Here is a 256097-nt window from a genome sequence, read left to right on the forward strand (position 1 = left end):
TGCTTTGCAGTATTATCACTTCCGCAGTTCATGTTCTCTCCTGCACCACCTAAAACCACATATTCTGTCATGTTGCCAGTATGTAATTCATACGCCAAGAACAGCAAGTCCAAACAACTAGAACCCTATAAAAGAATAAAGTAAATGTGGAGGCACACACGCTAGGGTATTTTTCATCGTAAAAACAGTGGAATGACATGCTTTCGCTCCAACGTTTGTTGTACAAGAGAGGCAAAGGAAGCAGCTTTCTGTATACTGGCCATATCCAGGTTGGACTATGACAGCTTCATCTTTTGTTGCAGAAGGACCTAGAAATAGGTCAGCTGCTTGTTTATTCAAACTGTGTAACCACTGGTCAACGAACAGTCTCTGAGTGATTCACTTTGTCAAAACGAGCAGAACAAAATGGTAAAAATAAGACATTGTTAAGTAAAAAAATTAGAAAGACAGCATAAGACAACATAAGCTCACATTTTTGAAAATGATAAAACAGGAAGCATCTAGTCATATATATATATATATATATATATAAGAACATGTATCTCCTGCATGTCATTATGGCATCCTTGGTTGTAACTCATGGCATAAGATAAACTGTATAATGGAAGTGGATGGGTTGCAGCATTATTACCTGAAACATACAATTTTACAGCCGTGGAAGCCGTTGACTCTGATTTTGTGGGATCAGTGAATCTACCCCAGGTTTTAGTCCAAACTGTGCTGGAGCGATCCAAGCTGCTGAGCTTATTTGGCGGAAGAGGTTTCAGCACCTGGGATAGCTCCTGTCAAGTGTAGTGGAAAATCTGGAGTGGATTTACTCACCCTGCAGAATCGGAGTCTCCTGCCTCAGACAAGAGGGAGCAGAAGACAGGCTACACCCCACTTCATGAGGCAATTGTATCGCTAAGAGGCCTGCCTCTCAAGGACACAACCCTGCATTGAAGAATGCAGTGTTAAACTCTCTGTGCTGTAAGGCCACAATCTATGTAATAAATTATGATATTTAAACTGAAATTGAGGAGAAGTGAGGTTCCAGGCAGAGCACAGTTGCGTCTCCCTTCTGTCTCATCCGTGCCCAGAATTCTGCAGAACTGGAACCCTGACCAAGAGAAAATAAGACATAGCAAAGGGCAACGTTTGATGCATCTTGCCCGCTGCAGAGGGCATTTAAAGCTGCCTTCTGTTTTATTGGTGGTGGACCAGTTACACTACTCAAAATTAGACGAGTGAAAATGTTGCAACCACCCCCAGTGTGTTAGATCAATAGAGCACATCATTGTAGGTGGCTTTGGGCAGCCAAAAATTGATTTTGTTACTGAGACACCACCAAGCAGCAAAAATTAATTTGTAACACATTCGTTAAGCAATAATCACAAACCTGAAATTTTGCTTCTGCAACAACACTGAAAATTTCGTTGCAGTTTCCCAGATTACTGAAAGCAGAGGAGCACACTGCATGTGTGTGTGCATGTGCGCGTGTGCACACACACACACACGCGCATGCATGCACACGTAGGAAGCAGACATCACTCTTGCATACCAAATATTTTATCATTAGAGTGTGGAAACATTTAGACGGCTGGAATGCAGAATAATCTTACGGTGCAGAGCAAGAATCCTTTTGGAATTTTGCTCCAATTTTTTTTAATAGTACAATTTACGACTGCTAATTGCTGCTAATTGATAAGGTGCCAGTAGCGTTCCTGGGTGTGCAACCAGGTCAGCTGCAATTCACCACTGTGTGAGAAACAGAAGTATATGAAGAATGATTATGGATTGCCTGAGAGCAATATCTAACCCTTCATTCTGTTCCACCTCTCAACCCTCGGAAGCTCTCAAAGCGTTCCCTTTACCTCATATTCTCCACAGGCTTCCTGTCTGTCATTATATAGCTCTTCTGACCAGCAGCCCCTGACAGCCCGAACCTTCGTGAAACTATCAGGTTCCTTTTCAAAACCAGCCCATTGGGCAGCTGTCACATCTTGTGGCCCTCTGCTCCACAGTTAAACTAGATGCTGCACGAAGGACTTTCTTGGAGCGGTCTTAAATCTCTTCCCTCACATTCAGCTTCAGCAAATGACTCCAGTTTCCAATATTAGCAAAGAGGGAGGAAAACCTCTCTGTTAGGCCACTGAGACCGTGAGACTCTCTTCGCTCTTGCGTCCTCGAGGTTTTCAGCCACAAAAGAGTCCTTTCTGCAAAGACCCCGTAGGTGCTTTTAGCTTTGATTTTCGGTGGCTGGGAGTTGGAGCTTGATTTGAGGGTGACTGGGAGCTTTCCTACACAATATTCCTTTGCTTGGAAAAAAAAATCATTTGTGTTGTTAAGAGGTTGAGCCAAAAGGGTGTAGCAGTCAAGAACGTTGGAATGGAAAGCGGGAGCTCTGGCTTCTGGTTTTTACTGAACCAGAAAACTCAGTGGGTGACCTTGAGCTCAGCGCATGCCCTTGCTCTCCCCTACAACAGTAGACATCTCTATAAATTTGATAGAAAGAACTTAAGATCTTAAGAGTTAAAAGGAGGAGACGACAAAGCTAACAGATGGATCCATCTCTATTTAAGTTCCATGGGAATGTTCCTAGAGGTGGGAAGGGCTTGGGGTTTTTTTGGGGGGGGGTAGATACAATTCCTAGAACACCCCAACCAGGGTGGTCATTCACCATGCAATCTCCTGGGAGCTGGTGGTCCCCCCCCCCCCAAAAAAAATTGTTCCCTCTGAAGAACTTGGGCAGGAAGACTGCCAAAGTCTATCTTCCCCTTCTTGTCTCCAAAGCAGCCCGGGGACTCAACAAAAACAACACAACAACGTCTTCAGAGCTCCCAACTTCCATGTGTTTGGACACTTCAGAATGGAGCAAACGAACAGTGCTCTGTTGTGATGTGTGTCGGACCCGGCCTTGGGCAATCAAGGCTCTACTCCTCATTTAACCGTGATGTTCATTGGGTGATTTTTGAGCTGGCTTTTCATTCTCAGTCTAGTCTACCTCACAGGGTGGTGGGAAGGCTATATGAGCAGTAAGGAGAGCCATGCGCGGCTCCTTGGAGGTAAGTGGGAATATAGATTCAGTGATCGTATGAAGTAACACACACCTTCCCTCTTCCACAGGGTTATTGACATGCACATGGACCGGGAGAGGGATCTGCAGAAAACAAACCAAAAATGTCAAACTTGTGTGCAGAGCATGAGCATCGCTGCATCAAGGTAATAACCAGTATGCTTCTGCAAAGCATGTGTCTGAAGGGCACCTTCTCTGGAGGCGCACATGTCCTCCCAGGGTCTTGAGATCTCCAAGCTGAACTCTCTGCTGTGACGCCACTATCGTGACCAGTTCCTAGAAACAGAGTTTTTTGTTCATGGTCCATCTGAAACCGGACCGGTGCAGTGTAGTGGATAGAGTGATGGTCTAGGATTCAGAAGGCATGGGTTCAAATCCCAGCTCATCCATGGAAACCCACTGGGAGGGGTGGGTGGGAAGTGACACTCCTTAAACATCTCGGAAGCCTTGGGAACCCTGTTATCTCTCCTATGAGGCAGAGGGTGGGGACCGTGGATCTGATACTGGTCATGCCAGGTCATGAGCCGCCGGAAAGCTTTCCTCCGGGACTGATCCTTCCACCTCTCTTCCTCGCTTCCTCTGCTTTGTGCCTCGCTGTCTCACTGCTGCTCTGCCTACCTCCCCTTTGACCAGACTCCCTGCTCCTCTTTCCAGGGGCCCTTCCCCTGGGGCAACCCATTCTGGCTGCACCCATGTTTCAAGATAAATGCATGCCATGTATGGCCACCGTGCCAGTTGGCACGCGCGTGAAGATTCTCTGCAACTATTGGTGGGGTGTGTGTGTTTGTGTATCACGAACCTGAGTGATTCACGACAACAAAGAGTAATTATGATTAAATTCTTTCCACCACCGACTCAAGGAAAGGGCCCGTCTCCTGCTTTGCCCTAGGCATAGAATCTCTTCCCCAAAACAGATTGCACAAGATAAACTGAGACCTGGAAACCTGGGCAGGGTGTGATGTTGGGAGCTAACTGGTGCCAAAGTGTATGATGCCAGTATGCATATACTGTATTTAAAACAGTTTAACCCATCTTTTAGGGCACACTAAAAAGCAAAGCAGAGTATGCTGCTTATATGCCGTCCTATAGTGTGTAAAGCTCTCTCTGGGCAGTTTACAATTTAATTATGTAGGCTACACATTGCAACTTCCCCCATGAGCTGGGTACTCAATTTATTGACCCCAGAAGAATGGAAGGTTGAGTGAATCGAGGAGTGAACCCGGGCTGAGAGCAGAGTTTTGGCTGCAGTACTGCAGTTTAACCACGGTGCCATGTGGCTCCTTATAAACAGTTGATCAGACTGCTCATGTGCATTTTAAAATTCTTTTAGTTCCATTGCTTATAATGGGGTTGCCGCCTCCAAAGGTGCCCATTGAAACAAATTTAATTTGTCATAAAGGTGCCCTTCACACTTTACATATTGTTGCTGCTGAAGCTGAGTAGCACAGGTCCCTCTCTGAAAGCAAAACCCTACGATTGCAGGTCTCTGTGTGGAAACGGCTGCTCTTCTGGCCACCCTTCAAGCTCAGCAGTTCCTAAGAGGTGCAGGTAGGGGGAATGATCCGCACCGTAACATTTCTTCCTGGGGTTTCCTTTGTGTACCTGTGACTGTTGTGATTTCTTGCAACCGGCAGGTTCTCCTGGCTGCCTATGTAGACTTCTAGATTAAATGGCCCCACGGTTGAAACTCCAGGCTCCTTACGGAGGTCTTCTGGGTGGCCAGCTGGCTGGGTGATGGGGGAGGACAGATTCCTTTCCTTTGACTGTTGAATGGGTGAGGAAATGTGACGCGCATAACGGACCCGCCGAAGCCTCCTGTTTCATGCAACTGGCAGGTGAGGATGCTGTTGCTGTCTTTGGCCATGGAAGTCATCCCATAGAGCGGGTGTTCACTGTTAGTCAACGTAGTGGCAGCTGCCAGCTAGAGAAAAGGAGGAGTCTGGTGGTGGTGGGGGGCTTCCGCGCACATGTTGGGAGGTGCTCTTACTTCACCCTTCTGTGGCAGCCTGATAGGACGGCAGCCCACGGGACCGCTGGAGGAGGAAGGAGCGAGACTGAAGGATGCGCGTGTCCCCAGAATTGCCAAGGGTGGCCCTGTTTTCCTCGCCTCCACTGGTACCACCTGGTAGAATTGGGATTGGGGAAGCCCTTCCCCTCTCTCTTTATCGCTCCTGGATGGCTCAGGGGTGGAGGCATCTGTCTGTGGAGCCAGAGGTTGGGAGTTCCATTCCCCGACGGTGCCTCCTTGACGGGGGCTGAACTGGAGGATCCATAGGGTCCCTTCCAGCTCTGCAATTCCAAGGATGATGATGATGGTTAAGCGCTCTAAAGGTAGACTTGCACCATGTGATTAGATCGGTTTGGTCCTATTGTAACCGGCAAAGCTCCCTATGAAAGAATCCTGGGATATGTAGTGCTTCAGATTCTCGGCTGTACTTCAGAGCAGCTCCTTAGGGCTGTCCCCGTAGAGACTTCAAAGTGCATCGTCACCCTGGTGTGTGGTCCATGGGCTGTAAAGTTGCCTCTGGTTTATGGTGACCCTATGAATCAAGGACACTCCCAAAGGATCTCATCATTAACGGCTCCGGAGTCAAGGAGCTGTGCAGAGGCCAAGGCCATGGCTTCCTTGATTGATTCAGCCTGCCTCCCCCTTCAGCGTTCCTCTTTTCCAGCTGCCCACCAAACTGCACGTCTCAGCATCCCTGCAGGATGGAACCGGGATACTTAAGGGGGCATCAGAGGGCCGTCCCTCTGTTGTATTGCTAACCTTAAAATCAAATGGCTGAAATCTGGTAGCTAGTTGCAACTGGAGGAAGCCCATTGAATCAGTGGGGATTTGGTGAGTCAGCTCCACCCAAAGGATTCATGGATTCTGGTCCTTGTGACTCCCCTCTAGATTCTAGCCAATGATACTCTAGTTTCACTTCTTTTTTTAAAAATAAGGGCATAAACCGAAACAGTGGCAACCGGGTGGGGGGGGTCTCCTCAATGTGTTTGCATGGAAACAGCAGCAGGCAGCCCCCTCCATGTTAGTCACGCCAGGGTCTTGAGGCTTGCCAGTGGCTTGTAGCCCCTCCACCCTCTAATTGTTGCAAGTCCAGGCCGCTAACCTCCCCCCCCCCTCCACCATTGTAGGCCATACCTAGCCTGTGGGGGATGTTTGGCTTTGTGCATCAGTGGTTGTGCAGGCTTGTACTGCATGGAGGTCTGAGGGATTACGAGTAAACGAGGGTCACAAAAGTTCAGCAGGGCTTGGCTCTTGTCATCACCTGCCCTCAAGTCCCTTCCACCTTATGATGACTTTATGAATGAATGATCTCCAGAGTATCTTGTCCTCAGTTGCCCTGCTCATTCCTTGTAGACTCCAGCCTGTGGGTTCTTTTAAGGAGTCAGACCATCGCGTGCTGGGTGTTCCTCTTTCCCTGCTGCTTTCCACCTTTCCCAGCACGATGATCTCCTCCAGACAATCCTGCCTTCTCGTGAGGTGCCCAGAGTAGGACAGGCTCAGTTTCATTGTTTTTGCCTCCAGAGAGAGTCCTAGGATGGATGTGACCTAGGACCCCCTTGTTTGTCTTCCTGGCCATCCTGCGTATCTGTAAAGCTCTCCTCCAGCACCACATTTCGGACTTACTGAAGGGGAATAATTGCCTCCCGGATGGCAACCTCCCTCTTCCAGAAGTATGCCTAGGATTGTAATCTTGGCATCTCTGCCTCCTTAGGGCCCTCTGTTACTGCTTTGTTATTGCTTGTATGAGGCGGGGGGGGGGGGCTTGAACTTTCTTCAAGCCTGCAAGCCCTGGCTCTCCCCTCTTCCTCCCAGGACTGTGATATCCCCCAAAGCCCCCCTCCCCCAGGCCCGCCGGTGGCGGTCTGGAGGGCCCTCCATCTCTGAGTATCCATCTGTAGAGCCCCCTCTGCTCCCCCCCATAGAGCTTCCAGGGTGTCGGAGTAAACGCACTCTGCACCTGCTCAGGGGATCTGCTCCTTCTCCCCCTTTCCTTCTCCCCTTGGTAACCAAAGGGTGGAGGTCCCCATCGCTTCCCAGAGGCTGACCACTGGGGTCTCGGGACCCCTCCAGGGGCGGCCGGATCCTGCGCTGCCGCCGCCGCGAGGCTCCGGACCTCCTTTCCCCCTTGAGCCCACCCCCGCCCTCTTCCTCCTCCTCCTCCTCCTCCTCCTCCTCGAGCCGCCGCTGCCGCTCGGCGAGTGACCGCGCGGGGAGCACGGGAGCCGGGCAGAGGCGCCGCCGCCGCCGCCGCCGCCGCTGCTGCTGCTCCTAGCATCATCATCACCATCATCCTCAGCAGCAGCAGCAGTGCCGCCGCCGCATCAGCCTGGGCTCTGCTGCAGCGGGGGCGCCTCGCCTCGCCCGCCTTGCGCCACAGGCACCCGCCGAGGAAGGAGGAGCGGCCGGCCTGGCTTCGGCAGCTGCCCCCGAGCCCCGCGGAGCCCTGCCCGCCGCTGCGCCCGCCGCCGCCGCCTGGCCGGGCAGAGCGCGCTGCCCGGCGCCCCTTCGGCGGGCGAGGCGGCTGCGCGCCATCCTCTGGGCACCGGGCGCCTCCTGAAGGAGGAGGAGGACCGGGCCGCCCCGATCCCCGGCCGGGGCGGGCAGGCAGGCAGGCAGGCGAGGGAGGCAGGGAAGGGAAGGGGGGGGCGCTCCAGGCCAGCTTTCCTCCGTGCCGCTTGGCTCGCACCCTCCCGGTCCCCGCCGCGCGCTCCCTCCCTCCCTCGCTCGCTCGCTCGCTTCCCCGGGGAAGGCGCAGGCGGCTGATCGGGCGCCCGGCGGCTGCTCCTCGGCACCAGGAGCGCGGGCAGCGGCGGCGGGCACGGTGGCGGCGGCGGCCCCGTTGGCGGCGTCGGCGGCGTCTCCCGGCCGGCCCCCGGCGGCGTCGGCGTCGCGCAGCCCCTCGCCATGGCTCAGGCGGCCAAGCAGCTCAAGAAGATCAAGGACATCGAGGCGCAGGCCCTGCAGGAGCAGAAGGAGAAGGAGGAGACCAGCCGCAAGCGCCGCAACCGCTCGCGGGACCGCAAGAAAAAGGTGCGCAGCGCCCGCCCGCCCGCCCGCCCGCCGCGGGATGGGGCGCCCGGGATGCGGGATGGGGGGGAGGGTTGCGAGAGAGAGAGAGAGAGTGGCAGGCGCAAGCAGGCAGGAAGGGAGGGCGGACGGAGAGGAACGGAGCCCCCGAGGCTGCTCTGCGCCCTCGCTCGGCTCCAGCCCTCGAGAGGCGGCGGCTGGACGGCTGTCCCTCCCCACTGCCATCCCCCCCCCGCGAAAGGCCGGGGTCGCGCTTGGGTTGGGGGTGCTTCCTGCCCGGATCGCTGCCGGGGAGGGAGGCTGCGTCTCCGGGCGCGCCTTCTCTTCCTGCGGCCGCTTGACTCCGGCGCTGCGCGCTCTGGCGCCGTCGGGGCCGCCCCTCGGGGACTTGGCCTGGCGTGGTTGGGTCGCGGGGCGGAGGGGGGGGCTGACGCCCGGATCCGACCTGCCCGGCGATCGGCGGTGGGGTGGGGGTCCCCGAGGAAGCCGCCGCCTGCGGTGGAGAAGGAGGACGAGGGGTAAACGTGGGGCGCCTGGCGCCATCCGAGCCAGAAGGGAGGTTTGGATGGAGACCTTTCCCATCCCTCTGTCCCGCACACAGTGGATGCGGTTGGGCGTCCAGTGTCTGAAGGTACCCAAGGCTTCGCAGAGCCTCGCTCGCCCTCCAGTCCTGGACCTCTGCTGCAGAGGCAGCCGCGGGATGCTTTCTCCTCCCTTCCCTCCATGGAGACGGAGAGGGGCTCTGGCGAAGCCCCGGGGCGTCTCTTTCTGGAGACCTGCCGGGAACTTAGTCCCAAACCCCAAGGGACAGAAGAGAAACACCTCCCAACTCAAGGTTGGCGGGGGCGGGGCAGGGGCTGAAATTGTGATTTCTTTACTTAGCCGAGGCCTCCCCCAGCTAGTGGGCCCTCCTGCCAGGGTCCCCCTGCCCCTTTAGTTCTCTTAGGGGAGGGGGAGGGGAACTTGGTTTATTTTGGACCACAAGGCCAACAACCCTGATCTGCTTGAAGCATGATGGGGGTTGTTGTTCTGGACAGGAACTTTGTCAAGCTGGCTGGTTGTTCTGGACACCCCCACCTCCACAACTGATCATACTCCTTCAGGGGGCAACCCGGTGCCTCTGAGTAACACAGTGTTTGCAGGGCATTATGAGATATTGTTGTTGTTTAGTTGTTAAGTCATGTCCGACTCTTCGTGACCCCATGGACCAGAGCATGCCAGGACCTCCTGTCTTCCACTGCCTCCCGGAGTTGGGTCAAATTCATGCTGGTCACTTCGATGACACTGTCCAACCATCTCATCCTCTGTTGTCCCCTTCTCCTCTTGCCTTCACACTTTCCCAACATCAGGGTCTTTTCTAGGGACTCTTCTCTTTTCATGATATGGCCAAAGGATTGGAGCCTCAGCTTCAGGATCTGTCCTTCCAGTGTGCACTCAGGGCGGATTTCCTTCAGAACGGATAGGTTTGATCTCCTTGCAGTCCAGGGGGCTCTCAAGAGTCTCCTCCAGCACCACAATTCAAAAGCATCAGTTCTTTGGCAGTCAGCCTTCTTCTTGAGATATACTGCCCGTATAAATGGAGGATTTATCCAGCTATCCTGGCTCATAACCATTGAAAGCTGTTTTGCTTTTCACTTCTTTTCCTGTTTGCATGACCATAGGGGGCAGGTGCTTGCCATGGAGTTGGGGGGTGGGAAAGCCTTTTTTTTGGGGGGGGGAACCTTTCCATTAGGGATTAAGTGAACAAACCTACAAAAGGAGCTTTATCCTTCTTTCCCAGGGGCAGTTATTCACTAAGTACTTCTGAGAGATCTGAATCTCATTCTTGGGAGGGTGTGTTAACTCCCACCTTTAGAAAGGACCCGTTGATGTTCCTAATCTGGTAAACAGAGAGATTAAGGCAAAGTGGATTTTGGGGAGCCCCACCTGATGGCCAAGGGATTGAGATCTCTCCCCCTTGAAGGTGCCCAATGCTCTAAATTGGTGGCAGAGGACTTGTATCGCCTACAAAAAGTTTAAGATCTGATTTCTGTTTTCTCCAGGCTGGACTTACAGTCTCTTCTCTCTGTGCTCCTGGAGTGTCCTTGGCTACTCTGTATAGATCTGGGGTTTGTGGGGTGGGGAACCCCCATTTGGGTCAGCATGCAGCACCCTAAACCCGCCAACAGATTATAAATTTGGGGTAGGGGCTGAAACACTTCCCCCCTTTTTTAAAAGAGCCCTTTGTGCTATTAAGCGTGGGTCATTTTGCCCTATTTGATAGGACCTCCAGCTTTTCTGGGGGCCCCAAATGTCCCCCCTTCTCCTTATTTCAAAAATTTGCCCTCTAGAGAGGACAAGGATGCTTTATTAAATTAAACCCCCCTTTTTTGTAAAAAAGAAAAAAAAGAAATAGTTGAAAGGGCGAGGTAGGGTGTTCAGGAGCAGTGGTGGCTCTCTGAGATGCAGGGATTGGCATGTGAGGCCATCTCTGTTAGAGACTGTCTTGACTTAACTTGACCAGGGTTTGGATTCAACCTTATACAGCACAACCAGCCTTCAAGGTGGACCCATTTATCGTAGTATCGTTTCAGGGATACATACAGTTGGGGCAGTGGGGATTTTGCAGGCAGCAAGATCAGGGGAAAGAGGATTTAAAGGTTTCTGAAGTGTCAGTGAGCAGGAACTGGTGTCGATCATGTCCACAAGGCTTGCCTGGGAGAGCTTCCCTGTGGATTGTGACCATGGACAAGGAGGTCACGGCTGTTTGGATTTCCAGTTATCAGTCCTTGCAATGTGTAAGCTTTTGTGTTACTCAGAACTCTTTCTCTAGTCCCTTGTTTGAGGCTGTAGTGTCAGGATTGGGGAGGGAGAGATAAACACATCTTCACAAAGAATTTTGAATTACATAAATAGTGTCCTGTTTTGTTTTTCTCTTTCACATTAAAGATCCAGAGAAAGCATTCTGTGTTTACCCTGAAGCTTGCATAGCCCAGTTTGGATGTTGACTGTTTCTAATAATGTGATTGTTCAACACCACTAACTTTGGTATACAATTGAGCTACTGTACTTTGTTTTTGTCCATGCGGGGAAGTTGTTAAAAAGTTGATTATCTGCTGGAAGAACCTTAATGATTAAACATTTTTGGTGTGGCAGGGTCCCAGTTCTGGGAAAATGGCACCTAAGTTGATGCCTCTGCTATTGTTGTACCCACTTACCTAGGGCGAGTCTGAATTTCATCCAGGTGAATAGCATGTTTCTTTAAAATGTATGAGAAAGTTAATCCCCCCGCCCTTTTCTGCCAGTGACATATTATAAATGGCCTAACATGTGTATATAGGAGCAGACAAGCAAATAAACAAATCTGTATGCTGGTAGGTTTTCAGTAGGTCGCTGCAGCTCTGTGACTCAGTCTTTGCTTGTCCCTGCATACACACAGGGAGAGGCAGAAACTAGTTAGATTCCAATTTCTGGATTCTGGAGTCACCTTCTTCAACCCACCCCTAATGGGTTGGACTGCTACAGCTCCCAACACTGGGTTGAGGGTTGTGATGCCAGATGAACTGCTGGATAGCTTAGTGGTTTAAGGCAGCTGGTTGTGAAGCCAGAGATTGGGGGTTCAATTCCCCATTTGGGTCTCCTTGACAAGGGCTGGACTGGATGATCCACAGGGTCCCTTCCAGTTCTGCGGTTCTAAGATGATGAAGAAAGAGAACACCAGACTGGGTAAGAAGGCTGGTCTTTAAATCCTGCCACATTTCATCCTGCATTCTGATTCACACATACATACTCAACCCTTGATCACTCCAGCTTCAGGTGGTAGTTTCCTAGAGGGAATGATCCATTACAGATCAAACAGTGCAGGAAGAACTTTCAGCATCCGTAGAATCAATGAGTTGGAAGGAGCCTGTAAGGCCATTGAGTCCAACCCACTGCTCAAGGCAGGGATCCAGATCAAAGCACATCTGCCAGGTGCTTGTCCAGGTTCTTCTTGAATGCCTCCAGCGTTGGAGGGCTCACCACCTACAGAGGTCATTGGGTCCATTGTTGTACTGCTCTAATAGTTGAGAAGTTTTTCCTTTTATTCGACCAAAATCTGGCTTCCTGTAGCTTGAGCCCATGTTGACATGTCCTGCACTTGGGGATGATGGAGAACAGATCCTGCCCGTCCTCTATAGGACAGCCTTTCAAGGATTTGAAAAGTGCTATCCTGTTATCTCCCCTCTGTCTTCTTCTCTCCAGGCTAAACATGCCCAGTTCCTTCAATCTTCCCTCCTAGGGCTTGGATTCCAGCCCCCCAATCATCCTCCCTGCCCTACTCTGAACCTATCCCAGTTTATCTGCATTCCTCTTAAAGCACAGTGTCTGTAACTGGACACAGAAGTGAAGATAAAGCATAACCACCCCAAGGCAATGCAGTGGTTTTCAGTGGGATCTGTTGACAAGGTCTTGAGAGAAACTAAAAAATCGGTGCATACATAAAACCTGCCTTGAAGGCCACATCCATTTCCTCCTTCCTCCCCCCCCCCAAGTGGTTTGGGCGGGTGGGGAGGGGGAGGCACAGTTTAGAGTCAGTAGCAGCCTAAGATTAAAATATACCACCATTAGGTACAATGCTGGTGGACCAAAGTTAAATGCGGTCTGCTGCTAGATTGCCAAGTGATCTGCAGTAGATCTGGAAGAAGCAACTCTTCTATTGTTTAATGCCTTTTAAATACTGTAACCTTTTATTATTTGGTTTTTAACTTTGTTTCTTTTAATACCGTAAACGAGTTTGGATCCTTTATGAGAAAGGTGGCATGTCCATATTTTAACTAACTAAACTAGTTAGTTTCATCATTGAAAGGGGCCGACTCCAGCTGGGACTGACTATGCTGAAATAAGTCACTGTTAGAGTAGACCCATTTGAATGAATGTTACTTATGCAGGAACTGACTCATGAAATTCCTGTTGCTTCAATGGCCCCGCTGTAGTGGGATTTACTACACTAAGCAACAGGATTTTGGCCATTACAGTTTAAAATTACATGGGCAGATCCCAATTTACATTGTGCCTCCTTCTTATTTTTACCATTTAAGGTTTATATAACCTTCTGGTTTAGCGCCTTTGACACGTCATTCCCAGCGGTGTCCAATACGAAATAAGGAACGTGCAAAGGGGACCCAATTCTAAGCATCTGCCCGCCCATCAAATGTATGTCTCAGTATTTACAGGTGTGGAGCAGCCATGTGATTTTTCTGATGCATCTCTGATTTTATTTTACTTTATGCTTCTTCATCATTTTGCTACATTTGGCTTTCATTGGTCCTCCAACTGGGCTCAAGTCTGTCAAGGAATGCAACAAGCAGCATGTTGGTGGCTGGAGGGAAAATACTGGTAAAACTCTGGCGCTTTTCAAAAGATGGATTTTCACTTGATCCGTCTAGACGGCTTCTACGAATCTCATTCCTTACTGATTACGGGTGGATTCTTGCAACCAATATTTCCTTTATTTTTGGAGCAGAATCTGGTGCAAGTAGACAGGCTGACCCTTTTTCCAAAGGATGCCCTGAAAAGGAGTCCTTCTGGAGAAGGTTTTGCCTCCAAGTAGAGAGGAGGGAAGTCCGGAGGCGACCGTGCGGATTCACTTCCTGTGTACCAGGGTGGAACGCCAGGGTGTTCCGAGTTTAATCCAGTTATCTTCAGGATTTTATGAATTGCTGTCAGCCCTTTCATACAAATGGAATCATTGAAGAAAGCAACTTGGAATGATGTCAAGTGGCTGAAAATAAAATGAAATCAGAATGGCTGTGGGACTCAGCAATTAGTTAATTAATTTCTGGCACTTCATGAAAGTACCCTTTAAATGGGTTATAGCCATTTCAGTGGCCGTCACTGCACTCCTTGTATTTATTGAACTATACGCTTGTTTCTGTCAGCAGCTCACAGTATCCCCTAGGCCAGGTAGCAGGCCATGCTGGTGGGGGATTATGGGAGCTGTAGTCCAGAGTCAATTTTCAAGCTCTTGTGGTCACAGATAACAACTGGCTTGATTCTTGAGGGCAGAAATGGGTTTTGTGTGTTGCTTTTTGACTGAAGGGTTTGGGGATGTAGTTCAGAAAGATAACGTTTTCCCATCTTTGAACAAGGTGGAGTCCATTTGATTTTGATGGAGAAAAGGTTGCCGTCCAGCTAGCCAACTAGAAGGATGAAAGATAGACAGTTGCCAAGGGCCAACTTTAAGTAGCCCCAGGCCACTCCTACAGTAGTGATGCTTCTAGCGACCTCACTCCTTGTCGATCAAATGTGGATTGATGCAAGGCATGGATAAGGATAAGGCACTCCCAAAGCCAACTACACCAGAGCACAGAGTGATGTCCTCTGAAGATGCCCATGGCCACAGAGACTGGCGAAATGTCAGGAAGAACAACCTTCAGAACACGGCCAAAGAGCCCAAAAAACCCACAACAACCAAACAAATATTGGTTGTTGTGGGTTTTTCAGGCTCCTTGGCCGTGTTCTGAAGGTTGTTCTTCCTAAAGTTTTGCCAGTCTTTGTGGCCATGGGCATCTTCAGAGGACAGGAGTAGCACTCTGTGCTCCTAATATTTGTTTGCCAAATTTACTCCCTTGCACACACACACACCCAATTCGAGGTGGTCTGGAGGGGAAAATTGGATGCGTGATTCCTAGCCCAGTGCATGATCAATACCCTGCAATTTAGTTTTCCGTTCTGGTTTTCTTTTTTTAACCTGCCGCTGCTTGCTGCTCAGGTGTGGATTTTCCAGGAGCAGCTGCCAAACAGCTGGTGAGGGGGGAAAGTTGCATGAGCAGCTTTTTTGCCTTCTTGGTAGGAAAAGAGGCAAGAGGAAGTTCCAGGTTTCAATGCCAATGTTTAGCTATGCTGGTCTTTCTGAAGGAAGGGTGCTTTGACTTATGCTACCTGGCAGATCTTTGATAAGACACTGTAAACAAGCAGGTGTTGAGATGAAAATGACATCTTCTCTGCCTGTCTCTGAAAGCCGGCCCTGGTGGATCTGTCTTTAACATCCGGCCGGGACCAAATCGCTCACCTGCAATATGGAGTCTTCAAATAGGTGTGTTTAACCTACTTTTTACCTGTGTCTTACCTGCAGAGATTAGGGGAAACATTTTTAAAAACTATAGCCCCTAGGATATATCAGCCAGCGTTTAAGCTTTCCAGCATTGGGTTGTTCCTATTTGAGTTATAGAATCATGGAATTGGAAGGGGCCTAAAAGATCACTGAGTCCAACCCCTTACTTGAGGCAGGATCCAGAACAAAGCACATTTGACAGACAGTTGTCCAATTTTCTCTTGAATTCCTCCAGTGTTGGAGCGCTCACCCCCTCCCGAGGCCATCGGTTCCACTGTCGTACTGCTCTAACAGTTAAGAACTTTTTCCTGATATTCATTCAAAATGTGGCTTCCTGTAGCTTGGGCCCATTATATTACACCTCCTGCAGTCTAGGATGATTGAGGACAGATCCTGCTCCTCCTTTGTATGGCTACATTTTAAGTATTTGAAAAGTGCTATCCTATCTTCTCTTGGTCTTCTGAAGGCTAAACCTGCCGAGTTGTTTTAGTTTTTCCTCGTGGGACTCGGTTTCCAGTCCCCTGGACATCCTTGTTGCCCTCCTCTGAACTTGGTCCAGTTTGCTGGCGTCCTTCTTAAAAAGTGCAGTACTCAAGATGAGGCCTAGCCAGTGCCGAATAGAGTGGGATTTGGAGACTGTGCTTCTCTTAGTGCATCCTAAAATAGCATTTGCCTTTTTTGCAGCCACATTGCACTCTTGGCTCACACTCAGCTTTTTATCTACAACAATTCCAAGATCTTTCTCACTCATGTTATTACTGAGCCAAGTACAGCGGCGCCTCGCTAGACAGTTACCCCGCATGACAGGTTTTTTTGCTAGACATTGACTTTTTGCGATCACTACAGCAATTCGCAAAACAGTGATTCCTACGGGAGAATTTCGCTGGAGAATGCTTGGTCCCTGCTTTGCAAACCGATTTTCGCTAGACGACGATTTTGACAGCTCCCTCCGCGCTCGCAAACATGTGTTTTTGGGACCTAAGCTTTGCAAGACAGTGATTTAAACAGTTGATTGGCGGTTCGCAAAGCAGCTTTCCTATGGCCGATCTTCGCTAGACAACGATGATTCTTCCCCATTGGAACACATTAAACAGGTTTCAATGCATTCCAATGGGGAAATGCTTTTCGCCAGACGATGATTTCGCTAAACAGCGATTTCTGTGGAATGGATTATCATCGTCTAACGAGGCACCACTGTATCCCCCATCTTGGTCTCACCTCAAAGAGAAAACAGGCCTGTATAGTGGCCGTGTGTGTGGGAGGGGGGCGAAGAGAAGGACAACATCAGGCTTATTCAGTGCATGAAAATCTCTAAGTTGGAGTAGAGATCTTCTTTCTGATTAGACTGTTGAGGCATCCCATGTCGGCCCTTGAGCTAAGAATCTCCTAGCAGTAGAAAAGCTGGTCACTGTGATGTCGGGGTGGAGGCAGTGGCAGGTAAACCAGTGAAGGGTTTGGGCCTGAACTTTACAAGGGTTACCAATCCAAATCATGTTCCGCACGATGGATAGCTTTAAAGTTCCGATCAAAATCCCAAGTGAATTCACCGCCACTTACGTCACCAGCTTGCATTGCTTTACTTTGGTTATTTTCACTTCGGCTGCACCACAGGTTTAAGAGCTCTGAAGGGGAAAATATCATGGTTGGCTTTGCCACCCTGTACCATGATGAACGGCCACAGCAGCACAACAGCAGTCGGGGTCTGAACATCGCTCAAACTCTGGATCTTCCAATAGTTTCTAATGAGGCCAATGACACTTAGTAACTGGCGGCAGAGTGTTAGGCTTATGCCTACAATACTGTATTCCCATTTATAGGAATTAAAGTCATGTCATGGGTTCTGGCGTGCTCTGTGAAGCTGGGCAGATCTCAGTGTGGGTTTGGCTTATAGCTCTTGGCACCAGGGATAAGGATCTGGGGGGCCCTGTTAAAATGATGAGCAGCTTCTGTTCACTGATGCCAGTAAGAAGCAGTGAGAAGTTCACCTTTTTTGGGGACATCTTGAAGGTCACACAGACCTTGGGAGCCAGCATTTTCCCTGGCATGGAAGACATCCTTCCAAGCAGAAGTGACCTCCCCCCCCTTTCCCCAAGAGTTTATTTTGGAAAACATTATTTTAGGCCAGGGAGGGACTTGGGGCAAAATAAGGGAAGGTCAGCTTTTGGCACAGGGCTGTTCTTGGCAAATTTTCTGGCGAAGGGCGGGGGGGGGAGGCAGTTACCCTGGGGAGGCATGGAGCAGGAGCAGATGGCTTTGTTTCCAGTGGGCATGAGTGCCAATTTTAAAGGAGCTCTCCAGGGTGCCAAAACTATTTTGGGGTTGAGGTCGTGCACTCTGGGAAGCTTATGTAAAGTTCGGACTTAAATCCGGAGCCAATTGCCCCACCTTATTGATTAGAGGGTCACCTGCCTTCATTGCTGCTTCCCAACCCTTTCTCTTTCCTCTATCTTTAAGATCGTCAGAGGAGGCCCTCCTCTTGGTCCCATTGCTAGTGCAGGCATGATTGATGGGGACACGCGAGAGGGCCTTCTCGGTGGTGGCTCCCAGGTTATGAAATGCTTTCCCTCTGGAGATCAGGCCAGCCCCCTCTCTTCTGTCCTTCCACCGACAGATGAAGACGCACGGCTTTTCGGGCTGGCTTTGAACCATCATGATTGAGTTCCTGAATGACTTTTAAAAGTTAAGTTAGTTTTAAAGGTTTACTTACTTTTAATTATTCAATTATGTTTGAATTAGTGGGCAGTTGTTTTTTTAAGCATTTAACTTGTTATGTTTTTTAATGCTGTTCTTTTTAATACTGTGAGCTGCCTTGAGTCCCCTGATTGGGAGAAAGGTGGCCTAGAAATAAAACAAGCAAACGAATCAGTCTGGAAGCATGACTTAATACAGGTGGCAAGGAACCAGATGGGTTTAGAGTCTGAAGCACCAGAGAGAGAGAACCTGTAGTTTTCCTCCGTGGCAAACTGTCCAGGTAGGAGTTCTGTGGCACGATCGTCATTAACCCCACTAACAGATGCCTCTAAGGACAGAGCTGATGTTTTGCATGTGGGAAGTGCCAAGTTAATTTCCCCATCATCTCCAGTTTAAATAAAGATGTCGGATAACCAGGCTGGAAAAATTCTGCCTTACAGCTTGAGGCCAAAATAGACTAAAAACGATTGGTTGGAATTTGGTTTGTCTGTGTATTTCATTAAGTTTCGCCTGTGCGAAACGAGGGTGTTACACCTGGGCAACAAGGATCGAGCAATCAACCGCATGGTTCCCGTTGGGACTGATTGCGCAGTGTGTGCTTGCAAAAATGTCTTTTTCAGCACTATTACAGCTAATGCTGATATAACACTGAATTATGCCGGCATAGCTACTCAATAGGATCCCAGCCATTAAGATGCAATATAAACGAATGCAAAGCTCTTGATATTTCTTATAGCACAGTGTTTCTCAGTTTTTCTTTAAAAAGAAAAAGCTGGGCTTCCATTTCCATAAGCAGAAAAGTCTCACATTCCCCTTTCAGACTTGCCTCCCACGATAATTGTGTTCCAAATTTGAAATATTGTGACTTGGACTGGGAGGAAAAGAGGGAGAAATTGGTGCCGATCCCTCCCCCCCCCCCCCGGTAACCACTTAGTCTAGCACTGTTCTGTGGTGGTGGTGTTTAATGCTGAGAGAGTGGTGCGTTCGGGTGGGAGCAGCATTAAAGGGGGTGCCTTGCGGTGCTATCCAGGCACAAAGGAGTCAGAGGTAAAGGCAGATAAGAGAAAGGCGGTAGATTTGGTAGGTGGTTAATGACATGCTGTAAAAAACTGCATAATCAGAAAGCAATGGATGTGATTATTTCCTCTATTGTGCAAATAGCAATTATGAAATTGACTGTTGCTCCCCTCCCCAAAATGACATACTTCTCTAAGGTCCCGCTGGAGGAAAATCACTGCTAATGCTCCTTCTTCCTTATACTTTTCAGAGGCAGGGCCTGCAATCTATTCATTTATGCCAAATGCCCCAATTCTCCCCTCCCCACCCTCGGCCAACCCCTCCCTCCCCAGCCTCCCAGCAGCTGGGTCAGACACCTGGCTGGGTGGCCGGGTGCGGACGGGGGAGAGGGGGAGAGTCGGCTGGGCCACAAACCCATCTTTCATGCACCGTAGGGCAGGCATCTGGTGCAGGCAGGATGATCGAAGCGTGCTCGGAGAGGAAGGGAGGGAAGCCATTAAGGCCGCTGCCAGCTCCCGAGAGAGTCCAGAAAACGCGGGAGAAACAGAATTTCCCCGTGAATCAGCAACATTTTTGAGCTAGCTGGCCAAACCTATTCCTCTCTCTCTCTCTCTCTCTCTCTTTTGCAGCTGAGTAATTTTGCACTGCCTTGGGAGCAAACGCTCTTATCCCCACCCTGGTTTAAGCTTTGAAGTTAAGCTGGCATGAGACCAGCGCTTCAGACAAGCCCTGCAAAAAAAGCTGTCTGCCTGGGCCCTTGCACTGGAAGCTGTTCCTTCCAGCTTTGGGCGCAGGTCGCTTTCTTCTGCCTATCTATGAACCTAGCGCTATGGCGGGAAAGAATCCGACCTGAAAATAAATGACAGCGGTGGGAGGAATTGGGATCCTGTGTCATGTTATCCAGCAACTGCTAGCAACAATTTCTGTTCAAGTGTATGCCCAGAACTGAAGCAGGAAAAGAGGAAGACCAAATGTGAGATAGACTGACCCCCTAAAAGAACCACAAGCTTGGGTTTGCAAGAGCCGAGAAGGGCTGTTGAAGAGAGGACATTTCGGAGATCGCTTGCTCATGGAGTCACCACCCATTGGGGGCAACTTGATGGCACATGACCACAACCAAGCCAGCCTGGGGGACTGTGTGGGGCAGTGGTTAGAGTGCTGACCTGGGATGTGAGAGATCCAAGTTACAGCCTCGGCAGACACAAAGTAACCTCCCTTGGCTAATCACTCTTCCTCCGCTCGGCCTACCTCATAGGGTCGTTAGGAGGGAGGAGAGCCGCATCCAACCACTTGGAGCTTACTGAAGCAAAAGCAAGCCTAAAGGTGAATTAGTAGCAGACGGAGATACAGACGTAAACACGGATGGGGGCGTAGAGAGCTCAAGCTCTCCAGAGCTGGGCTGTGGAAGGTGCAACGGATTAGGGGCTTTCACACAAAGCTTTTGCCATGCCCTGCCCTTCCTTCGCAGCGTTGTGTGATGGGGGCCTGGTGGCAGATGATGCCTTTCTCCCACAACCCAGCCCTCCCCTGTTTCTTCAATACCGCCCAGAGTAGAACTTTGGTCTAGATGGGCAGGATAGAAATCCAATCAATCAATCAATCAATCAATCAATCAATCAATCAATCAATCAATCAATCAATCAATCAATCAATCAATCAATCAATCAATCAATCAATCAATCAAGGTACACATACCTTGATGCTACTGAAGAATGGGTATCTGCTCTTGTCCTTTTATGGCCAGGGAATGAATTTGCAAGACGAAGGCGCTGGGAATTGGTCTTCCAAGCCCTTCGTTTGGCAGCCAAACAGACGCAGGGAACCCGTTCTTCCGTTGTGCTGTTATTTATATCCGGCGTTCTTGATTTTGGGAGTATTGTCCAAGCCTGGGTTCTCCCTCTTCCTCGTCCGTCTCTCTTTCTCTGGCAAGGAGCTGGGTGATGCTCTGGATGGAAGGTTCCGTCCACCCAAAGAGGTGCGGCAAACAACTGAAGTCTGATGGGGTGGAAAGACAGGGGAGTCGACGAAGCTTTCAGAGTGGGAGGTGCACGTGTGTGTATTCCTGCCTTTCTTTATCCCTGTCTGTCTCTCTAGGGTGAATGTGATTCAGCACCAAAACTCCCCACTGTATCAGGGATCACTCCTTTTGGTTTATCGAAATTTGGATTGGTGGGCAGAGTGCCTCCGAGCAAGTAGGAAGCTTTCCTTAACAGAGTGCTTCTTTATCTGTCTGGGGACCAGGGGTACAGTGAAGGTTGGGATAATGCCCTTCGCCCTCTGTTTTACTGCTTGAATAAGACCAGATAGACAGGATAGAAATCAAATAAATAAATAAATAAATAAATAAATAAATAAATAAATAAATAAATAAATAAATAAATTGAAGTGCCCTCTGCTCTGGCTTGGCTGATCGGCTGGCCCTGTGGCTTGGGAGTGCCACTTCCCTCGTACGCCGTCACTGTTGCCAAATGGCTGTGCTCCTCTTATTTAAAGAGCGGAACTCATTGTAGTAATTGAGAGGACAAACACACTTGCTCTATTATCAAGACGGAAAAGGCACACCGTGTGCCTTATGAGACCACCAGCGGGCACAGTAGCAGCAAAAATAGAGCCACTATCTTCCCCGGGATTACTCTCTCTTTATTTTGCCAGCGGTCCAGAAAGAGAAACTTGTTTTGCAGGCTGGCTTAGGTAGCATCCAGGACTTGCCCCAAGATATTTTTCCACCTGAGGCAAAGAATTAAATGGTACCCACTCCATTCTCTTCCCAAAACTGCAACTGGTGTGGCAGGTGGATTTTCTTTCACACGGGTGGATGGGACATACAGGCTGGACATAAAGGCATCGTGCTAGCGGACGGGGTTACGGGCAAGACCAGTCCCATCACAGTGGCCTCTTCCCACATCTTGGCGCAGTCTCCAGGCATCTTCTGTCTGAGACAATTGTCTCGCCCTGCCTAGCAATAGGGCTGCCTCTTCGGATGTTTATTTCCAAATGGGAATCTTATCATGTGGCACTGAAGATCATGCAGTGAGTTGAATGGATCCCATAATTTGGCCGTGTCTTGAGTGATTGATGCTATTTATTTCAGGTGCTGCTGATTGGAGATAGAACGGTGGAGATATTCATCAGTGTGTCATGGTTCCTAAAACAATCGCTGTGTTTTATGTCTCGGCAAAGAAAAAAGGAGCAAAAAGTATATATTTAAAAACAGCTTTTCCGAAGGTCTGTCACAAATCAGTTTGAGACTGGAGTTGATAAAGATAGCTAAAGAAGAGACTTATCTTCAGCCTAGCCTTAAAAACAATAAAGGCCTGGAATTCAGGAGCTTTTGCTGCCGTGAGAGAATGTGACCTGCAGGCAGATTTTTTTAAAAAAAAAATCCTCAGTTTCCCCCTAGCCATGAATAGACTGTACGGAAGCAAGTTCCAGTGAAATCAATATGATTTACTCCCAAGTAGAGCTGAGGGGTTGAGTTAGTAGTTTAATCAAAGAAGGCTTTAGTATATTAATCTGCAAGGGCTACTTTGGAGGGATGAGGTTGGAAAATTAGAGGATGGATTTTGAAACTGTACTTAAACTAAGAAATAGAAAAAGTGTGGGGGGGAATTAAGACAAAGTCTCCCCCCCCTTTTTTTTTTAAAAAAAAAAGAATAACAGATTTACCTGCATGAGGGAAATGGCCGGAGGGGTGTGTGTGTGTGTGTGTGTGTGTGTGTGTGTGTGTGTGTGTGTGTGTGTGTGTGTGTGTGTGTGTGTGTGTGTGTGTGTGTGTGTGTGTGTGTGTGTGTGTGTGTGTGTGTGTGTGTGTGTGTGTGTGTGTGTGTGTGTGTGTGTGTGTGTGTGTGTATCTTTGACTGAATTCTCTCTCAGCTGGCCTATCTTGTATCTGCATTGGTTCAGTTAAATTGTACATATGGGGCTGACATGACTACCTTTGGTATGATAAGCCAGTTAACTGTCGGAGACTGCTCTTCAGCAGAAGCACACTTAGAAAGAGCAGTACAATGGGGCCTCTGCACCGGGTTTCAAGCTGAACTTTGCACGAGCTGTCTGTGGTGCTGAACCTGTTTGGAGAGGTATGTTTCAGTAGCTTGGATCGTCCTTGTAAAGTCTGGATGAAAATCTTGATGGAGTCACTGACTCATTGACATTTGAGCCAATGCAATCCTCCACGTGTTTGTTGTGGGCAAAATGTGGTCTTCAGGCCGCATATAGACATCTTGGGCTGATATGGTGCACCCCAGACCCTGAAATAGCCCCCGTTTGGTTATTAAAGAATGCCCAGCCCACCAAAAGTCTAAAAAAATTAAAAGCAAAACAAAACAGGAAGTGGATCATAGGTCACAAGTAGGTGTGATTTTTCTTCATTTCTCCCCACATGTTGTGGGTCATGGGGAAGTTGCCTGGTGCTCAGTGGATCTTGGGAGCAGGAGGTTGACCCCGAGCCCTCCAAAGTTGCTCAGACCTGCATTAGATCCAAATTATCTACACCCATCCAGACTCCCTGCTTGGACTGAATGCATCCTCAACAGAAAGGAGTGTAGAACAATTTGCTACATCTCCACACCGACCATTTTATGACACCTTATATTACATTTACTTGTATTCAAAGCTGGGTGTAGAAATTCTTTTTCCTGAAGTACTGGCAAGTACAGTATGTTAAGACCTTACTTTGCATGCACTCAGTTATCTAGATTTTAATGCTGGCTGGAGGATTCTGGAAGTTGTTGTCTAAAAAAGCTTACTTTTCAAAACTCTAGTACTGGTGGATCTTGAGAAGGTTGGAATGCTGATAGCCCATCTCATGAGGCTGATTTCTCCATATCAGAGTCTCTGTCCGTGGTGCTGATCTGGCTGGGAGGTCCCTATACTGTATAACTGCTTCTTGTCATCAGATCTCCTTTTCCTCAGTTCTCACCCAGAGCCCCTTTTGTTAGGCCTGCACGGATGGAGTCTCTAATCTTCGCAAGTTTTGTGCCGGGCTGCAAAGCCTTAATTGGAAAATTTGTTAACCTAAGATTGTGGTTAAGTGGCTCACTGAGATCAGTTGAAACCAATTGTATTGTAAATTGCATTCCTGCTTGTTCTTTTTTTAAAAAAAACATATTTATTTATTTTAAATAAGTGAATGGCGTCTTCATCTCATGCAGACTTCTTTCAGAATCTTTCAAGTAGACCTCTATCTAGATTCTGTTAACCCAAAATACTCTTCTGTGTTTTAACAGACATGTTGATTTGAGGAGTTGTATTTGCATTTTAAAGCTTTATGGGTTAGGCAGGGGGTGGGGGTGGAGGTTGCTTTGCTTTGCATGATACGGCAGAAAAGCGAAATGGAAACACTCAAAACAAAATACCTGAATTGATGGATCAACCAGCCACTTTTTCACCCGTGAATCAGCTCAAAATATCTCTGTTGATTGGCAGCCCCAACTGACACCCAGAGATCCTGTTAAATAGGGAGACAGACACCATCTCTCTCCCTGTCGTTTTGCCTGCATTGAATCTGGATTTCAGGACCAATCTGAAACTTGTTTTGTGAGCCATGAAGATGGGCCATTCTAGGTTTTCACGGCATCCGGAGTGTGTGTTACTGGGTGGAGATCCTCAGGGTCTGGGACTAATTCTGACTCCTCTAGAGTTCCAATTTACCCCTCCAAGATTCTCCCAAAGACCTCACCCTGGAATACTCTAGCCTGGTTCCCTCTTCTGAAAGATTGAAATACTTTGCCTGAAGCTTGGTCACTAGCAGGAAGAGCTTCAAAGCTAAGGATATGCTGCTATTTTTTTTGGGGGGGGGGTTCTGCCCTTTTATCTTTGACTGTAATCATTGCTGGATGTGGGTCCCCTGAGAATTTCCATGAAACAGAATTCAGCCTTAGGTTGAAAGAAATTCATCACTTCCATGTAGAAGGAGATCTGGGTCTAACCATGACTGTCATTTCCCTGATGCTCCAGCAAGAGGATTGACTACTGCAGTGCTCGCTATGTGGGGGGCTGCCCTTGAAGGTGGTTCAGAAGCTGCAGCAAGTGCAAAATGTGGTGGCCAGGTTGGTTACTGATCCATCCAAATTTGACTCTATTTTGCCCATCCTGGTCTGATTAACAATGGTGCTTCCGGGTCGTATTCAAGGTACAGTACTGATGTTAATTTATAAGGCCCTTTATGGTTTAGGACCTTACTACCTGTCAGAGCACCTCTCTCTCAGGTCATCCTCCTGTCCCATCCGCACCTCCCAGTCCTTGATGCTGTGGCTGACCACTCCAAAAGAAGTCCAGAAGTTGTCAACCAGACGATGGATCTTCTCAGTAGTGGCCGCCCGACTCTGAAACTCCCTCCCTGTGGAGGTGAAATTGGTCCCCACCCTCCTGAGCTTCCATAAGCAAGTGGAAACCTGACTTTTTACCCAGGCTTTGTAAACGTCATCTCTTTGTAATATTAACTTTATAGCAATTTTACTTTGGCCACCCATGGTTCACCATTCTGAGTCTTGTAGTATTTGATAAATTGAGGATTTCATGAGAGCCTTCTGTTTTTGTATGTCCATTGTTTTAATTCTGTTTGTATATTTATGTTACTTTTTGGAAGCTGTCCAGAGTAGTACTTGTCAAATGGGCGAGGTATACGTCTAAAGAAATAACGAAATAGAATAAAGAGATAAACAGTAACAACAAACCCAAAGCAAAGCAGAACAAAAAAGCAAAGCAAAGCGGTACCCTAGCTCTGGAGCTGTCACACTTAGTTTTCCTCCTGACTGTAACACTGAAAAGGAAATGTATGTAAAGGCTGAATTGATGGACCCTGAAAAGTCACTTTCTCCTTTCTGTCTTTGTTGCCGTGATTGAGCAGGACTATTGACACGATACTTTCTCCACGATGTAATTATATAGTGGTTTTAATTGGGTTAAACTGGACTTATAATTCAGGATATGAACCAAGCAATAAAACCAAGAAATTATTCTCCTGCCTACTCTAACTAATCAGTTTATGGGAGGATCTTTTACATAAACCCCTATGCTTCTGTTGTATTTTTAATCTTTTAATTGGTGGTTGCTGGTATATTTTTTTCTTCTTCTTTTCATCATTTTGCTGTGGCTATTTTTATGCACTTGCTTTGTATCGTTTTACAGCGGTTCTCAGGCACCCTGGCGGAGGATATTGAGAGCTGAAGGGTGGTATAGAAATGTTTTACATGCATGTCTCTTTAAACTTTCATGCAGCCGCCTAATGATATAATTCGGAGCAGCACCCAGCTGTGATCATGGCGTGAAAGGGCAGGGGGTGGTCTTAAAGGAGTGTGGCATTTCTGACCTTCTGAAGCACCTTGACTCCTTGATCCCTTTCACTTCAGTATTGCTCAGGAAAGTTTTTTTATGGTACTACCAGTCCCAGAATCCAGGAGCTGGACTTGATGATCTTCTATAGGGTCTTTTCCAGCTCTCCTCTCCAGGAGAAGGGAAATAGACATTAGGACCATGGGTCCCTGCATTCTTTTCTTTATTTTGCTTATAATAATCCTGTGCCATCAAGTCAATTCTGACTTATGGTGACTCTTTTCAGGGTTTTTCAGATAAAGACTCAGAAGTGCTTTACCCTTCCCTTCCACTAGGGGTGCCCTAGGGCTACTGTGCAGCTTGCCCAAGGCTACCTAGGCTGGCTCTTCTCCCAGGAGGCACAAATGGGGAATTGAACTCCCAACCTCTGGCTCTGCAGCCATATTCCTAACCACTGGCTTCTCCAGCCAGGTTGCTTCGAAGAGGAACCTGATCCTGGGAAAATGAAACGCCTTTGCTGATTTCCCCCTTACCCTTAACTTTCCTGGCCTCGCAGGTCTAGCATCATTGCAGTCCGGTTCAAGCCTAAACCTGACCAGAGTTGACCCAATGAATTCATGGGATTTACACAAGAGTTGCCTTACACTTCAAGCCCTTGATTCCGTGGGTCTTCTCTGGTTCTGACGGGCAGTTGGAATGTATGTGCCCAAGATTTTTGTGGCACATGGTAGAAAGGTGGGTTCTTCCTCCCAGTTGTCCTTACTCCCCCCCCCCGACTCTGACAGAGCTGGGGAAATCATCTGGCTGATGAAATGTCTTGAAACCCGCACAGTCACCTTGTCTCGGGCAAGCTGGCAGAGGGAGCCCGAAGGCCCTGAATAATTGAAGAGGCTGCAGGATGGCAGTGCGGCTCGGCCCGGCCCACCCCGAGTCTCTGCAAGCATCCAGCCCCAGGGTCACCCTCTCCTCTCTGCCCCACCTTCAGCTGCCAATCACGGCAGGCGGATGCTCAGGCTGAGTAAGGTGTATTCCTTTCAGAAATGCAGCAGGACCCTGCCCTTTACTGGCAAAGTGGGGGGAAAAAAGGAACTTGCTATAGGCAAGAAGAGACCGTCATCCCATGATGTAAAAATTGTAGTGGGCACTTTATTTCAACATAAAATCCTGATGTGTTTCGGCTTGGCCTTTTCAGCCTTCTTCAAGGGCTATATCACATGAAATAGAACAAAAACAAAAAACACAATTTATAGCAAACAAAAATTAAAATTAAAAAAAAGTCTCGGGATGTTTTAAGCATTTCATGTTGCTAATACAGTAATGTAACTATATGAAATGCTTAAAATGTTGTCCTTAGGAAAAAAATGTTGCTATAAATGTGTTACCACCCCCCCTTGTTCTTTTATTTTGGAATAAAATGCAAATAACCATGTTTACATCCTGGGACGATAGTCTCTCCTCCTCTCCAGATTCACTGTCAAGTGCCTGTTGGGGTGCCCTGCATATGTGCAGAGTGCAGGTGTGTAATGGTTGTGTAAATGTGTTTCTCATAGGGCATCCCCTTGGGGGGGTCTCCTGCGATGAGGTGTGGAGGGCAGCGTTGTCCCTTGTTTCTCCTCCTTGCAAAAGGATGACCCATTCACTTCTAGGGGAGAAAAGAAGTGGGGTGCTTTTGGGGGGGGATGCCCTTGGTTGGGGGGGTCAATGTGTGGGTCATGGGTTAGGAACAAGAAAAACGCTTTGCTGCTCTTCTCCTTCATGGCTCCCAGGTGGTGGATCCCGAATCTGTCCCATAGAAGTCAGTGGGTGTCTCTGAGAGTTGAGGAACTCATCTTTGAATATCCTTTCCATTAGTTCCTTTTAGTTCTGATATAACGTTGATGCCCACACTCATTGCAAAGAGTCTGAAAAATGTCCTTACAGGCGGTGTGATTCTTGGAGCTGAACTCTTTTGGGGGTCGGCGAGAAAGGCTCAGCCACCCAAAGCAAAAGGTTTTTGTTTTTGCTTAGCTGGGACAATAACATCTGCCATTTACTTGTGGGTTTGGTGGCCGGAGATGGATTTCCCTAGCAAGATTCATCCCAGTTGTAGAGCCATGTATTGAGAGCTTGGGCTTGAATGAAGGCCCATGGACTGTACATAAACCCTCCCACTGGCAGGGGTGAAAACAGGTGCCACTGTTTTCCTATAGATCAACATAGCTGCCCTCTTGGGAGTATGTGGCTGTAGAGGTGGTGCCATAACAAATCGCCTGCTCTCAGTGTATATATAAATGTGCATATGGGATATATATCAGTGTGGAGTAATGCAGTGGTCCCCAACCTTGGAACTCCAGATGTTCTTGGACTACAACTCCTAGAAGCCTTCACCACCACCTCTGCTGGCCAGGATTTCTGGGAGTTGACATTCAAGAACATCTGGAGGCCTAAGGTTGGGGACCACTGGTGTAATGGATAAAGTGACAGACTAGGACTCTGGAGAACACGGGTCGAATCCCCACTCAGTCATGGAAACTAACTCGGGGAGACCAATTGGTAAAACCATTCCTTAAGTATCTCACTTACTTTGAAAGCCCTATGAGGGTCGCTCTAAGTTGGTCCCAGCTTGGCAGCACAGAACACGTACATACACATTATATATGTATGGCATATAAAAAAGCCAGCCCGGTCTGTATTCATTCCAGGTTTTAAAGTGTTCGGGGGCAGCGACCCTTGCTTTATGCTTGCCTCCATGTAAAGCCTGACACATGAATGTGAAGTTCCCCCAAACAATAATGCACAAAGAGATAGGGTAGAGAAATAGCCTTCCAGATATTGTTGGACGACAAATCCACCTGTTCTAGCTAGCATAGCCAGTGGTGACAGATGATGGTACGTGTGTCTGTGTGTGTCTGTGTGTGTGTGTGCGCGTGCGCTTGAACACAATCTGGAGAGGCACAAACTGCCCTCTCTGAGTTGGGGGATAACAAAGAAAACATTCTAAGCCCAGATGTTGTTACATCAAATCAAATCTTTGTGCTGAGTTCATGCATCGGGAGCAGCCTACCTTACAGGGTTGTCACAGGAAGGATTGCTCAGAAGATGAATGCATCATCCATAAGAGAAACCCCTGCCCGAGTCCTTGGTAGACAACTCATGGTCTCTTCAGCGTGCCCCGTAGAGAGGTGTTTTCAGCCAACAGCACGTTTATTTAGACGTAACCATGTTAATGATCAACTGAAACAAAGGTTGAACGAGTGGAGGGAGCGAGTCCAGAAGGTTCTAACTGGTGCTTCGCTTGAGTCATCTTCATGGCAAGCTAAAATTAGATGCTGCTTTTAAATTCTGCTAATATGCTTTATTTTCCAAAGTATGTCACTATTCCCCCTGAAAGCTGCGAGCTCTCTTTGCCCTCTGGGCACCCTCTGAATCAGAGCTTGGAAAAGTTACATTTTAGAAGACATCTCCCAGAATCCCCCAGACAGTATGGTGAGTCCTCCCCATGCTGCCCTTAGCCAGTTTGCTATTCTATATCAGTTCGTCTTAAAAAAAAAAAAATCAAAAATGGATTTTAAAATAGTCCATTTCCATACGTTTTGAATCATGGACACAAAAGCAGTATCCTGTGTTCATAAACCTGAGATTTTTGTTCTCATGGAAGGTTGAATCTGTATGTTTGTGTATGAATCAAAGCAACGACCAGCTGCCAGCAGTGGTGGTTCCAGTGTTAGTATGGCACCGGATCCGCTCTTGGTTTTCGTCCGAACTTGACATGGTTATCTAAGCAGCTGAACCTTAACCCTGCTTCCAATAGTTTGAGCACCTTGAGTATTCAGTGTTCCACTGATCTCGGTGCGCTCCCCTCCACGGATCGGCAGGACTGATGTCCAGTTGAGGTGGCGAAAATCCAGTGTGCATAAGGGCCATGTAGAGACACAGCGCCTGCCAGCCAGTATCTTGTTGTGAAGAGGGGCAGCATTTGGCACTGAAGGCTGGTAAGGATTGGAAAAATACCAGAGTGGGATGGAGCAGCCAAGCAAGAAAAAGGTAGTATTTGAAATACTACCTGCCAGTCAGCCGTGACAAACGATTTAACTCTCTTTTGGGTTGGGTTAAATTGGGTTGTGATTTAAAGTAATTTAAAGTGTGCTTCCTTCCAAAAATCTTGTCTGAAATGGAGCCAGTGAGGATGTGATCGAGGATGAGCGTGGATTTCTGTTTGCCTTTTGGAAACGCCAATCGTTCTGCTCCTTGAGTTATAGCATTCCTTCCTTTTTGCCTTTGCGTTTCCTTGTCCTTCTTGCTTAGAGGCAGGCTGCGTGCTCTTTATTCACACAACCACCCTGTGAGGTAGGTAGAAGCTAAGGGAGAGCGGTTTAGCCTACAATGACAGAAAAATAAAAGTGCTGCAGTACTTTTTTCTTCCTAGAATCATAGAATAATTGAGTAAGAAAAGGGGCCTAGAATGCCATTGAGTTCAACCTCCTGCACAAGGCTGGAATCCAAGTCAATTTGACAGAGGATTGTCTAAATTTCTCTTGAAGGGCTCCAACGTTGGAGCGCTCACCCACCTTCTGAGGTCATGGGACTCCATTGTCGTACTGCTCTAACAGTTAAGATGTTTTGCCTCATATTCAGCCTAAATCTGGCTTAAGCCCATGTCTCCTGCACTCTGGGATGAAAACAAGCAGACTAACATGGCAGGCTCTCCAAAAACAGAAATCTGTGCTCTTCTTAATCTAACTCGAATCCTGTATCCACTACGCCAGGTTGGCTCAGGAAGAGGTGTGAGCTGAGTACCTTCATTCTTAAAAAACGGCATCGCATCCATGGAAGAGGAGGAAAGAGGTTGAAAAGAAAAACCTAGCCCCGACCGGATGCGTTGCCGTGCATGCCCAGAGCTCAGCTTTTATTTTCCATTGTATAAATCATTGCAGAAATAGGTTACTGAATTCCCTACCTGCCACGTCTTGTTTGGGAGGCAGGTAAGAATATAGAGTAGCAAAAAATACTGTAGCAAGTTCCATAAATATCCGCGGAGCAGAAAAGGGGAGAGCTGCTTCAGCAGTTGTCTGTGTTTTCCATCAGCAACGTGGATGGAAATATACAAGAGCACTGCAGCCGTTGTATATTTTATTAGCGAGGCAGGAAGCAGGGGAAGCCAGGAGGAAAAGTGCAGGAGGGCTGGAGAAGCGGGAGAGGAAGAGGGCTGATGATGATGGAACAGACTGTTTGAGAACCCAAACAGGCTGTTTTGATGGCTTTTCCATCTCGTGTGTCTCTGTGTGTGTCTGATGTCTCTGTGTCAGTGCTGCCTGCACCTTGGGCTTGCATCCAGGTAGCGTCCTGAGCTCCTTTTTTGGGGAGCTGAGCACTGCAGTGTGCAATGGCGCAGAGCCGGTGCCGGGCATGTCTGAGAACTGCGGGTGCCGTGGCAGCGAGGAAAACGGTCCTGTAGCAAGTGGGGGGCAGCCGGGCAGAAGGCTGGGGGGTGTTCTCGACCAGCTCTCCCCTTTTCGTAGCCTCGACAGCCAGGGCCAGACCAGGGCCGAGGGAGAGAGAGGATGATAGCTGCAAGATAAAATGACAGGGAGCGAGGCATGGGTGGGAAAAGGTCTGTGCCGTTGATGCCTGCTTCCCCCGGTCCCTCTGGGGAAGGATGAGGCAGAGCAAGCGAGCGAGCGAGCAGACTAGGAGAAATGCAAGCTAGCAGGGAAAGAAGGTGCAGGAGGTTGGCGTAAGGACACCGGAAGGTGAATTAAGGGCTAGGTTTAAGGGCTGGGTTCACAGTCTTTGCTGGAGTAAAGACCTCCCTCCCCCCCTTGCGTGGCTGCAGACCATTTCCAGCACACACTCCGAGACCTCTTGTTTTGCGAATCACTGCACCGGCTGGCTTGCTAACCAGGGCATACTGTGAAAACTTGTCTATTGAGGGTTTTCTTCCCCATTAATCATCCTTGGGGGGCTGAGGACAGAAGGAGCGGAATCTGTGTGGCCGGGTAGGAATTGTATAGGATGGCCTGGATTGACCTGTACCTGCGCCAGAAAGTGGGCAAGCCAGCCGGACTCCTTCATTTTCCTTGTTGTTGTTTTGTTTTTTCAAGGACGTTGCTAGTCCTCATGGTCTGGAAAGGGTGAGGGGGGATAATGACAAGCAGGGCTCCTGGGTGATGCGTCCGAGACCACATTTCTCACAAGCCAGTGGACTAACGTTTCACTCATCTGTGGATGCAATCCGGCAGAAAGCCAAGTTAGAAAGTGTCTCTTTGGCTATGAATGGGACAACACCCTTGCATGGCAGGCCAGGTGGAAAGTTGGAGACTGGCCCAAGATTTCCCAAAGAACTTCATGGCTTGAACCCTCCTCTCTGGGAATCCCTAGTCTAGCAGTGCAACTGCTGCACGAGCTTGGCAGGGGCCTCTTTTGACTTCTCTCGAACATTTGACGTAACCAAGTCAAATAAATCCCTCTATGGTTGCTGCTTCTTAAATGCATAAACCACTCCACTTCAAAAGAGATCCCAGGATGTTTACCTAACCATATTTTTTAGAAATCAGATAAATAAAACAGAAGTTTTGAAGTGACTCCAGCAGCAAAGAAACAAGACAATCCGTTTAAACATAATTTAAATTTCAGATGTCTAGCTGAAAAGAAATGTTTTTTCATTTGGTAGCAAGAGCAGACCAAAATGACCACCAAGGTTGTATGCCAAGAGGGCACTGCAAGTTCTCTTATCTGTTTGAACATTTATAACCCACTTGGTGTGCATGTGCAGAAGGTTCTTCACAACAAACAGCCCACCGTCTGGGCTCGGCGGATAAAACGGCAGAAGCGGTTCCTGATTTCCTAGCCACAGGTGGCGCTCGGGAAACGTGGGCCGTGGCATGTTGTTTTTTTGTGAGTGGGCAAGCGAAACGGCATTATGTGTGCCAAGCTGCTCAGTCTACAAGGCCGTGTTCTCGAAGTTGCGCCATGTGTTGCGGGGATGATTTTTGGCTCAAGCTGGACTTTGTGATGGGCCTCATCTGTTGCTCCGTGGAGTTCTCTGAATCCCGCACCATCTGAACAGGCTGGCACCACTTGGCAGCCCCTTCGTCAAGCTGATTCGGAGAGAGTGAACCGATGGCTTTTCCTTTCACTTTAAAATATTGTTTGTACTGTAATTTTAGAACTCTGTTTATTTCATGTTGATGTTCTAGCTTAAATTTCCCTTCTCCAGGGAGGGTTAAAAAACAGGAGACAGGAAGTACAGAAAATGTTCTGCCCTCACCTCTGGCAAGTAATTATTGCAGAGTGTTGACTTTCTCATTAAATTCCTCTTGCTGTGCAGCAGAACCGCCAGGATTCACAGAAGAGAATAGCTTCGAATTCCCCAGATTAGACCCCCCCTTTTCTCCTTAACTGGCCCTTACAGTTTCAATAACTCACCTTGAGATCGTTGTAAGAGAAAGAATAAAAACATTTCATTTACTTGCAGTGAACAGATAACAGCAAGTTGTACTTACAGGTCAACAGCGAACATGACAAACATGACTGCCTTTAGCAGCAGATTTCAACAGAGTCTGAACAGCACTGAACAGAGAGGTAGGTTGTCTTTGAATTCAGAGGCAGGGAAGGAATGACTGAGTCGTGCTGGACAGATTGATACTCTCCACCAGCTCAGAAAAATCCCTCCCAGCCAAACCTGCTAAAGACAGCATGCGAGGTTGCAAAAACTCCCAACCGTCATTGATCTGGGCCACCTTTTACTGGGACGTTTTCCTGCGGAAGCTTCCTAAAGTCCAACCACACCATGTGTTTAAGCAACTCAGATTTACTCCAATGAAGCAGAGCCAGGAGAACCTTTTTAGGCGATTCTGCTGTTTGGGTTAGTAAAAGGCCAGGACTCTGATCTGCTGTCCCAGCTTTGCCACTTCTGATGGCAGGCTGAACTTCGTTCACGGCTGGGTCGGCCAACACAGCACAGCGCCAACATCCAGAGGGCACTGAAATAATACAGGTGGCTGGATTGATGAAAATTGTGCAAATAAAGGGGAGCATGATCCAACCCTTCTCTCTCTCTCTCTCTCTCTCCCTTTTGGAAAGCCTGTATTCTGATCTTGATTGTCTTTTTTTTTTGGAAGGAGCCCCCATTACTTTCTCAGTCCCATGCTTTGTGTGCCCTTTGAGTCAGAAGATGCGCTCTGTGCGTGTTCTCTTCGGAGCCCAGAGCTCCCAGCATTCCTACCGTGTCGCTGTTTTAGCGAAGAGGGCTTTTAGAAAAGAGACCAAGATTCCTCGGGGCATCTCCCGTCTGCTGGGCTGGAGGCATTGTCTCCACACCCGGGTCTCTCCGGAACAGTTTCCTGAATTTGAATTTGGCCGGGGGTGGGTGGATGGGGGCTGCTCCTGCACACTACGGAGCCAGGGGCCGATCCGTTCTGCATGAGAGCGAGTGCTTGGTATGTGTGTGTGTGGGTTTCCAGGAGAGCCGAGCTGGTTCGGTGACAGTGTCGGTTTCACGAAGAACTCCAGGGAGCTGGAATGCTTACATGAAGCAGCTCCTTTGATGGAGGAAAGCGGTTTAACAGCAGCCTGCTTTTCCTTGACTGCCTGAAGGGACCCTTGTGTCTGTGTGTTCTCTCTCTCTCTCTCTCTCTCTCTCTCTCATTTGGAGATCCATGGCCCCACGCTAGAAATGGTCTGGCTAGAAATAGGACCGCTTCCTGTAGATTTATTTCTCCATGTGCAGAGAGCGAGGATATTTCCCCCATTTGGACTACAGCTCCCAAAATCCCCCAGCCTCTGCTCAAGTCACCCACTACCACCTGAGTTTTTTTTCCCTATTATTTCCTCTGAGGGCGTCCCAGACTCGAGTTCAGTCTCTCAGTTGTGGCTGTTCCTTGTGCCAGAACCGTGTGTGTGTTTTGTTCTGCATTGGATAGACCAGCGGGAAAATTCCCTCTCTATTTTTTGGATCACAGTTCCAGAATCATCACAGTGAGCTTTTGGCTGTACTACGGCTGGCTGCACAAGGATGTGGTCCCTTCCTCTCCCCCCCCCCCACCTGCCCAGGCTCTGAGATGCCCGATCCATTTCTTGTACGTTTTTTCTTCTTTCCAAATCAACAAGGACGTCATATTCCTCTTCAAGGAGGCTCCTATCGCTCTTTCCTCCTTCCTGTCGTCTGATCAGCGGGCCAATTGAGCATCTGGCAGTTTTGATTTTCCAGGTCTTTAAATGGATTAGCCACGGCCGGGCTTAATCTCGGGAGATGCTGCTTGCCACAATCACAGAAGGGTCCCCCGGCTTGTTGCATTTCTGCCCGCCTGTACTGAATCTTGAATCCAGCTGTCTGGGGTCTCTGGATGAAGCCTTTGCTTCTTGGTGTTTCGGGGGGGGGGGGGGGTTGTTTGTCAAAATCGAATCGGTGTGCTTTATCCCGACTCCTGGGTCCTTGCAAAAGGTCCCAGTCGCTGTGGCTCCCCTCCTGTTTGGTGGGAATTCTAGGATAGAGGAACCCCTGCTGATCCCCACCAATGCCAGACGTGGGAGTGCTGGTTCCTCACCCTCTGCCATGGGCTGGAGGTTTGGAGCCTCTGAAGAGGGAGAGGCTGGTCTCTCTCTGCTGCAGTCGGTCCGGACAGCCTCTCAGATCATAGAATGGGCTTGGCGGCTGGCCCGGCTCCTCTTCCCTCTCCTGGCTGGGGGAGAGTGTTTTGCAAGGCTCCATCCGGCTTGCTCTGGAGACGCCATCTAGCGGGAAGATGGAGCCCTCAAGGATGGCAGGCTGCAGTTTGTTCTGCAGAAAAGAAACATTTTGCTTCACAGAGGCAACATGAATGAACGAACACCGTCTATTTACATGCACAGTCTGGGAAGTTCTTCACCCTTCCAGTTTTGTCTGTCTGTTTTTCTCTCCCTCCATTCCTCCAAACATTTTGGTCAGCGATGGATAAAACAGGGCTTTCTAGGGACTGTTGGGCTTTAAAATAGCTCAATGGTTTAGGTATACCGCTGAGGAGCCAGAAGTTGGGAGTTCGATTCCCCTCTTGTGCCTCCAGGGAGAAAAGCCAGCCTGGGTGGCCTTGGGCATACTGCACAGTCCCACAGCGCCCCCAGTGGAAGGGAAGGGGAAACCACTTTACCTGGAAACCCCTGAAAATGATCACCGTGAGTCAGAATGGACTCAATGGCACATGATTATTAGTATTTAACTGCTATCAGACCTAAGTAGCATAGCCTGTGGTGTGGGATTCTGTTCCTTCCCTGCCTCGCCTGTGCTCATCTCTTCCCTTTTGGAACTCCACCCCTTCCAGCGTAACATCTGTAAGGGCTCACTTCCCCCACTGTTGACTAAGAGGGTGTGAAGAATTGCTCTTTTAAGAACGAGTGTTCATTGTCCCTTCTATCTATTTCCTAGAGAGGACAAGCATAGCTGAGGTCACTGAGACAGGGCATGCGTAAAGGACCGGAATGCCCTGTCATGATACATCTGACATCATGGCGTTCTTGGGTATCAACGATAAAACAGGGTGGTTTTCCAAAAGAGGGGTTTGTATGTGAGAGCCTCCAGTCTGTGTGTGATGGAGCTCGATCAATTTAAATGAATCGGCTGAACTCATTTAATACATGAGGGAGGTTTCTAGGCATTATCCTCAGCGCCTGTTTATAATCCTCCTGTGTTTTCTAAGCAGCATCTTCCATTTTTTTTTAATCACCCCCAAATACGTGTTAAAGAAGGCGAGAGGAAAAACGGGATGACTTTTGCTCGGTAAGGGGAGGAGGAGTCTTTCTGGAAGAAGGCAAAGCTTCTTGGAGAAGATTTTCGTCCCCCCCTTTCTCGTAGCTGTTCGTAGTGCTCATTAGGTATATATAATTCTTTCTGAGTAGCATCCAAGCATGGGTTTCTGGGAGTTTGCTGCCTGCATCCAGAGGCCTCTTATGTAATTCAATTAGACGCTGGACAAAAAAACAAACCCACACACCAAAGGACTGGTAAGGGCTGATGAGTGAGCACAAAGGAAGCTTTCCCTCTTGCTCTCTTACTCGCTCGCTCGCTCGGCAATTACCCTCGAGTGGAACTTGTACAGTTTTACTTCCGATCTCTTTTCCTCCGGCGGCGTGGACCGTTTTCATCACTACCCTCAGTGTCCGGCAGCAAGAGAAGAGACTTGTCGATCATCTAGTTCCAGACCTCCAAACAGGGGCCTTTGCAACATCTAAGGTGCCGAAGCCTTGAAGTGTTTCAAAGCACACTTTTTGTAGCAGAACTACTACTAGTAACCAGCTAATCCAATTAAGGATTAAACAGACAAGAGTTCTGACTCCTGTCCTCTCAAGAGGCCGGCCACAGAGGCGGGTGAAACGTTAGGAAGAACAACCTTCAGAACACGGCCCAAGAGCCTGAAAAACCCACAACCACCATCAGATCCCGGCCGTGAAAGCCTTCGAGAACGCATTAATCCAATTAAGTTCATGGGCACCCAGATCCAGCATTTCCGCTTTCCCTTGGAAGATATGCTACATTTTGTAGAGGAAACTTCAAATTTTTGAGTATCGTTGGTAAGCATCCAAATAGGTAAAGGTAAAGGTTCCCCTTGACATTTAGTCCAGTCATGTCCAACTCTAGGGCACGGTGCTCTTCCCCGTTTCCAAGCCGTAGAGCCAGCGTTTGTCCATAGACAGTTTCCGTGGTCATGTGGCCAGCGCGACTAGACATGGAACTCCGTTACCTTCCCACCGTGGTGGTACCTATTTATCTACACTCGCATTTACATGCTTTCGAACGGCTAGGTTGGCAGGAGGTGGGACAAGCGACAGGAGCTCACTCCAACGTGTGGATTTGATCTTACGATGGCTGGTCTTCTGACCTTGCAGCACAGAGGCTTCTGCGGATGACTTTGGAGGACTAGGTTGGGCCAAAGTCAACTGAGAAAAATCCCCGATTTTGAGGGTGTGTGTGGTGGAAGTTAGAGGCATGTTCTGGAAGTCTGCTCATGCTGAGGTTGTTACTCTCTATATATGAGGAAGCAGCTTTTTAGGGTAAAAACCCCCAGAATCACCAAACCAGCCTATTTAGCAAACAAGATAATAACTTTTCCAAGCTGTGCTCGCAATTGTCCTCACAGCCTCTGCTCTGGATCACCACTGGCCATGTTGCCTACAGAGTTCTGCGTGTGATACAGTAGGACCCCCCATATCTGCGGGATCATTATCCACAGATTCACTTATCCACGGTTTGACAACATTAATAATATTAAAAGAAAAATCCTAGATGTGTATATATCTCAAGATCAATTTACCAGAACAGGCTACTAGAGGAAGCCCAAGATCATGCTATGTATAGTGCTCTCTATTAAAATAGTTTTCACGTTTTTCAGCACCTGCCGGGGGAGGGGAGGCTTGGAATTGAACCCCCATGGATACAGGATTCCTAGTCCCAAAAAGTCATTTCCCCCCCTGAACTCTGCCCTCAACTACCCTCACTTACTTTCTGTACTGGCGTCCTATACCAGCAGCTTCCTGTCACATCATCATCTTGTTTGCTGACTTGTTATCAGATTGTGCCATGAAAGCATGGTACATGTCTGGAGGATGGTACTGTACTTCTTTATTCGTTAGGATGTCCTCATTACGTACCACCGTCTTCCCAAGAGTGTGTGTCCTCTCTGTTTGTTTACCTCAATAATAGGAATATACCAGTGATATTTAAGGACAGGGCAGAGAGAGGTGGAGTCTCAGCTTTTTCATTTTAAACGATTGCAAGGAAGAAATGGATTTTTTTTTTAAAAATAGAAGTGCCACATTGCAAGAGATAGAAACGTCTGAAGGATTGTTAAGGCTCTTGATTTTTCTTTTTGTCTTGCCTAACGGAGTGTATAGTGTCGGGGAAGAAGTGTGTATGTGTGGAAATCCCTCCCCTCCCTTTTTAAAATCTGTCCTTATCTCTGAATAGACCAAGATTATATTTTTCCCGAGGCTTTCTGGAGGAGAGACCGACTCAAATGGCTTAGAAGTGCCGCCTGGATTCCTCCGCCTGGGTTGCCCACCCCAAACCCTGGATGTCCTGGAGGCATTGCGGAGTTTAATTATAGATGGAAGAGCAATTGGGGGGGGGGGAACATGAAAGCCTTGGACTCCGTGCCCCCCCAACCCCCGTTTCCCCACTTTCCTCAGCTTGGATGGATTATGCATGAATATTAATGCATCTTGTTGTAAAAAAGCAGGCTTCAAAGGAAAAACACTGGGGAAACGCTCCTGCCCGCTATAGATAACGTAGCCGGAAGGCCCGACAGTCCAAGTCATGGGTGGCTGGGAGATGGAAGAGGGCTGGGTTCTAATTCTCACATTGGGGGAACTCCTTCCTGAGAGATTAGTCTACCTCACAAGAGAGTTGTATGGGTAAAACAGGGAAATTCTCAGGTGTGCTATGCAGAGAGTGGAGGTCTTGAGATACCAAACATGTAAGGCCTTCTTCCCAAGCTGCTGCGCCTCCATCTTTAATTAATTAATCATGTGCTGTCAAGTCAATTCTGACTCAGGGAGAACCGTTTCAGGGTGTTCCAGGTAGAGAATATACAGAAATGGTTGGTTGACCCTTCCCTTTTTTTTGGGGGGGGGGCGCCTTGGGACTTGCAGCTTGCCCAAGGCCACCCAGGCTGGCTCTACTGTAGTTTCTATGGACAGAAAAGAGCAGATACGGATTAAATGGTTTTCAATGCATTCCTATGGGAAATGCAGATTCAACATAAGAACTTTTCAACTTGAAAACCACCTTCCAATATGGATTAAATTCTTAAGTAGAGACCCCACTGTACTCCCAGGAGGCCCAGGAGGTGGGGAATCAAACTCCCAACCTCTGGCTCCGCAGCCAGATGCTTAAGCCACTGAGCTATCCAGCCGGCACCCATCTTTAGCTCTTCCCATTTGCTTTCCAGGGTGAGAGAAACGGAAGACTTCAGTGAGTTGTCCTGGCATCATGATGAGGCAAACATGGCAAAAAAACCAAAACTTTTGGGGGTGGAAGGACCATCGCTCCCAGAATGCCCCAGCCAGGATGGCCATGGTGCATTTTGGGAAATGTAGTCCCCAAAAGTCACTTTTTCAATTTCTGCAGTGACATGAGCTTCCCGCTCCCTCCTTCATACCTTGCAGGTATTGCTATGTGTTTTTCTATATTACTGGCTGGTGTCTGAGTACAGAAACAATCAGACTGCAAAAATTAACTGTCTGATGTCATTCTGGGAATTATAGTACCAAAGGATAGCTTTCTGATCTCTGTAATTGTTATTGGGGCAGTGTTCAGAGGTGGATAGGAGATCCCTACGCTCACTCTTCACATGGTGTCTGAAAACACCCACTCCTGTATGGCTGAGGTCTTTGAACACTCAGGGTGCTCAGTGCTGTGAAATGAAATGAACTCTAGGCACACATTTTAATTATCCATTTAAAGCATTGTATTAATTGCATCCAAAGGAGAAGGGGTTACAGAATCTTGTGCTACAGAAAAGCTCATGGCCTTTGAAAGATGTCACAGGCCCACATTCACAGCTGGGTTTTTTTTGGGGGGGGGGTTGCTTAAGAATATTTTGACCCCACCTTTCTCCTTAAAAGTGACCCAAGGTGGCCTATATCATTAAAAGACAATGTTTGAAGCTAAAAACAATAAGCATACAAATACTAAAAAGGAACAAACAAATAGCACTCTATGAAGTGGTAAACAAAAGCAATGCTAAAAACATAATCAAAGCAGGAGGGCATGACACTCCGCTTAAAGAATTCCAGTCAGGCAGCCACTCGCTGATTGAAAGCTTGCCTGAAGAGAAAGGTTTCGGCCTGCTTGTGGAAGGACAGCCAAGAGGGGGCCAGCCTGGCTTCCAGTGGAAGGGAGTTCCAGAGTCTCAGATTTTATGATCACAACAATGGTCAGAATTCTCCTTATTCGATCAGCCACATTGTGCTGTGGTTCAACACCGGCAGTAGCTCACCCGAGAGGTTGTTAGTTGTAGATCTGCTCTCTTTCTCTCTCCTCCCCCCCCCGACTACAACTGGGAAAGAAAGGGGAACTCAAGGACGTTTTCCAGACCTGACCCAGTTTTGCTTTTTTGTGTCTTCTCACCCCTTTGCCCAATGAAAGGGTTTTGTGACTGAGCCAGAAAACCTGTACCGAATTGTGTACCTTCCCCCCCCCACACCCCCTTGTTTTCGTCTGGCCCAGCGATGGTGCCACCCTTGCTTGGGTTTCGGACTGGGTTTATTGACCGGCACTGCTGTTTCTGCACTCCACAGTGTCCCCAAAGTCCTTGATTATCCTCAAAGCTCAGGGCAACGAAGATGCGCATTCGTGGCTGGCAGTTTGCAAAGTGGCAGCGAAATTCGTTGGCCTCAGCCAGAAGCCCGTTAATGGCTGAATTTGCACTGTCTCTTGGAAAAGGCCTCGCAATCTTCTGCAGCGTTTAAGGTGCTCTGGACGGCAGAGTCCGTGAGGAAATGGCTCTTCCATATAACTAGACCAATTTGCACGCCGCTGGAATATGATGTGTGCATACGCGTGAGGAGGGAGCTTGTGTCGCAGGAAACAAAACCGTAACGGGGCCTCAGCCCTGCACGCAGATTTTTAACCTGCTGACGTGTTTCTTTGGCGAAGCATTAATTCCTCTAACAGCAGCCATGTATAACCCTGGCTCAGGTGACATGCCGGCTGGGACCGAAGGGGGAAGCAAAATATCTCGCAGTGATTTCTGAGATGCTGACTGCACGGTCCCAGATGCCAAGACAGAAGATGGGCAGAGGGGCCGACGGACGACGAGGCGGATGCATCGTCCTTTGAAATATGGCGTTTCAGGGAGAGAGAAGGGACCCCTCAGTCTCTCTGCTCCAGTGCCATCACCAGAGGTTGGAAGGCTGGAGCGGATGTTTGGCGCCAGGAAAACTGCACCGCCCTTGACGGCTGCAATGAAAGAAGCGAGAAGAGAGACGGCAAGAAAAATGATAATAATTTAGTAACCTCTCCCTTTCGTGTCCATGCAGCAGACACTGTTAAAGTGGGAAAGCGCCAGACTCCCGAGCCATGTCTGGCTTCCCGCCATGTTTTGAAAACGGCGTCCCCTCTCTTGCGGCTTCTTCTTATTTCAGAAGCTGCCATTGAGCTGGGCCCGGGGAGCGCTTGGCTTTGAGATGTTTGCAGGGATCTCCAGTGAAGGCTAGTAAAGAATTCCACTTGGCAAGCTTGGAGACCTTTGGCTGCCAGTCAGAGCTGCTGGTCCTGAGCGAGGTGGACTGAGAGTCTGGCTCAGTAGAAGACTGTTTACTAAGTTTCTAAGAGGTTGTTGTTGTTATATGCCACCAAGGCACTTCTAATTTATGGCAACCCCATGAACGAGTGACCTCCCAAAGGTCCATGTCCTCAACAGACCTGCTTGGCTCTTGTAGGCTCAAACCTATGGCTTCCTTGAGGGGGTCAGCCCATCTCGTATTTGGGTCCTCCTCCTTTCCTTCTGCTTTCAACCTTTCCCAGCATGATGGTTTTCCCCAGAGAATCCTGGCTTCTCGTGACACCCACTAAAAATGTCCAGTTTGTCCAGATCTTGGCTGTCTTTTGCAACAACAGGCTTCTACTCTGCTTTTAGAGAAGTGCAAGAGCGTCTCTTAAGCATGTGCAAAGTCTTTATCTGTGGGATCCAAGCAACCTTGCATAGCTGGGTCCGTGTGTTTGTGCAGGTGCATGACTTACCGGTTTAAGGTTTGGCTTTTTCAGCCAAAGGAATAAAACTTCCAAATGTCCTCATTGAAAAGAGGCAACCTTTCATACATTTTGTGAAGAGAAAAGCTAATATTGATGTCCCGGACACTTAAAAAAATTCTGGGCGCCATGAGCCACATTGAAATGTTAACATGCGTATTATTGAGATCTAATACTTGTCCAGATGTTAAGACAATGAGGAGAGACCGCTCTCTTAGTCCCACCACTGTCACAGATGTGTTTGGTGGGGAGACTGGAGAGGGCCTTCTCTGTGGCTGCTTCCAGACTTTGGAACTCCCTCCCACTGGAGGCCAGCCTGGCCCCATCTTTGTAATCCTTCCATAAGCAGGCAAAGACCTTTCTCTTCACGTTTTTCCTTAGTGATTCACTGTATGAGTGGGGTTTGTTAAACGTATTGCTCTACTTTACTGGTTTGAATATGTTTGGGTGTTTCTTTCATTTACCACTTTAAGTGTGATCATTGTTTGGTCCTTAATATATTTGTATATTCCTTGTTGTTAGCTTTACATGCTGTCATTTAAAGATGTAAGCTGCCCCGGGGCCTTTTCTAAGGAGAAAGGGTTTTTTTTTTTTTACGATTGTAAATAACAACAATAAATAGTAATTATATATCTTCTGCTGCAGGGTATGGGGACAGAATAAATAATAGCTGCTTTTGTACTGTATGATTTAGAAAAAGAAATAAAAATGGTTTAAAATAGAAACATAAAAATGAGAAGACTGCAATTTAAAAAGGAGAAGAAGAAAGTTGGTTTTTCTGATAAGTTTTAAGCCTCTCATCCATTCCTTCTTCCATCTGCTGTCCGCTTGTCCGGAGTAACTCTTCCCTTCACTCTGCATATCTTTGCTGCAGACGCGCGTTTCCAATCAGCCTCTCCCATCTCTTTAGAGAGCAAGTACTGTAGAAAGCTCAATAAATTGCAACCAATCAGGGGGGAAAATTGGATTTCTGCTTTGGACCTTTGAGGCCTTGATACTGTAAGGAAGATTCTCTTCCCCAACTTTAAAGAGGCTTAGGAGGAACCAAGGAGGAACTCAAGACTGCTGTGAAAACAAATGGCATCTATCCAGAACCTAGCAAAATTACCTTTTTTTTGCACCTCAACACACATAATCCCGCCCCCAGCCTCGGGGCTGTAGTTCAAAAATGAAAATCTAGTTCAGTTAATGCACCAGGAAACCAGTGGCCCTCCCAGAAACCCAGCTGCCCCCACCCAAAACCAAGAGAAAAGGTGTTTTTATTTCCCAAACACTTAGCAGATGATTCACCTTAGGGAGCCCAGTTGCCCTGCCTCAGTGAGAGCCCTTCCCATCAACCATTTGCCACATCTGGATGGACAAGTATTTCTTTTCTGGTTGTTCAGAGATATAAGGCCGGCCCTGCTGTTTGGCGCAAGGAGGCGACCACCTCCAGTACAAGATTTGTGGAGTCACAAAAGGGTAGCAGATCGTTAGCGGTTTAATTAGTTATTGTATTTTTAGTGCCAGCGAGGGGGAGAAGTGTATACGGGTGTTTTTTGCTGCCAGTGCCGAAATAGGTTGGTTCACTTGAGGTGGTTATGACAGGCCTTGCTTTGCACGGTTGGTAGGGGGGGAGGTGACCTTTGCCGCTGTGCCTCAGGCGGCAAAATGTCTTTGGCATCGGTCTGTATAGCTTTAGAGTGTACTCAGAAGGTCAAGATGGTGAAATGTGCATTTTTAAAGCCAGTTCAAGAACATCAGGCTTGGAATGAAGGAAGCTGGCATCCAGGGATTCTTCACGGCCGATGCTCGACATGTTTTTGAATCCAGTAATTTGAAGGCAGTAATTTGAGAGCAGTGAAAGGGGGAAAAAATCTTGCAAGATCCAGATGGCTAGGTCCTCAAATAGTTACTCATTTTAAATTAACAGGTCTTGCTTAGCCAGGTGGCCAGCCTATAACTGCGCAGCACCAATACACCTGCATCTAGGAATTGACATGGTACATTTGTTCTTCTAAAAATTTTCAAATAGAATTTAAAAAAAACACCACTTGTAAAAAATTATCACATCAAGGAGGATGTCAAATTTGTTTTAACGTAGACTGTGGAATCCTGCGGTCAAAACAGTCCCGTTTCTGGTCTTTCCAACCTTTGGTAAAGAGTTGCTGCTGGATTACAAGAACAGGTGACCCCGAGCGTTGGCTTTGGGGACAATGGGAGTTGTAGTTCGGCGTGCTTGCAGGCTCGGTGCAAGCTGAGACATAGGGAATAGTCCTCCTAACCCTTTCAAAAGTACAAGCCTTTTTTGAAATGCGAGGCAACTTTTTAAACACGCACGCTTTAAAATCCGGACCGTTGCCCATCTTAAAGAAAGAAGCAGAGTCAGGAAGTGACATTTTTAATTTTTTTTTCCAGCTCATGCCTGCCCTTTTCCTTTCTGTTTTCTTCAGTTGACACCTTTGTTCGTTCTTGGTGTTAATGATCTTGGAACTGCAGGGCTGAAGGGGACCCTGTGGGTCATCCAGTCCAGCCCCTGTCTAGGAGAGGCCCATTGGGGGAATCGAACCCCCAACCTCTAGCTCTGCAGCCAGAGACCTAAATCCCTGAGCTATTTTTCCTCCACCTCTTCCTTTCTCCTAAAAGGGAAGTGGGGTATTAACTTGTGATGGTCCAGATCCTGCTGGACTACAACTTCCAGCGTTCCTGCTGCCTTGGACTGATCGACGTTGTGGTCCAGTAGCCTTCGGAGGGCCAGGAACTGTTCAGAAAGGCACTGAACGGCAGCTTCCCTTATCCCTAGTGCTCTCTGCAGCTGTTCCAGACTGGAGCAACCATCATCCCCAGCCAACAGTCTCAAGTGTGCTTTCCCACAATGCCTCAGAACCAGATCCCCAGGAGAATTGTGGGAAAATGCACAGGGAGTAACAGGCGCCACCTAGAGTGGTTGCAATGACCAGATAGGCGGGGTATAAATCAGATAAAGAAATAAATATAAATAAAGATGCTGGAGGCTTCGAAGCTGCCCAGGTGAGCCAGTTGTTATGGGGACCAGCCCCTCTCCCCAAATCGTGGCCAGTTCATGCCGCTCCCCTGAGTGAGTTTCTGCAAAGTCCGTTGATGCCTCTCCTTCTGCCTCAGGAGGAAAGGCAGCCTCCCTGCCTCTCGGGTTACAAGACCGATCAATGGATCCTAGCAGGATCAGTAGCGGGGGGGGGGGGTTTGGTTGTTCAATTAACGGTGGGCAGAGACGAGGGCCTTGGCATGTCCCCGGGACTGGCAGCTGCCCAAGCTGAAGCAGAAACCTGCACCGTAAGCAGTAATTAAGAAACCATTTGCCCTTGAGCCGTGGCGCTGGGCAGAGAACCGGGGGCCTGCCGGTTTTACGGGCTGGAGCGATTCAGATGTGACCCCTCCTCAGGAGAACAGCAGTTGGGGTGGTGGTGGCCCCAGGGCAACACAATTTAGGGGCACCGAAAGCTAGAGGTGGTTCTGCTGATCTGGGTGAAAAAAACCGACGGGGACGACTTCTCCTTTTAATTTAGAACGGTTTATTTGGAGTTGGTCCTTCTGCAGGGGCTCCTAACCTTGGGTCCCCAGATGTTCTTGGACTGCAACTCCCAGAAGTCTTCACCGCCAGCTGTGCCGGTCGGGATTTCTGGGAGTTGTAGTCCAAGAACCTCTGCAGAACTACTGGGCTAGTAGATAGAATTTTAGACTAGAGCCCCAGACGACCTGAGTTCAAATCCCAACTTCTCTGAGCTTTTGCAAGGAGAAAAATCGAGAAAGCCTCGTACGCCACCTTCAGTTATACTGGAGGAAGATTAGGGCACGAGTGGAACAAACCTAGAAATAAAACAGAGGAATTTATGCCGCACCTTTGCTTAAGGGAGCTGCAACCCCCCTGCTTGGTACTTCTGTATTTGGCCTTTAAACCTTTTATTTCCTGTGAGGTATGTTAGATAGTGGCCGTCTCATGAATTAATTCCCGATTCAGAGATCGGAACCCAAATCTCTCTGGTCTTATACTTTAACCCAGCCTTGCCCAATCTTAACCCTCCAGGTGTTTTGGACTACAGTTCCTATCAGCCCGCATCATGTCGGACAGGAGTGATGGAAGTTGGAGTCTGGGGGAAAAAAATTAAAGTACATTAAAGTTTTTTTGGGGGGGAACACTGTAACCGCTGCACAACATGGCTTTAAGGATACAGAGATGCTGGACTTACTAATTAGGAGCCTGTTTGAGGAGAACGAAATCTTGGCTTCGGAGAGCTTTATGACCAGACTGTGGGAAAGTTACTTTATGGGGCAAGAGCTCCAGGCCAGGCTGAGCAGAGGATGCTGGGTGTCGTAGTCCCAAAAGGAATGTGTTCGTGCTCTGCTTGCTAGCAGCATCCCATAGCTGGCTCTGTCCACGGTGACCCAGCGGTCGTTTTCATCCTTCTGAGGGCTTCGGTTCATCTCTGTCTCTCTCTCGTGGCCCGTCTGAGCCAGGGCCTGGCCTTGGAGTGGGTCTTTGGTTGCCAGCCATGGACGGAAGCCCTGGCCGGCTCTCTCGGGCGGTTGCCATGTCGCTCTGAGGAGAACTGGCAGCTTGTGGGGACTTTTCTGGACGCTGAGGCTGGCCGGTTGTCCCGGGGACTTTCCTCACATGTGAGGAGACACAACCCACTCATCCAGACTCCTGAGGAGTTTAAGCCGAGCAAAGGGCACGGCCGGTAGTGGTGGCGGTGGGCATGCAACACCCCAAAGCCTTGTTTGTGAGTCTCTGACCATTATTGGGTTTGAGGCACTGTCTGAAAGGGCTTCCACACGCACACACGTATACCTTGGGAAGATGTATTGTGTCATTTCGTGTTGTTGTTGACTGAGCCATGTGCTTTTTGCTAACTTGGAATAGGCCAGAATATTTATTTATTTATTTATTTATTTATTTATTTATTTATTTATTTATTTATTCATTCATTCATTCATTCATTCATTCATTCATTCATTCATTCATTCATTCATTCATTCATTCATTTATTTATTTATTTATTTATTTATTTATTTATTTATTTATTTATTTATTTATTTATTTATTTATTTATTTATTTATTTATTTATTTATTTATTTGAAACCCTTTCTTTGCCTGTGATAGCGACTGCTCCTGCAGCTGCCTCGGGCGATTCGGTCAAGGGCTGGGCTGTGGCGAGGTCACACTTTTGCCGGAATATTAACCCATCTCTCAGTCTTGGCATGTGCTGACTGAACGGAGCGCGATGGAGGAGGAGGAGGAGGGGGGGGAGATATTTACTCTTCTTCTTGGCCCTGACAGGCAAGAAGGATGGGGTGTGGGAGGTGAGATGCAACACAAGTCAATCCATGGACGAGAAGAAGACGGGGAAGGAGTAGGGGTGGCATTGATGGAGCAACGCGAATCATTCTCTCCAGGTTGGAGGCCTCTCACAGCAAACAAAAAACAGTTAGTGATCCCGGCATGAAATGCTCCCTGTCTCTGGCCTGCCTTCGAAGAGGAAGGACAATCCATCTAGTCATTGCAAACAACAAACAAACCAACAAACAAACCCTCCCTCTTCTCTTACCCTGACCGTTTTCTTACCTGCTGAATCCCTACCTGTAAAGCCAGGGATGGGGAATCAAAGCCCTGGTGCAGAATCTGGCCCTCTTGAGCTCCCAGTCCAACCTCACGAGTTTCCCTAGATAACTACATCCCTTTCCTCTGGATACTGTAAATTTTATGATTTCCAAATATTTGTAGGTTTTTTTCCCTCCCCCTCTTTGAAAAAATTTAAATGATTCTATAGCTGGCTGATAGCAGGTGGAAATCCTTCTGGGTATTACCTGTGGGGAAAGCTTCTTCACAAGGACCGTCGGAAGTGGGTCAGGCTGCAAGGGAATAACTGGCCTGCGGTCCCCCAAACGGGCTCCGTGACCAGAAACTAGATTTCCTGCCGTTTGAGGTCAACATTCTATCCATGGCACATGTTGGTTCTCAGGGTCAGGCGGCGAGTCCTATATTTTCCTTCTTAAAAGCAGGAAAAAAGGGAATTTTGGAAGGGACTTAAAGGACAGAAAGAGAAGGAAGCAAGGCTGAAATGATGGGGGATTTAAGCATTGCCAAATTATGGATATTGTTAGATGAGGATGGCCAGAGGTTTGGATAACAGCCCACCTGCCCCAAAGCAGATCCCCTAAACTCACTTCAGTTTTCCCTATCCACCTGCCTTCCAGAGGGCCAGGAAAACTGTTCCTCAAATTCCCTATAAGGTTGGCTTGGCTTGGAGAGAAGAGTATTTTTCTGACCAGGCAGAACTGTGTGTGCCAGCTAATGGGAGCTATCCTGAGATGGACCCCAGGCTGATTTCCCCTGAAAGCCAGAAAATGGGTGCCACCACGAAGCAGCCCCTGCTCCTCACCCCGGGTAGCCTCCCATTTAGTGGGGACAATGAACCCTTCCTGGTTTTACTCCAGGCCTTAAAGGATCAGGAGCCAAGCCTGTTTGGGGAGAAGGGTCAGCAGCACCTTCTAGAGTGCCTGTAAAGTTCGGACTAAAACCCAGAGAGGATTCGCTACGATTGCCACTGTCCCATGATACTGCAGCCATCTATTTCCACTGCCCCAACCTTTGCTGGTGTTGCTGGCGAAGCCTTCAAAGCCAGGGGCCGGCCCTCCTGTGAGCGCAGCCGATGCCAGCAAGTCTCAAGGAGTAGGAAACGACATACCGAAAAGAATCAGCTTCGCCCTGTTGATGCATCTTAATCTCCGACTGCCATTTCCTTCTCCTCACTCCCAGTAACATCTGGTCTAAATCCCCTTTCCTTTCATGAGTTGTGTCTCATTGTCTATGGAAGCAGAGAATAGTTTTAATCTGTGGGCAAATTTTTATGTTTTATAAGCCCGCCATTTAAGCTCCTTTTGCTCAGCCTCAATTTACCACTTCTGCTTTCTGCCTTCTTGTGATTCTGCTTTTTAAAACCCTGCAGCGTTATCTCCCCCCCCCACTTTTCCCACATTCCACTCTGTTTAGAGCTGAGAAAAAGCCACAAAAGAGATAAAACTCTGCTGAATTAAATTGTGCTGCTATTAATTCATGTGCACCTCAGACACTAAGACAAGATGAGGATGGAGATGCAGAGATGCTTCTGTCGCTCCCCTAGAATCCACTTTTCTGATTTCAGAATCTCGGGTGGTCCCCAGGTTTCTGAGAAGGTTCCTTTTCACGAAGCTTCTAGTCCTCATGGAAAAATACACAAAATGTTCCTCTACAAAGCTTAGTATCTGAGGAAGGGAGCTGGGAGTTTGGGAAAAGGCTGGTGGATAGCTGCCTGCCGAGCCAGAAGTTAGTAGTTTAATTCCTCACTGGGCTTCACCGGGCTGGACTAGATGACCCATAGGGTCCCTTCCAGCTCTACCATTCTAAGATTCTAAAATGCTTCGTATATGGCGTGTGTTTCTGGAATATTTATGTTAACTGGCATGAATAGCTGAGAAGTTCTAGCGCTTGTGGAAACTTTGAGTTTCCAGTGCATTTATATCCTGCTTTTCTTTCATTGTGGAATGTGGAATCGCCATACAAATCAATGGCAGTTATTCACCCCACCCAACCCATCCACTTCATGAACAACAATCCCATAGACAATGGCTGAAATCATGGAAAAGTTTTCTACGCATCTCTCAAGCTGTAAATATTAAACTGGAAGAAGCTAGGCTAAACTTACAGAAAGCTAAAACAACACACTTTGCTGAATGGATGAATGCCAAAGAGTGTCTCCCATCAGGACCAAACTGTAGCTGGACCATCTTGAAGTCCCTTTATAGACTTCAAAGTGAAATAAAAGATCAAAGAATAAACAAGTAATGTGGAGTTACCTGGATATAGGACAAGTTTTCTGTGACTGTGGAAAAATTCAATCCATGCAGCACTTAACATGCATGAAATTTATGCGCCACCGCATGTACAAAAGAAGATCTTGCAAATGGCTGAGATCATGCTATTGAAGTAGCCTGCTTCTGGTCAAAAACAATTTGATTCTCTTAACATTTAAATTTGTGTTTAATTTTACCTCTTTCTCAAATATGTCCATCATTTTAAATTGCACAACACTCTGATATGAATCAGGAAAGACGTCCCTCCAGATGCAAGCCAAGCGGCTTGCAAAGAACATTTGCACAGCCGCAGACTGATAAGACCACATGTCCTTCGTCTTCTTCTGAGGAAGGCTATAAGTCCTGCTGCGTACTTGCTGTCAGTATCTTACTTTGCCAGGGGGGCCTGGCCCCTCCCATCCTGGTGATCGGATAAAGGTGCGTCTCGTGGGCATGATAAGAGCGCAGGGAAACTTTGGCTGCAGAAAACGCTCTACAGAAAGAACCTCCATCTCTCCGGTGCCCTCCGGGGCAGAGGAAACACATTTGGTGGTTCTGGAAGGAGCGACCACCATGTCCAGTTTCACGTGGCCCTGGCGCGTGAGTATCTGAGTTCTTGTGTTTGGAGGGCCTGCTGTTCTTTCCATTCAGAGAAGTAGGGCGACAGCAACGTGGGGGTTGCCTAGAAAAGTTATCTGTTTGATTGACAGCTTCAAGATCTAGGCCACCATGACCCCCGGCTGAGCTGGCTAAGGGATTCCCGGTGTGATAATCCATCCAACTGGCTTTTGCAAGGTTCTAGGCTATAGGAAAACCATGACACTTTCTACGAGCAAGCTCATGCATCCTTCTGTATTATTGTGGGTGGCTGTGCTTCTGAAAAAGGGGACTTATTCAGAGACTTCGGGGAGCCCTGAAGGAGGAAGAAGCCTGTTTTGTTTGGGGGAAGCCCCAGGGGAAGAAATGGTCCCTAAAAAAAAATAGCAGAAAGATTGGGTGGATGGATGGAAAACTAGGTGGAAGACGGCCTAGAAAGCAGTATTCTGAAAGAAAACACAGCGGTCTGGAATGCTGAACTCGATCACCCCACAATGAGATCCTTCTTTGCATCTCCTCCTTGTGATGTGTCGTCCTAGGGGATTTGAAGCAGGAACTCTGGTGAAACAGGTGTTGCAGGGTTTTGGAGAGCTTCAAAACCTGCAAAGCCTCTTTAAGCAGAGGTGATGATGAGGAAGAACAAGTGTCTGTACTGCACACCAGGGGATGTAAAGCTCACAAACCATGTCGGGCATTCCCTTTTCAGCCTTTTTTTTTCTACTTATGACAAAGAGGAGGGGTTCTGCTAATGATTTTCCTCCTGGTTCTGATTAGGCCATGATCTGGGCACGGATGTTTTCACAATTGTTTGCATAAGAACAGAAACCGCTCAGCTTCTTTTGCGTGACCTCAGCCATAATGTAATTTGAAGGTTCCTCCTTTGCATCTATTTGGGCGTGTTACTCCCTAACACATGGGCATCGATTACTAAGAGATGCTGCTGCTTGATGGAGGGAAATAGACAAGGATGGGTCAGCCAGATGCAATTCTTACGGTGATGCTTCTGCAGGCTATTACATTGGTGCCTCGCTAGACAATGATAATCCATTCCACTGAAATCACTGTTTAGCGAAATCATCGTCTAGCGAAAAGCGTTTCTCCATTGGAATGCATTGAAACCTGTTTAATGCATTCCAATGGGGAAGAATCGTCCTTGTCTAGCGAAGATCGGCCATAGGAAAGCCGCTTTGCGAACCGCCGATCAACTGTTTAAATAGCTGTCTTGCGAAGCTTAGGTCCTGAAAACACCCATTTTGCAAACATGGAGGGAGCTGTCAAAATCATCGTCTAGCAAAAATCGGTTTGCGAAGCAGGGACTAAACATTGTCCAGTGAAATTCCCCCATAGGAACCACTGTTTTGCGAATGCTGTAGCAAGCGCAAAAAGCTAATGTCTAGCGAAAAATGGTAATGCGGGGTAACTGTCTAGCGAGGCACCACTGTGTACTGTGTTCCTGCCAGTTTGGGTAGATTTTCTTTGTAGGCTTGTTGTCCTCTCCTGGCAATGGCAAGATGCGCACATCTGGGCATGTCTAGCCTTGAGAAAAGCAAGACTGTGGGGATATAGGAGAGCCCTTTGCAAATAACTGAAAGATGGTCATACAGAGGAGGGGCAGGATCTGTTCCCAATCATCCCAAAGTGCAGCTACAGGAAGCCAGCTTTGGGATGAATATCAGGAAAAACTTCTTAACTGTTAGAGCTGTACGATAATGGAACTCATGACCTCGGGAGGTGGTGAGCGCTCCAACGCTGGAGGCATTTGCGAGAAAATTGGACCCCCGTCTGTCAGAACTGCCTTGATTTGCATTCTTCCCTTAAGCAGGAGATAATACTCAATGGCTTTATGGTCACCTTCCAACTCCCTAGGGTTCTTTGCAAACACCCATGTGTCTTTGGGATGCTTTTCCTGTGTATTGCCTCCTGGCATCCTCATTACGTCCATCTTGAACCCAGGCTAATATATTTGTCTTCCAGTAGGCGTTAGATCTATTCATTTTAATTGCTTTTAATCATCCGTTTTGTCCTCACCTTGATTCTTTCAGCGCCAGAGTCGGCTGTCTAATTTTCTTTGGTCCTTATTTTACGGCTTGGGCTTTTCGGGAGGATAGACGGCGTTCACCCCTTTGAAAGTGTTTCCCATTCAAAGGGCTTTCCCCCCCCAAGTCTGATTTTAAGATGAAGTCCCCTAAGAAGGGAACCGAGGAACCCTCAATGAACCTCCCCCTCCTGGACAGGGGACTTATCAGGCTCCCGAGGCTTCTCATTGCAACCTTTCCCACTTGGCTGAGGTGCACTGTTGTGCTGAAATTATTTTTTAAAAATGCTAATTTCCCAGCTATTCAAAGAAATTAGCTTGTGCAGTCTTATACAAGGCTGCGTTCTCTTTTGTGGCATGGCCTCTTTCTTTCTGGTGGCGGGGAAGCGGCGGCCTTTCATAGCACACCAGATGTGAAGCTAGATCTGGAGGGGGGGGGGAAGGAAATAAGCCAGGCAGAGGATGATTGGGAGTAAGGAGAGACAGCGAGAACAGGTGAGAGGGTTAAGGAGAGGCGTCCAGATTTGCGATTTTGGACTTCAACTCCTGGAGAATTCTGGGCGTTGTCGTCCCACAAACACAAACACTCACACACCTTTAGCGGGCAGCCTCCCCCAGTGTGGACGGTCAGCAGTGTGGTTTCTTGCCAGCAAATCCCAAATACTGTAACTGGTGTTTTGTTTTGTTTTTGAGAAGGTCCCAGGTGGCCACCAGCGTTGCCAAATAGCTAGGCAGTGCTGCTGTGGCTGCTAAGTACTCAAGGATGCTTTGCTGCCTCCCCAGAATTCTCTCTTGGACTTTGATCGATTTCAGCCGACAGTTCGCCGCCCTGAGCCTTCTTTTTCCAGAACGTCTAGGCCATGCAGGTGTGAACGGGATGGGCTTCCGTTAGGTGAGCGGGAACAGATGCTGAGAATTAATGCTGTGTTAGCCGACTTTCCCCGGGCTGCTCAAGGGAACCAGCCTTCTGATACCAAAGTGTGTGTGCGTGTGTGTGTGTGTGTGGATCCTTCTGTCCTTCCAGCTTGTGACTGCTTCCTCTCCCGGGTCCCCGGCTGCTGCTTGTCAGGGCCGGCTCTGCTGTTGGGCAAGTGCCAGAGGCTGCTTGGCCAATGGACAGGGACGCCGGACTGGTGAGAGTCCTTCACTGAATCAGTGATTGGTATAGATGACCTCTAAGATTCCTTGGTGGGTTTCGGGCACTGTAGCTCTCTAGATATGTTCCGACCTGCAGCCTTCCTCAACCTGGTCCCCTCCTTTAGATTATTAGACTCCAATTCCCATCAGCTCAGCCAGTAAGGATGATGGGTGTTGTAATCCAACACAGCCGGAGGTCACCAAGGTTAGGAAAGGTTGATTCCGAGGATGGCCAAGGTTAATTCCTCTCTGTTGTTCTGTGAGGGCTCTGAAAATGTCCTCGGTGTAGAAGACACCCCCCCCACACCCCCTCCCTCCGGCTAGCTGAAAATCTCTTTATCGGCGCCTACCAGCTGAGAACTTTGCCATGAAAAGGGTGAGGCCCAGATAAGGATTTTGGTTTGATGTTTTGAATTTTGTGGCTACTAAGGGGAGCAGGGGGAAGACAGCTAGTGCTGTTAGAGTTTATTTTATACGTACATTAAAACTGAAGGAAAAACCACACATACACTCCAGCAACAACTATGAGGGGAAAAAAACTACTTGAATGAGAGAGGTAGCAGCCCCCATCAGCGTATAATCCGCTTCAACAGCGAGTCAAATTAAACATTAACAGTCTGCCTGAATCGGAAGGTCCTTGCTTGCCAGTGGAGGTAGAGAAGAGGTGGGACGAGCTTAGTTTTCTTTCCAAGGAAGTTGCAACGCCTGGGTGCCATGACAAAGCAGGCTGTGGGAAGAGAAAGTAAAGTTGCACTTAAGGATTTTTGGAATGAACCAACCAACCAAACAGTCTGGGATGGCTCAACTGGGAGAATGCAGTCTTTCAAATACCTTGGACTTAAGTCACAAAAGGGGGAGCCAGTGGGGTGCGGTGGACAGAAGAATGGACTAGGACTCAGGAGACCTGGGTTTGATTTTTCGGCTCTGCTATGGAAACTCACTAGAGAAAGGAACTGGTATAGCCACCCTTTAAATATCTCACTTATCTTGGAAGTCCTGTTTGTTGTTTAGTTGTTAAGTTGTGTCCGACTCTTCGTGACCCCATGGACCAGAGCACGCCAGGCCCTCCTGTCTTCCACTGCCTCCCAGAGTTGGGTCAGATTCATGTTGGTTGCTTTGATGACACTGTCCATCCATCTCATCCTCTGTCATCCCCTTCTCCTCTTGCCCTCACACTTTCCCAACATCAGCGTCTTTTCCAGGGAGTCTTCTCTTCTCATGAGATGGCCAAAGTACTGGAGCCTCAGCTTCAGGATCTGTCCTTCCAGTGAGCACTCGGGGTTGATTTCCTTTAGAATGGATAGGTTTGTTTTCCTTGCAGTCCAGGGGACTCTCATGAGCATCCTCCAGCACCACAATTCAAAAGCATCAATTCCTCGGTGGCCATATATAGCTTCCGTAACTCCTGCTGTGAATTTGCCTGGAAGCAGACCCTGGAAAAGTTCTTTTTCTGGACAAGAGCAAAAGCCATGATAGGAAGGGGAAGTCTGGAGCCCCTTGCCCCAGAAAGGAACTTTGGACCCACAGCCAATGCAGGCACCTAATCCTGCTGCCAGGCATTCCACTAAAATGCCAAGAGATTCCCAGGTGTGGTGCAATGAAGTGATCTTATTTACATAATACAAGATGCTTCATAAATTGGGCTGGGTGCAATTAACATATAGTAAGGCTGCTTTGCTTGCTTTATTCCGGTGTGCTTATGCCTTTTATTTTTTACTCACTTTTCTCCTGGAAAGGGACCCAAGGCAGCTTTGGGGTTTAGAAGGACCAGGCAAAGAAATTTTATCCTGCTAGAAGAAAAAGGAAATGACTGGATAGCTCAGTGGTTTAGGGTTCTGGCTGCAGAGCCAGAGGCTGGGAGTTCGATTCCCCACTGTGCCTCTTGGGAGAAGAGCCAGCCTGGGTGGCCTTGGGCAAGCTGCACAGTCCAAGGGCGCCCCCAGTGGAAGAGAAGGCTAAAGCACTTCTAAGTATTCTCTGCCTGGAAAACCCTGGAAAGGGTTGCTGTGAGTCAAAATTGGATTGACGGCATAATATTATTTATTAATGGAAGAAAAAGAGTAGAGCTCTCTAGACATCATCTCTGCAAGGATGGGGAGTATTTGGCAACCTAGTGGTCCTAGATCACACCTGCAACTGTCCCTTACCCCTGGCTGTGCTAGTTGGAGATTGGAGTTGCTTTCCTTCCTTCCTTCCTTCCTTCCTTCCTTCCTTCCTTCCTTCCTTCCTTCCTTTCTCTCCCTCTCTCTCTCTCTCAGACTATGCCGGCCAGCATCAACCTGAAGAAGTAGTTGGTTTTTGAATGCTGCTGTTTGGTGATGTGTATTGCCCACCAAAGTATTCTGGGAGTCAGATTAGCTCTACCCCAGTTCTGTGCCGAGCCAGGTAAAATTCAAAAAGCATTAAATAAGAGCACAGCAGAAAATCTGAAAGAGAGCCATGTGCATGCGGCTCCTGATGTGGTGATCAATGGCTTCTGGTGCAAGGCTCAGTTGCGCTCACAAGCCTTAGGAGGGCCCTATGGACCCACAAACGCACAAGCACATTTTGAAATTTCTGGAAAGCCCTCATCAGCTTCCCGCATGCTTCGGTTTCATGCAAGACTCTCTTTTTTCCAGCATACATTAAAGCCTAGAAAAAAAATTAGCAGGGCTTTGGGACCAATTCAGAAAGTCTCCGGTTGTATCCTCACCATATGCCGTGGCACTGGTGCCTTCAGAACAGCTTGGGTTGCTTTTACTATCAAGCCAGGGCGGACCACGGCATTTCGAGAAAACCAGCACCTTAAAGGCTTCGAAATTTATTATGGCATAAAGATTTGGTGACTGCATCTAGCCTTTAAAATGCAAGTAGCTACTCTTCTGGGGAGCGTTTTTGCTGCAGAAGATTCTCTGTGGTTTTCCTGCCAGAGAAGAACACAGCTTCCCTTTTGGAAACGGAAGGCAGAGGAAATGTTCTTTTCCTTTGTGCAAAAAGGTTTGTGCATTCTTCTGAGGGTGCCTTTTTCCAGAACTGGGCCGGACCTTCATAATACTAAAGCCTGCTGGACTAGGGAGTCAATGGCACATTTGATGTTACAATAGGAGTAGCCGGCCAGCTGGACAGCAAAGGGGAGAGGAAATGCAGAAAGAGGATGAAGGGGCTCAATGAGACTGGGATATAACCACGTGCACGTTTGCTTAATATTAAAAGAGAAGTTGGAAAACAGGTCATTCCTGCCTAATGACCATTGCAGTCCAGTTTTTCCCTGTCTTCGGTTATGAGGGTGGTGCTTTTCTTTTCCCGAATTAAAAAAAGGTTTGAACATGCATTCTGGAAAAAGGGGGGAAATGCCATTGGGGAAAAATGCATAGCATCAATACCATAGGCATCCTTCAGTCTCGAGAGACTATGGTAACATGCTCTGAATCGAGGAGTGTCCTCTCCAGAGCATGAAGCCTGGGTAAAGTAATATGGAGGATAGGCTGTTACCCAAGCAGCAGATCCCCCCTCTCCACATTGCTGAAATGGTCCAATGGAAAGGCAAGAGCCAATACAACTGGTTCCAGCAACGTCGCAGGAGTTGGCAGAACAACACATGCTGCCTTCGGGACTCCAGCTCCGGATTTTGCCTCTAGGTTAACTCCTGTAATAATAGGAGGGCACTTGCAGAAGGCTTCTGGTCACAGCTGTGCTCAATGGCTCAGACCTCAGCAATTCTTATTTATTTGTATGCTGGACCCATTAGAACTAACCATTGGTTAGCACTGGATAGATGGACAGTCACTCCAGGCCAGAAAGGTCCCCACCAGCCGGACCTGCTAAAGGCTGTGTGTGAGGTTGCCAAAACTCCAACACGGTGCCTGAAGTAGCAGCTTGATGGAGGTGGAAAATGTCATTTGTTGTTCTGTCGTTAAATAGCAACCTTGGACATTTTACTGTTAAATAGCACCAAGGCTGCACCGGTAGATTCAGATCTGCCTTGTTCCCCCCACCTGGGCCTAAGGCAGTGATTCTCACTTGATGGCCTGGGGACAGAGTTGTGTTTTCTACTTCTGAGGTGTTGTTTCTGATTGGTTTCATGGCTGGGATGTGTGTGTTCCCTGGCACCTGCCGGTGCCAAGGCCTGATGCGTCCTTATTTCTTTCCTGTTTGGGTGAAAGGAGGGAGACCCGTGTTAGGTAGGGACCTTCTCTCACCAAAGGGCTTCGGAGCGCCATGGCGAAATCTGGCTGGGGGCTGAATTGTCCAAGACAGGCTGTAAAAGCACCCACAGAAGAGAAATGCATTCCAGCACTCAGTTCTGGAGCTTGGAAAAGTTGCTGCTCCAGCCGGCACAGTCAGGCTGTAAGTTTTCAAAGCCCTCTGCAGTTTCCAGGGAGAGGCGCTTCAGGGAGATGCTGAGTTAGGCAAAAATTAATTTAGGTGTGCAGACATTTGTGGGTGTTACATGCCTTGTGGATGGGCAACTGGCAAAATGTTGCTGTGAGGTGCAATCAAGTCAACTGAAGGAAGACTTCCCAAAAGAGTTTTCAAGGGACGTGACATAGTCAGTGAGTGGCTTACCACGTTGTTACCTATGTGGTTTGAGCCCCAAAGTTTGGGATTTTAAAATTGGCTCTAGAGAGAGAGAAGTTGGACAGTTAAGAAAGCTGCCAGGAAAAAAAAATTGATTCATTTGAAACGTGGTGCTGGAGGAGAGCTTTGTGGATGCGGTGGACTGCCAGGAAGACAAAGAAGGGGGTTCTAGGTCAAGCCAAGCCTGAACTATCTTTATGGGAGGAATTGCTGAAACTGAAGCTGTCCTACGTTATGAGAAGGCAGGATTCTCTGGAAAAGACCATCATGCTAGGAAAAGGGGAAAGGCAGCAGGAGAAGAGGGAGACCCAACACAAGATGGACTGACTCCCTCAAGGAAGCCACAGGGTTGAGTTTACGAGAGCTGAGCAGGACAGTGGAGGACAGGGGATTTTGGAGGTCACCCGTTCCTAGGATCACCATAAATCAGAGGCCACTTGATGGCACATAAAAACAGCAACAGGGTGGGAAGGGAGTCACTCTGGGCAGGGACATGTCTAGGAACGCTACCACAAACACCAATATTTACCACTAGCCCAGCCTTCCTCAGCCGGATGCTCTTCAGCTGTTCTTGCATTACAATACCCATTATCCACAGACTCGGTGTGTGGGGGGCTGCAGGATATAAGTGGTAGGAGCTGTAGCCTGGAAATTCTGGAGGGTGTTGGTTTGGGTGAAGCCTGCCTTATATGGCAGCATACGTTTTCTGCTTTTAAAAAATGTGGCAGATGTCAGAGCCGGCGAGCGGGCTGGTGCCCTGAGATTAATCAGCAAACCTGCCTTATCCAAAAACTTGGGAGCCCCTGACTGCCCTCCTGCAGAGGCTTCAGCTTGTGTTTAGGACAGATTAGATCCTTGCTGAGCGTCAGGAGTCTTGTGCCTTCTGCGTGGATGCGGCCAAATGGCGATCCTGCACGTTGTAATGTGCTGTAGGGGGTCACGGTCCTGGACAGGGAGCTTTAAAATCCTTGTCCTCCTGAATGATGACAATCAGTGGATATCACTGAAAAGGATGGAACAAACCCTTGCAATTCTTCCCTGCCTCATATCAGGACACACCATGGGGGGGGGGAAGGACTGAGATATCTCACTCTTGCAGGGGAGTAAAAATAACAACCCCCCCTTTTTTTGCAGTTGGGGCCAGCGTCTTTGCACAAAAATGTTGCTTCCACATTTTGAAAAAAACTGCATTTTGCACAAAATGCAAGCTTTTTTTGGCAGAAAATACATGCTGTGAAAAAATAATAATAAAAATATTTGAGGGGGAAGAAAAGGAAAAGAAAAGGCCAAAATATCAAACAAAAAAAAATTGCAGAAAGCTTCTCTTAACATCACTCAGCGGGAGGAAAACTTTTGAAATCTGAAATCTTCCTGGTTATTTGACCAAGCAGCGTTTCCGACCCCCATGGGGTTGCTGTGAGAATAATGTGGGGGTCCAGGAGAGCCATCCTGGGGAAGGAGGGATATAAATCTAATACATTATTGAACAGTAAATAAATAAAATGGGAACAGCACACACTAACTTACTGCTTAAAAGCCTGCTTGAAGAGGAAGGTCTTTGGCTGACCAAGGAAGGACACATGGCTTCTCGGGTCAGTGCATTGCACAGCCTGGGAGCCACCACCGAGAAGGCCCCGTCTCGTGTCCTCACCAAGCCCGCTTGGCAAGGTGAAGGAACCGAGAGGAGGGCCTCCCCACAAGATCTTAAAAGCTGAGAAGGCTTATCAGCATTTTTGCACTTGTTCAAATCTCCTGACCCAAACTATTTTTCTTTTCTCCTTCCCTTTGTTGCCTCTGTCCTGTTCGGAAGCCCTTCTTTCCCCCTTTCATTGACTCTTGCACATTATTGCCTTTATGTTCTGGGGTCTTTCCCCAGACCCCTCACTTTGCCACTGACGGAGGTTTATATCCCAACCAAACGGGTCTGCTCCCCGCATGAACATTGGACTGCAAACGGTTCAGTCCTGTGCTCAGCGGGCCATCCTCGCCTGGCCAGGACACCAGAAGGACCTCAACACGACGCATGGCCATGCCCTCTATGTGGGAGTCAACAGGCAAAGGTGGCAGGTGGGGTGTGGGGACACATCCTGGCTTGGGTGACAGATACGTCATCCTTGTACCGCGACCCCGGCTGCTGCTGTGTGCACAGAACAGTCTCCTCCAAAAGGCTAGCTATTTTTAAAGCAATGTTTCCCCCTTTTGCTCCCTGAACCGCTTTAGTATTTGTGTCAAACGGCAGCAAGGGAGTTTGTGACTGGAAACAGCTCTTCCTCGCCATCAGGCCTCCCAGCTGAGTACTGCTGGCTGGCTTGGTTCAAAAATATGTTGTTTCCTTCCCCCCAAAATGACCGTTGTTAGAAGCAGTAGCTTGGGTTGGAGACGAAGCAGCCAGATCGAGCTACATTAGAGGCCTGGAAAGGACGCCAGGCGTTGGGGAGGAAACCCCGCCGGGTTGGCGGCTGTGCTTCCGTATCTTTTGGACACAAACTGCTCCCAGATTGCACCGCCAGCCAGGAAGGCTCCTCTTCACGGCAAATAGCAGGCGAGCTCCGCATGGCGCAGAGCGGGCAACGGACAAGGAAGGACGAAAAGAAGGCCTTCCAGATGATGTGGGATTGCCGCTCCCAGGAGTCCTAGTCTGCCAGCAGAATCTGCTGGTTCTGATGTCCTTGGGAGGGTGAATCTGCTCGGGGTTTTAGTCTGTACTTTGTAGGAAGCCTCCGGCGGGTTGAAGCCAGTCCCCCAAATGGGTTCAGCACCTCGGCCAGCTCCCCTCTGTTGGTGTTGCCCTGCTAAAGGCACCATTTTGCTCCCTCTTCCAAGGCTTAAAGCCGTGGTCCTCAACCTTGGGCTTCCAGATGTTCTTGGACTTCAACTCCCAGAAATCCTGGCCAGCAGAGATGGTGGTGAAGGCTTCTGGGAGTTGTAGTCCATGAACATCTGGAAGCCCAAGGTTGAGGACCACTGGCTTAAAGGATCCCCCCTCCAGGCTCTCAGGCCGACCATGAGTCAGTGTTATGTATTCACAAATTTGCAGCCCTGATCGTATCCACTGCTCTTGTGGTTTTACAGATGCACACGTTCTAAGGCCAAAATCCCATGGGGGAGGAGGGGGGGGAAAGACCTGCACAGAAGAGCAATTGTGTAGGGGTTGTGGAATTGTGTAAGATTGTTATGTGCCGTGAAGTTGTCTGTGACATACGGTGACCCTACAAATGAGTGACCTCCAAAATTTCCTGCCCTCAACAACGTTGCTCGTCTAATGCAACCCCAAGGTTGTGGTTTCCTTTTTGGGTGAATCCATCTCATGTGTTATCTTCCTCTTTCCTTGTTGCATTTAACTTTCCCCAGTATTATTGTCTTTTCCAGTGACTTGTGTTTATGATGGGCCCAAGGTGTGACTGCCTCAATCTAGTAATTTGTGCTTTTTCAGATAGTTCAGGCTTGATTTGACATGGAATCCAGTGGTTTGTCTCCTTGGCGATCCAGAACATCTGCAAATATGTATCCCCACCAACTCCACATTTTAAAGGAATGTTCCTTCTCCTTGTCGTCGTTCTTCACATTTCATTTTCACATCCATGCATAGTAATTGGGAATACCATGGTATATTGATCAGCGGTTCCCAACCCTGGTTCCCCAGATGTTCTTGGGCTGCATCTCCCAGAAATCCTGCCCAGGACAGCTAGTGGTGAAGGCTTCTGGGAATTTTAGTCCAAGAACATCTGGGCAACCAATGTTGGGGACCACTGGTATACAAGATCATCCCTTTTGTCCCCGTTGACCTATCTTTACCCTTGTCGATCTTTCCTATCTCTTTCATAGCTGCCCTTCTGAGTCTTAAGCCTTTTGATTTCTTGGCTGAAGTCTCTTTTTGGATTGATGATTGAACTAAGGTATAATTCACTGCCAACGTTAATGCTATACATTTCTTCCATAGTTATGATTTTTTTGTGTTCTTAATATTCAACTGCAATCCTGCTTTTTCACCTTCTTCTTTTACCTTCATCAGGAACTATTTTAAGCCATTGCTGCTTTCTGCCAGTAAGATGGTGGTGTCTGCATATCTTAATACCGACACATCTGCATATCTGATACTTTTATTAGGCTAGCTGAAAAAAGGCACTCTTTTGGCCTTTTTTGGTTAGCTGAATAAAGGCATCTTCCCAATATGGATTTTGGAACCTGGTTTATAGCCAATGCAGCAATCACTGGTGGTGTTGTGTATTTTTTAACAATCAAGCATTTATAGGCTGGCTGGATAGCTCGGTGTGTTAAATATCTGGCTGGGGATCCAGAGGCTGGGAGTTTGAATCCTCACGGTCCTTCCCAGGAGAAGAGCCAGCCTGTGTAGCCTTGGGCAAGCCACATGATGCTTCCTGAGCACCCCAAAAGAAGCCAATAGCAAACCGCTTCTGAGTACTGTGTACCTAGAAAACCTTGATAAAGGATCACTGTAAACTCAGAATCAATTTGACAACATGTTAAAAAAAAAGACCCTGGGGAACCATCTGTAAATGTATTTGCTTGGATTTCTTCATTGTTGCATTCTTGCTTGAAACAATTCCTGATGAAGGTGAAAGATGAAGGTGTCAAAGCAGGATTGCAGTTGAACATTAAGAAGACAAAAATCATGACTACGGAAGAAATATACAGCATTGAAATTGGGTGTGTATTTTGTCTGTCTGCCTGCCTGTGCATCTATCCATACCTGCCTGCCTGTTTTTCTTCTGTTGTTCTGTAAACCACTAAGCATTTGAATGTTATAAGAAGCAAGCTAAGCATTCTTTGCCTCCTGTCTAACCTCAGAATCAGTTTTCTTCATTTGCGCCAACGTGACAAGTGCGTTGCAGCAACTGACCGAGATCTGCAAGGGGATTTGAGTTTTTAAGCAAGGGAGAGGGAGGGAAAGGAAAGCACACGATTTACCTCCAGGAAACAGCCTGCAGAAGAGGAAGCCGTAAAATCTTGGCCAGAGACGCAATGGCACTTTACAGGGTGCGGGGGATAAAGCAGAGTCACAGAGCCATAGATGGTGCCTGCTGATGCAGAGATGTTATTTTGCCATTAGAGGGGAGTGTTGGAATAGCCGGGTCTCAGGAAAATTGCACAGAGCTAGAAAGCCGCATGCTGGAGCCAATTGATTCCAGATTAAAGCAGAGAATGGAATAGTTCCCCCCCTTTTTTGGGGGGGGGGCGGATTCCAAATCTCAGGAGGGAGGATTTCTGAGATCTAGGGTCCACTGAAATAACTCTTTCAGTTAGTGGATCAAGGAGCCACTTTCCCTATGATAGGTCCATTGTCTATCAAGAGAGCACATTATTAGGACAATAACAGGTGTGCCAACCCTGAAATTTGAAGACAATTAGTTGTGGTCAACAGTTGCCTATAGCTAGTTACTTTGGCTAGTGCTCCTCTGCATTTCTTCCAGCTGTTTGTTAAACACAAGGCAAGGTGTTCATGACGAAGATCGTCCCAAATAGCTGGTGCACCTAGAGCAGGGATAGCGACGAGAGCAACGCGGATCCCGGGGAAGAATGCCAAGGGCAGCACGTTCGTCTTAAACATGTACAGTGGTGCCTCGCATAGCGAGGTTAATCCATTCCGGATTAACCTTCGCTATAGCGAAACATTACTGAACGGGGCAGGGAAAGCCATTGGAACGCATTAAACATCGTTTAATGTGTTCCAAAAGGCTCCTCTACTCACCGTTCAGCGAGGTTTCCTATGGCCGGCAGCCATTTTCGCGCCCTCGTTAAGCGAGGGGAGGGTGCGAAAATGCTGCGCGCGGCCATTTTGAGGCTTTGGTGGCCATTTTGTCCGCCAAACAGCTGATCGTCGGAGCTTCGTTTTGCGAAGATCGGTAAGCGAAACGCTTACCGATCTTCCCAAAGCGAAATTCTCCCTATCTGAAGCTCGTTGAGCGATCGCATTAGCGATCCAAAAAAACGGATCGCTATGCGATTTCATCGTTATACGGTACACTCATTAAGCGAGGGACCACTGTATTATAGATTTAAAAAAACAAAAAGTAAATAAATAAATATAAAAGAACAAATAAAAAGACAACAATGTGGTGGAATGTGACATTCCAATTTAGGGCTAGGCCGATATTGGCTGGATAGCTCTGTGGTTTAGTTCTCTGGCTACAGAGCCAGAAGGTGGGAGTTCAATCCCTCACGCTGCCTCCTGCAAAATAGAGCCAGCCTGGGTAGCCTTGGGCAAGCTGCACAATCCCAGGGTACCCCTGGAAGAAGGGAAGGGGAAACCACTTCTGTGGATTCTCTACCTGGAAAAGCTAGGAAAGGGTCACCGTAATTAAGAATTGATTTGAAGGCACACAAGTATTCTTGTATCAGAGAAAGGCGTGCCAGCAGAGTTGATGATTCCATCTGCCCTCTGCTGTGGAGATCTCTTTACTGTTGGCCAAGGTGATGACCTCTGCACCGGGCACCAGATTTTGGGTGATGAGAAAGAAGAGCAAATAATGAGGTTTCTTACTCCTGCAATTTTTTTTACTGCTGGAAAGGGAAAGAGGTGCCTGGGGGATTTTCTGCTTCGGGTGTCCAAATGTTGCACCTGGCTATGGATGAGGGCACCCCCCCAGACCTGAGGGAGAAGGGAGCGTCACACATAACAGCAAGCCAGTATATCTGTCAAGATTCTCAGTCGTCCACGTGAGGTTATCTGGAAGTGGAGTTACGGCCGCTGGAAACGTTTCAGCCTAATAAGAAAGAAGTCCAGTTGCCATGGCTCAACATCCAGGTAACAACAAGCCAGGTTTCAACAAACCACATTATGGCTTGTTAACGATGTGCCTGTTATTAGTCCCTTCCTGTTAGCCTCTCTTAGGGTATACTCATGTTTTGATGCCATCCTGTTCAGCCTTTCCCCCACCGCCTCCTGTCTGGGTAGATGCTGGTGCTCTCACGTTCTGCTTTTGGGTTTCCCATGGGGGGGGGCATCTGATTGGCCGGTGCATAAACAGGATGCTGGCCGAAACAGCGCTCAAGCCTAATGTCAGACAGTCCACCTTTCGCTGGCTGCCACTAGGCTGCCAAAGGCTTGCTGTCCTCCGTCTTAAGGCAGGAAGGCACAACCTCTGACTCGGCCAGCTGTTCCTGGACTACAACTCCCATCAGCCTTAGTCAGGGTAGCTGAGGAGGAGGAGCAGCAGCAGCAGGGCCTGCAGTCCATCAACCCCTGAAGGGTCTCGGGCTGCTCACGACACAGCGCCAGCCCTGCCATGACGTAGAGGGAAGCAGCTGCCTCCCGTATTCACTCTCCTCCAAAAGCAGCAAAGTACATCTTAAAACTGGTATCCATAGGATTTTTCTTCGGTGCTTCAATTTAGGGGATTTTTTAAAATTGCTTTGCCTCAGGCACTAAACTGCCTCCGGCCATTGCTGGCCAAGATTTAGGGATTTAGAAGATGCGTCTGTGCAAGTGTCGGGGTGTCGGCTGCATTTCCAAACCACGGAGGTGACCTGCATGCAGAGTGCAGCACCGAGAGCATCTCGTAGCTGACAAATTTGTCTGCCTCGTGAAGGAGGGCGGGGATCCTCGGGGGGGGGGCGGCGGCGGCGGCGTTATCATCCTCCTGCAGAACTCACCAGACTGGGCGGAGGCGCTAGGAGTTAGCGTTGATCCTGCCAAAGGAAAGGAGCATGTTTGACGTTCTTTGCCTCTGTGGAGTGGACAAGTTCTGATAAACCTTCCCTCGCTGCAAGGTTTTGCCACCTTGTTCTAAAGACTCAAGAAGAACGAAAGGAATTTGCTCTTCCAGGACATGGCATGGGCTGGCAACTTGATTAATTTTAACAGGGGATTAATATAGGAAGTCGATCGTGGGCCTGATGTCTGGCCGTGTAAGAATTCCTAGGGGGTGCAAACGGCAGGGTGTTCTCGTACCCACGTCCAAGCTGTGGGCTTCTCATAGGCCTTGGGTTGACTACATGGGCAGACTGAAGGCTGGGTCTTTTGCCTTCTCTAGTAGCTCTTAATCCTCTTGAATTCTTGCATTGTTTGATTGCCCTCACTGTTATTTGGTGTTAGCATTATTTGCTATTTTGCTGGAAGGGTTAAACTTGTAGTACTGAGTAACACCCTCACTCTCACCTACACACGCACACCCACGCAATGAAAAAGGAAAGCATACTACTGTATTTATTGTTTAAAGAAAAACATTTGCGGAGAGTGGAAGTGGAATGGTTTTTTCACATGGTTACAGAAGCCCCTTGAGTTTCTGCCTCTCACTCAAAAACAGAGGTGCAAGAACAAACAGGAAGTGATCACACACACACACACACACACACACACACACACACACACACACACACACACACAGAGAGAGAGAGAAGGATGGAAGATGGAGGGAACCTACGAGTACCAATCTGCTTGTAGATCTAGAAGAGACACGAAGGGCTGTCTAGCTGCTGTTGTGAATGTTATTAATAGTTTAATTCTGTTTTTTCCCCAAAAAAGGTAACTATGAGATTCCCAGTTTCTCCACCCACCCACATTCCCACTCCATACAACTTCAACCATTGCAGTGTTACATGTTTTCACCTAGCACAATCACATCATAGTTTGATTATTATGGAAAAGGAAAGAGAAAGAAATGGAAGGAGATAATGAAGGGGAAAGAGTAGACCAGAGAAGAGGAGAAAAGAGAAGCAGAGAGGTGAAGCTCCTTAGCTTGCGTCTCATGGCATTTTCTAGTTGTTGGGATATTCCTTTTACTCCATAGAAGTTCACAGAAGTTATGCCAAATTGTCTCAAATTCTGGTAGTTTAATATAGAATACCTTTTTGTGGGCTGCCAGTGCTAAACCTCCCTGGATCCAAGGGTCAATACTTGGAGTGGTCTTGGGTTTCCATTTTTTAAAATTGGTTTCTATCAAAGGCCTGGATGTTAAGTTAGCTCAGTTCTGTGGATTCAGCTGGGTCTTACTTCTCTGTTGCAGACCGCAGCCTGGGTAGCTGCGGCCTCTTCTGGATGACAGCTCCCAGAGAACCCGGGCCGTACTGATGGGGAAAAAAATAACTTTTCTAAATTTGGGGAAGAAAATGGCGTATATACCCAACAACGCCTCACAGAATTTAAAAAAAATGTTTCTTTACTTTCAAATCAACAGTAACTTGACAAACATGATTTCTTTCAGCAACAAACTTCAGCAGACTCTTGAGAGGGAAAAAGCTCACAGCAGAGAGGCGGGGCTCTCTTTGAAATCAGAGGCTGGGAAGGAACGGTTGGTTATTGCTGGATAGATTGACAGTCATCCCAGCAAAACGTACTAAAGGCAGTATGCGAGGTTGTACAAACCGCAGCACAATTATTCCTGGTGACACCCACTGGATGGCATTTTCTGGAACTGAGAAATGCCCCAGAGGTATTTCCATACTAAAAACATCAGTGTTATCCAAGACATTAAAATGCTAAAGTGCTTCCATTACAGGCTCCCTGGGGTGGCTTCTTCTAGCAGAGAGAAGCTGCCCTGATGGGATGCGAGTCCCCAGAGGGGACCGCAGTCGTTCAGCTGTGGCAGGCCGCTCGGCGCCAGCTGAAGACTCTCCCGTGAGCTGCCATCGCTTGCGAAGAAGGTTTGTGCCCCGGGAGGTGGCCACGGGAAGGGCTGCTTGGCCAGCAAGCAGCAGGTTCCAGATTCATCTCCTCGCATCTTCAGGCGATGGGGAGGACAGGGTGCAAGGAAGACTGGGACCTTGCTTTGTGCTTGAGGGAAAGGGCAGAGCACCCACTTTGCATGCCCTGACATCTCCGGGTGGGGCTGGGAAAGGTTCCTGTCTGAATGCCTGGACAGCCACTGCTGCCAGCCAGAGCTGGGACTATCAGCCTAGATAGAACGATGGCCTCTTGGTGTATTTAAGGCAGCTTTACCTGTGACATGATTCTTGTCCCATAACTCGGAGCTCATGAAGACAACCCGGTTAGCCTGGGATAATTGGATGGTTTGAATCACCTCCAAGCCATACAGGGAGGGGAATTTTATCCATGAGATCCTAACTGAGATGGGGGGTGGGGGTGGTCTGGACATGGGCCTAAGTCCAGCCGGTCTTTCTGGCTAGAATAGACCCATTAAACTAGTTATGGAAAAGTTTTGTAAATCCCATTGATTCAATGGGTTTGCTCTAATTGGAATTATCCGTCAGGTTTAGGTCTTGCCATTTACCTTCTAAAAGCCATTTATGCAACTGGGCAATTGATTGAACTCTGTGACCCCTAGTTTTGTCTTCTTGACTTCCCAAATGCACATTTCCCCCCTCTGGCCCAAGTATTAGGCAGAGCGCTCCCTTCGGCAGCTGATGGGCGGCTTTTAACCAGTTCCAGCCTTCCAGCTGTTCATCCGTGATTTAACAGCTTCGCCACTCATAAGTTGCTCAGGGCCCCCTTAACTAGACGGATGCCCCAAGGAGGAAGAAGTTACTTGGGGGGGGGGACCTATAATTCTTAGCATTTCCCTGGCTGTAGTTACTTTGAAGCCCTGCTGATGGTTTCAGTCTGTCGGAAGACAGTCTGTCGCTGGAAGGGCCAGAGGGAATTCCCAATCCAGCTGACTTCTGCGGCCTCAGGCGGCAAAGTGTCTTGGGGCGGCCCTCGCAGAAGGGCAAAGACACTTCCTTCTGATACGGCCCCTTGCCCTTCTGAATACCTCTTCTTGATCCCGATGGGAAGGCATGGGACATTTAGATGGCCGCCACCCCCCACCCCAATTTCAAGGTGCCGACCACATCTTGGACTTTTCCCCACTGGCTCGTAGGGAAGCTTGCCAGCCGCCCCTCCTCTCTGCCGCCCCCTGGGTGGCGCTGGCCGCTCCTCCAACCCACACTCCCCCCCCCAGGGGTTGGCAGCTGGCAGCTTGTTGCTGAGACCGCCCGATAGGAGCTATTAAATATTGCTGCCTGACCTGGCGATGGGGGGAGGCAGAAAAGAACACATGCCATTAGCATCTGGCTCGCCGTGTAGCGGCTGCACCGGCCGGACGAGACAGCAAAGAGCCTGTATTTTTAGATAGGATGCAGTGAAGCTTTCTGGCTCACCCAAAGGTGGGGAATAGCAAAGGAAGGAAGGAAGGAAGGAGAGAGAGAGAGAAGGATCAGGTTTCGGCTCAGGCACTGGATTATGGCTGCAGGACAGGGCAAATCGGCTTCCAACCCTTCTGTGAGTAGACAACCCATTTTTCTGCTTCTTGCAAAAGCCTGGGCCCTTCTCTGTTCCCCCCCTCTTGTTTTCCTCCCCTTCCCTGTCTTGCCAGCCGTCCTTGGGTGCTTCATGGCCTGACGTGAGCACGGGTAGCTTTTCAGCCTTGGAAGCTGTGCCTGCCTTTGGTGCGCATGTCTCTGCGTGGCTCCTGAAGGGCCAGAGACACCCACTGGAGGGATGGCAGGTGTGTTTTCAAACGTGGCCCTGCTGAGTCGCGCTTTTCTGTTTTGGAGGAGGCTCCGGGACCTTCCTGGGAAGGAAGATTTTGCCCCTGGTGCTCCTGGCCGATGTTCTCCAGCACCCAAAACCTGGAACGTAAAGCAAGGAACAGAATCCTGCCCTCCAGTGGAGAAAAGCTGAGGAACTACAGCTACGCTGCGGGGTGGGGGGTGGGGGTGGGAGGTATACTTGTGGTTTAAATCCAAGAAACTAACTTTTCCAAGCTCTGAGAATGCTTTTCTTGTTTGAGCGCCTTCACTGCCTTCTGCACGGGGAACCCCAGCTGTTCACCCTTCATCTGGAAGCTCAGATTTATGGTCTTTTGCCCCTTTCTCATTCCACCATCATCGGCATAATGGGTGGGAGATGCCCTGTACTGCTGTAGCCAGGAAACTCAGCAGCTGCTGCCACCTGGAGCGTGGCACTATCCCACATGATGGAGATAGTGGACCCGAGTCACTCTCCTCTTTGTGTGATCTCCCACTCCTTGCTTTATTTGACTGTATTTATTTAAAATATTTTTTTTACCCCAGCTTTCTCCTAAAAAAGGACCCAGAGGCAGCTTACATCATTCAGAGAGCTGCATAGCTCAGTGGCTGAAACATCTGGCTGCAGAGCCAGAGGTTGGGAGTTCGATTCCCCCCCTGGGCTTCCTTGAGATGGGCTGGACACGATGACCCACTGTTTTCAAAACAGAATATTAAAATCTAAAAACAGCAAATTATTTTTTAATAAAAACTTTTAAATAAACATTATCTTAAAAGTCTTAGGTAAAAGCATTACTAAAACAGATTTTACAGCAACAGAAATATAGACCATCTCAGTAGAGACCTCTCTTATAGATAGCCAAGCTGGCTGGCTGGCTCAGTGGTTTAGGTACCTGACTATGGAGCCAGAGGTTGGGAGTTCGATTCCCCCACTGGGCCTCCTGGGAGAAGAGCCAGCCTGGGTAGCCTTGGGCTAGCTGGACAGTCCCAGAAGTGCCCCCAGGAGAAGGTAAAGAATGGATAAACCATCTCTGGGTATTCTCTACCTGGAAAAACCTGAAAAAGGGTTGCTCATAAGTCAGAACTGACTTAACAGCGTGCAGTTGTTAGACCTGGCTAGATAGCTCAATGGTTTAGATACCTGACTGTGGAGCCAGAAATCTAGAGTTCAGTTCCCCATGGTGCTTCCTGAGAGTAGAGCCAGCCGAGGTAGCCTTGGGCCACCTGCACAGTCCAGAAGAAGGTAAAAGTAAAACACTTCTGAGTACTCTCTGTCTAGAAAACCCTGGAGAGGCTTAGCATAAGCCTGAATTGACTTGATGGATGATGATGATGATGATGATACTAGAAAGAACACCATTAAAGCTACAAAAATGGCAATATTAGGCACATACTGTTCTGATATTTAATAGATACTTGGGTTTTTGGTTGAAACTTGTATCTGTTCTATAATACCAGTCAATGTTTTTATAATTTTGATGGACTGTGCCTGGTGTTTTTGAATAATTATATATTTTTTTTGCCTCTTGAGAGAGAGTTCCGGATTGATTTATTTTCGTATTCTTTCTCCTCTTGGAGGCAATAAGGCTGGCAGGCCAGAGGGCGCTTCTCCCCCCCCAACCCCCATTCCCCCCCCCAATGTCTTCCTAAAGGCTTCTGTTTGGTCATGATGATGGAAACAGGATGGGAGACTGGATGAGCCTTTGATCTGGTCTAGCAGGCCTCTCTCTTTTGATCCTGTGCTGCAATAATGACACCCATGGGCCGAGACACGAACATCTAACAGAGGACACGGCACAGTGACTCCTGTTTCTATCAGAGATGAGGATCGTCCCCCGTGAGCCGCTCCCCGTCTCCCCACCCAGGCCACCTGGACGGGCTTTTGTTGCCAGCTGAATGCATTCACTGTACAAAAAACCCCACTCTTGCTCTGAAGCAGGGCCTGGAACGTCAAAGGCGTTGGGGGAAGGATGTATTTTGGACTACATCTCCCATCACCCCCCCGCTGTCATGGCCACCGGCCATGCTGAGGGCAGGATCCTAGGCTTTGTAGTCCCACGAATAACTCTTTCCATCTCTCAATGTGAATTGCAGGGCTGCTGATTTAAAAAACAACAACACGTCAGCCCGGAACAAGAAGAGTTCCTCTCTTGAGCACCCAACGGGATTAGATTGCGCCTTGGGTTAATTAATTAGCTGCAGCGCGTAGGACTCAACGTTTCTGCTCCAAACAACCACGCGTCTTTCGTTGCCCCTCGAAAGGGGCACGGGGATGAAATGTTGAGCTCTTTGCCTCACTGTTGGCCAGCCTAGCTCAGGACGGTGGGAGGTGAAGCCCCCAAACCTCTGGAGGGCTACTTGACCTCCAGCCTTGGTTCACACGGGCAGCTCTGCAGGGCATCCACGCGGGATCCCTCCCCAGTTCTGCCTGGAGGGGCTCAGGACTGAAGTTGTCCCACAGAAGCCCTTGTCCCTCCCTCCCTCCCTCGGCGCTGGCACCGGGGAGCAGCCAAGAAACCCGTCCAAGCTCCTTCCACGAGGTCCCTCTCCATTCACAAATATCCGTCCTCCGCCGGCTGCCAGCTTTCTTCCCTCGTTATTCCTCTCCCCATCTCCCAAACCTCGTCTTTTTTTTGCCAGTCAGGGTCCCACACAGGAAGCGCGGCGCTAATTATAGCCAATGCGTCTTGGTTACCTCCCCTCCTCGGACACCTGCCTGCCCCACTTTCGGTTCGAAAAGCGCATGGCTGGCCTAGAATGGAAGGGGGAGGGTGGTTCCCATTCCTGAAGACTTATGCAAGGTTTCCAATCTGGTCTGCCTTAGCCAGAGGGAGGCTGACCCTAAGGGGAAGACCAGCTGCCAAACTAGGAGATCTTCTCCCGGGGGGGGGCAGGGGAGTGAACGTACCTGTGAAAAGGGGTGAAAGTACCTGCAGAGAGAGACTTTTGTTCCTGTGACCTCTCTATGTTTTCCGGTGCACTGCTGTCTCCGGTTGCGGGGATGTTTGACCTGGCCCTGTGGCTTGAAATGTGATATGTAATATTAGACATCTTATTACCGACTGCCTCATATACTGTTTATTCAGAACAAAATACCTGGGCTGGCATTTAGGGAGCTGTGGGAGAAGAGATACTAACGAAATGGCAATTGCATCACCTTGTGTGCATGACTGATGGGTTACTGGAGTAGTTTCACCTTTCTTATCTGTAGCACTTCAGCACAGAAAATTATTTTACATGAAAATGCAGTTGCGTGTTAGCACAATCCTGGCGTTTTGACTGTCGGCTCCATACGACCTTGGGATATTTGTACAGTTTACGGCTTGCTATGTAAAGTCAGGAGAAGAGCCAGCCTGGGTGGCCTTGGGAAAGCTGCACAGTCCCAGGGCGCCCCTAGTGGAAGGGAAGGGTAATGCACTTCTGTGTATTCTCTACCTAGAAAACCCTGAAAAGGGTCACCATAAGTCAGAATTGATTTGACAGCAAACAACTATTTATTTATTTATTTATTTATTTATTTATTTATTTATTTATTTATTTATTTATTTATTTACAATATTTTTTGGCCACACCATTACCAGTGGTCTCTGAGCGGTGTACAACAATATTAAAACTTTTAAAAAACATTAAAACCATTAAAAATAGGCAATATTATAATAATATCCTATATTAAAAACAATCATTAAAACATTAAAATTAATAAATTGAATATTAAGGTTTAAACTGACCAAATCTCAGCTTGCCAGATAATCCTTCTGTTTGAAGCCCATTTTCAGGGGCAATCTAGAGTAATTTAGAGGACATTTAAAAGCAACGCTCAATCAGGAATCAGAGCCGACCCAAGTTATTTTGCTGTCTGAAGACCAGGATAAGATGACACCCATGACATCACTCTGCTCCCTTTGGGTGCAAAACCTGGCGGGACCGGCCTCCACCTTTTATTCCATCTCTAGTGATGAGGTTGAAATCCAGGTTGAAATGAGGTTGCCTTCTTGAGCGTTGTCACTTGTACAGAGAGAGACTACCCCGTTCCCCCGAAAAGAAGACCTAACCTGAAAAATAAGCCCTAGTATGATTTTTCCGGATGCTCGTCATATAAGCCCTACCCCAAAAATAAGCCCCAGTTAAGTGAAACCCTGCCATCCACCCTTGTGCAGCAACCAGAAGAAGATGACATGACTGATTTTGAATCAATTTAGATAGTTGTACATGGAGAAAAAAAAAACATCCCCTGATAATAACCCCTAATGCTTTTTTTGGAGCAAAAATTAATATAAGACCCTGTCTTTTTTGGGGGGGGGGAACACGGTATGTTCCTGATTGGTTGGCTGCTTACATGCAATCGCTTTGAGATATTCCCCCTATCCTATTTGTCTCTTCGTTATGTTGCTTAATGGAGGGCCGGCCCTTCCATCGGCCAGAAGTGTGGCTATCAAGAACTGTCGCACGGACATGGAAAGACACACAGCCGCGTGGGCTCTGAGACATGAGAATTTCCCCTGGCACAGCACCGTTTGGCTGCCTCTTCTCACTGATGTCTTTTGATCATCTTTAATCACAGCCATGGACACCCCCCCCTTCCTGTTCTCATTAACAGGATGGCAGCCAGTCCTGTCAGATCTCTGATGTCAGTCGAGAATTGAGGAGTTGAAATGTCCCAGTGGACCGTTGTAATACGTGCTTTGTTCTTTCCATGCCTAAAGAGATTTATTGCTTGTAGGAGGGGAGGCAGAAAAATCTGGGAGATAGATCAGTCAAGAATACAATCGTCTTTACTTTTCCGTCTGTGGCCTCAGGTGGCAGATTTTATGTGGCACAATCAGAGCATCACGTTATGATTACTTAATGGAGGGGTGTTGCGTTTTGACCGCCAGAGGAAAGGTAGAAGCACTTATGAATTGGTCTGTGTCGCATTGCCAAAGCAATTAAGCTGGCTTATGATGTTTTCCCCCTTGATCCAGGTTAGTATCGGAGAAGGGCCATTGGCTCCTTGTCTCAGGCAGCAAAATATTTTGGGTCCGCCTCAGGAAAGAGTGTGGTGCTGCTGCTGAAAAAGGCACCCTTGAATTGATCTGTTCCCCTTCATAATGTTGAGCACGGCTCACAACTGTATTTTCTTGTCACTATGTTGAGATTTTCCCTGCCAGCAAAAGCCAATCAGGGGGGGGATAGGGACGAGAAACATGGTATATAATGATGTCGGCACATAAGATTAATCTGCACCCCTTGTTATGGAGGGAAAGCCAGGGGACTCTCTGGACACATAAGAAAGGGCACAAACTACAGGAAGCCAGATTTAGTCTGAATATCAGGAAAAAAACTTCTTAACTGTTAGAGCAGTACGACAATGGAACCTATGACCTCGGGAGGGGGTGAGAGTTCTAACGTGGGAGGCATTCAAGAGAAAATTGGACCACCTTCTGACAGATGTTTTTTTATTTGTATTCCTGCATTGAGGAGGGGGTTGGGCTCAACGGCCTTAGAGGCCCCTTCCAACTCCATGATTCTATGACGTGGCACATGGTTGTCGTTCTTACAGCAAATCTGGCTTCTGTGTAATTATGCCATCAGTTTAAATACTGTTCGGTAGAGATGCATGAGCAATTCTCTCCACTGAGCTCTGAGAAGCATATTTATTTGAGCCATGGGTCCTTGACAAGAATGGATGCACTTTATTGTGGGACATCTCCACATTTTTGTAGAGCTTCATGTTTTTTTGCGACTGCAAGGCTAAGATGGCCACGTTGACTTTTCTGGGGATTGCAATCCAGGAAAACTCTCTCTCTCTCTCTCTCTTTCTCTCTCACGTTTGTGTTGTACTTCTAGAATTGCAGCTCATAGTCCAAAAAAAGAAAGGTTATGTGGCCATCGCACCTGAGTGTTCAAAACATTAGGAAACGCATGGTGCATATTTCTGAAATGGGCACACGTATGTTTAAGCCAAGGAGAATGGGTGACCATTCATATGTACATCAGTGCTCACAAAAATGAGGCTTAGAGGGAGGAAGGAGGTTATGAAGATTATGCAAGCTAGCCCCCAAGGAATATTACCCCCTAAATGCTGACACACTAGCTTTCTTAATGCAGGGATGGTCCCCCCCCACTCCCCCCCTTTTAAAGTATGTATGGATCCTCAATCAGGCAAGCCCTCGCCTGCAGCTTGAAATGATTCGGGTGGAGAAGTGAGAAGGCAACCGTAGCCGATTTGGGCTAAAATCTTCCCCCTTCCCGCTGACCCATTGATCTCCTCTTCTCTTTCCAAGGCCGATGCGGCGACGAGCTTCCTGCGGGCAGCGCGGTCCGGGAACCTGGACAAAGCTCTGGACCACTTGAGGAATGGTGTGGATATTAACACCTGTAATCAGGTAAGTCGTGGACTCTGCCCGGATGTCTGAGGTTCTCCGTCGGGCACCTTTGGGTTGCTTTTGATCGGGACATGGCTTGATCTGACTGTAGTGGTTGGTTGGACACGGCTTGAATAGAGGAGGGGTCTGGGAGTTATTTTCCACTTTCTTCATGCAGCAGCATCCGCTGTGGAACTCACAGATTAATCAGGACAAAGGGTATCTCTGAGCATATGCAGAGTGCAGGCTAGGCTCAAAGGGCTCTATGGATAACACACATCCAGGCAGCTGCGATCTTAGGGGTTGTGCAGCATGTGAAGTGAGCAAAGGAAGCGTGCCTTGGAGAGAAAGGAGAGGAGGTGAAAAATGTGAGTTTTTGGACCCCCCACTCCCGGAATTCTTCCATCAGATTAGCCATTGGCACCCAGGAGATTCTGGAAACTGTAGTCCCGAAACACAAATCTGCATATCATGAAAGGAGACCCTCCTTTTTGGGGAAACCATGCAGCAAGGCATGGCATTTCAGTACTTAACCAACTCTAAGGAATGTACAGTAAGACTGCGGTATCTGCAGGGGATCACCACCAAACTCCCTGTGGATGCCAAAAAATATGGAAGCAGTGAACACTATACATAGCATTTTTTCTGGCTCCTTCTAGTGGCTGGTTTTGGTAATTACACCATTGGAAATATCTATAAATATGTATTTCTGTGGTTTTTAATTTAATATTTTCAGGCTGCAGATAAGTGAATCCGTGGATGCTGATCCAGCTGATAGGGGGATCCTAATGTAACTGCAGCAGCCTTATGCACCACAGAATTGTATGAGGGTATGGCTGTTGTACTGAGTCCAGAGGTGGCAACTTTTCCAAGTCCTGCTTTAGAAACCTTTGTAATGAGTACAGTAGCCGCTCAGAATCCTTGCCAGGGAAGAATCTGGGATCAGAGGAATAACCTCTGAAGAACCACACTGTGGCCCAGAATCAGTAGCCTAGAACAGCTTTCTCTCCAAACAACTGCCTTTGGAGAGTGTGTGACTACACTGCCCACTACTCTGGCCACATTGGGTGAGGATGATGGGACCTGCATTCTGATGCGTTAGGAAGGCACAAAGTGGCAGAAAACGGTAGCTTCGAAAGCGCTGGCTGAAATCCTGCTGTGCAGTTATGCAGAAGGTGCAACATTTCATGACAAACTGCCATCAGTTACAAAATCCCCATAGCCATGATTTGTTTACTGACAATGCCTCCGGCTCTTTCGTAATTCAAGATTCAGCCTTTTGCGTAACTGCACAACAGGATTTCCCTTGCTGCTTCATAACGGAGTGCAATCAGAAGGGAAGATGGCTGGCAGGCTCTCTCCGGGAAGAGGACCATTGTGGAGGCAGGATTGTGGCTCCAGAAGGGCTCAGCTCCCTCCCTCCCTCGCCCTCTCTGTGTTTTGCACAGATGATTTGAGGTCTGCCCCACCCTCCAAAGCTCCCTCAGACTTTGGGCCAGACTCACCTCATTCAAGGCCCCGAGGCGTTTTCTTGCAAAAATTAACGGTCTGAACACCTTGGTAGGACCACCCCAATTATCCCACAGTGAGAGATAATTGGGGTGGTCCTACCCGGCCACAAAAGGGCCTAATTATTACTTAATGGTTTATTCTGGAGAATGTGGACTACACATGGGTTAATACCTGAACAAGGCCTTTCCAGATGTGTGAGAGCATTTCTAGAACCCTACTAGTCCCTTATCACTGAGCTTGCCTGCCTTCCTCATCTGGCTGGTATGGATGACTTCTGGCCTCTCTCTTATGCTCAAGGCATCTCTCTTTGGGGTCTCACCTGTAACTTTTCCCCAGTCACCTTGTTCGTGTTTCCTTTAATTCTTTTAACACCAAGATTCCCGAGTACCTACCTGGCGCCAGGCAGGTGGGCGGGCGGAAGACGAGGGGAAGGAAAAGCAGGTGCTCGAAAAAGTTACTTTTCAGGAGGGCGCTTCTCAGAATCTCGATGCTGACAGGGGGGTTATGGACGTTTTGCGACCCCCAAAACGTGGGTTCTCCCCAAGTTTTATACTAAAGATGGGTGAATGTGGTCCTTGATGTGAAATTAGACTCCAGCTCCCATCAGCCTTCACAGTCTGGCTGTGCTTGCTAGAAAGGGTGGGAGCTGCAGTTCTGCCAAAACATGGAGGCCCACTTCTGGTGTCGGTGGTACTGAGGAACATGGGCAAATATCCTTCACCTCCCATGGGGCCTTCCCCCCCCCAAACAGAAGTGAAGGAACATTTTGGATAGCTTTTGCTACGTGTTTTTTTGGAGGGTGGAGGCGATGGTATTATTTTAAGGCAAAGCAATGGAAAATTAGGGGGAAGTGCTCTGCTGTTGCTTCAGATGGTGACAGGTCGTAAAGGGCAGTTGGAATTTTGTCCCCAGTTCTGTGGAAGGGCCAACCAGAAGTTAGCCTAAATAGAAGTTGATGTAAAGCCCATTTTCTGCAGCTCTGGAACCTTTTCTTATAAGCAGAGCCAGGATTGAAGCCCCACTCCTTTTGGGGAAGCAGACAAAATGGCACCATCTGCATCTCCTGCCCCCTTTATGATGTTTTCAAGAAACAGTATGCTGTTGCAAATTATCTCTGTTTTTGTTGCAGAGTATTTAAGAATGTTTCTGAATGGGCAAGTCAGAGCCATTAACTGTGCAAAAGACCTGCCTATCATTTATAGATAATTGGAGATGAACTGATCCAGCTGCTTTGTTATGCAAGGCAACTGATGGAAAATTATAATTCAGAACACAGCAGCTGCTCCATCTCCCTGAAATGGAATAGATTTCATTATGACCCCCAGGGTGACCCTTTCATTTTCCTGTGATTCCCGCAGTAATTGAGCAGGAACAAAATACAACCTGCAGAAGGAGCAGCTGGAAAAGTTGCTTTTTCTGGACTGGGAGTCCCAGAATCTCCTATCTAGAAAGATCAGTAGCTTGCACTGTCTCTCCTCTATGGAAAGTCACACTTTTCTTTTTGGAAAATTAAAGGTTCTTTTAAAACTATGGCAAAAAAAGAAAGCCATCTTTGACCGCAGGCCATCACTTCCTCCCTAGTATTCTCATGTTCGTTGCTACTGCGATTTCTCCTCTGGAGCTTGTGTTAACATTTCACACCTCTGATCCCCAGTGGATTTCCTTGTGATCACGGAGTCTGTAGGTTATACGATTCTCCTTGACCCGAAATTCAGGACATTGGCCTGTCTCTCGGATTGCTGTCAGGTTGATCTGGACAAAATGTCTTCCTTTGGAGGGACTGACCGGTGTAGGTTGCCTGTGTTGTGTGTCTGTATGCTGGTCACAGGATGGCTGGGCTGGAAAGCTCTGTGAGTCGATGAGAAAGCAGCTGCCAGCTTGACCATCTTTTCCCCCTAAGCCCACCGGCAGACAGAAACCTCTGAAGGGGTTTTGGCCCGAGAGGCATAAAATCCAAACTTTGACATGTTCTACCTGATTTGGGGAATTGATTTTCTTCAGCGTTCCAAAGAGAACCGCTTTGGGCAATTCCTATGGGAGGAGGTGGCTCAAGGGATTTTGCTGCCTGAAGCAGGGGAGCAAATGGTGGCCATGCCTTGTCCAGGTTCAAGTAAAGATGCATCTCTTTCCCTCTACCTGGCAGATTTTTTTTTCATTTGTATTTATTTTAACAAAGCATATCTGTTGCTCTTTTATGGAAAAATCAGCTCCCTGAGTCCGCTGCCTTACTCTGCCTAACGGCAGGGCCGGCCCTTCCTTTTTCGGTCATGGGACCGGCGAACTCTTTTTGTGTTAAGCCGTAATGCAGTAAGTACAGTGTGGTGGGTTCCCCACATCCATCTTCAAATGCTGTGTGAAGGTTTTTGTTTTTTTTTGGTGGCATTCTTCCCTTTTCCTTTATTTATTTATTTATGAGTAATCCTATCTGCCTCCAAAGAGTGACAAGCATAATAAAAAGGCACGCAGTAAAACCAACCATTTACCAACAACAGCACTTAAAAACAAACCCACACAAAACTCCGTGCGGCAGCAAACAAAAAAAGCCTTTTAGGAGCAGAAAGTAGCTATCAAGGTAAGGCAAGAAAAGGAGAGTTTTACAAACAGAGCTTGAAAACGTATCATTCGGAGTCAAAACTCACAGCAGGCAAAAAAAAAGAAGAAAGAATAAGAAAATAAAAGAAGTGACAGGTATCAGAGAATAATGTGCTTAGCTTCAAAATATCAAGAAAAAGTGCCAGGTAGATTTGTTAAGGGAGAGCCTTCCGCAGCCTGGCGATTACCACATGAAAGACCTATCCAGAGGTAGCCACTTATTTTATTTACTGTAAATCTTTATTGTTGCAGAGTTTTGAATTTTTGGTTAAATTCCTCTCGCTGCACAGCAGAAGCACAGGGCTTCCCCAGAGGAGGATAGCTACACGTTCCCCAGAGTAGACCACCCCTTTTCCTCATCAACTGGCACTTAACAGTCTTAATCATTCCCTCTGAGGCATTAGTAAGAGAAAGAATAAAAACCATCTCCGTTACTGACAGTGGAACAGATCAAACATCAGATTAACAAACATGGCAGTATTCAGCTGCAGACTTCAACAGACTTAAGAGAGAGAAAAAGACACAGAGGACGAGAGGTGAGGCTGTCTCGCTCTCTGAGTTCTTGGAACAGCTGGCTAACATCTGGTTAGTAGATGGAGAGTCACTTCAGCCCAGAAAAAGTCTCTCACAGCCACACCTACTAAAGGCAGCATGCAACATTGTGAAACAAACAACTCTCATGGTATGAAGGCTTTGCCCTTTGCAGAAGATAAAGTGTGATGTTGGGGAGTTCTGTGTCTCAGCGACACACACACATACACACATACGCAGACTGGCCCAGATCTAGCCTTTAAGTTCTGGAGGCAGTGGCTGCTTGTTTTTAATTGGGAGTTGCTGTTGTGCTCATTAAAGAGAAGCGTCCCTCTTGTTTGGGCTTCTGCCCCAGAAAGCAAAAGAGTCCTCGGGGGGGTAAGGGAGCGACACCATGACAGTTGTGCAACTCCCGGGTATATTTCCTTCCCCATCGCGGATCAGAAATAAATAGCGAGGCAAGGGGTAGTTCCTCACAGCTCAGTGAAACAGGAACAGTATGGGGAAAGATATAACCAAGCCATGTTCCCCCTCCCGTTCGTGCTGGGGATGTGGAAATCCTGTCTCCTATATGCTCTCTGCCTGGTTGTGTATAACCCCCATTGGTATTGTGGTTATAGACAACCATGCCAGAGTCCAGGACATGCAAGAAGGGGCTCAAGTGACAGGAAGCCAGATTCAGGCGGAATGTCAAGAAAAACATCCTAACTGTTAGATTAGTACGACAACGGAATCAATGACTTTGGGAGGTGGTGAGCCCTCCAATGCTGGAGGCCTTCAAGAAAAAGCTAGAGATATATTTTAACTTGGATTCCTGCGTTGAGCAGGAGGTTGGACCGGATGGCCAAACGGGAGCTCCCAACTCTAACAAGAGTCTGTGGTGTTATTTATTTATTTTACTTATTTATTCTATTTATACCCCGCCTATCTGGTCAATATGACCACTCTGGTTTTTATGGTATTTTCATATAGTGCTCCCTGGAAGGCGAAAAGAGAATGATTACTCTGCTTTGAAAATATTGCTTATTATACTTTTTTTTTTAGTATTGTATTCCTCAGCATGAGAAGAAGATCTGAGGCACTCCGCAATGATCAACATAATTGGAGATTTCACAAGGGTAGTCAAGTTAATCCTCGTTATTAAACCGATTTTTAAAAAATGAACGCAGGTGCCCCTTTTCAGACTCACTAAAATGCTGTCTACTGAAAGAGCAGGAGACTTCAAAGGAATTAATGGCCTCCTTAATTGGAAACTTATAATTCTAAACCCAGCAGCTGTGACAAAGCGCTTAAACTTCAGTGAAGTGCTAGGACTGTGATAATGGAATCCTGTTTTTAAGACTTTAGATATCTCTTACCAGGCTTGGCTCTTCAGTAATCTTGGCACAGAGTTCCTTGTGATAGTGGCCTTCCCCCTAAACCCCTGATCGGTGCTGCCAGGTCAGATAAGCGGATACCTGAACATAACCCTTAGAGTTGTACAAAATCCTAAGAGTCGTAGCCTTGCAGGGAAACATCAGAAGCCTGTGTTCATCACAGCTGGTATCTTCCCCCAAAAGGGTTAATTCCAGAATGAAACAAAACAATAATTGACAATCATATCAACTGTTGTGTTCATCAGAGAGACGTATCAAGGTATAAGGCTTTTTTCCAAAAAGGCATGTCTAATTCTACAAGTCTTACTTCACCTTGTTTCTATATTTCATAAGCACAAAATATTTCAGTGTTGTAAAAATACAAAAATCTCCCATGTATAAACCCTAGGCACAAATGCTGAAGCAGGAAGTTTTTGCAACTTGTGAAAAGCTGCCGATGTGACTGCCATCCAAAATTCATACAACTATGAGAAGTTGCAAACAAAAGTACATTCTAAAACAAAATGGAAGTTATCGGCAGAACGTAAATCATGTTATAACTGTGTTTCAAAATTTCAGGCGCTTACTCTAAAAATGCAAGAGCCTATAGCATAAAAAGGTGCATTTAAAAGCTGGGGATACATTTCTTAAAATATTAAAGTGGTTAAAAGTAAAAAAAATACATGAAAGAAAATGAATTTCTTAGCCTCCAAGCATATTATGAGCACACACAATGAAAAATTGTATTAAGTGCTCACCCAGCCAAACTATCCTTATGTGAGCTTGCATCCATGGAGAGGAATTCACGAGGATTGTTGTTTCTGTCTTGTAAGTGTGGTGTAGTGTGAAGCCTTACTGTGTTGATGAGCTGAATGCCTTTGTGTATGTTTTGTCTCCCTATATTTATAATTCATTCCATTGTTTACCTTTCCCTTCTAACTAGAAACAATGCTTCTCTGCAGGACTTGGAGGACCAAAAGCTTGGTATTCCAAGAATAATTTTTCAACAGGAAATTCAGTTGTTTCTGCAGTCTTTGCATTTTCAGGGGTCTGTAACTTAATAGATGTGAAGCTGCCCCTATGCTGATAACATTATTTTTATGACTAAATTTTTTTCCCAGAGCTTAAGGGTAAGAATGCTCTGTACCCTTAAGCATTTCACGTGCTGGGATACTGTCACCCTAAAATCCTGAAATGCTAGACTGTTATAATCACCAGAAGGGTGCATTGTATGATTTACAAACACCATCTCCATGTTTGCACATTGTAAAATAGACAAGGTTGTTACAAACATGTTCAACTGTCAGGATCATTATTGTTCAGTGACCTTGCTCAACTGTAGAGCTGTTTAATTGTTTTTTTTGGGGGGGGGGAACTATAGTAAACTATTATTCAAACCTCAATTTTAAAAGCACTTTCCCTTTTAGAGCTAGTTTAGAATGATGACCCTGTTAGCTGGGGTTGAAAGGAATTATACAGTAGGTCAACAGCACCCAGAAGGCCACAACAGCCCATTCCCGCCCTTAGGTGTCAGGGGGAAAAAAGCATAAAGCTGTCGGACCCCTTCCCTCTTCATCAGCTGAAGGTGACATACCTTTTCAGCCTCAATTGCTCATTTCTGGGATAAGAAACGACCTCATTTTTTAAGGGTGATGATGTATACAGATCCAGCTGCTCTCCAAGAGGAAGCCAAGATAAGCACTGCAGCTTAGTAAGAACGAGCGAGAGCCCCTGTAGGTTTCAGTTCATCGATCTGTTGTGTTCCCGTACACAGCCGGGCAGATTTTCAGTTGCATTAGGCACTCTTCCAAATTATTTCCTTTATGTCTTGCCTTAAAAGGATGGGGATTACTATGCCTAATAGGGAGGGCCAGATTCTGGATCTTGACTGTGCTTGAGCGCAGCCCGCGGTTGTGGTCCACTTCACCATAATGTCTTCGAAGGCTGTCCCACGGATGCTGTGCTTTCTCACCTTGCAGTAACGAGCGTCCAGCCGAAGCCTCCACCCGGGACTTTGCACACCTTTTTCCTTTCTCCCTTTTCAAGATGGGACAAATGCCTTTAGCAGAGGAAGCTTCTCAAGATGGGAAGGTGTGACAGTTCCCAGAATATGCAAGGGAGGGTGCCCAGAATGTAACGTTTCCCATCCTAGGAAATATCCTTCTATTTGCTCAGACCTGCTCAGTCTTAGTGGTTTAGGGGAGGAATAAGAGAGCTCCCCCCCAAATGCCTTCATAGCTAGTGGCAGAGGGCGTTAGGGACTCATTTTATGCAGGAACTTGGAGGTTTGAGAGCCAGCTGGTGTTGTGGATAAGAGTGTCAAAGCAGGACTCAGGAGACTGGGGTTCAAGTCCCGGCTCAGCTGTGGAAACTCCCTTGGGGACGGGGTGGCGCTGATAAACCATTGCTTGAACTTCTCATACAGTATATTTCAAAAATCTTATTAGGGTGCCCAGAAATTGGAAAGAATTCCATGGCACATAGCCGGAGAGGGGGGGGAAGAGAAAAAAGCAGCTTAAGTAGCTTACGACTTGGGAGACCCGTGTTTAAATCCTCACTCAGGTATGGAAGCTCACTGGGGGTGGGTGGGGGTGGGAGTTGGCAGTGGTAAAACCACTCCTCAAATATCTCCTGTACCTTGAAAGCCTTGTTAGGGACCAACTATAAGTTAGTTCTGACTTGATGGCACACCGGACTAAAAATTTGCTTAAAACAAAAACGAATAGGAAGACATCATTTTCAGGAAGGGAGTCCTGTGCCCGGTGCAGCCGTTGCAGTTAATGTGAAGCCCTCTTTCGCCTCTCCTGCCCGTGGGTCCTGGAATTGAAAAAGACAAGCCGTGTGGCAGGAGAGGTGAGCAGGGTCTCCCGGGATGTGTGTGGGAAGCCCAGAAGACTCTGCCCCAGGGGGTGAGATTTGGGCCATGATCCGATGGTCGGTTTCATTTTGCAAGCTTCGTGGGCGACCCTGCGTGGCCGACCCTCGTGGGGGAACCTCTGGAACCTGTTTCTGTGAAGACCTGATGGCCCCAGCTTGGCGCTCCTTGGGTGGCCCTCACCTTAGTTCCGATTGCACCCTTCCTGCCACGGGGGAAATGTCACGCTTGTGGCCAAGGTCCAACCTCACGTGTCCTGTATCCGTTAAAAGAGGGATGCGTGTGGTCAGACCTAGTCCACAAGCCCTGTATTCTCACACACAGCCGAGCGAGGCCTCGTTAAGCTGCCATCCGGTCATCATCACCATCTGCACCAACCTCGACGCCATCCTCCTCCTCTTCCTCCTCCGCCTTCTCCTCCAACACCACCACCACCATCATCTTCTCCTTATCACCGTCAGAGAACGAGCGCCTCCATCTGTCATCTGTCACGATGGGCCACTCCATAGACCGGGCAGGAGAAAGAAATGAATTCGGAGTCTTCTTTGTGATACCTGCACCGACGTGAAAGGGAATAGAAATGAAAGTGTGTGTGTGTGTGTGTGCGTGTGTGTGTGTGTAAGAGAGAGAGAGAGAGAGGCTAGGTTGGGAGCATCTATGCACGTGCTGCAAGGGACTTCGTTACAAGATGATTATGTAGCTATTTTAAATATATAATTGGGAATCAAGAGGGATGGGCAAGCTTTCCAGGATTTCTCAGGACATCCCTGGACACTGAAGAGTCATGTTTTTTTTTCCCTCTCGAAAAACAATTTCTTACCATATTTTTTAAACTCCTGAAACTCCCACCTTGCTCCCTCTAGTGGCCAAATTATTTTATTTTATTTAAAGGGTGGATTTGGAGTGAGGTGTCTTCCAAACACAGTGGGATTTTCCCCGTGCTCCTTAGAGGGCCCAAGGAAACTTTTGGAGGACTTCTTCTTCAACAAAATTCTTTAAAAAATTGGGATGTAGGAGGAGTGCTAGGATTCTCCAGGGCTGGTGGAGTACGACAGTGGTTCCCAAACTTGGGTGCACAGATGTTCTAGGACAGCAACTCCCAGAAATCCTGGCCAGGGCAGCTAGTGGTGAAGGCTTCTGGGAACTGCAGTCCAAGAACACATGAGTTACCCAAGGTTGAGAACAACTGGTCTAGAGTCTTGCAGCTAAGGATCTGCCTATTTGTTTCTATTCTCTATATCCCCCTGAAGCTTCTCTGCTCTGGAACGCTTGCCCATCTCCTGTGATTGGCCCCTTTTCTGTGTTGCTCTTTTCCTGGCTTTTCTTCCTTGGCTCTCCCAGTGACTTTCACTTCCAGCCCTCCTTTTCCAGCTTCCCAGGCTTGCTTCCACAAGTTACTTTCCCAGACTCCTTCACTGCCTCTTTTTCAGTGTCTCTTTTTCTTTCGCCCCTTCCTTTGTTAGTGTTCCGATGGTTTTGCTTGTAAGAGCAGGCTGTTGTTGTGGTGGTCAAATGAATGAAGTGGTCCTTCAGAGGCATGTAATTCTTGATAACAGGAAGCAGAAGCTTTTATTTCAGGGGCTAGCCATCCTCTCTGGAAATAAATCACTCAGTCAGCCGTCAGCCCTATTTGGCCAGCTAATGGCGGATGTGTACAGATATGTGAGGTGATCATGCCCTGTGTGGTGTACTGGTCAGTGTCCCTTACCACAATTGGGGAGATCTACGTTCTTGTCCCTACTCAGCCATGAGCAGTGGAGGCTGATAAATCCAAGTCCACTCTGGGTTTTGGTGGGAACTTTAAAAGAACTGTCCAAGGTGCTGAACTTCTCCTGAGGACAAACTATGTCTGAGCCAGTTGTTCCAAACCTTGGGTCACCGGATGTTCTTGGACTACAACTTCCAGATATCCTGGCCAGCACAGCAAGTGGTGAAGGTTTCTGGGAGTTGTGGGCCAAGAACATCTGGGAACCCCAGATGCTGGGTTGCTTGCTCCCTGGAGAAAACAGGAAACTGTGGATGGATTTACTCACCTAGTAGAAGAACAGCGGCTCTATTGGGGAGGAGTGAGGAACATGTGGTCCTCCAGATGTGGTTGGGCTCCACCGCTTACCAGCCCTAGTTAGGGATGATGGACAGTTAAAGTCGAGTAACATCTGGAGGACCACAGGCCACCCACCCTTATTTTAGAGCAGGGGTGGTCAAAAGGCAGTTGATGTACTATATGCGGTCCTCCCAGTGCCCCCCAAACACTCTCATGCCAAACAGTATTTACTTGCATGTTTAAATACTGAACAAAGTCCTCGTGCCCTCGGGGTGTGTGTGCAATTTTGCGTATTTGGCCCCTTCTCCAGCTGTTTCAGGCTGTTTCCAACCTGCAAGTCACTGAGGACAGCTCAAGAGCAGTCAAGAGTTGCTCCTGGCAGCTATTAGAAGATCCAGGTAGCTTTTTGAATAATAATTTTAGAACTGCAGAGTTTGAAGGGACCCTATGGGATCATCCAGTCCAGCCCCTGTTGAGGAGGCACAGTTGGGGAATCGAACTCCTAGCTTCTGGCTCCACAGCCAGATGCTTTAAACCCGTGAGCTATCCAGCAGTTATAAAAAGAAGACCAAACTAGATGGATGGGGTGAGCTTCAGGTGTGGTTGCAGCCCTTGGAGGTCGGGGAGGGCATTGGCTGTGTGCATTATGCCCCTCCATGCTGCAAAGTGGAGGTTTATCGCGATGCCTTCCCGTTTCCCATGCATGTCCCCGTTGTGTTTTTAATCTGTTGCAAATTGACCCCTGGTGTCCATGGCAGAACATCTTTTCCCTCCCAAGAATGGTGTCAGAAATGTGGACCATCATAAAAACAGCTCCAGGGGCTTGAATGTTAATAAAACACATGAAAGCTGGACTGTTCAGGTTTTTAATAGTTGGCTGAATAGTTCAGCAGTTTGGGTCTCTGGCTGCAGAGCCAGGGGCTGGGAGTTCGAGTCCCCCACTCTGCCTCTTGAGAGAAGAGCCAGCCTGGGTGGACTTGGGCAAGCTGCACCGTCCCATTATTATTATTATTATTATTATTATTATTATTATTATTATTATTATTATTATTATTATTATTATTATTATTAAACTAGCCACAGTCAATCAAAAAGACAAACAAAACGATTATTGCTAAACTTTCTACTTTCTCAGAGCACAATAAACTCTTTAAAATGGTTAAATCTGGTTAAACCAATTTAAAATGGTTAAAGTGCAATCTGCACTTTTTTCCGAGGGTTGCTGCTCTGTCATTTTCTACACCAGCTTTGCTACTTCCATGGGTATTCAGACTTGCATTTGCTGGCAGCTCTTCCTTCATACTTCTTGACTTATTCATTTACTTGACCCTTCCTGATTGTTAGAGAGAGAGAGCGCCTGACCACTTCAGCAACCATGCATATGGCTGGAAGACAGGGAAAAGATGCTGCATGTATTTCTCCTTCCTCTCTCTCTCTCTCTCTCTCTCTCTCCTATGCCTGTCCTGCCTTTCAACGGGCTGGGTCAGCTGAGCGCCCCTGGTCTAACAGACTCTTCCCTCTTTTCCAGAACGGGCTCAATGCTTTGCACCTTGCGTCCAAGGAGGGACACGTCAAGATGGTAGCCGAATTGCTGCACAAGGAGATTGTTTTGGAGACCACCACCAAGGTAAGGCCCCAAGAGGTTGTGCTAGGGAGCAGTTAGACCCAACTCTTGGGAAACTCAAGGTGCTAGAAAGCCACGAATTATGGCTGGCCAGGAAGAAGGCGAGCCAGAGCAGATCCAGTGCTTAGGAGAAGCCAATGGGCTAGACCGTGGCCCAAGCCCCTTATATAGGAGTCACGTGACCCATTTTGGCCTATTGGAGAAGAGATTTCTTTGCCTGGGGTGGCAGCTCCCACCCCTGCAGGTCCCTCCATTAGGATCCAGTTTCCTCACTGGTTCTGCTCCCAAATTCTTTATTATCCCCTGTTTCCACGAGTGCCGAATGGCTGAGGAGTCGCCATTGAAATCTGGGATGATTAAATACTGGGGATGTTCTGGGCCCACCCCAGGAATATTTGGCCCGGGGTGGCCAAGATGGCGCCCTCATGCCCTCTCCATGCACAGAACAGGGCAAAACTGGCAGCCGAATCCGACGTTTCATTGCGGAACCGTGTAACGGTCTCTCCTGCGCTGTTTAATCTTTACCTTCCGTTTCTCTTTTCCAGAAAGGGAACACGGCCTTACACATCGCTGCCCTGGCGGGACAGGAGGATGTTGTGCGGGAACTGGTGAATTTTGGGGCAAATGTCAACGCACAGTCACAGGTGAGCTGTCCTGTCCTCGCGGTACAACGCGGCTGGGACTTTGGCCAAGGGCATGTTCAGGATCCTGCAGATTCCCGTGCAGAAGAGCATCTGTGGAACAGCCTCCTTGATCAGGAGAGGCCGTCTGGGTAGTGGGGCATAAATTAAACCCATCACTGACAGTTCTCCGCCAGACTACTACTGCACTGTCAGACCCTTGAATAATTTGCAGTTGATTAATCACAGCTCTTTTGAGCAGTTAATCAACTACACTTATTTATTTATTTTACACTTCTAAAACCTCAGCACTTCCACTGGAATCCCTGGTTGGCGGGGAAAAGAATTGCCTTTAACTTCTGCTCTTTCCGATTCAAAATGCAATGGCGCACGAGCGACAAGAGAATCTAAAATAAAAAGGCCATCTTTTTTACCTCAGCTTGCAGGTCTGCTGATTCACGCTGTCAGCTACCAGTCCTTTTTACCAAAAGATGCCTGGTTTGCAAGCTTTAGATTTTTCCAAGGAAAGGCGTCACATGCTTTGACCCAGCATTACCCACCTTAGAGTACCTAGTTTTGCATTTGTCTTTGTCTACTACGTGCAACTGTTTTTGCATGCAGCTTTCTCTGACATGAAGGTTTCCAGGTATGAAATATCATTTGAGCTGCAGCCTTTTTTCTGGGCTCCCCCCCCCCATCTGCCTTTGGATTAGGCAAAACTAGCAGATTGAAAGACATGGAAGGTGTCTCTCCAAAGCCCCTGTGGCTGCATCACATACATACCTTTGAGCATCATTCTATTTCTGCCACCCAGCCAATACCCAACACATCATCTGCTCCACCAGGTTATTTTTTAAAAGGAAAATGGAATGGATTGGGGACCCCCGGGTGGTTTCTCTGCCCGTGAGATGAACGGGGTGGGGTGGGGGGCATGCTAGATTTGACTGCAGGTTAGCTCAGACGTCCCCTGCTGGCCGCAAGGTGGCACAGTTTCTCTGTGAAAGCCCGCTCTCTCGTGTTTTGGGTTACATAAGCCGGTATGTGAAGGTCAGCTTAAATGCTGGGGAGACAGAGGGAAATAGGGTAAGGAAGCACTGAGGCGGGGGTGGGGGGTGGGTAAATGCAGAATGACAAGTTTAGGGGGCCCCGGAGGGCAAGGGGTCTATTTTCAGGACTGGAGTGGTTTCAGTCATTCTGGCTGAGATCAGCAAGCACACACACGCACACACACAGACACACACGACTATTTTGCAGTGGCTTTAGCATTTGCACTATGGAGCCTGTTTCTGAAAGGAAAGTGTTGCCCTGTGCTTACATTCGGGTTGCACAAACACAAAACGTGGCGGGTCTTTTATTGCTGAGCCCTTCGCCCTGAATAGGGCAGTCTCTCCACGTCAGCGGGCGGTCCTTTTGCTCAGCAGGTAGGTGAGTAAACAGCTGGCGACCCCAGATGTTTGCTTGAATGTCTGCCCTCTTATTTTTGTATAATTTCATCCCTTTCCCTGAATCTTTTCATCCCTCTTTGGCTCGGCAGGACTCGACAGGCGAACGGTATCGGTTGAAAATGCAGAAAAAAAATTTCTGCATTGTTTCCCTCTTTTCTAAAGCCTTCTTCCTGTGAGCAATACCTTCCTGGACCTTAGCCCCCAATACCCCCAGCTCCACCTTGCCTTCTCTCCTCCACGATGTGACCCCAAGACAAGACCCTGTGCTTTGGATCCTGGAAACACACCTCCTGATTCCCCTTCCCTCTCCTGTTATGGGGCATAATCTTCCGAGAAGCTTCAGGTGTAAACCTCCCTTTCCCCTCCAAATAAACAGTGTTTCATAGGCAGGCAGGGTTCCTTGTCAGCAAAGGTTAAATGATCCGGGAGGATGTTTCCTGCAGCTTTGCTGAGTCTTAATATACTGCTTTATTGGATGCAGGAGGAGGAGCAGAGAGACCTCCGTGACTGGAACGAAGAGTAGCTTCTACTGTTTGGTCTGTCCCAGATCCCAGCCTTTTTCCTGTCAGGTTCAAGAGCTGGTTAACAGACCTGCTTGTGTCTACGTAACAGCTTGAATGCGACATGCAGTCAAGACTCTGAAATAGGCCTTGCACTTATCTTGCCTGCAAGATACTGGATTCCCTTGAATTTTACCCCGTGCCAAGCTCTTTGTGTTCATCCCAGTAAAGGGATCCATGTTTTCCCCCCACCCCCTTGTACCTGTCCCCGATCCGCTGCAGCTGTGGTTGCTGTTGTTGTTGTTGTGTGGAGCTGGAATTCGAGGCACTGATTCTGTGTTCACAGAAAGGCTTCACGCCCCTGTATATGGCAGCCCAAGAGAACCACCTGGAGGTGGTGAAGTTCTTGCTGGAGAATGGCGCCAATCAAAATGTGGCCACCGAGGTGAGTATCAAGCACAGATGTGTGCATACACGCACACCCACACCCATGTGCACGCACACACGCGTGCGCACACACGCACACAGAGTAGTTGCAGTATGCCTGCCTTGCATTTCTTCCATACATGACCTTGCAATGGTGCATGGACTGGTTTGCTCACCTGTCTTCCTTCTTCCCTGAATCCCACCAGGACGGCTTCACACCGCTGGCCGTGGCTCTCCAGCAGGGCCACGAGAACGTGGTGGCCCACCTGATCAACTACGGGACAAAGGGCAAGGTGCGTCTCCCGGCACTGCACATCGCCGCCCGCAATGACGACACACGTACGGCCGCAGTGCTCTTGCAGAATGACCCGAACGCTGACGTCCTTTCCAAGGTATCTAATCAACGTCCGGGGAGATCCGTTGGGCAGCCGCCATTTGTCCGCCCCTCCTTCGTACTTTGGCCCCAGTCAGACATATATGTCTGGTTTAAGTATCTGGCTGCGGAGCCAGAAGTTGGGAGTTTGATTCCCCCACTGGGCCTCCTGGGAGAAGAGCCAGCCTGGGTAGCCTTGGGCCAGCTGCACTGTCCCACAGCGCCCCTAGAGGAAGGGAAGGGGAAACCACTTCCAAGTATTCTCTACCTCCAGACTTCGGAAAGGGTCGCCATAAGTCAGAACCAACTTGCTGGCACACAGTTATTATATACATCAGTTTTGCACACAGCTCTTCTTCCAAGAGTTTGGAGTGACCTAAGCTTGGTTTGGTATCCAGTGTGGTGTAGTGGATAGAGTAACAGACGGACTCAGTAGGCATGGGTTCGAATCCCCGCTCAGCCATGGAAACCCACTGTGGGAAGGGAACTGGTAAAGCCCCTCCTTAAATATCTCACTTACCTTGAAAAGGGTCGCTATAAGTCAGTTCTGACGAGACAGGACATAACACGCTCAGGGTGGATTTAGAAGCAGACTCATACAGAGAGCTTCATCGAACCAATCTTGTTTGGTCTGAGCTCCATTCTGTGTCTTATTACCAGCCTGGTCCAATGCAAGGAAGGGACAAGATCCATTCTGGAGTAAACCCCATCACTCTCCCAAATGTTCTCAGGTCCCTGTCACCACACTGTCTCCATTCCTTAGTCCTGCCTCCCTTTTCCCCCCTGCAGACGGGTTTTACCCCATTGCACATTGCCGCACATTACGAGAACCTCAACGTGGCCCAGTTGTTGCTGAACCGTGGCGCGAGCGTCAACTTCACCCCCCAGGTAGGTGCAACCTGTTCTCCACTGGCACCATGGGAGGCTCCCCCCCACGCCCCGGGCTTTTTGGCTTGTCCTTCCAGAGGGAGTGAAACTTGTGCCTTGGCTAAACCTTTTCAGGTTACCGGGGGGGGGGGGGGGAGCTCCCTGGCCAGAGAGCTGGACCCAAGCTGAGTACAAAGTATGAATGTGTGTGGGGGGGGAAACCCAGCACTTTCCCCCAAATCTCCTGTGCCCTCCTTTATTGGTATCAGACTGCAAGACTCAGTAGGAAGTAAAACGTTTGCTTCCTTTTCTGGCTCTGCCTCCACTCAAGTGCACTGGATGACACACACATCCTTCTTGTGTGAGCAAAAAGGAGGATAAACCTCTTCCTATTTATTTTCTCCACTCGCCACCTTCTGAGTTCATGGGTATCATTTTCGTACTGCTCTAACAGTTGAGAGGTTTTTCCTGATATTCAGCCTAAATCTGACTTCCTGTAGTCTGAGCCCATGATGACATGTCCCACACTCTGGGATGATTGAGAACAGACCCTGCCCCTCCTCTGTCAAGTCTTTGAAAAGTGTGACCATATTTATCTCCCCTCAGGCTTCTTCATCTCAAGGATAAAGGTGCCCAGTTTTGTCAGTCTTTCCTCACAAGGCTCGGTTTCTAGCCCCCAGATCATCCTTGCTGCCCTCCTTTGAACTTGCTTCAGTTTGTCGGCCTCCTCCTTAAAAGTGTGTTGTCCAGAACTGGACGCAATGCTCAAGAGGAGACCTAACCGTGACTCCTTTCTCTTCCCCCAAATGCAGAATGGCATCACCCCTCTGCACATTGCCTCGCGCCGGGGCAACATCATCATGGTGCGCCTGCTGCTTGACCGGGGGGCCCACATCGAGACGCGGACCAAGGTGAGTTTGGCCTTCAGAGGGGGTTCAGCTGCGGGACGGGGGAGAGGAGCCGGACCAGTCTCTCACGCCTACTGAGAGAAGCAGGAAGGTGTATAGAAGACAGTTGCTCTGCCAAGCGCCAGTGCTGGCAATTCCCCTTTTAAGCTGCCTTCTTGGTAAAAAAAAAAAAAAAAAAAGTCCAGAGGTTTACACAAACTGTTGCTTCAGCAGTGATAAAAGGACCTGGAGACTCTTACTGATTCTTCGCTCCCAGCACTGATCCAGGCAGGCTTTTGCATGTGTTTTCCACAGAGCAGGGAGTGCTTCACATGGGAGTTATATTAGAACCCACGTATCCACGGGGGTCAATTCCAAGCTCTACCTTACCTGTGGATGCTGAAAAACACCGATTATAGCAAACTCTATTCTAATAGCAAATGCTATAATAGCACGGTCTCTGTTTCTCTCTAGTGGTCAATTCTGGTAACTTCATCTTTCAAAATATGTATTTCAAGGATTTTTCTTTTAATATTTTGAGACTGTGGATAAGTGAATCAGTGGATACTGATCCTGTGGATGCTGGGGTCCTACTGTATTAACATATTATGATGACGCCTTTAGTTATTAGTTTGCTTTAGGGCAGTGGTTCCCAGACTTGGTTCCCCAGATGTTCTTGGACTGCAACTCCCAGAAATCCCGGCCAGCACAACTAGTGGTAAAGGCTTCTGGGAGTTTTAGTCCAAGGACATCTGGGGTCTCCAGGTAGGGGACCCTTGCTCTATTCTTCTGCAAGAGGGTGGGTAGGCAGGCTGGGCTACAAGACTAGCAATGCTTGAAGGTTTCCCTGCTTCCTTTTGCAACTGTTATCTCTACAGGACGAGCTGACGCCGTTGCACTGTGCATCTAGGAATGGCCATGTACGGATCGCAGAAATCTTGCTGGACCACGGAGCTCCCATCCAAGCTAAAACCAAGGTGACCTGCAGTAGAGCGACGGCAGTACTTGGAAAAGTAACTTTTGTAGGCTGCTACTCCTTGAATCAACTACTTTCATGGCCACTAGGAGGAGACTGGGTAGCTCTGGGAGTTGCATAAAGATGGTTTTCATGGATTTGCAAATTTGTGTACTGCATCTCCCAGAACTCCCTAGGCTGTGCTGTCTGGGAGATTCTGGGAGTTGTAGTCTAAAACTACAAATATGTAGGCCTCTCCTTTCTAAGGTCTGAGTGGGCTAGGCTTGTTGGGACAGAGGACCACCAAGGATAGAACAGTTTTTCACTTTTGTCGGATCCCACCCTGACCGCTAAACTTCAGCTCTCCTCCCTCAGTTGCTGAACTCTAGCACTCTTTAAAACAGTGGTTCACAACTTTGGGTCACCACATGTTCTTGGTCTAGAGCTCCCAGATGTTCTGGGCAGCAGAGCTATTGGTGAAGCCTTCTGGGAGTTTTAGTCCAAGAACATCTGGGTACGCAAGGCTGAGAACCGTGACAATAATAATAAAAAAGGAAAACACACAACAAAGTGTTGTCTAGCACAGTGGTCCCCAACCTTGAGCCTCCAGATGTTCTTGGACTTCAACTCCCAGAAATCCTGGCCAGCAGAGTTGGTGGCGAAGGCTTCTGAGAGTTGTAGTTCAAAAACATCTGGAGGCCCGACGTTGAGGACCACTGGTCTAGCATATCCTTCTGTTTGCACTTTTCTAAGGAAAGGAGTCTCTTTTGGAACTCCTTAAGAGGTGGAGACCCATGCTCATAACCCAACTGGTTCCTGTCTATACAGCTCCACCCCCTTGCCTGCACAGCTGTGCCCTGGGTTCTCCTTTCTGCTTTGATCACACTGGGGCATAACAGTCCCGTAAGTGAGGACGTCCAGATATTTGGGTCTACAGAGCTCACGAGCCCCATCCACGATGGCTAATGGCCAGAGATGATGAGCATGGAGGTCCAAAACCTCTGGAGAGCATCAGGTTGGGAAGGCTGTCATGGAAGAAGGACGGTCAATATCGTTGGATCCTCACGGAAAGACAGGGAGGTGGATGAAATTGGAACAATGTGGCTGGAATGAAAAGAGAAGCAGTAACACAGGTTCCTGCAGGTGGAAGCAGGGCTTAGCTGAGCTTTGTAATAGGATCAAGAGTCGTGTGGTCTGAGGTTGCCCTTCTTGCAATGCCAGCCCCATGGTTTCGGCCACCTTGTCCTTCAGCAGCATGGGGAGGGATAAGGTTCTCATGGTGTCCTTCCATCCCCCAGAATGGGCTGTCCCCCATCCACATGGCTTCCCAAGGGGACCACCTGGACTGCGTGCGGCTTCTCTTGCAGTACAACGCCGACATCGATGACATCACGCTGGACCACCTGACGCCCTTGCATGTGGCTGCCCACTGTGGCCACCACCGGGTGGCCAAGGTCCTGCTGGAAAAGGGTGCAAAGCCCAACGCACGGGCATTGGTGAGCCGAAGAGGTGGCAGAGGGAGGGCAGAGTTAGGCCACATGCTTCTGCCATGACACTGACAGGCCTTTCTCTCTCTGTGTGTTTGTGTGTGTGTGTGTTTTCCTGAAGAATGGGTTCACCCCTCTGCACATCGCTTGCAAGAAGAACCACATCAGGGTGATGGAGCTGCTTCTGAAGATGGGGGCCTCCATCGATGCGGTCACCGAGGTACCTGGCTTCCCTGTTTGTGAGACAGGAAGTTGCATTCCATCCATCATGTGACAATGACTGAACACGTGACTCAATTTCTCTTGTTTTGCTGCTAGCGTAGATTGCCCAAGACAGCTGTCCCCAACTTGGCTGCCTCCCCTGGTGCAATGGACTACAACTCCCACCATTCCTCGGCAGCCTTCTGGGCAGGCAGTGTCAGGAATTGTAGTCCAACGTATCTGGAGGGTTGCCAGGCTTGAAGCGGAGGCTGAACATAGAAGTAGACATTTATTTGCTTTTTAATTGAATTAAAATAATTTTACCTTGCCTTTCTCCTTTAAAGGATCCATGTCAGTGAAATAATTATACTAATTAAGCCTTGCAGACATTTTAGAGGGGGGAAAAAACCAGTTGCAGTTTTGAATTTTGTTTCAATTTCTCTGGCTGTGCAGCAGAAGTGCATGGATTCACAAAGCAAAATTACCGTAACTTCTAAGCTCCACCCCTTTTTCTCATCAACTGGAACTTACAGTTCCAGTAACTCACTCTGGAACTTTAGTAAGAGGAAGAATAAAACGTTTCATTACAGTTGAATAGATCAAACAGCAATCTGAACAAACATGATTGCTTGCAGCAACAAGGTTGCAAACAAGATTGCAAGGTTGCAAAACTCCAGAAAAACAGAGTGAGTTATGACTGCTACTTGTGAGTGCACCAGAGCAGTTGCTACTGGTGTTCTTTTAAATTCACAACTTGCCGGCCATCGGGATAAAAAGAGCCCATCCGCTGTTGGTCTTCTAGGAAGCCGACAGCCCTCCTCTATTCCCTGTGGAAAATGGGAGATGGGTTTCAAGTTCAAATCACTGTTTCTGCTCTCATGGTATTGACCTGGGTGGAGTCTGGAGGGAAGGGTCCATTTTGTAGCCGAGAGAAATTTAAAACCCTCATCAGCCTTCAAGATGACTTTACGGTGTCCCTTTTTAGGGTTTCCTAGATAGAGAGAACTCAGATGTGGTTTCCCATTCCCTTCTTCTCGGGGTTGTCTGCGCAGCTGGCCCAAGGCCACCCAGGCTGGCCTTACTCACAGGAAGCTAGGTGGGGAATTGAACTTCCAACCTCTGGCTCTGCATTGAGCTATCCAGCCTACTAAGAGAAATGTAGCCAGGCCCAGAACCCAGAACCTCCCCACCTTCCACCCCACCTGCCTCAATCCTCCTGAAACCTTCACCCCCCTCCTTTTAAACACAACTCTTTGGAAAGGTTAGCAAGGCAGAAAAGGGTTGGGAGCAGTTGTGATGCTTTTCTTGTGGTGAGGAAAGAGAAAGACTTTTTTGTCCTGCCTCTGAGTTCTCAAGCCACCTCGTGTTGGCTTGTTAGAAGAGTTCTCTCCACTTTTGGGTAATATATATATAATTTGGGAGATATATTTCCCTGGGGGAAATGGGTCCTTGGGAAATGTAGCTGCACCATCAACCTTCTCTGAGATAAGCGCAGGAAGTGATTAAAGCTCACATCCGGGCCTTGAACCCATCAAGCTTCAGTGCCATGCGCCTGACAAAGCCAAACGTCAACGCTTGTGACCTGCGTTTGCACAGAGAAGGCGCACCGTCTCCCATGGGCCAGGCCTGGTCTAGAGAACTAAACAGGATTCTTGAATGTGTGGAGATCTCATAAATAACCTGTCTTAGCCAAGAGGGAAACAGAGTTTTCACACTAAAAAGCCAGCTCTCCACAATTTCTTACCCTGCCATAAAATGACATTCGGAATGACTCATACTGAATTGGATTTTCTTGGCCACGCTGATGTTTTGGTGGATCACGGCTTGGATGCTGGAAGGAATTTTTATCTGTGTCACCAAAGTAGGAGTGTGGGACCCTGGCCGATGTTTTCCTCAGGAACTGAGTCACAATTTGGCTCGTAGTGAAGAGAAACCTCTTGGCAGATGTAGAGAGAATGTAGTCATGGAAAGGTTTTTGACTGCTTGCAGAATGTTCAGTTGTTAATCGTCTTCCCTTTAGTAGAAGCCATTACCCTTGCGTATCCGTTTTCTCTTGTCCGGCAGAAACCCCTCTGAAGTCTTTCATGTATCAAACAGGGCAGGAATCTCAGGAGAGCCTGCTGGATTAGACCAGGCACGGCTCGGAGAAGTTACTGTTTTGGAGTAAAGCCACCAAGGGTCTTGTGGTACCCTAAAAACAAATATTTTTTTTATTTGGCATCAACTGTTGTGGACCACACACCCCGCTTCTATCAATGCATGTTCTCGTTGCATCAAGGCCCAAGTATCAAGAGCTGGAGTCTGTATGACTGTCATTCGTAAAAGCTTAGGCCAAACAAACTCTTGCTTTTGATACATTTCTGCCTCTTTTGAAAAATGATTCGGTACTATTTATTTATTTTATTGATTCTGTATCCTTTGCCATCCACCTTTCTCATAGCAAGGGGACTCTAGATGAATCACAATGTTGCAAGAAGTAATACTGAAGACACAATAAATTACAGATCAAAAAGCCAATGAACTGCAGTAACAATTAAAAGTCCATTGATAAACTAAAAGCATTTACAACTTTTAAAACAAACTTAGAAAAACAAGAAAACCAGCATCCAGGGACTCAGATATTTATCAGAAGCCCATCCAAAGAGATGGGTCTTCAACTTGTGATGGAAGAGTGTGTGTGCGTGTCGGGGAGGGGGGATTAACCATCCCTGAAGCCTAATTAGGGGGTTTCTGCTCCTAATTCAGGTATTCTTTTGGATTATTATGCAAAAATGTTGCCTGTGTGACTATGATATTTGAGAGGCAGAGCTGGCTTTTTGTCTAGGCCCAAAGACTGAGAGACAATATCTCATCTCATGGCACAGAGTATAATCTGCTTAAATGACACTCCTTCAGTTCAATTCAATTCAATTCAGTTCAATTCAGTTCCATTTAATTCAGTTCCATTCAATTCAATTCAGTTCAGTTCAGTTCCATTTAATTCAGTTCCATTCAATTCAATTCAAATCAGTTCAGTTCAGTTTATTATGCTCAACAGATCAGGAAAGACAGGCCTTCATTCATTTAGCTTTCCTCTCTTCCCTTCCCTCCCTTCTCTCCACAGTCTGGACTGACCCCTCTTCATGTAGCCTCTTTCATGGGGAACCTTCCCATCGTCAAGATTCTTCTGCAACGAGGAGCCTCTCCCAACGTCTCTAACGTGGTGAGCAGGGATGGGAGTCTGTGACAGTTTTGAAACTTGTAGCAGGGACTACTTTCCGTTGTCCAAGGTTTTCCTGGAGAAGAGGAATGGAGATATATATATATATATATATATATATATATATATATATATATATATATATATATATATATATATATATATATATATATATATATATAGAGAGAGAGAGAGAGAGAGAGAGAGAGAGAGAGAGAGAGAGAGAGAGAGAGAGAGAGAGAGAGAGAGAGAGAGAGAGAGAGAGAGAGAGAGAGAGAGAGAGAGAGAGAGAGAATACAGTAAATATATATACAAACCTTCTTTGACAATCAAATCGAAACTTTGCCCCGTTATCATTTATTTATTATTTTATTTATTCATTTATTTCAAATATTTTTTATCTTACCTTTCTCCTTAAAAAGGACCCAAGGTAGCTTACATTATTATTAAAAGGACAATATTTAAAAGCTAAAATGGTGAGTATACAAATATTAAAAAAAGAATTAAACAAGTATTAAATAGAACCAATACTAAAACACATTTAAAACAACAGAACACAACAGTCCATTGAAAACCCCGGTCAGACCACCAGTCATGAAGGAAAAGCCTGCCTGAAGAGAAAGATCTTTGTCTGCCCACGGAAGGACAGTAAAGATGGGGCCAGTCTGGCCTCCAGTGGCAGGGAGTTCCAGGGTTCCACGTCAAATGTGGCATTTGTAATCTAGCTATCATATAAAATGGTATCATTGGTATATTTATGCAATTGACAGGGCAAAGCTTTGCTCATTTTGGGAGGCCTTTGAGTTGAATGTTTTTATACCAGCCTCTTCTCAACCATAAGGCGCTCTTTGGTAACAGAGAACTAAGAGCAAAGTAACTAAGAATCCCATCAGTTGCTAATGTTTTATGTCATTAGGGGTAATGAGTTATCCTTAGGGGTAAGGAGAAGATTGGCAAATTGCAATTGTTGTTGTTGTTATATCTCTTGCCAAGGCGTGGTTGGGACACAGGATGGCTGATTCAGGTCTTGCTTGTAGGATGGGGGTGCAAAAATGTCACTTCGGCCAGCCCTTAGATGATTGGGGAATGGGTTTTTTTCCCTCCCTCATGTTCAGTTGTTCTCTGAAATTTGTTCCTTTTTAATTGTTGTTGTTGAAATTCCATAGAAGGTGGAAACACCGCTGCACATGGCGGCCCGGGCGGGGCACACGGAGGTTGCAAAATACCTGCTCCAGAACAAGGCCAAAGTGAATGCCAAAGCGAAGGTGAGAAGCCCGACCTGCCGGGTCTTGGGAGGAAACAAGAATCGGCCGCCCAAACTCCGGTCGAAAACAGACCTCCCTGAGAGCACATCACGAGACAGGGAGCTCCCCAAGGGGTGTGTGTGTGTGTCTGTGGCTAAGATGCTCCCTTCATGTCCCTCCCCTCTTTTTTTGCAGGACGACCAGACCCCCCTGCACTGTGCGGCCCGCCTGGGCCACTGCGCCATGGTGAAGCTCCTCCTCGAGAGCGGCGCCGATCCCAACCTTTCTACGACAGCCGGGCACACCCCTCTGCACATCACAGCCCGCGAGGGCCACCTGGACTGTGCCTGCACCTTGCTCGAGAAGGGAGCTTCCCAGACGGTCATGACCAAGGTAGGGAAACAGGGTCATTGGGCAGGGATCCCTGTGGGTATCTGGGCCGGGCTAAATGCCGGGGCGTAAACAGCAGCGAGAGATGGCTGTCAGTTGAGTTTATTCTTATTTTTATTTAAATTATTTTGAACCCGCCTTTCTCCTTTAAAAAGGACCCCAGGCAGCTTACAGCAATTAAAGGATTTAATTTAGTAACAATACGTATAGAATACTGAAAGGATCAATGAATACAATACCAAGAAACATAAACGGCATTCAGTGCAGTAAGGTACAACAATCCATTGTGAAAACCTCATTTGGCAGACATCCACTTGGGGCAAGCTGGCCTGAAGAGAAAGGTTCTTCACCCAATTGCAGAAGGACAACAAAGATGGGGCCAGTCAGGTCTCCAGTGGCAGGGAGTTCCAGAGTCTCTGGGAGCAGTGACCGAGAAGGCCCTTTCCTGTGTATCCACCCAGGTGGTAGGACTGGAAAAAGGCCTCTGCTGGTGATCTTAACATGCCAGCAGGCTCATAAAGGGAGGTGTGGGCCTTGAGATAACTCGGGCTCCTCTTTAGGACTTTATAGGTTAGAACAAGTACTTTGAATTGTGCCCAGAAACAGACAGGCAGCCCGTGGAGCTGCTGTAACAGGGGTGGGTGGGTTATGGGATCCTCATAACCAGTCCTAGTTAACAATCTGGCTGCTGCATTTTGGACCTGCTGAAGCCTCCTGACCATTTCCAAAGGCAGTGCCACGTAGAGCGTGTTACAGTAGTCCAGTGGGTTGAAGAGGCACGATTTCTAGTCCTCATCAGGCGCCAAGCTGCACAACTGACCGGCGACAAGGAATGCAAGCAAAAATTCCCTTCTCTGATTTTCACCATTGCCCTTAAGCTAGCATAAACATCGGACGGGGACCTGGAACTCCCTCCCTATCCCCAGCTGCTTTTCTGCCCTCGTTCTCTTCCTTTCATCTATTGCTGACCTCATGTTGAGCTGGGAAATTTACTTCCCAGCAACTGAGCAGTGCTTTCTAAATTCTTTTCGAGAGTAGTCTGGAGCAACCCTCAGAAGAAACATTGGTAAAGTCCTGGTTTAAACCTCAGACCGGCTCTTGGGAAGCCATCTCAGTCCTTCCGGAGGCCCCACTCGAGACTTGCTTCTCCCCCTCTGACACCAAGCACTGATGATCCTTGTTTCTCCCCAGAAAGGATTTACCCCTCTGCACGTTGCTTCCAAATACGGGAAAGTGGATGTGGCCGAGGTGCTGCTGGAGCACAACGCGCAGCCCAACGCGGCTGGGAAGGTGTGTAGATTTGCTCTTACGGTGAGGGGAGGGAGGACAGCTCCATTGGATCGTTGCCGTATCCCACCAGAAGCAGCAGTAGCGAAAACAAAGCCGTTTGGATTTGAAACAAGAGGCGTGGGGAGGGCACACCTTGTTTTCCATGTGAATCCCCATTCCCTGAAGAGCATGAAAACAAGGTGTGCCTCACGGTGCTTCTTGTTTCAGAGCAAAATGGCTGCCTTCGTCTTCTGTGCTTCGGGAAGACAGCAGCGTGGCAGCCCGTTCATCGGCAGCAGAGAGGGGGGGGGCTTTAAAAAGTCACAGAGGGTTTTCCATGGGCTGTTGCTTCAGGATGCAGGTGGCCTTGGGAGGTGATGGGGTAATCCCGCCAGCTCGCCTGTCTTGTTCTTCCTCCGCTACAGAATGGCCTCACGCCCCTCCACGTAGCTGTCCACCACAACAACCTGGACATTGTCAAAGTGCTGCTGCCGAAGGGGGCCTCCCCACACAGCGTGGCTTGGGTAAGGTGCTCCTGACACCCTAGCAGACTTCTGGGGCCAGAACGCGGCCGTGGAAGAGAAGAGGGCTGTGAACCAAGAGGTCCACGTCCCGTTTCTTAACCCATGGTTTTAGGGACTGGGAAGCAAAACAGCTGATCCTTGCTTTCAAAGGAGAAGAGCTGTTCTGGGAGGATGGTCTAGCATGGAAGGGCGGTGTGTGGGGGGGAACAGTCTGGGAGAATCTGGAAGCTCCCCGAATAAGCAGGGGTGGCTTTGGGCACCCGTCACAGAGACAGAGGTGTAGTTTGGAGGTGCAAAGGGGTTGCATCCTTCTGATATTATACAGCTTAGAAAAATGCAGGAGGCCCTGAAGCAGGTGGAACGGCTGGGCTGGGACCTCTGGAGATCTGGAAGGGTCGGCTCTGTGGCTTCACCCACCTGCCATGTTCTCCTGTAATGGGTAGCCTAGGCAGGGCAAGGGATACGGGGGCATCCCTTGGAAGCTCTCCCACCGTGGCTTTAGCCTTCTGGGTTGGTGATCTCTCCTGCACAGAACGGATACACCCCGCTCCACATTGCCGCCCGGCAGAACCAGATGGAGGTGGCCATCAGCCTGCTGCAGTACGGTGCTTCCGCCAACGCCGAGTCCACGCAAGGGGTGACGCCGCTGCACCTGGCGGCCCAGGAGGGCCACGCGGAAATGGTGGTGCTGCTCCTCTCCAAGCAGGCCAATGGCAACTTGGGCAACAAGGTGAGCAGCTCTCTCTCCTTCCCCTTCTTGGTGGGCAGAAGACACCATGCGCTCCTTCCAGCAGGAGAAAGAGGGCAAGTTCAGAGTCTTGAGAAGTCAAGGGGACAGAGGCATCCCGGCCCCTGCTGTTGTTTTATTGCACCCTCTTTATGGATGCCACTCCTCCTGGTGCTTAAGTTTACGACCCATGAGAATGAGATGGAGCCTCCATGTTTAGGAGCAGCATGCTGTTCTTTGTGGAAGGGGTGAGCAACAGGAAGCACTCTGATATCAAACTGATCATTGGCTTCTTTAGCTTAGTCTCCGTCTTAGTCTGAGACAAGCCTATTTTCAAGCCCTACCTCTTGCCTTAATGGCAAGAGGAGAGAGCGGCTATCCGCCTACACCGCTGGCCGGTTCTCTAGTGCCTGCTTTTTGGCCTCTGAGCCCCTTCTTACGTCCTTTCACTCCCTGGCGGAGGGTGCAGACCTGCCTCCGTCCCATCCCGTGTGTCTCTTTGGAGCCTTGGTTTCATTTGAAAATGTATAAACAGAGGAGGCGACCGCCTGCATCGCTCCGTTCCTGCCACCTCCACCCAAAGCATTCTTCCCCGCTTACGGACAGCAGGGAAGCTGGTGCAGGCTCCCTGTTTAGAAGCCGTCCTCAAAATATATTTGAGAAGCATATTTTCCAAAAGAGCGGTCCCGCACGTCATTTGCTGCTACGCCAGGAAAAAGGCCTCAAGTACCATCTGGGCATCTGCAGAAGGAGGGGGGTGGCCTTCCGGCAACTGTGGAAGAGACAGCCCAGAGGCATAGATCGGCTTGCGGAGCTGATTCCACCGGAGGACTTGCCTGGTCTTTGAGGGTGCCAAATGCTCTGGGATAATTGGCAGGCGATGGTTTACCTGGTGTTGTAGTAGAAGATGCATTCTCTAGTCTGTACGCTTTTGCTTCCTTCCAGTGGCCGCACTGCCCTCACCTCTCCCTCTTCTGAGCAGCTACTAGAGTCTATTAAAGGCACAAAGTCCCAGTTCAGCAAAAAGGTCGTAGCCCCACATGGGTTTCTAGTAGCCTCCCCTGCATTGAGAGTCACTGTTGGGGAGTGCTTAGACTAGAAATGCTGGTTCCCAATCTTGGGTCCCCCAGGTGTTCTTGGACTGCAACTCCCAGAAACCCTGTCCAGCACAGCTGGTGGTGAAGGCTTCTGGGAATTATAGTCCAAGGGCACTTGGGTGACCCAAGGTGGGGAACCTGGGCTAGGAACTAAGACAGCAGGCGTCTAGTCCCCCATTCGACCATGAAACTCATGGGGTGACCTTTGGCCAGTCTTTCTCTCTTTTTTCTGCCCTAGTTCACAGGGTTGGTGTGAAGATAATGTAGGAAAGAGGAGAGACATAAATTGAAAGGGATCTAGTGAAAGGCCGGACATAAATATATATGTTTGGTATGGATGGATGGATGGATGGATGGATGGATGGATGGATGGATGGATGGATGGATGGATGGATGGATGGATGGATGGATGGATGGATGGATGGATGGATGGATGGATGGATGGATGGATGGATGGATGGATGGATGGGCGGGCGGGCGGGCGGGCGGGCGGGCGGGCGGACGGACGGACGGGATGGATGGATGGATGGATGGATGGATGGATGGATGGAATGGATGGATGGATGGATGGATGGATGGATGGATGGATGATCTCTCTGTGTATCCTAAAGCCTCTCTTTATTTCGCAGAGTGGCCTCACCCCACTCCACTTGGTGGCTCAAGAGGGACACGTTCAAGTCGCGGATGTCCTTCTCAAGCAAGGAGTCCAGGTTGACGCAACCACACGGGTGAGTCCCATTCCTGTCCACTCTCAGCCTCCATGTGTTTGCTTCACAAAGGCCGCAGAACCAGCAGGAAAAGGCCCAGAGTCTGAGCGTGTGTGTTTTATTTCATAACAAACTGGAAGCTTTGGTTCGGCCCTATTATTTTGCGAAGGGAGGCAGGACGGGAGAGGGTAGTGTGGGATGGCTTGACTTGAAGATCTCCTGACTTACCCTGCAGAGGTGCTGTGCTCTGTTGGCTCTTCATCTATGGGGCATGAGTGGACAGAAGGACAGCCTTTGCACGAAATCTCACACATCAATCCAACACCAGAGTTGGAAGCAAGGCTGAAAGGGTCCTCTCCCAGAGAATGCGGTTGTGTTACACCATCAGAGGTCCCCTGATGTTTCCTGTACCTGAGCCACAAGCGCTCAGACCTTCGCAAACTGGTCATAACTAGAGATGGGCATGAACCGGAAAACGGTGGTCTGTGGCTCATGGCTACCCAAAAAACCATGAACCATCATGAACGCTCTGAAGAATGAACCCGTTCACAGTTCATTGTTTTGGGTTCATGCGCTGAACTTTGTCCCCCTTGGCGTTTTGTTTTGCTGAAGCAAAACAGGATCCCTGGACTGGGTCATGAACCGAACCACAATCCAGCCAGATTTGCTTCATGGTGCAGTTTGTGCTCATCTCTAGTCATAACACAGGCTTATGAACCAGAAGGCTTGGCGGGCTGGGTCTGCAGAGGGCAGTGATGGTAAAGAAAAAAGCAGTGAGAGGAAATATACCAGTGCATGTGATGCATCCAGGCAGAGCAGTTCTGAGGGCGAGATGTGACCCTCTCGCCTTTATATCTGCCTTACAGATGGGGTATACACCGCTCCACGTGGCTTCCCATTACGGGAACATCAAACTGGTGAAGTTTTTGCTGCAGCACCAAGCAGATGTCAACGCGAAGACCAAGGTAAGGCACGCACCCTTGTGTAATTTCTGCAAGCAAAGTGTGCTGCTTATATACCCCCTCATGGTGCTTAACGTGGTCTCTGGGCAGGTTATGATTTAATTATGCAGGCCAGACATGGCCACCTTCCACAAAGTTGGATACTCAATTTACCAACTTCAGAAGGATGGAAGGCGGAGTGAACCTCATGGTGGCTACCTGGGATTGAACCCGGGTTGTGTGCAGAGCTTTGACCGCAGTACCGCAGTTTAACCACTGCACCACAAGGCTCTTCGGGAAGGGTTTTTGATGGTCTCTTTTTATTTTTCAAAAATGCATTTTCAAATTATTTTGAAAAGGTTTTGTTTAGTATTTTAAAATAATTAGTATGTGTAATTTTTGAACACGATCACTTATTGTGTTGCTAGTTGTTTTAATACTTTACAAAAATTATTTTGTGATCCCTGTTAATCTGTTGGGAAGAAGTCAGGTTTACATACGGGCATACGTTGTTTCTATTATTATTTATTAGGAAATGTATTCAGTGTAATGAGCAAGAGTGAAAACCTCTGTACAGTGGAATGGGCTGCCTCGGGAAGGCTGGCAAGCGGGCCTTTGAGGCCCATTTAGGATTCCCAAACGGCTCCAGATGTCTCCTGGATCATGATTATTGTCTATTTCTCTTCCTGCTGCAGCTTGGGTACACCCCGCTACACCAAGCTGCTCAGCAAGGACACACAGACATTGTCACCCTCCTGCTGAAGCATGGGGCCTCACCCAACGAAGTCAGTTCGGTGAGTCTGGGAACTCATGGACCTGGGGATCCGGGCAGCTACCTAGACCTAACAGAGGTACCATCTCCAAATCTTGCAAGGTACTAGTTCCCCTCTACTCAGCAGTGGTCAGGCCTCACCTTGTGTGCTGTGTACAGTTCTGGACACCACACTTGAAGAAGGATGCAGACAAACTGGAGCAAGTTCAAAGGAAGGGCAACAACTAGTTGGAAGCCAAGCCCCATGAGGAAAGGCTGAGAGAACTGGGCATGTTTCGCCTTGAGAAAAGAAGACTGAGGGGAGATAGGAGAGCATTTTTCAATTAACTGAAGGGTAGTCATCCAGATGAGGGGCAGAATCTGTCCTCAGTCATCCCAGAGTGCAGGACACATAAGAATGGGTGCAAACTGCAGGAAGCCAAATTTAGGCTGCATATCAGGAAAAATGTCTTAACTGTTAGAGCAGTACGACAACAGAATCAATGACTTCAAGAGGCAGTGAGCGCTCCAACGCTGGAGCCATTCAAGAGAATATTGGACAACCATCTGTCAGACCTGCTTTGATTTGGATTCCTGCATTAAGCAGGGGGTTTGGACTCAATGGCCTTAGAGGCCCCCTTGTAAATCAATTAATTTATGATTCTACCTCCAGCCTCTCCTTAGATCACCTGTTGCTTCTGTTTTATTGCCCTTCAGCTTGTGGGCTGTTTCACACTGGGATCCATGCCTGGTTGAGGCCCAGGACACACACGAAGCAAAAACTTTTGAATAGGCAGGAAAAGGAAACACAAGGTAGTGTTAATTCTGTGGAGCCAGGGGCTCAGAGTTCAATTCCCCACTGTGTCTCCTTGACAGGGTCTGGATTCAGTGATTCATAAGGTCCCTTCCAGCTCTGTGGTGCTAAGATTGTTATTATTGTAGTTATATTATTATAACATGTGCAGAAGGGCATCTTGAAAAGCCATGAATCTGCATGCACTGCTTTGTGTATACCATAAATATTGCCATGAACCACCTCCATCCAGCACTGCTAATCTCAGTGATATACATAGGTCTCTGGCTGCAGATCCAGGGGCTGTGAGTTCGATTCCCCACTGTGCCTTCTAGACAGGGGTGGAATCAGTGATCCACATGGTCCCATCCAACTCTGTCGTTCTATTTATTATACATTCCTGAGGGTATCAGCTTCCATGTCTTTCTTTTTCTTTTTAAAAGTGAGTTTCTAGCCACTAAGAACGGTATGGAGACAAATATGTGGGCAAAACGTTTTAAAATATCAAGAATCCAGAGCCAAACAAAACAGCAGTAAGGACCACGCGAGCTTTTCTAATTTCCCCCCCCCCTGAACAATGGAAAGCATCCAGAAAGCTGCTCCATCAGGTTTGCAGTGGTTGAAGGAAGCAGGATTTCAGCACCACGGTTAGCTCCCTGCCCTTGTCTTTGACTAGCTCTTCCAGAATAAAACCACACCCATATTGGTATGATTGATGGAGATTTCTCCCTCCGTCTCACTCCACAGAATGGGGCCACTCCTTTGGCCATCGCGAAGCGGCTGGGCTACATTTCCGTGACGGATGTGCTGAAAATTGTCACCGAGGAGACCAGCTTCCTGGTGAGTGGAACCAAGCCTGACCCAAGGCTGACTCCCTGTGTAACGGATTCTTTCAGCCCCGAGGCTTTTGCCCCCCCGTCTCACCTGATGCCTTTTTGCAGTCCTTCAGCGACAAGCATCGGATGAGTTTCCCAGAGACAGTAGACGAAATCCTGGATGTTTCAGAGGACGAAGGTGAGTTCCAGGGATGTCGGCTTCCCTTCTTTTGGGTACTGTGTTGTTAGTGGGGGAATCTGTGAAGGCCATCAAGGGAATCATCTCACCTAAGGGTGTAATTAGGGCTGCCAGATTTTCTTCGACATTGAAACAACCTGTCCAAAAATTATTACTTTTTTTAATTTAAAAATTTTAAATATATATATATATATATAAAAAAAAATTATTTAAAAAATTAAAAGTTGGGCTTTTAACACCAAGCTTTGTTGCCCCTACAAGAACAAAAAATACAGCATTTTTTTTGTTAGCAGCAGCTTAAAAAAAAAGAATGTTGTGTTTTTTTTGAATAGGATCCTTCTATTTTGCATTTTATAAACTTGTATTTTTCTACCCCCCCCCCCCAAAAGGTATTTAATGCAAAATACACGATTTTATGCTTGAAATGCAGTGGGTTTGGTACCACAAAATCCCACCCCATTTCTGGGATTTTTCACAGTCCTGAAATGTGAAAAATGCATGAAAAGTTTGCGTAATCTGGTCCAGCAAGGATCAAAGTGAAGATTTACTTATGCCGAGACTAAATCTATGAGTAAATCTTCCAGTATCCTGAGGAGATAACATTTGCAATTATTTTCTGGTTTGCCAGCTGTGTTGGAAACTTTCTGGTAGGGAAGGAGGGTAAATGCAATTAATGGTGGGAGCCGAATGATCCCTAACTTTTCCCTGCTTGATAAAAGTTCCCCTTCTCCTCCCTGTCCTTATTCCTCCTACCTGTTGGAGAGCTACTGCAAGTGACGTTTATTTTTCAGCCATCATCCCTTAAGCCAGTCAAACATGACTTTGGCCTGCCAGACGGAAACCCACACACATGTTAAATTTGTTGATTTGATAACAAATCAAACAACTGTGTTGTGACACCCTGAATCTGTTGCCTAAGGCGGAGGTCTCAGAGGCTGCCTAACGGTAGGGCCGGCCCTTGTCCTTAATGGTTTTGCAAGAGGCTGAGATCTGCATTTCCACGGCTTTTGAATTGATCTTAGTGGATGCAAGACTCTGCCTCCGTTGAGTTCTACCTCCCTTTCAGACTAACGGGGTTTTCTTCACTACCCAGAAGAAATTCCACATGCCCCAGTGATGTGAGACTATTACAGGGCTTTGGGTGTGCCACAGTAAACAGAAGAGCAGCCTAAAAGTGCAGAATGTAGTGCTGGGTTCAAAATTCACACGTATCAGAATCTTGGCATATTCTCTCTCTCTTTTTTTCAAATAAGTAAGTCCATAGTCTATATGGAAGCAAACAGGGCATGGAGGAGAACTTCTTTTGGACTGTAGTTTCCTGGATTACAAGCTATTGCTCAGGTTGGCCAGGGGATCCTGGGAGTTGTAGTCCAGCCATTTATTTCTCCAGACTTTGGTCTGCTTTAGGTTTTTGGTATTGAGGAACTGGGGCTTAAGACTCCCTTGAAGCTTCCTGCCTCCTCCAGAATAATGTCCAACCCCCAGTCCACCCTGTCTGGGAAGAGGGTCGGTCTCTAACTCTCCTTTCTGCTTACCCTCCGTTTTTGATCTGGGATGGTCAGTGGGTGCCTGGATCTTGGCCATGCGCTCCACCAGGGTGGCCACCGTCTCATGCCAAGAGTTCAAATCTGCTTTTTTCTCCCCTTGCTTTCCAGGCACAGCTCACGTATCTCTCCTGGGTATGGACTGTGTGTTGTTGCTGTGGGCTTAGCTCACCCATCCGCCCCATTCCACCCCATGTGGGACCTTCACCCCATGTCACACACAGCTTCCCGGGGGGCCAGCTTGCCCTCCTACCTACCTGTTGTGTCTGTGGCTGTGCGGAGGAGACGTGGCCAGGTGGGGGCGGGAGGTCGCATGTGTAGCCACTCATCTCATTGCCGCTATGTGTCAGCTGACAATCTGCAAGCTAAGGACACTCCAGGAAGCCAGGGTTGGGTCTTATTTGGCTATCCTGGGGAGACATGTGGCTTCCAAGCCTTCTCCTATAGAATGGACCACTCTCCATTGTTCCTTGGCTAACTTTGGCTCCTTTAGTTGCTTTCTAAAACCTCTGTTGCCTCCCTCTCCCCTCTGTCAACACAAACCACTTCCCTTCCCCATCCTTGAGAAATCTGAGCCATTCCCTGACCTGCCCTTCCCGTCCTCTTCTTCTGTACTTCTAGCAGCTGGTAGTAACATCTGCTAAATGTTACTAGAGATACTTGATCTGTCCTTCCTACTGACAGACAAGCCTTCTCACTCGGAAACTGGACTGGTCCTTCCATCCACCAGAGCAGTGCTCCCCAACCTTGGGTTCCCAGATGTTCTTGGACTACAACTCCCAGAAGTCCTGGCCAGCACAGCGAGTGGTGAAGGCTCCTGGGAGGTGTAGTCCAAGAACATCTGGGGACCCAAGGTTGGGGAGCACTGCTCTGTAGCTTTGTGTGTGTTTGTCTAACACAAGAAGCAATATCCCTCTCCTAACCAGAGTGAGTCTTTGGGACAACAGCTCTTAGAACTGTACAAGCCATGCAGATTAAATGGAATCTTAAGAGCTGTAGTCTTAAAAGGTCATTTCATGATGATGATGACGATGTGCCATCAAGTCAATTCCAACTTATGTCAACCCTTTCCAAGGTCTTCCAGGTAGAGAGTATTCAAAAGTGCTTTGCCCTTCCCTTCTTCTGGGGAATCCCTGGGACTGTGCAGCTTGCCCAAGGCTACACAGGATGGCTTTTCTCCCAGGAGGTCCTGTGGGGAATAGAACTCCCAACCTCTGGCTCTGCAGCCAGATACGTAAGACATTGAGCTATCCAGCCAGCCATTGCATACAACCCACTCTAAATTGTTTGGGAAATGATTATCTGTACCATCCCCAAAACCCTGCTTGATCTACTCTGGTGTTTGGTCTATTCATTCTGCTGGATCCCATACCATTCCTGGTTACACTCACAAGGTGGCACCCGGCATGGGGGTACCAGGCTCTGTCTTAGCACCCCTCGCTCTCTGGCCATGGATGGTGCCCATAGGACCTTTCAGTCGCATGCGGCTTAGGCTCTTGAATTTTACTAGAGAAAAAAATGGAAGGAACCAGCAGAGCAGAAGATACCACCGTATTCATTCTGAGAACACGTGGGAGGGATCCCAAACTCATTTTGGTCTCTGCCCCACACTACGGGCCCAGATTCCCTCAGCCCCTTTCCTGGCCTGGATCTATTTAGGGCAATAGAAGAGTTAGCCTTTCTCCATGACTTAATTCACCATAAATGATGCTAAGCTGCTTTGCTTGTTTGGCACCTTCATGGGAAATGGGGGGGGGGGGGTTTACAGGGGCCAAGTTGCCCCATGTGTTCAGACTTGCGACTTTTTCAGAAGAGCTGCCGGGGCCCAAGACGCACAAACGGGATTTTCAGTATCAAGAGGACGAGAGAGAAATCGTGGAATTCGTGCCCAAACTGGATCCCACGTAAGAGGAAATGTTCAGAGCAGGGGGTCCATGTTGGGGGGAGGGTGGAGGGGTCTGGGGCGGTTCTCCAGAGCAATTCCTGAAAGGGGGAATCAACCCTGAAGATAGGGATCCCTTAAAGCTCATTGACGCCCCTCCCATCTTTACTATGAATAACAGTGGAGAACAATCCACTCAGAGGCAGAAGAATTTGGTTATAGAGATGGAGAGGATTTCTAAAAAATGACTTGATCTTAGCCATGTTCTGAGTTTTGCCACGTCGAGACTCCTGGCTGAGATTTCTACCCCACACCACTGAGATGTGCACACCGTTTGATGTAGAAGTTGTAATATTTCTCTGCAACTTGGGGTTTCTTCTGGAAGAACACAAAAACATGTAGCATTTAAGAAACCCTGCAAGTATTTACGCTTAGAGAAATCCCAGTGCAAGGAGAACACGGAGGTTTCCCATCCACCCACCCTCGGTTTCTCACCAGGAGCGAGAAGCTGGAAGATTCACAAACCCCTGCTTTGTTATGACAAACTTTTAAGGTGTTGTAGCCAAGGAGGAGGAGATTGCTAGATCCAGAGGCAGAAGGATATGCCAGGAGTGCCAGAAAACCATTGTAGGGCTGTATTTATCATTTCTTCCACCTCTCTGTTCCTTATGTTTTGCTTTGTTACCTTAGGAGGGAAGAATCACCAGCTATCCCACGAATTCCTTGCGTCACACCTGAGCCTGTGGTAATTCGGACTGAGGAACCAGAGCAGGTGAGTATCTGGTTCAGGGGCGTGGTGGATCCAGAAAGAAGAACTTGGTCCTCCATCATTTCTCCATGAAGGTCCTTTTCAAAGTCCTTCCACCTTAAGAGTTTGGGGTGATGTTCTTCTTGTTCACAACACCCAATACACCAACTGTCTTTCCAAGAGCAGCTTGACTGAATCCTGCACTTTTCAGTACCAAAGGAAGATCTTTTTGTCTGCTCCAGGGCTTCCCACATGAGCTGCTCTAAGTTCCAGATTGCTGTTATATTTTTGCCTCTCTTGTGTTTTGCTCCAGTCTCCTAAGATTTTATCATCTCTGTTCTTTTGACTGTTCTGTGCTTGGATGATTGCATCTCCCGATTTTAGCATTTTTACTTGCAAAATATCATATACACCCTGAATATAAATAAGGAGGCCGGGCAAGGAGCATTTCTACCTGTGCATTATTAATAGCCTGGTGGAGTGATTTTCCAGGATTCTACTTTCAAAGTGCCTTTTTTCCCCAGTCTTGTTACTTCCAGAAAGTTCTGGAGATGATGGAGGGCATAATTTATAACACTTAAAGATGCTTTAAAATGTGATCTAGACCATGCCCAACCCTCTTCTGGTGACTTCTCAAAGCAGGGAGAGATTGGTCAGTGCTGGCTAGAGGCTTTCGGGGAATGCTGGTGTGGAATTCTTTGCCTTCCCATTGAATGAGTAACCACAGTTAAGGTCCTCGTGAATCTGAGGATTCACCAAAACACAGCCTCCCCTGAAAAGTGAACTAGAACATGGGGACACATGAGGAGGCCAAAAGTTGCCATTGTCCATTGATGTGAGCTTCAAGGACAGTCTTCATACTCGGGATGAGGGTTAAGAGTGTTAGCACAGACACTTAGTGAGCCCGACAACATGGGAGGGATTCAAGAGAAAGTTAGACAGCGCCCTGTCAGATTGCCTCAGATTCCTGCCTTGAGCAGCGGGTTGGACTTGATGGCCTTATGGGCCCCTTCTCACTCTACACACACACACCCAGTACTTCACCCTGGAATATCCCAAAGACTATAATATCTCTGAGCCTAGGAAGAGTGCCTTTGCCTTCCCGTTGATGAGCAGCCACCAGCTGCCCTGCCTTGGAGGTCCAAGCTCCTGGAATCTACGAACACACACACCTTCCGAGCAAGTTTATGCTCAGTACCTCCCACTTTTTGCCAGTGGTGTGGCTTAGGTAGGAGCAGCTGGAGGTGTCGCTGAAGGTTCAGGGGTTGTATGAGCAAAGCAGGTCTAAGATGGAGCGTCAAAGAGTAGGAAGGCTGGGTATGTATGTGTGGAGATGGCTGGGAAAGAGAGCCTTTCCTTGCCGCGTGGATTGGTGGGATCCAGACCTGTGTTTACGGCACCGTTCTGTCCCATCTAGCCTTCCAAGGAATTTGATGAGGAGTCCCTCATCCCAAGCAGTCCGGCAACAGAGACCTCCGACAACATCAGCCCGGTGGCCAGCCCCGTCCACACAGGGTGAGTTATTCCCCCCACATATACACACACTTCATTCTGCCTTCTCTAAGGATGCACACGCACATGTGAAGGGATGCAAAGTGCCCACGGTCACTCAGAGACAATGGGGTGTCATGGGTAGAGGTTTTTTGACTAAGACTCAAGGTGGTTGTTCGGGGCCCACAAGTTGCTCCTGACTTGATCTCAATCCCCTGCTTGGCCTTGGGGAACTCAGGGAGCGACTACACTGTCCATTTACTCCACCACGTCCACTGGATTAGGTGCAGATGGATTTGAATTAAAATGGGGTAGAGGTGTTTTCATGGACCGACAGGGTTGGGGCAACTGAAGGTGACCTCTCTCCTCCCACCCCCAGGTTCCTGGTGAGTTTTATGGTGGATGCCCGCGGAGGGTCCATGCGGGGCAGCAGGCACAATGGTCTTCGCGTCATCATCCCACCCAGGACCTGTGCAGCACCTACGCGAATCACCTGCCGGCTGGTCAAGCCCCAGAAGCTACCAGCACCACCTCCTCTGGCTGAAGAAGAAGGGCTGGCCAGCAGGATTATCGCTTTGGGACCTGCTGGAGCACAGTTCCTCAGGTGAAGGCTAGTCCATAGGCTAGGGGTCCTTGAAGCATCCTTCTTCCCCCCCCCCCCAAAGATGCTACTATTGCCAGTGAAGAGTCAGATGGGTTGTGGGTGCTCTGTGCTCCAGACATGTTTGTGGTGTGGGTGCGCATGCGCATGGCAAAAGAAGACGTGTGCTCTTCCTTCCTATAACCGTTTCAGACAGAGATGTACAGACGTTCTAAATAACTCTGTAACAAATGTCCCACAGCCCTGTCATTGTGGAGATCCCTCACTTTGCCTCGCATGGGCGTGGCGACCGGCAGCTGGTGGTCCTGCGCAGCGAGAACGGGTCCGTGTGGAAAGAGCACCGCAGCCGCTATGGAGAGAACTACCTGGACCAGGTCCTTAACGGGATGGATGAAGGTATGTTCGTTTAGCCACAAGAGGGGGGAGACCCCGTGGGGCAGAAGCTCAAAGGGACGGGTTGGATGGAGTCTTCGGTGTGGCCACATTCCGACAAAGTCCCTTTTTTATTCCAAAGGTGTGTGGTTCCACAGATCTGCTGGGACCAGCTGGATTGCCGGTGAAGCTTTCTGCAGCCTTTCCAGTGGCTGCTTTTTTATAGGATGCACTCATTTCTTTAGTACAGTTTTAACTATCTGATGGTGATGGTACCACTCTGGAATTTACGGTTGCGTCGCTCTTGTGTTTGTACAACATCTGTGTCCACTTTCCTAGAGTTGGAGAGCCTTGAGGAGCTGGAAAAGAAGAGGATTTGTCGCATCATCACGACAGACTTTCCCCTCTACTTCGTGGTCATGACCCGCGTGAGCCAGGACTGCGATCTGATCGGCCCAGAGGGCGGCTGTCTACAGAGCACTCTGGTGCCCATGGTCCAGGCCACATTCCCAGAAACAGCAGTCACCAAAAAGGTCAAGCTTGCTTTGCAGGTAACCTGGAGGATAATGTCTCCATAAAACGGCAGAATGTGCAGAATTTGGATTTTCGGTAGAATTCCTTTGCTATGCCATAGAAGCACAGAGACTCACAGAGGGGAATAGCTACAACTTCCTAAGATAGTCCACTCCTTTCTCATTAACTGGAAATTAATGTCTTAATAACTCACTCTGGGACATTTGTAGGAGAAAGAATAAAAATGCTTCACTACTCACAGTTGTGAACAGATCAACAGCAAACAAAGCAAACGTATTGACTTCTAACAGACTAAAGGGGGTGGGTGGGAAACCTCAGCAGAGAGGTGAGTCTCTCTTTGAATTCAGAGACAGGAGGACCCTCTCAACCCCTTTGGCTGTTCCTCCTGCAGGCGCAACCGGTGCCCGATGAGCTGGTGACGAAACTGCTGGGGAACCAGGCGACCTTCAGCCCCATCGTGACCGTGGAGCCGCGCCGGCGGAAATTCCACCGCCCCATTGGGCTGTGCGTCCCCCTGCCCCCCTCGTGGAGGGAGAACCCCCGGGACAGCGGGGAAGGCGACACCACCAGCCTGCGGCTTCTCTGCAGCGTTATAGGTAAGAGGAAGCAGAAGGTGGATGGGGTTGGAATGAGAGGCTATGCAGTGTAGTAGTTAATGTTGGAAAAATGCTTGGGACACTTGAGATTCTAGTCCTCAGTGGGTGGGTGGGTGGGTGGATGGATGGAGAGAGAGAGGGAGAGAGATGTATGTATGTATGTATGTATGTATGTATGTATGTATGTATGTATGTATGTATGTATGTATGTATGTATGTATGGATGGATGGATGGATGGATGGATGGATGGATGGATGGATGGATGGATGGATGGATGGATGGATGGATGGATGGAGAGAGAGAGAGAGGGAGAGAGAGAGAGGAAGATGGATGGATGGATGCATAGACAGAGAGAGAGAGAAAGAGAGGCTAAAATATTTTAAATAAATCTAAATAAGTAATAATAGTCAGGCTTTCGATCTAGAGTAGGAGAACTTCTCTTCCCTTTGAGAAATTGTCTTTGGAAAAGCTATGCTTTGGATGGAAGGGCAGCTGAGCTCAGCTCCCATATGGCTTGGTTACTCCCTTCTGGCAGGAATATAAAAAAAACTCAAAATGAACCTTAAAGCCCAAAGCCTGGATATGTGTTTTTTTGTTTTGTTTTTTCTTTACACTGTCTCTCTCAGGCGGAACAGCCCCAGCCCAGTGGGAGGACATCACCGGCACCACAAAGCTAATCTACGCCAACGAGTGTGCAAACTTCACCACCAACGTGTCTGCCAGGTGAGCTGAAAAGATTTCATTGTGTAGCAACCCTGGTGCCACTTTGTGATTCAAACCAGAGATTGGAGAAGGGTGTGTGTGTGTGTGTTTATTTTTTTGATTTTTTAATAATGCACAGTAATGTAACTAATAAAAAAGCAGAAAATAAAAATAAAAATAACTAGCAACTAAAACATAAACTCAAATTCAAATCAAAAGTTATAATACATCCAGTGTTCCCCACTGCTCTTGGGATTTTTTCTCTCTCTTTTCCCTTTTAATTTACACACTCCGTTTCTCTCCAAAAATATAACAATTCTTGTTTTGGGGTATAAACTTTACCTGTTCCAGATGCACGTACTGTACTAAAAAATGTTCCATATATCCTTAAAATAATTTGCATTCAATATTCTTTTTCTGACTTCACCCATTAATTTATCCTGGATAGCCATATCCCACCTGGTGCCACCTGAATGTCTTGGGAGGAAGGTGGCACACAACTAGTTGAGAAAGAACGCCATGCGTTGCCCCCACCTTGCTGGAAAAGTCTCCCGGGCTGGGGGTTTCTCTCCTGACCTTTCACCCTGCCCAACGCTCTTTCCTCCTGTCCAGATTCTGGCTGGCAGATTGCCCACGCACGGCCGAAGCGGTCCATTTTGCCACCCTCTTGTACAAAGAGCTGGCCGCCGTGCCCTACATGGCCAAATTCGTGGTGTTTGCCAAAATGAATGACGGGCGGGAAGGCCGCCTGCGCTGCTACTGCATGACGGACGACAAGGTGGACAAGACGCTGGAGCAGCACGAAAACTTCACTGAAGTGGCACGAAGTCGGGACATTGAGGTAGCCCCCTTGGCACTCGATGCCAGCAAGCCTCGGCTTCACACACCTTGCTCAGCCCAATTCCCAGCTAACCCCCCCTTCCACCTGGGGGCAATGGTTCCCACCTCAGCCCCCCCCCCACTGTGGCTGCTAAAACTTCTTAGACCTCTTCTTCGAAGAAACCTCAAGACATCTTAACGTTAAGCATTTCAGGAAGGCAAAAGGATGGCATTGGCATTCCAACATGTATGCATTCCTTTTGACCCACTCTTGTCTTTGGCTACAACAGGTTGTGCAGGTTTTTTTGGGGGGGTACTCACAAACCTACCAAATCTGTTTAGAATCTACCATTGGAGGAGCTTAATTATCACGGACAATGACACCTCTGTGCTGCAGAAGGAAGTGGCATGTTCTAGCCAAGGGGGATAACACCAGATCAAAGAAATCACCTTAAAAATAATAGGACCTTAATGCAAACTTAAGGTGGATATTTTTCTCTCTCTCTCCCACCTGCCACCTAAGTTTGCATCGGTCTTCTCTAATATTCTGCCCGGTAGCTCCCTGGTTCTGGAATGCTGAGCTGGTTTTCCCTCTGAGAACACCTAGTTTGTTAATTTCTGCCCAACCCATGTTTCCGTCTGGACACCTGAACAACTCTGGGGGGGGGGGGCAGGAACTTTCCCACGAAAGAATAAATCCAGGGTAATGAACTTTCCTGTTAGTCTGCTGGATCCTAATTTGGGGTGTGTACAGAATTTGATCACTTGCAATGAAAAAAAAATGGGCAGAGCTCCAACCCAGAAATGAGGGAGCGCATGCATGGAGCATCACCTCTTGAGGAGAATCAGGCAAGCATTTCTTTAAGAGCTTACGCTCCATTTCTGCAGGTGGTGGAAGGAATGCCACTCCATACGGAGCTGTCTGGGAATCTGGTGCCGATCAAGAAGGCTGCCCAGCAACGCAGCTTCCTCTTCCAGTCATTCTGTGAGAACCGCCTGATCATCCCCGTCAAGGTGAGAGGCAGGGAGAGCCGCGTGATGTTTCGGAATCAGAACCACGAGAGCGCGCTTTTTTATTTCCTCTCAAAGTAATGGAAAATGCTGGCAAAGTTTCCTAAGCTTAGGTCATCCCATCCGGCAACCCTTCAGAGCCGTGACAGAAAAACTGAACAGCTCCTTTGCTCTTCGGCGCTTCCCTGAGCTGTGTAGGGCTTCCTGTAGCCTTAAAGATGATTTGAACAAGTCCAGGTCTTCAGCAAACTGGGTGGGTGGGTGATAATGTCTTTAGAGAAGCAGTTTGAAAACTCAGCAGAAAAGTGAGGAACTTTCTGATCATAGCAAACTTGAAAAAGCAAAGCTGAAAGCTCAGTGAAGTGATTATTTAATAATATTTAATAATAACCTTTGAACGGCAGAGCTGGAAGGGACCCTATGGGTTGTTGAGTCCAGCCCCACTCAAAAGAGGCCCACTGGGGAATTGAACTCCCAACTTCTGGCCCTGCAGCCAGAGACCTAAGCCACTGAGCTATCCCACATCTATTGAAAAAAACTATACTCCCCTTCTCAGTTCCTCTCTATCTCCTCCGTGTTTTGGGCTGCAGGTGAGGGACAGCAGCCGAGAAGCGAGCGGTTCTCTGTCCTTCCTACGGAAGCCCATGAAGTATGAGGAGCTGCAGCATGTCCTTTGCCATTTGAACATCACCATGCCGCCCTGCTCCAAGGTATGTGGGCGGCCCACCTCGGCCCATCCCAGATCCTTCCCCATCAACTCTATTATATTATACCCATCCGTCTTGTCGAAAATGTGCAACTCTGACAGAAGGTCAGTATTTTTTACAGTGGGGTCTTGACTTGAGAACTTAATCCGTATTGGAAGGCGGTTCTCAAGTCAAAAAGTTCTCAGGTCAAATCTGCATTTCCCATAGGAATGCATTGAAAACCATTTGATCCGTATCTGCTCTTTTCCGTCCATAGAAACTAATGGGAAGCTGCTATTCTGCCTTCGACCACTAGAGGGGGATATTTTGTTTCTTTTTTTCTTAGGTCAAGAAAGGTTCAGGGAAGGCAAGGAAAATACAGTCCAGGCAGTACAAGTACCAGGCAGTGCGAAGACTGTCTCCCAATCCACTCTCTAAACACTGGGAGAAGTGAGGAAGCAGACAGGCACCCTTTTCACTGGCCAACAGTTAACTGAAAGTTCACATTTTGCACTTTCCCTGCCTCCCACGTGGGTTTTTTTCAGTTCTTAACTCAAATCTAAGTATGTAAGTCAAGTCAATATTTTCCTATGAGAGCGGTTCTTAAGTCAAAATGTTCTTAACTCAAGCCGTTCTTAAGTCAAGACCCCACTGTATTTTATTTTGACAAGGCAGTGCCAGTTCTATGATAAGAAAAGTGGGGCATTCTATGGCGTGGAGAAATCTCCATCATTATTTGCACATGTGGTATAATTTATTCTGTTTCTACGATCCAGGGCTTAGCCACTCTGCAAGACACAGAAACCCAACTCCTGCCAAGTGTTTATTTAGGCGTCCACCCTAAAATTCCTAAATCTGCATTGGCCATAAAATTTCGACTTCAAAGGGGCTAGGATGAAATGAATAAATGAGAAGTAAATAAAAATTAAAATAATCAAATGGGTTTGAACCATCCTCACTGGGTTGTTGACTCTTAGTGGTGGATCGGAGAAAAGAGTGGAGGAAACTGGAAGAGGCCATGACTAGCTGGCTAGCGGGCTGGCTGGCTGGCTAGCCAAAACCCAGGTCAAGGATTCTGCATAGTGTAACACTTTAAGCTTATCTGGGTGGATCACAAGTTCCCTTCCCCTTCCTGCTACTCGTAGAAATTCTTGGCTGCCCCCCAAATGGTGAGTTTTTTAAAAACAGGCTGGAAAGCCAGGGAGTTTGTCACTGCTGTTACCATTCTAAGCCTTGCGCCGTCTGGATGGCAGGAAATGACCAGTATTATCAGCGCACAATTGGGTACCTGTGAGGGAACAAATGTTTTGTCTGGATGAGCCCTCTGTTGCACGTCCCGCTTGCACAAATGGTTTGGAACAGGAGTGTGAGTAATTTGGGATTTTAGCATCACAGAGTCATATATGAAATGGTCCTAAAATCGCTGGTGGTGAACCTCACCCCTCTCCTTTGGCCTCCAGAGTTCTGGCACTGAAGAGCGAAGGAGAACGTTGACCCCCCTGGCCCTGCGGGAGAGATACAGCCTTCTCAGTGACAGTACCCTAGGTAAGTGGGCTACGAACCAACCTCGCGAGCAGGTGAGGCTCAACAGCAGGTGAGGCTCAACACATGGCTCAAATGCTTGCCATGTAACCCCCCTGAGCTTCACGCCCTGTCCCTTCCAGGCTCCGCCAGCAGCACTGAGAAGGACAAGACGGACATGAAGATGGCCGTCATTGCGGAGCACCTTGGCCTCAGTTGGGCTGGTGAGTTACACGATGTAGAAATGGGAAGAGTTGCTCTCTGGACTACTCTTCCCCCACCCCACCCAAGAATCCCCCGTCAAATGTGGGGCACAGCACAGAAAGGAAGGCTTGCTTTGAACGGCCTATCTTTTGAATGGCGGAATCTTCTGAGGTACGGGGTTTGAAAGAGAATTTTTAGTTTGCTGGGGAACAAGACATAAGGTGGTGCACAAGATTTCAGGCTGGCTTTTGGGATATATAGCATCAGCCTCTGTGATTTCATAGGTGGTGGCGCTGCGGGTTAAACCGCAGAAGCCTCTGTGCTGCAAGGTCAGACGTCCAGCCGTAGTAAAAGCAAATCCATGCGACGGAGTGAGCTCCCGTCGCTTTTCCCAGCTCCTGCCCACCTAACCGTTCGAAAGCATGTAAAAATGATAGTAGATAAATAGGTACCACCTCAGTGGGAAGGTCACGGTGTTCCGTGTCTAGTTGTGCTAGCCACATGACCACAGAAACGGTCTACGGACAGACGCTGGCTCTATGGCTTGGAGACGGGGATGAGCACCACGCCGTAGAGTCGGACACGACTGGACTAGATGTTAAGGGGAATCTTTACCTTTACCTATGAAGTCTCTCAATTAGCCAGAGGTGTCGTAAATACCCAGACTCAACTGAACAGGGAAATCCCATTCTTCTGTGGTTTTGCAACCACATCCGGTTCCGACCCTCACCCAAGAGGCGTCCCTTTTGACCCCCAGTTCCTGGGGTCGCTCAGGGTTTGGCTTCAGGCTACTTGAGGGTTAAGAGGTGAGAATCAAAGTCAGCTGTGCCTATAGGAAAGCCATGCACATCTCTGGTTTCACCCATCCCTGATGCTGGTTCCGTCTTATGTCTCCTTTCTCCCCAACACAACACCAGAGCTTGCCCGGGAACTTCAGTTCGGAGTGGATGACATAAACAGGATCCGTGTGGAGAACCCCAACTCCCTGCTGGAGCAGAGCATGGCGCTGTTGAACCTGTGGACCAGTCGTGGGGGCCAGAGTGCCAATAGTGCGTAGTTAAAACATTGAACTTGGGATGTGTGACCCTCCCGTCTTGCTTTACCAGAAATATGGCTTAGATATTTCTCTCCCCACCATGGACTTTTCCTTGCCCTTAATGACTGTATGAGACCCGGGGCTTTTCTTGAGCTACACCCAGGAAACCATGAAGGGGAGCCCCTCCACACCTTCTTTTGGCACCCCCTTTACCTAGGACACATCAGACTCGTGCACTGTGCACCTGTGTGGCTGGCCATCCCAGGTGTCCCCTGCTAAGGTACATGATGTGCCTTTCTTCTTTTTTGTTGAAGCTTTGCTGATGTTTGTGGATTTCAATGGCTTCCCTGTGTAGTCTAACATGGGCTGTTCTTTGCTTTTTTTCTTCTTTAGGAGAAAAAAAATCCATTTTTTGCATATGACATCATATGTAAATTTATGGGAATCCTAGTTAACTAATCAGTTGGATGAAATCTGTTAGTTAACCAACCAGTTCATTAAGTCGAGTGTTTACATAAATAATCTTGCAATGAAACGGCAGTCCAGTTTTTACAAAGGGCTGCATAAAAAAAGGTAACTAGGTAATGCACTTATTGGCATTTTCATTAGGGTTATTCTCAAAACAGAATAAAAATAAAGTCCACTTCCTCAGACATGAAAGCTCTTATCCAAGTACAGCAGTTAATCTTTAAGGTGCCAAGATGTTTTTGTCTTCTTTACTTTTATTTTTATTTTGTCTGCTAGCACAGACTAACACGGCTACCTCTTCTAAAGCTGCCAACACTTCTTTTGGCCAACTGTGTAAGACTAAATCTTTAACCAGCAATTTGGAAGTGATTAATTCCAGGACATTGGTGGTGATTAGGATCTGTCTGGGTGACCAAGCTTGAGATGATTAGATTAGAATATAAACGGGCATAGGAAAACCTGTTGTCTTTGTTTGTGCCTAGAGAGAGAAGATGGTTCAGCTTGCCTAGGGGCCTCCCTTTGGAATTGATCCCTTAATTGTCTTTGTCCAAGAAACGTGGCCCATATTTACACAGGAAATCCCTTTCAGAGGACCAAGCAGGTGCCAAAGGGAGGAATGCTATTTAAACTACAACTCCCATAATCTCTTCCTGCTAGCTGGGGAATTCTGGGATCTGTAGTCTTAAAAGGCAGCTGTTTCCAAGCTAATACAAATGCAGGAACAGGTGATACCTTTATTGGATCACTAAAAACAAAACAAAACAATGATTAAACAGCAAGCTTTCTATGATCATTCATCTTCCTCAGGCTGTACACCCCATTCTTGTGGGTAGCTCCAAACTTATAGGTTTTTATTAAATCCCCAAAGTCTCATTGGGGGCCAAATGCTGCTGCTTAGATGGAAATAGTTGTAGCCTGCTGTCTTCAAGAAGCGTGTGGAGGGAGGGTGTGACTTCAATCCCCTCGTCAACCAGTGGTTTGGAATTTATCACCCGTCTCTCTAAGCAAAAGGAGGCCTAATGTTCTGATCCCCTTTCTCCCCCCCCCCCTTCTGCCTTCTTTTGAAACTCAAAGAGTTTCTGTTTGGCTAGGGAAAACAAGATAACCAGAAGCATGGCAGGCCTCCATCAGAACTGGGATTAGAATTTTAGTTAAACCACCAGGAACAGTTGATTTCCCCCAAATCAAAGCCAAATCGATCATTTTACCTGGGGGACGCTTTTCTCGGCATGCAGTGCTGCTTGTCTGGTGTCAGGAGTCCGTGATGTTCAACCCCTTGCGTTGGTGCCCTGGCCGGCCATTCAATGGGATCTTGTAAAGTTCAGTAAAAATCAGGAACGGGCCGCAGGTGGTCCCCGAAACAAAGCACGCGCAGGGATCTTGTTCGGTTGGCCAGGTGGTCCTCCACCGACCCAGCATCCAGTACGGAGCCCTGCTTAGCATCACTAATGGGCTTCTCTTCTCCCTTCTTCTTTGGCAGTGGAGAACCTCTACGCGGCTCTGCGAAACATCGACCGGAGCGAGATCATCAACATGCTGGAAGGCTCGGCGCGGCACAGCCGGAGCCTGAAGGGTGACAAGCGCTACCCTCACAGAGACTACTCCCTCTCGCCTTCCCAGATGAATGGTGAGTCCTCCTGCCCCAGCGGCCGGTGCAACAATGCCAGGCGACTCCTGCGGTCCTGGAGTGGTGTGTGCGCGTGCGCAGGCTAGAGCTGCATGGAGACCTTTTAAGTGGGATGACCTTTTCCTCTCCTTCCTCTGGATCTTTGCTGCCCCTTTGGCTTGTTTTGTGGCCCCTGAGATCAGCCCAGCAACTGGCTTCTCCCTGCTAACTTTTCCTCTCGGCAGCAGCTCCCTGTTTTGTCCCCCCACCCCCACCCTGCTGACTAGCTGAAATCAAAGGAATTTGCAAAAAAGAAGAGACGGGGTCCTTTGTTGGACACAGTGAGAAAAGTGGGTTCACAGCAGATGAGTTGCAAGGAAAAAGGCCAGACCCTGTAGTTAACAAGAACATTGCAGCTTTCTTGAGTGAATAAGAAATGCTGGATTGCTCCGTGGTTTGGACCACTGGCTGTCAAGTTTGGGAGTTCGATTCCCTCCTGTGGCTCTTTGAGAGGGGCTGGACTTGATGAGTCCCTTCCAGTTCTGCAGTTCTGAGATTAGAACTGTTGGACGGCTCAGTGGTTTAGGCAGCTGGCTGTGGAGCCTGAGGTTGAGGGTTCGATTCTCCAGTGTGCCTCCCTGAGAGGGGCTGGACTTGATGACCCATAGGGTCCCTTCCAGCTCTGCAGTCCCAAAATGAGGAGAAGGATTAGAATATGAACATGGCACTCCAAGGGATTTGAGCTGCGCACGTCTGCCTCCAGAGGATGTCTGGAAGCCACACTAGGTTTAGGAACGCAGCTTTGGGTGCACGTTTTCTCCTCCCATGTCCATGCTGTCCTGTGGAAGCACAGCGCTGGTGGGACTTCAGGTGCTGAGATGAATAGGGACCCTGGGCATGGACTCACCGCAACAGACGACAGCAGGCGCTAGGCGGTGGCAGTGGTGGTGGGGAGAAGCAGCAGGCTGGGATATGAGATCTGGCTGTCAGTTTCAAGCAGGAGGTATTGAACATGGATCATCACGATGCGTTTCAGTGAGTGCGGAGTCAGGCCGCAGGAGGTGGTGATGCAGCTGAGGGCAGCGCAGCCAAGATCTTCAATGCTCACTTGGTTTTCCCCCCCTTTTCCTTCCTTTCTGTTCCCAGTACGATCTACATTCTTCCACCTGCTGTACAGCTGGAGGGGACCCCAGTTCCCCCTGAGATGGCTGACTAGTAGGTCGTCACCATTCTCAGCGGGCCGCACCCTGACCTCTCTCTCCTCCTCCTCCTCCTCCCTTTCCCTCCTCTTTCTAACTTCGCCGCCTGTCTACACTGGCTCTGTCTGTCTTCCTCTCTGAGCCTTCCCAGCGCTTGTGTTTGCTGGCAAATGCATGATGGATTCAGCCTTGTGACCTGCCACGCCTCTCCTTGTGGCTGTGGCCGAACGTCAGCCAGCATGTGGCTCTCCACTGCTTTCCCCTCTCCTGGCTTCTCTCCCTGCCCCACAACGGCTTGCAGGCTGGAAGGGCTGCCCCGACCTGCCCGTTTCAAAGTCATGACTGAATAGCTTGGCGCCTCCCCTGGGAAAGTCCAGCTTTGGCCGAGCAAGACTGCCAAAGGCTGCATGGAGCAAGACGAGGCAGAGTCACCTGTACCTGGGAGAGGGTAGCTCTCCCACCCTGGGAGTAAACCTCATGCCCTCCCTCTTGCCGTTTATTTGTAGGGTACCCTCAAGCAAGGGGATCTGTGAAGATGCTCAGCCATCCAGGTGAGGTTCTCTGGAAGTTGAGTCCTGGCAACTGGACTTATTTCTTACTAGGTTTAAACGTTCTGCTCCCCATCCAAGCAGCTTCTTCAGTCTGAGGAGAGTTGGTAGGAGACCCCCGACATCTCCCCCACCTTGGCTTCACTTCCCCCTGGTCTGAATAGATGGACAAAGGACTGGGGCGATGAGTGAATCTCCACCCACTGCTATCGGTCGTCAACAGTCATTAACAGTGGTCCTCATCTTTCTGGGGAGGGATGAAAGGTCAGCAAGATCAATAGGAGACAGACTGCGTCTAAGGCCACCAACCCTGTAGAGTGAGGCATTTTCTGGATGCACATATATGGCCTCCCTGACCCCTCTTTCAAGCCACCTCTCTTCTGGGTTTTAAAATGAGTACATCTGGATCATCAATGGAGTGTCCTTTGTCCTTCAAATGAAGGAACACTGTTGATTGTGGTCCTGAACCGTTGTCGCTTCTGTGCTGAGCCATTCTCCTGAAACCAACATGGAGGAGATATCAAGGATCGCCTATCAGCTCTCCTTAGACTGAAGATGCAACTTGGATGAGTAGCAAAACATTTCAACCTAATAAGAAAGAAGTCCATTGACCACGACTAAACTTCCAGATCAAGGAAGGGTGTTTTGCAGATTCCGATAAATAACTAGGTTTCTGGCCCGAGAAGATTACAGCCTAATGTTGATGGAGTTCGGAGGGCAGATAAGAAAATGGAATGGGAGAGACAAATGTAGAAAGAATGAGTTTTCAACAAAGGCAGCTGTGTAAGTGTGATCGCAGCTTAGGTCTTGCAGGCAGTGGTTTTAATAACAGGAAATCTCACATTAAACTTTTAGGGTGAGGGTGGGACTCCTGCAGTGTATGATCCATGTGCAGCCCCCCCAAGTCTACTTGGTGTCCCTCAAATCACCCACAAAAGCTTTTGTCCAACTGTCCGACATAAAAACGAATCAATCCACAGTCCTCTGTGTTACTTAGGCCTTTAAGTTGTTTTTCTCAGATCCCTGATGTGTGAGGTTAATTGGGGTGGATCAGCACTGAGAGAAATTCCCTCTGCTTATGCTCAGGATGTGTGGGTTTTTCTATTAGGATCTCATAAATAAAATAATAACCCTATGCCATCAAGTCAATTCTGACTTATGGTGAACCTTTCTAGGGTTTTCCAGGGAGAGAATACACAGAAGTGCTTTACCTTTACCTTCCTCTAGGGGGAGCCCTGGGACTGTGTGCAGCTGGCCCAAGGTTACCCAGGCTGGCTCTTCTGCGTGGAGGCACAAGTGGGGAATCGAACTCTCAACCTCAGAAACCAGGGAGCTTGCCAGCCAGCTAAAATTTCATAAACCTCTGCAATAATAATAATAATAATAATAATAATAATAATAATAATAATAATAATAATAATAATAATAATAATAATAATAATATAAATATAAATATAAATATAAAAATAAATAAATAAATAAATAAATAAATAAATAAATAAATAAATAAATAAATAAATTTCCGATCTAGAAAATGGGTCTTTCCTAGAGCACATGGACAATGATTTTGGAAAAACACTGAAAGAATTTTTGGGGGGAGATGTTTATACTTCCCATTGCATAGACAGGTTTTATTTTACCCTACCCTTGCTTTGGGTCACTGTTTGGACTACAACCCCAGCCCAACCCGTTTTGAAATAGTACAATATTGAAACGCAAAGTTTTACAACTTCAAGCATCTACCTGGCAAATTCTCCGAGTTGTAGTAAAAACAAAACAAAACAAAACACGCAGCTGTTTCCAGCGATAGATAAAGGTATGGAACAGCTCTGCTTTCCAAGCATCATCAGCTCCCTGAAATAATAACAGAATCATAGAACAAATGAGTTGGGAGAGGCCTATAAGGCCGTTGAGTCAACCCCCTGCTCTGTGCAGGAATCCAGATCAAAGCAGATCTGACAGAGGACTGCCTATCTTTCTCTGAACTGCCTCCAGAGTTGGAGCACTCCCCACCTCTTGAGATAATCAGTTCCATTGTCGTACTACTCTAACAGCTAGGAATTTTTTTTCCTGATATTCCACTTAAATCTGGCTTCCTGTAACTTGAGCCCATTATGACGTGTCCTGCACTGTGGGATGATCAAGAACCGATTCTGCCCCTCCTCTGTAGGACGGGCTTTCAAGTCTTTGAAAAGTGCATTCCTGTCTCACCTCATTCTTCTTTTCTCAAGGCTAAACATGCCCAAGACTTTCAGTCTTTCCTGCTAGGGCTTGCTTTCCAGTCCCTTGATCATCTCTGTTGCCCTCCTCTGAACTTGCTTCAGTTTGTTGGCATCCTCCTTAAAGTGTGGAGTCCAGAACTACACACCGTACTCTTCTATTGTTCAGTCGTTAAGTGGTGTCCGACTCTTGGTGACCCCATGGACCAGAGCACGCCAGGCCCTCCTGTCTTCCACTACCTCCTCCAGAGTTGGGTCAAATTCATGTTGGTCGCTTCGATGACCCTGTCCATCCATCTTGTCCTCTTTTGTCCCCTTCTCCTCTTGCCTTCACACTTTCCCGACATCAGGGTCTTTTCCAGGAAGTCTTCTCTTCTCACGAGATGGCCAAAGTATCAGAGCCTCAGCTTCAGGATCTGTCCTTCCAGGGAGCACTCAGGGTTGATTTCCTTCAGAACGGATAGGTTTGTTCTCCTTGCAGTCCAGGGGACTCTCAAGAGTCTCCTCCAGCACCATAGTTCAAAGGCATCAATTCTTCGGCGTACTCTAGATGAGGCCTAACTAGTTTTGAATAAGGTGGACTAGTATCCTGCAAGATTTGGAGGCCATATTTCTGTTAATGCAGCCTAATAATGGTGGACGTTCAGTCTTCACACTACCATGCTAGTTCTTAAAGGCAGGAGAAAGGAAGGCTGAGAGAAGCTAGGACAGTGAAAGCTTTTGTCCATAACACTTTGGTGTTAATCCCCTCATCCTTCCCTTTGTGTCAGATGGAGAGAATCATGACATGAATGAAAGAAAACAACTGCGAGTGAAACAAGCCTTTAATAGTAACAACGAAAAACAATGTGTTTGGCAACATGTGTTTCAACTTTTTAAAAGTTTTTTTTAATTGACAAAAGCTTGAACCAGGTCAAGTTTTTTTTCCCCAAAAACTGGTTTCTATCAACCATGTTATATAAACAACTTTTAAAAAGCAAATATGTATGTTTTACAGCTTTTTTAAAAAATCATACTGTTTTGAAACGCAGCACACTGGACTCTTGACGTTATTAAAGACCCAAGGAGGAGTTTTCACAGATGAGGCTTAAAGTTTTTGTTTGGGTTTTTGTCAAAAGCAGTTTTTTTCATACCATTTTGAAAAACTGCCAGAATGCTCCTTCGGGTTACAAAGCCTTCACTTCCCACGTTCACGACAACCCAGTAGCCACAAGTGAAATCCATTTGGGCTGACTGAAAGCCGTGGACGACAACACCCAGCTTTATGGCCTTTGTTTCATTATCAAGTCTTCTTTTGGATTCCTCTCCCTTCTGTCCCAAAACAAGGGTTCCCAAGCTGATCTCCAGAAAGCTAGTCTTAGTGGTGTTCCTGGGAAGCCGGCCGAGGACAAGCGGCTTCTTTGATCTTATCAACAAGCAAGGGGAATAGTCTGGCCGGCTTAGCAGATTCACAGCCTGTAGGCAACCTTTTCCCACTTGGTGTAGTTCTAGTCCTACAACTCCCAGGGTTCCTGACCTGATTGGGCTTGCTGGCTGGGGTTGATGGGAGTTGAAGTCCAGCCATATCTGGGAGGGCATGAAGCTCTGCTTTTACCACACATGGGATAACCACCCTTTGAGTGATTGTCTGAAAAGATGATGCCTTAAGGATCAAGTTGTGCAGTGCAGTTGCCTTGTCATTAAAAGCAGATAGCATGTTTTCCCTCAAGAGACTTATTTCCTTCAAATCTCCATGCCTGAGTACAGTAATTGGATTTGCAAACGACACCCCTGTTTACCTCCTGATAACCAATCACAAAACAAAAGCAACCTGATTTTTCAACCTGAGGGAGATAAAGGAACCTCACGATCCTCTATTCTTTACAGGACCCCTGCTTGTAATAACGTGGCAACTGCACTGTAGAGTCCGACCCACAGATTGGGGGGGGGGGGGAATCCTGGCCCCCTTCCTGCCATCAAGTGTTCCTTGTTTGGGTTTGCTCAGCGCCCAAACAAGACTGTTTTCTTGCAGGCAGGAAGTGGCACCAAGACTGGGCCCATTTCCACAGCCAGCCTATGAGTCTGTCCCTCCCCTCCCCCTCTGTCTGCCCATGCAGGTTATGCTTCGCTACAGGACGAGCTGCTCTCCCCCGCCTCTTTGCATTATGCGCTGCCTTCCCCGCTCCGCGCCGAGCAGTACTGGAGCGAGGTGGCCATCATGGACGCCATCCCCATGGCCGCCACCGAACAGGATGCCCTCATGGAGATGTCGGACATGCAGGTGTGGTCCTCGGGGCTGACGCCCTCGCTGGTGACTGCCGAAGACTCCTCCCTGGAGTGCAGCAAAGCCGAGGACTCGGACGCCACGAGCGAAGGCCGGTTCCCGGGGCAGCTTCCGGAGGATGCGCATGGCCCCGATCCACTGGGCTCCATGGATCTGGTCGAGGATGACACGGTGGACTCAGATGCCATGAATGGCCTCATGGACATGCTAGAGGAGGAAGGTCAGAGGTCAGAGGGGAGGAGGCCAGAGGGCAAGCCCCAGGTATGGGTGGGTGGGGGGCACCGTGGCGGGCAGGGCAGAGGTTCCCACCATGACCTTTCTCTTGTTTCAGGCCAGCAGAGGGTGCAGGCGCGCATCACAGAGTCGCCCGTGGTCAGTCGTGTCATAAACAAGGGCAAAGACAGGTAATGAGCGGCTCTTGCTGACAGAGAGCGGAGAGAAGGTTTCAGGGGCTGAACTGTTGCTTTTTGGTGAAATGCAGGTTCAGTTCCATTTCCCACAGCTCCGATGTCTACCTGAACTCCGTAAAGGGCTGTTGCAAGTTAAATGGGACAATACTGGGCCGGACTGTCCAAATGACCAGCAAAGCCAGTTACGTGGGTCATGCCATCTGGTCTAGTGGGAAGAGGCATGGGGGGGAAGATGTGGAAGGCTGCCATACGGAGCAGGATCTGTTCTCGACTATCTCAGAGTGCAGGACTTGCAACAATGGGCTCAAGTTACAGGAAGACAGATTTTGGTTGAATATCAGGAAAAACCTCTTAAATGTTAGAGCAGGACGACAATGGAACCAATTATCTTGAGAGGTGACGTCGGCTCCAGCACTGGAGACGATCAAGAGAAATCTAGGCAGCCACCTGGCAGATATCCTTTAATTTGGATTCCTGCATTGCCCCAGGGGTTGGACTTGATGACCTCATAGACCCCTTCCAACTTCATTATTCTATGATAACAAAAGACAGGAGTGAACTGTACCTATAACACAAAATACACACTAGTGTTCTCTTTAGTTGAAAGGCCCATCTTTCCAGGCAAGCTTTTAATAACCATAACTGATTCCCTAAGTTAGTGTGTTTTTAAAATTTTAATTATTTTTAATCATTTAATCTCTTTCAAGTATTTTCATAGTTTGATTAATTTTTTTTAAATGGGAGACTTACTGTGTTTTTAATTTTACTTGTCTGAACATTGTGAGACACCTTGAATCCCCTCTGTGGGAGAAAGGTAGAGACTAAATCAATCAATAAATTTTAAAGCATAGTATAGAACAGTGGTTCTTAACCTTTGTTACTCGGATGCTTTTGAACTGCAACTCCCAGAAACCCCAGTCAGGACAGCTGGTGGTGAAGGCTTCTGGGAGTTGCGGTCCAAAACTCCTGAGTAACCCAAGGTTAAGAACCAGTGGTATAGAATATTATGAATCAAAACACTCTGGGTAGTCTCTTGTCACCTATAGGAAAGGAAGTTCATCCTCATCATCTTAGAACTGCAGGGCTGGAAGGGGCCCTGTGAGATCATCCAGTCCAGCCCCTGTCGAGGAGGGACAGAGGGGGAATCGAACTCCCAACCTCTGGCTCCACAGCCAGGTGCCTTAAACCACTGAGCTGCACAGCAGTTGTAACCAGTTCTGTGACCAAACTAACAGGGCGTACAAGGAGGAAAATGCCAGGGGTGGAGGGAGACACTTATGAGATTTCCGCTCCGCATTTAAGACCAGAGGAAAGCCGATGTGGTCTAGTGGATGAGAAAACCAGGGTTCAAGTCCCTGCTTTGAATTTGCCCGGAAGTGGCAAGGTATAGGCTTTGCTCTGAACATCACACCTATGACTAAAAGTTTGTTCTGGATGCTGTAAATCAAAAGTATTTTGGCAGCACGTGACAGCGTTAGCTGGCCCTTCTAAAATCAAACAGTAGGGTCAACCACATTGTTTCCAAAGAACAGAGTTCCTTGCAGATTTCCAGAAAACTCAAAAAGAAGTTGAAACACATCTTGTGTGGGCAGGATTTTTGCAACTCAGCCCCCATCATGCAGAGAAAAATGCATGCAAACATACGCAGGGGAGAACTGGCCATAATGGGGATGAAGCCGGCCGGCCAGCTGGCCTGCAGCTTTTCTGCTCCCCACCATGAGCACTGTTTTAGTTCTGCCATCTGGGCTTCCACATCATCCTAACTGGGGGAAGTAAGGGACTGTTTGGGATTATACACAGGGAAGAAAGGGTGGGGTTTAGTATTCTTCTTGCTGAACCTAGTTATTTCTTGCACTTTGCCCCTGCATTCATTCTATCTCCGCACAAGTAGTTTTAGGAATAGGAATTTGCTTAGAGCGCCTTTATTTCCAGCACAAAAGTTCTGTGATGGTGGTGGTGGGGAGCTAATACTGTTTTGGGACTTGCAGACAAGCACCTTTATCTTGAGATGGTCCCAGGAGCAAATGGCTAACTCATGCAGCTGTTAGATGAGAGAGAATATAGTCCACAAGGCGAGCCCCAAAGAGCTGTCAAGAGGCCCCATGCCGCTCCTGCTGAAATATCTAGGCAGTCTTCAAGGGCCCCCCCTGCATAGACATCATTGCAGCAGTCAATCCAAGTAAGACGTTATCAGGATATGGAAAGCCACTCAGAGAGGTGTTCATTGGGTGATCTGTCCTTCATGGAGTGGAGCGTTTTCTGCATTCCCAAGACTTGGAGAAGCACCTCATTTTGTGAGAAGGACACAGGTTCACGAGTCCCTTTTTGTCCTCCTTCCCCAGGCTGGGCGAGTGGGCTGTGGAAAGCTCCTTCATCTCCACCCTCTCTGACCTGCCCCGGGGGGCGTCCCAAAGCCCTCCCGTGCTGCGACACGTGCGGAGCCAGGAACGGGGGAGAGCAGAGCACATGCGGATCGACTCGTCGGAGGAGAGGGAGAGCCCCACGCCGCACAAGGATTGGGGCCTCCACCCTGGGAGGCGGCAAGGCCTGGCCCAGTGGCTAGAGGAGACCGACAGCAGCTACTTCGGACAAACTCAGGTGGGAGTTCCCGCACAGGCTCACCACACCACGTGCCTCCAGGCAAGGAGGGACACGGGGGCCCGTGTGTGACAGAGATACTCCCAAACAGATGGATAGACCAAGCCCTGGTACATAGGATGGTGTTTTAGGGCAGATCTAAGGCATAAGGGAAAAACTGAGCTTCCTTAGTATTAAAAAAAACACCTTAACATTTGGTAGCTATCATCCCCTCCACCCTTCTCGCAGATCAATGGAGGTTCCAACTTCCATGGAGCAAATGAGGGGGATCCTGTGGTGGGATCTGCCTCCTTTCTTAGACCTGGAAAGTCTGACGAACAAAAAAATAAAACAGAACCCAAAGTTTCCAAGCTGTCGTGGCTTGCTCTCTCTCCCTTAGCTGGGAAAATCTCTGTTCACCCCAAGCAGAAGGTGTTACAGTTCAGATTATTGCTAAGGAGGACAAAACTTTTATCATGTCTATGAAAAAAAAGAGAGAGAGAGAATGTAGCATATTCTATAAGGTACCCCGAAATAGAAATATCCCAGTGACTAGTCTCTTGGCACCACCTAAAAATTACGAAACGGTGGAAGAGATTAAGAACTAACCCTAAGCATCCTGGAAGCCCAGCTCAGACAATCAGCGCCACAATCCCTAATGGGACTCACTCTTGTGGGCTCTGGCTCTTATCACAGCGCGTTGACCCTTGCCTTCCCTTGTCCTAGGATTCTCCAGGGATCACCTGGTATGGAGGATAGTGCTCCACCTGGAGCCTGATCTATCCCCAAGTTGGATATTTTTGAGCTACGATTTGGGGGGGGGGGGGGGGAGCTGGGCTGGAACGGCTTGCTGAGGGATGGAAAGATCACTTTAAGTGAAATTGCTCCTTGCAAATTGACCCTTTCTCCACTGTCCGTTTGCACCGAGCCACCGGGAGCATCATCACCCATATCACAGCTACCTTTCCTAAGGGGTTAACTCTTTCCAGACCTCCCAGGTGTGCAGGCTGCAAACCTAGACCGTACACATTGACACTGGCTTAACAATGCTGCTGCTGAATGACACAGATGCCATGAGAGGGAGTGATTCTGAAACAGCGGACAGAGATTTTTTTAAAACTATATTTTGAAATTTGGGGGCTCTATGGGATTGGAGACCCTGATGCTGGTTGTATTTGAGTTCAGTAGCCGAGTTTGCAGACAGAATGCATTTCCTGGGCTTCCCCTGAATATTCCTTGCAAGGCGGCTTGCGAAGTAAACCATCATTACTGCCACTTGGTTGGGGGGGGGGGGGGAGAGACCTACAGCTGCAGGCGGAACAGTTGCCGTCATCAGGTCAAGATGGTTCTCTTTTGAGAGCCTTCGTAGACAAATTGAATTTCCCTCTGGTCCTCAGCTGAGACATTTAGATTTGCCGTTTCCCATTGGCTTTGCTTTTCATTCCGTAGGGTTGCGTTCCTGTTGTGTTTGCTTTTCTGGCCAGCTGCTTGCAAAAGGGGAGTGTGCGTGTGTGTGAGTGTCTGTGAAACCCTCTGCCTTCTGGAGCACGAGGGAACGGCCTCCCTTGGCCTCTGGTTGAGGGGAGGGGATCTGAGCCTCGCCTCCTTGCTCTATTTATATCCCTTCTGCCCGGCCTCTACTGCCTGCTTCCTAATTGGGTAGTGCTTGGTTTTCACCCACCGCCAGGCATGGAGTGGCCTGAATATAGAAGTGCCCGGCCTGCCAAAGGGGGCTGGGCATTTGTGCCCAACTTGGGGACCCAGCTTAGGGGAGGCCCATTGTTAGCGGCCCCGAGCGGACAGCATCCAAGAGACGACAAGTCTCCGTTGGCCTCCTTCCAGTCCCATGGGGCAGCCACTGCCTTTTTTCTTTCTTGGAGGGTGAGAAGCCCGGCCAAGATGAGGTGCCTTTGAGAAGCCTCTGTTCTCTATATGTGTGTCCCCCCCCCCCTCCCAGCGTGCGCCTTTCAGTTGCTCCAGGAGGAGGGGACAAAGAGGGTTGGCCCAACGCCCCCAAGCAGCTGGTCCGCAGGCAGGCTAAAATTACCCAGCCTTTTCCCATTCCTGCTTCTTAGTCCCAAAGCAGAGGCGGCCGTGATTCCCAGTCGTTTCCCCCCCCCCCTTTCCTGCCATGAGGGAAGGCAGGTTTTAGGCTTGCCCGGGCGGCAGCCGGCCGGGGCACAGGAGGGAAAGGCAGTCCGGCCGGGACCATGTGGGGCTTCCTGACCCAGCTGCTCATCAGCTTGGTCCTGCTGGGCTTCTTCCTGGTCAGCTGCCAGAACCTCCTGCATGTCGCCCAGGGCTCCTTCCGCTTCGTGCTGAAGCAGATCCACCAGGAGCTGGACAAAGAGCTGGGCGAGACCGAGGGGCTCAGCGACGACGAGGAGCCCGTCTCCACCCGCGTGGTGCGCAGGCGCCTCATCGTCCAGGTAGAGTTGGCAGCTCCCAAAGGGGTCGTTGGTGGGGGGATCCTGGGGAAAAGCTTGGGAAAGGTCCTTGATGGGCGACAGGGCCCCAAATCCCTCCCACCCAAACACGACTGATGGGAAGAAAGTGCTGGATAGCTCGGTCGTTTCAATCTCTGACAGTGGAACCAGAAGTTGGGAGTTCGATTCCCCCACGGTGCCTCTTTGAGAGGGGCTGGACTCGATGGTCCATCGGGTCCCTTCCAGCTCTGCCATTCTAGGATTATAAGATTGTATGAGAGTCTAGGAGGGGTGGTGCAAAAAAGAAAAGAAACTTCTTCAAGTCCTGGAATTAGGGTGGGGTGGATTCTTCTTCCACCAGAGGTGTTTTTTCCAAGGTTTAGGGGTGGCACTGTCTCAGGTGGGCTGTTTTGCCCTGACCTGTTTCACTTGGGCAAGGACACCGTGCCAGGCTCGGCTGGCAGAACGGCCAAAGGACACCAAGGGCTGGCTCGGAGTTCAATTCCTTCGACCTCAGGCGTAAAGGACAGCCCATACTTTCCCTCAAGAATACAGCAGTCTGCTGATGGCACTCAACCTCCTCCTCCTCCTCCTTCCAGGGCAATGAAGTGCTAGATATTCCTGGAGAACAAGTGACCGAGGAACAATTTACAGACGAACAAGGCAATATCATCACCAAGAAGGTGAGTCTGTTGCAGAAGTGGTGGCTGGCAGGAATGGAGAGAGAAGGGCAAAGATTGCATTACCAGGATCCCAGTGAAGCCACCTTGCAGGCAGTGACCGCCCCCCCCCCCCGCCAGACACAGAAGGGCCGTTCCCCTGCCTTTGATCCCAGAGAAAATGAGCTACACCTCTGCACCCCCTTTGCTTCAGCATCAGATGCGTGGGTTTGAGTGTTTGCTCCTTCAAGCGATTGCTTATTTAGCTTACCATTGTCTTTACTCTTGTTCTCTCGTTAATGAGAACTCCAGGGATGGGAGTTTTTTAACTCAGGGTTTTGTTTGCTGGAATGAGGTTGTTGCATGAAGCCCCCAGCAAGTACTGGATAGATACTGGTTTTTAAGGGGGCCTCAGTCTGCTGACAGACCTCTGGTTTACCCTTTGGACAGCCCAGCCTGATCTTGTCTGCACATAGATACACACTACTGAGTTACAGCAGACGTAATGACACTTTAACTGTCCTGGTTGCATCCTGAAAATACTTGGGGTGTGTAGTCCAGAGAGGTTCCCTATTTCTCTGCCAGAGAGCAGCAAAGCACCCCCTCTCTGAACCATTCCAAGTCCCTGGCCAAACTACAAATCCCACAATTCCACAAGATGGAACCGAGATGGTGCTTAAAATGGCATCAACCTGTTCCAGCTGTCCAGTGGAGATACACTCTGTGTTTCTCTGGTCATGTAGTGCAGGGGTCCCCAAACCCCAGTGCGTGGCCTAGGCAAGATTGGGCTGCACAGATCTCCTGACTCCCCACAAGCATCCCCTCCCACGCATGCATGCCATGCACCCCGTGCATGGATGGACCCCGCCCCCCATCCGTGGTTGGGAAAAAGTTGGGGACCACTGATGTAGTGCATTCCTTAGTGTCTGCCCCCCTTCCGATATTTGCTAGCTATGGAGAACCATGGATGTAATGTAGCCCCCCTCAATCTGGTGCACTCCAAATGGGCTGGGCATCATGCTTCACCAGCCTCAGCTATCACAGCCATGGGAAACTGGAGACATCAATGGGTTGGGGAAAGTTGGCTTAACACAAGGAAGATGTGCCACGTTGAACTAGTCTAAGCAGTTTTTGTCTTCTGTTAATGCTGAGCCATTTACTGTTGGCATCATTGAGCTGTAAAGAGTCTCTGGAGGGTCATTTGGGTCAAGGGTTCCCAGCCTTGGGTAATTCAAGGGTTCTGGTGCAAAAGATCCCAAGAGCCTTCACCACAACCTGTGCTGCTGGCTGGGATTTCCAGGAGTGGTTGTCCAAGAACATCGGGAGACCCAAGCTTTTAGACAAACTCCAAACCAATTCCCCTTCATTTCTCCTTTGCCTCTTGCAGATCATCCGGAAGGTCGTACGGCGGCTGGAGACCGACGGCGTGGACGAAGGGCAGCAGGAAGAGGTGATTATCACAGCCTTGTGAGATGGAAGGCGAGGCTCTTCTGAAACAGGCCGTCTGGGGAGCAGGAGAGGATGAGCAGAAAAGAACCGGAGCTGCAGGGGGCCGTCCAGCTGTGATGCTCTGGCTGCCCCTCTCTGTCCCCTGCCCCTCCCTCCCTTGCCCCTTCCTCTCTTCCTCGTTCTCTCTCATGGGTGCCCCTGGTGTGGTTTAGCCGCCCCCCTTCCCCCCCTCAGCCCATGGACTGACCGGCCGCCTCGCCTCAGTGGACTCTGCCATCTGACCTCCTTCTCCTTGTGTCTCTCTGTCTGTCTCTCCGTCCGTCCGTCCGCCTGCCTGCCTGCCTGCCCTGTGGGTTTGTCCGTGACCGCGTCCTGCTTTGCTGTCTCTTGCTGCTGTCACCCCCCCAGGAAGAGGCCCAAGGGAGTGTCCCGCGCTCGGAGCTGCTTGGGGGCAGGATGGGGGCACAGATAGTGAAGCGAGCCAGCCTGAAAAGGGGGAAGCAGTGACACCCCAACCCCCCCTCGAGTGGCCTCTTTGGAGGTAAACACCCCTTTGTTCTTACTGGTAGCTGGGAAACGGGGAGTTGGGTGTAAATGACACTGGTGCAGACATGTTTCTCTTGTAGTCACTGCCCTGGACCACAGTAGATGCCCTTGTGGTCACAAGGCAGACCCCCCCCCATCCTCGGCCATAGTCTGGACGAGATATTTATGAATGTATTCATTTACAGGCTACCTTGATGTTTTACCTTTTCTCATGCTCCTCACGGTACCGTCACAGTAACCCTGTGGGGTAGGACAGCCTGAGCATGTGTAAACGGCTCAATGGGTGCCCCGGTTGAGCAGGAATTAGACCCTTCATTGCCGAAGCCCCGAGACTGTTGCTCTAAGCGCTCTATCACACTAGCGCACAGACTATGCACTAAAAGGGGCACTCAAAGCAGGCTGGTGGTGCTTTAGACTTTTTTCTGGTCTTCGGTGAATCCTGCAAGGTCCTGGATTAAATGGTGGCGCTGTCCTCTCCATGGACGCAGAGTCCTAAGGACATCCTGTGTGAATCTGTACATCCAGGGTCTCCCTTTGGTCCTCATGAGACAGGCGGAGGTGCTTTGGCCCCATCGAGAGAGCTGATTTTTTTCAACCCTCCCCCCTTGGCAATGCTAGCCAAAGTGGATGGAAGCCGTAGCCCAGCATCATCTGGAGGGCCAGAAATGGTGCACCCTCTTTTACGGAATGGGTGTGGGTTTCGTGGGGGGGGGGGGAGCCTGCTGCAGCGACACTATCTCTCACCGCTACGGTCTTCTCTCTAGGAACCTTGAAAGCAGCCTTGCTTGAAGTGAATCAGTTGTGTGCAAATAGCATATATATATATGACACTATAAAAAGCTGAGTTCCAGGCAAGAGCCCAATAACAGTAATATCATAGTCTAAAAATGAATAAGGGGTTGTAAATCACCAGCTACTGGTTACCAGTGAGAAATCCATTTTTAGGAATGGGTCTCGCCACCGGGCCCACACCCTTAGGATGCATGTTTTGAATAATTAATCATTTCAGGAGCTCATTCTATAATTTAAATGTGGAAGAGCCCCATTACTCCGTGGGAGCAAAACCAAGAGCCTTGTTTGCCTTCAAGACTATGACGAAGAAAGGCGTTGCCCGTGAAGGCCCAACACCTTATAAGACCTTTAAAGCTTTACGGTACCCCCCCCCCAAGCCCTTTGTTCACTTTGTTATATAGTGTTGTGTCATCTTGTGCCTTCTTGGTTCAGACAAGAGGGGATCCTGGGGCTTTCGTTTCCTAGGGGGAGCCCAAATTCTCTTCTTCCACCACCACCCCCCCCCCCCATTCTTTGTGGCTTGCCAAAAAAAAGGCCACAAAAGTGAGGGGACTATTTTTGGCTGGTACGTCTTGGCAGGGGGACGGGGGGGAGAGAGAGAAGGCGGCAGAAATCTCAAGAATCTTTGAGGAATACAAAATATTCAGCTTCCTCTGAGGGTCACCTTAATACAGAAGCAACTTGACAGCACAAGCTAAAATAGTCAGGGTTGCTTATGATGTAAAACTGGGACAGTGGGGCATTTGTGCCTTATTCCAGGGGTTCCAGCTGCAAACTGTGTTTGCTCCAGAGATGGGTCAAGTGACCTTTTGGGGCTGCAGATCTTAGAATCCGGGGCCCATGGAAGAGGGGGTGGGGATCTGGCCAAGAGTCGCTTGCCAAGGGGGCCCAAGCTGGTGTCAAGATTAGGCCGCTGGTCAGTGGAGCCAATATCCTCTACTTGACCTTTTCAATGGGCAGTCCCATGGGTCAACTCCAGGAGGGCCAGATAAATCACCAGCTCCCTACAAGGCGAGTTCTCTACCCTCTGTTCCTTCCTCGGGATGTTCTCAAGAGAGCCTGGAACAAGGAGGGGACCCCGTTTGAGGAGGGGGCAAGTCCTGCAGGGAAAGGGCTGGAGCACAAGGAGTTTTTATCTCCCAGAAACCGCTTAATGACAGAGTTGAGATTCAGTTTTGTGGGGTTTTTTTTGGTTTGGCCTCTAATGTAAACCAAATGGAACATGGTGAACTTCTGCCTGATGCAGAAAGCTAGAAGTCACCGAAACTTAGTGGGACTGCACTACGTTTCTGGGCAATGCTTAACTGAACATTGGTGGCGTAAGGCCCCATGGCTTAAAACTATGCACCTGTCAATCCCCCCTCTGCCCCCGAACTGGCTAAACGTTCGTAACCGCTTTCCTGCATGACTTTTTGGGTGCGTCTGGCCTTGCTTGTGTGTCCCTGTCAGTTGTGTGTTGCTTTCACAGTGGCTTCTTCCTCCGCTGAGACCCTCTGGGAGCTCAACATCCATGCGCTCCAAGCCGGACGGCCCTTAACATGCTTAGAGGAACACTCTTTACTCAGCCAAGCTGTTCTCCTCTTGAAAGAAACCTGGCTTTCAAGATTCGAAAAAGAAGCGGATGTTTCGCTGTTGCACAAGTGTTGGGTCGCAGTGGCATGATATGTGCCGCTTTGAATTCAGAGTCTGGACGACAGGGGGAGAGGCGGGGAGCCCTTAAGGGACCCCACAAACCCACATTTTAGCCTATATTCCCCATAGCTGTCTTAAAACCATGACAGTGGCAAAACACAGGGGGCCTAGTGTAAATGCAGCAGGGGCCCCTCTCTTCAGCTGAATGATTTTTTTTTTTTTTTTGGATCACAAGATCCAAAATGCCCCAATCCACGCTGCAGTTTTTCCAAGTACAGCTGTTGCTCCCTTCTCGAATGATGTTGCTAGTTTGACCCTTCAGATTCATGGCCCCCAAACAGGAACTGGCCAATGTTGTTAAAGTTCAGCTTTGCTTTAAAAAGATCAGCTATGGAGATGCCAAAAACACAGAGGACGTGTTGGTCTCGTCAACAGACGTGTTACCTTTTCTCCGGAATTCCTGAGACTGCTAGCTCAAGAAAGGATTTTTGCTTTGATCTTGAACTTGGCTTTCAAGGTAGCGACACTGGGTAGCGGCTCTAGCTAAAAAACCCTGATGTGGGGTGAGCTGTAGCAACATGCATTGTGAGAAGCATATCTGTGCTTAAAAGTAACCTACCTCTGGTTTATTCCTGTTTCACTGAGACACCTTCCCCCTCTTGTATTCCGGGAACTGGAAGGGGCTAAGAAAACTCTGCTGCCCCCAAACCCCCTCCCTGCCCAAGGTATCCTTCCCTGAGTTGAAAGAAACAGATTTTCAACTAAGTCCCCTGAACTGCTGGATCGCTCAGGGGTTGAGGCCTCGGGCTGCAGAGCCAGAGGCTGGGGGTTCAATTCCCCCACGGGGCCTCCTTGACTGGGGCTGGACTGGATGATCCAAAGGGCCCCTTCCAGCTCTGTGGTTCTAAGATGCTGCTGCTGCTGCTGCTACTGCTGTCTCCCGGCCCCTTTGAGCTTCTCATTTATGCTTCCCTGTTTTTCTTCTTCTCCTTCTCTCAACCAGGGCCTCACCTCGACACCAACCCACTGACCTCCACCCCACCCCACCCCACGTGCCCCCACGACGACACGGCCAGGCGAGCGGAGCGGTGAGCTCACCCGGGGCAGGGCCGGCTGCCCCCCGATTCTTTAGGCTATTTGGCATGATTTTCGTCAAGGACATAACTCGACCATCTTAATCCGCATGACTGACCGACTGCAGACGCATGAGCTACAGTTCTTTCCTCCTGACTCAAAGCCTGGACTGGGAAAGTACCAGGGGAGAGGAGGACACACGGCCATCATCGGACACAGGGATGGTGGGGTGCCCTTTCCGAAGCCTCCTTCCTGATGCAGCCCCTCTGCCTCCTGGGGAAGAAGACGTCCGTCAGACGGACGGACGGAGCTCGCCGGCCCCCCCACCCATCCCGACTCAGCCCTCCCGCCGGCTGCCTGCCTGACCGCGATGCGTCCCCTCTCGGGTGCCGGAGCGTTTCCGGCATGGGCCTCCAGTGACCGTCTTCAAGGCCCGGAGAGAGAGAGAGAGAGAGAGAGAGAGAGAGAGAGAGAGAGAGGAGGGCTGCCCGGATCCCCATCCTTCCAGTTGGTCTCGCCAGGTTTGAGCGGAAAGCGCGGCCTTGGACGGTGGTGGCTCCGACCTTGTGTATATGATACGAACAGATACCTACTATGCAAACTCAAAGAGGGACAGGATTCGGCAGAACTGGACGGGCTCAGCTCCCTGGGGAGAAAAAAAGAATGCTTTACAGGCCGCCAGCTGTTTTTGAAATGGAGGTGGGGGAGAGCTAGGATCCATTAGAGGCAGCGCAAATGTCCCGCCCAGGCTCATATCTCACAGACACACAGACACATGCACGCAGATAGGGATGGAGGGGAGGTGGGTGGGTGGGTGGGTGGGGAGGGGATTAGGGGAGAAGGGCTAGTGCATGAGCCAATACAGACACTTGTAGGTGTGCCAGGCACACTCGGAACTAACCCTCGGGACGTTGCCCGTCATTTGGCCCCGGGCTGAAAGGAGGCAGGCGGCCCTACCCCACCCCACCTGCGCCTCCAAGGCCCGGCTCCGCCCAGCACAATCTGTTGCTCAGTAGAGGCACAGGGTCCTAAGGATACCTTGACCGGTGCTTCTACACTTCAGAAGACCCACAAGGGGTCCCTCGACTCAGCACAGACATGGCACCTGCCAATATTTCCTGGACCACTCCCAGCTGGGGGAAGGAGCGGAGAGCCCCCTCCCCAGGGCCAACATCCACCCTATACAGTGCCACCAGGGCAGGGCGGGGAGCGTGACCCTCCGAGGGCTGCTCACCTCTCCCCCCCCCCTTGCAAAGAGGGTGTTTCCACTGCAGCCAGGACTGGCTGAGCCATCCCTGCTTCTTGGTGCTTAGGGAATCTTCACCCTCCTCCACCCACCCACCTACTCCTTCCCAGGAAAGCCAGCTCGCCGGAACGCCAGCCTTTGGCCATCGGGGAAGGGGCGTCTTGTCTTTCCAAATCTCCACAGAGACACAGTGCTTGCCTGGAAGAGGGGTGGGTTGTGGGTGGAGGTAGCCAGACAGGTCACCCCCCCCCCCCAAGATATCCACAGATACCCCCTTTTTCTGGCTTCACATCTTTGGACCTAGAGGCGATGCAAAGCGGCACCCGCTTAACGAAGCGATGCACAACGTCTTCAGCCCTTGTTGCTGGGAGCTCAGCCAAGGCGTCACTGCCTCCTGCAGCTGCTACTCCATCGCCCGAGGCTGCGCGCAAGCTCCCCAGCTAGCCAGGGTTGCCCAAGCAGAAGAGGGTCCCCCTCCGGGGAGGGCAGGAAAAGGGAGCTGCTCATGAGACTGAAGAGGAAAAGGCTCTGAAGATTGATGGGCCAGCCCTCCCCAGACAAAAGAGCTGTGGGGAACAGAGCATCCCACCCCTGCCCCCCCCCCACCCACACCCCAGCCCCACAAAACATTGTCCTCTACGGCCGCCCTGCCCTACCAAATGGCTGATACAGCATTGCCATAGAATCCAGCGTGGGCAACCCCCCCATGCTTTGGCCTCCCGTAGTGCGTAGGAATTTGAGCTGTGAACTGCGCCCCCCCCACACCCTCGCCTGCCTGCGGGGCGCTGCTTTGCCCGCTGATCGCTAGTAGGAGCTGTACGGGAGGGTGACGCCTAGAGAATGCCGCCGTCTGCACTCTAGATGCTTTTTAGAAGTTTTGAAATTACTTTTAGTTCCTTTTATATTGTTAATGGAAACTCGAGCCTTTTGGCTCCCTCTCATTCTCCCACCCCCACCCCAACCTTCCCCCTCCATCTCTCATCCAATGTATAGACCATTCTCCTTCGTCCACCAGCTACCGGAATCCAACTTAATAAATAAACCAACACTCTTCTCTGCTGTTTCTGTTGCTTTCCCTCCCACCTCTCCTTTTGTCCACGTGGTTCACTAAGGGCTTGTTGATAAGACTAGGCTGGATCGGGCAAAACGGGGTTGCTAGGAGGTCTGGTATGTCACTGGGTGTGATCCTGGCATCCAAATGGCATACGGCCTTCATGTGACCCTGTTTGGTCCATAGCAGCTTGCAGTCAATCTGCCAATATCATGAAGTGGCTTAAAAAGAGAGCCACTTCAGGATATTGGCAAATTAAACACAATACCCTCGGCTGCAACCAGCACCTTTTTGGCCCTCAAGGGCTTCTACTTTTTTGGTGTGAGTAGGATTCCTCCATTTCAGGAGCATGTCATCTCTGGGAATGAACCGAAGCAAATTCATTTGCCAATACAATGAAGAGAGCCACCTCAGGATACTGGAAAACTAAAAACACTTCCTCGGCTCTGTAGAGGGGCCAAGGAAGTGAAACATACATTTTAAAGTGTGTATTATAGCAGCAAAGATGCATCTAAAACAGCATTAGGTATGCATATTACAAATTAGGTACTGTATGTGCATTAGGTATAGCTAATCTGAAAAATTCCTGTCAAGATGCTTTAAAAAGGTGTTGAAGCGTCTTTTAAAAATAGCTTCTGAAAGCAACTGGAAAATGTTACTGGTTCAACATGAAAGGTAACAGTGTTATCTACTGGTTACATTATTTCTACTGTAACATTGTAAGTGTTCATTACAGTACTCATTACCTAAAAGTAACTAGCTACAAGTAGCTAATTTCTAATTAGTTTCTTCCAAGTTCCGCTTAACCTTTCACTTCCAGGGCTGTACACCACTCACTACAGGGCATAATTCTGCCAGGGGTTAATGCTTTATGTTCAGTCACAGAGCTTAGATATCTTAATAATATATATGGAGTTGCACCAGGTGGCAACAGTGCCTGGTTTTTAAAAAGTCCCGCCTATCAGGATAATCTTTTTCCTTGCAACTCTTGAGGCCAAACATGGGTGATAGATGGGGAAACAGAGGCATTGCCGGCCCCCACTACCACCTTCTAAATGAAAGCCATCCATAGGAAACCACAGGTTTCAGCAGAGCTATGATAACAGGAAAGGGCTTGTTAAAGCATCCTTTCATATCCATTTTCCTTAAAAAAATAATAATAATCCACCCTTATGTTTTTCTCCACTGCCTAGGGATGAGAAGAGCTATCAAAGCTGGTTTGCAGATCTTCTCCCTTTCCCACCTGTAACAGCATCTTGTGCCAGTTCTGGGGTGATTCTTTTAAAAGACACACATCTTCACATATTGTATTTGCTTTTCAAACTGGCGCGTTGTGTTCACTTTTCCTAAACCGTGCCTTTTAGAAATCTGTGGGGTGCCTTTTGGAGACCTATCAGTCATGGAGGTGTGAGAAAAACACTGATTCAGAGAATATGTTTCGACTTTCTCACACATCCTTGTTCCTCATTATGGGCTAAAGCAGGGGTTCCCAGCCTTGGGCCTCCAGATGTTCTTGGACTTCAACTCCCAGAAATCCTGGCCAGCAGAGGCGGTGGTGAAGGCTTCTGGGAGTTGTAGTCCAAGAACATCTAGAGGCCCAAGGTTGGGGGCCACTGGAAGGGGATCATCCTGATATTTTTTTCTTCTACATGTGGAAAACAACTAGCAATTGCAGAAGTCTTTGTAGAAAATTGACAAGAAAGGGAAGAAACAGCCCTTCCCTCCTGCTGCCTTTACCTCAGTCACCACTTCTGAAGCTGCATAGATTAACAGATATAAAACTCCTGTATAGTTTTGTCTTGAAAAATCCTACAATGTCTCCTTGTTTACAAAAACATGCCTTATGAGTCATTCGCAAATCCTGTCTGTTCCAAATTTCTTCTCTCACCTTCGAAAAAACCTTCTGGATTGGCTATCACAGGCATATATATCTGCAGATGCTTCTGGGTGGACATTCCTATAATGCTGTGAAATGGTTCCTCTTTTGCTGTAAGGTACAAGAGGCAGCTCCCCCCACCGCCCAGTGTGCAACACAAATTTGTGCTTCGTGAATCAATAGTTTTGGAATTCGCACATCTCAGAATTTTATGGTGTCGTTCTATGAAGGAAAAGACATTCATCGAAATCCTGAATATATTAATAGTGAAATATATATACAACAAGCATTATCTAAGGAAAGGCTACTTGCAGAAATGAGTCTACTAGGCGAAAATGCATATATTTGGGGACATGTGCATGCAAAAAGCTTTTAATTGCAAAAAACAGAAATGGGCCAAGAGGCAGCCTTATCTTAGAAGAGCCATTGTAATTGACATTCTCTGCTTTGGGGCATGTGTGTATGGCTGAAATAACAGTGTCTACATGTATGTATCTCTTTACATTTCCACGTGGGTAGAGAAGATACCAGGGCTTTACCATCGTCTCCCCTTAATTTTTTTAAGAGTACTGGATTTTGTAAAATGTTGCCAGAAAAGTATTTTGTTACTGATTAAGAATTTGATTCCCCTTTCTTTTTTAAAAAAATAGTGATAAAGTAATTCCCATCATATAGGCCATAGTGGAGGTGTGCCACATGGCAATCTATTTAAAAACCTCTCAGCACCCACCCAAACCAAATCAGTCTCCAGAAGGAACTGCAGTTTTAAATTCACAAATTTCTTTTACCCATTTTCAAAGGCTTATTCGTGGCGCTTTCCTAAAGTACAGGAACAAGAAAAGTTAAACCCACCCAACTTCCCTCTCTTCTGCCCCTGAGCGGCACCCCAGACTGAATCTGCCCCATTCGGACCAGTTTATACGAGGTCTGGATTGAAGCCGCACCGCTGTATTTCGTACCAAAGCAAAGCAAATTTACAAATCAAATCTGGTACAAAAACAAAAGTTGAATGTCATGGGGCACAAATCACGTTAGTGTTTTCTTTTCTTTTTTTGGAAGCAAACTTCAAAGATGCCTAGCACACAAAACTCTGAAGCCAGCTGCTGGAAATTCGGCAGATTCACTCCATAAACTATCAGATCTCCAAATTCCGCACACATCCATGAACGAACAAACAAACAAAAACCCCTGCAGTCATCTGGATTTTCCAGTGCTTCAACTTCACATATTTACAAACATTTCCCAAGGTACAAACTGAATCAGATGGAGCACAACTGCTCTGGATTAAATCAAGACCCCTCTCCCAATGCCTTGAATCGGCCCCTAGACTGAACTGGAGATCCCCTGCACAGCTCTTGATATTCACAGCTGGTCTATTATGAAACTCCAGAGTTGCTCTCTCTTGCTCGCTCTCGCTCTCCCCCACACACATACAAATACATATATGCACACCCCTCCCACTCCACAATCCATCACACACCCTAGGCAAAGTCAGGTCCTGTCTCTTCCTCTCCCGCCTCCCTGACTCCAGCGTTATCCAAGCGTTAAGGTTCTCGGGGTTGACCGTCGATCTCTTAAAGGGTAATTTGTCTGGGAACCAGCCAATCCCAGATCCTGCCCATGGCCGGTCCAATGAGAGCCAGGGGAACGCAACCCAGCAGCCTATTAGAGGCCCAATATTCTAATAAGCCTCATCTTTTATCCAAGGTAAGGTAGCTTCTCTTGAAGTTAAACTTGGTGGCTGGTCAGTCTTGGCTTCAGCACCCGGCGGACTCATGGGGGTCTGCTAGCCAGGCGTCCGATGGGCTTGAGCAACCGTTGCCTTGGCCAGCGGCTCTGCTCGGGCGGACTGTCTACCTTGGCACTAGCCGAGGAGCTGGCCATTGAAGGTGGCGAGCCGACTCCTCTGGGGTCTTCACGGAATGGCACGGCCAGAGCACTGTGCACCCCTGGAAGCCTAAAAGCTGTCAGGCTGGCCATCCATCCTAAGTAGGCATCTTCCGTGGCATGCACCGGAGCTATGGACTCCAACTTGCAGGGGACGTTTCTGCTCAACAACCCTTCTCTGCCGGCCTTCTCTGAGATGAAAGCCCCCATGTGCCAGTATTCCGTGCAAAACTCCTTCTACAAGCTCAGCTCAACAGGGCTCAATGCCCAGCTGGCAGCTGGCACCCCTCATGGCATCAGCGATATCCTCAACAGGCCGGTCGCTCCTCCAAACGGCAGCCTGCTCTCCGGCTACTCCCACGTCGGTGGGTTCAACGGATTGGGCACCCAGAGCATTTACTACGGGTCCCAACTGGGCAACTATTCCAAGACTGGCAGTGAATACGCAGCCAGGGGCAGGACCTGCTGGGCAGACACAGGACAGGAGTGGCTCGGAGGCCGGCCATGCAGCAACCGTAAGTAGCAAACAAGGCATGGGGGAGGTTGAGGTGTGTGTGTGTGTGTGGGGGGGGGGGTGTAAGACACCATCACAGATCTAGCTTTCTGTGAGGAGAGAGGATCTTGAGGAGCAAACTTTTAGTCTTGGGGGGGGGGGTTCATTGAAACTGACGATCCAATTAATTATCCTGCCATTTAAGAGCATGGTTTCCTAATGAATAAGTTGGGCAGTTCCCTGCCCCTAGAGGCCTACAGTCCTTGCAACAGGGAGGGAGCCAAAGCAACAAGGAAATGGAGGCAGAGTTAAAGAGAGAGTTGGCGTCTCACCATCTTCTTTGACATCTCCAATGCTGCCTAAATGGGAGACGAATTTAAGATAAGAAGCGGGATGGCTGCCTTTGTGAAAGGGAGGGGTGCCTCCGGTGGGTCGCGAGAGGACAAGGGACGGTGTGTCGTTGTGGTGGTCGTTATAGGGAAGCCTTCTCCCATTCGGAGCCCTCCTGATGTGTGGGGCTACAATCCTAGCCACCTAGGCTGTCTGGGGGTGATGGGGGCTCTAGTCCGACACGGAGAGAGAGCACCGATTTGGAGAAGACAGTCCTCCAAAGCTCTGGTATATATCGTGCTTTTACCGAGCCTATATCAGCTAATTTCCTGCCGTGAGGGGCCTGACAGTCTCAAGTGTCAAGGGGGTAGGAGATGGCAGGGGTGGGAGCAGGAGAAAGGTTACCAAGGTCCAACTAGATATCCCCTGAGCATGAGCAGAGTTTCCTTTGGTTTCATTCAATAGTCACAAACGGGCATTGCCTCGTCTCGTTTTGGAGAATTGGGGCATGCCTTTGGAGATGGAAACACACACACCCCAGGTACACCATGCTATATCAAACCTCTGCCCCTCCCCTTTCTTTCAAATATAACCACTGCAAAGAGAGCAAGAGAGAGACAGGGAGGGAGAGGGAGAAGTGGGGGGGAATACTAACCTTGTCCTCTACTAGGGTGTTCAGAGAGCCTATGTTTCCTTAGCCCTCATGCCCACCCCTGCAGTGCCCCCATTTCCTGGTCCGAATGTCCGTTGCTCAGAACCAAGCACGCCACCCCACCCCCCTGTGCCCGGCTGCCAGGAAAAATGTCCTTTGGAATGATGGACGGCGCCAAGTAGCCGGCTTTTGCTGATATGGGGCTCAATAAAGAATGGTGCAAGGGGCATCCAGCGTGGGGCGGGCAGAGACGCCAAGGAGATGGCCCAAGAACAAGGAAGCGCCACCTCTGCCATTGGGCACCCAGTTGAATGGGAAAGAGGAGCTGTACCCAACCCTGTCCTCTAGGAGGTGCTGTGGAGCCCAAGACTCCTTTGCATTCCCTCGCATCCGCCACCCAGCCCATGCCAAAATCTCACCCCTGGGAGGACAAGGAGGAAATACTCGAAAGGTAGTCCTATGGAGGAGGGGAAGGATCTGCTCTCCATCACCCCAGAGGGCAGGACACGTCATCATGGGCTTCTAGCTCCATGATTCTGTGATTCTATGATAATCTCATTGATGGGCATCCTCAGTCCGGGAATTTAATATGGGGGTGCAGAAATGTCCCTCCTCACTACCAGAACGATCAGAGATGGCTGCCATTTTTGCATGCAACCTGGTTCTTGTGCTTTTTAACAACAGCCTGACACGCCACTGCGACTCTTCCATCCCATGAGTAGGAAAAGTGGTAGCTGGGAAACAACTCAGCTCTTTCATGGCTAGGTTTCAAGGGCTGGGCCAGAGAAAGGACGTCCGCCCATCCCAAACATGTGATGTAGCAGGAGGGTTTGCAGAACTGACCAGTTAAACAAGAAGTTAGGTTCTTGAACTTCACCTTGGCCATAAACTCCCCATGGGCCCCTAGGCTAGGGTGGGCCAACGGCAGATTCTAGGTCCAGAAAATGCTCTCTAGGGGTTGGGGGTTAGGCTATTTCTGCAATTTTCTCATGTTCTGCCCCCTCTCCCTGGCACCCCGAGAAACACTGTGCGCTAGAAGGTGCAGTAAGAATAAAATCTAATTAAAATATTTTGAGACTCAGAGCCACATTAGTGGGTGCAGCCTACCATATTCTAGGGGTGAGTGTGGGGGCCGCCAGCTGTCTTGAAAACTTCCCACCCTTGCCTTAGCCACAACCACAGCTGGCAGCTGAGCAAAACATGTCCGGCAGCTGCCATGGAGGCAAGCGACTCTCTCTCTCTCTCTCTCTCTCTCTCACACACACACACACACTTACTTGATGAGTGGTGGGTTTTTCCAGGCCCTAAATTGCTGGCGAGACCCGTGGAAGGTTTACACCCAGCCTGCACAGATCCAAAGCCCTGCAGCCGTGCTCTTGGGGCTTCTGCAGCAAGACGGAATCAGGAGTCACCATGCTGGTGTTCCGTTGTCTTTGCCAAATTGGCCCCAACAGATCCCACTAGCCTTCTCCCCAGTTTCCTTTCCTTGTTCCTGCCTTTTCGGCAGGCAGACATCGCACAAACCCCAACGTTTCCACCAAACCAGGCAGCCTGGTGCCCATTGTGGAAGCGTGGAGACAGCTGTCCAGATGTTTTCTGGAGGGGGGCATCCCTGCAAAGTCAACCTTTCTCCTCCTCCAACTCTGTTTACCCAGACATGGCCTCCCCACCTGGAGAAGCCCAACAAATTCCCAGAGACCTCCCAGATATTCCTCTGAGACTCGGCTTCTCTCCAACGGCCCACCACAAACTCGGGTTAGGGTTCTAGAGATGTGAAACTATTCCCACCTTCACGCCCTTGTAAAACCAGATTTACAAAAGGCCACGACAGGTGAAGGGTCAGACCCTCGAGGTTTTAAAACAAAGCAAGCTACTTTGTCGGAGGTGGAGAAAGCTCCTGCTGTGACTTCAAATTCCCCTCTCCCTTAATGAATTTCCTCTTCTAATGACAGGTTATCTTTAATGCAGAACTAGCCTTCTAGCCCTCAAGACAGTAGCTGAGGGGCTCAGCCTGTTTCTTGATTATTTCGCACCAGACTGTCTGGGAAAGGCCCTCAGGGATGAATGTGTTATATGACGCATCGTTTCTAGAAAACTAGATGCTGTGGAGAATGGTGGTAGCCTAACTCTGTTTCTATTTTTTTTCCTTAAATGGGGAGATTATGGTTTAAAGCAAAACACTGAGACACATTTCATCCTGGCAACCATGAAACACAGCCTAAAGGGATACAGTCTAAGGAAGATGGTCTAGAATCTGGTGCTAGACGACACTTTTTGCTAAGTGTGTATAGCCCAGTGGTTTATTTATTTTTTATTTATTTATTTTTGGACTTATATACCGCCCCATAGTGCTACAAGCACTCTCCGGGCGGTTTACAATTTCATTATACAGGCTACACATTGCCCCCCCCCCCCCCCAGCAAGCTGGGTACTCATTTTACCAACCTCGGAAGGATGGAACGCTGAGTCAACCTTGAGCCGGCTACCTGGGATTTGAACCCCAGGTCGTGAGCACAGTTTTAGCTGCAGTACAGCGTTTTAACCACTGCGCCACGAGGCTCTGGTTGAAGTCTCTGGCTGCAGAGCCAGAGGTTGGGAGTTTGATTCCCCCACTGCTGTGCCTCCTGAAAGAAGAACCAGCCTGGGTGGCCTTGGGCCAGCTGCACACACAGTCCCAGGGCTCCCCCTAGAGGAAGGGAAGGGAAAACCACTTCCAAGTATTCTTTACCTAGAAAAGGGTCGCCATAAGTCAGAATGGACTTGATTCTGTCTAGTGGCCAAAGGTTTGAAACACTAATTAGGTTTTGTTTTTTTCTGGAAGGGGTGCCACGGCAAATAATGTTGCACTGCTATGGAAAGTTTGCACTGGTGGGTGACCTTGCTCCCCCTCTCCCTCCATACAGCCACAGGGCACGTGGTTGATGGCCTTCACAAGAAGAAGCACACACGGCCAACCTTCACAGGCCACCAGATTTTTGCACTGGAGAAAACCTTTGAGCAGACCAAATACCTGGCTGGACCGGAGAGGGCACGGCTGGCATATTCCCTGGGCATGAGTGAATCTCAGGTCAAGGTGAGTTTCCCATACCCACACGCCTACACCTCCACCCATCCTTAAGACCAGAACAGGGGAGAGGAAGAGGATCCGTGATGGTGTTGATAGACATGGTCTATAGATAAGGTCAGCATCTGCTAGCCCTTGGGCTAAATCTGGTCTCTAAAAAGTCCTGCCTGGTTTCCCAAGTTCCCGACGACGTCTTTACTAACATAGGGAACTCAGGGTGCAGCTGCGCCAGCACCACCACCAGCAGAATAGCTGAAAGAATATTCCATGTGCGTGATTAAACCTGGGCACAGGTGGTCCCACGCCACCAATGGGAGTTTTGTGGAACCCTCTGGGGAAATGGGCAGCCGTGAGCCCAGTTTGGATGGAACCACTGGAGTGTTTAGGGGGAAAGCGCTGGACCATCGCCCAGGAAATGCACGTGGCGGTCCTGAATGAGCCACTACACTCCTTTCTCACCCTACCGGACTGTTGGGAGGAGAAAGTGGAGCCAAGCTGTGCCTCAGCATTTAGTTCACTGGAGGGAAAACAGGAGAGAAATGGGACCTACTTTCATGCATTATCAAAAATTTAATAAAATCAAACCCCTGCAGGGGTTGGGCAGGACTGATGCTTTTACAAGCACCAGGTTCACGGCACGTTCTCCTACTTTTAAGGTTGCCAGCAGGCTAGGAAAACCCTTTTTAAAAGGGGGGAGGAGAGAACTTTCACAAAGATGACATCTGCTTTAACAAAAGTGAGGTGGTCAGAAATTAGATGGTCTACGCATCATTCACGCAACCATTAACACCACGGGGAGGCAGGGCCTGCGTTGAAAGGGCAAGTAGAAGGACCCAGCCACTAATATACTTTGGATCTGAGTTTGCAACCACACACTTGCAAAAAATAAAAAATAAAAATTGCCCAATCTCGAGAGGGCCTAAAGCACAAGGTTTGCAGCCAGCCTCCTGTTTAAAGCGGCTTCGCTTACTTATCAAAAGCCCCAGCTGCTTCAGAATTATTCATGTATTAATATGTAGCGGGAGATTTATTCCTGCTTTGAATCACGGTAATATTGAACCATTTAGAAGTTTGGCAATTAGGAACACTTTATCAAAATGTTATTACTGTTTGGACACCGCTGTTTTGCAAAAAAAAAAAAAAAAGATGACAGATCAGAGCCGAGGTTCCATTTTGTTTCGCTCTAAAGGCATGCAGAAGTAAAACAATGAAGTTACATTGCCACCCAATTAAAGAAACTGTGCTCAATCGTGTGAGATTTAGCCATTTCATTCGTTACACAGGCCTCTGTGCATTCTTTATGTCAATATACAGCATGTCTGAGGTGTTTTCAGGTAACACAGAGACATGTTACCGCGAGTATAAATTTGCAGACGCAGCTGGTCGCATAATGAGAAGGAAAACAGGACCTGTTCCTACAGTGGACCTGCAACCAATAGTATTTGTACTGAAAATACTTTAAAAAAATGAAAGCCTGTGACCCAGTTAATTGCGGGAAGGAGACTCTTAATTGTCAGGAGTGAGCTGACTGGTCAAGCGAGGTGATTGATCCATCACCTAAATGTTTTAGTCATAAAATCAAGACCATTCAATGAAAACCTTGTCCGGACCTTCTCCTTATAAGCTATAAGCTGGTGTAAGGTTGCCAACTTTTCTCCACGCACAACAATTTGGTGTTAAACACAGTAAAGCAGAAATTCAGTGGATGCTTCTTTTTTTAAATTTTCATGGTGAGCTGCTGTAGCGCCGGGGGTGGGGAAAACGCTCACCTGCCAAATTCCTCCTTTTTGTTTTGCACAGAAGCTGTGCGGGGCGAAGAGTTGGCGACTTTAACCAGAATGCCATTTTTGCACTAGGTAGCCCTGACTCCCTGCATCCCCACCTGTCCTTCCCAGGTGTGGTTCCAGAACCGACGCACCAAATGGAGGAAGAAAAGTGCCCTGGAGCCTTGCGCCGCCTCTCCCCGAGCCGGGGCTGGACCAGGCGAGCGCTCCGTCTCCGATGAGGATGATGAATACAACAAGCCCCTGGACCCTGACTCGGATGACGAGAAGATCCGTCTCCTGTTGCGCAAACATCGGGCGGCCTTCTCTGTTCTCGGCCTGGGTTCTCATAGTGGCTGAGGGGTTCTGCTCATCACTGGCAGAGGGGGAGGCCTTCGCCCTGACTGGGGAGAGGCGGCATCCTGCACGTTGGACTTGAGGGATTCAGGATGAGGGTGGGAGGGAAGGGAGACCGCGGCGGTCTGGGCCCATCCAGGGGCCCCCTCCTCAAGGAGGAGGCCCTTTAAAAAAAAGAGGGACGAGAGTTATCTAGTCCAAAGTCAACCCAGACCGATAGCCGTCAAAGCTGCATGAGAAACCTCTTGAGCTAGGGAGACGGACCAAAGGTTTTGATGACACTCCTGGCTTTTAGACATTTCGATTTTCTTGGCCCACCCCTTGAGCTTTCATCAGGTTGGCGGCCTTGTTTTTTGGCTGGCAAGTATAAGTTTCATTGTGTACCTATTCATCCTTCATTCTTTTAATCAAAAGAATATAGCACCTATTTTAAAAGCACTTGCAAAGTGGCCCCATAGCAGAAGTATGTTGTTGTTGGTGTTGGTGGTGTCACAAGCGCTGGCCAATAAACACCTCGCACATTGATTATGCCCAGGATCAGACTGCAGAACTGTTTCCCTCTTTTCTTTAGAGCTTGCCCCAGGAGGGAAAAGGTGTCTTTTTGCAGGTATTTACGACTGGCACTTCTCTTAAAATATTGCTTCTGTCTTTGCTCTTCTGAGGTGGGTCTCAACCATGTCTTCAATTTTAGGGACCAGAATGGAAAGCCATGACACGAGCATAATAAATAATCCCTAGTGGGTGTAGAGCCCCAGTTTCCAAGGAATGTTTTTACATAGGTCTAGAAATTTGCTTGCCTGGTATCAATCCGAAATGCAACTTTTCCAAGCTCTGATCTATACTGAGGTCCCCCGGATGTTCTGGATTCTAGTTCTAGAATTCCCTGTCAACTGACTGGTGGATTATGGGAGTTGTAATCCCACACATCTGGAAGGCACCAGGTTGTGGAAGGCTGGTCTACATCCAGATGACTTCAGTTGGTTCAAGAATCCTTCCCCCCCCCCACAAGGAAGGCAAGAGGGAGCTCCATTTTCAACCATATCATCCAACTAGCATCACCATTAATTGACTTGAGGAAGCCATGAATGATCCTTGAATGATCAAGTTGATATTCGCGTCTAATGTAGATGCACCTAGAATTTAGCAAGGCACCGTTTAGAGTGGAGAAGTCTGATCAGGGCAGCTTCTCCTATCTAAGGTCTGTTGCTTTAATTCAGGCAACCCAAAAACCCTGTTTGTTTTAAATACCCCGCCTCAAACCCAGTGCATACAGAAGGAAGTATAAATTTACCTTGAATCAATAGGACAGTTTCCGAGTGATGCTACTACATCCTTCTCCAAAATCAGCTGCGCTGGTTTTCCTGCCCAGACAAAAGACAACAAAGGAACAGGTTAAATATACTGTAGTTGTAGATAAAACCCAGATTCCACCCCTGCCTTGTAATGATAAATGTGGCATTTAAAGCTGCAATCAGCTGCATTTTTCCTTGCTTTCTGGCTGTGTGTCTCAGTGAAGGTGACATACTTCGAAATAAGCAGACCTCCATCTGACTCGCAAACTGAAAACTGCCATAACTCATCATCCTCAAAAACCTAACAAACAGCCTCTCCATACGTTAAAAACAAAACAAAAAACAGACCAAAAGGGTATTTTGAGCATTTTGCTCATAGAAATAGTTTAATTTATTCTGGCTTATATCCTTATAGGAAGGGTTGGTTGTTTTTTTTTTTCCTGAACCAAGGAAGGAATTTTATTTACTTGAGGTTCATACAGAAATAGAAACCCCCGTTGAAAGAAAGCATTTAAATCAGGATGGGTTTGTTTGGTTTTTATTAAAAAGCATGTAAGAACTTTGTTTTGAGAGAATTCCACACCAATAAAAAGTATTTGCCACTGAAGGGGAAATGGTGGGTTTGGAGACCATTCAAAAATCCAGGCACAAGTTGAGGTGTTACTTCTAAAAGTTTGTTTTAAATTTTATTTTGCCAAATGGACATTTTATTTACCAGATGACAATCTGGCCTCCAGTCTTAGTGGCTAGCACAGTAGCCAAAAAAACCCCACTGGACATCCTTGACGGGCTGGAATTGATGATCCATAGGGTCCCTTCAAGCTCTGCCATTCTAAGATTATTATTAAACCATAAATGACAAATGGAAATCTTGGTGTACGTGTTCCCAAGTTAGAGATGCAGGACAGAAAGGGAAGCGGTCGGCATAAAACAGAAAAATGGGATTCAGCCTGAAGATGTCCTGGGCAGGAGAAGGTGCTTAGCTGATCCACTCTGTCGGTTTAACTTAGATTCCATTTTTTTTGCCAATGCTCTTCCCGCTGCGTTTACCGTTCTCAAAGCTGTCTTCTCCGTGTAGGTTGTTTGGCATGCTGCATGTTGGGATTGGTTTCAAGGGTCAAGTTAGATGTTCAGCAGAGATCTGTTGTTGCTGCCGATTATGAAAAGGAGAAATATATTGAATTTAACTGTGTCCACTGTAGCAGACACTGCTGGGTAAAACGCAGTGTAGTCACTTCCTCCATTGGACAGTCTGGCACATGAACTAGATGGTCATCATGCGGCCACAATCTGCTATATCAAGTTACGGAAAAATGTCCCTGATCCCCAATAAGATACTAGCAATTGAGAAGTTGACCATCACCCCCCCCCTTTTTTTTTGTTCTTTTATGTGGGAACTGGATTTCTAAGCAGAAAAGACAGGAAGGTAAAACTGGGGAACAAAGAGCAGGCATAACGCTGGTGTCTCAAACTCTACATTTGCGTGGCCCTCTAATAATAAAACAACCAGGCTATTTTCTAGAACTCATCACCCTATATATGCTGAGTTGAATATGCATGTTGGAGTGGAACTGACTTCTACTGTTTTTCCTTCACACTTCAAAATAAACCTCATTTGAGAGAACAGAGGACCAGCGGGCATGTGCAGAGCGGTTTTTCCCCCCTGAACACTCTTTTTCACAAGTTCACACATACCCAAGCCTCAAAAGTAAAAGCTTTCCCATCCATGACGTTGAGGATCCCATACGTCTAGGATTTGAAAAATGTTTTTTTTTCCAAACCCCATCCCTCTACCTGCAAGAAGCTGGCCAACAATATTGACAAGATCTCAGTTTGTTGTAACAGCTGTGTCAACAAACCCAAGTTTGGAGCTTGCTGTACAAAACCCAGTCTGTTAGCCATAGATATGATTGACGGGCCTTGGATACTCAAGCGCCTTCCACTGCAGCCTCAACACAGCAGCTAAAAGTTGTTGAGTTTGAGGGCCAGTTGGAAGGCTGGCTACACTTGGTTGGTTGTGTCCCCGCCTTGCTTGTGTGGGTTCCTGGCCGTCCTGAACCCCACCTTCAGCCCTGAGATAAACCCAGCTCTGCATTTGCCTGTCAGATATCTTTCTGTGTTTTTTTTTAAATGCCCAGGGGCATATTTCAGAGCTAGCAACTGGAAATGCTGAAAAGGGAGATGTGGGCGATGCATGTGGGATGGTGGACATCCTGGGTGGGCTCCACTGTAAATACAGGTTGTGGGGATCATCCTCAAGGCTACAACCTTGAAGTGTTTCCGGCCCCGTTCTTTCTTTTTTTGCTGAGGTGAGGCTTAGTATGTGGCTGTTACTGAGGAAAGGTGAAAGGGTCCTAGCTTTTGACTGGGTTGGAAAGGCAACATGTAATTCATTTTTTTAAGAAAAAGTAAAACCAATCATTTTGGGGCAGGGGAGCGTGTGCATTCTCAAATCAGTTGCCAGAAAACCAGAAACCAAGGCCAGATCCTGTTAAAGTACGGCCTTCAATAGGTAAAAGATTTGCACGGTTTAGCGGTGTGCCCATGGCATGCGTGATGGTCAGTGCAAGCAGGAGCCAAGTGGTTGTGCAACGGACAGCCACACTGTGCAAAACACTCAAGCCATTAACAGGGCTTGGCACAGGTATTTTAACAGGATTCACACCTTTGTACTAATGTTGACATTTCGGAGCACCGAGACTCAGGTTGCAAACAGACACAGCTTTCTCCTGCAGCTTGGTCTGCTTCGAGGACTGGCTGGTTTGCTCCTTTCTCCAGCAACTGCATGGCCGACAGGCAGTTGTGAACCAGCCCATCCCTTATCTAATCCTACGCAAACCTTTTGGGGTCTTTTTTGGGGGGCTACTGTGGGTTTTTTGTGTGTGCGCATATGGGATCGCTCTGTTTTCAGCTCTAGCTGGTGTGATTGCCAGGATTAAACTGAAGGAGACAGCTGGCTGTCACTTTGCAAAAACAATCTAATTAGTTATTAGGAAATTTAAAGCTTCCTCCCATTCTCCCACGGAGGGGGAAACGGAAGAGGATGAAAAGGAGTTTTTTTTAAAAAAAGTCCTTTGTGACCAGTGCTGAACTGGTTGATGGTTTCTAAAACTGCAGCTTCCTCTCACTCACCCACCGAGGGGAGACTGGAGGGGCTGGGATTCTTTCCTAGTTAAATTTCCCCCACTTTTTTTCTTTCCCTCTAAGGGGGAGAAGATCGTTTTTAATGTTTACGTGCTTTTAATAATTCAGTTGTATTTTAATTAGCATACAAGATTAATTGCTTTTTAATGTTTAACTTATTATGTTTTTTAATTCTATTCTTTTTAATATTGTGAACTGCCTGAGGTCCCCTTATCAGGAGAAAGATGGCCTAGAAATAAAACAAACACCTACTGTAAATAAGGTTGCTCAAGGAGTGATGTGCTGCTCCCCAAATCACCTTATCCTTGTGCATATATGAAAGGACCCCCCCACACACAAATGACAGTGTTTAACTGGATCTAGCCCCATCCAAGCTGGCCATGTGGTTGCACCCTCAGTAATGCTTGCCTGAAAAGAAGCAGAAGAACATCACACAAGCCAGCTTTGAGGGTCAAATACAACATGGCCAAAGTCTTACACTCAGCTTTTTTTTGCAAGGCCTGTCTTTCTACAATCTTGAACATGAGTCCAGCTGTTCCCAAGGCTCCTTCCTTGTAGGGCTGGAGGGAAAAGCCCCTTTTGCCCAAGAGAAAGCAAAGGACAGCGTACTTCCACTTTCTCTGTATGTTACGGGGCTGATTGAGTCGTCCCCGAATGGAATTTCAATATTTGCAAAGGACTAGCGATGAGATGCATTTTAAAAGCAGTGGGTAACCTAAATGGAATTTTGGATACTGGACACAAAAAATGCCCTAAATGAAATGTCCAGCCTCTATCTATCTATAGAAGCTCTGTAACATGAGGGTGTAAAGTCTGCACGCCAGAAGTGTTTCTTATTTTTGAAATTGTTAAGTCATACGTCCTTGCAACGTGACCCTGAGGTTTGTTTCATGCACCAGTTTAGTGTTTTTAAACATATAAGTGTGATAGTGAACCAGCCTCAGATTTCTGTGGAACTCACTTTGAGACACCCACGTATGGCTCTATTGCAAGTTTTTATGAGGTAAATGCCTCCTGGTGTACAGTATTCATGAGGTAAAATAATACAGTACTAGGTTTAACTGCCTAATATTAAAATAGTGCCAGCCTATAGGAAAATTATAATAAAAAAAGAGAGAGGAACATTTCTATTTATGAGGTAAAAAGAGTCTTAACTATAATTTATGGAAAAAAATGGGTGGAAAAATCACATAACTCTGAGGTAAAATGGCACTCAAAATGCGTCAATGTGATTAAAGGGTGCTTTCTCCCCTAGTTTGCATGCTAGCTGTTGGAAACCTAGCAAATTCATACCCCTTTCTTAAATTTCAGAGAGGTAGTTGTGTTAGGCTGTTGCAGCGACAATAAAACCCAACCACATCTGGAGAAGTGGATGGTCCACCATGAAAACTCACCATGAAATAAATCTGTTAGTCTCAAAGGTGCCGCTGTACTGCTGTCTTTCTTTCTGTTTCTGTTCTGTGCTTTCTCAGAGTTTTCCTACCAATTCTATGGGATATACTTTGGCTCTCCTGCTAGCCTCTGCTTGAATTGTGAACATTTGAGTATTGCAGGAGTGCAACAATTGTTGTGTCTTTTACTAGGTTGTGAGGAGATACATGTTACACAGATGGCAAGGAAAGTGTTTGTCAACACTGCATTCTAAATATTGAATTTTGTGGCAATACTGATTGATATCTCATGTTGTTGGGTTTGTTTGGGCCTCAACAAAGGTATCCAGGAGACCGCCGTTTTAGACAGCTTATCAACCTTTTCTAGAAGATCTTAGGCTCCCTTTTCCTCTTCATTCTTCAGCTGACTTAAAAAGAAACTACGAAAGTTAAAAGGGTGGCCTTGGTAGCCAGATGGGTGGTATAACATTCAAATCAAATCAAATAAAAAAAAATGAATGAATGAATGAATGAATGAATGAATGAATGAATGAATATTCCAATGTTGTGGGTGGGGTGAGTCTTTTCTAGTCCCACTACTTTTCTCTCATGCCCAGCACTATTTTATTAGTCACCTTGGGCATCTTCTGATGGAGCTTTTGCTGAGCTTTTCTTGTGAATTAGATTTTATGTAAATTGGCAGATGGAATCCTGTCAGATACCAAAAAAAATGAAATAATCTAAGGCTTCCCTCATTTGTTTCAACTCGTGGGCAGGATCTGGCCTGCATTTCCTTCGTGTGGCTTGGCATAATGAAGCCACAGGTAGATGGGCAATCTTTAGGATTCTGGGAAATAACGTAGCATAAGATCCAGAGCTTGGCATTGCTGCCATTTTGTACTTCTTGTTTAGTCGTGTCCGACTCTTCGTGACCCCATGGACCAGAGCACGCCAGGCCCTCCTGTCTTCCACTGCCTCCTGGAGTTGTGTCAAATTCATGTTGGTTGCTTCGCAGACACTGTCCAGCCATCTCATCCTCAGTCGTCCCCTTCTCCTCTTGCCTTCACACTTTCCCAACATCGGGGTCTTTTCCAGGGAGTCTTCTCTTCTCATGAGATGGCCAAAGTACTGGAGCCTCAGCTTCAGGATCTGTCCTTCCAGTTAGCACTTGGCCATTTTGTACTAAATTCTCCCAAATGCAATGGGATGGTGTGAGGGAGAGATTCGTTGTAGGTTTTTTTTTTTAATGAATGGTTCAAAGTTTTGGGTCGTTCCAGCCTTGAATGCGGCCAAGAGACAGAAGTGAAGGCAGGCGGGTGAGGTTTCCTCCGTCAATGGCTCTTGCTGCTCTCCTCCTCTGATTTTTCTTGGATCTTGCCGGAGACACACAAGGTACGAGTTCAAAAGTCACTCATTAGGCCTCTTGCTGGAACACATGAGCACACACAATCAATCTCAATTTATCTTGGGCTGGCTAGGAAAAGACCATTGAGCTGTCAAGACTGCAGGATTGATGCTGTGTCAATAGTGGTGGAGTATTTGCTCACACTTCTGTCCTGCCTAGAGAAGGGTGTGTGCACGCACATGGGTGTCACAGGCCATCTGGTGTCAGAGCATTGCAGCAATTCCAGTTGCAGTCTTGTATTGAGAGCAGTGTGTTACAGGGATCTACAATGAGCTCAACCAGCATGCTAAGGATCATGCAGTCCTTTGACATGGACCAGCCTAATGTCCAGTCTTTTCACATTCACTTCCTCAGAGGCTTGGTGAGGGCCGTGTGCCAGGCAGAACGGTGCTACTGGACTATAGCTTAAACGTCCTTTAGCCTGCAGGCTTGCATGACAGCTCCCCAAATCCCTCAACCCGCATGTTTGTTTCCAAACTTTTGTGTGCAATGTTCACTATGCTTTCTCCACACTTGACGTGCAATGTTGTGTTATGTGGAGGAAAGGCTGGTTTTACTTGAAAAAGCAATTTCTTTAATTTTTTTTAAATTAAAAAAAGACACACATTTCCTCCACCTGGGCTTTTGTTTAAAAATGCACTAAATTGCTGGATTTACCTTGGCAGCACAAGAACACAAATGATAAAAACATAAATGACCAAATATTAAATGGAAATAAAATTAAAACAGTGACACAAACCAGAACGACTAGAAAGGGAGTGTGTTTTCCTCTCTTTTAGATCAATGTTTTAATCTGCATTAAGAGGCATCTCAGTGTAAATGTTGCTGCATCTTATCAATTGGTGTATATTTGTGAGCCCTGTCCTCCCCTGCACAAGCAGCGTGAGCTATTTTCCAGGCAGCCAGTTGTGCAGCTAACCATCCCCCGGTTGCACAACCAATTGTGTTAAGCAGCAGGCAGAGTGAAAACTGTAATAGCTACATGCACAATGTCTTTACACATGCAAAAAAAAATCAGCTGAATCTTGGCCCTAGACTGTACTTAATACTCTCAAAACCACTTTTATTGCCACAGTTCTGTCCTATGCAACCCTGAGATTTGTTGCTTGTTGAAATACCTTGATTTTTTTTCCCACTAGAGACCCCCACTCTTGAACTTTCCCGAACCACAGCAGAAAACTCTGAGCGCATCACCAAATTATAATTTCCCCAGGTAGACTCATAGCAGTTAAACTGATAACAAACTGCTATAGATCATAGTGTGTGGAAACAGTGATGTCGAAGCCACGAAATCCAGAAGAAAGCCCGCTATCCAAAAGCTGCTTTTGCTCATACCTCTAATGCACACACCTGTTCTGTGCAAATGGACCACCTGCTTTACTGGGCAATGGGAAAAAGAAATCCTGCAGGTAAGCCCAGATAATTTCTGTGAGTCCTGTAGTAGTATAATGAATTCTTTCTCTATAAAGTTAACCCTGTGTTCCTAATCTCATGTCCTCCAGATGTGCTGGCCTACACCCTCCAGCTCCCATACCTGGTTTGGGGATTTTGTGCATTATTATTCAACACATCTAAGAAAGCATCAGATTAAAGAAGGCTGGGATGTTGCATTTGTGTGGGTTCCCCAAAATAATTTTACCTGTCTGCTCCGGAACGCCCATGTAAAAAGAATCCATTCCTAGTTGAATTCTGAAACCCTGTGCAAGTTTTATACCTGCCCCATGGCAAGAGAGAAAGAAAGCAGCACCAGCCTTCCATGGCAGCTGTTCAGAAGGAAACACCACTATGGAACCATGAACTAGGAAAATCAATGGCAGATAAGGGGCATCATAGAACAATTAGTAAAGGGTGTGAATGAAAGATAGTGGGATGCTGGTGTATCAAGTTAATTGCCTATGCCCAGCCTAGCTGGGTCTTTTATTGCTTCCTTCCTCTCTTCTCTGTAGGCTGTACGATGACCACCCTCTTTCCCAGGGACATGCTGGAAGAAATTCTAAGTACAGCGTTGTGTTTCTCTTTTTTAAACCTCGCTCCAGCACCTAAACTTTAATCTCCCATTTTTCAGGCATAAAAGCGGTTGTGCTCCTCTGAACATCCTTCTGCAAAGCAATTCAGTACGCTGTGCTTTCACTCAAGGGGGTGTGCGCATCCCACAGCGGCAAAATCCCCATTGTGTTTCAGAAGGAGAGACCCGGCCGTGGCGTCTTGGTCATACTCCAGCATGCTTTCACTCTCTCCTTCCCCAGCAATTTTCTAAGCATGTTTAGAAAAACCCACACCCAGTGTTTTATAGTGGGTAGAGTGATGGAATAGGACTCCAGAGACCAGGGTTCAGATCTCCACTTGTCCATGGAACCTAGCTGGGGGAGTCAAACTGGTAAAACCACACCTTAAATATTTCACTTGGTTTTAAAATTCTATTATAAGGGTTGTTATAAGGGTTAACAGCACACTAGAAAAACCCAGTATTATGATTTGGACTAAATATACCTTACTGACTGCCAACGTTTTAAATGATTACTAAAAATATCTTAATCATTTTAGCAGACCCAGAAGGGACCCTATGAATCATAACGTCCAGCCCCTATCAAGGAGACACAGTGTGGAATTGAACTCTGAAACTCTGGCTCTAGAGCCAGACACCAACATGTAGTAGTGCAAACTTCAGAAACAATTCAGTATATAAAATTCCCAAACATGCTGCTTTTCAAGTCTATTTAGCCATTTTAGTGTCCATTTCTTCCTCTACTCCAGTGGTTTCCCCAGATGTTCTTAGGCTAAAACTCCCAGAAGCCTTCACCACTAGCTGTGCTGACCAAGATTTCTGTAGTCCAAGAACATCGGGGGATCCAAGACTGGGAACCACTGCTTCATTAAATTGAGTGCCAACAACAATATATTCCTGGCTACAATAGCTAAAATCCTTTTACTTAAAACAGGAGGACACATGAGAGCAGGCTCATTGAAATCAGTTGGGGGGTGTTGGTGAGTCAACTCACCCGCCATTTCCCTTGTTTCAAGTGGGCCTCCTCTAGTTGTGACTTACTTCAGCTTAGTAGTCCGTAGCTAGAGGGGCCCATTTGAATCAATGGAACCTACAGAATCTTTGACTTATCAAATCCCCACTGATTCAATGGGTCTGCTCCAGTGTTATAGAGCAAACCCATTGAATCAGTGCATAACCCTGCGTCTTATGCAAAGCCACAGGGTTTAGTCATTAGTTCATTCTTAAGCTTTTAAAACCCTTCTGAGAATTGTTTTAACATTTTTCACAAAAAAAAATCCACACCTTCCCTTTTATCATCTATGTTTCTTGTCTCTTTTTCTCTTGCTAATGTTTCTTCTCTTTTCCACAACTTTCCCCGGCTGCTGTGCCAAATGCCCTTTCTCCTCAATTCAAGCTACTTTGAAGCTCTGGTTTCAATCAGACATAAATGCCAGATAGCTCACTCAATGATCCATAGAGTCCCTTCCAAATGTGCAGTTCTAAGATGAAGATGAGATCTTGGAACTAACTAGTTCCCAAGTAAAATAGTTGCAGTTAGTTTTGGGTGGCGAGTAAAGAAATAAGCATGAAGAATTTGCCCTAAATCCATTTGCTATAGTAGATTGAGAGTAGATCTCTCTCTCTCTCTCTATCTATATATGTGTGTATATATATATATAAATGAAACATAAATATCTCTCTATATCTATATCTATCTCTATCTATCTATCTATGGCATAAAAAGAGATAAAAGAGATCTACTCTCTTTTATGGCATCTCTCCATATGTTTCATAAATATATATGACTTACGCTTACCAGGGGAGCCCTGGGACTGTGCAGCTTGCCCTAGGCTACCCAGGCTGGCTCTAATCACAGGAGGGACAGTGGAGAAATCGAACTTCCAACCTCTGGCTTTGCAGCCAGATACTCGAACCACTGAACTATCCAGCCAGCTGCAACCCCCTAAATCTCTCAGCCAGCAGGGCTACCTAGATACTTTTCAGGATTTCCAGAATCCTTGACTACCAGGTTGCTGATTTGGTTGGGAGCTGCAGCCCCCAAATCTAGACTGCCTGAGCTCTGTCTGTGGGGAGTGGAGGCGCCAAGGTGGTTCTGCCTATGGTGCATACAGGATACACACCTGGCTAGGAAGCTGCTGCTTCCTCTGGCCGCTGTTGTCGAGCGGGCATCTCTCTGTCCGTGGCTGGCTCCAGGCTCCTCCTGCCTCTGGAATATGTTTTTGACATTTTCTAAGCTGTTTGGCATCGCTGACAATTTTTAATGTACTAACTGCCTGGTCCAGTGAGCTGATTAATTGGTGCTGGGGAGATCAATACAAAACAGAAAATTAAAACAATTTTAAAGTGATTAAGTAGTTTAACACCTGTCTGCCACACCGTCAGGGGAGGAAGAAAAATACAGCAGGTGGCCAAAGGGCCCGGCGCAGCCAGAGAGGATGACAAATGGCATCTCAGGGGCTAGCTGGACCACTTCGGTCCCAAGGTGCCTGGGCCACAGGGAGAAAAAAAAACCACCAACTTTCATTTCCATTGCCCTTCCTTACTCACTCAGTAAGAAACAACTCAATCCCTCCTGGCTTTCGGGTTTTTGAGGGAGGTTTTGGCCCCTTTCCTGACTGGTCAAGCTGTAGGACGTACCCGTTGAAGGTATAGGAGGAAAATGTGCAGGAGACAAAACCGCTTGTGAAACATTTCCTCCACTGACAGGGCAGGGCTCAAATCACAGAGTTGTTGAGACAGAAGGGGTGCTGAGGGTCATCTAGTCCAACCCCCTGCCATACAGGAATCCACAGCCAAGGTACTATTTTGAAACCTTCCAAGAAGAAGAGCGTCCATCATGTTCTGAGGCAGTCTGTTCTCAGAATGATTTTCTCTATGTCTTTTTCCTGTAATTTGAATCTATAATGACAGGTGCTCTGCTCTGGAGCAGTGGTTTCCAACCTTGGAGAACGCAGGTGTTCTTGAACTACAGTTCCCAGAAGCCTTCACCACCCGCTGTGGTGGCCCTGGTTTCTGGGAGTTGCAGTAGTCCAAAGATGATCCTCCTAACATTTAGTCTCAATCTCTTTTTCTAAACCCCACCAACAACTCCAGTTGTGATAAGGTGATTAAAATGTCTTGTGAGCATGTGATGGGGGAGCCAAAACATGTCTCACACAGAGGTACCCCAAGCTAAGCTGCAGCTCCAGATCAACTGAATTTAAACACAGATCCTGACCCTGCATAACACAGGAAACGGGCAGGATTAACAGCTGTCTGCTCAAAACCATGTTTTAATTATTTGCTATAGTTCCTCACTCTATTTGGGGCCCAAGAGGGTTTTCACTGTGTATTTGACATTGCAGACAGGAAAAATGAAAAATATAATTCAGAACCATAACTCAACTGAAAAAGTTTACTTTTAAGACTTATAACTCCCATAACCCTCCAGCAAAAGTTAGGAGATTCTGAGAATGCTAGTTCCCCACCCTTAAATAAATGTTTCCAAATTCTGAACCACAATTTCAGTAGATAATAACCAACAGTGGAACTAAAGCTGGAAATTATTAAAACCACTTATTAAAAACCAGGACCTATGAGGGTAAATAAAACAGACTCTTACTCAAAAGGATAAGAGACAAATGCTAAGCACACCATCAGTCCTAATACCTTGGGCTAATTTTAGTTCAAGTTATTTTAAGTACCGGGACCTTTTCAGGACAGGCATCCTACCACAGCAGCTTAAAACACTATAAAACAAAACAAAATATAATTCAACAGAATTTTAAAACTACAAATCACAGGAACAGTTAAAGCTTTTCAAAATACCATGTGGCCAGCAATGTTTTAAAAACCAGTAACACCCAATGTCATCCAACCCCATAAAATGATTAACTAGAAACCAATTTTTTTTTACAATCAAAGCTACAGCATGTTAAATCCTGTCCATTTGACACTTATCTGTTAAACTGGGAGAGTTTATTAAATACGAGGCTGGCTCCTACCTGCTTCATGTAAGATTCTGGACTTGTGAACTCTGTAGTTTTGCCATTAGCAGTGAGAGGAATAAGGACAGGTGATCTGCATAGCCTAGAGAAAAAGGGGGCCAGACTTTAATGGCTGTAGATTAGCTTCTGTTAAAGGCATAGGGACAAACCACTGTGAGCCATTTTCTTAGCTAGCAAATCGGACTGGAGTGCAGTAGATGTTTAGCTGCATCGTGCATGGCAGGGAGCGCCCTGATCCCTTCCATGAACCCAACATTGTTGGGGATCCACAGGACTTCTCCTCTCCTTCAACCTCAATGGGTCAAAGGAATGTCCACCTTTCTTTCTTCAAATGCAGGAAGACTGGCTTCCTATACCTTTAACAGATGTGTGGAGAAGATTCCAGCAGGTGTAGCCTTAAAAGCTGCACCTGCTGAAACTTCCTTCTTTATGGGGCTGTTAAAGGCGGAGGAGCCCTGTCCTCTTTTTCATAGGGTCGTTCTACAGATTCGGATGTTATCAGAATCTGGAGCCCCTTCCAACATGACAGCTTGAGACATATGATAAAAGAGAGGGGGAAAATATGACAAATGGCTCTCTAGATTTATGGGTTGTGAGGTGGGAAAAATCCTGGGAGTCAGGCCTCTCTTTGCAAAACTAGGGTGATATTCATAGCGACAAAGTTTTGTGGGTGAAAAGGTAGAATTTGGTGCCGGAATTGAGTTCACCAGCCATGCTTACAATGTTCTGTGTTAATATGGATTTTTTAAAATTCTCAAGGTGGTAAAACAGCTTTTGAAACATTTGAACACGGGGTGATATCTTCTGTGCTGTCAAGTGGCTTCTGACTCATGGCAACCCTATGAAGGTGGGCTCTCCAAAAGGTCCCGTCCTCAACAGCCTTGTCCAGCTCTTGTAAACCCAAGCCTGAGGCTTCCTATAGGGAATCGGTCCATCTCACATTTGTTTCTCCTCTTTTCCTGCTGCTCTCAACGTTTATGGTTTTCTAGTGTCTGGAGAATACATTTTGAGCACCACGCATAGTATAAGCTGAGTGCAATATGCTAAATACTGGATACCACCTGTTCCTCTACATTGCTATAGAAATCTGAAGAGGTTAAAGGATTCTGGATTTCTATAAAGCAGTACAAAAAACTCTATTCATATTGCCACTTTTTTTTGTTACATGTTATCCAATTTCATAATTATTTATTTTTTTAAAAAAATGACCCCCTTTTTCCTTTAAAAGAACTGAAGGCAGCTTACAGCATTAACAGGTCTTCGCCTGCATATGGAAGAATGGCAAAGACAGGGCCCAGCTGGCTTCCAGTGGGAGGGAGTTCCATGGTCTGGGAGCAGCCACAGAGAAGGTCCTCTCTTGTGTCCCCGCCAAACACACCTGTGAGTGTGCTGGGACCAAGAGAAAGGCATCTCCTGATGGTCTTCATGCCTTGGCATTCAGCAACGTTCCTGCTTGTCTGGCTGGGAGCTATCATGGACCTGCCATCTGGCATGGATTTCTCACACTTTAAAAAAAATGCAAAAAGGGAGGGGATGTGTATCTGTTTCATGCAGCCTGTTGAAAACTCCCCCTGCAGCTCAAACTCTTGCGTCCTCCGATTTAATTATGACTTTTTGCACACAAGCGTTGGACGGAGGCAGGTCTCTTTGCTGGACTTCTGCCCGCTTTTCCCCCCCCCCGCCCTGCGTCTCCCCATACCCCGTTGTTATAAAATCTTGGTAAAAGTTGAGCTCTGCTTGGAGGAGAAGCTGGCGGGTGGCGGCGCAGGCGGCAAGATTGGAGGAGGTGGCGGAAGGAGATGTGGGGGCTGGAGGGGAAAAAGGAAGGTGGCAGCCGGATGGATGGTGCCTGGACTTCAATTCCACATTCCTTTTCTTCCAGACAAACCCCGTCGGATTTTCATAAATCAAAGCACCTCACTCTTTAATAAAAATTTATTGACTTACAAGTGATTATTTATCAAAAGGCCATTAATAGCAGATCCTGGAATGATGTGCTATTGGGTGGTGCAGGGAGACTAATAGCAAATCAATGCTTGCACCAGGGCAGAATGCAGATAAGGAGGGCCCTGTGTCGTCCCCCCCCCCAAAGCCAGCCGTCCTGTGGCAGCTCCAGTTGGCCCCTGCCTTGCTGGCCGCCCAAGGAGTCACCTATTTATATATCATTTACAAATGAAATGATCAATACTTTTAATCTAGAGCTAAATTTATTAACTTTCCCATCGGAGAGAAAGATGTATTGACTGAAGGGGAGAGGGGTGGGCCAGGGTGAGCGGGAGAGGAGGGTGGACATCCATGTCGAGATGAATGCAGTCGCCTCCGTGTGTGTGTGTGGGGGCCTTACAGGCTGGAGACCTTTCTTGCACACCTACACACCTACACGGTCAAAAAAGCCTCGTCATTCCTGCACACTTCTCGAAGGCAGGATCGCTTGATGTTAACAGGCCTGAGGGCTCGAAAGGACAGCTGGGCAACTTCGCAAAGAGGATGGCCAAAAGCCCTTATCAGTGGCTGCTGAAAGAAGCCTCCATCAGCAGAGGCAGTATATCTCAGAGTATCTGGGGCTAGAGGCACAAAACGGCGATTGCTAACTATGTCCTGCTTGCAAACTGCTGTCCGATGAGAGGGACAAAAGCGAGGCATGGATTGATGTTTGCTCTGATGCTGTTATGATTTTTTTTTAAAAAAACCCTGCCAACGCCGTTGGTCTTTGTTCACGCAAACACTGCTCCGAGAGGTGGTTTTCTCCCTCCCAAGGAGCAGTAGGAAAGGGCTTCCTCGTCCCGGCCACACCTGGCCCACTGACTTTGGCCCCCTGATCCGGAAGGAGCCCAAGTACATGTTCCCAACCCCATGGATGTTTGCTCATGGGCAAAGGCGCCAGGGCAGAGAGCATCCCCTTACGGCTGTTCCCTGCAGACCCGAGGTCCTCCTTATCACATCCGCGCAGAGTCCAAGGCTGAACTGATAACAGAACGGGGTCATTTCCTGGGAGGTGTCTTGCAGACGGCCGTTGTTCTGCTTTCTAGAAAACGGCAAACGAGTCTTGGGGTTTCAAGCCTACGTAGAGACACGGGGCACCCCTTAAATAACTCTTTAAAAAGGGGGATTATTTCTCCAGGCCCTGATAGGGAAACCCATAGGGTAGCAAATGCTGGAGGACTTTGAGCAAGGTGCTCTGGAGGAAAACCTCTTGCTTTCAAGAAAGCAGCAAAGGACCATTCAGGGGAGAACAGGTGTGGCCACAGCTCCAGCCTTTGGAGCTAGTTGGGAAAGGCAGGTCAGCATTATAAAGCTGACTCACTGGGAGCAGGAACTGAGGCGGGGGGGGGGAGTAGCACAACTCCGCTTAAGGCCCTCTACACTTCTTGGGCTTGCCACCCAAAGGGGGAACAGTGGTAGTTGCTAAGGGGTTTCATCTTGTGTTGTGTCAGCCTAGTTGCCTGGAGGCTGGCTGGGAAACCTGCAGCTCTCTCTTTCTCTCTCCCCCCCCCCCCCCAAAAACCCTGTATCAGTTCAAGCTGATCATCAGTATAGTAAGAGGAAACATGACTTTGCACTGGATCTGTGCATTGGGGACAAAGAGATGCTGCTGGAATCGTGAGAAAAGCTTGGAACCGCCCATTAAGGACCCCTGGAAGGAGGTAAGGTGAAACCAGTCCTTTCTGAACCTCAGCACCGTTTAAGCAGCCTTCATGCCTGAATGAATTTGGCTGCTCTTCTATTCCAGCATGGCCTGTGCGCACGAGGTCGCTGGCTACACTGACGAAACATCCAGACGGAGATGTCAGGTCCACCTTTGCTGCACCCAGCACCCTTCTGGTTGCTGTCTCGGGCTGCAACTCCCACCACCTTCCCACCACTGAACTGCCCCCTCCACCCACCCACAGGACAAAGACGGGAACTAAATTGCACACACTGATGTAGAGCTGCAGAAGCAAAATTGGGAATAATGCCGTGACAGGGTCAGCTGAAGGCCTCCTGAGCTTTCTGAGGCTCATGGAAAAATCCAAGGTCCTGGATTTCTCTCTCTCTTTAGATCAGGTGTGTGCCTGAACAAAGCTAGGCAAACTCTGAAACAATCTACACTCAAATCTCTCCCCCCCCCCTTTAATATGACCACCTATCTATGAATAAGTATGAACTTTTAAGTATTCTAAATTCTTACTATACAGATCTCTGTAATGTTTACATGTTTTCTATTGCATGCAGAACTTGGACTCCTGCCTTCTCATGATGTGCTCAAAGGAAGACAGCCCGTTTCATTGTTGCTTCCAGAGAGTTCACAGTTCAGGGGATTCGTAAAGCTCTCCTCCAGCACATTTCAAATGAATCATTTTTCCCCGTCACCTTTCTTAACTGTTCAGCTTTTTTAATTGCCCAGCTTCCGCACCCATAAAGGGTGGTCTGGAATACAAGGGTAACGGATGATCTTGGCCTTGGCCTCCTGTGATACATCTTTACACCTGATGATCTTTTCTAATTCCTTCATTGCTACCCTTTGTAGTCTTTCTTCTTCTCTGTGTATCACTACTTGTTCCAAATACAGGTTTATTTCTGCTCCAAAGTGTGTGGAAATGTGCAACTGGAGAGATTATATGTTCAGTCTCTAGCAGTTGCAGATATGACTATAAAAGACTCTTGTGTGAATCCTTGGAAAGTTGCACTTGGAAGTGGGTGAACTTTAGACTTAAAGGATGAACCTTGTTTTTTTCCTGGAACCCAGAGATCTATGAACGGTTGCCTGTATCCTTGGAATCAAAACCCATTTGCCCAGAAATTTGTGTTGAGTATTAAAACTACAGAGGCCAGTCTTCCCATAAATATATAAAAAGATCACTTCTAGTTATCCAGCGTTTTCTTTGTTTCAGTGATGACATTTATGGTATGTGCATGGCATTGTTTTGCAATTTTGTAAATATTAAAACAGGGAGTCAAAAATCCTTGATCTTCTACAAATCCCCCAGTGGTCTAACTATCAGATCCACATCTCTGGTCTAAACAATGCCAAGCTAGACAAGCTGGTGCAAAGCAGCATCTTGCATTTCTAATTGCTGGAGTATGTCATGGCATAGTGGAAGAGTACCCAGAAAAGCTCAGAATTAAATCTGATCAAGAGCAGCTTGGTTAATTTTTAATTTTCTCAATTTTAAGACGGGTGTTTTCTTCCCCTCCCCCTTCTGTTTGTCTCTGAGTCTAGGAACTGAGATAGAAGAGTGGAAATGTTTAAATAAATAAAAAAACAGGAAAAGGATCTTCTCAGGAAAAAAAAAGCTGAAGCAGATAATGTTGAACCAAAGCACCTTTCTCACTTTTGAGCGTACAAGCTCACTCCTGTGCATCTGGAGGAGAGGATCAGAAAGCATTATAGGACAATATGGGAGCGAGGGAGATGACCAGCTTGCTTCCAGCTGCAAGCCACGCTTCCAAAACACCAGCCCCTCCCCAGCAAGATGAAGCAAGTACGTGTGCTTGGAAAGAAAACGACTGAAGCTTTTGCTTTAGCTTTCCAGATGATTGATGGAGAAGGCAGGGATGTAACTTTTGAAGTGATGGAGAGTAATGCTTAAAACAGCATGGTTTTTTAAAATTGCATCCGTGTCATCTTCCTTGATGCGCTTCAGATTCAGGGACGCTGACTTCAGTCTGCAAGGCTTCTGCCTGTATCAGCAAATGCTAAAAACCTCTTCAGAGCCAAAATTAGAAGGGTCTGGTTGGAAGTCTGGGAGCTAAGACTGGCATGGTAGGCGATGGTGTGTAATTTAGGCTGTGGTTATTTATGGCTTTCCCCAGCTATAGGACCCTAAATGGGTTAAATCCGTCTTGAAAAGAGATGTGGGCCCTGACTGTACCCCAAATCTGCCACCCCACACCACTGTCAGACCACCTATGTACGCAGCAACATGTGCTCCACATTCTCCTGTCCACCCCGATGGATGCAAAAGGGGAAAGGCTGGTCTACCCTTCCTTATCCTGCCCCTTTTTTCTTCTTCCTTATTCCTTCCCTATTTTTAAGAGCCAAAGTTCTGCATCATCTCTGATCAGCGAGTGGGCTTCTATTTTGGGACAACACCCAGGGCAAGATCTCTGTCTGTATTGTTTAATTATAAAATGCAAAATGAACCCATGCACAGCTGCAGTCCGTTCTTTTTTTTGGGGGGGGGGTCAAGGGAGGAAGGCAAAAAAGGACCCAAGGGTGCAAGAAGGGCTGCCTGCTTCCCCCGCTGCAGGAGGCAACAGTCCCTGATGGAGGGACTCGAGATGCCCAGGTGTGCTCAGAGCCACCCTGGAGCATCCTATGCAGGCACGCATGCACGCCTACAGACAGACACAGACAGAAGCATCCAGCACACTCACATGGATGCCCCAGGGGCAACCCAGTCTGCCACCTCAATGTGGCAAAAGTCCTCGGCTGGCGCCGTGGCAGTTCGGGCAGTGGTCTGAGCCGCACAGCTTTTTAAGACAAGGCCTTTTTCTCAACAGACCCTGGCCAACGTCTTCAGAGGGGCTGCTGAACGGTGAGCACCCAAAGCTTGAATAGAAACTGCAGCTCCAGGTGGTCCTGGAAGCCAGAAGGAGTTCTGGGGTAAGCGGTTCCGAAGCAGCCCATCTCCCTGGCTCAGAAAATTCAGGAACGGCTTCGGTCCTCGTGGTTGCCCACAATCATCTTGCTGTAGAGTTTCTGCTGCTCTTCCTTGAATGTGTCCTTCACTTTTTCCCTCTTCAGGCCTCCGTCCCTGAAAAACAAAAACCGAAAGATAGCAACTCCTTCTCTCACCTGGCACCTGAGAGGTGCAGAACACCTGGCCCAGGTAGGTAAAGGAACCAAAGGGAGTGAGGATAAAGTGAGACTTGACATAGCCTTGTCTCTTCAGGGGGCACTACCAAGAAGGAAGCCTTGGGCCATGTGACTTTTCAAACACGCCTTCCAAGTACACTGGGTTAGGCCTCAATAACACACTCCCATCTTCGGTGGAGCATAAGCAGCCTGATGATACAAACTCAGGTTGAAGATTCCACACAGCCATCAGGGCTTATTTCTGCACCGAAGGAGGGGGAATGCCTCATGGCACAGTGGTCAAGCTGCAGCACTGCAGTCAAGACTCTGATCCGAATCTCAAGTTTGCTCCCAATGGGGCTCAGGTAGCTAGCCCAAAGAGTGCTTTATAAGCAGAACACATGAAACCCTACCAACTGGACACATGTTCAACCGCTGTGCAGAGTTTACGAATACAGGATATTGCTTTCTGCAGAGTCAGCTCAACCACCCAGCTCAGTATTACTCTCAAGACCAGGGGTGAGAAAGCCACAGCATGCCTGACCCGAACTCCCATAATTTCCAGCCTTCAAGGTGAATGATCAACGATGATGAGATTTAGAGCCCAGCAGCTGGTTTGGCAGCAAAAGGGCTGGGCTTCAGGACTCACCACAGCAGATCCACGAGACCGCCCTGCCGAGCAATGGCAGATTTCACCCGATTGGCAAACTGCACCGCATCTTCGTCTGGCTAAAAATGGGAAACAGAGACAATCAGGGTGTGCACAAAGGGGTAAATGGGGTGCCCATCTGAAACCAGACCATAATGGGTACAAGCGACTCACCTTCCTGGTCATCGGTGGCAGATACCACACACTGCAGACAATTGCCCAGCTGGTCATCATCCTGAGCAGATAGGTAACCATGCCATATTTGCTGCTGTTAAAAAATGCATCTCCAAACTGCGGGTCGTACTGCCATACAAAAGGGAAGAGAGAGGGGGGGGTGTCAAGGCAATGTGAACACTCCAACTGCAGTGCAAGCGAGAACAGCCGGCAAGGGAGGTTTTCTACATCTCGTGTGCTCCGTAGCATCCTAAGGATACCAGATTCAATACATGGACAAAAATATGTCCTTTAATAATCCCATTAAGGGACAGTTGCCAAATATTCTCGTGATCTCATTCTCCCTTCAGCAAACACGGCAACCTAAAATGGCCTGATCCGTTTCCTCCTTACAAGAACCCTATGAGGTAGGCAAATTGCTCTGAGGAAACAACTCACTCAATGATCCTTTACAAAGGGGCAGGCATCACTCCGCTTTCCCTCTCTCTCCTAGACTCTTGCAGCCCCTGGGGTTTCCTAACATCATCCCTCCACATTTTTGGGGCTAAACCGTAAGGAATCATGTTGCAAAATGATGTCGGCCTTCCTTAAACCAAGCTGAGTCCACCTTGCTTTAAATGCAGGAAAAAGAAATGATGGTGGTGGTGAAGGGGGTTAAATTGGAAATAAGCTTCTGGTCACTTCTGGTTTTGCGGGAGGATGGTAGAAAAATGGTCCTGAATTTGCCCACCCTTGCTATACATTACGGTGTAACTAAATGCGCCATCATACTAGACTGGTGGTTCCCAACCTGGGGTCCCCAGATGTTCTTGGACTGCAACTTCCTGAAAGCCTGGCCAGCACAGCAAGTGTGGTGAAGGCTTCTGGGAATTTTAGCCCAAGAACATCTGGGGACCCAAGGTTGAGAACTGTTTTAAAGGGAGGGAACCTAAGCATCTACTGGACTCGCACAACCCTAAGTTCTGCATCAACTCCAACCAGATGCCCAAAGCAAATGCAAGGCATAAATACTTTTATACATGGGCTTGCTCTGCATAAAGCTGCAGCTTCATCTGCCTTTCGACGAAGACCATGGACACTGTCTTTTTACTACTATAAAGTAACCGTCTTGTAGGGAGTTCTTTTGCACGGTATTCTTTGAACAAATTGGGACCCATTCCCATTCATTCCAAGGGGGGGGGGCTTATGTAGGAAAGCGCCATGATGAACTGGGCTCAGAGTTGCATTCTTTTAATGCTGGTGTGTGACCTAACAATAGATCAGGAAGGGCGGTTTAAAGATAATTTTTATTTAACAATAGCAATTCAAGGTCTAAACAGCGAGACCATCAAAACCCTTGAGCTGCGATAAGATGAATGTCTAGTGATGGAAATTATCCAAACCCACGGCCGAAGGGATTCCGTGAGAAACTGGCTCTTCCCCTTGTGGTCCCATCCCGCCAATGGCTCCAGCCGGCAGACCTCTTGATCACACACAGTTGCTCTTGCAGGCCTAAAATTGGCCTCCCAAAGGCTCCAGTGGGGTTGTTGGAGGCCTTAATGGAACAAGACCCGTGTTGCCTTCCAAGAGCTCCTTGCTGTCAAAGACAGTCGGACTGTGATATCCGCAGGGGACTGGCATCGTGGGGGATGCTGGAAACAAGGAGGAGTCTCATGGTCTCTTAACTGCCTCTAGTGGCTGGTTCTGGTAAATACATGCCGGAAATACATATACAGGCACTCCTCACTTAACGACCAAGTTCCGTTCCTACGACTAGGTTGTTAAGCGAACTGGTCAATAAGTGAGGAGCAATAAAAGTGTACAGGTAAAGGTTCCCCTTGACAATTTTTGTCCAGTCGTGTCTGACTCTAGGGGGCAGTGCTCATCCCCGTTTCCAAGCCATAGAGTCAGCGTTTGTACAGACAATCTTCCGTGGTCACATGGCCAGTGCATCTTAGACCCAGAACACTGTTTACCTTCCCACCAAGGTGGTCCCTGTTTATCTACTTGCATTCGCGTGCTTTCAAACTGCTAGGCTGGCGGGAGCTGGGACAAGCGACGGGCGCTCACTCCGTCACATGGATTCGATCTTACAGCTGAAGATCTACAGATCTTACAGCACAGAGGCTTCTGCGGTTTAACCCGCAGCGCCAAAAGGGAATAATAAATCACGCGCCATTGAGGAGGAGTGTGGTGAAGATGCAAGCACGGATTTACAAGGATTGCAAAGGGTCGTAAATCTGAGCAATTTTTTAAACAGGTAGGGTGTTAAGTGAGGAGTGCTCGTAAGTATTTAGGGGTGGGGTTATTTAGTATTTTCAGCCAGCAGATGTGAATCAGATCACCGGGGGTGTGTGTGTTTCCTATTGTATTACGACCTTCCCAAAGCCCACACAGAGCCGAGCAGACTTCTCTTTCAGCCCATGCACCCTAACCCCCAGCGAGGCTCGGCAGGGTTAGCTAACGAGGAACAGCTCCCACCTTGATGGCAACCGGATAAACTGTGGCACCAATCTCAAAGCTCCCTTTCTTGAACATCATCACCGAGGTATTGTTGATACAAGTGCCTGTTTGGGGGGGGGGGGGGGAGGAAAAAGAAAAGCTTTTGTAGGAGCAGCTCTCTTGATCAATGAGAAATAGTGGAGAACACTGGAAGTTCCTGAGAGCAAGAAGGGTGATCGTGTCAGAGGGAGAAGAAGAACATTCAGTCCAGGGGCCTAACAGGCTGAGCGGGTTTCCAAACAGACAGCCATCATTTGCAGGGCATGCAGGGGGATGGAGGCTGGAGTGACCTCCCTGTCCTGCATCATCACCTTCCCACTCAAGTTGCAAATTAAAATCCCCTACTGAAAATTCTGGACCACTCAGACTCCTCTTTAACTTATTAGGCTTGCAGTTTAAATGCCCCCGTCTTCCATCTATTCCGAGACCAGAGGGAACCAGAAGGCTGACTTGTCTCCTCTAGATCTTGCTTACCTTCAGGAAAAATCAGAATGGGCAACTTGTTTTTATCATGAGCATGCTCTGACAGCCTGCAAGAAGACAAGGGAACAGAAAGGGAGACACAGTCACACGTCACTGGTCAAATACTGAAAGCTGGGCTAAGCTGCTCCGGAGGTCCCAGCAACCCCCGTTGTCCATGGGGTCTCAAACATCAAACTGCATAGCTGGCCCCGCAGCTGGACTGAGAAACTGGCTGCCAACCAAGGGCTCCACGTCCCCTGCAAGATCCACCCTTCTACACAAAGTAGAAGAAACTGTTCACATGCCTTCTAGCCACCAGGTGGCGATCCTTCACCTCAGAGCGTTCAAACCAGACGTGAGGGCAAGCCTTCACCATGGCCCTCTGGATGACCCCCATGAGCCCTCCGTGGATCTGGCCCACCTGAACAACAGAGAAAAAGAAGGGGGTCAAAGCAAGGTCCGAAGAAGACGGCGATGCCCAAACGTCAAGCAGCTCCAACTTCCCAGCCTGCAAGAACTGCCAATCTCACCATCCCAAGCTTCAGAGGAACGGATGCAGCACAGCAGCAAGGATGATCACACCCCAGCGTTATGATCATCAGCCAAATGAACAGGTGGAATACCCGCAGCACGAAATGTGCCTGCTTCTTTTCCAGCCTTAAAGACTACTAGTGCCATCTGTCAGGACTGGGCCACCATTTTTTCATATTTGTTAATTAGGGGATTGAGTCAAATGAAGTGGATGCAGAAAACTTCCACTGGCACACAGTGAGATCCCCAACCAGCATATCCATAGGCAACTGGCTGTTACGGTTCACCATCCTCACCATAGCGTAGTAGCCATCGCTGGCCAGAATGATGACATCAATAGGGGAGGTATGATTAGCCACACAGATGCCTCCATTGCGGGGTCTGTTTTCCCTGAAATTGGGAAAGGGAGAGAGGTCAGCAGAGAAACCAGAAGCACAAACTCCATCGATCAGCCAAAGGAGAGCATCTGACACAGGCCATCTTGCTGGCACCACTCCAGAACAACAGATGATGGCACAGAGCCCCTGTATAATCTATTTGGCTAAAACCAGTGCCTTAAAGAACAGTCATTTTAGAGGAGGTAGCCGTGTTAGTCTATGCTAGCATATCAAGCAAAAAAACAAAAAACAAAAAAAACAAAAAAAAAAAAACACCATAAAAGTCTGAGGAAGTGGACTCGTCCATGAAAGCTCACACAAAAATACAGCAGTTGTTAAGTTGCCACGATTTTGACTTCTTTATCTTTCTTTAGTTTCTGTCTGATATGTATAGACTGTTCATATAGCCATCATCCTGTAATTCTGTGCCGAAGAAAGGCCGTTTAAATTAAGAGATAAAATTATTTTGCATTTATTTCTTAGTTTTTGCTGTACATTGGGAAGAGCAGAGAGTTACACAGGGTACTCAAACAAATTCTCAGCCTCTGACCACCTGGTCTCCGAGATTTCTGGGGACTTTGCTGACATGTCAAGTAAATTTTCACAGCTACCATTGCAAGAAACACGTTCTTAAGCAAGTCAGCTGGCCAGCCAAATCCTCAGGAAACTGAAATATATGCCAGACAGCGCCTTCTGCTAATTCTTCTGTGTTCCCACAAGCCCAGAACTAACCCTTCCCTTCTCTGGGCAATATACCATGGGCTGCCACCCAAACCCCTCCATACCGGTGATGGTAGGTGATGATGGCTGTGAGAGCTCGCACGCAGATCCGATAGCACATCAGGTGTACATGCTTGCTCAGGAACTCCTTGCACCTGAAAAGTCAGAGCAAACATCTCATGAGAGCGCACCTCACGGCCAGTCCGTACTGGAAGGCTTTGAGAGGGGAATGATTCAAATCTTTGTGCCCATGTTCCATCCATAAATAACCTTGCTCACCAAGATACACCTTAGATCTAGGAAGCTCACAGGAGTCAATCTTTAGTGCCACCTTCTGGAAGCAGCCCCGCAGCAGCTGGCTTTTAATATCACCCCTGATGAGAGTCACTACTGTGGCCTGTCCCTGTCGCAAAATAGTTGGCAGAAATGTTTCGGGAGAAACAGCTGTGCTTCCCCTCTGGCCAAGGCATGGAGGGGAAAGGGTTTCAGATCTAGGCTGCTAATGTCTAACAGGCTCCAGAGGAAACTCTTATGGTGGAGGCAGGTGGCGCTGGACAGCTCTGCCCTTTCCTGCATGGAACGCTTGAGTCTCACTTTTTGGGAGGAGGGGGGACGGGACTGGAGCTTGGTCTACGGAACAGCAGTGATCACTCTTTCGTAAGACAAGGGCTACTTCTGAACAGCCAGAAAACTGGGTGAGGTGGGGAGGCAAGCTTCCTCATCAGAGCAACTTAGTGACAGTGGGATGAAGGGGATGGCCTGTTACTACCAAGGAATCTCCGTTTCTGGAGAGAAAAATGAGCAAATGTATGAAGGGCTCCGCTAAAAGGCAGCCAGGGAGACTGGAAAGAAAAACCCTAGGAGGAAAGAATAAAAGAGGCCGGACATGGTTAGCCCTGAAAAAAGAAGACTAAGGGTAGATAGGGCAGCACTCTTCAAATACTTGAAAAGTTGTCCTATAGAGGAGGAGCAGGATCTGTTCTCCGTCATGGTAGAGTGAGTTCCTGTTTATGAGGAAACCAGATTTTGGCTGATATATCAGAAGAGGCCATTTGGGCGGGACAGAGGAGCAGGAAGGACAGTGACTGCCGGGCAAGGCCACTGGTGTTGGGGGGGGGGGAGGAAGAGGGAGATTCATTCATGACTGTCTCAAAAGGTTGGTCAGAGACTCGGGGAGAGCCATCCCTGGTCTTTTATGCCCCAGGGTATAATCAGCCCTTGTTCCTTCAAGATCCCAGGGAAGGAGCACCCATTGTTCCCCTACCACAGCCATCATGATGGTGATCAAACCACCCAGGGAAGCCTCACCCGGGAAAGCCCGCACCTATTCAAAAGAGGCACTAGAGGCATTGATGATAGTAGCCCTAGCGCCTTGTCCAGCTGGTCCAGGAGTAACAGAAGCAGCACCCTTGGGAGGACTCACAGCAGCCATTGGCTGCTGGCCCTTGTGGAGGGACCTGTTGCTGGGGCAAGTGCCAAAAGCTCAGTCCAAGCGATGGACACTAGACCGCAGGGGGGGCTAGGGCTGAGAACTCAGCTTCAGCTGCTGACTGGTGGACACAGAATGTTGGCGCCCATCAGAGTCCATGGGGAGTCCAAGGAGGCTATGGATGAGGAGATCCTTCACACCACCCCGTCCCCTCCAGTTCCTGAGTCCTGCCTGAAAGCCCTGATGGTGGAGAGGAAGGCTGGGTCAGGAGAACCTGAGCACAGAAATCAGAGAGAGCCAGCCTTTCACCTACAAGGGTTCGTTGGCCATTTGTTATCTGCAGAAGCCAACTCTTAGCCTTTCAGAGTTTATTCTTGGGTGTGTTATCTTGGTCATCCACCGCTGAGAACTCACCTTCCATTTGGCAAATACCCCACCATCGTTGTCCCAGTCACCAAGAGGCTAATACCAGTGAAAGCCAGGGCTATCCTGTACAGGGAAGGAAGTGGGGGGTGGGTGGGAAAGAAAGAGAAGGGGGTGAGGTTCAAATTAAAAAGGATCCTGAAGAGCCCAGATCACCAACTGCACTGATCTCCAGCTTTGAGGAGACAGCAGTTCCCAAAGGCGGCTCACAAAAGAATTAAAGCCAGAGAGTACTATGAATGTCCAGTTAATACGGTTTTATTCTCCAGGGAATAAACGTCAGGAAAGAGGAATACCAGACATGGTCTTCCCGCGGTCTGCTCTGACTTCCCAATGGGCCGGCGACTCCATCACCACTGGTCCTACCTGAGTGGCAGCAGGAAGCAGTAGCGGATCAGGACCCCCAGCCCCCAGAGAACGGTGAGGCGGAGGCTGATGTAATGGAAATTGTAGTTGGTCCGGCTCAGCAAGTTCCACGATTCCAACTCTTCAGCTGAGAAGCGCTTTGTCACCTCATCGTCCATGATGGTCTCAATCCCTTTGCGACAGAAGTAGAAGATGTCAGAGAGCTCAAATTCGGGGGCGTCCAGGGCCTTGTTGCTCCCACTTCTCCGGATTTCCTTGATCTCCTCCTCCAGCGAAGTGGGCTCCTTGGCAATGATGCCTACAATGGATATTAATTAATTCAAATTAATTGAACAGTCAAAACATTTTAATTTAATTTCTACTTCAAAGGACCCAAGGTGGCTTACACCAATTAAAAAACAGTATTTAAAAGAGAAAAAACAGCCGAGTACACAAATATTAAGAAAGGAATTAAACAAGTATATTAAAATCAGTAAATAAAATCAATGCTGAAAACACATTTAAAAGCAACAGGATACACCACCTTCCAGTCAGATGGAAAGTGAAGCTGAGCCCCACACCTCTATACCTCTCTCTTCCAAGAAAAAGCAGCATGAATGCTTACCATTGACGTAGGGCCTATAAAGTGGATGGTTCTTCTCTTTGGCACCACGCTGAATCCTTAGTGTTGCCCACTGTTAAAACACAGAGAAGGAAACTGAATTCAAAGTCCTACATATAAGTAATATGGAATTCACTAGATCAAGATGTGTGGATTCCTACCGACAAAGAGGAAACCTGGTTGTTTCAAAACACCTTCCCCATTGGCCAATGGGGCTTTTAAAAGCAAGTAATGGATTTTTTCAGTCCAGTTGCACAGTCGAATTTTGATGGACTGCTTTATTGATGGCAACAGAAATGTCGGCACTGCTCAGGGATGTTTATATTTATCTGAGTCTGGTTTAGGAAAAAAGATGACTAAGGGGAAATATGGCAGAAGTGTCCAAAATTATCCATGGTGTTGAGAAGGCAGATGTTTCCTCTCTCTGATAATAGTAGAATTTCAACTTCTGTGGTCATCCATTGAGCCAAATAGTGAGAGATTCTTTACTGAGAAAATGAAGAACCTCTTCACACTGTGCGTCATTAAATTACAGATTTTGCTGCAGTGGCTGTAAAACTGGATAGCTTTAAATCTGAATAAGGTAAATTCATGAGAGATACAGACATCAGTGGCTACAAGGCTCCATCATCAAAGGCAGCACAGCTCTATTTCCTAAGTGAGAGAGTGCTGAGGAACTCACAAGGTGTGTGCAGACTTGTCACAGACTTTTCTAATCAGAACGCTGGACAAAAAGCATGCTTTTGGCCTAATCCAAAATTACTAATCTTTCTTTCTGAGCACTGCACAAATTAAAATTATGGGCGTGTATGAAATAGAGGTAAAATTTAAAACTAATTAAAATGTTAAGATAATTATGGTGCCCTGTTTTAGATACTGTGCTCCAGGCGGGGGTGGGGGGGCAAGGTCTCGAAAATGCTTGTAATAAGTAAGAGTGGCATTCCCAAGCAAACTGTGGAAAGGACATGGAATCTGAGTGGGAAAAATGTCTACAGTTCTGGGTGACAGAAACCCAGTTTGAGGCAGCTCAGTTTACTAGGCAATTGGTCTGAAACAGGGTGGATCTGATTTAATTTTTTTAAAAACAATTGTATTTTTTTGATGATTTAAATAAAATATGTTTTTAGTTTAAATTGTGATTTACTATACATCTCTCTTTTTTTTTCAACATTAATTTTTATCCACCTTGGTTTAACTAAGGGAGAGAGAGAGAAAGAGAGAGACTAGCTTGAAATCGGAGAGGAGATTTTCCAAGGTCTGTAGTGTGGCAGAGCTGCAAATTCCTGGGGGTGAGACCGCTTCAGTTGCAACTTGACCTGTAATCTACACATGAAGCAGAAGGACGTTTCAGGTCAGAGTTCTGTCTGAAGCTGCTGCTGGCTTTTGCCTGCACAACCTTTGTATCTGGTGTCAGGCGGCCAACACGCTCTGTGAATGCTGGGGGAGTGACAGAGGAGGAGGCAACCACATCAGAGGGTGCATGTCTGCTGCCCTTGACTTTGTTACCACCCCATGGGAAGCTCCTTCCTTTTCATGGCTCAGTTGCTCCAACTAGCAAACCCAACAAAACACCATGCCTGGGCAGCTTCCTTGGTGTTGACAGCCAGAAGCCCAACATGTCTCCGCATTACACTAAGACCAGCCTCTCCTTCCAAGGGCATAACACACAAACACACTCTCTCTTTCCATTCACTTGGCTGCCCTCCATTTGACCGTCTCAGTTTAACACAGGCTTAAACAACAACCTTGGAAACAACACTGTGTCGGTTGCTGCCATTCCACTGCTCAGCTTCCTGACAGTCTCAACAGCCATATTAAAAAAAACCTCAAATAAGAACAAGCTTCTAGCCCTCAATGCTGTCAAGCCAGCCTCGAAAGAGCATGTCATGCTTGGTGAAACATCAAGTACCACAGAAGTGACCAGGTAACATTTCAAGTAGGTGGGGGGGGGGCAGCTTGTGGCCCTCACCACAGAACAAACTGTGCAGACTTGTGTGTTCTGCAAGTGTGTGTTCAAAGTGTGGGAGGAATGTTTTACAAGGATGTTTCAAAAACAACGGCTGCTGCTGCTATTACTAAGGAGGACACACTCTTCTGTTCATTAGGTCAACGGCAAATTATTGCTTCCGTCCCTAGCCTGGGCCATTATGCATATCCTGGTCACAAGCTACCAGTTAGGGGAGCCTTCTGATCAAGGGTAATGCTCTCTTGGAGAAGAGAGGAGGCCTAGAATATAAGCCATTTCCCACACCTGTGAGGTTCACTGGACCCAAATCTGTCAAGGGGAAGCCAAATTTCACAAACAGCGAAATGATCCAGCCTGGAAAATTCCACCAACCACAGGATGGGGTGGAGACAGAACTCTTTGGCTGTTACTTCCCACCTGCTAGCCTCCTGCTGGTTCATTGCCCAGCCTTAGTGTGTGGGTCTCACCAAAACCAAGGCTTCTGAGCAAACACCAACCCTGGAAAAAGACAGGGGGCTAGAGCAGGACGCAGGAGATAGGAATAACTAGCCAGTTCTCACAGTGGAGGGTATCACTAGTAGGGTCCAGCACTGTGTTAGGAGAGTTACTTTTCAATCTATTCCTAAATGACCTGGAGTTTGGGATGGGCAACAAGGCAGCCAATTTTGCAGAAGATGCCCTCTTTAAAACGGGTGGAAAAAAGAAAAAGAGATTATGAAGCTTTGCTAAGGGACCTCTGCCACCTTGGTAAATGGCAAGTATGTATATCTGTTTGCTTATTTATTTTAAATGTTTCAATGCCACCTTTGTCCTAAAACAATCCAAGGAAGTTTACAGTATTGAAAGAAACAATGTTAAAAGCTAAAACAATAACTTACAACATTTATTTATTAAACAAATACCACTTAAAACATATAAAAGAAGTATTAAAAACACATTTAAAGCAACAGAAATACAATAGTCCTTTTTTTAAAAAAAAAAACCTTAGTCAATCCGTTATTTAAAAGTAAGCCTGCCTGAAAAGTCTTTGCCTGCTTGCAGTAGGACAGCAAAGACGGGGCCAGCCTGGGAGTGAGTTCCAGAGTCTGGGGGCAGCAACAGTGAAGGCCCCCTCCTGTTTCCCCACCAAGTGTGCCTGTGAGGGTGGCAAGATGAAGAGAATGGCCTTCCCTGATGATCTGAAGACCCAGCTAGGCTCCAGATGCAGTCTTTCAGCAAGCAAAACACAGGGCTCAATTTCACCCCTGCTTGCTAACATCTCAAGAGGCATGTTTGGCCCCTGTGAGAAACAGGAAGCCAGACAAGACGGGTGTCTTGGTTTGATCCAGTATGCTCCTTCACATGATCTCAGGAAGGAAACCTCACTCCATGAAGCCTAACTCCTTTCTTGGCCCACATGCTTTCTCTGATGAACTCTGAAGAAGCATCACAGGCAAAGACGACTGAAACATTTCCAAGACTGCTCTGAGGCAAGTATTCTAAAACACAGTGATCATGGCAATCTTCTCTGAGTCAAGGACTGACAGCTTAAACAACTGGCCAGATGTAAATATCTGACTGACTAAGGTCAGGCCTGCCTTTTTCTCTATGACATGTCCTCACCTCCAACGTTCTTTCCTTTTTTTAATCATTAAGAAAATCTGCGTTGTGTACCTCTGCCACCAGCTCCTGTTCAGATATAGTACCAGGGCTCCCTGGGACGTACTCCAAGATAAGAACAATATTAGCAACTTCTTCATCTTTTACAGTATTTTTCTTCCCACTGTACTCCTTCCTTGCTTGCCTATCTTCTCTTACACTGTGAGCTTGCTGGTGGGACCTGCTTTACAATATTTTGATCTGGAAATACTTTGCAACTAATGAATGTAAAATAATAATGACAACGGGAACAAGAAAAGCAAGAACAAGAACATTTTCAGCAGTTCTAAGATGATGACGATGATGATTAGGTTGGCAATGGTCACAAGAAAGACTGAAACTGGATGAAAGGGTAGCTGAGGAGGAGGAGGAGGAAGGGAATGGGGTACAAAGATGTGTCAGTTCCCATGGCTGATTCCCTGAAAGCAGTCAATTGGAGGTGTGCGCCAGCCTGCAGTCGAGCAGATTTAATGGACAAAGACACAGCTGGCTTGCACAGACTCATGGTGTGTGTACCAGGCTCCATGAGAGGTAGGTCTGATGTAAACCAGAACAACAAATTAGAGTAGAAGCACACTTCTGTTCACTTTGCAAATCGCCCCTTCCCCCAGAAATATGGTTGGCAGAAGTGTGTGTATTTCTGTTTCTGGCTTATAGCTCCCGGAATTCCCCAGGGAGCACGTGAACTGGCCATGCTGCCTGGGGAATTCTGGGAACTATCATCCAAAACCACGAATGCATACATCTCTAAGATGCATGCTTTATGTGGGGTGCATAGCCACACCTGCCTCACCTGAGAAGAGGTGACTGTGCTACTGTTTGTCCCAAAACACCAACCCTGATCCAATCTAAAATGTGTGATGAAACTTGATAGTCACCTCTTCAGGAACACTTTGCCCCTGCACCTGTTCAGAGATGTCTTTGCCAACATTCCTCTTCAAATGTTCCAAGACTGAGCTATGCCACCGGCAAGAAATGTTAAGAGCTGGCCCTGAAATTCCCAGCTTACTCATCCTGTTCACATGTGCCTTGCCCTGAAGAGATCCTGATTCACTGCCTTGAGCCGGGCTGCTCTCGATACATTCCACACCCCCGGTGTTCCTTCCTCCCCCGAAGCAACCTCAAGCGGCTTGACTCACCTGGAAGATCTGCAGCAGGGTTTTCATGTAAAGACGACGGATGCCAAAGGAGACCCCAAAGATGGCTGGCACAATGATGAAAACCAAGAGCAGGGTGAAAAGGACGGTCAAGGAAATGCCCAGCAGGTTAACCACCAGGCTGTCAAACGGCAGCAATAGGAACATGATGAGAGGGAGGAGGGCAGGCAGAACCAATGCCCAATAAGATCCTGAGACAGTCAGGAAGTGTCCTCCTATGGCAATCAGCCAGTTCTTCTGTTACCCAGTGGTAACCTTGCACATGTGCCAGGTCCGTGGACTATCACAGACGCCATATCAAAGTTCACACCCTTCCTCCAGTGAGCTGGGGTTTGTAAAGGAGCACCACCATGCTGCCTTGAAAAAAGCCACTGCAGAAGTGGAAACGGTGAAACCTGGCTGGGATGAGAGCACAGCAGACAGGAGGACAAGCCGTGTGTGAAGGAAGGGGAGGTGCGCTCAGGAGCAGCTCCCGGGAAGGCTGGCGGACTAGGCCCCTCTGAGCCGCCAACGGCAGGAAACGTCTCTTTGGAAGGGCGAGGTGAGCTCCTTCTCCTGCCCCGCATTGGGGGGAAACACAGGTAGCCTGCAGAGCTATCGCCCTTCTCTCTGGGGCACAAGGACAGGCTCCAGGTCTCTCGTGCAGCCTCCAGCAAGTGTCATTCTGGGCGAGTCTGGCTTCAAACCACCATGCAAAGATACCGGGCTGGGGTCCTTCCTCTTTTCTTGGAAGCTACATGTGAGGGTACAGCATTCAGCGGTTTCGAACACTAGCGGAGGAAAAAAGAAAGAGTCAGGTGTATTTAACCAGTACAGTATCAGAAAGAGGGATAATTACATGTTCTTATCGCAACAGCATCTCAATGATCATCAGTTCCCCCTTCCCTTCACCCTTGCAAAGCCTTTTGGGAAGAGCCAAGGTTGAACTAGCTGGCCAAATGAATCCAGCAAATGGACTACTTTGAGGAGTGCACTTCAAAGCACTGGTGCCACGACTGAAAAAGCCCTGCCTTTCATACTCACCAGCAGGAAGAGAGCTTGTTCAGGGAACAGATAAAGCATTCTTTAAGGCCATTTTGAATTATAAAGGCGAATGCCAGTGTCTTGAAAACAGTTAGCACCAGTATGAACTGGATGTTTCCAAAATAGTAATTAACTTTTTTCAGATCACTGTCCATAGGAAGCATGCAACCAGGAATTTCCCTAGCGGTTTGACTGAATTCACCAACTCCTTTACCAAACAGGAAAATTATATTTGCAACTGAAAACTACGGATCCTCTGGGGTTGTCCCCACCATCACTGACAAATCAAATGCTCTGTTGCCAGAATGCAAACTTGGTAATGAAGTGCAAAAAAAGGCAAGCAGCAGCGTGATACTGCACAAGTGAGCAGTAGGTTGGTAAGCAGTCAGACAAGTATAACATACTCACACATTGTCTCTTTCATTGTAAAAAATGGGGGAGAATTAAGCAGGGGAAGCAAGTTAAAACCACAGAGCATATGAGTGAAACATGCTAAATCAGACTGCCATTGAATTAGAGCATAAGAAAAATCCAAGTCACTTTGTTTGAGAAGGGCCCATATAATGGACTAAAACACAAAAAAGAATATATTCAGGCTATTCCAAGTCTACAGAACAGAATAGAATGTACAACTGGGCCTAGCAAACTGACAGGCAGTGCCAAAGGATATTACACTAATGAAATGGAAGGGGGAAGGGACCTACCTGGATGGGTGACCCAGGCGAGCCACCAAGTTCTCTCTAAAAAGCAGGATGTACGAAATGCTAGTATTGAAACAGATTACTAGAAGGGCAGGTTTCTGCCCCTCCAGATCCTGGAATGTCAGACAAGCCTACATACAACTGCACCCTTTCCCCTAGGATTCAGATCTAAGGATTCATAACCACATCCCCTAGGATCCAGATGCTGAGATCCCCTGATTAAAATTTAGAGCAGTCCTCTGAACTCTCACGGATCATATCCTGGCAAGAGTTACAGGCGAAAGAGTAGAACCCTATCCCTGAAGGCATTGTCTATTCTTGCGGAACAATTTGCCAGCCCAATCCAGCTCTCTAAAAAAGCAATAATTCTTTTCACAGCATTTTGATTTGACTCAGAATATATTTTGTTGCTTACTCTGCATGCTACTCACAGTAAACCGAAGAGGAATAGAAGCCACACGAGGATGGAATGAAATGCTGGAGCTACAAGCCAAGAGATGTTTATTCTTCTGGGGAAGGACTAGCCCAGTGAAAGGAGAAAGCGTCAACAAAAGCCTCCAGAAAGGGACTCATCACCTTCTGGGAGCTCTCCAACACATAACTGCTTGGTCTTGCATCAAGCCTGGATGTGCAAGGGCTGCAAAATGTTCCAAGAGATTCCAGAGTTCAGACTGTTGATGACGAATCAGCTTTCTCCACGTGGGAAGCAACGGATCGGGGTCACGAGAAGTCACTGCCTCCAGGTTCCAGTCTGGCTCTAAAGAACTGGCAATGTGACAAGGTAGTCGCCTGCGTCCTCAAACTGGCTGAGGACTGGGAATGCGCATCTGACATAACTAAGCAATGGACCATTTTTCCATGACTGAAATATACAAATCACAAAGCAACTCAGTCACAGAGCACACGGAGTGAATCAATCAGATTTTGGTAAATGAACACTTATACAAATTCCAGTAGTTGAATTGGTCTACTCTATTTTGAACTAAAAACTGGATTTAGCATTATTGCTCTAAAAGAAAGGAACAATCAATGGAGGGGAACATTCAGAGATGGCGACTTTTATTCTTCTGCTATGTCATGACTGCCACACACACTTCTTCAGCAAGCAGATTCTAACAAAATTCAAAGGCTTAACAAATAAACAAGATATTCAAAATACCATGAACAGTGGCGGTGTGTGTGTGAGACAAAAACATTTGTAGAGAAGTAACAGGAGATGAAACTGATTCAAGTCTGCTTCTTGAACACCTGGAAGTATTTCTTAAGTCGCAGTTTTAGATTTCAACACCAAGGCTTGTTGTCAGGAGAAGCTTTGCCACCATAATAGGTTCCGTTGTGAGATATTTTCTTTTCAGGATGTATTGCTCAAGGCTCATTAAAGGAAGGCCCTCTATAATGAGATAACTGCAATTATCATTTGTACCACATGACTGCTTCAGCTAGGATGTGACCTGCAGAATTTTTCTCAGCCTACCATTAAAGGGAGGCATGTTTCTAAACTGATAAGGTGATCACCTGACAACAGAAGCATCAGCTTGTCACAGATCCTGGCCTCAGTATGAGTGGCAGCGGATATATTGGTAGATTGATACGATTGTTTACAACAGGAAGTGTATTGTCAGGTGACTAGTAGTCCTAGAACAAGCTTGAATTTTTAGCATGTATACATTACTGAAACAGCGATGTCTACGTTGGCTTGAGCATGTTGTGAGAATGGCTGATGGTTGGATTCCAAAAGATCTCCTGTATGGAGAATTAGTGCAGGGAAAGTGCCCCAGAGGGAGACCACAGCTGTGATACAAGGATATTATCTGCAAGTGGGATCTGAAAGTCTTAGGAATGGACCTCAACAGATGGGAAAGCTTGACCTCTGGGCATTCAGCCTGGAGCATGGCCTCTCCCAATTTGAAGAGACCTTTGTCCAGCAGGCCGAGGCCAAGAGGCAGTCCCCAAACCAACAAAATCAGGGGGCTGCATAGGGTACAGATTGTATTTGTCTTCAGTGTGGAAGCAAATGTCACTCTCAAATTGGCCTTCTCAGCCACACAAGATGCTGTTCCAAGTCCTCCATACAGAGCATGTTAACATAGTCTCTCGAGACCGAAGGATGCCTAATCTAATCTAATAATTAACATATGGGATCAAACACTGGAAGAAGCCTAATCAAATTACTGGAGGTGGTGAGGCCTATCAACAGCTCTTGCCCCCCTGACAGTAAAGCGCAACCTCGAAGGAGATTGCAGACTCAGAAAAGTGTTTTTGGTTTAAAACTGCAACTGCCAGAAACCATCAGCTGGTATGGTCAGTGACTGTACTGGCTGGGAACTGCATTTGAAAAATGTAACTTTTCCACATCATGTAGGGAGGCAAAATATACCTGAAAACCAGTGTATGCTAGAGTAAGAAGGCCATTAAATCTCTGCTTTGTTTGTGGGCCCTCAGAACATACGACTGAACACTGGTGGAGATTCCTGAATAAATAGATTTCAGACTTGACTCAAGAGGGCAATTTTTATAGGTATTTTCTGCTCAATTGCACTGCTATTTCATTTTTTTAAATGGAGTGCAGGATAAAGGCCCAAGATTTTAGCTGGCTGAACAAGCTGAAATATCTGAGGCTGGACTGTCCAACACTAGATGAACAGGGCAGGTATCTCTCACACCTGCTGATCACACTAAAGAATTTGAAATATCTTATGTTTAGCGAGGGCAAGAGACAGGGTCTTCTCAGGAGCTGCACCCATGTATGGAACTCCCTTCTGAAAAATGCCAAGCTGGCGCCATCTTTTCACCAGTAGATAAAGACATTTTTATTTAAACAAGACCACTTCTTTCTTTTGTTTCTGGTCATGGGGCTTTCTTGGCAAAGATACTGGAGTGGCTTGCCACTACCTGCTCCAGGTGGATTGTGTTTAGTCGGAAGTCTCCACTATGACCTGTCGGTCTTGGGTAGCCCTGCACAGCATAGCCCATAGCTTCACTGAATTACTCAAGCCCCTTTGCCACGACAAGGCAGCCCCGAAATTAAAAGATGCCTGCTTCTTGGGAGGAAAGCGATGACAAACCTTGATAGCATCTTAAAAAGCAGAGACATCATCTTGCCAACAAAAGTCTGAATAGTAAAAGCTATGGTTTTCCCTGTAGCGATGTACAGAAGTGAGAGCTGGACCATAAAGAAAGCTGACCGCCGAAGAATTGATGCTTTGAATTGTAGTGTTGGAGGAGGCTCTTGAGAGTCCCCTGAACTGCAAGGAGAACAAATCCATCCATTCTGAAGGAATCAACCTTAAATGCTCACTGGAAGGACAGATCCTGAAGCTGAGGCTCCAATACTTTGGCCATCTCATGAGAAGAGAAGACTCCCTGATGTTGGGAAAGTGTGAAGGCAGGAGGAGAAGGGGATGACGGAGAATGAGATGGCTGTACAGGGTCATCGAAGCGACCAACATGAATTTGACCCAACTCCGGGAGGCAGTGGAAGATAGGAGGGCCTGGCGTGCTCTGGTCCATGGGGTCACAAAGAGTCGGACACGACTAAACCACAACAACACTTCTTTCTGGCAGGTGTTATTATTTTTTTCAGTTGTTTAAACTGGTTGCAAGCCTTGTTCGTTCTGCATTTGCTTTAATTTAATGAGCTATTTAAAACTGTTAGGTTGCACTGATCTTTTACTCTACAGGTAATGTATTGACTATTGTTTTAACATTGCAATTTATTGTTATTTTTTAGCTGAACTTATTTTTTAAATGCATACTGTAAGTTGTCCCAGGTCCCAAAAGGGAGAACAATAGAATATAAATTAATAAAATAAAAATACTGTGCCAGTTCTGAACATGATGAGTTCCAGCAAATTAAAGAATCTGAAATACTTTTTTCAGATCAGCAGGAAGGGATTGAGCAGGGTTACAAATGATATGGCTGGGATATGTCTCTTTCTTCTATTATGTTTATCAGTCACTACATCTCTTCTTATTTTATCCCAACTATTCTTATTCACTTCTTTGAAAAAAAAAGGAATTAAGACATCACTTTAAGAAATGAGGATGCTCACCATGGAAAATTTTCTCTTTCCTTTCTTCATAACCAGTTCTTGGCTGTGATGGCTTCCAAAACTAGCAATTTGAGGTTAACCTCTTAGACTTCATCAAAACCATCATTAACAGTCTCGTGTGTTGATTTAAATAAAAATCCACATTCACGTTTGCCTCACATAGATTGTTAGAATTCTGCAACTGAACGTTCAGAGTTCTTGTAACCCAGGGACCTAAAGAACCCTTAAGGATAGAAGGTAGGTATGCTCTGCCATATCTGTTTCTGAGAGTATTCTGTTGAGAGGGGCTGAAGTTTACTAGCAATCACAAAACCAGAGAACTTATAATCAGTTCAATCCTATGTATGTTATCCAGGTCCCAGTAAGTTCGGTGAAGTTTGCTTTCTAGGATACACTCTTTTTGCAGCCTTAAACCTTTCCAGACTCTAGAATTCTGAGCTTGAGGACACCACATACCATTTTGTGTTTTGATTTCTCCAGCAATTAATGTTCAACTGCTACCATGACCTCAACTTTGGCCAGAGGAAGACCTTGTTTGGAGGACTAGCAGTTCTAGGGCGTTTCAAAGCCCACATGTTAATTCTTGAAGTAAAAGCACATGAAGTCCTTGTTTATGTAATTTCAGAAATGACAGGGCCAACCCCCAAATACGTACTATATAGACAAGGGGCCAATGGTGTGGAAAATGATGCTGAGTTTGATCCAGCATGAGTCTTTTTCTAGTTTTTCAGTTGATTCTGATTTTGTTCCAACAGTGAATTTGAAGTTACTAATACTCTTAAGTGGAAGGATTCCATGCCACCTCAATTTGCCTGGTAAGGAACCTTTGCATAGAAGGTTATGGAAACCATCTATATTGGAGTGCATTCTGAGGGATGTTCATGCAGGATTCTGTTGAAGTTTCACAGTCAGGCTACATAAACCATCAGTATGCTTGACCCTACAGTGAAGCTGCACAGCACAAAAGAGGAGGAGGAACGGACAAGCTATCATCTATTTAAGCTGGGCTATCATAAATGTCTGCAATATGATAGGTTGTGGCTCCCTTCATACACTGCAAAAATTGAGACAGATACAGAACATTCAGGTATTTATTGGGTTTGCTTTGTATTTCAAGAAACAGAAGTGTGCTTTTTCCTTGCTGTTAAGTCTGACCGCAGCTAAGCAACCATTCTTTAAATGTTACCAAGAGCTGCTTTGGCAGTTTAAAAATGACCCTGTATGTTAACAGTCCAAGCCTGCAATTCTGGAACTTTGATAAGAGTCATGGATTCTCCCCACCATTGAGATGCCTCCCAAGAAAACTGAAATAACCTATCTCTTAAATAATAGATGGGACACAGCAGCTTGCTAAATTTGAAAGTTATAGCTGTACATAGTTTAGAACAGGCTATAAATAGCCATTGTTGGTAGCACCTCAGATGTTACACATTACAATGCAACAGAGGAGATACAGCAATCTTTAAATGTAAAACTTGTTCTTGGGGCTTTTAGGGAAGGGCAATGCTTTTAAAATCCATAGTACAATAATTACCATGGTACAAAGAATGCCTCTTAAAAAAAATCTTCCTCTCTCAGTAGATCACTCTTTCTTTATACAGTACCAGTAAATGCACATTTGAAATGTGAAGCCTGAAGATGTCCAGACATTTTGGACTATAACTCCAATAAGCATCAACCCGCGTGGCCGATGGGCAGAGATTATGGGAGTTTCAATCCAGCTCATCCGGAAGGGAACTGGTAATCTACCCTTATTATTATTCATCTTCTTGAATTTTCTATGTTTGTTTTTAAAAGAATAAAGGTAGACAGAACAGGTAAGAAAAAAAATATTCTCTTGAAAAATGCAGCATATAAATATTTTAAATAATATATTCTCAAAAGAGACCAGTATGATTTTAAAAACACACACTCTACAATGCAATTTAAGGTAAAAAGTGAGTTATACAGTATGGATATAGACAAGGTTATGTGTACTCAAGGGACAACTGAGCACCTACAATCAATTTAAGATACTCAGTATGATGTAGTGGATACAATGGCAAACTAGAACTCAAGAGGCCAGGACTCGAATCCCACCTCAGCCATGGAAACTCACAGGGGGTAATGGACTGGTAAAATTACTCCCTAAATATTTCACATTGAAAGCCCTAATAAGGTCACTATACGTCAGTTCTAGCTTGACAGCACAGAACGACAAAAACAACAACAGATTCAAGTTACGTTTATTTTATGTTGCTTAGTAACAACATTCCCTGAGCAGCTTGTAAATCTTCTCATTTCCATTTTTCAGTGAACTGATTTATCATATTTATTTGTTACATTTATACCCTAGCTTTCCTCTATTGAGCTCAAGGTAATAGATTCTCTAACCCACTTTATTTATCATCACAGTGCTTGGGTGAGTTAGATCAGGTGAGAGTGTGATTCAGCCCATGGCCATACAGCATGTTATGTGTCTCAGTTCAGGCCACGATTTAGATTTCCCCAGGTCCCAATCTACCTCTCTAAAGGCAAATAAATAAATAAGTGCAAATGTAACCCCTTCTTGCTAAAAAGAGGAGGAGGAGGTGGGCAGAGAGGAAGAAAGCATGATGGAAAAATTTACTGACATCCCTTGCTTGACCTCCTAAAAATCTCAGGATCTGCCGTCATTCAGTTGATATTTCTGACCTTCACTGTGCACGTATAAATTAAGACTGTCACCTGATTAAATAGTCATTTCAAAGAAACTAATCATACTTTTCCTGTATTTAGTCCATGTAAACATGCATCACAACAGACATTACCTCACAAGACACATTCTTTATTGAGTAAGAGGGAAGGGGAAACACCTTTTTCGGATTGCACAAGTCACCTGTAGATTTTGCAAGTGCTTGCATTAAAAAACACTGCTTAAATTCTTAAAGTACCTGATCTTTAATTGTATTATCTTTTTCACAGATCAAAAGACGTTAAAATTAATATAACCTTATAATTCTCAAAAATTAGTTCAATCCTACATACTCCAAAATAATCCAACTAAAGTTAAACTTTTTGGATTCCCACTGGTTTCAAGGTGAGAAAAGCAGAGCCTATGGCCATAATCTGAGCAGGCATGCATAACATTGCATCAAAAGATTATTTTAAGCCCCACGACTGGAATAAAAGCAAAATGTATCATTCCTTCAGAACAGGGATTTATAATACTGTATGCCTTCCCCTGCCAAAGCTTAACTATGTCACATAGCTAATAAGTTTAAACCCACCTCAAAAAATAAAGGACATACTTGTAATTGTAAAATACAAAAAATAAAGGAAATCATCACAAAAAATAAAGAACATACTTGTAATTGTAAAACAACACTACTAATATCACTAATAATTTCTAACAGTAATAGCCATTTAATATTATTGGACAAAGTGAGATTGCCATATTTGTTCGTGAAGGTGGGGAAAGTCAAAGACTATACTTTGTTTAAGACCAACCCAGCTGTCCCCAAAGGGAGAAAGGTTTTCCTGTTCTCTTGATCAAAGGAAATGTGAAAAAGAAGAACTCACTCATCTTCTAAAATGAATGGAACCCCCATCAAAGTCTAGCCCTTTGTCACAAAGAAAAGTGGGTAATTTGGAATAGACTAGACCAGTGGTGTCGAACTGTGGCCCTCCAGATGTTCTTGGCCTTCAACTCCCAGAAATCCTGGCCAGCAGAGGTGGTGGTGAAGGCTTCTGGGAGTTGAAGTCCAAGAACATCTGGAGGGCCACAGTTCGACACCACTGGACTAGACGATGGGCTCAGCAGAACCAAAATGAAGCTGAGAAAATGGCATTTTTTTACACTGACAGGTTTTTTTTTTTTAAAGCAAAGTGTGCTGCTTATATATGGCCCCATATTGCTCAAAGCCCTCTCTGGGCAGTATACAATACTGACCTCGGGAGGCTGACTCAGTCTTGAGCCAGCTACCTGAGCCCAGGATCAAACTCAGGTTGTGAGCAGAGTCTTCACTGCAATACTGCAGTTTAGCCACTGTGCCACAAAGCTCCTCAGAGAAGAACAGGCAGCTGCATACCTTTGTCAGTGTAGCATGGAAAACTGGATGTAGATGCCCTTGATGTTGCCTGTTGCTGGGCAAAACTTATCTGATATATTAATTAATTGTACAATTAGGAAGAAGAGAAGGATCAACCATTTCTGTATATTCTCTATTTGGAAAACCCTGAAAAGGTTTGCCCTAAATCGGAATTGACTTGACAGCATGCAACTAAAGCTGACTGGATAGCTCAGTGAGTTGGCTATTTAGCCACTGGAGGTTGGGAGTTCGATTCCCCCACTGGTGCCTCCAGGGAGAAGAGCCAGCCTGGGTGGCCTTGGGCCAGCTGCACACAGTCCCAGGGCTCCCCCTAGAGGAAAGGAAGGGTAAAGCACTTCTGAGTCTTCTCTCCCTGGAAAGGGTTTCCACCATAAGTCAGAATGGACTTGACAGCACACAATTACGAAACGAATATATTTATTATTATATGCTGACAGGAACCAAGGAAGAAGGCCAGACCAGGTGGGGCACGAAGTGGGGGGGCGGGGCGCTGAGGGGCAAACAGAAAAGGGCCAAAACCGGACCCAAGGCCTCACCCCAAGGACACCTGGCCCCTCTTTCCCAGCTCTCCCGTTTCTCCCCCCCCCACACACACACCCCCCGCGGCCCTCCTTCTCTGGACCCCCGGCCTGACCTGACGAGGAGGAGCTCTGAGGTACTCGGAAGCTGGCACGCTTTGACGGGAGTCCTTGGTTTGTTTTTTGTTTTGCTTCCGTCCTGCGTTGCTGGCCCTCCTGGAACCGCGGTGGGTTTTTGGGGGGGTGCCTCCCCGCCCCCAGGGGACCGGTCACTGAAGGGGAACAGAGGGGGGAGGATGATGGCCAGGAGCCCCAGGAAACGCCGGCTCTGGAGAAGGCGCCCCGCAGGCTCCCGAGGGCCCTTCGAGGAGGTGGAGGAGGACGACGAGGGGGCTTCGGGCAGGCTAGGCCAGGAAAGGCCTCAGGGCCCGGGGCCGAGCGAGGCGCCGGTGGAGAGGCGGGAGGGAGGGAAGGGGCGCCCGAAGAGCTTCTGAGGCGACGGTCGCAACCCCCCTCAGCGGCCAGGGGGCGGGCCCAAGGAGGAGGGGGCGGGGCACTCACCTGTGGAAAGCCACCGCCGCCGCCGCTTCCCTTCCTCTCCCTCGCGGCCCTTCCCCGACGCGGGTCTACCTGAGGGAGGAGGAGGAGGAGGAAAAGGCGCCGCCGCCGCCGCCGTTTCCCGGGCCGTACAAGCGGAGCTGGCGGAATGGGACGCTCGCGCGCATGCGTACACCACGCCGACTCGACTCGGCTCGGGGCGCATGCGCCTAGGCTTCTCCTTCCCTTCCTCCCACGACGCCGGCCGGGGTTCGTCGCTCCGCTCAACCGTCTTTCCTCTTTCCGGCTCCGCCTGCCTTTCTGACTCCCGCGTCAACCAATCGAAGGCTGCTGTCCTGGAAAGGGGGAGGGGCCAATGGCCAATCAGGGAGGTGCACTTCACCAGCGACTTCCGCGCGTGCGCACACCCGCCCGCACCAGGTGGCGTTTCTCTTGCGCCTCCTGGCAGGGAGAGCGGACGGAGTAGGCGGGGTTCGGCTTGCGCATGCGCTAGGGCGGTCGCGGGCGCTTTGGAATGTGTACCGGGTGGTCAAGCAGGTGCACTCTGCGTATGCTCAGAGGCACTGTTGCTCCTTCTCCTACTTGGGCTTACAGATCTTTGGTGCGCGCTGAACAAGTCCCTGAAGGGTTTCTGCAAGGAACAAAGTGCTTTTGCCTATATGGGTACAAATCGTTCCAGTGCAGATAGCAGCTTTGGAGGCGGGGAAGATTTCCGCATAATTGCAGCGGGGGGGGGCAGAAAGGGTTCAATTTCACTACCCACGCCCTCCAATGTCATCCAGATAATTAGTATTCTTCTTCCCCCCTGCCCCCCATGCTTTTGCTTGCTGATTTTAACCTGCGCCTAAAATGCAAAAAAAGATGCATGCCACGGAATGGCCAAAATCCTGTTGCTTAGCACAGTAAATTGCTCTAGAGTAGGCCCCTTGGGGATTTGGTGAGACAAAGCTGCATTTTAAGTAACGTCGGTGCAAATGGGCTTGCTCTAACTAGGAAGTAACATGGTATGTACGTAACAAAGTAAGCCCATTTGCCTCCATGGAATTAATGGAGTTGCCTCACCAAACCCCCACTGATTCAATGAGCCTACTCTAGTGTGATTGCTAAGCAACAGGATTTGGGCAGTGTGTGATTTTGACCCTAGTGGAGATGATTCTTAGGATTATAAGCACTGTCGGCAGTCACTCATTCTTTACTTGCACGTTTCTTCCAAATAAACGCAGAGAAAGGGGTTTTGTGAACAGGTTTAAAAATTTTATTGGATGAATGCAGTTTAAATGCCAACATCCTTACATTGTCGACAGCAGAATGCCTTGGAAATTTTTCTTTCCCTGTCAAAATGACTGCAGCTAGAACCACAACTTCCACAAGTGTTCAGGAAGAAAGAGACTAAGTCCAAAACTGTTTCATGTGTTTCTTACAGTTTCCTAAATGGAGTCAACTGACCCACCAGGCCTCAGTTTACCACCTAATTCTGTAAAAGGGGTAGATCTGGATGGCTTCTGTGCATGTAGAGCGCCAGGCAACCACTTCCAAGCTATGTAACATCTGCCCATTCCAAAAAGTAACTTAGATGCGGCTCAGTGCCATGGTTTCCCTTCTGAAACAGTCTCACCTTAAGAAATGCAGGTGTCGCTTCTAGTTTGCTGTCTTCTCCATCATGTCACCTGCCGATTATGCTGGCAGAGGACACAAGAACTAACAGGATTTGAATTCCATGACATCACAGGAAATCCAGGTTTCTTGGACCAGCTTAATGGCTGGCTAAAGACGAGTTGCTAAAAAGAGCACAGGGAATCAGGAAAGAGATTCTGCCCCTTGCCACAACCAGCCACTTTTTTAGGAGAAGAGAAGAGAACCATTAATATTTGACCGTAACATAAAATGTTCTGCAAGCAAATATTGCTATTTGTCCAGTAATGAGCCATACATTCAAGGCTTTGACAGGATTTTGTCATAACCCATATGAGGGGATCTATCCTGACACACTATGCCAGATTCTGTGAAAGCATGGAATGAACAATCACAAATGTCTTCATTCTTGACTACACAGTGTGGCTTAGCACAGAAGGCAACCAGTTTAAAAAATTCTCAACTGCTGTGATTTTTTTTCCCACTCCATGAGAGCAGAAAGACCAGGGTGTTTTTTTCCTCTGTGAAGGGTAGAAATGTGTACATTTTGCATCAATCCCCCCTCTTTTTTTTTGCACAAAAACTACATCTACAGTAGTTCAGAAATATAAAAAATGCATTAAAATTCTTGCAGTCTCTTCCCGTTGAGAGGACACCTTTGCAATTTTTTGTTCTTACCCTGAGAATGGCATATAAAGAAAGTTTCTTTCACATATTAAAACATGAAGGGAGGTGTCATTCAATGTATCTGGAAAGTTAACTATTCTGAACAAACAGAAGAAAGCATTTCTTCACTCAGTGCATATCTGAATGGACTATACTAGGAGTTAAGGGTCACTGCTAGGTTAATAATAATTCCGTGCCATCAGGTCACTTCTGACATGGTGTCCTTTTCGGGTGGAAAATGCTCAGAAGTGGTTTCCCATCCCCTTCTTCTGGGGTGTGTGTGCCCTGGGGCCACTGTGCAGCTTGCCCAAGGTCACCCGGGCTGGCTCTTCTCCCAGGAGGCACAGTGGGGGAATCAAACTCCCAACTTCTGGCTCCACAGCCAGAGACCTGCCTTCAAAAAGGATTAGACAAATGATTGAGGTTTACAGCTATCTATGCTTACAATTTATGATTGCTCTATATTTTCTCCAGGAGCAGAAACGGTTTGCCACAGAACATGAGTTTGGTCTTGTAACAGTCATGTCTCACGTCTGGGCTTCCCAGAAGCCACGGCAGAAATGAAATGCCGGACGAGCCTTCACTCTAACCCAGCTGAGCTCCTCTTAAATAATTTTTTTCTTGTGCAGTTCACCACTGCTGAACGGTCAACAGAGAGAACTTTAAACTGGTGTGAAAATTTAAAAAATAAATTTCCTTAGAGGCTCAACATAGGAGCTTTCTAAGTTAAAAAAGCAAATGTGTGAGAGAGGGAAAGACAGCTTCAGTTGACATATGTCACATAACATTTTTTAGGTCATCCAGAAGCAGTGGGTGAGAGAGTTGGACGGTCTGCGGCCCCTGCCTTCCCTTCGGATCTGTTTACTTACGCAAGTTCAACATCTATATTGGGGCGGTGCCTTTATTTGGCCAATCTGGAGACGAACCAGCGGCGCACAAGTTTCTGAGTCCTCCAACGCAATTGGGATAAATTGTCTTAAGACGGAACATGGATGTAGGTATTGCGATGATCCTATGGCAAAGTGCATTAGAAGTGTCATCTAACTGCTGGGATTGAAGGAAATAAGCAAGGTCGAGGATCTCTCCTCCCCATTTTGGAAAATGCACAATTTCTCTGTGACTCAAACCTGTCTCCTGTGATGCAACCTGCTGCCCGGTCAGATGAATGATTTGCCTAACCCAGTCTTGTTTACTTTGACTGGCAGCATCCCTCACAGGTCCCTGGTGCAGGGGTGCTTTACCAATCCTTGAACCCGATTCTTTGGCCAGGAGTTTCTCTGAATTAAACGAGGCAGGGACTTCATGGACACTCAGTATGTGCCATGCCCTCTGATCAGTGACAGCTTGGTTTCAGACAAGCCCCTAGAGAAGGAGTCAGCAACAATGTGCCTGAGCACGGAAAAATGGCCATACTTGGAAATATTATTTTTTTCCAACTACGTTTCCCAGAATTCCTCACTTTGGTCACGCTGGCTGGGGCATTCTGCAATTGTGATTCAAAAAAAAGTAACATTTCCAACCTCTGGAAACAAGTCTACACAGGCCCACCTTGCCAAATGGTAGGGCTGCCCGGGCAACCCTCTCACTGAGATGCAAACACCCGAATGTCGCAAAGAAACAACTTCGCCACCCCGCCAGCTTGATCTTTATTGTCAAAACCTGTGGTAGATTTTCCCTAGTTCTCCCGAGTTTCTGCAGAACTGGAATGGTTCAGCTTCAGAAGGGTGCCTTTTTATTATTTCTAAATACCTCAGATCTGATGTGTTCGTGCACTGCCTCACTGTTCACTGTGCAGACTTTGTCATTGTGTGTGTCACGCGCCATCAAGTCGGATCCAGCTCGTATAAGCCCTAGCAGGTTCCTCAAGGTAGGATATTTAATGAGTGGCTTTCCACTTTCACCACTACCCCGGGGGAATTTCTGAGGTTGAGCAGGGATTCGAACCCAGGTCTCCTGATTCTTAGTCCACCACTCTGTCCACCACATGTCACTGGCTACCTATTAGGCAGCTACATTATCTGCTGATCCATTTGGTAGGGGAGGGGGTACAGTTTAAAATTACTGGCCAGGTACCTAGGGCTTCGCTCATGAAATGAATTTTCTTCAACCTTTCATGAGCTCTGCGATTGTCATGGCCTGTATTTGATGTCCCAGCACTACCTGAAGCTTGTTGCTAGTGAATACCCTACCCCTGTCCATGAGATGTCCTCCCCAGTGAATGAGGGGTACCACTAAGTATGCTTTTCGGAAGTCCTCACACTCAGAATCCGAAAACGGGTCTGCAATTACCTGTTTTACACTCTGCTGCATGTTTTTTTTCCCCTCAGGCAGATTCCTGGCTGGAAAGTAAGGTTTGCTGGAAAGTGTGACTGAGAAGATGGGTCATTCTGATAACAGGAATTGGAGATTAATTTGTTGAGTGCCTTCAAGGCAATTCCAACCTATGGTGAACTTTTCTAGGGTTTTCCAGATAAAGTACTCGGAAGTGCTTTACCCTTCCCTTCCACTAGGGGTGCCCTGGGACCGTGCAGCCTGCCCAAGGTTACCCAGGCTGGCTCTTCTCCCAGGAGGCACCACGAAGAATCGAACTCCCAGCCTCTGGCTCTGCAGCCAGATCCCTAAACCACTGAGTTATATTTAATTATAATTTAGCAGTCTGATGTGATTTTATCCATGTTCATTCAGTTCCATCTTAGCGGGATGTCATCACTACATATTATGGTTGTTCAAGTGTATTATCCCGACAACGACCCTATAAGGTAGGAGAGATGATACCACTGTGGGAAGCCATGGATAAGCAAGGAAGGCGTTCTATCTAAAGAAAGAACGAATCACTTTTTTCTTTTCTGCAGAGGAATACTGGCAGCGGGTAGGGCCAAAGCCAGCTGTTAAGCAGGACACAGAAGCCCAAATGGGTGGGCCCACGGCAGAACGTTTTCAAGACCGAGAGTCTTGGATTCACAACGCTGATCTCTAACTGCACCTTACAGGTAGCCTGCTTTCCGAGAAAAGGGAAATTCCTTAAGAACGTTGTTGTGTGTGACTATCCAACAGGAGCGGTTTCATTTTGGCCTCGGAATTTCAGCGAATCCAGGTCTACTCGCAAGATATTTCTATCGGAGTGTTCCCTGTAGAAGCCAAATTTGAACTAGGGCCTTCCTAGGTCATAACTCAAGTCTCTTAGCGACTACACGATGCTGACGCTTAGCAGCTTTGCTAATGGGTGCAATGAAAACCAAAGATCTGGAAAGCCTCCTCCTGTGTAACTTTCCAGCTCCCGTCTGTAGTGGAATAACCACAGGCTCTTTCCTTGTTCTCCTTAGCTCTCATGCATGGCCTTGCAATGCCCCTTTCTAGACAGCTGGAGGTTGTAAGTTGAGAGCTCATAGCTTGCTTGCAAACCAGAACTCAACACCAGTTCCTAACGTGGTACCTGCCCCCAAAACAACGTCGTCACCAGAGCCATCCGAAGAGCCACGCGTCAAGAGAGAAGTCCAGGAGGGATCCGGAGAGAGCTCCATCCAAAGCTATCCTACCAGTAAGCCTGGTTCTCTGAACGCCTCCAGGTTTGCAGCCGAGAGAGGACCAGGGCGGCTGCCCGGGAGGTGCCCAGGGGCTCAGCGGCCTTGATGGTGCTCTTGGCCAGCCGGGAAAGTGCGCTGGGAGGAGGAGGAGGGGGACCAATCGCCAGCCTGATCTTGTAATTCTTCCCATTGTTATTGTCCCAGTAGACCTTCTGGCCGCAGTGGAAAGAGACACAGAATTCGATGGCCCTGCAAGGAGGGGACCCTTTAGGGAGGGCCACCTCGAAAGAGAAGACGTCGGAGTCAGAGCAGCCGTACGTGTTGGGCATGTACTGGCAGGCGACGTCACAGAAGCTCTTCCAGGAGTCAAAAGAAACACGGACGTAGACTTTTTTCTCGTACCCGATGTTTTTGACCTTGATGGTCCCCGTCAGAGATCTTTCCTGGATCAGGCAGTTCTCCAAGCAGACCGAACCGTCCTGCAGGCGGTGCCGGAACGCCAAGTAGTCGGCAGAAGGCTGGGGGAAATCCAGCAGGTATTTTCTCGGCTCAGGGTGGGCGCCCCGCAGCTTGTGCCGGAAGCTGGTCAGGTGAGTCAGAGCGTGATGGAGATCGCACAGGTCCTCCTCGATCTTGGAGAAGATCCGGACGGCCGTCAGCGAGAAGCCCTTCATGTCCGCAAATACCACTCTTTTCTTTTTCTTGCTGCGGCCCCCCTTGCCGGCGTCCGGCTGCCTCTCCGGCTCCACGGAGTATTTGTTATTCAGGCACGGGTTTAAAGGCTGCCGCCCGAGGCCCTCGCGCAGCTCCTCGTAGGAATCCAGCAGCTTGCGAATGGGAGGCCGGTGGCTCAGGCAAAGCCGCATGGCCAGCTCCCCCGGCATGGCTTGGGGGGCCGGGGGCCGGGAGCCGAACACCTGGAAAAGGCTAAAAGCAGAAGATGGAATTAGCTGTGGATTTCGAAGCACTCCGTGAGAAGCATAGAAAATAGGCCTATGACTTTGAGATGCTTCATGTATGACACATCTCTGCATCATACATGACGCAGAGATGCACCATACATGCATTAATCTCCTCTGCACGAGGAGATTAATGCACACATAGAGCCGGCCCTGCTGTTAGGCTAAGTGAAGCGGCTGCCGTGGCAACAGATTTTGTGTGTCACCAAAGGGCAGCAAATTAAGGGCACATGTTTATATTCTTGGGTCATTTTGGTGCAGGTTCAATTCTATTATCTTATGCTATCTTTAATTTTTCAGATGGCATCTCCCCCCTACATTTACGTAGTTAAATATAAAGACGGAACTAACTAAAATTCATCATATAAAAGCAGGAGAAATGTATCAATGTCCATTTGGTCATTATCTTGGCCGAATGGACATCTGAATGTTTAGCAGGAACTGCTGTGCAGAAGTGTACGTGACGAAATTGTAAAAAAGACAGCTGTACAGGGTCCTTCCAAAATATTTTCATGAAGCTCAAACTAGATAATTCAAAAGCTGTAGCTCTCTTTTGCTACGTTTATATATAAAAAGGGTCTTGGAGTACCTCACACAATAAAAGCCACCTAATACCAGGTCTTCTTCTTCTTCTTCTTCTTCTGACAACAACAACAACAACAACAACAACAACAACAACAACAACCGCTATGGGGCGGTATATAAGTCCAAAAAAATGTGTTGTTAAGTGATTTCTGATTCATGACTACTCTTTTCAGAGTTTTATAGGCAGAGAACACTCAGGAGTGATTTAGCCTTCCCTAATAAAATATTTAAAAGGCCTCTGAAGGTGATTTAACATTCAGATAAGTACATTAGGAAAGGGTCAAAGTTACAGAGAAGTTTATCCACCACTGAGCTCTCTTACAAAAGAAACCACAGCATGTTTCAGTGAGTTTCATGCAGGCAAAAACAAGTGTTTTATGGGACACCTTTGTTGATGAAGCCATCATGGCATCCACATGATGATCTGACATGATGATTTGGTCCAAATTTCCTCCTGCAGGGCCCACCCGTAGGTTAAAGAGAAGTTAGAAACTTGAAAGAAGCTTCAGAGAAAGAAAAAATTGCCATCTGTGTTACGTAGGCGTTAGCCTGCCTGTCTGGGATGCAAAGATGGAGGCTTAGGGTCTCACTAAGGCAGGAATCTCTCTCTTTTTCTCTCTCAGTCTGTTGGAACCCACAGGGCTGTTGCAAGAGGAGGCAGAGAGACAGATGGGCCACCGTGAGACCATCCGTTCAAAGGCAGGCTAAAAATATAACGAGCAAAGACCAAATCAGCAAAGAAGAGGAGATGGGCCCCTGCAGCCTCCTTGAGAAAAATCAATTTCAGGTCTTGCTTGCTTCAGAGGAGGCTCGCTTCCAGCCATTCTGGAACTTGGCGTATTTAAAGAAGGTAATTCTTCCACCCGCTGACAAAGATTAACAGATGCCCTCAAATCCAGATGAACCTATGAAGCTGCCTCATGCCAAGTGAGACTGGCACGGTCTACTTTAGCTCATTCACCTCGCTCAAGGTCACAGGTAATAGTCAGCCCTTCCAACTGGCATCCCAGGTTGGTTCTGGTGGATCTTGTCCCTACGCAAGTATTTTCTGCATAGAAAGCAGGCATCCTATCATCAAGATAGTCTTTCCTAATTCTATGCCTATTCCATCATCGAGATGCTCACAGAAACAGTGTGGCATAGTGGTTATAGCACTGGGCTATTGGGACATCCCAGGTTTAGCCCTGACTGGGCTCAGTGATCTAAGACAGGTGTATAGTCTCAGCCTGACCTACCTTACAGGGTTCTTCTGAAGGCAAAATAGCAGAAAAGGAGACTTCGTACAGCGCCATGGACTCAGCAGAGAGAAAGCATGATATTCATGTAACTAATTAATAATATAAGTATCTGGCTGACCTTCCTCATCCATTTTATCCAGGAGGCAGGTTAGGTTGACAGAGAGCTACTTGACTGGCCCATGGTCATGAAAAGAGTTAGAATTCGAACCCTGGACTCCTCAATGTGGTATGTGCAACTGGTTCACAAACTGGATAGGGGTACTGCAGGGGAAGAAGAAATACTAAAAGGAGTATGAGATAGTGAGAATTTCATAAAGAGGGTGAAAAATACATTTTAGCAGCTCATGATATATTATCATTATGAGAGCTTTAGCTGTCTCAGAAACTACTACCGGTGCTTATTTTGAATTTTAAATAATTTTTTGCTGTGATTTTGTTCTTAAACTGAAGATCTGTTGTTGTTGTTGTTAAAAGGAGAGCAAGCGATGGGGAAAATTGGAGCATTTCTCAAAATGCAGACGAAGCAGCCATGCCGAAAAGTGTTGGAACTGCTGTCTTAGTTACTCCAGGGTCCTTTCTTGATTATTTCGGGCTACAATTACATTATGAGACGATACTGGAAATGTAACCCATTAGGGCTGAAATTCTAATTGGTCAGGTTGGGGGATTCTGGGAGCTGTAGTCCAAAAACTCAAGCATTTCCAAGCTCCAGCTAAGAGTACCCAAAAGCGGTGCAGAGATGCTTGGGCGGTACAAGCAGCAGAGCACATTTAACAGCTATTATTGCTGTTAGCTGGGAAGAGGGGTGGGGGTGAGGAGAAAAAGGCACAGTTGCAATCAGCAGCAGAGAAGTTGGCAACCCGAGCATCTTCCACCCGACCCCGAGCATCAGACTTTTTGCAATGAGCGATCAGTGAACTAGGCTCCAAACTTCGACTGTCAAAGGAGATACGTAACCTACAACCTCCTACCTGCAATCACCATCCTTTAGGGAACTGCTGCATTCAGAAGTGCAGAGAATCTGGAATAAACTCTGGCCCTGAATTTTGGGGTCACCCTTCCCTTCGCTTCCTGACCCCGATCCCCAAAACCCGTGGACGCAACGGAACATAACTGAAATCCGGGGGAAACCAGGCGACCAAAATATTGCCAGGCACGATTGTATCTCTCTTGCCACCTCCCACTCTCCCCGCTACTTTCTTTTCCTTTCCGACACGGGTGTCCCATTCCCACGAGCAACGCAACGCACTCACTCTCCGCAGCTCATCGCGCCCGCCGCAGCGACTCCTCGCCTCACGGCGTCCAGGTGAATGAATGGATGAATGAATGGAGAAAGAACGCCGCAAGCCCAAGGCCACGCCCCTTCCCGCGCCGGCCACGCCCCCTACCGAGCCTCCTCGCATCCACACGTGCTAGCAGGACAAAGCTCTCCCCATCCCCGAAAAGCAGGGCGAGTCAGCCTACGGGAGGAAGGTGGGCAGCTGATGAGATTTTAAGTCGGGTTTCCACGCAGATCAAACTCCCGGGAGGACAAGCTCTTGCCTCTGACCATGTGCAGAGGGTGCTCGTCTCATTGCCTCTGACCATGTGCAGAGGGTGTTCGTCTCATTGCTGAATAACTTCACCTGAGCCTTCTGCATGTGCCACTGAAAAACATGCGGAGGGAAGGAGAGTAGAGACATGTCTTCCATCCCTACCCCCAAGTTATGGGAATTTTGTGGAGGCAGTGGCTTGTGTATTTTTCTGAAGAATTCTGTGATGCTTTGAAGACTAACAATTTTATTGTGGGAAATGTTTTCCTGGGCCAGATCCCGTTTCCTTTAGAGACAGAACAGTCCTATGGTTAAAGGTTAGTTAAGTCTTGACCCTGAGAGAGCAGGATTATTTCTCTGCTCTGGCTTTTTGGCCGGGGGTGTGTGTGCTGATTTCATCCTTGACTTCCACTGGTGTGGAAAAAAATCTCCCCCCTGCAAAGCTATTGTGAGGACAAAGGTGGAGAGAGAGAAAAAAACTTTTCAGACCCATGTGGGTCTTTCAAGCTGTACATCAAAAGAAATCACGGAAGCACAACTGATTTCTAGGGTCAGCCGATGGTGGGGGCTGTGAAGATGGGACACCATCAGCCAGAAACAAAGGTTTGCCCAGGGGTGGCATTACCAGATCCAGATGTGGGACGGGGGGTAAGGGGGGGTAAGGCTCCCTCTTTCTAAATGTGCAGATGAAGACATTCAAGAGGCACATCTGGCCAAAGAAATTTGGCTGCTCCCATTTTAGTATTTATAGTGCCCAAAGTCAGCCAAATTATTTTGGCATGCAAGGGGGACGTGGGGGAAAAGCACTTTGCTCATCCCTGCAAGTCAAAATAATATTTAAAAACTAGCCCTGTCATCCTTTTTTGAAACCTGGGGGGAAAGAGGGAGGGCTCTTAATAGGAAGCTGGTTTCAGGACATGATAGGAGGGTATAATGTGGGGAAAATCGGTAACAGAAACAAAGCAGGTGTGAAACAAAAAGTAAATCAATGTTGCAATACAGTATCTTAAAGACCTAATGGTTTATTTTGGGATGGGTTTTAATGGATTGTAATCTTGCTTCCTCAGGTAGAAGGCGAAACAGCTGACGGCCCAGGTTGTCCTTTCTGAAACCCATAGACTCAAACAGAGGCTTTGGTGGCCTCCAGCAGACCTCAGCCGGCCAAAGACAATACCCCCAGCCGATTAGAGTGAGCCTCTTGTCTGCTAATCTTCCATGGAAGCAGCCCTAATCTTAACGCAGGAGACGCATGGCGTCTAAAAATAACGGCCAGCCAAGCATATGCTTGCACACATTAACACTGTGGCCTGCCGGTGACCGACAACCCCCCCCCCCCCAGATGCGGGCCAGACACCTTCCGGCACATACCAACATCCAAGCTCACAAGAAGGCGAGTACCAACTGCTCACGCCACAATTTGTGCGGGCATGTCTGGGTGGGAATACGGGCAGATGCGTGTAGCCTGGAATGATTTTTTAAAAGTTAATTGAAGATCATGTTTAAGACTTTTTTCAGTAAACCGAAGTGACTTGGAATACCATATTTTTCCGTGTATAAGATGCCCCCATGTATAAGTCACCCCCACTTTTCTAACCCAAAATTAAGAACTTTAAGTGGGGCTTAGCAAGTGTAGGGGGAAAGGTATCAAAGTGCTGCAGGATCACATTGACCCCTGCTTTCCCCTCCACTTGTTTTTGTTCTCTTCTCAGATTACTTCCGTGTTTAAGACGACCCCCAATTTTTAGTCTAAAGATTTTAGACAAAAGTATGGTCTTATACATGGAAAAATACGGTATCTTTGGTGAGCTGGTACAGATCTGTCAGTTGGGGATGCCTGGCTATGGACCCAGGGGTTTCGAGTTCAAATGCCGCTTGGGCCTCCCAGGAGCGGACCTAGTTGAGATCATCAAGTGTGTCTGTGCCTGATGGGGGTTACGTGGCCGACAAGCTGCACCACCAGATACAGGGATTAATAAACCACACTAGCTGCGCTTTTATACTGAGAAAAACCTAGGAGTGTCCCCATGAAGCTGGCATGGACTTAATGGCCATCACCAGCACCATCATTATCATTCTTATTATGGGATGTCTTTAAAAGCAGGCTAGACCATTTAGGGACCACATTCCGTTCAACTGGAATAACAGCTGGATCAGGGCCAAAAGCTTCCATAAATTTATCCCATCTCCTTTCAAAGCTGTCGAAGTTGGTGGCTGTGAATTCCAGTTTTTGTGCTCTGGTTGAAGCAGCCCTTCTTGTTCCCTGTTGTGAACCTTCCCTTATTCAGCTTCCCTGAAAGACTACAGGATCGGAAGAGAAAACTACACGTTGGATTTCTCCAGAACACCCATTTCCCCACCAACCTCTGTCGCACCCTCCCCATTATTCCGTCTTTTCGTCCAACATGCCGTTCGAGGTCTAGCCACCAAAACTGCCCCTGATCTACCTCACTGGGGTGTTGTAAGGACAAAGGGGTCATCTATTCCCCCCTTGAGGCACTGGTGAAAAGGCAGAATATAAGTGGACCGAAGAATCCCACCATTCTAAAGTGTAAAGGTAAAGGTTCCCCTTGACAATTTTTGTCCAGTCGTGTTCAACTCTAGGGGGCAGTGCTCATCCCTGTTTCCAAGCCATAGAGCCAGCATTTTGTCCGAAGACAATCTTCCATGGTCACATGGCCAGTGCGACTTAGACACAGAACGCTGTTACCTTCCCACCGAGGTGGTCCCTATTTATCTACTCGCATTTGCATGTTTTCGAACCGCTAGGTTGGCGGGAGCTGGGACAAGCAACGGGCACTCACTCCGTCGCGTGGATTCGATCTTACGACTGCTTGGTCTTCTGACCTTACAGCACAGGCTTCTGCGGTTTAGCCCGCAGCGCCACCACGTCCCTGTATTCTAAAGTGTAGCCGTATTCTAAAGTTTGATAAGCCTTCTGATTCTTGAGGTTTCATTTTTCCTTTCCTCATGAACCCCCCCCCCCCCGGTATGGATCCTGTGTTTTCCCCATCTGCTGGACGCTGGACCAGTTTTCATGGAGCCACCCACTATAATCCCAAATCTCTTTCTTGGCTCATCGGCATCCGCTTTGACCCCACAGAGGCCACCCGCTTCCTTCCCCCTCTTCTCCACCCCCTGCTCCTCCTCCCCTCACAGAGCTGATCTGGTGGGGTCACTGCTCCTCTGGCGGATAATGACAGGTACAGTCGCTCTAAACACAAGGTTAGGAATGGAAAACGTGTTACGGGTTTTAAAAACACACACTGTAGCAACGTCCTATAGGGATTAATACAAACATCTGCCAATCCTAGAGTAAAACACCTGGCATTGATACGCAAAGAACAGCTGGTCGGAGACCTCTCCAAGCATCTTTTAACCAGCCCGCACATTCCTTCTATGTTTTCTGGCCGCATATAAGGTGGCGGGTGCCTTCTACAGCCCTAGAAACCCTGCCAGTCTATGAGCCCGTCCAGATGTTACAAAGCTCCACAGCTGGAGTTCAAGGGCAAAATGCTGGGGGTCTCCAGGTGTTGTACCCTCTTGACTGGGTGTGTGTATGTATCTCATTCGGGGGGGGGGGGTTGCATCCTATGCAGCTGGTTTCCCCCCAACCTGGCCAATAACTGTGCTGGCTGGAGATGATCGGAGTTGTCTGCTCCCACACCCGGAGTGCAGCAGGTGGCGGGAAAGCCATACTGGAGCTTTGGGAATAGATTTCACTTCAGTTCTCAAATGAGCAGCCAGGGTTTAAACTTTAGAGTCAGTCCAGTGCCGCCTGCTGGAGATGCAGACGATCAGCAGATATTCTGATTTACCAGACACAGGAGTCAAGAGCAAATCATTCTTTTCACTGTGACAAAACTCTCCATTCTTAGCTGGGCAGATTCACAACTCTTATCCCTCCCACCCGCTGCAACCTCCTGGGCTGGAAGCCGTCATTTTAGCTGCCCTGGGAGTCACCCAGTCACCTGGTGGCCCAGCAGACAAAGAAAGCTGACTTCTCAAGTCACAAAGCAGGTCCCGAGTTCACCAGAGAAGTCCCTCTGCTCAAAGGTTTCCCAAAATGCCTCCAAGACGCTCCACGGGCTTTACATGAGCTGCACTGCCCCTGAAGCCACCAAAGGAGCGACGGTTTTGTACCGGATGAGATGCTGAGAGCCTTCGTCCAGGTCAATGACATATTCGCTGAAAGGGACAAGACAATAAAAAATACTATCATCTTTAATGTTCAGTCGCAACCTGCTTAATCTTGCCACAAGGCCATTCAACTATACCAAGAAACCAATTAATAGACCTTTCTGTATCTCTGATACAGGTCTTTTGTGAAGCTAATGGGTCTGACTTGCCCATTAAAGACTAGTCCACCCACCCAATACTTTGTGCTACAACACCGATAGCTCACCAAAATGTATCTCTGAATTGCGGCCAACATTGTTTTCTCGGTATTAAGTAATAAATTCCACATCTCCATCTCATAATGCATCTAGCCTGGTAAAAAGTCTTACTTGATTTTCATTTTTCTATTTAAATTTCGCTCTATACTTTCCCCATCTTGAATGAATACTAATATTAGTGATTTAAATTGTTGTTTTAACTTTCTTTATGATATTTCATTGTCAGCCGCCCAGAGTAGACGCTGTCTAGATGGGCGGGATATAAACATAATAAATACATAAATAAAATAAATATTGTGGTGTACCATTCCAACAGTTTAGTTACCCTCGGTCTCAGCAAAACATCACAACATCCTTCCTTACCTCTGTTCATCCGTCTCTGGCTCCACTAGAATATTTTCCTGTCTCTCCTTCACGCGCAGGAACACAAAGGAGTCCAGGTTTGGCTTGGGAACTTTAAGGAAAGATGGAGAGAAGAGTTCTATAGCAATAAAATCAACAGGAGCACTTGTATTGTTCCGGGGAAATCCACTTCTCCTCTGTTTTCCAGTTGGAGCTGGCTCAAGGCTTCTGGTGTCCAATGCGAAGGACAAGACCACAGCCCTTACCGGATCAGAACTTGGGAAAGTGAGCTTGTATAAGTCCAGGTCCCAGAGACAGGACCGCCCACTGCTGTTTTGGACAGACCTCATCTAGAATCCTGCATCCCAGTCTGAGCATCCCTGTATCCTCAATACAAAGGATGTTCAGAGGTTGTCAAGAGGAGAGCAACCAGCAGGGTGAAAGGTTATGGCAACCAAGCCCTACGAGAAATTTTGAGCTAGTGGGTTATGTTCGGTCTGGAGAAGACAGAGAAACAACAGGAAATGCCATCTTCAGATATTTGCAAGGCTGGCCCATGGAAAGCTTGTCTTCTGAAGGTTAGAGTCTGTGAAATATCACCTAAATATTAGGAGCAACTTAAGTTTGTTTCCTCCCCTTTTATCTTTCTGCCAACAGTCGAAAACTCACATCTTTTGACAACCAGGACAAGAGTCCCTGAATGACATTTTTTGATTGAGTTTACCAAGTTTCAAATGTTTTGAACTATTCAATGTATTTTAATGACTATTCTAGTTTCATTGTTTTTTAATGTATAATTGGCTGTGTTTTTAATTCTTCTTCTTTTTATTTATTTTATTTATTTATTTATTGGACTTATATACCGCCCCATAGCACTACAAGCACTCTCCGGGCGGTTTACAATTTTAATTATACAGGCTACACATTGCCCCCCCAGCAAGCTGGGTACTCATTTTACCGACCTCGGAAGGATGGAAGGCTGAGTCAACTTTGAGCCGGCTACCTGGGATTTGAACCCCAGGTCGTGAGCACAGTTTTAGCTGCAGTACAGCGTTTTAACCACTGCGCCACGAGGCACTATGAGCTGACTTGAGTCTCCTATGGGGAGCAAGGCAGCATATAAATAATAAATAAACAAGTAAATAAATCCTGACATAATGAATTGTAACCTTAATGGACTAGATCTAGTTATACGAACAAAAACAAACCAAAACAGCTGTTTTCAAGAATAAAAGTGACACACAAATACCTGTTGCACATTCTTACGTATATGAAGGGGCAGAAGAGGGTGATTTATCTGCTAAGAGGGTGCTTTTTCCATTTGTTTTAAAATAACATGTATTAATCACTTTCTTTAAAAACACAACACCAAGCCTCTTAAAATTAGAAACAGTTTAGCTGATTAAAACAAACAAGATTTGAACTGATCAATAAACTGAACCAAGAGCCTTATAATGTCCAAAAGGTCGCAAATGGTGGTGGTGGCTATCAAAATCCAGGCAAAGTGGATGCTTTCTGAGGTTAGCACATTCTTAATATCCCTACAGAAATAAGCGAGTTTTCAAAGCACTTTAATTCAGTCAAAAAGTTAGCCTGTCTCAAGCTGGACTCCTCAAGAATATCTGACTACAATGCGTATCATCCCGCCAACAGCCATGTCCTGTCCCATTTTGCCAACACAAATTCTGATTTTGCTCATGGGAGGAAAATGAAGATCCGGGCCATTTGACTGCTTTGAGACTGTAAGCTCCTTGGGGCAGAGACCTGCAAGGCCTCTGGCCCGGCATGCAGAACTGCTTACCAGCCTTCAGGAGGTCCACTTTCTGCAAGTTAGGAGGCATGTGCTTCAACGCCACGTTTTTGAGGTGGGTCTCTGTGTTGGCCATGTACCTGCAAGGCAGGAAGAATATAAGGAAACTGCTTGGAATATCCCAGGGGGTGAGTGGTTGCTCCACGGTCAAAAAAACTGAGCATAAAGTGTGCAGAAAAGTCACATCCCAACAAAAAAACAACGATCACTGTTCTTTTTAAAAAGATAGACACCTGGTTCACATGTGAGCAACTGCAGGCCCATCAGATATGGCCGAACTCCATCTCCAATCAGCCAGCAGAGCCAAGGGTGGGAGATCATGGGAGGTGTAGTCCAAATAGAAGGCCACATGTCTTAAAATCCATCCATCCACCCACCCATCCACCCATCCATCCAGTTTAGTTAGTTAGTTAGTTAGTGAGGACAAGAAGCATCCTCTCCTTTTCCACTCACTCTTTTGCAAAGGCGAACTCTTCTGGAGACAGGATGGATGGCTCCCCCTCGGCCCGAGTCTTCTCCTTCTCCAAGATGTGGGGAAAATACTTTTCAATCTTCAGGAGGAAATAAATGCCATTAAGATAAACACAGGGTGCAGTCTGCAACAGCTACCGAGATTGCCATGTTCAAGAACAAGACAAAACAGGGAAAGGCTATAAGCCTGTGGCTGAGAAGCAGTGTGGTACAGTGGTTAGAACAGGGCTTAGCAAATCCAGAATGCAATCCTCACTCAGCCATGAAACTCACCAGGTAACCTAAGGCCAGTCACTCCCTCTCAACCTGCCCGGCCTCACACAGTTCCACCTTCAGCTCACTGGATGAAACGTGGGACCTTAAAGTAGCTAATTAACTGACAAATTAATTGTAACGAACCATTCCAGGCCACGATCAGCTGACCTTACTGGCAAGCATAATGTCCACAGAAGCTCAGCTGGACCATGTATAGGCCCAACCTCATTTTGAAAGCAGGGCACAACATTTCCAAAATCCAAACCCCAAATATAAACCAGTCTTTGTCCACCTGCACCTCTGCACTGGGTCCAATTCTCTCTTTTAAGCCATTCTTAGTTGCCACATCAAAACACATTTATTTATGAGCTGGGTGCACAGGGAAAATAAGCCAATATTTTTGTTTGTTTCTTTGTTTGATGGTACTACTCTTATCGTAAACTAATATTATAATTACTACCACTAATTGTTTTCAGTAGAGGAAACAACCAGAAATATTAAGTAACAATGAGACTTGATCACTGAACGAAGACTGAGAGCAGCACCCAAATGGAATGAAATTAAAAACAGATTTTGGACACCTATTTATTTACGTATTTAAAATAATTTTACACAGCCTTTCTCCTTTAAAAGGACCGAAGGAAGCTTACAACATCCAGAGACAATATTTAAAACCTAATAGCAGGAAGTATACAAACATTAAAAAAGGAATCAAATCCCACACTAAAATGGTAAACCAAAGCAATAACAAAAACACATGCAAAGCAGTAAACTACAAGTATTCATTAAAAAACCCACATTCAGGCAGCCAGTCATTAAGGAAAAGCCAGCCCAAAGAGAAAGGTCTTGGCCTGCTTGCGGAAGGACTGCAGGGATGGGGCCAGCCGGGCCTCCAGTGGGAGGGAGTTCCACAGCACCGAGAAAGCATGTGCTCAGTGACACCCACACAGAGGGACACTATTGCTAACTTTCTGAAATAGAAGCCTGCAAGCCATCACCTTCTGGATCCGGCAGCGCAAGTAGCTGCTGAGGACGTAACGGATCCTCTCCACCTCCATGCGGTGGATGCTGACTTTCAGGTCTCCTTTCTTTGCTCGTTTGAGATTCTCCTCCTGGAAAGACAAAAGTCGCCGCAATTTGAAAAGGACCGATCCGGCCATCGGACCTACCTCTCTGTATAGCGCGAAGCAGGAAGGCTTTGCTCTTGTGGAGGAATGGATAAAACTAGTACCTGGGGACCTCCAGGAAGTATGGGCTAATTTTTTTCTCCAGCCACAGATAGCACTCATTTAAAACGAAGGCTGCTTCATGTGTAAGGACCCCTTCCTGCAGATCTGCTTCTTGATCACGCCAAAGGGGGACCCAATCTTTGGGGGAGTTATGGATAAATGATGCAGTGCCTCCTCCTCAAGTTAGACATAATCATCATCATGTCCAATCAAGTCATTTCTGATTTATGGCAATCCTTTTCAGGGTTTTCCAGGGAGAGAAGACTCGGAAGTGATTTACCCGTCCTTTCCTCTAGGGGGAGCCCTGGGACTGTGCAGTTTGCCCAAGGCTACCTAGGCTGGCTCTTCTCCCAGGAGGCACAAGTGGGGAATTAAACTCCCAACCTCTGGCTCTTCAGCCCAAAACTTAAACCACTGAGCTATCCAGCCAAATTCAGGTTCATTTGAGTATGGCTATTCCAAATAGAGCCGTGGGGTTGGGGTGTGTGTGTAAGGAATGCACCTTACCCAGAGATCCCGCCTCCCCCCCTTTGTTACCATGTGTTCCAGCTGCTCCATGACGCACTCGGTGACCTCCGATTTGCTCTCCAGCAGCTCTGGGGAAAACTTCTCATTCATCCAAGCCTGGAGGAAAAAAAAAAACAGACCATGTGTATCATCATTCACCGACTCCTAAGCCCCTTTCCTGGCCATCGAACCGACCCAGGGCTACCCAGGGCCGGCTCTACCATTAGGCAACCGGGCAGTCCCTTCAGTTGGGAGTAGCCGTGCCTTAGCTGCTCCTTTTGAGCCTGCTGTCTAGAGCAGAACTCTGGTGGTTCCACATCTCTGATCCTTATCCCCCTACCTGGGTCTTCTGGTTTCAGAGGGTGCCATAAGATACCTTTCCTATATATTGCTGTTATATGCCATCAAGTTGCTCCCGACTTATGATGTCCCCGTGAATGAGCCATCTCCAAAATGTTGTCCTCAATTGACCTGCTCAGTCAAGCTCTTGCAAACTCAAGCCTGTGGCTTCCTTTAGCACGTCCATCCATCCGGCGTTCGGCCTCCCTCTTTTCCTAGCATGATTCCAATTCTAATAACCTGTAAGATTGGATCGCCAGTCCAGGAAGCTTCTGTCTATACGGCCTCCAGTGTCAACCGTGCTGTGTTTTTGGCATCAGATCACACTTTCTTGAGAACCCTCATACCTCCGCCCCTCTTTTGCCATCATTCAACTGGCCCATTTTAAAAAAATAAAATCAGTTTGCAGTATTCAAGGGAGGAAAACCAACAACAAAAGAAACTAAATTTGGTAAGAAAGTTTGAAACAGCATGGACAGGGGTTTTTTATGGTAGAACAAAAAGTTGGTACCTTAAGAAACAGCATAAGCAAGATAAATTTAATGTGAAAGATGTTGCTGTGTCTGTCTTGTACTCTGCTTTGATTTTTTAATGGTCCCCTTGGAGGCATCTCTCCCCTTTTTTGGGGGGGGGGAACCAGTAGCTAAAAGTGTGGAGTTTAAGTCCTGTTCAAGTCCATTAGACCCAAGAGTTAAGTTTGGGCGAGTCGCCCTCGCTCTCTCGGTCAACCTTGTAGGGTTGTTGTGATGACCACGGGGGAAGGACGAAAGCCACGTGGGTTGGCATTGAGAGAGGGTCTCACTGTAGGGTTTGAATAAACATGGGCCAGGATGAAACCTCTCTTGCTTTGGAGGGGTTAGCCCCGATCTTGACAGGAACCTCCAGCTGCCCTCCACAAAAATGGATTCCTCTTTGGAAGGTGGGCCTAATAAAGACTGCAGCCCAGATCATCCTCTTTTTTGGCAGCCCTGACTAATTAATACGAAAAACTATTAATATTTCCGGACAATACAGGGGACAAGTACTGTATACACACACAGCCTCGAATGGCAGAGTTGGAGGAGTACCTTTAAAAGACAGCCTCTGAATTAATTTGGAATCACAGCAAACAACCGAAAAATACTTCCACCACGATAAAGTTTCATTTGGAATGAACATTTTGTGGGTTCCTGTCCGCTTCAGTGGGTAGCGCTTTTGCTGAAGAACCCGCCAAGTGTCCAACAGCTTGATCCACGGATTCTGGGGTTTGTAGTCTCAAAAAAGAGTTAACTTTCTCGGGAACTGCAGCCCCAAATTAGCAGGGCCGCCGGCGATCTTGCGAGAATTGCAAACCACAGCAGTAACTTTTCCAAACTGTACTGCCTGTCCACTCCAGGAACGACCAGAGCTTGGAAACGTTACTTTTGCAAACTGCCTCGCTAGATGGGAGTTGTAGTCCGGGAAAGGAAGGTTTCCAAGCCTTTGGGAACGACCGAGGCGTCGGGCCGGACCTCACCTGCTCCAGGCTGCGGATGAGCTGGGCCGGGGTCAGCACCACCTCCTCTTCCTCCTCCTCCTCCTGGCTGCTCGCCTCCAAGCCCCGGTCCCCCACCTCCGCCATGGCCGCCCAAGCTGCTCGGGGATTTCCCGCCACCGCTTCCAACCCGAGCAGTGACGTCACGGAACCGCGAAGCGCGCGAAATCCCAACGTTCGAGCCACGCCCCCTCATAAATACACATGAGGACGGCCCCCCGGCTCCTCCCCGAACTGTTTAAAGGGGCCGCGTCTCTACTTGGCTGACACGTGGAGGGATTCAGATCGGTGCGTGCAGGAAGAAACGTCCGAACACATCCGGATGGCGACGGTTTTTTTTGCGAGCCTAAAAGCAGAGCTCGGGAAAAGCCTGCCTTGGGATTTTGGCAACAGTTTCGCAAAACAAACAAACAAACAAAAAATTTGCCCCTCCCACGTCGAGATCTGGGTAGAGTGGGTCTGAACGCTTGGGATCGGAAAGACCAAGACTCGTGTCCCATAAAGTCTGCTGACAGTAAAGGGGAGGAGGAGACCTTGCAATAGTTTTCAAAGGTTGCCCAAACCTGCAAATATTATTTGGCATAACTCCGGAATTACAAACTTGCAGATGGGCAGCCCTGGAAAATAATCTTATTCTAGGCTCCCGTTTCTAGATCAACTGGTAATAATGGGCATTTATTTATTTATTTATTTATTGCATTTATATGCCGCCCATCTAGACATAGTATACTCTGGGCGGCTCAGAGTAGGATGAATTGCTTAAAACAGCTTGTAGATGTAGACTGACTATCCTAAATTAATGGAAGTCAAATCCATGACTGCTGGTCCTGATATAATACGCCACCCTGGCTTTAGAGCCAGGCTTTCCAGCCTTGGGTTATTACTTCTATCCTGCCTGCCTTTCCACTTCTTCAATCGCCACTGTAAAGCTGCCCCCCACACTCACAAAGACTAGGATGCAAACTTCACCTGGGACAAGATTCTGTACAGCTAGAATCAATAAATCAAAACCAACAGCGGACCAAGAGTAACAACGATGTTCCTGTTGCAATCCAGAGATTGTTTTTTTAAATACAGAACTCATTGGAATCAAATAGATGTAATACAGAAGGGGAAAATATGCTCTATAAAAAAAAATTCAGTCTCATCATTAATAGAGAAATACTGTAGATTTGCAGTCACTTTCCCTCCACGGTAGTTTCTAAGTGTATTTTTTACAAGTTTAACTCCCCACTGGGTCTCCTTGATGGGCTGGACTCAATCCACAGTGTCCCTTCCAGCTCTGCAGTTCTAAGATTACTGTATCTAGGAAATCCTGACAAGGTTGCAATTATTGTTATTACCCCCCCCCCCACACACACCCCATCAGTTTCACTTTCACGGAACAAAAAAGGCTGCATTTCAGGTCAGTGCTAACAAATGACGAACCATTTATTTTAAGAAAAAGTTACTAACCCATCCATATTTCTGAAAACTGATTGTAAAGGGTGCAAGAGACAAAACATTGTTACAGGTTAGAAAAAAAGGTGTTTATACACTTAAAATATTAAACAGATTCCAGGGGAGGGTGTTATTTTTTTTAAAGAACTCAGGGAGGTGCGGGAATTGAAAAATAATCCACTTGGAAACCTCGACCCACGACTACTGACGGTTCATGGATTGCTCTAAAAAGTCACAAATTCAATCCATTTTGTAAGTGGTCTTGTTTGGCAGCCTCCTTAATTCTTGGGCATGAGGAAGAGATGACGATGCCCACGTGGCTGACAAAATGCTGCCAGCTTCTGCTCGTGCTTGAACACACACAAAAGGTCCACTTCGATTAAAGGGGAAACTGAACAGGAAACCTTGGATTCAGTCGAAGTCACTGACTCAGAAGACGAGATGTTCCATATATGTCTGAAAGCTCTGCTGGAGGAATGTTGAACACAAGTAGAACTACTACAGATGGCGGAGATGCACTTGGTGAGAGGACAGAGATGAAGCACCATCAAAACACCATTTCTAGTCAAATTACTTTGCTTGTCTAAAGCTTAAAACTTCTAACGAATTGGAGAAAGCCATTTATTACTTACGTCACATAATTAACATTTAAGAGGGGTGGAGAGCAGGGAGTAGTTAATAATTACTAGTACAGCATACATTTTGGCTGCTGCTTTTCTCAGCTAAACAAGCAGTTTATCAGCTCAGCCCAGGAAAGATGCAGTGAGAACAGCAGACTCTGTCCCCCAAAGATTCTCCTTGGCCCTTGAGACTAAACAGCAGAAGCCCTTCAACATTGCTAGGAAGTCTTCCGATTCAAGACGATCTTTGCTTCACGATTCTTCTTGACAGAATGAGAAACATCAACATCCCACTCCTTGTGCTTTGGCTTGAGTTTTGGAAATTCAGCCATCCATGTCCCACTGGTGCTTTCTTTCCGCAAATGCCAAAACTCAGCACTCCCAGCAGAAGCCATACTGTACCAGAGTAACTCCCGCTTGGTCGTGTGTCCACTGTCCAGATCTCCTTCAGCGTCTTCTCAGAAGCCAGCTACCTGGACAACCCCACTGCTTAAGGCTTACCATGACAAGACAAAATGAATGCTGGTCAGCACATAGGGATTCCCCCCACCCACCCCAAATGAAGGAACGGGATGTTGACAAGTTAGTCCTTGTGGCAGATGGCACTGCGAAGTTGGTGGCAGCAGAATGGAATGATGTGATGGTGGAGGAAGTCGGGGAATTGTCTGGAACAAAAACAACAAAAAAACCAAGTTGGACCCTAGGAAACAAAGAGAGATGGGTTGACCAACATACTTTTAGAACAAACTCAAGGTATCTGGAGGTAGACATACTTTTAGAACAAATTCATTCCACTCTCAGAGCTGGGAAGACCTTAGAGTGGAAGGAGGGAGAAACTGGCATTTATTGTTTGAAGATTTTGGAAACAATGTTGCCAGGAATTTAATCAGCGAGTGACTGAAAGACCCCCTTTTCCTCCAAGAAACGGATGCTAACCTCTGTAACGCTACAGACCAATCCTTCTCTCGCTGCTGAAATGACACCAATCAAAATTACTAGCTAAAGCAGATCAGAGCTGTTGCATCGAGATCTCAGCACTGAAATCAGTAATTACACTGAGTGGCCTTGAGCTAGACCAGTGGTTCCCAACCTTGGGTCTCCAGATGTTCTTGGACTACAACTCCCAGAAATCCTGGCCAGCGCAGCTAGTGGGTGAAGGCTTCTGGGACTTTTAATTCAAGAACACCTGGGAACCCAAGGTTGGGAAGCACTGAGCTAGAGGATAAAATAATGTATTTGAGTTCATGCATATTTTGTTTGTTAGTCAAATATTTAAGGAGGACTAAATTTATCTTAACTAAAAGAAAAATGGCTCCACAGCAGGAGTGTCCCGCTGGGAATTTCTGTAATGTTAAACCGATGGTTCTGCTCTTTGGTGAGGCGTCTGTTGCACACTTACGTTTCTGAATAACATTAGTTGCACACATGAGCTAGATTTTACATTACAAGATGAGTGGATATAAATGTTTCAGTTGCTATTTTATGGGAATCAATACTACTTTCTTTTTTGTTGGCCAGAAAAAGACATATGATATCACTCTTTAAAGTGCAGGTGTCTTTAAATTTAAAATTTAAATTCTGGATTTAATTTCCAAACTGTGCTTTCCCCATCAGTCTGCTGAGAAAAGACTACGGCTGCCTATGATGATAAACTAAACAGCTGATTAGGTAGCAGGGAACAAAAGATTATTTGTGGTGTTTCTTTGGAATTGAAAAAACAGGTAATACAACAACCTTCTACTGTTAATATTTACTTTGAAGATCAGGCGTTTATCTTCCACTACTGACATTTCTGTCTTCATAAATGGTAATTTCAATCTGCACAGCGAGATTGTTAAGGAAATATGCTGCAGAAGAGTAAAATAAGCAAGGTAGCAGAGTAATTGGTCTTATACCTCATATATTCACATTACAGTGACAATTCTTGCTTTCTAAAATTCAGCTAAGACATTATACTTTTAATGAGTTTCAGCAAAAACAATGACATCTTGTGGCATCTTAAAGACTACAAAGTTTTATTCGGTCTGAGCTTCAATGGACTGTAATCCCTCTTTTTTGCAGATATGACTTCGAGAGCATATTATCCTCTTTAAAACCAAAAGCGGTTTCCACCCCTTGGAACAGTCCTGCTAGAATGTCTGCCACTTCTTTTCTGCTGCATCCTTAGACAGCTTACAATTACTGTACCCATTACTGAATCAATACATTAACAGGGCAAAGGGGTTTGATTGTGTCAGGGAAGCTGAGAGCAGCATATCATTAGGGGGGTGGAGTCCCTTATGAGGCCTGCCTTATGATTATTAATTCAATAAAAGCAGCCATGGTCTTCAGGAGAGATGGGCACGAATCGCCAAACTGGTGGTTCGTTCCGGTTCATTTTTTTTTGCCGAAGAGGTGTTTGGTGCTTCCCAGCCCTGCCTCCTCTGACAGGTGCCCATTCAGAGGCAGTACCTGGAGGAGGCAGGGCAAGAAAGATGGAATGCTACTTCTGAGTGAGCGCCCACTAGAGGATGTGGTGCCGGGAAGTGCTGAAACACCAGTTTCACTAAAAAAAAATACATCATCACGAACCGCTGGTTCATGCCCATCTCTAGTCTTTAGTTTGCAAATCCTGTCTCTTTTTAGCTGACCATATAATGGTATCCCCACAATATCAATTCAAAAAACTTGTCTTACTGGCCAGGTTGGCTTCCACTGCACCACAGAGACATGCTAGAGACTGTGGCACACCACAGACGTTAAAATGATCTTCATGCAAAAACCCTGGAAGAACATAATGTTCCCCAACATAAATCAGTTGCTTTACTGATAAAACACTGTCTTCACCAAGGCAGGAGCATATAATTTGTCGCATCTCATACAGCTGGAACACAAAAGGCTGGGCAGCCACAGAAAAGGATACAACTCTCAGTCCCCTCTCAATGGGGTCAGTGAGCAGGAGACCCTGCGGGGCATAGATCTTCTCATTCTGCTCCTGGATGTACTTGGCAATTTTCTTCAGAACCTGGAGAGAAAAAAAGACAGGGCACTTCTATAGCATTTGCATCCATTCCAGTGATGACTCAGTATCGTTTGAATTTTATAGCACTTTCAAGATTTAAGTGCTTTGGTGCTTTCTCATGGTCGTATTGTTTTCTTCCATTTTGAAACTGGAAAAAAAACTGCTAAGGCTGAATATCTCCTGCCTTTAAAGTTTTAGTCAAGTTAATGCCTTGCCTTGAGCATCTTCCCCTACCTGTTGGAGTTCTGACTGCTAATTTTTTTGGCAAACATCTGCCCCTTTTGCTCATGAAACTCTCAAATACTATCAATGTTAACAGCACTGCACAGATACTACTGGACATTTTTATACATTTCTATGGGACTATGCTGGTTCTAGAGCTTTAGTGACCTGTTGTTCTGTACAAACATCTGGCACTCCATCCTATCAGTAAATTGGTATTCTAAGAAATTGGAAGAGCCAAAACTTGAGGAATGAGGGGCAAAGGAAGCATTAACTCACAGCAATATTAAACACAGCAATATGTCATATAATTTGATCCAGCTAAAGAGTTTGTTCTATGAAATAAGTCAACTGCTTCAATGAATGTTTTCTTCCAGCAACCAGTGGAAAATGTGAAAGGATGTTCAGTAAAAGCAGCACAGGGAAAGAGCAGGCAGACAATCACTGGCTGCCCACAAGATTTATCACTCTGTTCTGTAATGGCTGAAAAGTTCTATTCACTGACAGGACAAAAAAAGCGATGAAATACAAATTGCAGTCTCTGGAAGCCATTTATTTCTCTTCCAGGTCAGGAACAGGAGACTTTGAAAGCCAACTTGGTTCTCTATTTGGTTGGGTTTAAGCATTCTTTCAGGAGTGCCTTTCAAGACCAGAGCACTATGAAAGCACCCTATTGAGCATGTTCTCAAAGTAGCAAGGGGCTGGCACCGAACCCAGACTGTATAAAATCAAGACGACAAACACAGTGGAATGGAACTAGCTCTACCCGGAAGACCTAGAGAGGCATGTTACACTGGCTTATGAGAGCCATTATCCTTTTTATTCCTGAAATGAACCATCCAGCCAGCAGACAGACAGATAACCTATAATGGCAGGAAGGCAGTAGATGGATAAATTCCATTCATCCTACTGTGAAAGTTATTCTGAAAATTCAGCAAAGACCAGAAAACCAGCTAGCAGTGGTGATGAATCACCTGGCAACAGAAAAGTCAAATGGAATATGATTTTGCACGAAGAAGACCCACCATTATGCATCACTGAATTTAGGCACCCCAAAGCCTTATTCATCAGAACAGCAAGCTGTCAATGTAGCACTTCCTATTCCTGACACATGAGATCAACCTGGCCATTCTTGGGCAGTTTATTCCCACTACCAACAACTCCAGTTTTGCTATATACAGACTCTTGTTCCTTTTCCAAAACCCAGAAGAACTCAACTTACTTTCTCGTAGTGTGTCTCCATGCATAGGAAGATAGTGTAGGCAGTCAAACAGGCTAAGCAACCTTCAAGATAAGACTGGCTCCCAAGTTTTTCTGCTTCAGCATAAAGGTTGTTAAGGGTCCGCACCGTTTCTTCAAACTGCTGCCTGTCGAGCTGGAAAAAGAACCACGTTTAGAGGCAAATGCGCTTAGACTGGCTCATGAACCTAATTTCCTATACATGAGTTCCTGGTGGCCTCTGCCACTTACAGGCCACCCTCTAGATATTTACTAAGGAGTAAGCCACACTGAGTTCAATGTAATTTATATTCCAGATATGTTTCCATAGGACTGTAGCTTGACATCATCTTGGTGAGGTTAACGGTCTAAACTCCTGTTTCTAGAGCTGAATGAGCAGTGTGAAGAAGAGCTTAGACACAGATAAAAATTGAAGACCTTAAAACATGCAGCTACAGGCAGAATAGTATCTGGCATAAAAAAAGAGAAAGAAAGCAAAATCTTTCTTTCAGCAGCTCCTCCTGCTCCCTCTCCTGCTAGAGGTAGTGGGACAGCTATCAACGCTCAAAATGAGGATGCTGTTTTTGCATCCAAACCTTTCTGTAAAGTGCAATGATTAGAGCAAGATCCTTATCAAATGCTCCAGTGGGGAAACAGTGTCCCCAAGGCACTATGTGCAGCACCTCTTCTTGCCCTGAGCAAAAGGAAGAAGCATCTCGTTGCCATTTGGCTTGCGCTTGCTAACCAACAACTTAAGGGACACCACAGAACAAAGATACAAAAGAAGAAGCCCAATATCCAAACAGCACACAGAAGCCTGGCCCTCATAAACGGGGACAAATGACTTCATCGTACAAGAATAATGGGCTCATTTTGTTCACAGACATTACAGATGATGTCACCATGGCTGGATGAAAGAACCTGTTCCCCTCCGTGTTTCTGAGGAAGTGTCATGCAATGCTTAGAAGCTACAGGCTACAACCCACAACCTGGTTGTTTGCCAGTACATCCCCATGTTAACTCAGGAAAAACTTACCTCCGAGCAAATGTTCACAGTCCTGAGTCACTTGACTAAGAACATCACCAGGGTTGGGGGGATGTGGGTGAAACATTTCCACAGCGTGACCTTCCACTAAGGAGCCCTGCGAAGTTAAAAACGCTGCCCAGCACTTCTTGGAGGAAAAGCAGCATTCAAGGGACAATGGAAAGGATCAGAATCACCTCCTCCTACCCTTATTCCAGCTAAGCTTATTAGGTGCCTACTGACAAGTCCTTGGCTCCTTCAGCATATCCTTCGGTTCTTCTCAAAAAGGGAATAATATTAAGTTGAGGGCACCGAGAAAGGGATAAAGAGATTGGGCACAGAATCACCCATACAAGCCTCATAAACGGGGCCACAAAAATTCAGTAGAATTCACTTTTGGGATTGGTAGCGGAAGGAGAAAGAACCCTGTTCCTCTCCAACCACCCGCTAGACTTCAGTCTGGGCTGTGTAGAGACAAGGGGAGGGTCCCTCCTAGAGAAAGTCTGTCTGGTGTCTACAATGGGTACAAACGTGAGATAGGTGTTCCATCTCCCTTCCACCGGCCTGCAATAAAAAACTCATCGCCACTAGTGGCTACCAGGCTAGTGCTTATATATGGGGCTAGCAAAGCATCGTGGTCATGAGTATAACTGTGCAGTCTACTCATAGTTTCACGTTGAACTGCTGCTTAGTGTCCTGACCATTTGTTCTAAATGTGAAATAATCTCTATCCATGTCTCAGTTCAACAAAGCTGGGGTTAGGGGTTACCGGGCCCCCTTGCTGTTGAAAATTCATGTGTAACTCTTATGGCCCCAAAAACGTTATACTGTATAACAAGAGATTACACAGATTATGTAAGAGTATAATTTATTTATTTATTTATTTATTTGATTTTTACCCCGCCCCTCTAGACCATGTCTACTCGGGGCGGCTTACAAAATAAAACAAAACAGTATAAAAATATATAAAATCATAAAAATTACAACTACAGTTTCAATTTATATTATAATAATAATATTCTGGCTGCCTGTAAAAAGGGACTGAGCCTTTTTAAAGGCAGCTAAAGGACAGAACAAGCCTCTGTCAGAGGGAGAAAACAAGGGCACGATCTCTCCTTCTCCTCTGCCCCCTGAGGAGGGAGGAAAAAATCCACCTCTAACTGAAACCATGTTGTTCGGACCTGTGCAATTCAAGAGAGAAGGATAGTTTTCATGACACTTCTATACCTTTGTGCATAGTATTCAACAGCACATGGCAGAAGTGTTCCCCCCCCCAATACGATAAACAACTGCAAATGCACGGAGAGAACCTTGGGGCATATTCTAGGGCGCACAAGCTAATTTACCTTCCCAACATGAATCAAAAGCATGTCTTAGCTTATGACTTACAAGTATCAGGTTAGAATTTTTTTTTGGGGGGGGGGGAATTTCTCATTTGTTGAGCTCCATTCTCTTAATGCAGAAGTGGTCTGTGTTACCCCCCCCCCCGGCTGTCTCCCACCACTGTCCAGGGCTGCGGAGTGCTGCAGTTCAACCATTTCCGGATAACCTACAACCCCCTTCCCACCCTTGCCCTCTTGCAGACTGTCTCAGAGGGCCCTTTTGGCTTGGTGTCGTTGCTGCCAGCTGTTGCTCATAGCACGTCATATACTGAATACTGTTAGGGTTGGTAATGCCAAAAACATTTGCAGTATTGATTAGATCCCTACCAATTAATATCAATTCAGAACCCAATCCTAATACAAATTCTGAACCAGCACTCCAAGCCTTTGGAATACACCCAGAGTCCCATCTGACGCCTAGAATCTCGTGATGCCTAAAAGCAAGGCTTTTGATAGGCGGGAAACTTTGCTCTGGCCTTAATCACACCTTGCTATTAAAACACGCCCATGCTCAGAGGTTCAGCTGTTTTGAACTGCCTGCGCATGATCTACTAGTTCAAGCAGGATCTACTAGTCCAGCAAAGCTGCAAACAGGAAGAGATAGCTTATGATGATAACTCAGGTCTCTGCTCCCACTGGGCAGCACAGGTTTACTTCTGTACTATAATCTTACAACTTTACCTAAGGAAAGACTGGCACGCGTCAACTGCATTTTTTGCCACTTGCTATCAGCTTTCCGTTTGGCACGGGATCATTTGATTTTGCTATTACATCAGCAGTCCCCTTTTCGAAGGACTGCCTTCTAATTGGCCCTTTCATTTATGCACTGTTAAAACCTGAGGTGGTCTATGAATATCTGACTTCCAGATCTAAATAAAACATACCTCTTCCCTCAAAAACTCAGTTGGTGAACAGGTGGACAAATGAAGTCAAGACATCTAGGCCATCTTTGTGGTTGGTTATCTTAAATTAAGACTAACATGAGCTACGCGTATGCATTCTTATACTGGTGGCCAGGAGCTTGATCTTCAACATAGCCCTCAATTTCCAAGGATCCTTTCCCTTCCTAAGTTCTCCAAACAATTTCACATAAGTCAGTCCCCAATCAAGAGCTTCTTTAATACTCCCCTTTCTCAGTATCACCACCACCACTTTCCTTGATCTCTCCTTAAGGACCTCAGCTATTCACAGCTATTCTTTTAGGCTTGTCTCATGCACAAACACTTGCAGTAGAAATGCACAAAGGAAAAATAAAGACTGCCCTGATTTCACAGCAGGGAAAGGGGTCCAGGAGAACTTTAACGTGCGCTTTATTTAAAAACAAGACTCTGTAAAACTGCAAAATCAGTAGGCTTCAATAGTGAACCTCTTGATTCAGGGATAAAGTTTAATGTGCTCTAATTAAGTTTTAGTGATTTGGGCTGAGAGACAAGCATGGAAGCCACTAGCACCTTTTAGGAAACAAACTATCAGTGCCAATCTCCTCGGGTCTATTTGTTTGTTCCCACCCATCTTTTCCCTTAAAAGGACTTAAGGCAGTTTACATTATTAAAAGACAACATTAAAGCTAAAAACAGTGAGTACACAAATATTAAAAGGATCAACCAAATACCATACAAAAAAACATAAACAACATCAAAAGCACTAACATACTGTGATCCATTAAAATACCCCACTCAGGCAGGCAGTGACTGAGGGTACAGGTGTTTGCCTGCTTATGGAAGGATAGCAAACATTGTGTCATCCTGGCCTCCAGTGGGAGGGAGTTCCAAAGTCTGGAGCAGCAACTAAGTATCCAACATAGCATGAATAAGCAAAAATCTATAACATGGCTCTCCATTTCCTATTGGATTGCAACTCCCACCCACCTTAGTTACATCAAAGCAGCTTCTGGGAAAGTGCTTGAGGTCTTTACATAGAGAAGAAGGCATGCCCCTTCTCCCAATGGACCTTCTTCCAGGGACACGTTATTTAAAAAGATTAGAACTAAAAATGCGCAGAGATTGTGTTTTTGGACCAGAACTGGCAGAATGCAAACCTGCACATATCAGAACACTATCCCCCTTATTTAAGCATTAGGAAGCAACGCTGAACATTGCGCCGGTCTATCACTTGTGGCTTAGCTCTACATTCCTTGTGTCTGACTGATAAGGCAACACAGCAAAACCATCTGTACTTACCCGATTCTCCAGCTCTGGAGGGAACTTGGTCTGGAACTGGCATCTGGTGCCACTGCTGTAATCTCGTTGGATAAACACCTTGCTAGCAACTGGCGGCTGCTGTGGCCTCATCTCGTAGCTTGACCTGGCCAGTCTGGAAAGAGAGAGGAAGAGATTAAGTATAGGGTGAGGATTACACAGACTTGTAAAAGGCAAGTACTGTACCCCTTTTCCTACCAAATACTTTTGATTTTCATAAAGCCATGCCCCCCATGACTCTCCTAATCTTATCTGCACTTTGTGTTTCCACTAAGCTCCTCTATACAGTACTCAAACCTAATTTTCTCCCTTCAGTTACTTCTGTTTTGGTCGCTACTTTTGAGATGCCATGCAGAAAGCCATTTGGTGAAAGCAAACCTTCCCGGTCCTGTGTTTTATATCACATGTGACTGTTTCTCCACAGCAGGTGTATTTCTGACTAACTCATTCCTTGTACAGATGAGAGATTGCCTTTATGAACAATTAAATAGGTTTATGTAGTAGTATACATACCAAAGGAACCAGTCACTGTCCTTAAAATAGGATAGCAATATGGTCTGTGCAATTCATGTGGGTATAAGTATGATATACAAATATGCACTGAATATTATCTTCATACAAACACACACTGTTGTTGTTGTTTTTGCAATTTCATCTTGAACACACTCAAGGACACATCTTCAGCTTGTCTATGGGCCACACCCTCCCTTCCAAGATCCGTCTGCTTTGAAATCATGAATGTTACCCACGCTGCAACAAGCTACACCCACAGTCTTGTTTCAAAATAAGCAGGAGGGCCAACCATCGATGTTATTTGTGTTCTTCAAATAACATTCCCCTCCTTGCGCGTGGTTGTGTTGCTTTGGATCTTTTAAATACGTCGCAGCTTTGTTCGATCCCAACGTTTCCTACTGCTGTTAGGATTTGCTTCTAATGATTAATACCTCTGGTGATTCATATAGAAAAAAAGGCTAATGAAAGGGGATGAAATACCTTCCTCTTGTATAACAGCAAGACACTCACTTCTCTCTGAGGCCTCTCTTCAGAACCAGGAATACTAACCAGATCGCATGTATGTCATAGTTGTCCAGAAAGGGAGTTAGAAGCCAAGAAGTTACACCTTAAAGCAGTGGTCCCCAACCTTGGGCCTCCAGATGTTCTTAGACTACCACTCCCAGAAGCCTTCACCACCACCTCTGCTGGCCAGGATTTCTGGGAGTTGAAGTCCAAGAACATCTGGAGGCCCAAGGTTGGGGACCACTGCCTTAAAGCTTTCCTCCGCCACACACTCAAGGACTGGGCCTTGGACAAGCCATTCTTACTCCCCAATCTCAGCACCGTTTCTACAGCTTGAGAGAAAAACCACCAAGCCTACCTTACAAAGGATGCTCTATTGATTCTTGCAGGACAATCAAGGGCGAGGTCGCCTCCAGGGAAGGCTTGCCAAGCCTAGCAGTTATTTCTGCCTTGGGTCGTTTTTATGCCCCCAAAACGGTGTCTCTCTCTCCCCGCCCACCCCCATTTCTTCCAGAGGGTCCCGTCAGGAAGAGGGGTTCCTACTCTCTCTTCGTGACAACCCTGCGAGGTAGGCTCTTGAGCGAGAGAGGGGAGTAAGAGAAGACCCCCCCCCCAACCCTTCCACCCACCAGATATCTGGTCACGGGATCCCCCTCCCCATCCCAACCCCCCAACAAATCAACTCCCCCCTCCCTCCTCGAAGCGACCCTCCCCCACACAGCCACCATTTTGAACCCCCCCCACCGAACCTCACCCCCCCCCCACCAGGGCCTCCTGCCTCCTTGCCTCGCCCCCGTTCTCCGCTACGCGACCCTCCCTGTTGCCCCTCCCGGGCCTCCCGTTCCTCATCCCCCGCCTCACCCACCCCTGACGAGCAGAGCCGGAGCCCCCTCGGCTAAGACGGCGGCGGCCGCAGCGGCAGCTCCTTCTTCTTCCTCCTCCTCCTCCTCCTCTTCCGTCTCCACTTCCAGCCCTCACTTACGGCACCTCCTCGTTTACGGCGGCCGTAAAGCGAGCCCCGCCTTCCTGGCCACGGGCCGGCGCTGCAGGCGGCGATTGGCTGAGTTGCGCAACATAGAGGCCTCCACGGTTAGAGAGGCGCGCGGTCATCTCACTTCCGGGTTCATATTCCGAAAGGGGGGAGGGGACCAAAGCCCCTCCCTCATATTCTGTCTTATTCCCACGAGCGTGCACAGCTGGGATTCTAGATGATCACAGATGAAGACTCCTTCGTGCTGTTAAGATTAGTTTGCTCCCATTGCTGCCTGCCTTCAGCTAAAGCCCGCTACATCAGAGACCCGTTTAAGCTCCTGCACACTTTTTTGGTCTATTGCATCTCAAAAAATTTAAAAAAAATTAAAAATGCAAAATTGGTGTGATTTCAATATTAACTCAGTGCCCCTCCTCGCCCTCCCTTTCTTTTGCTTTTTGCAGCCTCTTTGGCATTGAGATATGGAGCTCACTCAAAGCTTGCATCATCTGGGTGAATTTTTGGTTGGCTTAGAGATTCTAGAAAGCTTGGCAGGGACCCTGGATTTTTACTATATATATATATTTTAATTTTACTACAATTATGTTGCTGCCCAGCAGTTTCTGCTAGTTGCAATTTAAAAGTGCTGGCCACTGCCATGATAGCGGTTTTCACCCAGTGAAGAGGGTGGGGGGAAGAAAAGGCAAAGAAAAAGATGGGGAAAACAATGGGGAAACCTGTGAGAGTTGCAGACTTAAAATACTGGAATCTCCCGTAAACATCTATGAATGAGGCAATGCTGTGATAAAAGGCTTCTTTTGATAGCAGCCAAATAAACAAGCAAATTTGAAGTTTTTTTCACTGCTGCTATGAGTGAGGCTAGAAGGACATGGTTAGAAAGATCTTTGTGTGAAACTTTTTTTCTTAAATGTTGAAAAAGGTAAAAGGTAAAGGTAAAGGTTCCCCTTGACAATTGTTGTCCAGTCGTGTCCGACTCTAGGGGGCGGCGCTCATCCCGCTCTTCAAGCCATAGAGCCAGCGTTTTGTCGGAAGACAATCTTTCCGTGGTCACATGGCCAGTGTGATTTAGACACGGAACGCTGTTTACCTTCCCACCGAGGTGGTCCCTATTTATCTACTTGCATTTGCATGCTTTCAGACCGCTAGGTTGGCGGGAGCTGGGACAAGCGACGGGCGCTCACTCCGTCGCGTGGATTTGATCTTACGGCTGTTTGGTCTTCTGACCCTGCAGCACAGGCTTCTGCGGTTTAGCCCGCAGTGCCACCACGTCCCTTAAAAAAAAGAAACACTGATTATTTTTTTTTAAAAAGAGAGCTTTGCCTGTGTAAATTCCAGTGCAAATATTTGCAACCCATGGTATCCATACTGTAATTAGTGACTACAGGAATGCATCAGCGGAATCCAGTGTCAGTAACACAAGTTAAGGATCAGCTGGAGAAGAGTTTATGTCAACTGTATGAAATACTGGTGTGTCCTTACTCTTTACCAGATGTTGTGTTTAGAATGTAGCTTTCAGCAAGCCTATAACATTATCCTTTGCATTTATTCTTGTCACATAGCTCTTCGAGCTTAGTGCACAGTTATCAGAGAGACTAACAACAACAACAACAACAACAACAACAACAACAACAACAACAACAACAACAAAACAACTGCATGTCACCAAGCCAGTTCTGAGACATGGTGACCCTTTTCAGGGTTTTCTAGGGAGAGAATACTCAGAACTGGTTTATCATTCCCTTCTCCTGGGGGTTGTCTATGCTGTTTGCCCAGGGTCAAATAGGCTGGCTCTTCTCCCTGAGGCACAGTGAGGAATCGGATTCCCAAACCACTGAGCTATAGAGCCAGCTCATGTAATATGCTGTCAAGTCAACTCTGAGTTATGGTGACCCCTTTCATGGTTTTCCAGGCAGTGAATACACAGAAGTGCTTTACCTTTCCCTTCCACTGGAGGTGCCCTGGGACTGTGCAGCTGGCCCAAGGCCACACAGGCTGGCTGTTCTCCCAGGAGACACAGTGGAGAACTGAACTCCCAACCAAATACCTAACTCACTGAGTTATCCAGTCAGCTTTAATTGCATGCTGTAAAATCAATTCTGACTTATGGTGACCCTTTTCAGGGTTTTTGAAGTAGCGAATACACAGAAGTGGTTTACCATTTCCTTCCACTGGGGGCACCCCGGGACTGTGCAGCTTGCCCAAGGCCACCCAGGCTGGATCTACTCCCAGGAGGGACAGTGGAGAAATTGAACGTCCAACCTCTGGCTCTGCAGGCAGATCCCTAAACCACAGGGCTATCCAGCTAGCAGAGAGACTAAAAAGACCTTGAAAAGTAACTTTTTAAAGTAATTGTTTACACCTAACAGTTCCAACACTTCCCTAAGTAGTTAGGGACTGCTATAGCTGCATTTTTTTAAAGTACTGATGTGTGAAAAGTCCCACATTTCAAATAAATTTCTTTTTTTCCCTATCAGCTTTCTTAACAGAGAGTTATATTCCCCAAAAGTAACGTTTCCATCCCTTTTACCTGGACACTGCCGCTTGGAATCTCCTCATACCACAGCTTAAGTTGTTTCTGGACTGCAATGCTTTGCTTTGGTCAAGCTATGTCCCCGGCTCACACACTCGCTCGCCCGTATGACATTAAATCTAAAATACCCAAGAGGCAGGACGTTACTGCTGAAGCCACACTGAGTCATACTCAAACATCTGCTCCTTTGCTGTGCAGAAATGGAAACGGGTATTGCTCTCCATGGATGAACTTAATTGGAAAGAGCAGATGTTGTAATAGCAGGTATGTGGCAAAGGTTGGCTGCTGTCCAAAAACCGTGTCCAGGGTCGTGAATTGAGAGCAATTTTGACTGACTGAAAGTCAGGTGAGTTGTGAAAGAACGGCCAATCTTATTAATTGTATGAATTGATTTTGTTGGAGTTTTTACAACCTCGCATGCTGCTTGTGGTTCGAGTGACTGGGAGGGACTTTTTTGGGCCTGAGTGACTGTCAGTCTGTCCAATACTAACCATTAGTTCCTTTCCGCCTCTGAATTCAAAGAAAGCCTCACCTTTCTGCTGAATGTTATTTTCTGTCTCTTACCTCTGTTGTAAGCAGGGGAGGGTTTTTTTTTCTTGTCAGTTTGTTGTTGATCTGTTCACAACTGTAAGTATGTATGTGTTTTCAGTCTTTCTCCTAGAAATATCTCAGAGTGAGTTATTGAGATTTTAAGTGGCAATTAATGAGAAAAGGGGTGGACTGTTACGGAAACTTGGAGCTATTCTCTGCAGGTTGCTGTACTTCTCCTGTGTAACGAAAAGGAATTTAATCCAAAATGCAAAACTCTGCAAGAGTTTTCCGTTCACAGGTAGGTTTTTTTTTTTAAAAAAATAAAATATATCTTCACAACCTGAGTTGGCAGGTTTCCAGTGACATCCTACGATACAAGGGAGGAATCTTTGGCCCTTCCGATGCTTTGCATTTTAGCTCTGATCAGCCTCAATGTGGCTGATGGAAATAACAATTTGGCATTAGGGACACTATGTGGTCAAAGCAGGGGGTTCCCCCCCCTTTAGGGAGAAATACCCTCTGCCATCATTATGGTTGGCATGCCATGTCATGCCATGAACATTTGGTACCAACTCACCACCCCAAGGTGTAGTGATCCTTGCTAGCTTAACAGCTTTTTTTAAAAAAGAGAACTGATAGCCCAATTCATAGCCGAAATGCCTACCGGTCTTAGATTCCAGCCATGATAGCTAATTGGAACCTCCAGTTTCAGGGGCAACCTATCACTAAATACTGGGTGCTGAGGGCATGTAACAGAGGAAGACTGTACTTTTCAGGACAAACTGAAGTGTGCCCAGAAGCGGGCAACCAGTATGATGTTAGGTGTGGAAAACAAAGTAAGGGACTCTTTCAGACCAAAAGCTAAATTCAGGGTCAGCAACGTTATTAGGGAAAGCAGTTGTGTGGAGTCAAAAGCAAAGAAAACAAACATATAAGAGAGTCTTTAGAGATACATGTGAGAAGTCATGGGCTGAACTGTGAAGAAGGGCAAAGAATGATTCATGGCTTCCTATAACTGACCTCATTAGGAGAGCAGTAAATTGATTAAATAGTCCACGTGGAATGTTGGGTGAAATAATCACACTGGGTGATTTTGTATTACGTTTGTATCCTGAAGATGACAGGATGTGTTCTCCTGTTGAAAGCTTCATCTTTCAAAGTTTATTAAAGTTTTTACTTGAAAGCTAAACCCATTAAGTTGTTTGGGTCAGTTCAGTCTGTTTGATTGGAACTGGTCAACTTCCAAGCCTTAAATTTCTTACTGGTATTAACTAAGCTTTAAGAGCCTTTTAGAGTTCGGGAAAACATGGGGGGAGGGGGAAGAAGCCACCCAAAGAGGGTGTCACACACGGCAGCCTCGGAAAATCCAAAGGGCTGGATCGAGCCTTAGCGTTTGTCATTCCCAACCCCCAAAGGGCAAAGAGCAGAGTATATTTAGCCTGGAAAAAGGACATGGAAGTCATCAAATACTTGAAGAAGAGGATGCACCATGCTGGATGGATCTCAATAAGCTAGAATTCGTGGGTGGATGTTGCAAAGGTGCAGAGAATGTTTAGATTTTGGCTGAACATTAGGAGAAAATTCCTACCCGTATAAGCTGTTTGGCACTGGAGCAGACTCTGGAGGGTGACTGTCTGCCCTCTGCTGTAGAGGGGCTGTGCACCAATGCACACTTTTAAAAATCGCACCAGTTTTTTTTTTTTTTTTGCCCACTCTAGGTGCATTTTGCATTATAGATCCTGCCCTAATCATGGAGGACGGGGCAGGTGACCTCCTGGATTCCTTCTACCTCTGTAGTTTTGTGATTTTTACACATTTCCAAAGGCACCTGGCTGGGTGCTTGTTGACAACAGAATGATAGACTTGATTGGATCCAGGAAGATAAGTTTTATATCCTGATCCTGTTTCCAAGGTTGTATCTCTGCTGCTTTGGGTAATAGCTTTAGAAGAGTTGTGAGAAAATGATAAAACGCCTTGCTTGTTTTCCAGCAGGGAAAGCATGTGGGCCGAAGGGCAGGTTTTTCAATGTTTATTTCCCTCTGACTGTTTGCACCCGTTATTCAATAAACTTCCTATTTTACCCAGCTGTTTGCCAGCTGGAATCTCCTCCTGTTCTTCCAGCTTAAAAAAAAGTCTTCTTTGTTTGCTCTGCTGTGCACTTGAGTGTTTGTTGACCTTCATTTCATCTCAAAGCTGTCCGTGAGACGTTCTGGGTTCAGATGTGGTCAAGGCTGTTCAGCTGAAGCTGGCTGATTCCTGATCTCTCAAAAGCACCAACTTTTGAAAGAGGGTCATCCAGAGGCCCGTCTCTTGTTGTGCTCCAGTTCCTGTGAATCCCTGGACAGTTCATGTAGCCCTACTCTTTCAGACTCTTTACTGCCTGCCTTGTCCTAGGACAATTTCCCAGTAATCTCAACACTAGTGATGGGCTCATTGGTCCCCCACCCACCCCCAACACCTATAGCAAGCAGGCAAGGCTGTCCGGTTGCAAAGTTTTGAATTTCTGGTAAAATTCCTTATGTATTAGAAATACAAAGATCTACAGAGGAGAATAGCAACCAGTTCCCCAATGGTCCACCCCTTTCTCATTGATTCACGCTTAAGGTCTCCATACCTCACTTTGAGACATTTGTAGGAGAAAGAATAAACATGTTTCATTACTTACAGTTGTGAACAAATCAACAGCAAACTAACTGGGAACAGTGTTCCTGGATGTCCTTTTGGATGTTGATCTGTTCACGACTGTAAATAATGAACCATGTTTACTCTTTCTCTTTTCTCTGTCAGGAGAATAGCTTAAAGTAGCTTCTACTTAGGAAAAGGCATTTAAACCAGAAATTCAAAAACTCTGCAACACTAAAGTGGGTGAGCTGGCCGTTTCAAAGCAACCCAGCAAAACAAGAAACATGCTACTTCCTTCCTGAAAATTCAGCGGTGGCAGCAGGAACACTTCTTAGTGGGTTCAGAGGGTATCTGCCCCCCATCCCCATCCCTAGAGTTTGGCATCCCAGCTCTTAAGAGGTTGCTTATCACATTTGGCAAATGGCTGGTGTGGGCAGAAATGCTTCCTGTCTCGGTGGGTGGGAAGCCCTAAAGGTTAAGGCGATAACATCCAGGCTCTTTCTGCATCTTCTTGATCTCTTAACATTAACTTCTTTTGAATATTAAAATGAGATTAACACTTTAATATGCAATTTCTATTTTTAGGGGAGGGAAGAAAGCCCCCCAAGCCTTGCCGTGTAGCCCTTGAATCCTCAGCCTCGCCATGTCCTTGAGACATGCTGCAGCCTTTCCTCTTTTCTGCCCAGTCTCTTCTGGAACTTGATCTTGCCTTCCTTATGTTCTGCAATGCTGTGCATTCTCCGCATTCATGTGCAGCTCCTCTGGCTAGAGAAGGTGAACAACTTCTCCTCCTCCTCCTCCTCCTCCTCCTCCTCCTCTTGCATCAGCCTTTGAGGCTCTGGGCCATTTTATCACCCTATTTATTCCTTTCAGGGATTTTTCAATTTCTTTTAATCAGTCTTTTAACTACCATGGAATGATTCTGTGGCTATAATTTCTTTTTTTAATGGAAATCATCATGACATACGACTTCCATAAAAATATGTTACTATGCTGTAGCGCTAGAATCACATGATGCTATTTTCCTCCCTGCTTTTTTGTTTTCTAATGCTCTCTCTCTCTCTCTCTCTCTCTCTCTCTCTCCCTCTGTGGATTCTATCTTGTCATTCTCATTAACCTCATTGCTAAAAGAGCGGTGACTAGAGAGAGTTCTCTCCTGGGTCACAATAAAAATTAGTGTTGTGTCGTTAATGCATTATCATGCTATAGTGATGCAGGATCCTGTACATCAAAAGAAATATTTGTTTATTTCACATATAATAAATACATATAAATTGAATGGATGGATGGATGGATGGATGGATGGATGGATGGATGGATGGATGGATGGATGGATGGATGGATGGATGGATGGATGGATGGATGGATGGATGGATGGATGGATGGATGGATGGATGGATGGATGGACCCTTACTGCATATACTGGGGGCACAGCTAATTAGCTTGGAAAAGTTGCTTTTTGGATTACAAAGTCCAAATATCCCAATCAGTTTGAGATTTTTAGCCAAAGGGCGGTTTTGTCCCAGCTCAGTTTCTGTAGAACCATTCAAGGACCAGACATCTCATGTCGCAAAAGAGGATGGTGTGTCAACGGTTGCAGAGTTTTACATTTTAGGTAAAATTCCATTCTTTTTACGCAGTAGAAGTACAGTACTGTATAGAGAGCCACAGAGGAGAATAGCTACAAGTTCCCCAGTGTCTCAATAGTTCACTCAGAGACATTTGCAGGAGAAAGAATAAGAATGTTTCTTTACTTAACATTGCTTGAAATGACAGACTTGAGTATGGTACTTTCTTCACTGCCCTCGGACTTAGCAACCAGCCGAACCGATCAACAGCTAACAACCGCCACCAACGGGGGAAAGAGAAGGAAAGAAAACGCTATGCAGAGAGGTGAGCCTCTCTTGGAATTCAAAGTCTGGAAGGAAGGAATGGTTAGGGCTGGACAGATGGACAGCCACCTCAGCCCAGAAAAATCCATCCCAGTCAAACAAACTACAGGCCACTTGTGAGGTTATAAATAAAAACTCCGACAGTCACATCTCCGCCTACTTCCATACTCTGTTCTGTAGTTGGATGTTAATGCGGTTAGGCCTTGCATTGCAGTCTCTCTTGCCCTAAATCTTTCAAAAGTTCCTTATTTTCTTTTAAGCACACAGGGAGAACGTTTACTGGTATATTTTGGCGCGAGCTTTTGTGAGGGTGTGCCTGAGGAAATGGATTATAATCCACAAAAACTCACAGTGAAATAAATCAGTTCGTCCTTAAGATGTCAAAAATAATTTTGTTTTCATTTTTGCTTCTTTTTTTAGGTTTTATCTGTAGGCAAATGGGGTGCTTGCTCTCTTTGGGGGAAAAAGGGCCTGTTTTCCCCCAAATGGTCTCTGGGTGGTGCTGTTTCCCTCCAAGACAACATTGAGGTCGTTGTGACCAAGCTTTTACCTTCTAGTCTTCTATGTTCACCCCTTTAGAAAGTGCTTTTAAAGTCTGCTGAAAATTCTCAGGTTATTTCCGTAATGCCTTCTCCCCCATCTCACTGAATACAATTTCCCTCTCCTACTAGCTAGTTTTTCTGACTTTCGCAGACTCCAAAGAAATGTGCTGACCCTCAAAAAGAATAGAAATGTGTCACTTTTCCTGTTGCTTTTGCGAGTCTCAGTTCTATCCCATCCTTCCTCTTAGGAGATCGGGGAGCATCAACAGAATGGGGTCCTTTTGACTTGGCAGGAACCGCATGAATAAAAGAACATGGGAAACCCAGCATTTGAATCCAGGTCTTTGTGGTCCAGCAAACAATGGGCCCTCAAAGCAGGACATTGATCTGAATAAAAGTGCATTTGCTAATAAATAGAAATTACTTTTATAACTAACTAAACCAACAAAGTATCTTACTACAATGCAGTGGTTTTTCAGCCTTTGGTAGCCCAGGTGTTCTTGGACTACAACTCCCAGAAATCTTGGCCAGCCCAGCTAGTGGTGGAGGCTTCTGGGAGTTTTAGTCCCGCTGCAGTGGGAATGCTGTAACCACTGAGTCTGCTGTCCAGGTAGTCTCTGCGGATGAGCTTCAAAAAGCAAACACATTGAAATGAGGACAGTTCCCTGGCAGACCTTCCAAAGGAGGACTGTGCCACCTAAAAAAGAGGCATATGATGACCCTAAAACTTGTAGCGTAGTATCCGCTATCCTGTCTCTGAATGCTGTGGTGGTAATTCTCCAAAGGTCTCTTCACAGACTGGCTTCCATGGTCTATAAAACATGGACAACTCAAACCCGGGATATTAAAGAGATTCTAGGAGCATACATGTCTACTTGTTTATTTTTAAAACCAATTAATTAATTTCAGCTAATTGAAATGTGAACCTACAATGCCATCAGCAGCCACTAGGTCTCTACAAGTTCCTAACCATCAGCGAGGAAACTGCAGCCACATTGGCCACACACCTCTCTCAAGAGGGCCTCTAGGCAGCTGCATGTGTTGCTTCTTTCCCCCGGTCCCCAACTCTTCAAGCGGGAAAGGCAAAAAGAGATCCCTGCCATTTGGTATGTAGAGAGGGGCAGATGGGGTAAAAAAAGAGAGGTTGAATAAGCACCAGAAGAGAGTATGAGAGAGGTCGGCCATTAAGAGCAAATGGGTGAGGGAGAGGAGGAACAGAAGGAAGGGGAAAGATCACCCTGAAGGGAAATGAAGGGTTTCGGTGTGCTTCAAATAAACACATGCACATTGTGTAATAGGATAAAGGACCATCTCTGTCTACCCACAGCATTGTGTTGACAAACACTGTGGAGAATCATCTCTCTTCCTTCAATTCTCTTTGGGTGCAAGAGTCTGGTAACTTTCTTCTCCTTAGTTACCAGGACAAGATACATGGCCAGATTCCTCCCCAGCAGATTGGATCCATACCATGGAGAGTTAGTTACCTCTCGGTGAAAAGCTGCCAGTGTCTGCCTGATATCCAGTGAGCGAACCCAGAATCAAAGGTGCCGGATGAGGTGGTTTCTCAGCAGAGAGGGCAACCCCGTGTTCCCGTTCTGTGGGCCGGCAGGAAGTAGGGCGTCTGTTCCAGGAGGGCTTCAGTCTAAAGGTAGTTTATCAACAGAAAGAAAACACACATGGCTGCAGCTGTGGGGTTAATGACATTTGTTTGGAAACGGTTTAACTAAACAAAGAGATGGGGGGCGTGGGGTGGGGTGTGGAAGAGGAAGCCAAGAGTGAGCGAGAGGGGTTGAGAGACTGGGCTTCTGTTCAGCCCAGGGTGCCTCAGAGGGCCCTCATGGCAGCCCCCCCTTCACATATGGTGCCGGCCCCCTCCTTGTGGAAAAGAGGAGCAGGAGGATCAGATGGTAGGAAAGGTGTGATCACACCAGAAAAGTCACCAGAAAGCATCATCGTCATCTTAGAATGGCAGAGCCAGAAGGGACCCCTCTGGATCATCTAGTCCAGCCCCTGTCAAGGAGGTCCGGTGGGGAATTGAACCCCCAACCTCTGGTCCCCCGGCCGGATCCTTTGCTTTGCCAGGAGCAACCTCCCTTCCATCCCTCGGTGAATCGCTCCCCCCTGCTTCCCCCCCCAAATAGTAGCCCTAAAGCTGGTCCAAAAAAAGAGGTCCAGTTTGTGCACAGATTGGGGTTGGGTGATGTGGCGCCCTTCCCAATACGCTGTGTGATCATTGTCCGGAAACAACTCACACCAGACCAGAGGTCCAAAATACTAGCTCTGTTCCTGTGGGATCGCACCGGTACTTTCCGCACCGGAATCGGCATGCAATGGAACAGAGCTGAAACGAGTGCCTGCCGCTTGCTTGCCCTCTTAGTCAAGCCTGGTTAACTTAGAGCTGTCCATGTTTTTAAGAGGGAAGGAGCAGGGGTGGGAATGTATAGGACGTAACACGTAGACGATGGATGTGTCCACAATTTCAAGAGTCCGACAAGTGGAGCACACAGCGAAAGTTTGTTGAGTAGGAGGCCTTGTTAATTTAACATGTACCTACAAAGAAATATAGTCAACACTTCAGCTGGTCCTCTGCCTGCCGGGTCTTATATCGTGCTTGGCAACTGAGTGGCTTCCTCCTTCCAGTAAATTAAAGTCATAATTTCAATCTCAATGGTTTATTCAATGAATATCCAGACTTGGAGTGGAATCTGGTCTGATTATGAGGTGGTTTAAAATCTGGGCTCCCTTCCTCACTCCTTTCTAGCTGGCCAAATAACATGTTTTGTTTCCTCTCACTTCGGTTATAGGCTGACGGATTATCTGGTTGGCTAGATTTTAACCAGATGCTGAATCTCTAACCCTGGGACCCCCTTCTGTATTATTTCTCTTGGAGTTATTGCAACCATGTATGCTGCCTGCGATTTGAAGGATTTTTCTTGGCTGGGGTGACTGTCAATCTATCCAGCCGTGACGAATAGTCCTGCCTCTGGTTTTGAAGAGAGCCCCGCCTCTCTGCTTTTGAGCTCATCTCCCTTCTTCTTTTTTGTCTGCTGCCAGTTAGGAGTCTCTTAAAAGCAGTCAGTGGGTCTCTTGAAATTTATTGCTGAATTTTGTCCGTTTGCTATCTGACCTGTTCAACGCCAAGTCAAGAAAATGCTTTTTAATTTTTTTTTCTGCCATTACTCTATCAGAGTGAGTTATTGAGACTGTAAGTGCCAGTTAATGAGATAAAAAGGGGTGGTCTACTCTGGGGGCACGTGAAGCTATTCTGTCCTTTGAGTACTTGCACCTCTGCTGTGAAGCTAGAGGAATTTAACCAAGAACTCAAAACTCTGCATGAATTTTTTTACCATCCATTGTCTCAGAAGCAGTTCTGGGCCACCATCCATTCCGTCTGCCCCACCTCTGTGACACCACTCAGCCTTGTGATAGCCCAAGGAGCCACCCCCTGGTTACCGGGGTTGGTCCTCAGATTTCAGGGGATAGGATGGTAACTCCAAAGTAATCTCAGCAGCCGTGGAGCGCGAAGGGTGCCTCCCTGAAGCCTCTCCAGCTGATCTCCTTGAGGGGAACAGAGGCAAACCTATGTTTGCGTAATCCGAATCTTCCTGTCTTTGGAGGCTATTGCTGTGTTTCCAGAGACTAATAGTTAAAGAGAAAACAAGAGCGTGCCCCTGTCATGTGGTTTTTCCTTGTAACTTGATGTTAATAAATCCCCAACTTCCCTGCTGTAGGGTTTTAATAAAAGAGCAGTTTATTACATGCTCTTATAAGTAGCACATTGGGAATTAAGTACATTCCTTTCTGAATTGTGTTCCAGTGGGTTTGCATTCAGAGACGCTAACGCTGAAGTCGTCAGACGGACTTAACACACAGAACTCTCGGCTTTAGTCGGTCGATTAGTCAGCCAACACTTTAATACAGTCGTTGCCAAATTTTTTGTCCTTCACCTACCATAAAAAAACTTGTGTGTGGGGAGCCTTGGAGTATTGATGTGGAGATGCTGAGGGCTGTGGAGGATTCTAGAATCACAGAATAAATGAGTTGGAAGAGGCTTCTATGGCCATCGAGTCCAACCCCCTGCCCAAGGCAGGAATCCCACTCAAAATATGTTCAATGGATAGTTGTCTAATTTTCTCTCAGATACCTCCAGTACTGGAGCACTCACTGCCTTGTGAGGTCACCGGTTCTATTGTTGTACTGCTCTAACAGTTAAGATGTTTTTTTTTCTGATATTCCACTGAAATCTGGCTTCCTGTAGCTTGAACATATTATTATGCGTCCTTCAGTCTGGGATGATGGAGAACAGATCCTGTCCTTCCTCTATAGGGCTGCCTTTCAAGGATTTGAAAAGTGCTACCCTATCTCCCCCTTCGTCTTCTTTTCTCGAAGCTAAACATGCCTAGTTCTTTCCGTCTTTCCTCCTGGGGTTTGCTTTCCAGCCCCCTGAGTGTCCTCACTACCCTCCTCTGAACTTGCACCAATTTGCTGGCATCCTTCTTGAAGTGCAGTGTCCAGCCGTGGATGTAGGACTCAAGATGAAGCCTAACCAGAGGTGGACATATTTGATTCATCTCCAGTCCCACTGACGTCCCACATGTACTAGCAGTATCATCATCATCATCATCATCATCATCATCATCATCATCATCATCATCATCATCATCATCATCATCATCATCATCTTGTCCTTTAAAAAAATTTGCAAGAAAAAAAGAGACCCTGAGTTTTTTTAAGCTGCAAAACCTCTTGCACTTTGACCAAAAAGACAAGGTTTTTCTAAAATGCAAAAATACCGCCGCCACCCTGCCTCTAGTAACACACCTTTATTTTGCTGCAGCCGGACATGAAATTTTATTTCAAAACACAGAAGTACTGGACAACACCAGCAATCATTATGTTAGACTGCAGAGGGAAGCCACTGAAATTCACAAACACCAGCAGAGCTTCAACCAAAAAGAAGAAAGTAAAAAAAAAAGACTAAAACTCAAAAAAAAAAAAAAAACCCTGGCTCCCAGCACTGAAAAACACAGCCTGCAAAAGGACAATGAACTCTACCCAGCCACAAGGACCAGTGATCACTGCATGCAAAAGACCAGCTAACAACACTCATCAGTCACAGTGACAGATCATCTCTTCCCCTTATCACAACAATACACCTACAACAAAAAAACACGCTGATCACTATAATCACCCACTCTCCTGAAAAGGACAAAAAGCTGATCCCACAGCTATAAACACTCAACTATCCCACAAACTGCACCAGAGCACAGACAGGAGTTCTGACTTCTGTCCTCTGAAGATGCCGGCCACGGAGACTGGTGAAATGTTAGGAAGAAAAACCTCAAGAACATGGCCAGACAGTTCGAAAAACCTACAACAGCCATCAAATCACTGGTGCTTTGAATTAAGCCTGGAAAGAGACTGGCAGACAGTTGTAATCAGGGAGTTGCCTGCTCCCTATAATCAGCACCAATCAACAGTCTGGCTGGAGCGTTTTGAACCAGCTGAAGTTTCTTAACTGTCTCCAAGCGCAGCCCCACATGGAACATGTTGCAATAGTCCAAAGAGGATGTTGCTAAAGCATGTGTCACCATGGTCAGATGGGACATCAGCTCTAACGGGGCAAATGCATTCGTGGCCACTGCTGAATTCTATGCATCCAAGCTCATCACATCATAAAGGAGGAAATGAGCATTTAATGTGCCCTTGGATCCACTGGGCACTTTTCTTCACATTTCACAAAGCAAGGGATCTCTGCCCAAGAGGTGGCAAAGCCAGGACCGCCTCTATCTTTGGAATTTCATCACCCCCTGCAACTGTTCTCTTTGCTTCTGTGGCCAGGTCAAAGCCCTTCAAGAATGCAAACCATCAGCCACAAAGGCAGGGCGGTTTCTCCTACTTGTGTTGGACATTGAGCAGAGCCGCAAAGGTTAGGGCTGTGCAGACGGGGCTTGGTTAGATCACAGCCGTTATCTCTTTGATGAAGCAGCCCGTTCGCATCTTTGACAGCCTTTATCCAAAAGCTGTCTAGGCGTTCAGATCAGGCAGGGTCCAAGCAGCCTGCTTGTGGCTAGATTAAATTCCTTCTGCTCTGACTCCCGGGATGACAGCATCGGTGGGAGGAGAACAGCAGGCAGGTGGTATCTTTCTTTAGAGTTCAAAACCCATGACCGAAGGCGAAAGTGGAGCTCAGGAATCTCCCAGCATTTCCTTCAAATGCCCTTTAAAATTCACATTTGAAAGTAAGGAGGTGTTGCTCATTACACCTAAATAGGAGAGCGGCTGCATTTGCAAACGTGGGAAATGTTCCTCGATTTGGAGGGTCAGATTCACATTATTTTCTGCTGACTACACAACTTACAAGTCAATGAGAATCAGCCTGGAGTTCTTCCCTTCACCCACACCTGTCCTGGCTCACGTGCATTAGTTGCCTGTCTCTTTCTGAGCAAGATTCAAGGTTTTAGTTCTAGCTTATAAAGCCCTTAAGGATCTGGGAGTCTGTTACTTGTTGGGGCATCTCTCCCAAAGAACTACTGCCTGTTTCATTTGGCCCTCTGAGGCCTTGTTATTGTGGGTGTCTATGCTAAGAGAGGCAGGTGAGGCATCTACCAGGAGTCAGGGCCTTCTTGGTGTTGGCCCCACGCTCTGGAACAGTCTCCCTTTGGAGATCCGGCAGGCCTCCTCCCTCCAAACCTTTAGGAAGTTACTCAAAACTAAACTTTTAAAACCAGCTTTCCAGGAGATCCTTCCCTTCAGATACCCTTTGCTGATGAGGTTTGTCACTGCCATGTTTTATCCCACCCCTCCCCTGTTTTGTTGTCTATTTGTTTACCTGGAATGTGGTCAGTTTTCTTGCTTGTGTGTTGCTTTTCCTTATGGGTTGATATTTACTTTGATACCCTTGCTGGCCTTGTGCTCAGGCAATGGGGAAATGTTCTCAATGTCCAACACTTGGGAAACCAAAGGGAGAAGGAGAGTGTGAGAAGTCAACAGGGAGAGGAAGCAATTATCAATCAGTATTATTTGCTGCTGGTTAAGGTTGTTCTCTGTAACCCATTCATCCTGTGAACCTGGATATCCACAGCAGAGCTATTTTAACAAGCTGCAAACAAGGCTGTTTGCCAATTTCCTCCTCTCTTTCTGCTGACTCCTGTGTGGTCAGCTATAGCAAATTCACTCAGGGGAACCTGACTTCCCCGGTGTGGCTTCACAGCAGATCCATCTGCATTTTTCCGTGCTGTGTGGTTACACACTATGTAAACCGTGTGAAAGTAAATTTTAAAGTATTAGTTACATTATTAGTTACTCCAAAGTAATTAAGTACATCCAAGCTCTGTATTTCCTCCCAACTTCAAGTTTAGCTCTCCCATCGTATTCCTTTCCAAAAGTTTGTCCCTACCGGAACCAGGAATTTGGGTCTTTATGTTGTTCACTCTGCAATATACTTCTGGGAAGATTTGAAAGCCTGAGCCTCATTGTTCCATTCATTCAATGTGCCAGGTCAGAAAGTCTAACACATTAACCCTTTCCTAGTGCCCCATAGAACTATATAAACCTCTAGGAGAAACCAGAAGCCTATGTTCCCACAGCTGGCATTTATCCCTGAATGGGTTATTACCAGTGTGAACCAGATAACCATTCCTGATCATATCAAAATTCATCTGGGGTTCAAAGTAAAATAAGTTGCCCTATTGTTGGAATGGTTCTAGTTTGCCTAATTCGACAAGCTTTATTTACCTACATTGCTTCTATCTTCCACAGGCACAAGACTGTACCTGAGACTAACAGCTGGATTTACCTCAAAGTAAATAAACAAGACTTCACCAGCCTTTCATGTCTCTCAAAGTCTAGAAGGCAGAGCCAGTCTTCCCCATGAAACACAAAAGGGCAGCTCTGCCCTTTTCATTCTCCGGCAGGGAAGTGCTCATCCTGTTCTTTCTCCCCCTCAGATATTTTTCATACTTGCCCGGGAGCAGATGATGAACACTGTACAGAGAATTAATAAAAAGCTCTATTTATTAAATAGGAGAAAGCTCTGTAAAAACAGGAGAAGACCTCAATCCAGATGTTATCTATTTCAAGGCCTTTTGAAATCTCAGTGGGGGGGGGAAGAGGAGAGTGAAAATACGATCTCTGACTCCTGTTGCTGAGGACAGCAAAGGATGCTGGCTCAAAGTTAACCTGGACTTGTTTAATGAGAACCCTACATCTTATTTCATGGCTCGTCCATCCCAAGAACTGCCAAAAAGCTACGGTAGTATCTATAGCTGCAAGATTTAATTTTATTCCGTTCCTGTGCATCACTTGTGTATTTTTTTTATTGCTTAGGGCAGAATTATAGGCACGTGGGGCTAGAGCGTTTCCCACATTATGGAAGCGATAAAGCATTATTATAGCAAACGGGGCATCTCTATTACAGGAAAATAATCACACACAACCAAGGATGCATGTTGGGTGCAGGTGGGACATTTACCTACCACTTACAAACAAGAGTTGGAAGCCGTAGAGACATTACAGTAGTTCCTTTTCGGTTCATGTTCTTCTCTGCCTGAGTTGTGGTTAGCAGTTTATTGTCTTGGCAGGATTTATGAATGTTAACTGGAAGGCTTGCTGCGCCTACCTATTTTGCAAAAAGAAAAAAAAATAGTGCAGTATTATCTGCAGTTTTCTAGTGCAGTGCTTCTAACCTTGGGTAACTCAGGTGTCCTTGAACTGCAACTCCCAGACATCCTGGCCAGCGCAGCTGGTGGTGAAGGCTTCTGGGAGTTTTAGTCCAGGAATATCTGGGGATTCCGGGTCGGGAACCACTGCAGTGTGACCAAAAGGCAAACAAACCAGGAGCTAGGATTGGCAGAGCCAGTATAGACTGGCGGAGAAAACCTTCCTTCCCAGTGTGATGGATGGCATGCCAACAACTTAAGAAAAAAAAACAGATTGGTTTCTTTTAAAATATCAATCACCTTCTCCACTACATGCAGGTCTCCACAAAGAGTGGTCAGGTACGTTATTGTTTGGGGGTGGGGTGGGGGAAAACACACACACACACACTGCAAAACCAGACTTTAAAGAGAAATAGTGGAGAGAAGCTACATTTTGGAGACCCACTGAAAAGGACTGAGTATCAATAAAGGTTCTTAAGTCACTATCAGGTGTGAAAGCCTGCACTGATTCACACAGTTTGCTATTTGTGTCCATTGTACCATTAATCATCTTAGAACTGCAGAACTGGAAGGGGCTCTGTGGATCATGAAGTCCAGCCCCCATTAAAGAGGTACTGTGGGGATTGGAACTCCCAACCCAGCAGTTCACCTTTTATTGTTACCTTGTAGACTGATGACTGAAATCCTTCAGAGTCTGAGTGCCCTATCCCTTTAATAACGAACCACTGAGGATTTCTACAAGGGCTATTTAGCCCGCTGTTTGGAAGGATAGGGATGGTGGGCTAAATGAAAATGGCAATCAGACAATACCTTTGCTAGCATGGACCAGCCTGTTCCTAGAGTGTTCCTTACCTACAGCTTTCTGGCTTCTGATTTTCTGGTGTGGATAGGATCACTCTGGTTTGGATTGGTTTTGGCATGTGTGATTGCTGGAACGGATCCAAAGCAAGTCTTTCTCTTTCCATTTGCCATTATCCTGAAGTGCCTTAATAAGCAAGCCACTTCAGGATATTAGTACATTAATCAATTCCTCTGCTCAGCAGAGGGCATGGGAAGTGAAAAAAATATTTTACTATATGTAGATTATCGCTGATGTGCTACATCAGTTGTATAAAAACTGGTTCTTATAAGATTTTTTTTCATATGGCATCAAATCAGAACTGATATGGCAACCTTTTTCAGGGTTTCCCAAGTACAGAATTACACAGATGTGCATTACCCATCCGCTCCTCTAGGGGCAACCTTGAGACTGTGCAGCTGGCCCAAGGCCACCCAGGCTGGCTCTTTTCCCAGGAGACACAAGTGGGGAATCGAACTCCCAACCTCAGGCTCCACAACCAGATCCCTAAACCACAGAGCTGTCTAGCCAGCTTGGTACTTTAAGAGAAGGCAAAGAAAATATTATTTTGTTTTTTTCTTCCGTTTTAGTTTGCATTTTTGTCTTACGCCTTTCTCCTTTTCTTGTCCGCAAAGCTTTCATTTTTGCTTGTTTCATTTTTATTTCCCCGCCTTTTCATTTCATAGCAATTTATGTGACAGTTAACAAAATACCAGTAAAACTGCAAATATCAAACACCAGCCAAAACAAAACAAAGGAGCTAACCCCCCCCCCCTTCCTGGTTCCCAAAAAAAGCAATAATACATTGAATAAACTGCACAACCTTTAAACCATTTGTTCTACTCTTGTGGATTGCATTCCATTTCCTAAGACATGTTCCTCATGTGTCTGAAGAAACAGTTTCTAATCCATGAAAACTCTCTCTGAATTGAATGTGTTACCCTGACAGGTTTCGGCTTTACTGAAACAGACTAGCCCTCTGGAAATTTCAATAAACTTTGCATGTCACTTTGCAACATCCGTTATTACTTTCCCGTCTACCTGCAGGATGGATCCCAGTTCTGGGGGAAAGGTGGCATATAAATAATATAAGAATCTATCTATACCTACATCTCTCTCCTGCTATGTGTCTGTGTAAGAGGTATCCTTCTAGCACATGCACATGAAAGGGGCTAGAATTTATTCCCCGGGAAAAGGAGGGCCACCCTCTTCAGAGTGATGACTAATGTTCTGACTTTCTTTGCAAATAAGTCAGTCCAACAGAACCTATTGGTAGCAAAGTTGGCTGGGGAACGGGAATATCAGCTTCAGCTAACAGGGCTTCACCTCTTCCCCTTCGATTCCTGTAGAAACATCCTGAACTAATTAGCCCTCTGGTACTTCTTAATGAATGCTAATAAACACCTCATGGGGCTTCGTGAGCAAACAGGCCCCATACACTCAGGGGGAAGGCCAGAGGAAGTCAAAAGCAGCAGAAGAGGTAAACTCGATGGCCCAATGAGTCCCTCCCAACTCCATTATTCTAGGATTTTGTGAAGCTGCAACAAGGAGATGGTATGCATTGGGTGGGAGAGCAAGATACGCTTGCAACTCATGGCTTTTTAAAAAGCCACCCCACCATGGTCAAACCATGCCTTAAGTTCTTGCAACGACCACGTGTGTGGAAGCCTTCTGCTGTTTTGGAAGGCATCTTCCCTAACGACTTACCCATGGCCACATTGGCTGGGGGAATATGGGACCTGTAGCAATATTTTCGAGTTCTGGAGCGGTCATCCTCAAGCAACGCCCTAGGAGTAAGGGGCTTTGTCAGGCCAAAGATAGCCCTTTTTCAAAATCCAATGAGCCCTTTAAAACAGTCCTGTTCTTTGCGATTTTTTAATCATCACCCTGGTAACACTCCTCAAGACAAGACTTTTCCCTGTACCAGCATGATTTCCCAATGTCCCATAAAAATAAGAACCCCCAAAGTGTCATTTTCTCTGTTTTCAGCCTGGCTGTTTAGGAAACCACCAAATCCTGTGCAGTGCCATGTTCTTTCCACTGAATCCTGTAAAGGAAAGAGACCTTTCTGTGTAGGAATGGTCATAACCCTGAGCGTTCAGGGACTCAATCACGAACATTAAAAACCTGCCTGAAAAGAGGTGGGTCTTGGGCCACAGAGCACTTGGGTTGGTCGCACACAGGGCTGGGGGATTCTGGGGTTTGTAGTCCAAAAAGGCAGCTTCCCAAAGCTCTGCAGGAAAGCGTAGTGTTGTGAACAAGAATCAAATTTAAACACTCCCCAGATTGTTGTCTGTTTCATTTCAGATAACAATACCATTTGTATTGTAACTGGCAGGCCCTAGTTTTGTGATGCCACAATGAGAAGCGTGCAGAGCCAATTCCTGCAAAGCCAAAGGAGATGAGCACGTGCGTTTGTGTGCATAAACACACACATACACACAAAATAATCAAAATTTTATTGCCTAGAACCAGATGGACTGCTTTTTCCCAACCTTGCGCTGCTTCCAAAGTGCAAACAGTTAAGATCATAATGTTAAGCATTCTCCCTGTGAAGTTTTACGTGCATATAAAACGTTTTGGAAGAATGTGCTTTTGAATACAAAATTTGATCCAGTTAGAATTTTACTAGCATTAAGGAAACATAAACCGAGAACAGCTAGGAGTCTGTGTTTAGGGCGTTTAGAATCCTGTGGGCTGTTGGAGTGAATTCGTGGACATTCGTGGACAAAAAATAGCCTTGTATCTTAATTTCTGAGATGAATCTGTTGACGATTTTCTGCCGATACGTCCCTATCTCAGTTTGATATGGTTAAGTGCCAGAATGCGCTAAAGAATCCCAGCAAAAGACATGGATCTCCATCATTTCTCCAGCTGTAAGCAATTTCTTAGGAGGGTTTATTGTTAACTGTCTGACAAGAAGAATCATTTCTGGCAACTCTGTTGGAAGTGAATGGTTTTGCTTAAGCAGTAGCGGCATTACATCTTTCTTGGAACATCGGAAATGTGCTTTGATCTTGGTCTCAAGCAGCCTCCCTTCTACATGCAGGGATTTCAGCCAGTTGTGACAGAGGCAGGAGAGAATGTCAAATTTGTGTTCAGTAGTCTGAGAATTGTAGCTTTGGGTGGCTGTTTTTTCAAGGCACAAGCGTGTAGCCCTCAGTGGACATGCTGAAAGTCTGCAAGCAGTAACTGCTGCAGTGAAAACATCATGACATTCCAGAGAGGAGGAAAGGAACCATTATGAACCATTAAGAAAGAAGAAAGTGTCAAAGCAGTGCTGCGGTTGAACATTAAGAAGACAAAAATCATGACTACAGAAGCACTACACAACTTTAAGACTGACAATGAAAAAACTGAAATAGTGAAAGATTTTTGTGTACCTTGGTTCAATCATCAGTCCAAAGGGGGAAACTGCGGCCAAGAAATCACAAGGTTGAGACTTGGAAGGGCAACAACGAAGGAATTCAAAAAGATGGTCAAATGTAAGGATGAAGACAAAGATCATCCACATTCTTGTATTTCTAATCACCATGTATGGGTGAAAAGGCTGGACAGTCAAGAAAGTTGACAGGAGAAAATAAAATTATTTGTGTGAAATGTGGCGCTGGAGGAGAGCTCTGTGGATACCCTGAACTGCCAGAAAGACGAGTAAGTGGGTCCTTGAACAGATCAAGCCGAAGCTATCTCTGGAGGCAAAAATGATGAAACTGAGGCAGCACCTCATGAGAAGGCAGGATTCTCTGGAAAAGACGATAATGCTGGGAGAGGCTGAAGGTAGCAGGAAAAGAGGAAGACCCAATACAAGATGGATCCACTCCCTGAAGGAAGCCACAGACTTGAGTTTAAAAGAGCTCAGCGGGGCAGTTGAGGATCGGACATTTTGGAGATTGCTCATCCATGGGGTCACCGTAAGTCGAAGGTGACTTGATGGCCTGCAGCAAGAACAACCTGGAACATTAGCAAAATGTATCTCACCAATATATATAAAAGAAGAATGTAACTGCTCAAGCCTTCTGTGGCAGTTGGAAACATCAACAGTGCCTTTAAAAATTAAGCCCTTATTTATTGATATCATTGTTTGGTCCATTTGTATCCTGCCTTTCCTTTAGGGGGTGCAAGTCAGCTTCCATAAGCGTCTCATCTTGTCCACTTCATTTCCAAACAAACCTATGAGGTAGGGCAGGCTGAAAGAGAGTAACTGGCTCAAGGTTCTCAGGGAGGACTAGAACCTTGCAGTGCCCAATCCATGCCCAACACGTGAACTCTGCTAGGGAATCACACCACCCTGGCTCCCCAAAATAGGAGCCCTATAAGCTGGACCAAAAAGGTACAGCTTCGGGACGGATCAAGGTCAGGCTGGAGTAGTCCAATTTTCCGCACGTCATGTGATCGCTGGGAAATAGATTACGCAAGCGG

The 256097-nt window shown here is 47.2% G+C and overlaps 6 protein-coding genes and 2 long non-coding RNA genes across 22 annotated transcripts; 4 read left to right on the forward strand and 4 right to left on the reverse strand.

Annotated features, from left to right (window-relative positions):
- Nucleotides 1-7947: 7947 nt before the first annotated feature.
- Nucleotides 7948-145656, forward strand: ANK1 (ankyrin 1). 8 transcript variants are annotated; one of them, XM_072978994.2, is made up of 45 exons: nt 7948-8093; nt 76710-76811; nt 89228-89326; nt 89869-89967; nt 92235-92333; nt 92521-92706; nt 93477-93575; nt 94367-94465; nt 95320-95418; nt 96695-96892; nt 97005-97103; nt 100188-100286; nt 101450-101548; nt 101723-101920; nt 103109-103207; nt 103612-103710; nt 104243-104440; nt 106164-106262; nt 107108-107206; nt 107878-107976; nt 109474-109566; nt 109668-109740; nt 111396-111419; nt 113095-113188; nt 113857-113938; nt 115332-115429; nt 115785-116009; nt 116248-116402; nt 116718-116929; nt 117304-117508; nt 118136-118232; nt 118824-119052; nt 119919-120044; nt 120632-120751; nt 122188-122272; nt 122392-122472; nt 123370-123501; nt 125437-125583; nt 131625-132011; nt 132123-132195; nt 134544-134799; nt 137804-137887; nt 139251-139313; nt 139721-139853; nt 143286-145656. In XM_072978994.2, exons 1-44 carry the CDS (start codon nt 7968-7970, stop codon nt 139817-139819), a joined length of 5634 nt encoding a protein of 1877 aa, XP_072835095.2. In that variant the 5' UTR covers nt 7948-7967; the 3' UTR covers nt 139820-139853; nt 143286-145656. The 8 variants fall into 8 exon arrangements, with proteins under 8 accessions (XP_072835095.2, XP_020635903.3, XP_020635905.3 ...); XM_020780244.3 differs by lacking the exon at nt 7948-8093 and adding an exon at nt 47944-51293; XM_072978995.2 differs by lacking the exon at nt 7948-8093 and adding an exon at nt 69898-70198.
- A 677-nt stretch (nt 145657-146333) lies between these two features.
- Nucleotides 146334-161931, forward strand: NKX6-3 (NK6 homeobox 3). The gene is made up of 3 exons (XM_020780385.3): nt 146334-149931; nt 153795-153964; nt 155851-161931. The coding sequence occupies exons 1-3, from the start codon at nt 149550-149552 to the stop codon at nt 156076-156078; spliced, it is 780 nt and encodes a 259-aa protein (XP_020636044.3). The 5' UTR covers nt 146334-149549; the 3' UTR covers nt 156079-161931.
- Nucleotides 161932-171209: 9278 nt separating this feature from the next.
- On the forward strand, nt 171210-174119 carry LOC140701914 (uncharacterized). Its single transcript, XR_012080929.2, has 2 exons — nt 171210-172924; nt 173493-174119. It is a non-coding gene; the product is annotated as an uncharacterized LOC140701914 (long non-coding RNA).
- A 263-nt stretch (nt 174120-174382) lies between these two features.
- GPAT4 (glycerol-3-phosphate acyltransferase 4) lies at nt 174383-200200 on the reverse strand. 4 transcript variants are annotated; one of them, XM_078379681.1, is made up of 15 exons: nt 199958-200200; nt 199513-199668; nt 191188-191618; nt 189015-189802; nt 184275-184344; nt 183671-183968; nt 183296-183370; nt 181518-181607; nt 180652-180745; nt 180130-180245; nt 179837-179892; nt 179342-179427; nt 176882-177010; nt 176708-176787; nt 174383-176017 (listed from the first exon to the last, which is right to left on the reverse strand). In XM_078379681.1, the coding sequence occupies exons 4-15, from the start codon at nt 189177-189179 to the stop codon at nt 175909-175911; spliced, it is 1368 nt and encodes a 455-aa protein (XP_078235807.1). In that variant the 5' UTR covers nt 189180-189802; nt 191188-191618; nt 199513-199668; nt 199958-200200; the 3' UTR covers nt 174383-175908. The 4 variants fall into 4 exon arrangements, with proteins under 4 accessions (XP_078235807.1, XP_072835422.1, XP_072835423.1 ...); XM_072979321.2 differs by lacking the exon at nt 199513-199668; XM_072979322.2 differs by lacking the exon at nt 191188-191618.
- Nucleotides 177009-186945, forward strand: LOC144584163 (uncharacterized). Its single transcript, XR_013538259.1, has 2 exons — nt 177009-179120; nt 183574-186945. It is a non-coding gene; the product is annotated as an uncharacterized LOC144584163 (long non-coding RNA).
- Nucleotides 200201-201186: 986 nt separating the features above from the next.
- Nucleotides 201187-213195, reverse strand: LOC140701831 (protein phosphatase 1 regulatory subunit 3C). Its single transcript, XM_072978860.2, has 2 exons — nt 209812-213195; nt 201187-206703 (listed from the first exon to the last, which is right to left on the reverse strand). Exons 1-2 carry the CDS (start codon nt 209823-209825, stop codon nt 205785-205787), a joined length of 933 nt encoding a protein of 310 aa, XP_072834961.2. The 5' UTR covers nt 209826-213195; the 3' UTR covers nt 201187-205784.
- A 118-nt stretch (nt 213196-213313) lies between these two features.
- GINS4 (GINS complex subunit 4) lies at nt 213314-221113 on the reverse strand. The gene is made up of 7 exons (XM_020780250.3): nt 220933-221113; nt 219129-219215; nt 218361-218474; nt 217090-217187; nt 216628-216716; nt 214848-214938; nt 213314-214275 (listed from the first exon to the last, which is right to left on the reverse strand). The coding sequence occupies exons 1-7, from the start codon at nt 221035-221037 to the stop codon at nt 214179-214181; spliced, it is 681 nt and encodes a 226-aa protein (XP_020635909.3). The 5' UTR covers nt 221038-221113; the 3' UTR covers nt 213314-214178.
- Nucleotides 221114-222356: 1243 nt separating this feature from the next.
- On the reverse strand, nt 222357-234090 carry GOLGA7 (golgin A7). Of its 5 annotated transcripts, none has more exons than XM_020780252.3 (6): nt 233938-234090; nt 232038-232170; nt 227456-227608; nt 225913-226014; nt 224765-224828; nt 222357-223675 (listed from the first exon to the last, which is right to left on the reverse strand). In XM_020780252.3, exons 2-5 carry the CDS (start codon nt 232146-232148, stop codon nt 224781-224783), a joined length of 414 nt encoding a protein of 137 aa, XP_020635911.1. In that variant the 5' UTR covers nt 232149-232170; nt 233938-234090; the 3' UTR covers nt 222357-223675; nt 224765-224780. The 5 variants fall into 5 exon arrangements, with proteins under 5 accessions (XP_020635911.1, XP_078235810.1, XP_078235811.1 ...); XM_078379684.1 differs by having other exon boundaries at nt 222357-223710; XM_078379685.1 differs by having other exon boundaries at nt 224745-224828.
- Nucleotides 234091-256097: the final 22007 nt, after the last annotated feature.

Source organism: Pogona vitticeps, chromosome 8 (genome assembly GCF_051106095.1).
Source record: "Pogona vitticeps strain Pit_001003342236 chromosome 8, PviZW2.1, whole genome shotgun sequence".
Lineage (NCBI taxonomy): Eukaryota > Metazoa > Chordata > Lepidosauria > Squamata > Agamidae > Pogona > Pogona vitticeps.

Coding starts and splice junctions, on each gene's coding strand:
- ANK1 (XM_020780244.3), top strand. CDS start 51,147: ATGATAAGAGCGCAGGGAAACTTTGGCTGCAGAAAACGCTCTACAGAA. Junction 89,327..89,868: donor TTTTGGAGACCACCACCAAG/GTAAGGCCCCAA, acceptor TCTCTTTTCCAG/AAAGGGAACACGGCCTTACA. Junction 119,053..119,918: donor CACGAAGTCGGGACATTGAG/GTAGCCCCCTTG, acceptor CCATTTCTGCAG/GTGGTGGAAGGAATGCCACT.
- NKX6-3 (XM_020780385.3), top strand. CDS start 149,550: ATGGACTCCAACTTGCAGGGGACGTTTCTGCTCAACAACCCTTCTCTG. Junction 149,932..153,794: donor AGGCCGGCCATGCAGCAACC/GTAAGTAGCAAA, acceptor CCCTCCATACAG/CCACAGGGCACGTGGTTGAT. Junction 153,965..155,850: donor TGAGTGAATCTCAGGTCAAG/GTGAGTTTCCCA, acceptor TGTCCTTCCCAG/GTGTGGTTCCAGAACCGACG.
- GPAT4 (XM_072979320.2), bottom strand. CDS start 189,179: ATGTTCCTATTGCTGCCGTTTGACAGCCTGGTGGTTAACCTGCTGGGC. Junction 183,969..184,274: donor TTATAGGCCCTACGTCAATG/GTAAGCATTCAT, acceptor TATCCATTGTAG/GCATCATTGCCAAGGAGCCC. Junction 179,893..180,129: donor CGCCACCTGGTGGCTAGAAG/GCATGTGAACAG, acceptor GTCTTCTTGCAG/GCTGTCAGAGCATGCTCATG.
- GINS4 (XM_020780250.3), bottom strand. CDS start 221,037: ATGGCGGAGGTGGGGGACCGGGGCTTGGAGGCGAGCAGCCAGGAGGAG. Junction 216,717..217,089: donor GAGTTCGCCTTTGCAAAAGA/GTGAGTGGAAAA, acceptor CCTGCCTTGCAG/GTACATGGCCAACACAGAGA. Junction 214,939..216,627: donor AGTGGACCTCCTGAAGGCTG/GTAAGCAGTTCT, acceptor CTTTCCTTAAAG/TTCCCAAGCCAAACCTGGAC.
- GOLGA7 (XM_020780252.3), bottom strand. CDS start 232,148: ATGAGGCCACAGCAGCCGCCAGTTGCTAGCAAGGTGTTTATCCAACGA. Junction 227,609..232,037: donor CTCCAGAGCTGGAGAATCGG/GTAAGTACAGAT, acceptor TTCTTTTTCCAG/CTCGACAGGCAGCAGTTTGA. Junction 224,829..225,912: donor TTGAGAGGGGACTGAGAGTT/GTATCCTTTTCT, acceptor CTCGCTGTGCAG/ATTGAAATTACCATTTATGA.